The following is a 244,500-nucleotide window of genomic DNA, read 5'->3' on the forward strand; positions in this document are numbered from 1 at the left end:
GCAGTGCAGATGTGCAGCAGTGCAGATGTGCAGCAGTGCAGATGTGCAGTGGCAGACGTGCAGCAGTGCAGATGTGCAGCAGTGCAGATGTGCAGCAGCAGTGAGCACAGCCGGGTGCTGTGTGCGGAGCACACTCAGCACAGTCAGTGCCACACGATGGTGCTCCGAGCTCTCGCTGCTGCTCTCCCCTCCAGCCAGCGCTGCCGCGGCTCTCCCGCCTGCCCAGGGATTTGTCCCGAGCCCTCCTGGGCCAGCCCCGGGAGCAGCACGGGGAGAGCCCTGGCCATGGCTCCCAGCACGGCCCAGGGCACGGTGAAGCTGCCGTGTGACAGTGCCTGTGGCACAGGAGTGTCCTGGCAGGGTGACAGCCTCTGCTGTAACCCACCTCATGGTGACAGCCATCCAGCACATCCCAGCTGTGCATTTTGGACAAACTCACGTGTAATGATGCTGGTGGCTACAGGGGGTGGGGGATTTGGTTAATGCTGGAACAGAGCTGGGATGGCTTCAGCAGGGTTTTTCCTTTTTTTTGAAGGAAAAAGCAAGTGCCAGGTGTTCAGAGCCCCTCCTGTCAGATTTCAATATCTGACTTATTAAACTGCAAACTTCCTTTTATGTGATGAAAATTCATTATTTTTAAAGCTAAATCTCACCGTCTCTTATCTCATCACTCAGCTCTTTGCTGGGGTGGGAGGAGAAGCACGTGAAAAAATCCTGCTAAATGTGCCAGTGTCCATGCTGACATTTGATCCCAACACGTGAACTTGGGGTGGGTTTGGAGTAAAACTGGAGCCCTGTGCAATTTTCCCTGTGCTGGAAAAAGGGGAAACAGCCCAACCCAGCCCAAACCCCAATTTACCCAACACTGTGGAAGCTGGCAGTGGCCTCTGTGAAATAGTGACTCCAGGGATGTGTGCAAGGGACTTTGGATAAACTTGGTGAGGTCTTTGTAAGAATAATCACTGCCAATAACACTATAGGCAAGATTTCAGAACAAAGCCTTTTTCTCATGAGTTAGCAGAAGCAATGCTGGTTATCGGTGATTTCTGCCTCCCTCATAAATTACATTATAAGACTAGGATTCTGTGTCACCAGAAAAGATACATTTTATTTTTATATAGCATATTTAGCACACACTTAAGGAGAGTGATGGTGGTGTCAGGGGTCTAGGGTGATAGAGAGGGTATTTTTGCACTTTGTTGTTTTGTGGTTTTTTAGCCCAGAAAGGTTTCAGCCTGTGCAGGGGAGTTATGGCAGGGTCACCAGCTGACAGATTTAGGGGGAGAGGCAAAGATCAAAGCAGGGGGCACAGTGCACAAAAAGTGTGGGAAGAGGCTCCCATGGGAAAGCCATGGCAGATCTGGCCCTTGGAGATGTCAGGTCTCACAGACAAACCCGAAGAGCCCTTTGCCATGGTGCCTACACTCTCCCCTGCTCCTTGCCCTCACCCAGCTGTACTTGAAGGTGCTCCAGAGTTCATTTGGGTACCCATGGCTGTGTTATCTCCGTGGGATTGTCACACTGGCACTGACAGGTTCTGCCTTGATGTCTCAGTAAATTTCCCACTGTGAATTGCTCAAATCTGACCTGGCTTATCCAGGAATTTGGTCCATTTCTGTCGTGATTCTCAGGGTCCCTGGGTTGTATAAAAGCTGCAGTTTATGTGGATTATGTAGTTCTTCCTAAAACTTTTATCAATGACAGGGTGCATCCATCAGAAATTGGGAAGCCATAGGCTGGTTGGTCATGTTTAAAAAAGAGAGTCCTCTTACTCAATTCCAGCTGCACAGTGAGATCACTGGGAATCTGTGCTAGTGTATTCCAAACCCTTTTTCTTCCTCAAAGTTCCCAAGGCGACTTGAAAGAGTGAGGAATTCGTGGATTAAAGATCCAACAGCTATATTTTTCTGTCATTCCTCTCATGTTTTGTCCTTATGAGGTAGCACATGGCCTGTCCTAACCACAAGCAGAGCTGGTCACTAGTTATAAGCCACTCAGCAGATGCAGCCATGACTTTTGCATGATGTTTTCCCCCAAGGCTGGAGTAGCAATCCCTCCAGGATCATTCCCTTTCACTCCAGATCCTGCAGGGAAGCAGCTGGGCAGGCAGCAGCATCACACTGGGGTAAACATGGATGTGGGTCACGCCCTGACTTCCCTGGGTCACCTCAGGCATCAGACGGGTGTTCCCCCTCCTTTGATCTTTCCCTTCCTTCCAAGGGCTGAACTCCCTGCCGGGCACTGCTTCTCTCCCCTGGGGTGGAGCAGAGGGCGCCCTGCTGCAGCTCGAGATCCCCCTTCCAAAAAAGAATTATTTTCAAGCTGGATGTTAAAAGATTTGGTTTTAACGAACTTTCCCTGCCTGTGAAGCAGGTTCAAGAGCTCTGGAAGAGAAGGAGGATTGGGTCATCTCCATGGGAACATCGTGGGAAGATTGATATGTGCCCCGAGAGGCGGGTGCAGTTATTAGCATGTTCCAGATCCTTTCTTGCAGCCTTTTCTTTTCCTTTTTTTTTCCTTTTATTTTTCTTTTCTTTTTTTTTTTTTTTTTTCCTTCCCTGCTGAGTAGGACGAGCTGGAGTGTTTTCTAGGAGAAAAGAATGTGAACATCTGAAATAAAAGCACCAGTGCAGATCCCAGCCCCTTCCAGCAGCAGGTCTCTGTTGCTTGTCACAGCACAGCTGAGAGAGTTCCAGACACACCAAAGCTTGAGGAAGGCAGGTAGGTTTGCCCAGGAGAGGATAACCTTCTGGCAGGGTGACACAGATGGCACCAGCCATCAGCAGCTGGGTGCAGAGCGATGGCACTTGGCAAGGGGAGCAGCTCCTGGTCTGGTGGTCACAACCACGGGGAGCAACAGGTTCTTGTCCTCTTTCTGCCCCACCAACACAAGTCCTTCACATCACAGCATCACCTGAGACAGCAAGAGGGACTCCAGCTCAGTTTGGTTAGAGCTGAGCACCCAAATATTTCTGGTGAAAGCAGGAGGGTCAGAGGAGGCCAGCTCACCTCAGTTCCCACCCAAAGCCCTGTTCTCCCTGGCCAGCACCGGGGACTGCTGAGAGCCCTGACATATGCTAACCATTTCCAGGAGTGATGGTGGGCTGAGACAAGCCCTTCAGTCTTGCTGGAGCCAAGAATGAGAGACCAGATGGTGCTTGACCTGGTAAAGCCCCCTGTGATCTTCTGTTTGTTATTCTCCTACAATCACATTGCACTGGGAAAAAATCCAAGGGTTCGTTTCCAGGACCCAGACTCCTTTCATGTGCAACAACTGCACCTACTCTGGCCACACGCATTGCTCACATGAGACTCTCATTGCTGCAATAAGGGCTTTGGGTGCAGGGGTCTGGTGAGATCTCCTAGAAATAAAACAGGATTTATCTTCTCGTTCAGCTCCTCTGGGGTACAGCTGCAATACAGCTCCCGTGTTTGTACAGCACCTAAAGAGAAAGGGTCCCACAGCAGCCCTCCCATGGGTGTTATTCCTAAATTACTAGCAATAAAAGCATCTTTAAAATAGAAACTTCTGCTCTGGGCTATGTAGGAATTAATCACAAATAAATCACAACACTCAGGAGGAACTTTATTGTTGCCAAGCTGATTTTATCAGTTTTCCAAACTGGACATGAGTACAGAAGCAGATCTGTAACACGCTCCTCAGGTGAAGAGTGTATGCTTCTCTCCCACCCCATTAATTTCTGCTTGCCTCCTACTCCAAATAATTTCTGCCTGGCAGTGAAATTTAGATGGGTGGTCTCTGCAGGGCAGATCAGTCTCAGTATCCGTGTCTGCAGCATGGTCAGGACTGGAAAAATCAAGGCATGCATTTGCAGTAACAATAATAGTAAAGTCCCCAGAGTGACATTTCAAATGCAAATGAAAAGAATAAAAATACCAGTTCCTGTTATAACTTTGTTGCTGCTGTAACCAATCCAAATGAAGGCTCAAAGCCATCCCCTCTGCCTGACTGGCAGCAGAGCTGCAAGTCTGTTTATTTTCATTCCTCCAGCCCAAGTGGACAAGAACTCAGCCACGAGCTGAGGAACAGGGTGAGGAGCTGGGGCTGACCAGACAGTCTCATTGTGGCACTTGCCAGATGTTAATCCCATCTCAGGCATGAAAAGAGTGACAGCAGCTCTGTGTGGTGTGACTAATAACTCACCCAGCACCCTGAGAGCTCAGCAGAGCCCTGCTGTGAGCCTCTGAACCTGCCCTGGCTGGGCACCAGGGGCTTTGTCTTTCCAAAAACTGTAATGCACTCCAGCCCTAGGATGAGAAATGCTTGTGGAGTGGGCCCAGCAAGAAAGATTGCTTGCAGTTTGGATTTGGAGGTTCACCTGCAATATCCAATGGCATCCCTTCACTCTTTCTGCATTAACAGACACAGCTGCCTTGCCCTGCCCTGCCTTGCCTTCCCTCCCAGTGCTGAGCATTTGCTGCTGTGTTTTGTGGCCTTTGCACAAATGCACATGGATATATACATCCTAATCTGAAATCTGACAGTATCAGTCAGTTTCCATTTTTAGTTAGACACTTCATGCAGTTTGTGTGTGTGCTGGGAAGAGGAGGGGGACTGGGGTGCAGTGGTTTGGGTTTGTGTGAGCCCAGAGCCACAGGGCTGCCTTTGGCCTGTGCTCAAGGTAACCCCAAACATGCACAGCCCCACACCCTGGTCCTGTGGTGATTCCTCTGAAAATTCAGAAGCACAACATCTAATCCATTTCTGACTTGTAAAAATAAGCCCTTTGCCTCTGATCACTCAGGATGAGTTTGGGTTACCAGTGGAAGAATCTGGCAGCCAAGGAGCACAGGCAGGATTTATGGTCACAGAGCATGTGGAGGTGGGACTTATTCAGGCCATTCTACCAGTAGCTTTTCAGCCAAGACAAATCTCTTAATCTGAAGACACATTTATTTTATTATTTTTTGCAGCAAAGAGATTATTTGAGAATGAAACTGATGATTTAAAAAACAAAGAACAAAAAAAGGATCTGAAACTGCTCGGGCTATTTTCAGTCTCCAAGATGAATGAAACGTAAAAAAATTAAATGGGCTGCAACTTTTGAATTCTAAAAACAACCAGTCTGAAAACATGAAAATCCAAGCAGGTGCTGTCAGCTGCAAGCACTGATGAGGCAGGCTCCTCTGCTGGCAAGTAGTGGAAGATTTCAGAAGGCACACATGGGACAACTCAAACCTGCTCATCTGCAGGGCTCTTTAATCATCAGGGGAGACCTGAGACATGTTAATGCTCTGCTGTTGCTCCTTATTCCTGGTTCCCAAGGCTGGAGGCTGCTGATGGAGCTGCTAACAGGGCAGGTTGGATCTGCAAGCCAGCCACAGAAGGGTGCAGCAGAGAGCAGCAGAAAAGGAGAAATGAATCAAGGGAGAGAAGGCAATGCAGCTCAGCCTTGTGCCCTCTCCCACAGCCCCATCATGCAGGCTTCCAGCTGCTCCCTTGTTCTGGGACTTTTCCTGTCGTTTACCTCAGCATGAGGCAGGGAGAGATGATCAGGGTGATGGGGCTGTGAGGACAGCCAGACAGCCCCATCAGTGTAATAAAACCTTGAGATTTCTACTCTCCAGAATCACCATCCCCTCCCAAAGCCCCCACCCCAATTCAAGAGACAAAGCCGTGCAACAGTAATTCAGAAACAAATCTGAGCTGCCTATTTCAAGGTGTTGCCCTGAAAATTCCCTTTCTAGTGTGTAGTGCCACCATGGGATATGCATGGGTGGGTGGAGGATGGAGGGCAGGACCTGTGAGTGCACATCACTCGTGGCTGAGCCAGCTCATGGTGCCATCCATGGCAAGAAGGAGCTGGTCCAGCACTGATGGAAGGGCAGCACTCACCCCATGGCAGGGGGAGACAGCCAGGCTCGGGGGCTCTGCTGGGCAGCAGCACTAGGACCCTGCAAAGCGCCTTGCAGCACAAAGCCCATGCTAATCAGAGACTGGAGGCCCCAAAGGTCACGGAACTGAGGGCTGAGGAGATTTCCAATCCGCTGCACTTGTATTTGGGGCATCTCCTGCCTTTGTCGGTGACTGTGACCATCAGCTGCTCCCAGGGCCACGTCCCCATCCCTGCCTAAGGACAGGGGTGTGATGGAACACAGTCATGCTGACACTGGTACCTGAAACAGGAGTAGACTGAACAGAAAGGGCAAAATCACCTTCTCACCCACAGATGTGGATTTATGCTCAGGGAGCAGCAGTAATTCTTCTCTGACTGAAGCAGAAAACCCTTCCCAGAGTCCTTTCCCTCTGTTCTCTTGCTCACAGCAATTGGGGTTGGTGCTGATCAACTTCATTAAATTTAAGTTACCTATCAAGCAGTTGCAGAACACGGTCCTAAGCACTATGACCATGTCTGAATGCCCCAGGGGTGCCTGGATGGGCCTGGATGTGCTGACAGCTCTAATGCTTCCTGCCCTGGTGACCATACAGATGCACAAATAGAGCAATGGGGCTTCCAGAGGCTTTGCTGAAGTTTATTAGTTTTTATAAGGGTCATGAAAATAATTGGATCTCAGACACGAGCCAGCAATTTGGTATGAAGGGGGAAAAAAATGAGGCCAGATGAGGTGTAAATCAGGAGTAACTCCAGGGCTGCTGGAGCGATGTGAGCAGAGCAGGGTGAGGCAGAGAGGCAGGGTACAACAGTGGTGAGGTGAGGTTTGGAATGATCCTGGAGTCCATCCTTGATGAAATCACAGCTATCTAGCCCATCTCAGTGAGGAAGGGGATGATGCTGGAATGCCTGGGCCAGGCACTGCATCCAGGAGCTGTACAGGACCCCAGTGACTCCACTCACACCTTGCAGGTGTCCCAGCACCATGTGTGATGTGGATTAGATCCTTACAGGAGCACCCGCAAGCATGAGAGCAGCCAGAAGAGCCTGCAGTGTTTGGGGCATGTCCTGTGTGCTGGCATGAGGGGGGTTTCCCAACACCATTCCCTGGTGTGAGTCCTTCTGCCAGGCCTGCTCTGGGAGCAGCAGGGCAGGGGCTGGGTTGGGCTGACCCCAGGCAGGGCTCAGGGTGCTGCTGGGATGGGCTGAGCCATGCCACGAGCACTGCAGAGCAGCAGCTGACCATGAGCTTTCAACCACAAAGCCACCCATCCTCTTTCCCCGGCCCCATCCATGCACACATGCTCTCCATGCCAGCTCCATCCCAACAAAGCAGTCCCTGTTCCCTGCTCCATTCCCAGCTCCTCCCCTAAGCCCCAGCCCTGCCAGTGCTGGATTTATGAATGAGTGCCCTGCTGTGGTGCCAGCCTGGGGTGTCTCACTCCAGGAGGCACAGCAGGATTTTGCTGACATCAGGAGCAGCACAGGATGGGAATGGCAGAGCTTTGGGGTGCCCATCCTGCACCCCGCAGAGGGCAGAGTGCCATGCTCCCCTCCCAGCCCCAGCCTGGCCCCATGCCCACTTGCTGGGAACTGTTTTGGATTACAGCTCCTGAGCTGCCTGTGCCAGGTTGCCAGCTGGCACCACTGCATGGGAAACAGCTCCTGAGTCCTCACGTCCTGGCACAGCAGCACAGGCTGTGTTGGTGCTGCTTCCCTCTGCTACTCTGGGCTGGGAACTCCAGCCATCCAAGGGCTTTCCTGGGAGAGAGGCATCCCCACTGCTACGCTGGGACCTCGGGCAGGCAGGCAGGCAATCCAAGCAGCTGTCCTGCAGCCATTCTGCATCACCACGCTCAGCACTCTGTGTTTTTACCAGCAGCTAACACAATGCAGATGAAGGATGGCTGATTTCAACACGCTCCATGCAAAATGAAGACATGGAGCTGCCAAAGCTCTCGGCAGCATCACACGCTCGAGGCACATCGTGTAAACCTGACAGTGACAGCTTGTTCACTTGCCCAACACCTTGTGTGCCCAAGAGCTCTTCCCATACTCCTGGGAAAACCCTTCCAGCACCTCTCTGAGCCAGGTCAGGGCTCATCAGGATGCTGTCACTCAGACACTGAGCTCTCTTACATCTCATTTTCTGCTGGTGTTGATGCTCAGCACCCACAGCTTCCCAGGAGCCAGGATTTCACCCTGTGCTTCCAGACCACGCTGGAAGTGAGTAACTGCTCGGGTGTCGTGTGTCCCCTCCCCTCTGCATGTCTGGCTTCCTGGAGCTCTGCAAACCTCTCTTAACAAATCTTTCTTGCTGCTTTCAGAGTGGCTTTGGCTCAGCATTGTGCCAGCAGCTGGCCCACTGTATTTGCATTTATTTCTTCTGCATCCTGATTGCTCTAAGTATGATCATCAAAACACAGTTCCCAGCACTGCAGGGGCTGTGGTCTTCATGGGCAGAATGAATGGAAATTGCTGCTCTGTGGCATTTCATGGTGTACAGCCACTCTGACTCCCTTCTGCTGCATCTGGAAGGTCTTGGAAAAGGAAAGAGGGGCAGCAGCCACCAGAGCTGATGCCTGGCTTGGAGGTGAGAAAGGAGTTGGTCCCACCTGGGTGGGATCTCACTTGGTGCCTGGAAGCAGACAGCAGTTGTATCTCCATCCTTTCCAGAACCTTTCTTCCTCCTCCTATCACCCCCACAATGTCCCTGCTGGCTGCTCCCCTCGGAGCCAGAGTCTGGCAGCTGCAATGGGCTGGTGGAGCCTCTCCTGTGTGCCTGGGGGGAAATATGTGCCCCAGTCCACAGCAGCAGAAACTCAGGGAGACCAAGAGCTGGACAAAACCACTATTGCTGTCTTCCCATTCCAGCTCCAGGCTCTGAAGTGACACTTTCCCATGGGCTCCTTGGTACTTTTATTTATTTTTTAAGGCTTCTTCACATCCACGTGGCTGGGCTGTGATAGGAGCTATGCTTTGTTCTGCCACCAGACTGCTTTCCTGCAAACACACCGCTTATACCAACCCTACAGAAAGATATTTAAGCCTATATTTCAAACCACCTACTTAGAGCTGGCTAAGCCTCTCCTTATAATTGCATCTGCACACCCTTACTTATTACCTAGAGTTAATACTCACATATCTCCATGATGAATTCAGAGGTGCACTAGCCTGATAAAAGCCCTAGGAAGTCATCTGCTGTCTGTGTCACAGCCTGCTGCCAGGAGGTCTGGGGGCTGCATGCAAGAAACCCTCAGACACACTAAAAGCTCCCTGTCTTGAGGAGAGCTGATCCTGCTGCCAGCTGCCTGTGTGTGTGCCCAGAGCAGCTCTACCCCCTTTTCCAAGCAGACACCAGGGGCTTGCACAGAGCTCCTGTTGTTCTAGGAATAGTAGCAAAAGATAAGCATCCTCATCAGCATCAGACAGAGGCCTTAGATAAGGATAAATACCATTTTAGATAGCTGGCTGTCCACATCTCTGAGCTGTCTTCACAGAATCTGAGCTTTCTAAAGCAGTGATGATTTTTGCCTAGCTCTCTCTCTGGTGACACAAATGTTGAGTGACATAGATGGTGCAGACCAAGGACTGGATCTGCTGGACAATTATTTTTCTAGTTATGGTTTGTGTGCTTTGCCTTGCTCCATCTTGCCCATCCAGATGTGGACATGTTGAACAGGGTTTAGAGGTTATCACCCACCGTAAGAAGTTTATCCCAGAACCTTGGCATGGGAGGTGATTGCATCTACCCTCCTGACCACTTACCTGCCCCATTTTCTGGCTTCATCAAGAAAAAAAAATCTTTATTAAAGGAAAAATGTTGTTGTTGTTATTATTATTGTTGTTGTTATTGTTATTATTAAGCCAGCAGTTTGTTTCTCTGACCCAAAGATGTAATTCACCCACAGTGTAAGTTCCCCTTAGCATGGAGAAGTGCTCACATAAGGTCTAATCACTGATCTAATTAAACTGATTTGCTGCTGTGTTAAATCAGTGCAGCTATATTGAGCAGATCAGGTCTATGTTTCTATTCCACCTCATCTTAATAAATGATAATATAAAGCACCTCCAAGACATCAGTGTGAAGAATTTAAGCAGAAAGTTACATTTATTATTTTATACTTAGTCTCAATATTTCTAGGATAGGGATTTTTGAAAGGAGGTATGAAATCCTTGGCCTTGACAATATTCATCTCACATATTATCAAGAGCTCTACAGAACATGAAAATATTTCTTAATGTTCCAGAAGGGTTTAGAGAGTTTAAAAATCTAAATTCCAATGAAGATAACAACCCTCTTTTAAAAATAAAGGAAAAAAAACATGCCAAAAACCTCATTATTTTAAAAATCAAGTTCATCACTATTTTCATTCATTATTTGAGATTGATTATTGTTTCCTTATGAAGTATCTTCATTACTTCCTCCTTGACAAAATTACATTAAAGTAGTTATTTCCACTTGAGGTTTTGGTGGATTTCCTGATCAAGGGTTCATGCTTTGGTTTTTGTAGCTCTGTTACAATACTAACATTTCAAGTTATTTTAGGAAAGATTTATGTTCCAGCAAAAAACCATGACAAATATATTTAAAGCCAGTGATATGGACATTTTTAAGCAGGGCTATTTAATGTACAGATTTGATCATTGGATTTTCAGAGCCAGCAGCCTTAGCCTGACAGCAGGACAGCCCTAGGCTTAGACACAAACACCCCTCCAAAACATTTCCAGCCTGTTGTGATGCTGCCTGTGGACATTGCATCCAGCTGTGACACAGAATTCATGGTTATCACCCAGGCTGCAGCTGCTGCTGGCTCGTGGGTTTGCTCTGTGGGGTGAGCCATAGCAGTCCTGCCCTGGATGAACAGCCCTGACGTGTTCTGCACTTGCCTCTGCCAATGGTTCACCACATCCTGATATTAATCCAAGGATCTGCATCCAGGCTGGACTCAGGCACAGTGTGATGGCCTGGGAGGGGATGCTAAGAGCTAACGCACCTCCAGGGAGAGGAGGGACCTTGACAGACCCCACCTTGAGCTACAAGTGCTCAATAATGGCAGCATTAACCAGGCTGATTGGCTCAGACCTGAAAATGTCCCCACTGCTTTGGATCTCTCCTGATCAGCAGAGGACCCCAGACCTGCATTTCTCACCCTGTTACCTAAGTTGGCAAGGAGGAACCTTGAGCCTCATGTGCCAGATGATAAGTTGAAGCACAGAGAGCCCAAAAGGAGGGTAACCTACAACAGACTCTCCTTAGAGTAGGGAGTTTGCAGCCCCAAAGGCAGAGCTGGTTCTCTAACTCGCCTTTACCAAATGTCAACCCACAAGACCTTCTGGTTTATTTTATTCTTCTGCCAAGAGGGGACCAGGTCTATCCAGAGGCTGGGAAGAGACACAGAAGAGAGCTGAGGCACTCAGGGAGAGCTGTCAGTGCCTTTCTGTCTATCCAAGGACTGTGCTGGAAGGAGTGCAGGATGGGACCCCCAGACAGCTGGGTGCACCAAGAAGGACACAGCACTCCTGGGGCCATCCCTGCCATGAGAAAGCAGCAGTTCAATGAGCACAGAGACCAAGAGAAAGCTGTGCCAGAGCAGGAACCGAGCAGCCCTCGTAGCCCTGTGAGTGCAGCGCTCTCCTTCCCACTGGCCCCAAATGCATGGTGCCACCAAAGCTAATAAAGCTGTTAATGGGGCCACATGTCACCTCCTGACTAAGGCATACACAATTCACACCTCAGGAATGCACCCTCGTTTGGCCGGATTCCTCTCCAGCCTGGAGGGCAAGCCAGCTTAAGGTTAGTTCCCCACATTTTAGGGCTCTCTTCCACTGAATTTTCCAGGCTAGACTGAGCTTAGGCTGTCCCAAAGCCCTCCAGCTAAAAGCAGGTTTTTGGCATGGGACAGGAGGGCAATGGCACACTGACACGTCACAGGGAAGCTGTGCCAAGAGTCTCTGCTGAATTTCCATTGCTTGCCACTGACTTGAGCAAAGTCTTTAGAGGCTCCTTTTCTAAAGCGTTCCCGAGTTCAGCAGGGCCAGTCTCTGGGATCTGTCTGGACTGGCACTTGGAGTGACGAGTATCAGAGCTCCCGTGGATTTTGGATGGGTTTAGGCTGCTTGGATCTCCTGGAGTTGGGCCCAGCATTCTCCACATGGCGCAACTCCAGAAATGGAAACACTCTCAAGTGAGCAGTTTCTTTCCCAAAATGGGGATTCTTCTCTCCTTTGGATGGAAAACAGTAGAGACAAGGGAAATATTATCTCATTGTACTCTGAAGGAGAGCCATTTATTAACTGTGGGTACCGAATTTAACTCTGGGTATTTTTAAATAGCAGTTCTGATGTGAATAGAAATGCTTGGACACTTTCCTTGCAATGTCAGGAATCTGCATCACAGAATTATGTCATGTTGTGAGAAACAGCCACTGAAATCAACTACAGAAGATAAAAGTGAAACCAGCTAGCCTAAATTCATGAGAAATTCATTGCAGGGGCACAGATTATATGAAATGGCTCCTTATCTCAGCTGTATTTGCAACATGTGAATGCTCTAAAAGAGCCATCCTATTGCCTCCCACGCCTGCCACGTTATGCAAGGGTGGCTTTTCTCACGTGCTCTGGGGCTCCCAAGGCGCCCACGCTTCGCTGCCGGGAGCCCCGTGGTGGGGTAATCTCCAAATACTGGGCACTGAGTGTTCTGCACGGCAAAATGGAATGGCCAGGCTGAAGCAAGGTGTTGTTTATGGGATTCTCATTGTTTTCTCAAGCAGGAGAGTAATTTTATTTGCTAGGAGCAGGAAGGCAATGAGGCACAGAGGGATATGTGTGCCTGATTGCGTTTGGTGTTACACAGTGGCCATGCAGCAGCCACAAACCATCACGGCAGATGTGTGTGCATGTGCTGGGGAATGTTAGCTGAAAACCCAGGAACATGCTCTTTGGATTATTATCCAAATGTTCTCCTTTCCATTACACCCTCTCTACCACTGCTGTCTCCCTTAACCAAGGCAAATGAGGACATAATAAACTTCAAGTGATATCAGCTATTGTTTTCTAACTGGTAATTTCCCAGGACTTCTGCAAGCTTCTCCCATCCCAGGTGAAACTCAGTAATTAAGACTGACCTTTGAAAGCTCCCACTTACAATCCTATGTGCTGGTTCTGCTTAATTTGTTCCCTTGCCTTACATATAAAACTGTGAATAATTGCTGCAGTTTATTAAAGTGCATTTCTTTCAGAGCACTGAGATCATTTAGTTTCAATGCATCCGACAGTACATAATAAGTATGAGTGTTTTGAGCAGGTCATGCTAATGAAAAATGAGTGGGGAGTCGTGTATCTGACTGTTCCTATTTTGTACCAGTGTCACTCGGTTCTAGAGACAGCAGGTTTACAGGATGACGCCAGTTGGGAATCCTGCACATCAGGCAGGTCTCTGGCTGTGAAAAAAATGTACAGTAGCATTAGAAATATCCAAACCATAGCTCTTAAAATGGGCTGAGACTAAAAAAAAATCATTACAGGCCTTTAAAAATTGGACTTTTGGGTTTAATTGTGTTTTGTAAGTGGCTCTTTGTTACCTCTTCACAAGCAAAATGCACTTGTTTCATATTCATATGGAGAGAGTTTGTTGCTTTTTATTTCTCCTAAAACATAAATACTAGAAACTGGCTGCTGCCTCTGACAAAAGTAGGGATTTTTACAAAATCAAGGAAATCTAAACAAGTGAACTTGGATCTGTGGGACTGCTAATAAAATTGAACGAGCTGGCAGTTCAGGAGAATTAACTGAAGGAGCACAATGTAGATGGCTTCACCTGAGGCCAGCAAGGCTTGGGAAGAGGGCTATGGAGGGTTTAGGAGTTTGGATGTTGAGGTTTCTTGTCTTGTGTTGATCCGTGCAGAAGAGTGGGGACTCAGGCTGGAGCACGGTGTAGGATCCCATCCTGATACATCCTGCAAACCTGGCCAGGAAAGCAGCACCCACCTCCCTCACCCAAAACATGCACTCTGAGCACAGCATGAGGCCCCCAGTGCACAGGATAAATCAAATCTCACAATTCACCAGGATCAAGAACTGGAGGCTTTTCCATGGTTTTGTAGCCTGGATGATTTATGATTTAATTTAAACACATAGTTTCCAGCTGTTTCTTTTTGCAGGCAATCACCTAGGCTGCATTAACCCGATGGTGATGTACTGGTCCCAGGGAGCCCGGGACTGAGACCACAGCTCTCAGAGGTGTGAACTTCCCCCATTTATCTTGATGGGGCGTGCACAGCTTCGCCAGGGAAGCAGGTCCAAGCACGTTAACCCCTTCACTGCCAGCCTCCACCGTGGAAAGGGCTGGTTAGAATCAGAATCTCCCAAGCTGGAAGGGACGCACAAGGATCACCAACTCCCACGTAGGACAGCCCCAACAATCCCGTGTGCTTGAGAGCGTTGTCCAAATGCTTCTCTAACTCTGGCAGGCTTGGGCCCACAACCACTTCCCTGGGGTGTACAGTGGTGTGTCTTGTACGAGGCTTCCTCCATATCCCAAGGGATGCCAGCGTGGAAGGGGGTGAGAGATGTTCAGCCTCCTGGATGGTGATGCTGCAGGTTATAGGTTTGGAGATCAGAAGGTTTTTCATCGTACAGCTCATTGGAACAGATGGGGCCACACAGGTGTTCTGTTTTAATGTGTTTTGAACAAGCTGTATATTTCCCTGCCTCTTGGGTTCTAAAAACAGAGCAGGGGCTCCCTGAAGGCTCCAGGATAACCCTATGGAAAACTGGGGACAAAACAGATCACACAGAATGGCTGGGTTTGGGAGGCACCTCTGGAGAATACCTAGTCCAGCCTTCTGCTAAAGCAGGCTCACCTACAGCAGATTGCACAGGTTTGTGTCCAGGTGGGTTTCCATATAGCTCCAGAGAGGGAGGCGATATAGCAGCAGATGGGAAGCGATTCCTGGGAGACAGCTCGCTCTGGCTGGAGCATGGCTGGCTCAGCTGCAGGTTCCCTCCATGGTGCGTGAGGTGTTTGCCAGCAGAGCACAAGGTTTTGCTTGTCACTAATGGCTCTGGCACTGCTGCCGCGGGAGCGCTGCTTGTCAGGACCTGAGATACCAAACTGGGAAGCTCCCTGTTCCTCCGGAGCTCTCCCAGCCGGCTGTCAGCAGGCTCCTGCCGGCAGCGCAGCACTAAAGCTCTCGTGTGCCGGTGTCGGGGGCTCTGCTTTGCAAACGTGCTTGCAAACGCTGGTGAAGGTGGCAGCTGCTGGAAGGGGCCGTGCTGCCTTCCCCTGCACAGGGCTGGCTGCAGCTGCAGCGTGCCGGGGGTGGTGGTGGGTCCCTTTCCTGCGGCAGGCACAGCCACCTGAGCAGGGCTTCTTGGGGAGACAAAGGTGTGAGGTTTTAAGTGAAATTGCTGCTTCAAAGGAAGAGCTTTCAGGAATTTCTAATGTTGGCAGGAGGTGCCAGCCCGCTCCCAGGCTGTCCCAAAAGACACAGCCCTGCAGCCCTGGATGGCAGCGAGGAGAGGCTCAAACCCAGGGCAAAGCCTGCTTTCACCTCGTGAGCCAGGGGCACACACCTCTTCCCGGTGTCTGAAACAGCCCTTTCATTATGTTTATATTTAAAAATCTAACAGTGACTAAAGCAGTTTGCATAATAAACAGCTCCAGAGCCAGAAATATTTGCCTGCTCTCGGTAAAAAAAGGAAGTCCTCAGATCCTCTTCTGAAGACGGTAAGAAAGTGACAGAGTTTTCCCTTTGCAGGATATAAATATGCAGTGCAAATAGGTGGCTGCTGTCACTGCTTACATTTTGATGTATCTCTTCAGATAGCCTGGCAGCGCCAGGTTATTTTAGTGTCAAATCAAAGCTCTGGTTGTGTAAAGAAGCTGAGGAAAGGTACAGTCTGTGTTGCAGCAGAGGATGGAAGCTCCAAGAAGACTGGAGGCAGTCCTGTGAGACACGTACCAGCCATGCATACTAAACCTGCCATTTAGTACACCGACAAGAAAACCCGTTTATAAGAGCTGCTGCGGAACAGAAATAAATGTCTTCAGGTTTGGGTTGAAGAAGGAGGGGTGTTTTTCTAGGCAGGCACGTGCTTCATTATCACATTAGCTAAAAGAAAATAAAGCTGTGGCCCCCTTTTACCCTCCATTTCGTTGTAGGAGAAAGAAATTTTAAGAGCCTGCTTATGCCAGGAGAAAAACCTTGCGGGCTGATCCCTTTTTAATGTTCTTGTATGCAATGCACCAGTGCTGTCCTTGACTTAAACGAGTCAAGTGAGTCAAAACCTGCCTGGTCTGCATCCCCCCTCAGCATCTCCCGGTGCTTCCTGCGGCCTCGGCACCCCAGCCTGGTGCGGTGGCGTACAGAGACCGACAGCGAGGGGTCAGCCACAAGATAAGAGGCTGATACCGAGGGGTCTGCGGGACAGGTGCGCACACCCCGCTCACCTCCTCTCACTTGGAAATGCTCAAATTGCCCATGAGCTGGTGCCTGTCGGGGGGTCTGGCGCGCCGGGACTTCAGGGGAAGCCCCGAGGGCCTCACAGCCCGTGGGGTGCGGGGGTGTCACTGTGGGGTTATCGCGTGGAGGCAGCGGAAACGCCTCCCCTCAGAGCCGCCCTCCCGCCATGCGGCCCTGGGGGCGGGGCCTCAGCGCAGGGGCGGGGCTTTTATGCAAATACAACCGGCGGGGCGGGGAGGCGGCGCATGCGCGCTGGGATCACGGAGCAGCACGGTTCTTACACAATGCACCGGGCCCGGCAGCAGCGAGGAGAGGGCGTGGCCTCGCATGTAAATGAGGGCAGAGTTTTGGCGCGTCTATTGGAGGAGGGAGAGGAAGAGGCGGGACCGGATATGTAAAGCAGCGAGCCGGCGTAGCGCGCGGCGGGGGGGGCGGCGGGTCGGAGCGGTCATGCCGGCGGGGCGTGGCTCACATGCAAATCATGCCGGCTCCGGGGGGCGTGGCTCGGATGCAAATAGGCGCGCGGTCGCTTCCCACCCCCGGCCCGTCAGGCCTCTCCCCGCCGCTTTAAAAGGCGCCGCGCCTGCGCAGAACGTCGAAACCGGGACTTAGTCTGTTACACAACCGCGCTGCGCTCCCCGCGTCCCGCTCCGCCCGGCGCTCCTCTGCCCGCCGCTCCTCCCGCTCCGCCCGGCCGCCCGCGCCTCCGGCATGAGCGGGGACCAGCTGCACAACGATTCCCAGGTGAGTGCCCCGTGCCCGCCCTCGGGGCGCGCTCCCGGGGGACCCCCGCCGCGGTGCTCTCATCCGCCCGTGCCGGCCCTGAGCTGGCCGCCTCGCCACCCCCTGTAGCCCCAGCGGGGGGACCGTGCCCTGCGGCCGCCCCCGTTCGTCCGGGCAGAGCCCTGTCAGCCCAGCTGTCCCCCCGCGGTGGGATGGGGGGCTGTGGGAGCGGGGCCCCGCGTGTGACCCCCTGGCTGGCCGGAGAAGGGGAGGGGGCGGCTGCCGCGCTCCCCCGGCTCGCTCCCCTTGGGGGGGCTCGGGAGGGATCCCCCCATGAGCTGTGTCGGGGCCGGGGGGCGCTTCACCCGTTCCCCCATCACCTTCCGCATCGCGCTGGGCTTTTCTCATTTGGTATTTAATTCCCCTAAAAATGAGGGTGAGGGCGGGGGTGGGGGTCCCCCGGAGCGCCGCGGACCCGGGCGTGCTGACGGTGTGTCCCTGTGTGCTCTCCCCGCAGATCGAGGCGGATTTCCGAGCGAACGGTGAGTGCGGCCCCGGCGCGCCCCTCGCACAGACATGGCGTCCCAGAGACTAAGTCCCGGCTCCGCGCTCACCGGCCCCATTGTTCCCATCGAGCTGCCAAAAGCCCCCCTTTCCCGGCGGGATCGGGCCCTCCCGACCCCCGCCGCCCCGAGTGGGGGCACCGCAGGCCCCCGATCCGAGCGCAGCGGCTCTGCCGGGGTCGCCTTTGGGCCCCGATTCCTCCCTGGAAAGTCGCCTTGTCGACGGTCGGGACTTAGTCTCTGCGCCATTTTCTTTTTCTCTCTCTCTCTGTGGCTTTTCTCTCCTTCTCCTCCTCCCCGAGCTGCCGCCGAGCCGCCTCTGCAGAGGCACCGGGCCGCCATCCCCGGCACCAGCCCTTCATAACCGAGGGGAAAGCAAAGTTTTAACTTAAAAAAAAAAAAAAAATTAAAATCTCAAGTCGCTTTTTTTTTTTTTTTTTTTTTTTTAATCGCAGGTTCCCTCCCCCCACTGCTCCCCGTCTCTGTTCCTTTGAGGGAATCTCTCCCTTCCCCTAAAATGAAAGGTGATTGCAACATGTTGCTCTTTAAAAGAAGCTGCATCATCCATTTTAAGATCAGTCTTATTTTCTTCCTTGCTATTTAAATGATGTGACTTTACCTTGTTAGAGGAGGTTTTTTAAATTCAAATAAAAAACCTACTTTAAAAAACCCCAGCAGACCATAGTGTAGACAATTCCAGAAAGGTAGATAGCATCACTTCAGGGACTTTGCAAGCTAACTTAATTTGGTTCAGAAACATTTGCAGGCGTCCTGTAATTACATAAATATATATATACACTTATATATATATAAATTTTGTATATGTATATATTTATATATGAATATGCTTACCTGTCTGTATGTGTGTATATATATATTCCATTATATATACAGGCATACAATATCTTTTCTAAGTCATCAGCCTGATGACTGCTAACTTTTTCTGATAATTTATTCATTTTTATAGGAAGCAAGCTAATTGCAAGCCTGCCCATTTTGATAGGTGTCAAATTGAAGGGCTTAAGTAGGAGGAAGGGGAGTTGAGGACATACAACCAACCTTTGTGTGTGTTTGTGTTACTGTCACTTTTTGGGACGTGTGAGGATCTCTGAGCTGTCCCCTGACTGCTGAGGTGGTAGAGGACAAAAAAGATGGTTGAAAATATCTGCTTGACTTATAGTTACACTAATTTTTAGAATGCTTTTTTGGATGATGTCCACGTGCCTGGTTGCTTTGTAGACTCTAGTGCATGTAAATATTTACAGATCTACGCTTGCGAGTACCTTTCTTTCTGTCACTTCATTGGAATGTGATTGTGTGTGTGCAGCAGGAGCAGACAGTATCAAATATGCAGGTTTTGAATTCTTCATTTCCATTCTGAATTTATAGCGGGGCTCTATGAATAATTCTTATCAGGGAAAAAGGGTGCAGTGGATCTCCCAAGAAGTACGGGTGTAACTCTTGAAGCAATTTAAATACAAGCTTATGTAGGAATGTTTGTAGTCTTCTTATGCTGGAAAACACTTGCTTCGTCTAAGGATCATCTTAATTTAGGGAAAAATACTCACTGGTAAGCTTTAATTATTTAGTACTGTTATACATAGAGGAAGTGATGTATATTTGACCTTTCGACTCCATCTTCCAATGAACCTTTCGGACAGATTTTTCTCTTCTATTGTGACCATGTGCTGTTTTATTCTTCTAAGAGTTTTAGTCATACAGCTCTTAAAACTCCTGTGGTTTTTATTTCTACCATGTGTTTAAGGAATTCAATACAGAAATTCAGAGTAAGACACCTTGACAGAAAAACTGAATTCCTGGTAAATCAAGCACACCCAACAAATCCATACCAGTGTAGGCATTATCACCCTTTAAGTCCTATTGTAATTATTTGTGGCAGTCATGTAACATCATTGTCATTGATCAGAGACCCCTAAACCCCAAAACCCTTTTCAGCACTGGAAGGTACGTGTAACCCTGTTAGTCTTGCTAAGGGAATAATGCTGAATAGACACTGCACTCTCTGACCTTGGGACCACCCCAGATCTCCCTGAAAACCTCTGCTTGCTCTGAGCCTTGTTTCCTCTGCACAGGAGCTCTTTGCACTCTTGCGTCGGGAATTGTCGCACAGAGATGAGAGAGCAGCGGTTCTCCTCAGGCTGAGCACTGAGGTTCTTGCTCTTATTTTCTTGTTTTGATCCTATTTAGTGGCAAATATTAGGAGTGGGTGGTAGGAATCCCAAGAGACGGCTTTTTTTCCCCCCCAGATGTTTGGAATTGGTTTGGACTTTGCTTATTGTCAGACAGCACTAAACAGTAGAGCCAAACTCTCCTTTGAGGCCTCCTGTATTTCACTTTTGGGGGAAGGGAAGTTTTTCTGGGGGCTGATACTGACTCATTGTAAATGTTGAGTGTAGCAGCAGTAAACATTTTTGTTAATAGAGAATGTTTTGGGTGACTTTTAGCTAATGTATCAGTAATAGGGCAGCTGAAGCACTTTGAAGCTTCCTGTTGTTATTAATGTTCCTATCTGGGTCAGTGGACACACTACCTCGGGTTGTGGTCACACGAGTTGTTGCAGCTGCAATAGGTTGGGTGGATCTGCTCATTGCAGGTCACCATGGCACAGCGCGGTTGTAGCTGGGAGCCTGGATCTGGTTACACACCCGTTTCATTGATAGCAGGGTAGTGATGGCTGTGAGACGGGGTGCCAGCAGCAAATATGTGTTCCTGGCTATTTCTCGTCATTAAATAGCCAGATCACTCTAAGCAAGAGTGTCCTGGGCAAATTCCAACTTGAGTAATTGCATTCCATTTTGGTATCCAGGTTCTCCCTCCTGTTTGGCCATAGTGGGTATTTTTTTCACCTTAGTTGTATTTTTAGTATCTGTACGCATTGCAAAGAATTTTCTGTGTTCAGTCCTAGCAGTGTCTGTTTGCAGACCACGCTGAGAGCAGTATTGTGCTGAAACAGCCAGCCTTTTCTGCAAGTAACATCCTTGCAGTCTTCAGCATTCAGAAGGGAAATGGAGTCCAGAACTGTTGTTTCCAGCTACAGCTTGGATGCTGAAAATGTCCCCACCTCCACAGATTTCGATTCTATTGGGTTTTGCCATTAAGAGCTTGTAACAACCTCTTACTACTGAGGAAAACGTTGAGACTAAAAGCAATTTATCTTTACTTTCAGCTCCCCCATTGTGTTTGCAGAGTGCAGTAGATAAAAATCACTTTTGTTTGCAAAATAATCAAATTGCATTCCAAAACTACTAAATTCAACTAACTGCTATTAGTGCCTTGGCTGCTCAGCAGCCTCTGATCAGAACTTGTGTGAAATCCAGAACAGCTCAATGTGGAGACTGAAGACATCACCCCAAGCAGTGCTTTTTGCTTCCAGTTGATTTGGCCAGTAATGTTAAGATGCAGTTTGAGGTCAAGTATCACTGGAGTAACCATTACAGTGCATTAACAGGAGTCAAGTGTGAATTTGTCCAGCATCACAGAGGTGGCTTCTGGAATTCAAATGGTTGAAGGAGGGGCTTACTTTAACAGTGAGTATTTTTGAGGGGAAAAAAAAAACGAAGCCTTTACTGCTGCAGCACCTTATCAGGAGCTGGCAGATTTTTTTATGTTGGCCCAAGCACTCATGGGGCATCTGTGTATTTATCAGGCTGGCAACATGAAGGAATGAGCAGGAGGGAAATTCAAATTAAATAACAGGAGTGCTGAACCAAATGCCGTACAAGTTAAGGAATTTCAGCACGTTTTGTGTTTTGCATTAAATTCATGTTTCATGTATGACAGAGCTGTGCAATAAGAGGTGTGGGTGATTTAAATGCTAACAAACTGTAGAGCAACATAGCAGAGATCTTTAGGATTTCTCAGTGGTTGTGAAACAGTCTGTTGGAGAGCAGATTTGTGCTTCCTTGCTGCTGCCTTTGCAGGCGCCTTCTGGATGGGTGAGAGTTTTTTGAAGGAGAGCAGGGCCACTTCTGGCATAGGGCTGTGTGTACCTTAGCACTGCTGTTAGAGCCACTGTGCTAAACAAACTGCACGGGTTTAGGAAGCGTGAAGGTGCTGCCTGTACTGTGTGTGTGTGTGACATGTCAGGGAGAAACTGTCTTTTGAGTTCCCTGGGAACATGTCTTATGAATGCTTTAAATGTCAAACGTTTGGCAAGGGATCCAAAGTACAAAAGGTAGTTAATGGTATTTAGGTGCAGATTGATATCTCTCCTGAAAATTTCCTTTGCCTTTTCTGTGATACATAGAGATGAGAATCTAAAAGAATTTAGCTTGTTTCTTCCTTGCATGGCTCCCTGCCTTCTCTCCAGACTGCAGTGCTGGTGGTGAGCCTGCATTGTGGGAAGTGCTGCCCACAGCCTCAGAACAATACTTGGGTAGTTTTAAGTCTGCAACCACTTAGGGGTTTTTTTTTAATTATTTCAGAAATATTTTACATAAGATGCCAATCTCTGCAAAATTTCTTAATTTTGTTTTTGCATTGATTTTCAATATGTTCACAGCAATCTCTCGCAGGGCTTGTTAGGATATGACAGTGTAGCTTCACTATGGGAATCTTCAGATTGTGATAGGTGAGAGTACTCTGAAGTAAATTTGTCATTCATGACACTTCCCAGAAATGTAAATAAACATATTGTTGGTAAGCTGCTCTTCACTATCATGTGCTGCATAAGTTGATTGCGTTTATTTTCCCCAGCAGAAGCCTCAGAAGGGCTTTGCTAAAGACCTTGAGGTCTGTTGTGTTAATTGTTCTGACACATTCAGCATTTAGGTTAAAACTTAATGGGTGTCTGGTGGGAGTGGGGAGTTGAGTGCGTTTGAGGGAGCTGCAGCCAACTTGTGTTTTTGTTAAAACTCAGCAGAATTACTTAAATGTGCTGGAAGATGTGTTTCGGGGGTTAATGGCCCGTGTGTTTCTTCCTCTAGCAGGTTTTCTTAAGATGTTTTTCCTTTTACTCCAGTGTTAAGCACTCTCTGTTAATAATGTGTTATCAGGGCTTCTTTGTTTACTTTGTGAAACATGAAAAATTTTGAACCAGGGGACCTGTGTAAAAGTGTGCTTTTTTTACATGGCTTCATGTAAGTTAGACACACAGCTCATAAATGTGATCAAGCACAAATCAGATTTAATTTCATTTACAACTGTGACTTCAGATATTCGTTAGATAGTTCATTGAATTGCAGCCTTCTGAGTTGCACTGTCAGCAGAAACTGCAATAATATGTAATTATAGCAAGTACTTAACATCTCATTGACTCAAATTCCTCTGTTAATGATTTCACTGGATTCCTGTTAAAGTAATACCTGCTGAAATAGCACAAGCTACTGCCCTGTTAGAGGGAGGCTCCAGGTCAGATTCTTCCTGGTGATGTAAATTGCTGTAGTTCTGCTAAAATCAGTGTATCTGCTTTTTTGTTACTGGTCTACTTTAATGTCACAGTGACTATTTAAGAGAAATACAGTTTAACCTAGGAAATCAGTGCAGATTTTTCCTGTGGCTTTTCAAGATGGGATAGTTTCTCTTTCAAGTCCGCTTGAGCTGATTGTGCTGATACAGTTTCTCATATCCTTGTAGGACATGTAGTCATTCACAAATATTTATTGGCTCATTAAATTTAATTGGTTTTGTGGCTTCCAGCTTTATAGCTACCGCTCCCCATTTTTTTAGAAGACCTCACGCTCTGAAACATGGGGGCAAAATCTATTTAGTGTTATGTATTCTGCTTCTACCTGGGTTTTTGAAGGTCTGTGTCTTAGCTTTCCAAATCTGAGAGAAGATATTTGATGTAGAATCAGTGTTTATCAGCTTGCTGCTCTGGGACTGTCCCTTCTGACAGAGCATATGACACATCTGCCTGTACCTTCTCCCTGCAGGACTCTCTGTTCTGAGCTGTTCAGCACTGTCAGCGTTTAAATCTGGATCATCTTTAGATTTCAGAATGGTTCCTCCTGGTAAGGGAATGGGAGAAGGGTATGGGCTTGCTGTGGTTTCAGCAGTGAGTTTGCCGCTGTTCTGCTCTTCTGAAAAAAGCAGTAGAAAATGAATTTAAAACCCAGTTCATAGCTGCAGTAGGATTATTCCTTTTAAACAGTTTTCCCAGTTAGTGCTGTCCTTACTCTGCCAGCAGCTGCCTGCTCCAGGGAGTTCCTCTGTGTGCGCTCTGGTGCCTTCCACTGTCCATCACTGGTTGAACACTGGAATTACTACAGCATGGCAGTGCTGTTCCAGGCAGAGCAGAGAGAGCCTTTTCTGCTGCAGGCTCCTGCTATTTCCTAGCTCAGCTGAACACGTTGTAGTAGTGGTTTCCCGGTGTGTATGAGACTACAGTATTTTTAGCACAGCGTTTGTTCAAAATGTCCTGGCTGACATAAATGCTAAATAGTTCCAGTGGATTTAATGAGGTTTATAGTTGGAAATATTTTCACCTTGAATGCTTGATTTTTAAACTAATGATCTTGGTCAACTGCAGTAATATATTGCAATGTCACAGCAAGAGTTAGGACATTTGGATGGTGATGTGAAAAGAAAGGGTGAAGTTAATTTTGAATTCTTGTGACCTGCATGGTATAAGGAGGATTAAAAAATTGGTTTTGGCTTCAGAAATATGAGCATACCTGCATGTTTTCAAGTGGAAATTTGGTTTCTAAATATGACTTCTGTAGCTGCTCAGCTGATGAACAAGTGAGAGCTCCAGAGTTGAGAATGAAAGTGGAGAATATGGAGCGGTAGTCAGTCTTCCTGAAATTTGTTCTTTTGTAACATGTACTTAGCATCAAAGATTCTCAAACTTCTTTAAGATAATATTAGGATTTTTTTTTTTAAATCCCTCTCTGTGTCAGCAGGAATGGTGGCAGGAAATACAGTTTTGTGCCAGTCCTTGCAACAAACAGTGTGGGAGATCCTCCAACACAACTGGTGGAGATTAGACTTGATGTTTTTGGAGACGTGGGAGACCTTGGCAATTAGTTCTCTATTAATACTAATGATAGAGATGGAGTTCTGTAATGAGGGAAGGTGAGTAGGAGAGGGACAGTGGTTCAAGTAAGAATTGCTTTACTATCTTTCTAGTGTTGTCACAGAGTTCTGGTGATGTCTTCCATCATCTCGAGGCCTGTTTCTCTGCGAGAATAAAACATTCTACTGCTGCTTCACCCTGGGGAAGTTCCCGTTGTTTCCTGGCTGTTGCTTGAATCTCAACAGCTTCTCTTGAAGGTGGTTGCAGCAGTAGTTCAGTTTGGAAGAATGACTTGCACTGACAGCTGCTCTGGGTTTGGGATCTGCCCATTCCCAGTATGAAGGAGTCCCAAGGACAGGCAGCAGTGAGCATGCCTTACTCCTGTCTTGGGAGGCTTTGGAGGCGGGGGCTGGAAAATGTCTGAAATGCTTATCTTGATGGGATGGGGGCAGTGCAGGCTCACTGGAGGCACAGCAGGAAAGTTAGTGTAGGTGCTTATCACTCAGCCTCAGCAGACAGTGTCTCCTCAAGAAAAACACCCTGCATCTCCACCTGGAGTACTTAAATCCCTTTCTAAGTCTGAAGGTGTTGACTTCTGAAATTGAGATGCTGGCAGGGTAAAGAGGGACAGCATCAAACTGTTGGGAAATGGTTTTAACTGGAGGCTCCTGTCAGTCTCAAAGAGACAAAAGTTGCTTCCCACAGAGCTTCCGATCAGTAGATGTTTTTGGATTCCTTATCGATATTTTTGACGTGAGTGTATTTGTTCATGTTCACAAGCTTGCCATATGCTTTGTGCAGTTGTGAGCTGTGTGGGTGTCCCTGTATGTATTTTTATCTTATACCTTCGTCAGAGAAGGAGCTTTTTAGGGAGTGTTAGCAAGACAATGGCTTCCTACTCTATCAGTATTGCAGAATACTGAGCCTCATGGTGCCCACCAAAAGATGGAGATTTTCCTTCATAATTCTGCCTAGCGTAGACATGTTACAGAGAGATGGGCATTCATGGAATTCAGCTTTGCAGCAGAGTAATTCTGCAGCTGCCTGTATCTTTCCATCACTGGAGAGAGATTGATTTCTGCCTCAGGAAAGCTTGGAGTGTACTTGTGGCTTCACTGAAACATTTTGATCAGTCTGTGTAACTCATCTGTGGCTGTGTCCATTAAATACATGATAGGCATGTGCTTGCCTCTTGGTTTTGGGCAGGATAGAGTTAAGTTTCTTTGTAGTAGCTGGTACAGTGCTGTGGATTTAGTATGAGAGTAATGTTGATAACACACTGATGTTCTAGTTGTTTGGACAACTAGCTAAGTGCCTGCTCGGTTTCATCAGCTGCAGTGTACAGCTGACAGTCTCTTTCACACACACAGCATTCAGCATATAGTGCAGCTTTATTTGGGGGAGAAATACTCTTACATTCTCAATGAACGCATAGTTCTGGTTCTTCAAGATGTCCATTTTTCTTCCATAATGCTATTTTTCAATGATTTTCTAAAAATAAGACTCTGGTGGCTTTTATTCCTTATTGCTTATTTTGTAATCCCAGTCATTGATTTGCATAGTGTTACTAATTTTTGCAGCAAGCATCCAGGACCTCAGTAGTTGAGTATTTTGCTGTATTTAAGAATAAATTATAGGAAGAAAAGAAATGAGAGACCTGGTGTTGAACATGTGTAAACTGCATACAGCTTTTCTGTCTAAATCCCACTGTTTGGCTGCCCTGAAATAAGTTTTACCAAATGCTTTGGAGTTTCTGAAGTGTTGAGCTCACTCTACTACTCAGCGTATGCAGCAGGAAATTGGAAGTTGTCTTGTTTCCATCCAAATGTCTTGTCAGTTTGGTGCAGCTAGATATGTGGCAGCATCTAAAGGAAATAATTGTAAGTACAATTTTTTTTTAGGCATTGGCCAGAGACGTGGCTTCATAGTTAAAAAGTCAAGAAAATAATTCCTAGGGATGGAGCAATCCCCAAGTGCAGATAGCTTTTTAATTTTTTTTTTCCTGGCATTTGTCACATACTCTGCTCTGTTGCCTAACACAGCTTCTGACACACGAGATCATGAACTTGTAGAGTGTTATCCAGAACATTTTTTTCTTTCATTTGTCACTTCTGTACACATTTACAATTGAACAACATTGCAGCAGCTTTTCCTGTGTATGTAACATGGAATAGATGACCTGTACTTTAGGGCCAGGGCAATGTACTTAAGTTGAACTTTTTATTGATGGCAATATTTTACTACTCAAGGCTTGTCCTGGTATTTGAACAAGGGCCAGACTTGTCAAAACAGCTGCTCCTCTTCCTCTGAGGTTGCACTTTCTTGTTTTGCAGAGGTGCCTTATAAAGACCTTTGAGGAGAGAAGACACTTCAGTGTTTTTTCCCCCTTTGAACTATAGTGTCTGTTGCAGATTTTTCAGTAGCTGGAGGTAGAACTGAGAAACGTGATGATCTAACTAAAAGGCAGAGATTTCTGGAGTTTGGGTTTAAGCACAGCTTGGTGTTTTTGTGGTCAGTAAACAGAGTTTTAGGAGGAGCAAAGTACAGGTAGTGGCAGGAGACAGACACCCTGTTCCATACAGTCTCTTTGGAGACCTGATAGCCAGGTGGGAAGGCTGTCTTCCTTCATCTGCTCTGCAGCAGATGCAAGTGGATGGAGTCTGTGCTGTCCTTAGGGAGATTGGTAGCTGATAAATTGGAAATTCTTATTCCAGCTTCTGGTTTGGTGCAGTGCTGCCTTGCCAGCTGTCAGCTTGTCTGGAGTGCCTGGTGCTCTGCTCAGGACATGAGGGTGAAGGGTTGAATGTGAAGAGAGACTCTTGAAGCTGAAGGAAGCACTGTGGAGAGACATTTTTATTTTCTTACTCCTGAATGCTATGTCTGGGTTTAAGGTCCTTTGTGCTGTACCTTGTTATCTTGTCCTAAGGCCACATTGTTTAAATAGGCAACAGCGTGGGGAAAGAGGGAGTACTATGCTCTTCTCAGAGCTGGAGAAACCAGAACATAGTGGGAGTGATTTTTTCCAGCAGAGAAATAGATGTAAAGCTGTCTGGCTAGAATTGAGATTCAGTTCTGTCTTGGACATTTGCTTCTGACTTTTAATTCCTTCTCCATCTTAAGACCGAGGTGCTTATCAAAGGGCAGCACAAAGGAGAAGAAGAAAGGAGCTTCCACAGTTTTAGCGTATTTTTATATGCAAATCTCATCTAAGGAGCTAAGATGGGCATTTTTTTCTGTGGTACTGTTATTTTACAAATACTTATGATACAATACAAATTAGAATGTTGTGTGGAAGGTTCTGCAATTAATGAAATCATTGGATTTGCAGTAGGGAGACAGTGTCTCCCTGGTTTGTCTGCAGGGTTCTGGTATCAGGTACATCAGTCTCTTGCACCATACCGGCCACCTTGCTACAAGTGTCTCCTAACTGGGCTTGGAGCAACAGGAAGAGCAAATTATGTCTTCTCCCAGTTTGTGAATGCTGGTGAGTGTGTGAGTAAGATCACTTTTTGGAAAGATAAAATAGCTGGGATGGGCAGGTACTGGTTTAAACTTGCCTTAGGAAGGCACCTTACAAGTTAGACGAGCACTCTCCAGTTTAATCCAGCCTTTTGGGAAACGGGAAGCTGGAGCTCTTTGGAGATCCATGTGAAGGGGATGATTCATTGCAACACAAGCAGCATGTACAAAATGGAGGGATGAAGAAGAGATAGTGACGTACTCTGAGGTTTGTTCTCTAGAGTTAATGACCACCAGATGGGGAATAAAAGGCTGCCTGCTTTTCTTTTGAGGACCGGGAATGTCATTGAGGCTGTTAAAATGTGCTGTATCTGTGGTAATGCTGCTTGTGCACAGCAAACCCTTTGATGTGTGGATCAGAGTTAGCTTTCCTTGCTGGTGTTTCCCCTCAACACTTAGGTTTTAGCATGGGTTTTGGCTGAAGATGAGATTCTTGCAGTGTGGTTTACGGTGCCACAGTTTTTTACAGAGCAAAAGTCTTCAGCAGTAGAAAAATGAGGGTGCAAGCTTGTGTTCCCATACTCAGTGTAAATGGCCAGACACCCAGAGGCAGTAGGTTCATGTGGACAGAAATGCAGTGTAGGATGAGTGAGATGAACTCATAACAACAGTGACCTTGATTAACTTCTGCAGTGCACCCTCTGTAGGTGTCTTCTCCATCCATATTTGCAGTAAGTAAGCACTGGCACAAATCAGAGTCTGGATGTCAGTGCTGTTAACTCTGATACTCACAAGTTGTCATCCTAGAAGTGTGTAGGTGTTTGGGTTACTTTGTCTTGCTCCATCAGATGGGACAGCTCCCCAGCTGTCCAGGATACCTTTGGACGTGAACATTTGCATTTTTACTTTTACAATCTCCTATCCTGCTGCCTCCTTCCTACTCCAAAACCTGGAAGACTGTCAGAGGAGCCGTCATCTCGTCTGAGTCATGTTATCATAGCTGTGTATGTCACCTGCACTTCATTAGGGAGCAGGAGCAGGCTGTCCTTGAAATACCTGTTTTTATGAGTAGATAGAGTCTTCTAATTTAAAATATGCTGCTCTCTGGATTTTGGTAGCTGTCATAAACAATGTTTTTCTTTTATCATCAAGTGGGCTTATTCAGCATCACCTGTGTCTAAAGGAAGCTGCTTTCTGGGTTTTAGGCTGTTGTAATCGTATAGATATAAAAAGTACAGCTTGGCCCTTGATGCTCTGTGCTTGGCAGCTTTAATTGTCAGCATGAGGTTTGGGAGAGCCCAGCATGGTGTAGTTTTATTTGCCCCAGACTGTAGCTGGTCTTGCAGTAGATGGAGACTGCAGCTGGCAATAAAATGGCTATCCCAGTAATTTAATTCTTAAATTGAATCCTGGGCAAAAGGCAGAAGCAGTTGAATTGGCAAGTGCATCATTTTCTTGTTTCACAAGTGAAGGTGTAGAGCTGTTGTTCTGGAAGCACTGCTTTCTGTCTAACACATTTTGTCCTTCCTTCCTGTCCTGCCCTGTTGTTGTGACTTCTGTCCACTGATGCATAATCATTAGTTTATGGTTTTATTCCACATCACTGTCAAAACATGAGCTTGTCTGTGCACAGCAAAACATGAATTTCCATTTGAACCATAGCCTGAGTTAAAATTCTCCTTCCCTGTGTTCGTGAGTGGGCTTCTCCTGCAACACTCATCCTGGGCAATATTTGCCTCTTTCAGGAATCTGGTACATTTTTCTTCCAAGCTGCCAGCCTTGTCTAAGCTGGCTAAATGTGCTCTGTGTGCACTTCAGCAGGCTGGGTACACGGGTGCTGACAGCAGGGGCACTGCATCTCCCAGGAGCTAATCTGTGCTTGGGCTGTGCCCATCTCTGCTCAATGTGCTTGCTGAGAATGAGAAACGATGCTGACACCATGGCCACGCTTCTGAGGGATCAGGAGCTTTGCTAAGTCTTTGTGTACTGAAGTTAGGGTGTATTTTTAAATGGTTTCCTTTGTAGGGAATGAAGCTGTGCAGCATTGTTTTGTGAAATAAGTCCCCTGTAGCGGTATTTCACAATAACATGAAATAGTGTTCAAAACAGATGTGAGCCTCATTTATTAAGTGCAGAAATAGTTTGGTTTTAATTTAAGTTTTTGTGTTTTTTCTCCCTTTTTGTAAATACCCCATCCATTCACCCTAGCACAGGAGCCTCATGCTCAGATTCTAATCCAGAGTAAGAGAACTTGAATTCCAAAGGGAATTTGTTAGTGTGTGATTTTTTTTTTTTCCCCCTAAGATGAATTTTTGTATTGTCTTTTTGTGTGTATTAACATTTAATCTCAGCAGAGCTCTGGAATTAGTCTTTGGCAATTAGCTCCATAGGTAACCAGAGTTAAGCATGCCCTGACTTTAACTGTTTTTCCCTAGTACTAAAAAAAGCATTTAAAAATTATTGTAGTACATGGGCTACAAACAAGTATAATGGTAATTTTTATCATAGTAGCTCCAGAGGCCAGACAAGTAAGTTTTCCACTTAGTTTTCAGTTCAGGAAAATGTTCAGAAGGGCTTTCTTCTAAGCATTAATGAAGTGTTTGAAGACCCAAGTATTAATGCAGATTTATGTCATTTCTAGGTTTGTCACAGGTCTGTTTTTTCTGAAGGTGGTGTGATTTGACAAGCAAGTGTCAGGGATGCTTGTTCAGTTCCTCATCCTGTAAACTCAGTCTCTTGAATCTTTACTGTCTCTCCCCATCAGTGCCAGCTATTCTTTCATGCAGTGTGTATATTACTACTAGGTGGTGCGGTTAGCACTTTGCTAACTACAGGTTTGTGATTTCCCAGATCCTGTCATCTGAAGGGTTTAGTTACATTCAGATCAAATTACCTGGGGAGATTGGTACTTCAAAAAGGCTCAGACTTAGGTTGTCAGGCATCTTTGTACACCAAGAGTCAGAAGATGTTTCTTCCCTGTAGGTCACCGCAGTTTTCCCTTGCACTTAATCCTCCCAGAATTACCCTTGTACATCAGATGTGCACGTAAAACACTCTCTTAAGAAACAAATGCTGGGTTTGATCTTAACTGTAGACTTTTCATAGTAGCAAAGTTAGATTTATTTTTTTTTTAAGCATATTGTGCTTGGTATTAGTAAATTACCTCCTTGTTTTACTTGTTTGTGCTTATGGCTTTAACCTAAAAAAGTAAATTGGCGTTTCTTTATCAGGGTCACTGTCTTACTTTGAAGTGTGACAAAATCCCACTGCTTGTCACAGTGACTGCAGTGACAGAAAGTGTCTTGTTTTATATTTTAATCTCAAGTAACTCATACTCCAAAGTCTCTTGTTGTGAAACCCTAATGCTGAACTGTTTCTCTGGTCATAGATATTTTCTTGAGCAGAGACTACTGCGCTGCTTTACCTTGTAGAGACATGAACAGGGTGAACTTACATTGTATTCATCAAATTTGGGGTATTTAGTATAGCATCACCAGAAAAAAAAGTGTTCCTGTTACAAGCTGTTACTTAATTTTCAATTTTATTAAAACCCTTTCCTGAGGAGTGTCTTGATCTGTTGGAGCAGCTGCTTAGTGTTGAGAGTGGCAGGTGAAGTTAAGTATCTCACGTTGTTTGCTAGTTTTCAGAACAGGTTATTCACAATTATTATTTCTTCTGGTATTAGGGCTACCTGTCATGTAGCTTTCCCCACTTATGGGCCCTGTTTAGTATTACTCAGCCCATTAATGAAAGCAGAAGGCTCCAGGCTTTCTCTGTTGGAGCCTTTTTACTTCTGATAGGATCAAGTAAAAGGTGATCACAGGTCGCAGTTATGACCACAGGAAAAAGAGCAAATTTTCCCTGGTCTGCTGGAGACTGGAGTACAGGAAATAAGATAATTGCTAGTTCAAAAATAACATGGTACACTTTAAAACTTACAGAATAATGCCACTGAAGTGCATGGAAACTCAAACGGATTAAATGTATTTGGGTATTGCAGTTTCAGAAACTGCTGGGGCTGCTGTGCCCTCCTGGGTAAAGCTGAACTTGGTCAGAGGAGAGTGAGCCTTGCTCTCTGCTGGATACCTGGGTAGTGCTCTCACTCCCAGATGGGGTTTTGTCTAACACAGGCTTGAAACACTTGGGAGATCAGGATAGGAGGGAATGCTGCAGCTGCTGCTCTAGGCTCTTTGTGTGAGAGCAAACTGCTAAATCAGCTGGAGTGGTTGCAGCTTCCACACTGGTATTAGTCTTTCATGGAAAATTGATAATAAATTTTAATAGATGTATTGATTTAACTTCGACTCTAGTAAGAATTATAATAACTTTAAAAAAATTGCCTCAACATATATAAAACTGGCAGCCAAGAAACTTCAAAATATTTCATAGCATTACAGCTGATTCATTCAGGAATAAATTATGAGATTGTAAATAGTCTTAGATGTTCATCTTGTTAGCTTTGCCTATTTCTCCTGTCAAATATTTAAGTGGAAATAAGTATTTCCAAATACATTGGAATACCCCTGAAAAGAAGATGTATGACTTGGGTTTCTCACTTAAGGTTATATTAAAGAGAAATAACAGAGCCTTGAATCTTTATGGTCACTTCTGTAGTGCTCATAGTTTTTCAAGCATGTTTCTACCTCTCTCACCAGTCAACCTTTGAAAAATTTCAGGTTCCATGTTCAGAAAACTGAAAAGTAGAGACTGTGATTATGTTGCAGTAGCTGTAAAGCAGAAGCTCTGATATGATGGGGGCCTTTAGCTAAGCACTTGGAGTTTGAAGTGTAGTGATAAATGAACTTTTGATGACACTCTGCACCTGCAACCTATTTCCTTTGGTTTAAACAGCTCATTTAGTGACTCTGGAAATGGAGGGCATTTGAAAGCTAAAAAGAAAAAGCTGTTTCTATACCTTGTTATTTCTGCATAGGTAAAGAAAGAAATACTCATAAAATTGAGGCACAAGATAACCAGAATTGATTCAGTTCAGTTTTTGAGGACTATGCTTGCTTTCTTTTAGATAGGAAACAAATTGCATAAACATTTTTTCCCCTTCATGTCTTATTCAAGGCAGATTTGAGTTTTTCATGAGGTGGAATCTGAAAATGTCGGCTGTGTGTTGTTCCATGAAGAGATGCAAGCTATTGGTTTAAGAGAAAAAGAAAAAAAAAACAAACCACCAACCAGCAAACAAAACCCAACAAAAAAAATGTCACCAAACTGATAATACATTGGAGCATGGAGTTTTTTAATTGAAGAAGTTAGGAGTGTATCATGCATAATAATGTAGCCACAGCCTTTTATCCTGTGTCAATAGGTTATGTTTTATATTCAGGTATTTGTAGTGGTATGATGTAACAGTTGTCAACTAGTGAGATTTGGCCTGGATTTAACATAATAAACAGATTACAGCTGCATGAAGAGATTAAAAACAGTGACTTAAAGTAACATTTTGTAAATTGAAGACTTCCAGTGTAATTTGGTGTACCATATCTAGGAGCTGTACTTATTAAAATATTGCAATCATAGTTTTACTTTGAAACTACCGTGCCCTAAACTGCTCTGCTGGTCCTTCTTTCTACGTCCTTCAGAAGACTCAGGAGTACAGAGGTGCAGAAATCTCAACTGTCATTAAACATTTACCTTTTGTTTACTTTCTTGTGTGTTTTAGCTGGAATCAGATTTCTTCTTGTATGCTAATTGTGGTAAGATCCCCTTAAGGCAGGGGAATTGCATTCCCTCCCTTGACTTGAGAATGGGACTTGTGGCAAGGCAGACTGATAAAATGCTTTAGACACTTGCTGGAATTGGCCTCTTGTGGGTGAGTGATCAATTAATTCACCCACAATGGGGACAGAGGTGAAATCAGGCTGTATTCATCCAGTGCAGCCCTACACTTCAAAGGAATCATTGTAGATACAAGCAAAAGAAAAACCAAACAAACAAAAAAAAACCCACACCCAACCAAAACACCTGTCTAGGATCAGTGTGGGAGTTGCTCCTACAGTGAGGAACCAGCTCAAGTGTAATAAAAATAAGTTCTTAGTCTTCTGAAGCAAACTTCTTCTAGGACTTCAGCCATGCTACCCCACCGGGCAGCTTAGTAAGAGTGATATTAAGTAGAAGGAGAATAATCTGACTCCAGTGCATAAAGCAGTGGTATTGCTTGGTAGAGAGGTCATTTAAAGCTTCTAACAGCCACTGTTTTTTTGTCTTGTGCATTAAATTTAAACTCTCAAACTGAGCATTGCAGAGGCTTGTTCCCAAGGGTGCTGCTTCTCAAGTCTTTCCTCTTTACAGCAAGCAGGAGACCGGCACTGGCCAAAGCCACACAGAGTTGTCAGGGGATGGTTAATAAAAGGCTTTGAGCAAATGCCATTAGAGCCTCTCCCTAAGGACGCTGAGCATGTACCACTCCCATGTGTATAAACTGTGTGATCCTGGCTGCTGACACAGCCTGGGTATCCACTGCTGCAGGAAAGGCACTTCAACATGACTGCTTTTTTTTTTATTTTTTCCCCTGATTTGTTAATTTTTTCCTTGTGGGGAGCCCTTGTTCTGGATTAAACCCAGGACAGTCAGACACACCAGGCCTGTCCTTGTGTGGTGTAGGTGTGAATACAGGCTCTGTGTGAGCTGCTCTTGGGACATCACTCTTGTGCTAAGGAGGTGTCAGGATTTCAGGCAGTCTTGACAAAAAACTTATTTTCCATGAAACCAAGTACAGTAGTGATTTACACAGCCAGCAAGAGAAAATGTTTTTCTAATTGACATCATGGCAGGGTAATTGCTTCTGACAACACAGCAGTTTTCTTGTAATCTACTAGTTTTTAAACTTGCACCCCAAAATAATATTAGCCCTTTTTTTGAATAGGACTGAAGTCTGTTATCATCTGTAAGGACTAGGATTTGTTGTTTGCCTGTTTTCTCCTGGTTCACCTTGTAAGTTTGCATGCAGTAATCAGCTGTTGCCTTTGCATCACAAATTGTGCTGTTTGCACCTTTCCAGTCTAATGATGGTATCAAGAGCATTTGGAGGCGGAAAGAGCTTGTGCTGGGGGCACTGACTCAGTCTGCGGATGGTGTACAGAACATGAAGTTCTCTTGTCTGCAGTGCGAAGTTGTGACAGATTGCACCAAAAAATTCTCTTTGCTCTTGACCCAGTCCGTTGAAGTAACTCTCAGGGCTGTTCCCAGGGCAGTTCTTTGCAAAAATCTCCCAAAGGTGATTCAGCTCTTGCCTACCTGCATCTGCAGTGAAGCCACTGCTGTCACTGTGTGCCACACTGGAGGTCTGGGCTTGATTCTTGTGCTGCAGCTGAGCACTGGCTCAGGTTCTTTGAGGTTGGAAGCAACCAAAGAATTAAAGTTCCTCTGGTGTAGGTGCACTTGGTGTTTCAGTCCACCTGGCTTGCACATCCTTCTTGAGAAGGATTCATGATAAGGAATGTGTTGCCCCCCAGAATTTTGCAGCCCAAATGGTTTGCCAAGAGCTCCGAAAGGAAAAGATTCCTGCAAACCATAAAAATAGGGTTAATAAAGCAAGGAGTTTGCTTTAGATAATGTTGAAGTGAGGGATAGGTTATCTCCTGCAGTCCCTGATAGCTCCGAAGTCTAAACAGGGCTGTAAATGGGATTGCCCTGTTTGCTCGCCTTCTGCCCTGGTTCTCCAGGAGTGAGTGCCCCTGGTTCTTTCTCCTCAGCGACTCGTGGGTGACCCTGGGCAGTTCTTTTTGTCTCTGTCTCCTGGCACATACATCCCTCAGTGCGGTGGGTACATCCTCCCTTTGTCTCTTCCCGAGAAAAGATTTTGTGTGACAGCACCGCGTGACAGTTTGTGCGCTAAGCTGTGGATCTGTGCTAAAGGTTGGTTTCTTTCTCGCTGTGAAAATAGGATTAGTCCCCCTTGCATTATCTATTTGAATGCCCTGAAATTTTACCTTCTTTCATAATTTTAAGCTAGTTTTACACCCCTGGATGCCAGACTGGTTTGTGAACAGTTGTCCAGGCTTTCCTGGCGAGTCCGCCTGTCCTGCCGTGCCGGTTATGTTAACTGTGTTTTGCGCAATAGGGAAGAAGCGGGGGAGAATTTGGAAAAGCCTGAGATTAGATGCTGTAAAAGTTTTTAGTATTAGTATAGCTGAAATCCACTAGGAACCTGCTTTTAACAACTCCATTATTAGAACTTTTCCCCCCTCCTGTCAAGTTGTAACAGCTGTCTGTGCTCAGCCACAGTCACTTTATGTACCTGTCAGTCCTTCAGGATCCCAGCCCTGAACGGTTGTGTATAAAAGGGGATGCAGATAGAGCTACAAGGAGTGTAAGGCTTTTGAAACCTCAGAGGTAACTGATCAAACTTGTTTCCTCTAGATCTGCTTGTGCTCTTTAGATCCCACTCTGCCTCATCACAGCCTCCTGAAGTGCAGGAGTTAACAGCTATGTTTAACAGCTATGGCTGCTATGTTTTGAGGCAAAAGTATGTCCTAAGTTTTGCTTCTTTTTTAAAGATGGATGTGCAGTGCAGAACTTTGTTTATTCATGTGGTTGTAGACTCATTGGGAAAAAATTGTTGAAACTATTTCTACCCCAGTAAAGGAAGGCAAGGAACTCCAGTTCTGAATGGAGGAGGCAATGGAAAATAAGTACTTCCACTCATAAGAGTGTGGCCTTTTAAGAATAAATATCACTAGGGACAAGAAAGGGTTTGATCTTGGTTCCTTGTGAGACTACTGTGGACTCTTCTCTCTTCATGCCAACACAGCAGCATTTTAAGCTGTTCACTGACTCTGGTCATTTCCCTGAAGTATTAATTTGCTGTTCTGTTTTATTCTGCTTTGTTAGTGGAAATATACTAATGGGTTTCAGTCTCTGACTCTTATTTATACAATTACAGGAGAATGTTTTACATCTTGGGAATCCCTGGAAACACATGCTTCTGTTCACATGGAACTTTTTTGGTTTTGAATGCAAATAATGGATTGAAACTTCATTGTTGCCTCTCAGTTGGGAGCCCTTTGGCATGTGTAAGAAGCAGCTATTAATTTAGCCTTTCTGTACTGATCAAACATGTATTTTCATGCTTTATAAGGCTTCCTTGGACTTGTTCTTTGTGTAATATTGTCTGCTGCAATTCTACTTGCAGTGATTTTATGCATTTGTTACAACAGCTAAGATCTGCTGTAGAACGGGCATATGTGAACGTGCCACCTCTTTGAGAAGAGGCCATGTAAAAGGTGCTGACAAGTCATTAAACTTGCTGCTTCTGTCTACACCATTAGTTGTTTTGTTGCAAGATGACTGTAGTGTAGCAGTTTCTTAAGGTCAGCAGCCCTGTATGCCACACAGCTATCTCAATTACTTAAGCATTAATTACCCACAGAGTATTAGCGACTTCCCCAGCAGGTGAAAAAATGACGTGCGCAGAAAATAAGCAATTAATCCAGTGATGCTGGAAAAAAACTTGAAGACTGGCTCAAAACATGTGCATTAAGAGTGTCTGTCCTCTTTCTGAAGAGGATCTTAAGGCATGTCTTGCTTTGCCTCCTGAGCCTGTGCAGTCTGGGTGAGATTGATGAAATGCCAGCAGTGACATTTGCTTCAGGTTAACTTCATCTCCCAGAGGCTCCAGTCACACAAGATAGAAGTGATCAGTCAGGTTTTTTTTCTGGCATCCTTAATGTCTCCCTGATAAGCTTTTCATATTTGGGGTATGGACAAGTGTACACACCAGCCTGTCCTGTCCTGTGGCCACCATGTGCTGTCCCTGTTAGCAGTGCTGTCACATTCCTTTACCTCTCTTCCTTAGGCTGAAATTGTCCTGAGGTTTCAGTGGAGCAAAAGGTGCATTGATCTTGTTTTGCAAACTTTGTTTTAAACAAGCTATGTAATATCTTTGCTGGCATACTAAAACTGGAGCACAGGGGAACTTCTTGGGAAGTTGGTGGAGCTGTTCTAAAGGACTGAGAATGGCTGGAGACAATTCTCTATCCACCTGTCTCTATTCTCCTGTGAAGATTAATCACCAAGTCATTCCATTAATTCCTTCTTTTCCCTCTATTCAACAGCAAGAAATACTAGGCCTTCAAATGACAAGATTAATGAAGAATGCAGTATCTAAGGGGTCTGTCTTGTTCTGAAGCCAAGTTTCCCAGACCGGTCCTTTTAAGGAAAAAGACATAAATATCTGTCTGGCCCGGGAGTATCTTTTGCCTGGAGTAACTGCTGAAGTGTGGAGAGTTGTGAGGTCATTGCTTTTACTCTGTTTCTATCAGAAGTACTAAGTTTTCAAGCTTTGGCAGAACTGGTTACAATGTGGTGTGCTCAATTCTGGCTCAGCCCTAAATAGGCTTTGTCTCAGAGTCAATATAGTCTGGAAATGAATAGCCTCAAATCTATCCATTTGTGCTATATTCCTTCATTTGAGCCCTTAGAAACAGGAAGAATGCTCTCTGGAGCAGTTTTACTTTTAGTAATAAAGTTCCTGCCTAGAAAGGAGAAACTGTTGGGTTGTTCTGCTGTTCTTCTCCAGGCTCCCTTTTTGAGTTTTCACAACATTTTTTCTTCTGTTTCTCATAAGATTGGAAAATGAATGAATTCAGATCTAAACTTCACAGAAAAGTGCTGCATTGTGTATTCCACTTGTGCTTAGTCACAGTTAGTTTAGTTGCTTTGCAGTATACTATAAAACTCAGATTTTATCTGGTTTAAGGAGGGAAACTGTGAAGTGTTGAAGTGCCAGCATCCCTGAACTTCTGCACCTGACCCAGCGAGGTACCTGAAGTGAAATACGCTTGTGATAGCACAGTAACTTACTTCATTTAATTTTTACTTCAAGAAAGGTTTTAAGGATTTAGATTTCTGTAGCAATGTAGGTTATGGAGGTATCTTTATAAAAACTGGTAGAAGGTTTTGTACCAAGTTGCTTTTGGAATGGGTATCTTTGCCATTAAGTATGGCATTATGAAATGAGGAAGCAGAAGCCAGACAGTCTTGCTTCGTAATCATTGTTGTTTCTTTTCTTTTTTGACTGAAAACCCAGCTTCTACTTCTGCTATTGAATTTCAGGCTTAGGTTATAGGAGAATCAAGTGATGGTTTCACTGTTTCAGTCACTCTCATTTCAGTATTCCAAATGTTCTGCAGTGAGTTATTGCAGAAATAAACCAGCACAGCAAACAGACCTGCAATACTTTCTCAGGGTAAATGTTTTATGTGGATTCTGCTGTTGTGTAAATAGGGCCAGTAAGTGACATAGCCAGTTTCACTTGGGAAGTTTATTTTAGATGATGGTTTTCTACTCCAGTGTATCATCCACAATACCATCATCTCTCTGAACAATGCCTTCTGGGTATGGTTTTCTGCTCTTGACATGTGTAGCTGTGTAGAGAGGTTTTCCAATTTCTGTACCTTTCATATGTACTCTTTGGTTTTCTTTGTCTGCCTTGCTTTGTTGGGAAAGGTGTTGTCTCCCATACCTAAATGCAGTTCTGTTTTCTGCCCAGGAGCTTCTCTTCTCTCTTTCCTGGGCTCCTGCAATGTCAATCCATTTCAATAAATTCCAGAAATGCTGTTTAATCAACTCCTGGAACACCATGACCATAATGACTTCCTCTAACTGGAATACAATTATTCTAGAAAAGTTTAGACCTTTTCCAGATTACTCAGGTGGGGTTATTGTATATCAGTTTAAAATTGTTAAATTGAAACATGTAAAGTCAGATGACTTGTCCAGAGATAAAACCTGTTTAAGAGTGAGGGTCCCTGTGCCTCAGACCATGTTTGCTATATGGTGGTTTTTCTGAGCCACACAGGGCCTGCAAATAGGATTTTTTTAACTCTGCACCATGTTTGCTTTCTCAGGCAAGATTTATAAATTGACCAGCACCTCACAGAGTGACCTTTACACGTGGGATTACATTGCCTGTTTAGGTAATGTACTATAACCCCATCACTATCTGTGTTAAAGATCTTGGGTAATGACTGAATGTTACACTCTTTCTACTGGCTGGTATCTGTGTATTGTAAAAGTTAGTGCAACACTAGACCATTCTGGTCAGATGCCAAGGGCAAAAGTATGTGTTCTTTGCCAGGAACATGAATAATATTTTAGACACCTTGGACTACATTCACATGTTTGAACACTCATAACCCTTCCTGGCACCATTTCATCAACTAAACTGTGGTAACCTCACTAGTAGTCTTTATATCTAAAATGTAGGAAATTAAAACTTGAAAAGTAATATGATTTGTCAAAATAAATGGGGAAAAAAAAAACCTTGAAAGTAAGAAGTCTTTTTCTGATAATATGCATTTTAGGATGAATGCTTAAAAGGAGAGCCTGTGGGGGAGGGGAAAAATAAGTAAAATTCTTTCATTTAGGCAATAATGAAGAGACTAAGCTTTGCTTGCTATTGCATCACAACCAGTGAGAAGAATTCAGCCTAACTAGTGAAGAGGCTGCTGTGGAATACATGGCCTTACAGGAAGGTGATGTTCCAGCTGAGAAGGGACTGACCATTTCTGCAGTGACAGGAAGTTTTTGAACTTGACCAGCTTTTGAACTTAATCCAGTGTTAGAGTTACCTCACTTTCAGCTGCATAATTTAGCAGTGGAACTGGAGAAGTCTTTTTTAAGACTCTCTTCTCCTTTCCAGAGAGGATGAAAAGCCTCTGCTGGTTTCATCTCTGCCAATAGCAGAGGGTTTCTTGCTCATGCTTCGAGTACAAGAGAGAGCCCTGTGCTCATACACAGCAGTGATCCTGAAAGCCTTGAGAGCTTGTTTGCTTCACTTGTAACACACAACTAACACTGAGGCATTGGATTTAACTCAGGGAAGAAATTTCAGCCACTCATCTGAAGCAGAAGTGTTACTGGAATAACAAGAAGTTAAAAATGTTGGGAACAAGATGGGTTTTTCATGCTGTGTCCTCAGATTTTGAGCACAGATTGCAAAGAGTCCAGAAAGCTTAAATCACCTTTCTGGATATCAGTGTGAGAAGTATTGAGATGATGCTTCAAACAGATTAAACTCAAGCATGCTCAGCATTAGAAGTATTTCTAGCAAGAGGAAAAGAAATTGGGATGTTTCTGGAACCAGAAAGAAAATACAAGAAGTCCTTGTCCATAGAATCTAGTAAGACATTTTAAAGAACAAAGAAACCTCTCTGTAAGCAGGTTAATGAGCTATTCAAATTGTGCCCACAAAAGCTTATGAGAAGGTGAACAGAAAGACAGCAATTCTGAAAGGCTAATATTTATCTGGAAAAGATACTGTTGACCAGAAATTGAGGTTACCAGGTGTTAATTTGCTGGCTACCTCACTTAATTGGAGAAAAATTAGAAGGAACCAGATTGTGCTCACACTGTTTTTCTCAGTTCTTTAAAAAAAAAATAAAAAATTCTAGTGCAAAATGATGGAAGAGAAATAAAAGTGGGTGGTGGGAGTGGGATAAAATAGCATCTGTAGCATCCTGTGTCATGTGCCAGCACTACTCTCTTGACAGCTGTACTGATTGGGCATACAAGAGCTTATGCCCCTATCTGATTTCAGTATCTTATTAGAAAAGTTGCTGTCAAAACTAAAATATTAATGTAGGAAGTAGCCTGACTTGCCTTGATTTTGACATGTAAGTAGTATTTTGGGAGGTGTGCAGAGACAGGTGTTCAGAAGTGGTTTTGAAGCAAATTAATTTGGCTCATGAATTGAAACATCACAGTCCCACATAATTGTTTTGTCACCAGACTAATTAAGCCAAGGGTTGTCCTTGTTATGAAAGGGGACCGCTCACCTCTGCCATCTGTTGGGACTCTTCCTCTCCAGGTGACGACTGCCTGCTGGAAGAGAGGCTTGCTTTGCCTTCATCCTGTTCTTGCCATGCTGCAGAGCCTGACCTTTTACAGCTCTGTCCCTGGATAAAGAGTAAAACTTCGCTGTTCCAGGCAGATATATATACAAGTATTGCAAATAGGGTTATGACTCAGCCTTTCCCCAGGGACTCGGCGCTGGAGCGAAGGCAGAGCAGGGAACAGACCAAAAGTGCTTAGAATGTCCCATCCTTAAATCAGCGTCCTTGTAATCTAATAGAGTTAAAAGATGAATCAACCCTACAAAAATGTGGAGCTGCTCGTGATTTGTTGGAGGTTCAGGGGAATGGCAGGAATAGTACAGGGACTGTGGTAATCTTTTGGAGACATACCAGGCTCAGCATTAACAGACAGAGATCCAGTGCCAGAGACATCAAGCTTTCTAGAACAGAAGAGATGCCAAAAGCTCTGTTTGGGTTAGAGGATTCTGAAGGGAAAGCCTCAGGGGTAATGGATCCTTGCCCAGTGAGCATAACCCCTGTCCCTGCTGTAACCTTGTGCTGAAGAGAGACTTTGCATTTTCAGAAATATTTAAATGTCACATAAGCTTTTGTGGGTTTAAACTTGGCTCACAGTAGATGATGGATTTTGCTAGTGGTCTTGGAGAAGGAATAGTACCTATCTCCTTGCTTAGAGGGAGCAGACATACTTAGTGGAAGATATAAAAGGCAGGAAACAAATCTGAATGTGTGATAATGTCAGAGCTCTTTCTGTAGCTGATGTGAAGCTGTACTTAGTCAACTACTAATCAGCTGCAAGCTGGGAGAGAGTTACTGGAGGCTGGAAGATTCTTCTAGGAATCAATATGCTAAATATATCGAGGAAGGTACGTTACAGACAGGAACACTCCTGTTGATTGCCTGTGTGCTGATGAGGCTTGGCGTGAGGTGGCCCCATTCCCAACTCATCTGTTGCCTGTGTAATTCAGTCAGAGGTGGTTCTGCACTGGTTCCTGGCAGGTGGGTACACAAATGGGAGTGAAATGCCTTCAACTTGTTTCATGTCAGCCATCAAATAACCATTGGTGTGGACTCCTAGATAAAGCCAGTCTGGAACAAAGCATTTTTGTGTAGAATGCCAAAAAGAAAAAAATCCTGTGCTTTTTAATGAACCAGTCTCCTGAACTTCATCCAGCTCCACCCTTAACAAGAAAAGAAAGACCGAGAGCTTTAATGCTTTCTGAGGACATACATATGTCAGTTCAAGACTACTTAATAAACTCTTTTGAAGTCTACATTCTTAACCTACCTTATGGCATTGTGTCAGAAAGCAACACCATGGAGTTTGAATACTAGGCAAATATTGCAGAATAATTTAATCCTTGGGTGATATGCCTGGGAGGCAGACCTCCATGGAAGTACTACGTTTAAAGTGTTCATAGTGAGAGACACCAGGTGGCTTTGCCTTGATATCTTTTCACTTTTGATTTGAGACCAGGCATAGGACCCATTGTTACCCAACCAGTGTGGCCTTTGAGCCAGAATAACTCCATGAAGACCTTCCTGTTAGCAGTTCTTTGGTAGACAGCAAAGGAAAGCTGTCTGGCAACAAGTCCTAGCAAGCAGAGCTAGTTTAACTGGTCAATTTTTATTTTTTTTTTTCTTTTTCCCCCTGCAGTACCAGGCTTTAATTGTCTGAAAATAGCAAATCATTGTCAGTAAAGCCAAGGGTTGAGGAAACAGATTCCCAACACCATCAGTTTTAGGGTATATCCCTGGAATTGCTTTTGAAGAACAAATATTAATTTCAGCTGTAAAGCACAAGTCAGCTGCAAGGAAATCTGGTGATCAAGTTAAACTGTTCAGTTTTCTGCTTTTCTTGGTGACAAGTCATCGTGTGGCTCTTAGTTGTAGAGATAATAGCACTGAGCACAGTCACACACGTTTTCCATTGATTGGTTGATAGGAAGAATTGATTGTGTGTGTGCTATACAGTGACTGTACATAGCTCTGTGTACAGCATCACGCTGGTTTCTCTCGCAATTTACCTATTCATCAAGTGTAAATAGCTGCTGTTTGCTGCAGCCAGGGCTGTGGGAATCAGTGAGTAAACCCTCTGTGGAATAAACCCCAGGCAGTTTGCAAACAGCCAGAGCTTCCAGCTCCTGGCTGAACTGAAGAATCACAAGTGTGAAACGCACTGCGAAAACATTTTTGCCAGTGAAATGTGTGTTGTCCTGGTGGGAAGAAGGGCTCAGAGAAATTGCTTCTCTGCAGTTCAGAGTGTGTGGGTGTCTGGTCCCCACACAGTTTGCTAGAGATGCCTGCAGACTCTGCCTGCTGCGAAAGAGATTCTGCTCTTTAGGTACTCAAAAACTCTTGGGTGCTTTATGCTGTAACACCAAATGTTCCACATAACCTGCCACGTGCCGGTATATCAAAATATGGAAAACTTAAACCCTGTGATTTAATGTGCACTGTATGCAGCAGAGCACTAGGAAGCATTGCTGAGTTCAGGGGGATGGAGGAAAGGTGCAGAAGGCAGCTTGGAGGCTTGAATGTCAGTATTCCGCTGTTGGTTTATGTTGTCTTTCTGCAGGTGTCTAAAAGCAAACCCTGAAGTTACAGAAAGCAATAGGTTAAAATCATTTTCTGTGGGTATGTTTCTTCTAAATCCATTTGAATGTTTTGAGATTTTAAGAGTTGGTGTCAGTTAAGGAGAAAAATGAATTTGTGGCAAAAGACTTGGAGTCAGGAGGATGAGGCTTGTTGCTGGCTCTGCAGTGCATTTTCCATGTGACTGAAAGTCACAAAATCTTTCTGTTGCAGTTTCCTATTCTTATTACAGGGGTAGGAGTCTTTTTAGAGGCATGGTAGCATCTTTACAATTAATTAAGCATTAAAACCTTACATCCAAGATCTCTGATGGAAATTCTAGAACTGCCAAAGTCAGCACAGCTTTTAGGCTTCCTGAAGAGCCTGCTTAATTTTGGTTACTTTGAATAGGATGTTCAAAACAAAACCTGGGGGGAGTCTGGGTATTGCATATATTCCTCCTATCACACTGACCTTGACTGTAAATAGCCTTTTGAGGTGCTAGTTCATCCTCATCTCCTTTTTAACATACTTGTAAAAAAAAAGCTTGTAAATGCATTTATTTACAATTCAACTGTGTTGTTCTTTTTCTCTGCTGAATTCATTTCTTTGGTCCTTTGAAGGACTTCATTGTACAGCACAGTTGTCACTGAGGATGGGAAGTGTCACTCAGAGTAGGAGCCGATAGCAATAAAATTACTCTGTTCCCATAGATTCACTTGAGTGCCAACTCCCATTTCTGACCTGTCACATAATTGGGACCAGCCTTGACCTGTGTAGGTGGGTGACCACCAACACAGCTCATTACAGCTGTCAGGTTGAATTTTCTTGGTGGTGCTGTTATTGGAGGGAAGTAAATGTGTCCTGCAGTAGAGAAGCAGGAGGAGAGAATTCTTTCTCCTTTTCACCTTTTCTTTTCATTTTCTGCCATTACTCCCCATTTTCCTTGCTATCTGCTTGTCATGCTATGTACTGCTGGGGACAAGAATAAAATGTGTTTAATTCAGAGCAGGGAGAAGGAAGGATGCTTTGTAAAGATAAAATACTTGTGGAAGTAGAAGTATAAATTTTGGGGTTCAACAGGCCTGATGCCTCAGCTTTATACTTTGTTCCTATATCCCTTCTGTGTATTGAACATGAATATTTGGAGACACAGGAAGCCAGGCTGCCCATCTGCCAAATAAGGTTGAATTTGCTATATCAACAGGTACCCAGTTAATGGAAGGGTTGCATTTCTTCGGGGTCTATAAAGCATTTAAAGGTCATTGAACTAAAGACCATGTAAATGCAGCTGTTGCCAAGATGAATGAACTTGCACTGCAGGAACAATGAATCCATTTAGGACCTCTGAAACCAAGATTTTTGTTACAAATTTTGAATCACAGAAATACTTGAATGCGGTGGGGAAAAATGCAGAGGTTCACGAGGGAGGTGCAGAGTTTTCTCCCAATTTAATTTCTTCTGTTTTGCCTCTCTGCTTACAGATTCTCACAAACACAAAGATAAACACAAAGACCGAGAACACCGGCACAAAGAGCACAAGAAGGACAAGGATAAAGACCGGGAAAAGTCCAAGCACAGTAATAGGTGAGGAAAAAGTGGATGAAGTCTTTGTAGGCTGAAACACCATTGAATGTGCAGTCTTAGAAGAATTCCTATGATAATAAAGGAGTATGAAATTTTGAGTGTGGTTTTTCTAAGTGTAGGTGCTTTAAGCCTGATTTTTGTCATTGCCTGCATTTCCATGTGGGTGGCTGAAGCTCTGTATCTTGCAAATGTGAGCTGATACTAATGTATAAAAAGATTTTTGTCCCTGTTGTTGGAGACAGGACTGTGACATAAACACATGGAGATTGAGCAGCAACAGCTGGATTTTCTTCTTGGGTGCCCCCTTTTTATAGGGCTTTCAAATTTCCCACTCTTAAACACCCAATTGGATGGATCTCAGCACCACCCAGCTCACCAACCTGTGACACATGTGCTTCCCTGGTTCTGAGGGATTGCCTGGGGTCCCCTTGTTCCAGCTTGAATTCAGCCAATCACTTCCATACCTGGGGACTTGGTTACTCAGTTCTGTAAAGAGCTATACTGGTCAAGTTGGTGTCTGTCAAGCCAAATTATCTGGGCAGCTATAGACCAGCTACAGTTGTCACAGATTATTGTAGCTTAGTGTTGATAAAGGTGTAGAAAACTAGCTCAGCCTCACCTTCATGCAGATCAATGGGTTTTGTTCATAATCTTCTGTGTGTGGTTCAGTTGTTTGTCAGAAATGTGGAGTTGTCTTCATGCTGGTATAAACCCCCACTGCTTTAGCATAGTGAGACCCCCATGTGGCCTTCTCATAATTCAAAGTGCCTGGAAAGATGGTCCCCCAGAACAATGGTGGTGTCCTTGGCCTGCCACACAGTGGCTGAATATCTCAGCTGTGTGAGGCAGCCCTGGGAAACTGCTGGGTTAGATGGATCCCAAAGGATCGAGTGCTGTTTTGTCCAGTGTGATTTATACACTACACTGCCACTGGATGGGGAAGGTGTTTGATGCCAGTCACTTGCCAGGTCACCCACATTGATGTGATGTCCTGTAGCTCTTCAGTTGCTGAATTCCTTGTTCCAGTTGCTCCCTAGCCTGGGCTGTGAGCTGCAGGAACCAGGATGTGGAGGTCTGTGTGATGATTTGGTGTGGTGGAGCATGGGGCAAGTACATCACAGCTAGGATGTTACTTGGGAATTTTCCTTGTTGTAGCTCCTGACACACTAGTGTCATGGAGCCTAAATTGCCACCAAAACTTGCAAAAACTAGTCCCTGGAGGGAAAGTTTTCTGGTGTGACACTTGGAGAATGACAGTCTATGCTGTGGGCAAGAGTGTATTAATTGCTGTGCAACTGTGATAGCACTATCTGAAAAGGAACAAAAAAGTTTGTGTTAACAATGATTTCTATTAAGAAAAAGCATGAGAAGGAGGGAGTCTGTGCAGAGCAGTGGGTTTGTTTTATTGTGCTCACACTTGATTTGCATTTTCTGTGATCTTACAAGAAGTTACACAAGCCTACTGTTCTATAATGTGTCTTTGATGGGGAAAAAACCTAAGGCCAAATAACTTGCATTTGCTGGCTTTCACAACCAGGATGAAATGCTTTAGACGTGTTCTTTGCCTTTGTTCACGCATCTATATTGCCTTGATTTCTAGTTTTAATTTTCCTGATCATCATGCACCCCAAAACTGACTGCCTCACATTTCCAAATGTTCATTGCTTCGCTTGAAAAACCATTCTTCCAAAATCTTACCAGAGCACATTCTTTTGTAAGGAGTAATGTAAGCTCTGTCCTTAAATTCCCAAATTCATTAATGCTTTGACTTCATTTGTGTAGGAGCTGGAAATGGTCAGTGTGTTTTTAACTGTAAGAACTAATTATGGGTCATAACTTGAAGCTGACTTTGCAAGCAATAAATACCAAAGCAGTGGAAAGAAGACAGAATGGCTGTGATGTTTTGCAAGGTGTAGCTCGGGAGCTGATATGTAATCATGTCCTATCTTGAAGTACTTCCTTCCTCCCTACCATGATGTCTTGAAATCTCTCTGGGAAAGGCATCATGTTTCCTAGGCACTGTGCCTAACACTCCCAGTTGTTTTTGTGTCTCTGTTAAATGCTTGTGTGTCCTGTGAGCACAGTATCTGCTGCATCCTGGGGTCCCAAAACAAGGTTCCTCTCTGTGGATGGTGTGACTGAGTGCATGCATATTCTGGGAGTGTGTTCAAGGCATTTTTGGGGGGAGATTACACAATAATGCTTTGCCCTTTAGGTTCCTTCACAAAGGAGCACTCTCCCAGGCTGAGTGCACATTCTGCCTTTCAAAGTGGCCACCTTAAAAATAAATGTATTATAGTGCTGAATCTTGAGATTCTGTTTTGAGGATGGTTCTCTGGGAAGTTAACATATATGGACATGCCTGTGATCATCTTAGGATCACTCCTTTAGAAGTGCTCCAGAATCTTCACTATTCCATTCATGCTTAGCCATGCACAGAGTACCTGGCTGCTTGCTGTGTAAAAAAAACAGACTTGTAACAGAATTTAATAGAAATAATTGAAGTATAAATATTTCTTCCCTAAATGCTTTACTGCAGCTGTCATCCATGCAATTCCATAAATGTAAGTTGCTGTGACAATCAGATTTTAGGCGATCATTGAAGGAAAAAAGCCTGGCTGTTTGTACTGAAGTTTCTCCTTTGGCAATGAGAAACAAGTGAAAAATAGCCATGAATCTGGTAGAAATTAAAGAAAAAATTCTCCAGGAAACAAGAACAGGGTAGGGGGGTTTCAAGGGTTTTTACCCATATGAAAAAAAAATTTTAAGCATTTGATAAGAGGCTGTAAATTAATCCTTTGGGAGAGTTTATCTCAGATTTATTGAATTGCATGTAAATCTTCACAGAATCCATTCTGTATTTCAGAAAAGCTGCTGTGTTACTGCAAAAACTGTGCTGTATCTTTGGTAGCTATCAAAAGAGGTTGAATGGTGCTTTAGCAGAAATCGAAGCCATTGTTTTCTGGGAGGCTTGGATTGGTACCTCTGTGACATTTTATCTGTGGTGTGTGAAGAGCCCCTGATTGCATTCTGAGAAGCACAGTGCACACTGGGCACAGTTAAGAGCAGTGTGTGGTTGTGTTTGAAGCAGATCGTTTTTGTGTCTGTCTATAATAGTTTGACAGTTTCATTTCCTGTCCTGTACTTAAAAAAGGCTTTTAAAATAAAACCTGCATCAAGAAGATAGAACAGCTCCAATGCAGGAGAATAAATGTTTCCTGTATCCAGACTTTGAAGGATCTAAACTGCCAAGATAAGTCTCCAAAATAACTAAAATAGGCAATTTTGATTTCATATGACAGAAGTGTGTGGAGTGGTATGTAGAACTTCTTAATTTTGGTTCTTGCTTTCCTCCTCTCCCACTCACAAGATGACACTTTTGTGTCTTAACCACTCATTTACAGCTGTAGTAAACTGGGAGAGAACATTTGTGTTCCTCAGACCTCCCTGTCACCCCTCAAGGAAAGAAAATGCAAAGCCCACTTAAGAATAGTCTGTATCAAAGAATAAATCCACATCACTATCCAGCAAAGTGTGGTTTTTTGCTCATTTTCTCAGCCTTTTACTTCTTGGTCTCCAAACAAAAATCTAATACACATCCATTAAATATAAATGTCAGTGGTTATAAAAATAAAATGAAACAAATCCCATGTGGCAATAGGTTTCTGATCTGTGGGAGTTGAGTGTTTCAGACAAGTAGAATACAATAATGGAAATAACAGGTCCTTTGAAGCCAGGGCTTGTTAGGGAGCAGGTTGGAAGTGTTGGCAGTAACAGGTGTGTCTGTGCCAGGTGTCCTGGGCTCTCTGCAGGGAGAGTGGGATGGCAGGAGCCTGAGGAGGGCAGGGCTGGCTGTGACAGGGATGGGAGCAGAGAGGCTGCTCTGCAGCGCTGAGCCGTGCTGTCAGCCTGACAGGCACCGCAGCCGCAGCAAGAAAATCTTCTGTCAGATTGCATATTTCCTCCATTTACTAAATCTCTTGTGATCACAGCTTGGGATGAAGCAAGGCACGGAACACAAAAGGGATTCGCAGACCTGATCTTCACTGGCATCTTCTCATTTTATGGTTTTACTAGGAAAAACACAGATTCCAGGCATTTGCTAGCCATGGATGAAGACAAATTTCAGTTCAGATGTCTTGCACAGCTCCTCTGGTTTATTATGTGATCCTGATCTGCTTGGAATGGTGTGTTTTGGGGGCAAGAAGAGACAGGGATACCCGATGTAGGGGTAAAGGCAATCTTTAAAAAAGACTTCACACCTGCTGTTTGCTAGCACAGTGTGGTGTTCTACCCCATTTTAGTGCACAGCTCACCTTGAACAGTTTTCTAATATGACACTGCTTTCCAATAGTGAAAATTCTTGCTTTTTATTTAGTAGTCTACTTAATTCTCACATGTTTGTAGAAAGCATGTGCTAAGTATCATCCTCATTTCAATGTGTGAATATTGTTCTTATTCCTAAAATCTTTATCAGCTGTTGATTAGTCCAGCTTTTTTATCTTGTTCCTCTTGCTGAAGGCTTGATCTGTTATCTATGAAAAGACTTTTCAGCACTGGGAAGAGTAGTTTCAGGTTGTTTTATTGCATTGCCAGTAACCCAGCAAAACCTTTGGGGCTTACATATTTATTCCCTGTAATATTCCACATGATAACCCTCTAACAGCATAATATCCTTTGTGCCAGCTGAAAACCTGTCCTTCCCTGGGGTGCTGCTGCTTTGGAAGTGCTCCCTGCTCAGGCAGCTCCCCCTGGGTGTGCATTAGCCTGGATGTGATCACAGGTTTCCATTAATACTGTATTGCATCAAATGAGACACGGGCAGTGTCACCTGTGCCCTGTCCCCATCGTGTTTTTAGGCTGCACTGAAATCACAACTCCCTGTTATTTTACGCTTCAGTTGTGCTGCGGCAGCTCCCGAGTAGGCACAGCTCCGATGGCAACCAGCTCTGGCACTCGCTAGTAGCAGATTCCCTGCCACGAGCTAATTACAGCAGAGAGAGGAAATAAGAGACACTTTAGATAAAGCATCCTTCCCAGCTTGTGGTTTTGAAGCTGGAATGGAAAGGGCCTGGGAAGGGATTATTAACGTACATAAATGGCACCTGAAGAATGCAGTGTTAAATTACTGCGAAGCTGTTGCAGTTTGAAGGAGGAAGCTGTGATCTGCACATCTGCTGTTCTTTGGAAACACTTTCCACTTGTGACTTTCCCATGTGATCTCGGCCTGAGCAGCTGCTGCCAGGTGCCTGGGCTCCCTTCCTCTCCCTCTCTCTCTCCTGCAGGCATCTTCATTGGGAAATACATCCATGCTTACAAGGGAAATCGCTTCTTCTGATGCATTTTCTACTTCTTGTGCCTCAGCCTAAGATCTCCACAGCCTTTGGATGTCCTTGTTTACAGTAAAACTGTAAATGGAAGACAGTAAGCAAGCTGGCACAAAGAATGGAGTGCTTCAGATGTGTGTATTCACCTGGCCTTTGTCTGAACTAAGCCAGTAGTACCATGATACACCTGTAGATGATGTAATCCCTTCTTCTGCCTGTGTTAATGTGATCTCCCGCTGCACTTGGTTCCCTTAAAAACCACAAACGGTGCAGGTTTGTCAGCATTAAACCACCTTCAAGAGGCATAACTCTGATTTCTGTGGCAGTGATGCAACTGCAGTGGTCTGGCTGAGAAGGAAGACCTTACTTTGTCAGCAGGGCTGAGTACGAGCAATTGCTGTGATCCAGTTGTCCTGTTTTCAGGCTAGCTTCCCCTGGAGCTTCCCTCTATCTTAGGGGGGTTTTGCTGTCCTACTTCCATGACTCCAAGCTGGCTTGTTGGCAGAGAGGTATGTGCAGAAAAGGTAACAAAGGATTCACAGTGCTCTGAACAATGTATTCAAGATAAAATTAGCAGTGTGCATGTGATCTTGAGACCATTTCGCTTGGCTTCTTTAAAGGAAAGTGATTTTTTTTTCCCCAGTTTTGAATTGACCAGGAAGATAGACTTCTGATCTTTAAATTGTTCCCAGTCCCTCCTAATAATAGCTTTGGGATTGTCTGAAATAGCTTTCTGATAGAAGGCTGAAACTCCATCTTCAGGGAAGGATGGCATCCTGTTGCCTTCTCTTTTCTTTTGAGATTAGTGTGGTGGTTAAATTGTGTTCCCTGTAGGCTCACATGTGTATCTGAGCCAAATGAAAGACCAAAGCAGCTCAGCTTGACTGCAGTTAATATGCAAGCAACTTACTTTGCTTTGGGAGAAAAAAAGGAGTTCTTCTTCTAAGGATTGTTGCTTGAGGCTTTTGTTATCGGATCATTTCCAAGGGAGCTTTTCTGGGAGATGGAGATTTCCATCCCTCCAAGAGAAGAAGGGCACAAACCTTCCTTGATGCACATGTCAAAAGTTTTGTGCTGAGCTGTTGAAGAGCTGTGGTCCAGTGCCTGGAAGCACATAGGGCTGGCAAGCAGGCTACTTACAAACAAGGAAAAGAAATTTATGCTCTCTTTTAACACTGGAGTGAAAAGTACACAATATCAGATTTTTATCTAGGGAATTCCTTCCAGCAACCAGGAGCAGCAGCAAGCAGGACCTCGGGGCCAAGCCACCAGTGCTGATCTTTGGAAAATGAAGCTGCAGAGTGAAATTGGAGACAGAGTTTCCTGAGGTTATCTGAGCCCACATTGCTTGGGTGAGAAATTTACTGCTCATTGCAGAGCAAAGGGAAAGGATAGTCTTATGATAAAAATATTAAATTAAGACTGAGTCAGGAAGCCAGACTTCTTGATTCTGGCTCTGATGCTGAAAAATCTGGGAAAGTACACTGAAAAATTTAGATGAGATTGCATGACAGCTTTTCAATGCTGGCCACTTACTCTCTTTCAAGAGAGATGTCACTTGAGCTTCTACTTAAGCAAGCCTAAGTTTTTAGAGGTTTTAGCACTTTTTTTTTATTCCAGCTGGTAGTCTGTAAGCATTCAGCACACACAAATATTGTCTCTGCCTCTCTAGGCCAATAGGATGATGTTTCTGTTTCAGTCTTAGCTTTGCAGATCTAGATTGTTATCCATAAGTTTGCTTTTAATCATGCTTTTTGTACATCCCAGGGCTCTTCCAGTCACATACTGAAAGCTCTAGTGTTTTTGGCTGCTAGTAAGATTGAGGATGGTGCTTTGGAAAACCAAATGTTTCTCATTTTTTGTTTTTTGGGTTCTTTTTCACTATTCCAAACTCCAGAGTAACAGCCACTGCCATGAACTTTACCTCAGAGCACTAATTGCAGTGGTTGCAGTGTGTACCACGCTGTAACGATACAAATTAATGTCTGAGTAAAACAGGTTATTTCAGGTAGGATTTAAATATCAAATAAGAACAAGAAAGAGTCAGAAAATAAACACAAGTAGACTCAGAAAGAACAAGATGGGTCTGAGTCTTGTATGTGTTTGTTATGATTTATTTTTTTTGTATGTTAGAATTGTGGAACCACAGAATGGTTTGGGTTGAAAGGGACCTTAAGGCTCATTTTATTCCATGCCTTCCACCAGACCAGGTTATCCAAGCTGTGTCCAGCCTGGCCTTGAATACAGGGATGGAGCATCCACAACTTGGATTGATATAGAGAGGTTGAATATTGATTATTGATATTGAATGTTGTTATGAGTATTGGTTTAAATTATATGAAGGTTCAGATACCTCTTAAATTGTCAACCTTAAATCTTTGGCAAATTGGATACCTGGCATAGAGATACCAGTGCAAGATGTTAAGTCAGAGTTTCCAGACCCTCCTGAGTTTAAAAATTATTAGTAATGTGTGAGGTTTTTGCTTTCAGACAGTCAATCAATCTGATTGGACCAATGGAAAATGAAGTAGGTGTCTTGATCTTGGAATACTGATGAGTAAACAGGGTACAGAAGCTGGGATGAGAGATGTGAGCAGGAGCAGCAGGCATGTCGTGGATTTCCAGGATCCAGTGTCAGGATGTTCCGTGTCTGTACTCTCCTGTCCTGAGCACACTGTACAAACATGATCTGCTGGGTAAGAATAGTCTGCAGTTGTTGAGTCTGCTCACAGGCAACATGTGGTGCTGTGTGTCTAACTACAAGCATTCCTAGAGCGCCTGGTGCCTTTTGATGTTCAGATAGGCCTTCATTGCTTTGTATGAAGAGGTTGCTAGAGAGTTAAAATGAAACTGGTTTCTCTTGCTGCTGATCTCTTAGTGTCACACAGTATGTGAATATGCTGATTTCCTTCGGAGATGCATTTTCATGCTTTAGCTGCTTGAGCTTGGATGGCTGGTGTGTGTTTATTGAATTTATTCAATGTATATTTATTGGAGTGTTATTACTCAAGCTACTCTGGGCTTGAATTATTTAGATCTTCAGCAGGTTCACATGCATTTGTCTACACTGGTGTCTGCAGTTGTAAGCTGGGTGGTGTGGCTTGGTGTGTTTGTGACTCTGATTGCCTTGCTCCTAATCACACCCAGACTGTGGGAACTGGTTAATGTGCTGTTCACTCTCTGTAGCCATCAACCTTTTTGCAATCTGTTTCTGTGACAGAAAGAAGGCTCAAAGAATCTGTAATTTTTCAAAAATGATGCTCTTTCCCAGCATTCCTGGCTTGGTTTTCGGAGTTGTGTTCAGCCAGATTGGTTTGGGCTTGCACCTGAGTGTTGAAATAACTGAAATAAGGAAAGTGCCTTTTTCTAGTGAATCTTTGTGTAGTGCCTTTTGTAATCATAAGGAGCACAGCATGTCCCAGAGAACAGCAGTGATGAGAGTCAAGTGCTGAGAAGGGAGAGTGTGAACAGCCAGCATGAGGAAAGCAGCTTGGTTGGTGCCTATCATGCTGATTTACACCATGCCTTTGACTTGCTAAAGCCCTGGGTGACCTCACAGAGTCCACACAACCTTATAAGTGTGTATTGAAGGCCTGTAGAATTGCCAGGCTTGTTGCTTGGCTTCCACACCATTGCTGCTAATCCTTGTGGCCAGTTCTTGATGTTTCTATTCTGAGTCTCCTGAGAGTATTGCCTCACTTTTGGCTTCAAGGTTTGTCATTCCATGAGAAACCTAATTTTCATTTGAAAATAGGCATGTGTCCTCCTAGTGGATAAGAAAAACTTGAAAATATGATACAAATTTATCCTAATGTCTCAGAAATCAGAAGTGGGTAGAAAGAGAATAATAAAGGTTGATTTTCTTCTCCTCATATGCATTTTCTCATGTTCTGACTAAAGATTCTAGGTACCTAAACTCTAAGTGCTGCTATTCCTAACACCAGAGTAGTCACAGACCAGGCTCTCACTTGGAAACACCTTTGTTGTGTTCTTGCCCCACAGGATGGGGCTGTTTCAGCAGAGCTGGGCTGGCTCTGGTGGAATCAACAGCTCCAGCTGGGGACTGCAGCATTATTCCTGCCTTTTCTGTTTGACTTTGCATAAACACAAGGACATCACATATCCTGTTTGCTCTGGTTTTCCCATCTGTTTGGGAATAATAGAGATCAGCGGTTTTCTCTTTAAGTTCCAGAGATGAGAGCTGCTACAATGACAAACTGTTGTCTGAGCAAAAGCTGACACGGGCATTGACGGGGCTGGCGGCTCTGTTCCAGTGACCTTTTATGTGGACTAGGAAAAAGAGGAAAAGCAGAGACAGTGGGAATTCATCCTAAAGTGTTGAGCTTTAAGTGTAGCAGCTGTGGATTTCCTCAGCCATCCAGGCTGATGGGTTCCCTGAGTGGAGACTTGGCAAGTGGGATTTTGTGGTATCCCTCCTGTTCTTCTTCCTCCCCAGGAGAATGGGTCATGCCTGACAGGAGACTGTGGGGGATCTTCCTGTTAAGGTGATCCCTTATTTTTTAGGGTTTGTAATCATCAAAACCTGTGACTCTTTACCACTGGAAATTGTATTAGTCAAATCTCCTTGTGTTCTCCTCTGCAAACACACTCTCTTGTCTTGCAGTGAGCACAAAGATTCCTCGGAAAAGAAACACAAAGACAAGGAGAAAACCAAACACAAAGATGGCAGCTCAGAGAAACACAAAGACAAACACAAAGATAAAGACAAGGAGAAGAGAAAGGAAGAGAAGGTGGGTGTCTCCTGTGGGAGAGACAAGAGGATGGGTCTGTCTTACAGTACAAACTCAGTGGGTTAGATGTAGCTTGTACTTCCAAGCCTTTATAAGCTTGGAGAGAATTATCCCCATGCTAACCCAGACACTTTGTTTGTGGAGTGTTAGATATGAACTCATAAGGGCTTTATCTGCAGGTATGTGAATACAAACAGTTCCACTGTGGAGCTGTGTCCACTGGCTCCACATTTTCTCCCATTACATTTCACTTTGCCAAGCCTGGGTTCAGAGACAGGGGAGAAAAATCAGTCATATCACATTCAGTCCATGCAAGAACAAACTATATACTTAATTCCAATTTGCTGAGGAAATTGGAGGGCCAAAAAGTACTGAATTTTGACTTAAGACTTGGAGAAGATATTGCCTTTCTGTCATGTAGGTCACTAAAGACTACAGGGGATGGAGATAGTCACAGTTCCTTCTGCAAGTTAAATACTTCATGCTGTATGTTGGAAAATGCTAATCAGCTCCTACTTTTTATGTTTTTCAGATGAAGTCATCTTCTAGTGATATAAAAATAAAGAAGGAAAAGGAAAATGGTTTCTCCAGGTAAGAAAATCAGGTCTATGATTTGGAAAAAGCTGCAGTTTGATTTTCATGGGTGCTCAGTGTTTGAATCCTCTCACTTGGTCTTGAGAAAAAATTGGGGCACTCTTAAGCTCTTCAGAAGATACATTCTTCTCAATTATGAGAATGGGTAGATATGTGTACTCAGTAACTGGAGATGGGAACTGTTGAGTACCTGGTGTCTGCCTGCACATGCTGGGTTTGTCTAAGTATTCAGGGCAGATTGAACTATGGGAACATTGGTAGCTGGATTTGAAAGAACCTCTGTTGTAAAATTGGAGGTTGAACCCTGCAGACACTCTGCTGGAGACAGGACCCAGCAAAGCAAGTCCAGATTGCCTCAGTGTGTCTCTCCTGTATTGTGACTGCAGCCTGAAGCCTTTGCAGAGGACTGACAACAGCGACATGTAAAATCAGAAGTACCTTCAGGAAATGCATAGATATCCTACTCTAGTACTAAATTCCTGCTTATAACAGAACCTCCTGGACTTGAGTGTTGTATCAGTCATTGCTAAGTAGTCTTATTAAAAACCTGAAGTGAGCAATTGATAGAAGAGTACTTTTTGTTAATAGTCAACCAAGATCTCTTGTGACTTGTTTACAGTCCAGACATTGATTATTTTTAAGGTGCTAAATCCAGTCCACCAACTTACTGAAGGTGTGTGGTTTGGTGGATGCATGCATCCATTTCTGTTAGTCAAGAACAGCACTTGGTTCATGAATTCTTTCACTTTATGAGTCTACTTAAAAATCAAAACAAACAAAATCTTTCCAATCTCGCCATGTTATGTGGATACAGAGAGGTTGGGAAGAAGGCACCTGCCTGGCTCGTGCCTTTTAGGTATTGTTTGTTTTGAATGTGCCCTTCTGACATGAGTTTTTCCATCAGTTTCATTTCCCTGCTCTTAGTTAAAAATGCAGAGGAAGGAGTCAGGCTTGGCGCAGGGCAGAGGCGCCATCTCCAGGCCCTTTGGGGAATACTCTGGAAGTAGAAAGCAGTGCTGGTCAGGGGTTTGATGGTGTAGCACACAGTTAATAGCTGTCTCTAGCCTCTGCTGTTCAGCAGAATTGCATGAAGTGCTAATCTCACCAGAGATGTTGGATGTTCTCATATCAAGATAACCAAATCCTCCTTAGGTCCAAGAGCATTTTTTCATGTGTTTGAGAAAAGCCTGGAGGAGCCATCGCATTTGTGCCTTCTTCAGGGCCCAAGTGCTGGTTAAGAGTAAAGTAATTATTTTCTTTTTTCTTTTTTTTTTTTCCCTGCTGAAATATTCTTTTACAAGTTCTGCAGAAAAAAAAAAGTCCTCACTCAGATGGTTTTGATTTTCTTCCTTAGGACTTGGTACGATGAGCAGTGTTACAGTCTTGGAAACAATGCAAGTCAAGGTTCAGCTTGGCCATACAGCTCCTTTCTTTTCACAGTCTCACATGTTATTTCTTCCATTACAAAACATTGTGAAATATTTCAGTGTTAAAATAGATAAAATTCCTGGTGACTTTACACACTGTAGTTCTGAATTTCTGCCTGAAAGGAAGAATATATTAAGTGGGACAATTACCCTTTTTTTTCCGTAGGTGTTTTGCAACTGACTCTGTGCTGCAGACTTGTGTCTTAGTCAATTCCAGGCCATGCAACAGAAATGGCTTCATAGAGCAGCTTGTTTGTATCTCCCCTGAGCTGCATCTTCCAGCACTGCAGTGGTTTTAGAGCTGTGAAGGAGCAAACTGCTTGTTCTGCTTCATGGACACACTGCCAGCTAACATGAGACTCCCTGATGTCTCCTGCTGACTGTGGTCTACAAAGCTGAATGCTGCTTATTTTAACTCCTACTTCATCTGAATGTAAAATCTGCATGTTGGCTTGGAAACTGAGTCAATTTGATAAAGAAATTGTTGGTGGGACATGAATAAGGAAGCCCAAGATGGTACTAAGTGCTTCAAAATGTCATTTTGGACTCTTTGAGTCATCTTTTTCTTTATGAAGATCAGTGAAATGCTTCTCTGAAATCTAGAAATAATGAGTTCATTTAACAGAATAGTCTCACTCTTTTTTTCTTATTGCTAATGTCTTGGGATGTTATGGCTGAAAACATTGAGCCTAACTTTGTGGTCTGTTGAAAGAGACAGGATTGTTTGCTTCCTGCAGTTTGGACAGTGAAAAGAGACTGATCTGTTTAACTTTGCCAAATCTTTGTTTCCTTTTCTGGTTTTCATATGCCTCAGTATTTAGTTGGCAAAATATTCCAGGGAATAGCTTTCAAATCTTTGTTGATAATCTTTTTCTCTCTTAGAAGCCTCAATAAGAATATTGAGTTGAAACTAAATAACATCCTGCATTTGACTCCACACAGACATTTCAGTTTTTAAGTGTATTTGAAAGTCCTGGAAGCTACAGTTGTCTTTACTCAAAACCTCAGAGAAACAAAACAAACTTTAAGCTGTTGAAATTGAACTTGATGTTGCTTGAGAAATGGCAAATGCTTAGACTTTGAATTGCTCTCCTTATACTGTCTGTGAGTATTCAGAAGATGACACATCTCAAGGCTTTGGGCTCTTGTGATGGCAGCACATTCTATGGAAGACGTGCCCATTTTGCAGATGATTATTTCTTAAAACTCAGCTGTTGCTGGTTTCCAAGAAACTTCTTCTTTGAAAGTAGAACTGTGTTTCTTTGCTTCTTCTTGTAGTCCGCCACGTATTAAAGATGAACCAGATGATGATGGGTTTTATGCATCTCCTAAAGAGGACTCCAAGCCCCTGAAGAGACCTCGAGAGGATGATGAGTAAGTAGCTTGGGTGCTGGTGACTTGGATGTTTGCCTTTAATTTTAAAAGGAGAACATTGAGGTAGCAGGTGGAATTCCAAGTGATCAGCACAGACTTTTTGAGATGGGTACTGGAGGTCTGAGCCCAGACTCCTTATGCTGAGTGGGGCAGGGATAGTATTTGTGCTGTGCAAGGCAAAATGTCATTACCTGCCTCTACAGATGGTGCTGTGAAATGTTGCAGAACTAGTAAATAAAAAAGAAAAACCCCAGAAGGCAGGTAAAGACTGATGAAGACTATAAAACAGAAACGTGAGCACGTGAGGCATTAATGTAGCTAAGTGGCTGCAGTGGTTTCTGTTGGGCAAGGAAATGACTGCACAGGAGGCAGAAAATGCACTGTCAGCCTGTTTGGAGGCAGAGGGAGGTTTGCCTGGAGTCTCAATGTGTCATAAGCTATGCTGAGGGTTGTTGTCTCAAAGAGAAACACCCATGATGTTTGCCTGACACAGAACCCACTGAAATACAAGCTCAGCTCCATCTCGCTGTGATCTGCTGCTGTGCCCATCCAGCTCTTCAGGTAGCCTGGCCTTACCAGCAGTCAGGAGTCAAAGGGTTGGAAGGGTTTCATCATGGTGGCACTCCATTCCTACATGTCTCAGTTTCCAAGAGACATGGGTGGGACATCTTTTCTTTTGTATAATCACTTGCTGCCTTCTGCTAGGTTTGTATGACCCCCTCTCACATCTGCAGTGGAAAGATTAAAAATTGGGGTGTTTCCATACATTAGGGAGTGTTTTGTGTTTTATAGAGCTCAGGAGTAATGACAGTAAGGTTGAGTGCCTATGGATGAGCATTAGGGGAAGGCTGGTAAGGCAGATATCCTGCTGGAAGCCTTGTTCCAGACCACCCAACCACAATGAAGAGGTGGATGAACTACACTGTGAGTGGCTGGCTGATTCACCATTGCCAGCCCTGGTTCTTGTGGGAGACTTTAACCTGCCAGATACCTACTGGAAACTCAGCACAGCAGAGAGGAGGCAGGCTGGGAGGTTCCTGGAGTGTGTGGAAGAGAACTTTCTGTCTCAGCTGGTAAGGACAGCTGTGGCCTCCAGGGGTACTACCCTGCTGGACCTGCTGTTTACACACAGAAGGGCAGGTGGGAGATGTGGTGGTTGGGGGCTGTTGTGGGCATAACAATCAGGAAATTATGGATTTTTCAATACTTGGTGAAGGAGGGGTGTCAACAAACCCTCTACCCTGGACTTCCAAAATGATGCTGATTCAGAGTGTCCCTTGGGAAGCAGCTCTTAGAAACAAAGGGGCCCAGGAAGGCTGGACATGCTTTAAGAAAGAAATCTTGAGGGCACAGGAGCAGCCTGTGCTGCTGTGCTGGAAAGTGCCCAGCAGAAGAGGCCCTGGGCATGGTGGTCAAGAGCAGCTGAACATGAGCCCAGGTGGCCAAGAAGGCCAGTGGCACCTGGCCTATATCAGGAATAGTGTGGCCAGCAGGACCAGGGAGGTGATTCTGCCCTTTACTGGGCACTGGTGAGGGGAACCTCAACTTCTGGGCCTCTCAGTTCAGGAAGGACATTGAGGTGTGGGAGCAAGCCCAGAAGAAGGCAGTGGAGCTTGAGAAGGGTCTGGAGCACAAGTCTGATGAGGAGTGGCTGGGGGGCTCAGCCTGGAGAAGAGAAAGCTGAGGGATGACCTTATCACTCTCCAGAACTCCCTGACAGGAGGATGCAGCCAGGCAGGGGTTGGGTTTTGCTCCCAGGAAATAAGGTGTAGGACAAGAGGACATGGCCTTCAGCTGCACCAGGGGGAGGTTTAGGTTGAGCATTAGGAGGAATTTCTTCACAAAAAGGGTGATTAGACATTGGAATGGGCTGCTCAGAGAGGTGGTGGAATCACCTTCCCTGGAGGTGTTTAAGGAAAGACTGGAAGTGGCACTCAGTGTCCTGGACTGGTTGACAAGGTGCTGTTGCACTGGATGATGTCAGAGGTCTTTCCCAGCCTCACTGGAAATGAAGTTGTGTTTATGTAATTTGCCAGTGCTCAATTTCACTATTGTTTGAACTAGTGGGGGGTGGAAAAAGTGAGCCTGGTGAGCAAGATCCCAGACTGATGGCTGGAAAGAGAGTTGGGATAGAACATGCCAATAAGGTTTTACCCATTTTTCCCATCCCATGGAATCCCTGCATGGCTACTGATGCTTTTGAATCGTTTCTTCATCGAGGAAGGTGTTTGCTTCAGCAGTGAAACTTGTGGAGAGGTATTGATATAATATGCATCTTGTAGGTTTTGTAGGCTGTTGTGCTGGATTGGGATTATTGAGTCTTCTGAGAGAGCAGGGTATAAATTATATTCTTTAGAAATTAAAAATGCCCATCTCAAGTTTGAGCACACAAACTTTGTACGTCTATGATTTCCCTTTATTTGTACTGGAAAATGGATCACTTTCATCAGCAAGTCTTTTTGTTCTTAGTGCTGACTACAAACCCAAGAAAATCAAAACAGAAGACATCAAGAAAGCAAAGAAAAGGAAACAAGAGGAAGAAGAGGTAAGGTGCCAGACAAGTTTATTTTTATGATAAAGGAGAGCCAGGCTATTTGGTGTGGGATTATGCAGACAGGGGGAATCTGATTTTGTCTGGAACAGCTGTGTGTGATAGATCCACACTTAGGGTGCAGATACCAACTTATCTGAACTATAATGTATAAAAGGTCAGGGAAACTTCCTTTCCTCCCCTTAAAACAATGGGTGAAGATGCATCCAGGACTTCCAGGCTGTTCCAAGCAATTCACAGTCCTTCTGCTAAGGAGCTAGCAGGGGGCAGGGGAGCCTTGCTCATGACATGTGGTAATTGCACAGATGATGTGGCAGGGTTCAGAGGCAGGGGAGATGAAAAAGAGATCAGATGCTAGAAGGAAGCTTAATGCATTTAGATGGAGCCTAGGTGGAAATTTCTTTGGAGAGGGATTTGGAAAAGGTTAGCCGTAATTTGAGACTGACAAACTACACATTTAGCAAAGACAGCCTTGTGAGGCACATGGTGTAGCACCTCCAAGCAACAGGGTTGATTCTTCCCTAAGGGAATGTCTCTAGGCTCAGCAAACACCAGGATAATCCTGGAAGCCACCTGACTGTGGTGGTTGTGCTCTGTAGCATTTGCCACACCAGACACACCAGTGCAGGCCAGGGAGGGGGGTCTGTAAAACAGCAATTCCCTTCCCATAGCCCACTCCTGCCCCTTACCAGGTGATAACTGGCTGTGTGCATTTAGCATGTCCCCAGTGTAAAATAAAAGAATGTGGCTGAAAACTTGAGTGGGACCATCAGCAGCCTTTGACTTAATGGCATGATCTAGGAGCACATTTATGTGGTGAAGCCATAGGAGTTTCAGCTCTTGTATACCCCAAGAGAGAATCTTTTACTCTCAACATATCTTTTCAGGGGAGGGGGAAACTCCATAGCTTGTTCTAACAGATTCTTACTCATTTTGCAGGAGAGCAAAGCAAAGAAAGTCAAGAGCAAAGATAAGAAAGTCCCTGAAGCAGACAAAAGAAAGAAGCCGAAAAAAGAAGAGGAGCAAAAATGGAAATGGTAACTATATATAGTCAGTGCTGTAGGCTCCCATCTGCACCTGGACTTGCCTGTACCTCCCATGCTGGCTGAATAAGCACATCTGGCTTTCTCTTCTGTTGATTCATGAGGATTTGTTCTGAATAATTGGCTTACTTTCTGGTAAGCTCTAAATAAATACCTCATTCACTGTGTTCATCCTCTGAAGTAGGAGTAATATCCCTAAAACAGGAAATAAGTGTTTTGTGGGGTTGTCTGGTTTGGGGTTTTTTTTCCCCCCCATCTGTGTCACGTAGAGGCTGTCTGTATTGATCAGGTACCAATATACTTGTGCCCAGAAGCTGCTCTGTGCTGACACTCTTCAGAGCAGGACGAAAGCTTGTAGGCTTGGGGGTGTCAGCAGGAATATATAATAGGTGTAAATGGATTAAGGAATATATATTAATGAGTGCAGATGTGTTAAGCAGTATTCTAGTAGAATTTACCTGTGTTACATAGAGATACAAGCATGAGTGAGAGTCTGCCTTTTCATTCTAGCTGGGTGTCAGCTCAGAGCTGCTCCTGCCTCTGGCACAGAAATGTCACTTGATCAAGTGACCAGTTAGCTCAGCCTGTTTGACAAATGATTTCTGAAAATGAGTTTTAAATGAAAAACTTTCTGTCTTGCCCAGGATACTTAAGCAACATCACTGAAGTTGTACCCTCCAGTCTTACATTTTTTTAGAACCTTTTTTAAATAAGTCTGACCTTTGTGGTCCATTTGGAAGGCAGACCTGTGATGCATCAGTAGTGCTCTGTGTAAGAAACCTGCTGGATTTTTTTTAACCCTCCATAGTAATTTAAGCTGTTATTTCTAGATTTGAGGGAGCTACCATTTGTGTGTTTTGAAGTTTTGGCCTTAGTACTTCCCTCATTTAGTGCACATGTATTTCTCAAAAGCATGTGTGTTTTCTCCCCACCTGTAATGTATTTTTATGACCTTCCAGGGAGGTTTCCTTGATCTTTTCTCACATCTTTTGTCTGTTTTTACTAGATGTGTAGAGTTGGGGAAAGTCTTTCCAATCTTCTTCAATCCTTTCAGCTTCAGTCCTTTTACCCTTTATTGACACTATTATTGATTCATCTTTAAAAAGAAAAACGTCTTCTGTGTGTTTATAGTCTACATTTTTCTCTTTGACTGTCACAACTTCCTCAGAACATCAGCACTTGCAAATCTTTTTCATACTTGAATACTCCCTTAGAAACTTGAGTTTCCAGTCCCTCCCCAAAACTTCCCTTTTTCCTGAGCAATCCCCTTTTTTCTCAGCTCCTTTGACAGTGTATTTTAATGTGCTGTACCATTACCAAACTACAGGGACATGAAGCAGTAGGAAGCTATGGAAGGTCTTTTTAAGCCTTAGCAATCTGTTGTCTTTTTGGCTTTGTCTCAGCTCCTCTTACTGGTTCTGTCTAACTTAATATTCTGTCATCCCAGCTCTCTTTTATTGTGGGCTACATCCTTGAACAGCAGACATTTACTGGAGAGCTGAGCTGTTCTCCCCTCACCTGCCTGGGCAGCACAGGCCCTTGTAGCAGTGTTAGGCTCTGCAGTTTGTGTTTACTGCTGAGGAAAAGTGCCTTGGAAAGCATGTTTTGCAGAATTTGGCATGAGGTAGCTGCATCCTTCTGCTGATGTTCCTGTCATCCATCTGCAGCTTTGTGTATCGTGTCTTTGCTGGACGAGGTTTCATCTGCACTTCACTTGTTTCTCTTAAGGGCATTTTATGTTCCGTCTGAGTCAATTTTCTGAGCGTCTGATACCTTTTTTTGGCTGCTTCCTCAAGTGCTTGCTGCCTTGAGCATTTTCATCCTCCCTTGTGTGAGTGCTTGATGCAGACATCCCCAAGGCACTGGCCTCATTCATCACTGAGCAGAGCTCTTGCAGAGGTCATTTTCACACCCCATCAGCGTGTGAAGAATGTGATCCAGAGGTGCACCTTACCAGCACTTCTCCCACCTTGTGTTACAGCAAGTCCATTTCCTTGAAATAACATATCCCTGTGGTATATTCTGGGTTTTTTCCCAAGAATGTTCTCTCTTTTCATTCCACTTGAAAGATCTTCCCCAACTTTTCCTTCCTGAGCCACCGTGGCATATTTAGACAAGTTTGATGTGGGATTTAATTAAGAAGCCTGTATGACTGATGAGTTGTTGCTGGAATCAGTGAGGCAGCTTTGCTAATAGCAGCATTCTCCACAAAATCATGTGTAGAACATTGCTTTAGAACCAGAAGCTGCCAAGGGCAGTGGTGCTGTAATGCTTTTTCTGTTTGAAACTAAATGAGGCTGAAAAATCAGCTGTACTCATGAGAGTCACTTTTACCTTTTGTCTTAAAGCTTATGTGTGATATTTAGGAAGATGGAAGTGGGATTGGGGATGGTTTGTGGTCTTTTTGTGCTACACTTTTTGGTAGTTTCGAGCTTAGAAACTACCCCATGAATCCCACGTTTCCTTGTAGCCTTCCCAGAAGGCACAATGTCCTTCTGCTAGCTATTTAAACTGCTGCCTTTCTAGTACTGCTTTTATAGGTGTCCTTTGTTAAAGAGCAGGAAGGGATAGAGGTACTGAATTTCTCACCAAGTGAATACCAGAGGAATAAATTTTAAAAAACTAGAATGACAAACCTGTCCTGAAAAGCAGTAACTGCTGTGAATGATGCCCTTATTTTGTTCTTACTGGAATAAAATTGCTCATTGTCAGAGAGAAGAAGCTTATTCTGGCTGAGAGTGGTTTAGATTTATTTTGCTGAAAGGAGCTTCTGGGTGGAAGAACCTAGGCCTATGTTTGACAAAATATTTCTATTTCTAGCTTCTAATTAATTAAATAAACAAAAAAAAACCGATCATTAGGAATGTAAATATTTGGAATCTGTGTCAATATTGGTTTCTTATATCAACATAGTTTACTTGAGCCTTCTTCCCAGCCTGAAGTCTGACATGCAGTTCTGTACTGATAGGCTGGGTTTGGGTGCTTTGCTGTTCAAGCTGTTGCTTCTCATCAGAACTCAGGCCCAGTGGTGTGGTCAAAGACAGTGCCTTTCAAACTCCAGCCAGCTGCTGTGTTGCTGCTGTTCCTAAATTGTTGATGCACAGACACAAGTGAAGGATTTTGAGTGTCTTCTAGCAGAAACTCTTGTCTCTGTACAGTGTTTATCTTCCATGCTGTGACTTTTATCTCAGTAGAGATGAAGCAATCTGCCAGTGCATCACAGCTCCTGAGATGCAGGCAGTACATGCACATCTTTCCTCATCTGCTGTGGCACCTGGAATGGGAATGCTGCTGCTCCTTAGGGCTGACACCAGACTGAAGCTTAAACTCCTGTTTGTTTTTTTTTTATTGTCATGGCTGCTCAAAAAAGTTGTCTGGGCAATTCAGAGACTGAGTGCTGTGACAGGTTAATGGTCTTCCAGTTGATTGATCACTGAGGTGAAATAGCCTTTCCCAGCAGGGAATCCTGTGCCAGCAGCATGTAGCAGTAATGTTGTGGTAATCATGAAAGGAGCTCGGAGGGGAGGAGTGTGGAATCAGTGGCCTGGGCACTGGGAACTGGGGAGAGGGAGGATCCTGGCCTGGCAGGACCCTTTTCTCTGCAGATGAATTGCTGACCCTGTTCCCTTGGAATGTGGGATTGGTGGTGCCTGCCTTGCTGTGTTGTGGTACCAAATGCATCACTTGCAGAGCATTTTTATAGATCGTCTTTAAGGCAGACATGCAGTTTTCTGGGCTGCTCTGTTTTTCTTCAAGTATGCTTTTCTTACCCAGAGAATTGGAATGAATTTAAAATGACAGAGCAGGTTTTAGTCTTTCTTGTCCAAGCAGGTTTGTTCTCATTTAGGTCATAAATGAACATCTGTTTCTTTATCTCTTCCCTTAACAGCATATTGTCCACATCTGAAAGCAGCTGCATAATATACCACAATTGTTTGACTTTGCTGAGCAGGCATCCTGGACCTGATGTTAGATCACAGCTGAAACTAATTTGGCATGATCCTAGTTGGTTTACAGGGTCCAAGTCTTATTTTCTTAAGATCTAAGCAATTTCAGCTGTATGATTTTGTGAAAAGAGGAGCAAATGGGAGGTGAGGAATAGGATGGCATCAGATAATCTGCAGCCCAAGGTGTTCTGCTCATGGATATGACTGTGCTTTTGGAAAAAGGAGAAAAAAGGAATTAAATGGTGATAGTACACTGAGTATTTGTTGTTGGTCTGTACCTGACAAAGCAGTGATTTCTTGCTGGTTTAGCATACTCTCATACCCACACAGTAATAAAATGAAGATTGAGAGCTTAAAATTGTATTGGTTCATATTTCTCTCTTGAAGGTGGGAAGAAGAGCGCTATCCTGAAGGCATTAAATGGAAGTTCCTAGAGCACAAAGGTCCTGTATTTGCTCCACCATATGAACCTCTGCCTGAAAATGTCAAGTTTTATTATGATGGTGAGTTAATCTGTGTTCCTACTTGCTAGGAAGAGAAATAAACATCTCAGGGCATTGCGGTGTTCTTCAGGGGACTGAAGAGCTGAGGAGGTGGTTGTGTTTTAGTGGTTCACTTAAATCAGCTCCTCAGCAGCGAAGTGAGATCTGTGGAAGGAGAGGAATTTACCTGAGCCTGCTGAATTCTGCTCACTGAAGTGACACAGGCATGAACCTGCTCTCAATCTCTCAGGTTCCTTTGCAGAATGAGGGGTCTGGTGCCTCAGAGTAGCAGTGACCAGTGGAGTATGTAATTGTAGCTGCCTCATCACTGGTCACTTTTAGGCTTGCTCTTGTTTTCTTTAACCTCAAGAACTGCAAATTCCATCATCATGTGGTGAAATTCATCATCATTTGGTGATGTGAGCAGTATAAAAGATGATTGAATTTGGGTACAGATGATTAGGATCTTGTAGGAATGAATGGGATGACCCTGGTCTCAAGGACACAGCCCTCTCATGTAAGTCATGGTCCCATTCCCTGACCACTGCATGTGGTGGAACTAATTGGTGTGAGATTCAAGTCTCCTGGGCTGCCTGGCCTGGTGGAGGCTCATGTGGAAGGGATTATATGATGTGATGCCTGTTGGAGCCTAGACTTTATGACCTGTGTGTTTCCTTTTAGTCTGTGATCATGTTAAATGAAGGATCAAATTAACCCAGGATTGAATTAAGTGGGAAGTATTTGAATGGATGAAATTGTAATTTTTGGTGATGGGGACATCTGCACATGGAACTCTTCCAGGAACAACGTGCTGTTTTCATGTGACATGACACAGTGTTTTTAAATACTGAGGAATAGGTGGCATTACATTTTCAGCAGCAATGCAGTGAAATAAATATGCTATTAAAGACCATCTTCAAGCAAGTAGCACAAATGATCAAGGATGTCTGATGTCAATAGCCTTCTTTCTTAGGGTTTGATAAGAACTTGATACAAAGTTGGAAATTGTTTCCCTGTATTGAAAAATGCATGATCTCTCCTGTTGTCTAGAGAAGGGGAGGGGCAGATTGCACTGTGCTATCCCTTGGTGCAGACAGCAATAAACTCCTTGTCTCTCCAGCTATCTGTTTCATGGAGCCTCTGCAGGGATTTTTGCAACCTCTGCCTCTGTCATCACAGAAATTCATCAATAAGCTCAACAGCCGTGGACTGGGGAGGGAGGGGGTCTGGCAAATAAAGACATCCCATAAGTCTTCCTTGAGAAACTAGGCAAAAAATCAGATGTCTGATTTACACAGCAGCTGCTGAGAGCCTCTGTCTGTGCTCACAAGGCATTGTCTCATTTCAAGATTATCCCAGGGTGATTTGTAGAGCCCAGTAATGAGGCTGTGGCTGGCCAGCAGCCGGCTCACACTGGAGGGATCTGTCCCTGGCCTAGGGATTCACTGCCTGCTTTCATCTCACATAACAACTGCTGGGGCTCTTGGAAGTGCCTGCAATACCAACTCAGGGAAGGAGCTTGAAATGCCAGAGCCATCCTTTTTCAGTGCCTGTGGGTTAACCAGTCACTGCTCATAGTCCAGAGGTGACTCAAACTTGCACATTATTTTTCTGTAGATGGGGCAAGGTAAGAGTGTAGGTGGTGGCAGTTGCAGTTGTGGCCATGGGGTTTCTTCTGCTCATTACATCTCTTGGTTGCTCTCTGGTTTTCTGTTTTGAAATAACTAATATTCATGACTCTTCAATAAATCCTTTATTTCTACCAGCTCTGTCACTGACAGCCTTTTCAAACCTTTGGGAAAAAAAAAAGGAAATTGTGTCCAATGAAATATATTCTAAAGTGGTTAGATAAAGGTGACTGAGCCTTCAGCTAGCTGGGAAAAATATCAGAGATTTTAGCTCCATAACATGTTACTAACTCGATAGCCTCTGTCAAGCTAAAATTGCAGCCTGGAAAAACAGTTTCCCTTGCTGTCTCTCCCTTCCCCCATTTCCTGTTATAAGCAAACAAATGCTGTATTTTAGGTTACAGCTTAAAAATTGGCAGAGTTACTGTTGGCTTAATTTAATTGTGGAATATTCTCAGATCGTTGGGAGGGCCTTTTGCTAAGTCCTGGTTTACGAGGGTTTATAGATCTTAAGGCTTTATAGCTGGCTCCCATGCTTTAATTTTAGAGATGATGCAACTTTTGAAAATATGTAGTAAATCCAAAGCGTGGTGATTTTTTTTCCCTGAGAGCACAGATTGAACAGTTTCTTGTGTTCACTTTTGTGCAGTAGAATGGTTGTTAAAAATCCCCAGGTATTGACTGTTTGCCAACCACTGGAACTTTATTTCTTGCAGCTAAACTAGCTGGAGATGTGAGCTGCATGCAGAATCCTTCAGAGGGATCACTGGCACCCCATGTTTCATCAGGAATGCAGTCAGGACCAAAAAATACTTGATAGGAATGTTAGATGTGGAATCCACAGCCTCGATGCTGCAGCAGCCTCTGTTCCCTTGTGTTTCAGTCTTCCCTTGCAGCAATTCCACTTTGTGCTGCAGTCATGCAGAGAAGCTGGAATGTGACTCCTCCATTCACTGACAGCTCAGTCTTTCTTAAAAATGACTGGCTTTTGAGCCTGCTCTGGAGATGCAGGAGTGCATTCCCACAGCAGAGGGAACAATTAGCAGAACCCTGACACATTTCCCGGCAGTGAAGGAGAGTTCAATATTTGGCATCTCTTTCCAGCTTATTTGTAGTGTATCCAGAGGAAGGGCTCTTCCTGCCTAGAAATAGCTAAAGGCTGGAAGGGGTGTTCCAAGGTGGAGTCTGTCTGTGCATTGAAAAGGAATACAGGGACTGTATTTCCCATATGTCTGAGTGCTGGAATATGAAATTTAATAAAATCCCTGCCTCTTTGACATCAAACAGCAGTGTCTCCCCAGGAGCACACCCAGCACGGGGGTGGCTCAGCAGAAGGTTTCCTGCAGCAGGCCTTTTCCCTTTCCTGCCCTGCAGCCCAGACCTGCCTCACATCAGATTTCTTTGCTTTCTTTAATGTTTAGATTCCAGAGGAAGCTTTTCAAAATGTTTGTGGTGGAAGTCAAGCAATTGTGCTTCTCTGTTTCCTTTGTCCCTTCAAGTTGCTGTATTATGTAACATTTTAAGACAAACTTCTCTGTAGTAAAAATATAATCCTTTAGGGTAGTTACTATGTTCTCCTTATGGCTTTGATTCCTGTTTACAATTTTCTTTAAGAAGAAAACCTTTCTTTGTAGGTAAAGTCATGAAGCTGAGTACCAAAGCAGAAGAAGTTGCCACATTCTTTGCAAAAATGCTTGATCATGAGTACACTACAAAGGAGATCTTCAGGAAAAACTTCTTCAAGGATTGGAGAAAGGTATGCACATAGTCCTGGGCTGTGCTATGGACATGGCAAGTGTCTCCTCAGCACTGACCAGTGAAAAGGGGCTGCTGTTCTATCCACACAAAAGTTGCTTGAGGCAACTAAAAGCTGTCTCAGAGTAGCTGTAAAGTTTCCCATTTTTCCTGTAGTTCCACCAGGAAGGACCCTGTGATAAATGCCTTTCTAAACCAACAAAGTCAGGTTTCTCTGTTGCAGCACGATGGGGTGTAGCTGACTTGCCTGTTACATGCCTTGTGTAAAGCCAGGTTTACTAGAAGGAAACTCCTTCCAAAGAACTAAAATGGAGAGGATCACCTCAGTCATCAGCCATAGCAGCAAACCTTTAGATTAGTTTGATGCAGTTTTTCTGGATATGTTTCTGGGTTTTCCCTCCATCCCTCAGCAGGGGAGGGAGTGTGGTGTCACACCAGTCAGGGTGTGGGAGTTCTTTGCAAAGGGGTGCCAGCATTGCCCAGGGAGATTAGAACCCTGCAGAGCAAATGCTGCATAGGATCTGCTGCTTGTCCTTTCCTCTTTGACTTCAGCTGGAGTGAGCCTGTACAAGAATTTGGGGATTCTTGAGGGGACTATTGTGAGAACCTGCCTGTTGTTTCTGTTTAGGCTGCCTGGAGTAGGGTAAGCTCTGCTATGCATGAAAACTTTGTGTGTGTAAACTTAAAGCACTGCTTTCTTTCTGCAAGGAAATGACCTCTGAAGAGAAGAGCACTATCACCAACCTCAGCAAGTGTGACTTCACCCACATGAGCCAGTATTTCAAAGCTCAGTCGGAAGCTAGGAAACAGATGTCCAAGGAGGAGAAACAGGTACCAGTGGGAATTCTAGGAGACTTTGTGGTTGTAAACATCTTTGTGCAGTCATTCTCCTTGCTGTGCATACATCAGTGTTTTTCACCAGCTTTCACATGATAGCTTTCATGTGAACTGTAGGAGTCTGCACTGTGCAGCTCAGGTAGAGCAAAGCACTGTGTTTACAGCTGAATCTTCATCCTGACTTGAAATTATATTGATAGGGCTGATCCTGATTAAGGAAATAAAGTTAAGTAAGTAGCTGCTTAAGTAAAGTTAAGTAACTGCTTAAGTTAATAAAGAGAATCAAAGGTGCTGCTTCTGGGTTCTTTGGTACCTGGGAAATAATGAGGAGTGGATACTCAGTTAAAGATGGTATAGATCAGGATGGTGGAAAGAATGCAGCAATGGCATTAGTGAATAAAATGAGAAAGGAAATATTAAACATCAAGTAATGTTGTTTTTTTGAATAAAAAATTAATTTTATTATCCAGTAGCATGGCTACAGTGTCTCATAGGTTAAGAATTAAATTAACTGCAGTGGATGTTGGAAGTTGAAAACTCCCCATGTTCTCAGTTGATCTTCTGCAATACTCTAGTAGTTATCCTTTGAATGAAGGGCCTGGCAGCTTGGAATTACAGCCTTTGGGATCAGAGGGATCCCATCAAAATGGAGAACCCTTGTCTTCCTGCTGTTTCCATTTGATAAATGTGGGTGAGCCCTTCAGTTCCTGTCCATGGTAGCTCTTAAAATGGAGCAGAAGTGGCTTTTTCTGTTTCTTAGCCAGTGCAGCAGTGCTGTCTGTGGGTCAGATGTTTTATTTTGAGCTGCAATGTTTTTATTTTTCCTTCTGTATAATTAGAGTTCAGGCACAGAAGTATGCAATGAAATCTCAGCACATTCTTTCTTAGAAGACTGTGTTCTGCTTGTGAAACCATTTGCTGACACAGGCTTGACATGCAGCAGCCTGGAGACATTCCTTTGCCTGCTTTCTGATGCTGACTTCAAACACAGAAGTCTTTCATACAAAGAATTTTTATATATAAACAACAAGATAGGAAGTCCAGTGGACATCAAATGCTCAGTATAAAATAGAAAATAGCAGTACTGTGCTGGGGATACCCTTGAAGCTGATATATATGGATAGAGATACACACCTCTATTGTGGCAAAACTGTAGCTGCCTTCACCAGCACTGATCTGTTTTCCTCAAATAAAACTTTTCAGAGAGTTTTTACACATTCTTTCTTTTCTCCAGTTTATTTGTGCTGTGTGCGTTTTCTGAATTCTTTTTCTGGCCAGTCTGATACACTTGCCATGATGGGATCTGGTTTTTGGTTGGGTCTGAAGCATTAGTGTGTCACAAATATAAAGATTTTTCAAGCCTTGGCATACAAAGGTGTGTGTGGTGCTGTGTGTGCCATGTCATCTTTGCTTTTGGCTTTTCCCAGAAAATCAAAGAGGAGAACGAGCGGCTATTGAAGGAGTATGGTTACTGTGTGATGGACAACCACAAGGAGAGGATTGCCAACTTTAAGATTGAACCCCCAGGTCTCTTCCGAGGTCGTGGGAACCATCCCAAAATGGGAATGTTGAAGAGACGCATCATGCCTGAAGACATCATCATTAACTGCAGCAAGTGAGCACTGCATGCTTCACACCTTGCCTTTGCTTTCTAGAGCTCATTTTTTAAAACCCTGTATAAGCTGATACTCAAATATGTAGAACTAGTGATACAGCTTATCTTGTTCTCATATGGATAAGAAACTGAGTCATAAAAGCAAAGACTGAGCAAGGCAATCATGGGTTTCATGTAGAACTTTTACAACATATTTTCCTCCTCACGCCTACAGCCTACATCTGCTTAAACTGCCTTCCCTGCTAGTATTTCCAGAAAATCATTTTCTTCTGCATAGGTTGCCCTTGCTTGATGTTGAGGGCTAGGGTTGGTGGGTTTCTCACCACTCTCTCTAGTCCTCATAAATGTCCACACTATTACAGTGTTCACAGATAAAAACTGGTCCTAGCAATGTGTGCCACCTACAGTAGGTGTACACCTAGTAGTAGTGGTACACCTTCAGCAGGAACATGTTAGTAACAGTTACATCCCTGATCTTTATTCATTTTGATTTACTTGGTTTCCTGCTTGTGGAGATAATGCACTTCTGTTGCCTCAGGTCCTTTCCCTACACTTTCTTTGTGTAATGCACTTTATTACCTTCTCTTTTTTTGATGTTGGTGAGATTTTCTTTAAATAGATTTTATTGTCTGTTTCCTAATTCTCTGTAGGGATTCCAAAATCCCTGCCCCTCCACCAGGGCACAAGTGGAAGGAGGTCCGGCATGATAACAAGGTGACCTGGCTGGTGTCATGGACTGAGAACATCCAAGGCTCTATCAAATACATCATGTTGAACCCTAGCTCAAGAATTAAGGTAAAGATCCAGTTAAAAAAACAAAACTGAAGCAATCTTCCTGGTCATGTATCCAGGAAGAAAATGGAGCTCTTGGGTTAGGAAAGAGATAGGAGGTAAAGCTGTCTGATTGTTCCATCCTATAGTGGTTGAAAAACATAGGGAAGCTCCTGTGCTTCTGTTCCCCCTTGAAAAGAGAGGATACAGTTTCTGCCCAGCAGAGCAGGTGAAATCTGGAAAATGTCTCCTGAAAAGCATCATTGTGTCATTTCTAGAAGAAATCTTTTAACCTCTGCAAACCTAAAATGAAACTATTTATCCAAGAACAGTCTTGCTCTGGTGGATATTTCACATGCATTTGGTCTTAACTTCCCCTGCCTGGTATTGTAGTGAAGTTCTAACCATGGGTTGTTAATTAGTTGTTTGTAAAATTAAAAACCCAGCCAGGCTCCTGGCTGAGAAGGCTGGTAAAGAGCTCATGACTGAAGGAAAACAAACTCCTGCTGTGGGAGCAAATACCCAGTCTGTGGATCAAGTCCATAAAAGCAAGAATTTAAGCTCCTTTCATAAAGTCTTTTTCTGAGAGATTTTTTCCTGGATTGGAAACAAGGAGTTTGTCCTACAAATAGAGGAGGAAAAATATCTATATTCCTTGTGAATTCCTACCCTCTTTTTGCTGTGTCTTGGATGTATAATAATGATGATGAACTGTTGATGTTGCTTTTGCCTTTTATGGGTATTTAATTACACAGCTGAAAGAACATAAGTGCCATCTGAATAAAGCAAAGGAAACCATTTGTATTTTGAGAAGCAGGGAAGATGTATCTTTTGTGTCTCTCTCTAGTTGCTTCCATGGAAGTATTTAACATCATGGAAATCTGAATGACCTGCAGCTGTGTGGCAGCACAGTGTGAAGCTGAGCTGTGCAGCAGCAGCAGCATCTCAGCACTTTTGTACAGCGAGGCCATTTGCCACACACGGGCTTGCAAAGCCTTGAGATGCAGATTGGAGCCAGTCCTCTGCCTGCTCTGTAGTGCTGACTCTGTTCCAATTTCCCTGCAGGGCGAGAAGGACTGGCAGAAGTACGAGACAGCTCGGAGGTTGAAGAAGTGTGTAGATAAAATCCGGAATCAATACCGAGAAGACTGGAAATCCAAAGAGATGAAAGTACGGCAGAGGGCTGTGGCGCTGTACTTCATCGATAAGGTGAGCCTCCTTCCTTGGCCCTCCCGCCTTCCCTGTCCTGCTGGGAGTGCTTGGGAATGTGTTTTTGTCTTGAAGGCAGAATTGAGCCCATTTACTAAGGTATCCTGAGACTTCCTGGTGGGCAGGCAGGCTCCTTTTCCTTCCCATTACCTGGAACCCAGAGCAATGAACTATTGTACTAAACACGGCTATTTCAGGCAGCATTGTTTAGTTCAGGCAAGGCTCACAGCCTGGTTCCAGAATCACCCAGTTGGATTACTGGGAAATTTGTGTAGGCCTTTTGTCTCCAGCTGTTTCAGTTTTCCTGCTGGGAATTTCTGCTGGTTTGTCACCTCTTCAGTATGTGGTCACAGTTGTGAGGTTTTGCAATTATGTTAATTTTTTCACCACAGCATAAAGAAAACTGCAGATGTGTTGATGCATTTAAAGCAACATAAAACCAGTTCCCAGAGAGCTGTTCCCTAGTAGCATAGTAGGTGTCTTGACTAACTAAATTAACAGGTTTTGTTCCAAATGGTTTGATGTAAACAAGAGAACTTTGATGTGAAAAATCGTGGTTTCATATGACCACTGAAGATTTCAAAAGTTAGAAATCGTTTTAGCCAGCATTGTTAAAATATGTGTTTTTGTGCAGCCAAATGTAGCCTTTAGATAATTTATACCAGTCAATATTTATATAACCTGTATGCTATTTGAAATGTATTTAGTGTGCAGTGAATAGGTAGAATCATAGAAGATGAACAACTGAACCATATGAATTGTTTCAAGTAGAGTTCACATGAAAGTCAATTTGATTTTTGAAAACTGCTACACTTCTTGAAATAAATTTCCTTTAGTCAGAACTGTCTCACTCAGTAAATCAGTTTGAGTTACTCAATGAGCAGAAGTTGGTAGAGGATCCTGGCTTAAACTTATTAAAAAAAAAAAGGAGATACGCTCCTTTGGACACTGCTGGTTCTAGGCCAGTATCTGAAGGTTTGCAGCATCTCTCTTTTCTGGGGACAGTTTGAATTCCTTACCTCTCTTGTCTTGATATAAATGTAGCTTGCCCTGAGAGCTGGTAATGAAAAAGAAGAAGGAGAGACAGCTGACACCGTGGGCTGCTGCTCTCTGAGAGTAGAGCACATCAAGCTGCATCCTGAGCTGGATGGACAGGAATACGTGGTTGAGTTCGACTTCCTCGGGAAGGACTCCATCCGATACTACAACAAAGTCCCTGTGGAGAAAAGGGTAAGGCACCTCCACAAGCACATACACAGACTGAACAGCACAGAGATGTGGTCAGCACAGTCTGGGTGGCAGAACAGGTTGCTTTATCACTGCTCAGATACTGAGGCAGAAAATAAGTCAGTTAATGTGACATCCTTGTGGTGTAACACAGCACAGCAGATGAAATGTTCAGACATCTTGCAGCTCTTCCCTGTGGTCTCAGTGTGAAGAGTTGACATAACTGTAACAGCTGGGTTAGAGAAGCTTCCTGGGTCTCAGTCTCATTGTCAGAGTTGGTTTTGTCACCTATAGATGGTGGAGTTGCAGGCCCATGTGACAAGTAACAGCATAAATGGTTCTGAAATACTGCTGGCACTGGCAGAGCTGCAGTTTGATTGGGGCTTTGATAATAGGCACCTCTGTCACAGTGGTTTGGGTCATGTTGGAGCTGAGCCCTCACAGAGGTAGATCTTGACCTTGGCTGCTCCAGAGCATATGGAGAAGGTGTCTGATACCTCTGGCCCATGAACTTGGGTGCCTGCCAGCCAAGACTTCTTATGCCATGTCAATTCCTTTATTTCTGTCATCCACCAGTTTCAAATCTGCTGTGATTTTGGCCTCATTTCAGAATCAATCCCTGTCCAGCAGCATGAACCTGGAGGGCACTATCCAAAATGTTTTTGTGGGTGTAACAGCTTTGTATCTGGCCCACAGCTCTGTGGTCTGAGTTAGATACCCTGTGTATAATACTGTGGTAATTGTCATGACAGTCAGCAGTAGATGTTGGCCCCTTGAGGAACAAAACAACTAAAAAAAAAAAATCAAACTACTGTTGCTCTGGAAATTAATGTGTGCTGGAATTCTTGGCTCCCTGTGTAAAGAAGAAAACATTTTTCTATTTAAATTTATTGGTATCTCTTGGTATTTTTTCAGTGCTTAAAATGGGGAGTTGATTATTGTGGAACTAGAAATCTTTGTATATTGGGTATCTGTAGAAGAATGTGTGTTGTTGAGAAGCTGGAGAATTGGAGCAGGCAGAGCTGGGATTTGTGGTCTCTGTTATAATCAAAGATGCTTTGATTATTCTCCCTACCCCAGTGGAATATGTTTGGGATGAAATTGTATGAAACAATGCAGCAGTGAGGAGGGTTGGTTTCTTGGAGCTTCAGTCCATGGGAAATGCTCAAGTAATAATGGGAGAGTAAGGAAAAGACAGCAGCTTTGGGGTCTCTTTCTCCGTTAGGCAGCTACACCAGAGCAGTCAAGTCTCCTGACTAGTTTTGGCTGAAAGGATGAGAGGTCATGGAAAGCTTAGAACTCCTGTTGCTGGGGAGGAAGCTGCAGCACAAGCATTGCATTGAGGGATGGGTCTTTGCCTGATGGGAAGTACATCCAGTACTGTTCCCTGGAAGCAGTGATGACTTCCCTGGCAGACTGCTCTCATACAACCTGGTATTGCCCAGTGCTGTCTGCTCTGTGTGCCTGATGTTCCTGGTTTTCTTTTCCTGCAGGTGTTTAAGAATCTTCAGCTGTTCATGGAGAACAAGCAGCCTGAGGATGACCTCTTTGACCGCCTCAATGTAAGCACATAGTTCATGCTGAGGGAGGTGGAGGACCCTGAACAGGCTTGCTCTGCACCAGGCAGTAACAGCTGCTCTGTTCCAGAAATGCTTTCAGTGGAACTTTTCTTCCAGAGCAGCCTCAGAGCAGTGAGAGTCTGTCTCAGCCTGGTGTCTGAACTATCCACTGTGCCCACAGGTTCCCAAAGCGATGGGCCTTGGTGCTGGTGAGCCTGCCTGGCTCTGACCTGGAGAGGTTTTATCAGAGTTGAGAGATGATGAATGTGTGAGGTGACAGATTTTCACATGCCTTCCCTGTTTGCACACTTGGCTCTGTGGGAGCACTGTGGTGGTCCAGGCATGTTTATTGTTGCTGGAAACCAAAACCTCCCCACCAAAGAAATCCTTTTTGGCCACTTGTGGTAGTTGTTACCAGTCTAATACTTGTTGGTTCTTTGTTCACTTTTACTGTGGTTTCAGTAAAGCTGTGGCTATTTTGTTGTGGTCAGATCTGAGTACACCAGGCCTCAGCCATGAGCTGCACATCTGTGTCAGCCATGGATCCAGAGGTTTCACAAACACTGTGGTCATTCCTAGTGCTCACTGTCATCTCCTTTCTGCTTCTTTAGACCAGTATCTTAAATAAACACCTTCAAGACCTTATGGAGGGATTGACAGCCAAGGTATTCCGTACTTACAATGCCTCCATCACGCTACAGCAGCAGCTCAAGGAGCTCACTAATCGTAAGTCTTGCCCCTGAAGCTGTGAGGGGAACAGATCTTACCCTGTGATACCGACCTGGCTTCCTTGGCTGAGCCCCAACTTGTATATCTGTTCACCACTTCCTTGTTACAGTTCTCCCAGTGCAAATGTCAGGCAGCTGAGGTCTGACCAAAAATCTGTTGTCAGACAGTCTTTCAGGGTAGCTGAGCAGCTCAGCACTGGGGCAGAACAGAACTGACTTGTGAGCACAGCAGGGTGTGCTTTCCAGGTTATGCCTATCCTTTACCAAATCTGTTTGCTTTCTGTTGATGACAGGCAAGACAGATGCATGTGTAACTGCCCCATGTTTCTTGGCTGCTCATCCTTGTGCTGCCTTGCACTTTGCAGCTTTACCAAGTGGGCACGTTGGACCTGTGAAGCCCTACAGTGTCCTGGGCAGGGTGGTCCCACTGTCCCCTGCTCTGGCTCTGCTTCCCCTCTGTTGAGATGGTGTCAGCAGTGATGAAAACCATCCAGAAATGGTTAGGGGCTGGGGTGAAGTGGCCAGGCTTGGGACTGTAGTTGGAGTGGTGCTGAGACAGGGCATAGGAGGGGAAGGCTGGTTCTGCAGTGGCTGTGGGGCACTGGCTGGGGCACCACACCCTGGAGAACTCACTTGTTCACCACTCCCCTGTCCTTCACAGCGGATGACAACATCCCAGCAAAGATCCTCTCCTACAACCGTGCCAACAGAGCGGTGGCCATTCTGTGTAACCACCAGAGAGCTCCACCCAAAACCTTCGAGAAGTCCATGATGAATCTGCAGAGCAAGGTACCTCCCCCTGCCCAGCTCTGGGGCAGCAGGGCTCCAAGTGCTGCATCTCAGGAAGTCAGCATTCCTTTCCCTTGGGGTGAAAGCAGGGCCTGCTTTTCCCTGTCAGGAGTTGGTGGTGTGCATCAGAGATGGGCCTGCTCGGAGATGAGTGCTGAGCTGGAAGGGGCTTCTCTTGAGTTGTTTTTTACCTGTAAAGAACAACACCAGGCCCTTTTTCTGCCTTCACCCTATAGCTGTGTGTTCTGCTGCATTTGAAACTCGAGAGCAGCAGTCTCTGGCTCTGATCTGTGTCCCCTAAAGAGCCTGGAGTGGGCATCCACTGCTGTGGATTGTGTGAATCCCAGGCCACTCTCTGTGTGTACATAGTACATGATGCCCCTCTGACCTGACCTCTTTGCAGATTGTTTCTGGTGAAGGCCATGAGGTCCAAAGGGGTTAGGTCTGTTCCTGGTCTGGCTTTAGAGTGACCCTGACAATAAAGAGTTCTGTTTTGGCATTGCAGTGTCCCCTGCTTCCATAACCCCTAACATGGCTGCCTTCACCCTAGATCCTAGAGTTTGGGATGTTTAAGGGGAGCGGTTGAACAGGGGCCGCAGATACTGAATCTCCCTGAATCCCAAGCTTACTGAAGAAGAGCTGCCTGAAGCATTAACACCTTTCAGTGTGTAGGATTTGGGGCTGATTCCTGCTGAGGGATCAGGGATCATCATCCTTCCATGTAGCCATCAGAGAGCTGGTAGTGGTGGGTTGCAGTGAAGGCAAACAAGCTGCCAGGAGGGGTTTGTTGGCCAGGCCAGACCAAGCCAATTCCTTGGCCTGCATGGTTGTAGCTGTGTGAGAAAGCACCCAGCACAGCTTGTCTTTGGAAATGAGTGAGGTCCTGTTTTTGAGGGTGGTATCTCACCACACTTGGCTGTGCAGTGACCAGTGGCTGGATTGCTCTGCAGGAGTGGATCTGACTGCTGATAGATTCTGAACATGGTCACAAAGTGGCTTCCTGGGTCATGCTGCCCAGGGGTGATTGACACAGCTGTCAGCAGCTTGTTCTCAGCGCTGCCATCTGGTTTTGCCTCTCCTAGATTGATGCCAAGAAGGAGCAATTAGCTGATGCCAGGAGGGAACTGAAAAGCGCCAAAGCTGATGCCAAGGTCCGGAGGGATGAGAAGTCTAAAAAGTAAGGCTGGTGTTACTGGGCTGTGCAATACCCCCAGAAGGGGTCCTTCACCCCATATTCCACTTTCCTGGCCTGTGATTTGGAAGGCTTTCTTTTGCCCTTTTCATTCTGTGCATGGAGAAATGGCCCCCTGCAGGGTGGTCTGACCCTGCAGTTCCTGATGTGGTCACTCATGCCCAGCCCTCAGAGCTGAGCCTCTGCCAGTGCTCACCCACCCTGCTGCTGCCCAGGACCAGTGTGCAGCATTGCTGTCTTCCTGGGGAGCCAGGGCTGCACAAGTAATTACTGCACAGGCACCTCCTTGAGTTCTGCATGGGGGAGCTGAGTTACAGGAGCTCTGGGAGCAGGATCACAGCATGACTTACTGAGGGATAGATGGGCTGCTCTGGGAGTGGGTGTAGCATCAGAACAGTTCAGGCTGTTGCTTCCAACCCTTTAAAACAAAACTGCTGCTTAAGATTCCTGCTCTGCCTCTTGGAAAATGTCAGTTCTTCATTGCATGTGCTGACTGTGTTGCCACCATCTGTGCTGACACAGCTGCCCTGTGTGGCTGGTGGCATTGCTTACCTCGAGCAGAGTCCCTTTGGGTTCTCACAGTGCTGGCAGGGCATCAGGAGTTCAGTGCTTTGTTCTTTGCCACCCCAGGACAGTGGAGAGCAAGAAGAAAGCAGTGCAGAGGATCGAGGAGCAACTGATGAAGCTGGAGGTTCAGGCTACAGATAGGGAGGAGAACAAGCAGATTGCTTTGGGCACCTCCAAACTCAACTATCTGGATCCCAGGATCTCTGTTGCCTGGTAAGCACCTGCCTGGGCTGTGCTGGGGTGATCCACCCCACCCCTTCACCTCTGTCTTGTCCCCCCACATAGCAACAAGGGCAGAGTCTCTGGCCTTGCTTTTATCCCTAACTCTAACAGCATCTCCTCTCCTGCAGGTGTAAGAAGTGGGGAATTCCTATAGAGAAGATTTATAACAAAACCCAGCGAGAGAAATTTGCCTGGGCTATCGACATGGCAGAGGAAGACTATGAGTTTTAACCTGTTTTTATTGAGCTGAATTTTATGGGAAAAGGGAGTAGCCTGGTTTTTAGGGAGATTGATAAACTGTGAGCCTTACTTGTCCTTGGATGCTGGGGAAGGGGGAGGAAAGGGGCAAGTGAGCATCAGATAAAACAGCCAACATCTTGCAGAAAGCATAACCTGGAAATATCTTAAAGGAGCTGAGCCAGTTGTCCTATGGACAACTTATTTAAAAAATGTTTCAGAGATCCAAATTCTAGCTGTCTGGTTTGTGTGGTTTTTCTCTTGAGGCAGGGCAAGTGGATGGGGGATTTGTCAACCTTCCGCCAGGCAAATTCACCATCACACTGAGAGCGTGGGAATCTTTAGCTACTGTATACAAAATCCAATTATATTGGTGCGTTTTTACAGTTAGGGTTTTGCAATAACTTCTATATTTTAATAGAAAATGGACTCCTTAACCCCTGCCCTTCCCCTCCCCCTCCCGCCCCATTTCAGAATTTAACAAATAAACAAAACTTAAGGAACCCAACGCACCTGTTACAGCTGTCACTATAGTCATGGAAATACCCAAATTTTTTCAATTTGTCACTTGAAACAGTCGTGGCATTGGAACATGAATTACAAATATCCACCACAATTGTTCAGAGCAAATCATGATGGGAAATCGGCCTCCTGACTTGAGTGTTCCTATTTTAAATGTGAATTTTTATTTCTTTTTAATTATTTTAAAATATTTAAACAGTTTTCTTTCTTTATGATCTTAAAGATCGTGTAGGTTTGGGGAGCGGGTGGGGGGAGGGGGCCGTGTGATGGAAAGATGTGTGTGGAATTTGAGGACAAGTGAAATTTGAAACAAATGACATTCCCATCACCCTTTGTTCTGAACATGCTCTGTACACTTCCATCAATTATCTACTTTTTAGGTTTGTCAGACTGTTTTACCTTTCCCCCCCCACCTTTTTTTCTAAGCCCAACTCCCCTCTTTTACTTGAAAGATTTTATTGTGTAAAAAGAAGTTTCACAGGTCAATAAATTTCGAGGGAAATGAGCATTGGTCCAAAAAAGGAAAATAATCAAGATTTTAGGGCTTTTATTTTTTTCTTTTGTAATTGTGTAAAAAAATTTTAAAAAATTAAAAAGCAGAATTTTAATGTGAAACCTTTTTTTGCTATAATCATTAGTCTTAGAGGCATTGTTAGCGTAGTGTGTGTGCAAGACCATTTCCTGCAGCCTTTCCTCAACAAGTATCTTCTATTTTTATCATGAATTCCCTTTTAATCAACTGTAGGTTATTTAAAATAAATTCCTACAACTTAACTGAGTGTTGGTGTCTCTGTGTTCTTTCACCTCCGGCCCTGGACGTGGGGCCCCCGTGGTCGCTGGGCTGGGGGAGATGGTGGGGTGCAGTTCCTGTTCCCAGCCCCAGCAGGAATTCCCTGAAGGATGTGGCCCATCCCTGCCTTGCTGTGATTGTGCTGCACCCTCTGTGGTGGTCACTGTGGATTCCAGGCAGGCACAGGTCACGGTTTGTTTTGTCCTGGGAAAAGCTCTGCCCAGCCCAGCAGGGAGCAGGGGGATGCAGTGACACCAGAGCTCTCTTCTGGTTTCTCTGCTGCCTTTTATTCAGCCCCAGCCCTCGGCCCAGAGCAGGATGGAGGGACAGCAGCTCTTTCCCCTTCGTGGCTGGGCAAGGACATGGGTGATGGATGCATTCTCCTCCCAGGCATTGGGAGCAGCCCTGGTGTCCTCGGGGGTTGTGGAGCAGACACAGCCCTGGCTCCTCTGCAAGCACCTCCCCGTGACCCCAGAGCTGGGGTGGGCTCCCCGACCCCCGAGGGTGGCTGTGGGGTCAGGCTCAGCCAGCTGAGGAGCCTCTGGGCAGCCAGCCCTGAGCAGGGCTTCCTGCTGCTCCCTGCGATCTTCCAGGCACTTTGTTGTGGCTGCACAAACTTGGAATTTGGCAGGAGTTGCCGTTCACTCTCTGGGGCCTTTCCAAGGTGCAGTGGTGAAAATGCCAGCAGAGAGGGAAAGGGGCTCATTGTGCTCCCGACCTGCCCGTGCCTGAACAATGCAGCCTGTAAAAATATCATTTCTATTTATACAGCTCTCCTTCCCGCCTGCAGACCTGGCCCAATTATCCCACATCTTACAAATTCCAGTATCTTACACCACTGAACGGGGAATTGTGGAATGCAGTGGGAAGAGATGCTCTCCCACAGAGGGGATCCCCCAGCTGAGCATTGCTGGTGGCAGATCCACCTTCTCCTGGGCATGGTGGGCTGCTCTGGCCAGGCTGGGAGAGCTCTGCTCTCTGGAAGTGCAAGGCCAGGCTGGTGTCCAAGGCTGGAGTGTGTTGTGTGTCAGCAAGAAGGAGAAGGATGTTGGTGCAAAACCCACCCTTGGAAATGCACCCAGCTCCCTCCCAGTCCTGGGGAGCCCCGGCTCTGTCCCTCAGGGAGCTGAGGAGGGTTTAATCGGTGGTTTTCCCTGTGGCACAGCAGGGTGAGACCACACACCCCACGCTTTCCATGGAGAATTCCCAGACCCCACTGACTCACTGAGCAAACAGAAATGGCCACAAACGTGCCACAGCCTGTCTTGCATCCCTCCACTGCAGCGCCTGTGCTCGCCTGCCCCAGTGCCACCACCCCACTTCGGCTTTCCTGTCCCACAACAGGGCCTGTGTTTGGCAGCCAGGGAAACTGAGGCAGCAGTAATGTGACCGGTGGAGAAGGAAGGTAAAATGGGTTTGAACTGGATCTGGTGCCTCAAGCCCATGGACAGGGCCTGGCAGCCAAGGGGAGGTGCAAATCCCTGCAGGATGCAGCCCCATCCCCCTTGAAGTCTTAAGGATTCCAGGGTTGAAAATTGAAACCAGGTGAATTGGATATTAAAAAAGCGTGTGCTCCCCACGCAACGCTGGGGAGTGGGGACAGGGAACCCGGAGCTGCAGTGGGCTTCTCACCAGGAGCCATCCAGAGGGATCTCACAATGCCTGGAAGGGGCAGGGGCTGTGGGGGGAGGCAGCCTGCGGGCACGGCTTTGCCCAGCTCCCCCGAGAGCGTGCGGCACGGGGCCGGCACCGCGCCAGCATCCGCAGCAGCTCCCGAGCCCCGGGCGGCTCTGCTTTCCATCCCCGGCACAACACCGCATCTGCCAGCACCAGCCCGGGCAGCTCCCAGCACCTTCCCTCAGGGCCCTCCAGATCCTGCTCCTGCAGCGCCAGGGAAGCTCTTCCCCGTGGGGATTTTCTCGGCTGGTGTTGTCTTTTCCCACCCCAGGTAGCGCAGAGCAAGCAGGAATGAATAAATAACGAGAGGGGCAGCTCTCCCAGGGACTGCACCGCTCGTTTGGATGAGTATCGGCACCTCCCGTCAGTGTGTGATCCCAGGGCAGGACAGGGATGTATCCGTCCCCAGACAGTGGTGCCAGAGGCTGCTGGGCTGCAGGGATCCCCTGCACTTGCCTGTGGGGTGGTCTCAGATTTTCCCTGGATTTTGTTCTCCAGGCCTTGAGCATGTCCTTAAGCCAGAGGTCACCTGGCTGTTGGCCTGTTCCTGGTGGGAGGATGCAGCTGCTCCATGAATCCTGCAGGATATGGGAGACAGCATCCCGTGCTTAGGAAATGTGAAGGGGGAGGTGCTGGGGCCACTCCAAGGGGAAAATCCCCCTTTTCCTTGAGGTGTTTGCAAGGGGACATTGCAGAACCCCCAGGTTTCCACAGCTACATGATGAACACAATCCAGGGAATTTCTTCAAAAGCAAAACAGGAATATAAATGGAAGTTTTGCTGCCCTGAGGGATAGGGGTGATAGTTCACAGCCTGGCTGGTACAGGAGCTGGGACCACCAAATGGGGCTGTCAGGCAGCAGGCACACAAAGGCTGTCAAATTTCCTGTGCTGTCAAATTTAACAGTGGAATTCCTTGGCATGTAGCATCTTAGAGAGCTAATGCAAGGTTAAAAGGTGATCAGTCAAACTTGGAAAATAAAAAATATCCATCACAAACAGCTCATTGTGAACCACATCCTCCACATGCTGGCCCCAGCCGCCCCGAGCTCCAGAGCTGAGGACACACCTTGCCGGGTGCTCCCCATCAGCAGGAACAGGCAGTGCTTGGGACAGAGGGAGTTACCTTCTCTGCTCCTTCGATGGCCACACTCCCTTCTCAGGTTTTGCCCTCAAAAAACAAGGGTGTGCCCATAATGCTCAGCTATTTTAGGACCACTGGGAGCCGGCTGCTTCCTGCCGGTCCCAAGCGAGGCCGTTCCACAACCCAGGAGCAGCTTCCCCAGCGGCCACGGCGGCTCACCCCGGAGAGAGTGAGGCCCAGAGGGCTGTGCCCGCACCAAGCACAGGCTCCAGGAGCTCTGGCTCAGCTGAGCACATCCCCAGCATCCTTACAGTGCCGTTGTACACTGCTCCTTTCTACCACAGCAGGCTCTCACTCTGGTGTGTCTGTCCTTGCCCTTTTGATATCCAGATGCCAGGTAGGATCCTAAACAACCTTTTAGGGCTCCTACTGTGTGTGCTGGGGAATGTCCCTGTGGAGGCAGGTGAAGCAGTAGGACAGAGAGAGCTGCTCTCATGTGGGATCCACTCAGGGATGGGCCCCTCACTTAGAAAATGATGCCCCTCCCAGTCCCAGCCATGAGCTGGGGGGCGAGATAAGAACTGCTGAGCACAGGCTGCCTTGCCATGGGCCTGTGTGTATGTATGTGTGTGTATGCACAGAATCATGAAGTTTGGGAAAAAGAAAAAAAATCATAGGATCAATGAAGTTGGAAAAATCCTCTTAGATCATCAGGTCCAAGCATTAACCCATATTTTATACATGTGTGTGTATATATATATATATATATACACACATATATATGTATGTATGTATGTATACATTTATACATATAAATGGGATAGCCTGAGCACCCGGTGGGCCATGGGGTGCCCTGATGGAAAGGAGAGCACGGGGAAGAAGCTCAGTGGCACACAGAAAGGGAAATTGCAGGCTTTAACCACATGAATGGAGCAAACTGAACTGAAAGGCTTCTCAATTCAAGCACTTATCCCCTCGCTAACTCTCCTTTTGTGTGGTCTCTAACCCTGTTTTTTGTGAGGCCGGAGAGCAGCTGGAGAGTGTCCAGTGACCCCCGGCTCCCTACACATCCCCCAGGGGCAGGATGCCACAGGCCACCCTGCAAGCCCCATCCGTGCCAGCACGGATCCAGCTGGCATCCGTGTGGAGGCACCTACAGCAAACGCAGAGCTGGCTTCATCAAGCGACACCATGGTGCCAGCGGCAGCCGTAAGGAGGGGTCTGTCCCCAGGAAAAGCCACCCTGGGACGCAGCGTTGGGACCCCACTTGTATCACGCCAGAATCTCACGCAAACCCTGCTGTGGGTGCCGGGGCCCTGAAGTATCCTGTGGGGTGTGTGGCACACGGGGGACCTGTGGGGTGCAGGGTGGTCTCCCAGGAGCGCCATGGGGTGCAGAGTCCCCCTGTCCCCCCGGCGTGCCGTGGTGCGGAGGGGTGGCGCGGTTCCCAGCCGCGCTGGGTGGGCTGCGGTACCGCCATCCCGCACCACGCAAGGCTCCACCTGCCCCTGCCCCGCGGGGCACGGATGCTCCGAGACCCCGAACCGCAGCACCGGGAGTGGGATCCCCCCGCGGGACACTGGACAGGGATGCTCGGAACCCCCGAACCGCAGCACCGGGAGCGGGATCCCCCCGCGGGACACTGGGCAGGGATGCTCGGAACCCCCGAACCGCAGCACCGGGAGCAGGATCCCCCCGCGGGACACTGGGCAGGGATGCTCGGAACCCCCGAACCGCAGCACCGGGAGCAGGATCCCCCCGCGGGACACTGGGCAGGGATGCTCGGAACCCCCGAACCGCAGCACCGGGAGCGGGTTCCCCCCGCGGAGCCCCCGCGCTGCGCACCCCGCGCCCGCCCCCCGCCCCGGCCACGCTCCGCCCCTTCCCCTCCCTCCTCCCTCCTCCTTCCTCGCTCCTCCTCCTCCTCCCTCTCCTCCTCCTCCTCCTCTGCTCCCCTCCCGCGGCGGCGGCGCGGGGCGCGGCGGGGCTCGGGCGCTCCCGCTCCCCTTTGTTCGCCGCTCCGATGGCGGCCGGGCCGGGCGGCGGCCCCGGGGCGCCCAGCGAGGCGGAGGCGGCGCAGCTCTGCCGCAGCCTGGAGGTGGGCACCGTCATGACCCTCTTCTACTCCAAAAAGTCGCAGCGACCCGAGCGGAAAACTTTCCAGGTGAAGCTGGAGACGCGGCAGGTCACCTGGAGCCGCGGCTCCGAGAAGGTCGAGGGGGCCGGTGAGTGCGGGGAGCCCGCGGGAAGGGGCGGCCGAGGGGCTGCGCTCCCCCGGGCGGGGGTGCGGGGCCGGAGCCCTCCCGGGAGCGCCGGGGGCTCGGTGGCGAGGAGGAAGGAGAAAAAAAAAGAAAAATAATGAACCTCCGCGCTCTCTGTGGCCGGCATCTCCCCGCGGACAGCCTGCGGGGCGGAGAGGGGTGCGGGTCCCAGCGTGGGGCCGGCCCGGATCGCCCTGTGCACGGGGGATGCGCGGGGGATGCGCGGGCCGGTACCGCCACTGCGCCCGCACAGCGCCGCCTCCCAACTTTCCGCATCCCTGTTCGGCACCAAACTTCCCCTGGGATAAACGAGGTGTTTTCCCGGGTGGTGCCTTGGCAAGCAGCACCTAAGGGCTGTAGGGAGCCTCAGAAGGAGGCAGGATTAGCGTGAGCCCTTCTGCGGTTGCACCTCGGAGCAACAGATGAGACCAAACGGAGAAGGTTAAAAGTAGGAAAACCAGCCCAAAATATTGTACTGTAGCTCCGTCGTCTTCCCCGTTGCCCTCTGCTCATCGGCCCGAGGGTGATGGCACAGGGTCAGGTGAGCCCCGGGGTCCCGTGCTGGATGGGGACAAGGAGGACAGAGGAAAGGATACATAAGGAACCTGAGTGTAAAACCAGAAGGATGGGGTGGGAAGGGGGTGAGATCTGGCATGCTCTGCTCTCTTAACCTTGGTGTTGGTTTCCCAGGCTTTCTCAAATTATCTTTCCCTCCCCCATGTGCACCAGCACAAGGACGGGGTCTCTGTGCTCCACGCAAGGAAGAGGGGACGTGCACGAAGGCCAAGTGGTGGGAGAGCTGGTGCTGGCCATGCACTGGCCTTCCCCATCCTCAGGGATGCGACTGAGGCCCAGCAAGGCCAGGGAGGGCTTGTCATCTCTCCTGGCAAGTGCTGCTGGTCCAGGGTGGAAAGGTGGGATGCTGTTAGTACCAGGGGCTTAGATGAGGAAAGGGCATGGAGATAGTGGCCACATCTCTGTGGCAAGTCCACAAAATGCCAGTTTGGGGCTTTGGTTTTCCCTAAGACCCTTCAAGTACCTTCAAGACCTCCTGCCCTGGTGTCTCCAGGCAGATGTGGAGGCAGCCTTGGGCTCCTTTAGCATCATGAGGATGTGAAGCTCCCCCATCTCTTTCCTAGAATGGGCTCTGGAGCGACGAGGCAGTGTGAGAGGGAGGAGAGAGTGGCATTCTACTGATCCTGGGCTTAGGTTGTTCTTAAACTAAGGCACAGCAAATGTTGGTTTTTCTGGGGAGATTCTGGTCTCAGGCAGAGCCTCCAGACCATGTGTGCCCGTGGTGGACAGAGGTCCCCACTGGTGTCTGCATGGGTGATTGTTCCTGGGGACAGACCTAGGTGTGTCACTGTAACCTAGGAGCTGAACTTGGGGGACATCTAGAGAACTTCAGCTTCTGTAGCAGAACTGTGGGCCTAACAGTGATAGAGCCATGGCTGTAAGGAATTCTTGTACTGAGCAGACCAGTGAAAGCAAAGAGAGTGTCCCAGGGACCGAGATGATTGTGTTTCTTTTAATGTCAAAGGGGAAAATTCCTTGGGGCTTCTCTACTGTGCCACAGGCAGGTTGTCTGGCTGGTGGTTTTAGGCTCTGGGTTCCCCACATGTGCCTCCCAAAGCTCATGGTGTTCCCACATTATGTGTGACCCTCCCAAGGGGCAAGGACATCATTGCTGGACAGAGGACATCAGGCTGAGGAGCTGCTGTGTCCTCAGCCCCATCTCTGTGATGCCAGATGCTTTCCCCACGGCATCCTCTCTCACCAGAGCATCTCTCCTGTCCTCAGTCCCCTGCTCTGGTGTCACCCAGCACCCCGAGCTTGCAGGGCTGAGGAGCAGAGTTTTGCTGTAACACTTCCTGGACAGAGCTGTGAGGCTCCAGGTGGAAATACCAGCCTGTGTACACAAATAGTGACTGGGTTTCTAGGCAGGCAAGGCAAAGCCACAGGATCGATGGCCAGCAGTACTAGGTTCTTGGCTAGCGTCCCTATTTTTATCTGGATGTGCTTTCTGGGCAGAAAGAGGATGCCTGGGGAAAGCCAGGTGTGTGACAGCTCCACTTCATGTGGCAAATGCACCAGTCTATTCCCCTCCTGGATCATCCCTTTGAGGCCAAGCTTGCCATGGCCATGGTTTGAACCAGAGGGTGAAGTAATCTGGAGTTGAGCTCATCACTTTCAATCATGGGCAATGACTGATCCTGTTCTTCCCATGAAGACAAGCCACACCAGCACAGGGAGAGGTAGGCTGGGTCTGGTAGGAAGACTGGGTCTTGATTTTTGTGGTGTTACTGGTTTGGCCCCAGCTTGCACTATGAGGAGAGTAGCCAGCTGTCAGGAGGTGAGGTGTTCCTTCCCATGCAACAGCATCTCCACCAAAGCAATGTCTGGGGACTTACAGGTCAAACATTGCTGTGCTCATGGGTCAGTAATGGATGTTCTTGTGTTTCTTGAGAGCTGGAGACCACCAAGGAGTTTTAAACCACCCTGGATACATGCTAATTGTCTAAGTAGGAATGATTCTGGGTTGTTATCTGTTTCAGAACAGGTGAATATCCACAGTGTATCACATGTAGAGGTTTTGGTCTCAGGGCATGTCTGTGTGAATGGCCATGTCTTGGAGAGGTCTGTCTCCATGGACACCAAGTACAGAGGATCTGAGCTCCTTTCTCTGCTCCTGGTGGGTTGTGCAGAAGGGAGATGTGTATTTGTCCCAGGGAGGGGTGGGTGAGGATGGTACCTGGCTCTGTGGCTGACAGTGCTGGGAAGAGCACACAGCCCCCGTGGCTGCAGCCTGGGCAGCTGCTGTTGCATGGTGGGCAGCGCATGAAGGCACAGAGGCTCAGCTGGCTCATCTGCAGGTGGCCTCAAGCACGTGGGCTAAAGCTGCAGTGTGCCAGGAGGAGAGCACGGGGCTGGAGGAGAACACTGCACTGGGCACAGCCATTGCCATCGTCCCTTGGTGTGGTGGTGCTCATTTTGGAGCTTTGCCATCACTGTCAGAGGTGTCGTGGAGCAGCTGCAGCCCCAGGATCTGCAGGGGCTCCTCTGTCAGTACTTCTGATCTCTGCTTGAACTCTGGAGGGCTGCAACAGGCAACCAGTTCTTTGCCTTAAAAATAATGTTTGTGTGGTGCTTGGCTTTGTGTGCACACTGATGTGGAGCTTAGAGGGGAGCAGAGCCTGAGCAGGCTGAAGGTCACTCTACTGCTGGAGAGAGGTCCAGGGATCCCCTGTCCTCTGTGCCTTTGGTGCCTCAACAGCGTGGTGCTGGTCTGAATTCCCTCACTCTGCCATGCTGCTGTGCCCAGAGGCAATGTGCCACCCTTTATTTCAAGTTACTGAAGCCAGCAGGGCCTGACTGGCCTCTGCAAGGAGCTTTTGGCACTTAAGGACGAAGGCCTCTCTGTGCTCCAGCATCTCCTAACAGCAGGGAGGCTGGACCACGGGCATCTGGCTGAGGAGGAGGCTGTGTAGGTGTGGCACCAGGGACATGGTTCAGTGGTGGACCTGGCAGGGCTGGGTTAATGCTTGGACTGGATGGTCTTAGAGGACTTTTCCTACCCTTGTGATTCTGTGAAGGGTTGGGTGGCCTCACCACAGATGAACAGGGAACCAGCTGGCCACACAAAGCTGCCCAGCCTTGCCTGCCCATGAGCCAGGAGGTGCTGGGGGACTGAGAGCAGGAAGCCCTGGCTGGTGTGACAGCCCTCTCCTGGTGCCCTGCTTTGTGACCCTTGTGTAGCGCTTTGTGAGCGTTCATAAAGACACTGTGTGTGTCCCCCACATCTCTCCTCCGTGGGCAGCTCTGGCTGGGCAGCAGAGCAGGGCCTCCAGACAGCTGGGCTGCCCTGTGAAGAGCCTCTTCTCTTGGACACATGAAGAGCCTCTTCTCTTGGACAGGACCCTGCTCTTTGCTGAGCTCTTCAGCTCACTCCAGAGTGATGAGACTCTCCATGAGCCGAGGACTGGGGAGGAGGGGTAAGCTCCCCTGGGCAGGGAGCCTTTCCCTGTCCAAAGCAGTTGCCTCCTTCTCCTTTACTTCTTCAAAACCATGCAAAATGAAATCCTGGTTTGTGCCAAAGAAAAAAAAAAACAACAACATTTTTTTTCAATTAATACTTGTTTTTGTTCATAGGGTTCCAACCAGGTTTAATTACCAACTCATTGCTTTCTTGCTAATCAACTCTGCAGAGGGCCTGCCTGCTACAATAGGAAGAGTGCTAATAATTTTCTATTCTTTTTGTTAAGCACCCAGAGCAAAGTAGAGCTAATCCCTCAAGTCAATTGTCTTCTATGCATTTATTTTCTTTTAAACTTCCTGTGTTAACTGATTCTTTATTTTTAATAAAAAAGGGTCTCACATTCTTACCTTCTCATGCTGGGGGGGTTATAGGCCAGCTTCAAATTGAACTGTTTGCCTTGAAACACGTCAGAAAATTCAGAGAGTTTGCTCAGAGAGTGAGCTGAAAATTTGGAGCAGATGTTTGTTTTATAGAGGAGAGAGAGGAGGGAAAAAAAAACTACCTCGAAAAAACCCTGGTTGCATTCTTGCTTTCAGTGAAATGAGCTCAGTCCCTTGGAGGTGGAGAAAAGCCATTGCCTGTGTAAAAGAAAAGAAATGGGCTGTAAAATATTAATGCAAAGTGGCTCTGAAGTGTGGCTCATATTCGCCTCAGCCATTTCAAGCACCAACCTCTTTCATTAGTCCACTGGGGCACAGCTTTTTTAATTATGTTTTTTGGGGCCATTTGCTTAAGCTGAGGAGCTTGGAGCTCTTAAGAAGTGAGTGAGCCAGAAATGGTTTTTAAGGATGAAATAACTTCAGAGTGAGCTCCTCTTGGGGTGCAGGACAGCACCTGCACTGGAGGGTTCCCTCCTGCTCCACCTCCCACGGATGCAGGATGCAGCCCCAGCCGTGGGCAGGAACGGGAGGAAGGAGCTTTCCTGAGGTGTCTGGAGCAGGGGGCTGCAGAAGGGCTGGGGTGGGAAGGGGAGAGTGTGGCTTGTGACTGTTGGGATCGTTGGAGCTTCCCCTGCTGATGCTCTGCTGTGGGAGTTTCTCGAGGGCAGGTTTTTTTGTGTCCTCCTTTCTGCTTATGAGGGTGTTTGTGCTACACACAAAGCAAGTGTAGCTCTGCTCTGCCTTCGCCTCCAAACTGAGACAGCCTCTCACTTCACATCCCTTTGTCATCCCATTTTTACTCTTGGTAACATCTTCCAGGAGGAGCAGGTTAGAAAACCCCTCCCCATGCAGTTAGACATGTTACCTCCTCCTGTGGCATCTCAGAAGCTTCTCTGCAACCTGGAGAGCAGCTGGAAGTTGGCTGGCTGGGAGGCCAGAGATTTCCTCTAGTACCTGCACCCACGTCATCCATCCATCTGGTTCTTTCCTCTGCCAGTCAGCCACGTGGAAAGAATCAGCTCATGGGGCTCAGGCCCACTAATTAGAATGTGCTGGAGAGGTTTTGCAAAGTGTTGGACTGATTATTTCTCACCAACATCAAGGGGCTGAGTTTTTCAGGGCTTGGCTTCCTCCTTGCCTGTTGGCTGGACACCATGTGTGGTGGTAGGAGCACCTGAGTGAGCTGGGTGTGAACATCTGGCCTTGCAGAGTGCGTGCCAAGAGGTGCCACACTCAGCTCCGTCACCTCCCGTCACCGGGGGCTGTCCTGTTGTGGGATTTTATACAGGACTTTAATGTGCCCCATCTCCAAGCTGAGCCAGCACTTGCCCAGCCCAGTCTGGGATCTCTCTGCTGCTCTGTTTGAGTTGCCTTGCCTGCACAGGGGGATGGTTTTCCTTATCTGAGAGCGTTTGCTTGGCTCTGTTATCTGATGGCAGTGGCTGCACTGTGAACATCCCCAGGACGTGCTGACTGTCACTGATGCCTGTCCTGTCCCCATGTGAGCAGCCCTGTGACCTGCATATCTTACAGATTCCAGACACAGGAGGAGAGGCTCTGCAGCCTTGGTGGGAGTCAGGGCTAAAGTCCCTAGCCCTGAGCAGTCCTGAGGTCCTAGTCCCCAAGTGCTGTATATGGCAGAGCAGGCTTGGCCACTCAAGTGCCCAGGAGTGCAGACTTGATGTAAATTCTGTGTTCCTGGGAACCTGGGCACTGCTCTTCAGCTGGGACCTTCTCCTCCAGAGAGCACTGGGGCTGATGTGTCCTTTTGGAGCTGACCCACATCAAAGTGGGCTGTGATGGGCAGCCTGGCCAGGATGTAAAACTTGGGAACACTTGGAACGGAGCAGGAGCTCTCAGAACAGACCCTCACTTGTGACTGCCTTACAGTTTTGGCTACATCACACAAACTTCTGCTTGAGTTGCAGGCTCATCGATGAGCTGCAGCAGCTCAGCTGTGGATGGCAGCTTCAGAAGCTGCTGGAAGTGGAACATGTTTGTGTGTCCAACTCTTCTGTCTCTGCCAAAGTGGGATCCTGTCGGGGTTGGCCTGATAGACAGTTTGTGCTGAGCATCTCCTCCAGGCTGTGGGACTGGCTGGAAGGAGCTGTGAGATCTCTGAGATCAGCCAGTGGTTGCTGTAGGAGTACCCCAGCATTACTCTGGTGGTGGGCTGTGCTCTGGGAGGTGAAGAGACCAACAGTGACAGTCTGTGCTTAATACTGGCTCAGCCAAGAGCTGGGCTGCTGGGTTTGGGCTCAGAGGTGTGTGACAGTGGCTCCAGGAGCTGCAGCCAGCCCCCAGGCTGTGTCCCTGCTCCTGAGCTGCTGCAGGTTTTGTGAGACCCAGTGAGAAGCTCACAGTGAAGGAGGGTGTGGGGAGTCCAGGAAGAACTAGCAGGCTGTGGTGAGGAGGTGTGGGCCTTTGAGCACAGAAAACCCAAGCAGCTCTGGGTTTAAAAACCATTGGCTGCACCCTACCATGCAGTAGAAGGAAATGGGGGAAGTCAGGGGAGAAGAATTTTTACTTACTAGTGTTCTCTGAGGTTTAAGGGCAGTAGAAATCAGAAAATTCTGAAGCTCTTACAATGCTTTTGAAAAGTTCCCCCCCACAACCTCCCTTCTTCTCCTTGGCCAAACAGGCTTGGTGGGTGGATGGTGGAAGATGATGCTGGAATAGAGCAACTAAAGGGATCCCTGTCTAGAGAAGGATAAAAGGAGACAGCAGCTCTGGGTGTTCAACAGATGCACAGCAGCTGTGTGGCAAGAGCTGTGTGGTGCCTGGCATCTGGGGATGCTCACAGAAACCTGTGACCACCCCAGCAAACCTGTGAGGCTCCTCAGGGCACTTGGCCGTGGTGATTGCTGCTGCTGCTGTCCCATGTGAGAGCAGTGGGGCACATCCTCTGCCAGTGACCATGTCCTGCCTGCTCGGGGTGGGTGGGTGAGCTCATGGCTTTTCCCTGCTCATCTGTTCCACCCAGCGTGGTTTTGCTGCTGGAGGTGTTACATCAGACAGTGGTGGGAGGGTATCTTCCAGACCAGGGAGAGCCCTTAGGAAGGGACTTGGTGACAGCAGCCATTCCTAAAAGGGACTCTGTAGTTCTGGAAAAAGCTTTTTGACATTGATTCCCATGAGGAACTTACTAATTTCTGAGAATTTTCAGCCTTTCTGAAGATCCCCCAGCACTTGGAACTCTAAGCCAGGGCTGTCTGCTTCTGATCTTCCAGGCTCACCCCTGCTATCCCAGGTGTCCTTATCTCTGAGCACCTTGCTGCCGCTTGATCTGTCCTTGTCAAGGTGTCTATTGAACACCTTGAAACAGTGGATGGCAGGTGGATTCAGGATTGTGCACCCAAACAGCCATGGGCTGATGCCTCTAGCAGAAGCTGGCCACTCTAAACCTGAACAAGTCAGCAGAGCTTTAGGATGCTGCCAGCCCATACTCTGAAAGTCTCTGTGATTTTCAAACTGCTTTTTAGTTCCATCTCTGCTGTCCCTGTGGTCTGGTGGCTCTTTAGCCTGATTTGGGGTCCTGAATTTGACTGGCTGAGGAGCCATGGGAAGCCTTCCAGAATCTGGATGGATGTCTCCCTTGTTTTCCTCTGTAAGTCCTCCCTTCTGCTCTGAGGTTTTGGTCAGTCCCTTCTCCCCAGAGCATTTCTGGCTGCCCAAGCCAGGCAATCCCATGGTACTGGTTTAAAATCATCCCAGGGAAGGTCATGGTCCAGCACATTACGTCCTGTGATGTGGGATGTTGTGCTGAGCTGTTTGCTCACTGGCCTTAAGGATGCAGCGGCCAAAAGCCACAGCAGAAGGGGCAGGACTGTGATTTACAGGTTGTGTTTTCTCCCCAACCCATTACAAAAGCATTTATTTTATTTTTCTTAGAATATGACTCTTTTTTTCCTGCCTTGACATATGGAGTCCCAGAGCTGTGCTGCCCTGTGTCTGCAGTTCACCCCCAGCCTTTGTTCCATACAGTGGGGTGTGCAGAGCTTCTGCCTTCCCAGTCGTGCTCCTTTGGGAAGTGACCTACTGCGAATCACCTTAGGGACAAGAGTTGCCTTTTCTGCCAGCTCCAAGCTCCATCCCCAGGAGCTGGATGTGTGGTGTGTCCCCTGCACAGCCAGGATCCCAGTGCTGGAGGGATGGCTGCAGAGGGTAGCTGTGCTCTGGGTGACACAGCAATGCTGTGGATGCTCTGCTGCCTCCTGGCTCTGTGAGCTGCTCCAGCTGTCCTGCTCTCCATCCTTGCTGGAGCTCCTCTGATTCCCTCTGTGGTATCCTGTGCTCCTCTCCTCCTGGGATTGCCCCGTGCAGAGCCCCATCCCTTTGAGGATCAGCCCGTGGTAGGGCCGCAGCAGCCAGAGCTGGAAATCGCCACATCAAGGACGGCTGTCACTGCGGGCTGTGCTCCGCGGGACGCTGGGCACAGCAGCTGCTTGAGAGTCTTTTTCCTGTTTACTTGCTCCCAGAAGTGCTGATGGTGTGGTGATTAAAGGACATCCCCCCTGCATGTGCCGGTGCATCCTTCATCCCTCCTCCTCCTCCTCCTCCTCCTCACCGCTGCCGGTGTAATCCTCAGCCCAGGTCAGAAAAGGGGGCTGGCTGCAGGTGGGGGCTTGGCCATGTTGGGAGCAGGGAATGTCCAAGAGGACTTTCACCCCCTTGGCTCCCTGCCCTGGAAATGTGTGCCCCATAAATCTGCTTCCCAGCTGGCGGGAGGTGGGGCGGGGACTGGCTGGGTTTGTTTGCTGAGCATTTGGACACTGCCTGTCAAAATCCTTCTTGGTGTGAGGCTCTCGTGCCCCTGGGCTCATCAGAGCAGAACACAGAGCCTGCTGCCTCATCTCTCCAAGCTCCTGTGCTTGCACACTTGTCCCCTGGACATCACTCATCCACCTCTGGCTTCTCTTGCCAGGATTCCAGGGCACTTTGGATACCCTCCATCTCTCCTGAGCTTGCAGTCCTTTTAATCCCTGCCAGCTCACTGCCCTCTTCAGCTTCAGAAGACCAAAAAGCTGTGTCCCTGGTTCCAGAGCAGGCTCCAGCCAGTGCCAGGGCAGTGGGGAGTTGGCTCTGCTTGTCTCTGTGTCCCAGCAAAGCAGCAGAAATTGATTTTTGTTGCTTTGGGGTTTTTTTCTCCTGTTCCATGTCTCACATGTCCTGTAGTGCTTTGTGTCTGTCTGTTCTCAAGGTCTTGCCTCAAGTTGGAGTATTGTCCCTGTAATCTCCAGCAGCTCAGGCTCTGGGCTGTGTTGTGAAGAGGTCTAGAGGTGAGGGAATGAAATTTTTGGAGCATTGATACATCAGGTTTGATATCAACCATGCAGCAGGCTGGAGTACAAACAGGAAGAGGTCTCCAGTTCTGGGGACCAAATAAATCTCAGGTGAGGTCATTTAAAAAAAACAAACAAACAATCCCAAGTGGTTTCACACCATCACCAAGAGCTTCTGCTTCTCCCCCATAAACTGAAAATGCTGTCACCTGCCAGGGCAGTGTGTAGCTTGGATAGTGTCTGCTCAGTGCCTGGACATCTTCAGTTGGATGGTGCTGTAAGGAAGTGCTGTAAGGAAGTGCTGGTTATCCCCCAAAATCTTGCCTTGGCATTGGAAGGTGAAACCAACCCTGGGGGGGTCCCATCATGGTTAGTACAGAAAAAGCATATCTGGTGGGAAGGGGAGAGTCACTGTTTCCATCTCTAACCACCTTGGGACAGTTTGATTTCACCAGCAGCTGCTCTGGTAACTGAGTCTGGCTTGTGTTGGGGTGGGTACAAGTGACGCAGGTGGAGAACCCAGGGAGGAGGAGGTGACAGGAGGAGGTGCCTCCCTGCATTTATTGGTTGAGGTGGTTCAGCCCCTGGGGCTCTCTGCAGAGTGGCACAGAGGGAGATGGAGGGGAAGGCACACATCTGCAAGTCACATCTGTGCTCTGGCAGATACACAACCCTGCCAGTCTCAGAACAGCTTTTGAGTCGAGCATGGGATAGGAAGAGGTCAGGCTGTTGTGGTGACCATGATCAGCTCAGCAGCAGATGGAATCTTTATCCCATCCTTCTCTCCCCAGTGTTGCCCTCACACTGCAGAGTTCAAGCCCTGACAGGGACAGGGACAAGCCACTTCCCTGCTGCCCACTGAGGGTCCTGGCCAGCAGGCACCTCTGCTGTAAATTGCTGTCACGGAAACTCGATTGTATCGTCTGGTGGGGTGGATAAAAACTGAGTCACAGCATTTGAACATCACTGACAGTGACAAATCTTTTCTGTCCTTTGGTTTTCACTCCTCACCTTTGTGCCCTGTCCTGGGGACAATGTGTGGTCACTCTTGTCTCCAGTTGCTTTGTGACAGGGCATGACCCCTGGGCATGAAAGTTGGGAAGGCACCTTTGTTGAGTGCAGAAATCCCCAAAATGCTCCAAGGAGAGCTTGCTGCTGTTGGACACTCGGGTCCCCAGATCTTCCTCTGCCAGGGCTTCCTCACTGGCCCTGCCAGGCTCCCAGCTGTCAGGCTGTGAGCTGTGCATTCACCACTGCTGGATTGCCACCTCTGTCCTTCTGTCCTGCTTGGTTTCTGCCAGTCTGCTTGGTCCCATCCCTTCTCCTCACTGGCAGTGAGCACTCCGGCTGGCTGAGAGCCTGGGGGCTTCAGTGATGCTGTAAGGCCCAAGAGAGGGATGCAGAGATGCTGCACAGAAGGGTTCCCTGTTCAGCCCTTCCATGAAGGACACCTGAAGCTTCCTTGAGCCTCTCACCCTCTTCCATGCTGAGACACAGCATCAATCTGTCCCTGCCCACCTGTGGATCTCCTTCCCTGGAGGGAGGAAGAGTGGCAGAGGCAGGAGCTGTGTTCACAGCTTCATCCCATCCTCCCTCCAGTTTATTCTGCTCCTTTAAGGTCATTACATTTCTCACCCAGGCAGGGCTGCGGGGGATGGAGCCCGCAATGCCATGCAGAAGAAAGGTCACCTTGGGGGTGGATTGTGGAGCCTTCCCAAGACAGGCTGTCCCGAGCACCAGTGCTGAGCTTCCCCTTTCCAGATGAGTCAGTGGAACTTTGTGCCTCTCAGACAGGGCGATGACTGAAGGGTCTCTCTGCTCACTGCCACTGGCCTGTTTTCATCTGGGACAGGGACACCAACATCCTCAGAGCAGCATCTGTGCAAGAAAAAACTGGGGCTTTGCCTCAGCTGGAACAGCTCTTCCTCTCTCTGGGGTGGAAATGTGCTCCCGTGTCCTGTATGGTGACAGCACAGCAAGTCCAGGGCTCTCAGAGGTGCCAGCCTTGCATGTGGGAGTGGGTACAACCAGCAGCTTGGGGTTTGGGACAAAAGCCCACAGCTCCACAAAGACAAAATTTCCATGGAGGACAAGAGAGAGCCCCAGTACATTCTAGGAGGAGGGTTGCTGGAGCCCTTGCCTGGCATTTGCCATCTGCTGCCTGTCTCCTTGAGCTCCCCACCACTGGCTGTAGGCAGAGACTGTGAGGTAACAGCATCCTGCTTTGCTCACTTGGAGGATCAGCTCTGTTTTTTTACTCATGTTTTCTTGCAGCTGGGGGTGAGTGGGAGAGATGTGCTGACGATAAGAGGTCAGGCAGCTGCCAGCCCACAGCTGCCTCTGGTTCTCACATCAAGAGGATGTTCAAGAGCTCTTGAAGGCCACCTGTGTGAGGCTGATGCTGGCAAGGCAGCCTGGGAAGAGGCCACCATGCCTTGTAGAAGCAAAGTCTAGGCCTGACCTCTGCCTCCCTGCTCTGGCCCCTAACGTGGGATATGTGTGGGGTGGAAGAGGGAAGGTCTCTTCCTCACATCCTCTCCCCCAGCCCACAGAGCGATGCAGCAGCGCAGCATCCCCTAATCTCCCTGCACATCTCCTGCAGCTTCCTCTGCAGGTGATAAGGATTTTGGAGGTGGGAACAGGGGAGGGAGGAGCAGGGGCCTAGCAGCCACAGGATATGTGACCGGGGGGCACAGCAGAGGCTGTGGCAGGCAGAGGCTCGGGCAGGAAGCCCCAGTGCCCACAGAGCAGGCAGCACGTTCCCATGTGCCCCACATGGGCTGCCCAGGTACCACTGCCCAGGTGGTGTTCAAGCTCTCTGCCAGATCCTCTCACTCCACACGGAGTGACAGGGATTGCTGAGAGGTGAGCCAGGATCTGAGTCGGGGTCCAGGCTAGCCCCAGTCACGCTGGCTAATCTGGAACTCCCCATTGTCCTATCTCCAGCCCATCAAGGTCTTTTCCTCCCCAGCATCTCCTTTCCCAAGGTGCTTTCTGCATGGATGTGCTGGCTCTGGGGTAGTGACACTGAGACAGTTGCTTCATAGCGAAATCCAGTGGCTTGGAGCAAAAAAATCCAGTTTGCTGATGCAGATGAGATGAAGCACCTTGTTAGAGCAACCAGAGACAGCCTGAGCTGAGTCTGGAGGGGAAAAGAGCTTTACCTGCATCTTTTCCTGAGGCAGAAGTACCACCTGCATGTTGTAGCAACAAGAGCAGTGGCACCCGCTGGACCCCTGGGCACTAGGATGGCTCCTCCCTGGAACAACAAGGGGAGTGAGAGAACGTTTTAGGGGAATTTGAGTGCTTTACTGAAAGGGCTGAGTCACCTTTTTAGTTCATAGAGGGTGAGGATGCTCTGGGGCACAGGGTGCTGCTGGTTTGGTGATTGTTTGCCTCCATGGATGCCTCAGCCATGCTCCCTGCCCTCTGAAAAACAAGTTAAGGTCAAATGAGAGGCCTCAGCTGGTTTCTTGTTGTCCTGTCTGGATAAGCCATCTGTTAATGGCCCCAGCTCTTCCTCTGGAAACCCGATAGCCGATGCTGAGCAGCGTGAGGGGGATGCGGTAACCGAGCAGGGATGCACAATTCACCATTTCCCTGTCTGCCTTAAGCTTGTCGCTGAAGGGAAGCCTGTGGCCTTGAGAGGTTGAGCTGTTGTCACTCTGAACACCAGCACTAATGTGAGATGTACCCCTAATTGGTGGGGCTGACTGCTTGGCTTCTGGCGAAGGGCAGGGCCGCGCTTGGTGTCCTCATTGCGGGTGTGACACGCGTGGCCTAAGAGCCGCCTCCATTTCCACCCCACAGCAGATCCCGGCCCGGGTGGGCCTGCCCACCTCCCCCTCAGCCCGACACGGGATGGGGCCGTGCAGGGTGGGGCAAACCAGAGCTCCAGAGCAGCGAGGGGCAGGCGACAGGCTCCAGACTGCGAGGTGCTGAGGGCTCTGGCCCCAGGCCAGCCAAGCACTTAGAGCTCTCCCGAGCTCACCGGGGAGTTGTGGTGGGGTTTTTGTTCTCCTGGCAGGCGGTGCTGGGTTGCAGGTGCTGAGCAGGGCTGGGGCTGCTCGGGGGGATCACCCGGCTGGTGGCTGCCAGCAGGAGCAGGTGAGCTGGGATCCTCCTACAGGCCCCAATATCCACCCCAGGGGTCTTCCACTGAAATATTACAAGGGAGGTGGCACTGCTTTACTGTCCACGCTGTTGCATAATAGATTTTTCTTGTATTTTACTCACATGCACGTACCTGTCTTCTTCCTCTTTCTCCCTGGGGGCTGCCTGACCCTCCGGTGCCCCTTCCAGTGATGGGAAGCCTGGGGATGACCACATGGCTGTGCTAAAAAGCAGGAAGACTCTGGTTTTTTTAACCTCTTTTTCTTTGCCAGAGTGAGCAGGCTGGAGGCTTTTCCACTGCCCCTGGGCAGGATCAGCCCATGTCAGCCAGCTGAGGTCAGGCTGGGCTGGCAGTGACCCTGTGGCTCTTGCTGCACCATTTCTCCCCAGGGAAACATAGACCCAGCAATGCCAGTTGAGGGGTGGGTGTTTGCTTGGAGGCTGTCCTTGATAAACCCATCCTGGAAAGTAATCTGGCTATATGTTCTTTTGGTCAGCTTTTTCTAATTTTTTTTTTCTAAAAAAATCAGTTTTCCATCATTCCAAAAATCCTCTGGAGGTGGTGATTTTGCAACCCTCAGAGCCTGTTCCAGACTGTCCTTATCCTTACACATTACAACACCCTATCCATCAGCGGGTAAATGAGGCTTGGATGAAGTTTCAGTTTTAAATGACTTCAAGGGTGGATCTGGTTTTCTCATAACCAGAGGGTAATTTGGTGGGTTTTTTTCTTACATGGTGAGGGAGGTGGATCTGGGGTCAGCTTTTTCTTTCTGATGCAACCCACTCCTGCTGAAAGGAGGGCTCTTTGCCCAGAAATGTTACCCGTCTTTTTTTTCTTTTTCTTTTTTTTTTTTTTTTTTTTCCCCCAGTGCTGGAGGCAAAGGGAGGACCAGGCTGTTTCTTCTGGCAGTGGGCTGCAGGGATGTTTGGGAGGTTGTGAAGGGCACAAGTGTTTGTACAGCCATGGGAAGGCTCAGTGTGGAGCATAGAACCATGTGGGGAGCTCAGAGCATCTGTGGCTGGATGGGCTTTGCTGTCTCCTTCCCGGAGCCTCTCCTGGCTCCTGTCTGCACACCCGCCTGGGAGGGCTGGAGAGGAGCCAGCCTGCTCCTGGCCTCCCATCTCATCTGCTGCTCATCCATCCCTGCTTGCTGCTGGTTCCCTGGGGCATCCAGCTCTGCCAGGCTGCAGCAGGGTTCATATGCCATCAGAGCTTCCCTCTGCCATCGCTGTGGGACCAAGTTCTTCCTCTCTTGCCAATCCCAGGTGGGATAGGGATTGGTTTGTACACTGCCTCCCCCAGCACGCCCTGGGAGAGGGCAGCTCAGGCAGGAGGAGATGTGGCTCACCTTGGTGACAGAGGACTTGTCTTCGGAGGGCTTACCCCAGGTCACCTGCCCTCGTTCCCCTGCCCAGGTGTGCATGTGGCCTGTGGAGCTGGGACCCCACCAGGAGCTTAACCCCGTGTCTTTGCCCACATCCCTGGTGGGACTTTCCCAGGACCCAAGGTGCAGCCTTGAGGTGGAACACGTGGGTCATGTCACGGAGCCTGTGCCACCACTGACTGGGAAACTCGCTGGTGCTGAGTGTGGCAGAGCCCCCAGAGTGTCTCTGTGAGAGCTGGGCTAGAGCAGAACCCCTCCACACCCCTCCTCTCCCTGCTGGCTCCCGGTCCCACGCTGCCAGAGGGAGAGGACTGGTGCAGACAAGCCTCCTTGCAGTCCTTGCTGCTTGGGGATGGTGGCATTTGTGCTCGCTGTGCTTCCTGCTCAGAGTCACTTCCTTCCAGCTGCCAGGGGGCCGGGAAGGTGCTGGAGGCAGTGGCTGGGAGAGGCTGCTCTGTGGTGAGAAGAGGGCTGCACTAACCCAACCCCGGCACACTCGGGCAGGTCGGGGAGGACAAGAGAGAGGAGCAAGCAGCTGCAAGCATGCGTGGGCTGGAGGTTCCTGCCTGATCCTCACGGAGGCTGCCCTTTGCCCTAGGAATTCCCTGCGTGCTTTTGTCCTTGATAAGCACCTCACCTGCTCCGGGGCTCTCTCCGCTGCGCGGATTTTAGGTGTGCACTTTGTGACAACAGCTCTGCCTCACTAGGTAGTGACCTGCTGGTGCTCCGTGCAGGGAGGGGTGAGCACAGGGCAGCTCTGCTTGCAGTGTGGTGCACAGGCAGGCCAGGAATATTCCAGCACCTTCCTTTGGTGGTTATTGCCTGATAAATTACCATGAAAACCCATCTGACAGGTTTCCCCCCCCCGCTGTGTTGGTCAAACCCTGCATCCTCCAAGGACAGGATTAGCCTTCAACCCCACTGTGCGTGTCCTGGATGCAAAGAGCTGAACTGTGATAGGGGTTTTTACAGGCTAAAATAACCTGCTGTGTCACTAAGGATATGAGCACATGGGTAAGGTTATGCTAACATTTGAACTGCCAGACAGCTCCTTTCCAAAGGGTGGATGATGCCTCAAAAAGTCACACTCCTGCTTATTTTAGGAAGCTTGTCTGTCCTTCCTTTGCAGCCCCAAGGAACTGGGTCTTTCTGTGCTCTTGTCACAACTTGATAAGCTTTGGAGGGTTATTAGATTCATAGAATATCCTGAGTTAGGAGGGACCCACAAGGATCATAAAGTCCAGCTCCTGGCTCTGCACAGGACACCCCCAAAATTCATAAAGTGGTCAGTCTGGATATGTCCTGTGCCAGGCAATGAGCAGGCTGCCACTGTCTCCAGATGCACCCACAGTGCTGCATGGGAGCAGGATCCAAGAGAGGATCCCATGTTCTTTGTGTTTTACAAGTCCTCCCAAAGTCAATCTCTGTGTTTGCCTTGCTGTGGGGTTTGGAGAGAGCATCATCTCTCATGATGTGGTTTAGTGCTGTTGGTGGGTGATGAGCAGGTCACATTTCTGTCTAGTTTTGAACTGCAGTAAGTAGGAATGAAAGGCAAGATGATCCACAGTGAGTGCTGTAAGTGGAGTTTAATTGGGATGAATTACATGCCAGGTTTGCAGTAATCTCCATCCTGCATTGCTCAGAAGCATCATCTGCTTTGGAAACGTGACTCAGAAATGTTGTTATTTGATTCCCACGAGCATTTAAGAAACTATTTTTCCAGGAAGCAAAAATTCTTGGGTTTGGATTGGGTTTCTTTTTTTTTTTTTTTTCCTTACTGCTGCTGTTGTTTTTTCTTTGTTCTACAGCAATAGAAGTCCTTTCCCAGAATTTCCTCTAGGGAGGGAGGCTGTGAGATGCTCCCTTACCAGTGTCTCTTCAGCTCCTTCTCCTTGCCTGGTACTAGTGCTGCAGCATGCTCACAGCTGTCCCTTCCAGGGGATCCCTGTGGGAGAGACATGCAGCCTTTTTTGGGGAATTTATTACCTATTTACAACAGTAAATAGGGGTGTGCTGGCTGGTGAAACCTCCTAGGGAATTAGTAAGAGGGGGCTGTGTTTACAGGCTGCAGGCCTGGGGCTGCCAGCATGTAATAGGTGCAAACCCAGCTCTTCAGATGACTAAATCCATTTCATCTGTGCCCTTTCTTCTCCAATGCCGTGGGAATTTCAAGCTATTCACTGAACATCCCCTTTGTTTTTCTTTTTTCTTAGTGGATATTCGTGAAATCAAAGAGATTCGTCCAGGAAAGAACTCCCGTGATTTCGACCGGTACCAGGAGGATCCGTGTTTCCGACCAGACCACTCTCACTGCTTCGTTGTCCTCTATGGCACAGAGTTCCGGCTGAAGACCCTCAGCTTGCAAGGTAAAGTTCTCATGGCCCTGGGGTTGTGCCAGACAGGGTTGAGCCAGAACTTCATCCTCACAGGAGCCAAACAGATTCGCTGCTTGGGGACAAAGATAACTCCCAGCTCTCGGGAGCTGAAGGAGGAGGGAGTGGGACATTCAGGGCAAGAGGTCCAGCCAGACACATCCATCCCATGGAAGAGGAGCTAGCCAGAGCACTTGCACGGGGCTGAAATGTTACCAGAAAGGGGATGAAGCAAGGAATAGGGCATATAAGGTGCTGGAGATAGTCCCAAGAGGTTTGGTTTGGTGATCAAACCTGTGAGTCCCTTCTTCCCACCTCTCCTATGAATTTTCCACAGCCACTTCCGAGGATGAGGTCAATATGTGGATCAAGGGGCTGAACTGGCTGGTGGCAGACACTCTGAGGGCACCCACCCCTCTGCAGATTGAAAGGTGAGGAAAAACCATCCTTTTCCTGCACTTGCTTTCTGTTTTCCCCTTTCTGTCTCTTTTGAGAGAAAAAGGTGAGCACAGTGACATCTCATTCCCTCTCTGAGCCCTGCTGACCCAGCACTTCTGCCTCTGCACTCAGAGGCTTCATCCTGCTGACCCAGAGTTTGATCTCATGCATCAGGGAGAAGGAGTTTTACCACAAATTGATGTTTCTGTGTGTGCTCAGCCTGTATTGTCTGTAGCACTTTGCTGCAGAGGCATTTTTAAAGCAGAACTTGTCACATGCACAAAAACAGGGTGAGCTGCCTCTGAAAGGGGGCAGAGCTGGGTTCTCTGGTGGGAAGGGGGGATGTGGGAGTGGAGGGTGTGGCACTGAGCATCTTCCAGAGAGAGACTGGGACAGGGCTGGTTGTTGAGGAGCTGGGGCTGAGGGTGTGTGCCTGTTTGTGCCTTCCCACCTAGGTGGCTCCGGAAGCAGTTCTACTCCCTGGATCGCAACCGGGAAGACAGGTAAGGAGGGAGAAACCTGCAGTCATCCTCAGGGAAGGGTTTGAGCTGGAAGGGTTCACCTTTGATTTGAAACCCCAGCCTTTGGATTTTTTGTTGGGTTCTTTAGGCTTTTAATGTCCAAGGAGCCTTAATCCAAGTCCAAAACTTCCCTGGCTGATTTTCACTGAATTACCAAAAAAAACAAACCATAAAAAAAACCTGTCTTCTTTTCCTGACCTATTTCTCAGCTGTTTAGACCCAGTAACACCTTGAGAGCCCACAGCTGAGAAACACCTTCCCCCCACCTGGCACCACCCAAGGAAGCAGCCATCAAAGAGCCAAGAGGCAGTTCAGGGCATCCCATCAGGGTTGTGTTTATTACTCTCCACCCTGTTTGTTCTGTTCTCCTTTTCTGAGGCCCATGAGGCCGTGGATCATCCCACTGTCTGGTTTGTGGGGCTCTTGGGTGAATACTCAGTGTTGTCCTTAGCAAGTAAAATGCCACATTTGTCATGAGGAGGTAAGGGAAGGGAATTGGGTCATGATTCACCATGAGATAAGGGAGGGTTTTCCTGCTGGGGAGGTGAGTTCCACCGTGCTCTGCTCTCTGTCCCACTGCCATCACCAGTTTGCAGTCCCAGTGCTGGCTGCCAGCATGTTCCCACTGAGCTGCTGTTGGACATGCTTCTCCCCTGTGATGTTAACTGAGCCCATTAACCTCTCAGCATTGATTCCCATGTTCATGTGCTCCCCTGGGGGCATCAGCCCGTGCCCCCCAGCTGCTGTGGAGCACGTGGGGCCCACCTGCCCCCTTTCCATGCTCTGATGTCCAGAGAGACTGGCTGCAGAACACTGGGGTCCAGAGCATCCTCTGCTTTGTCCTTGTTGTGTCCTTCCCAGCACAGCCAGCCAGGGGATAAATTCAGCCTGTCCAGGAGCAGGGCAGGATTGTGTTGCATGGGGGAGATCCTGCAGCACTGGCCATTTTTGCCTTTGCAGTGATTTATCCTGTGGCATGACAAAAGCACCGCTGGGTGCACGGGGATTTTGTGGAGGAGGGATAAATCCTCACAAAGGCAGAAAGGGAAGAAGAGGAGCTTTAATCTGGTGCAGCTGCTCTGTATAAGCCACACACCTTTTGAATCTAGGCTTGGGTTGTAGACACAGTGATGACTGGGCACAGTATTTCCTAATTCTGCAATGGAGAGCACTGAGGCAGGTGCAGGGGTAGCTGTGTGGAGGTTTTGGAGGAGGATTGCAGGAAAAGTGGAAATAGTTGGTCCTTTTTCCCCTCTGGTGATGCAGTATAACTGATGAAATGACATCCCAACAGTACAGAAAGAGATTGCATGTATAGATCTGTCTGCCCAAGGCAGGCCAGTGGAGCCTGTTGCATCCCTGTTGTTTCTATTGATACCATCTTTCTATTAGCATTTAGAATTAAGGCAGCAAAATCCAATATATTACCTGTCAACCACAGGGAAAGGTTTCAGTGCAAAACCCTTAATTAGGAGAGCTGCTGTTCCAGCCCAGGCAGAGAAAGGAGAGAAACAGCAACAGAGGTGGAAAGATTTGGGTTCTACCCATTTTACAAACGTGTTACAAGCATCCATGCGTCTTCTGCAAGGTATAGGCTACAGTTATGGGACATACACATCTCCTGGATTAAGTCTTGGCCCTTGTGAGGCATTTCAGCATTAAATTTAATGTGACTGAGCTCTTTGCTTTTGCTTCTCAGCCTGGAAGTGGATTTTCAAGAGGAACAGCGAGTTGTGATTTTTTATTTATTTTTTTTAAAAAAAACAAACCACTTGCACACCGTCCTTGATCCTTTCCAGAACAGATGGGGTTTTGGCAGCTACAGAAATCATTCCCAGCATTTGTGTACCCCATGCCCAGCCTGTTGTGCCCTTTCTTCTCTCTCCTTTCTGCCATCCCTGGCTGGGTGCACATCCCTCCCAGCACACCGGCAGACTGTGGCTGTTTCCACTGGCTGCTGGGCCTTTGGGTATTTGTTTTTCCACAGGAGGTTAGGTGGAAAGAGGAGGATAACAGGATGCTGGGTTGTTTTTTTTTTCTAACTGCTGTGGAGGAGACTGTTTCACCTCTGGCCAGGAGAGCTGCCCATGGCTGGGGGAAGCGTTTTACAGCACTGAGGGCTGGCAGGGGAATGTTTCCATCCCCTGTGAGAGGGCTGGGCCTCTGGCCTGTTTGTCACGAAACCTTCAAAAAGTTCCACAGAAAAAATTAGTTTATTTTGTTTTTACTTTCTAGTCTGAAAATACTACCAATCTGTTTATCCAAGGTCTCCAGCACTTTAACATGATGAATAACACATAATAAATAAATCCTTCCATACCCTGTCCTTCTGTAGCCGAGAGGGAAATGCTGGTTGCAGCTTTAACAGGGCTTGCTCTTGTCACATCAGCGAGCAGGGCTGTGGTCCAGCAGCTCCTGTGAAACAGCTCAGCATCACCAGAGCTGAGTGTCGGCTCCAGGGAGTCTCCAGGGATGGCTGCTGCTGGTTCTGCTCTTCCAGCCCCTCCTCTCTTTTTGCTTGAGCTGTTTTGCAGTCTCATGCTCTCACCAAGGAGGGATTGCTGCTGGGCAGCCCTGGGGACTCTGTGTGTCCTGTTGGGGGTCCCATGACTACTGTTAGATGCTGTGGTTCCTGACATGTGAGGGATCTCTCGTTGCACTCCTGGCTTGCTCCACACATTTCCCTCTCAGCCAGGACCCAGGGGGGTCACACAGGACCCTGCACATGATGAGGGGTGCTGGGTGTGCTGGAGCAGGGAAAGGGCAGGATCTCCTCCCAGAACACTCACTCTGAGCCCCCAGGGTAACCTCACCTGCCCAGGGAGATAGAGGTGCAGGGGGAGGTACTAGTGCTGAGTGTGTGTTGCTGACTGTACAGCCGTGAGAGAAGAGGAGCCTGGGGCCATTTCCCAGCTTTTTTTTTTTTTACTTCTTTTTTCTGTTCTGCCAGTGAGCAGCAGGACACTGCAGAGTCCTTGGATGGCCGGGTGCTGGCCTTGGGCAGGGCACAGGAGCTGGGGCAGGTCCTGCTCTGGCCGTGTGTGTCCATCCCCAGGGCTCTGAGCCCAGGAACAAGGGCTCTCTGTGTCCCGAGGCTGCCCAGCCCTCGTCTCTGCAGCGCCTGACACCAGCCGGTTTCTCCCTCTCCATGGAGCTCTCTCCATCCCTCCTCCTTCCTGTGGTGTTTGAGATCACCCTGCTTTCAGGGAAAAGCATAAAAAAGATGTGTGTCACATGTGAATGCCAGCATGCACCCAGGTTAAATCCCCTGTGCAGGACATCCTCCCTTTTTTTTTATATTTCGCCCCAAAGCCATAAGGATTTCCAGATTTGCCCTATACTTTGTGGGATGGGGGAGCATCCTGTAGAATCCTGTGTTCCCACGTGCTCAGTGGGGGACAGAAGCACCATCTGTGATTGCAGGGGTGGACTCCCAGGACTTGCTTTTAAGGCAGGAGCTGCCAGAAAATGATTGGACACAGACCCCTCAGCTTCTAAATCCTGCAGATGGGAGGCATCCTCATTTTTCCTTGCTGTAGGGCTGCTGCCCCATGGGGGGACAGCTCTGGAACAGGCAAGGGCAGCCCAGAGCTTCTTCCTGCCTGTCTCTGCCTGCTGGGGTGTAGGATCCTGCTGAGGGTTGCCAGTGGAGCTTTCCCTGGTCCAGGAACCAGCACCTTTGGTGTGGAGGGCTTTGGGAAGCACAGCCACGCTGGCTGCTTCCTGCCTGCAGTTTGTGTGGCTGGAGAGCACAGCTGGGCACCAAGTGGCAGTGCTGTGGCTGGGGACCAAAATTGCTTTTTTCCTCTGCTTAAGATAAAATTAGCTGAGTCCTAACCACTTAAAAGAGCCTGTCCTCCTCCAGCAGGCTGGGGAGGGGGTTTTGGGAGGGAGTTGGTCACTCAGCATCCATGTTGGGGCACAAATACTTGAAAAATGCTTCTTCCCAGTCATTCATTTAAAGCAGGGGGTGCTGCCTGTCAGCTGTGGCATCAGCTCGAGGGGGCAGAGGGTGCTGGGCTCACCCTGCTCTGTCAGGAGTTGTAGGAGCAGTATTTGCAGTCCCCACTGATGTGCAGATATCTCTCTCTGCTCCCCACATCTTCCCCACTGTTCCCTCAGCATCCTTCTGGGGTCAGGTGATCATCCTTGTGTCACAGCTGATGTCCCTCTGGGCACAGCCTCTCTGTGCATCATCCTGCCCCAGGGGGAGGCCCCTCCATCCCAGACCTTCTGACCACATCTCCTCTCTTTCCCCTGCTGAACCAGGATCTCTGCCAAGGATCTGAAGAACATGCTGTCTCAGGTCAACTACCGGGTCCCCAACATGAGGTTCCTGCGGGAGAGACTCACGGTGAGTGTGTGACCCCTCTGCTCTCCCTCTCAGCACGAGGGACCCTCAGCAGTCCATTGCCTGCCTTTGAGCAAAACCTAGTGGTGGTTAAACTCCCAGGGAGTGTTTGCATATTGCAGAGCCTCCCAGCCTTTCCTGGGAGGGCCCCCACCCACGGTGGTGACTGAAGAGGTGCCAGCTCCCACTGGGTGCCGCACCCTGGCCAATTTGTGGCCAGCACCCTCTCCTTACCCCACCCTGCCTCCCACATTCCCCTCATTGCTCCTGGCTCCAGTCATGGGCTGGTGCTGCTGGGGTAGAGTGCAGACCAGCTATCAGGTCCTGCATCCTTGCTCTTGCAACACCCTGCACCAAGTGATGCTCTGCCAGCATCACCACTGACCAGGGATGAAGGGTCATCTCCTGGTGACTGTGAGGCCAAAGAGTGATGTATCCCAAGGAGAGCACACACTTTGGGTCTCACAGTTTCCAGACACCTCAGGTACTCTGGGCAAATGAAAAATCAAATTATCCTTTTGTAAGTATTCAAGTAAGTGGTGACACTTTATCAGCATGGTGATGCCTTCGTGTGGGTGAGCTTGGGGAATCGTGGAACTCATTTTAGGATGTGCCTGTGCCCTGGGCACTGCAGGGTCTGTGCCTGGTCACAGCAGAGACTGTGGCAGATCTGTTAAGGTTGGAAAAGCCCTCTAAAATCGAGTCCAACCATTACCCAGCGCTGCTATGCCCACTAAACCATGTCCCCAAGTGCCACAGCCACATGTTTTTAGAACACATGCAGGGATGGTGACTCCACCACTGCCTGGGCAGCCTGTTCCAATGCCTGACCACTGTTTTCATGAATTTTTCTAAATATCCAATCTAATACTCCCCTGGCACAACTTGAGTCCATTGTGCAGGAGGCAAAATCTGGATGGGTTTTGGCCTTTCTCTCCTTTTTACTCTGGGGATATTGGTGGGAAGAGACATTCCTTAAGCCATGCAGAATTACCTGTGGTCTCTGTAAGACCTCTGGGTTTGGTTTCTTTTTCAGGATGTGGAGCAGAGGAACGGAGATATCACGTACGGGCAGTTTGCGCAGCTCTACCGCAGCCTGATGTTCAGTGCTCAGAAAACAGTAAGAGCTGAATTCTCCAGGGGAGGAAAGGGAAGGGAAAAACCTTATTTGTTACTGGGCATTCCCACTTAACTGACTTCTTAACCCTGCTGCCCTCAGGGTGAGCTTGTCTCTTGGGAATAAAGAAGTTACTGAGTGCAAACCTAATGTTTGTGCTTCTTTTGCAGATGGATGTGCCGTTCCTGGAAAGGTGGATAATTATCTGTTTTCTGGGGAAGGGGCTGGGGTTTTTTGCTCCATAATATGCTTTGGGAGCTGCAGCAGCATGTTGGGATGAGGCATTATGCACTCCTCCTGCTCCTGTGCTGCCTGTGGTTCTGTGCTCTGAGCAAGCATCATTGCTGTAGACGCTTTAGCTCAGGGCAGGGAGGGCTCTCTCCCTCCCAGACATCCCAGTGGGATCCAGCTCCTGTCAGCTGGTTGATGTGAAGTGATCAGACCTCGAGCCATCTCCCAGGGATTATGTTTGTGGTGGCTGCAGAGCCCTCTCCACCCAGGCAGTGCCCCTGGTGCCATTGCCAGCTGTGCCCTTCCCTGCCCTCTGCTCAGCTTGGCTGTGATAGAAAGAGCTTGAATTTAAACACAGGAGCTAAAGAGTGAAATACTTACTGACTTGTCCAGGTAATTCCCAATGGTTTCCTTCCATTTTTTCCTATAACCATAGAAAAAAGATATCAGGACCCTCAGCAGACCATCTGGCTCATCCCTCTGCCCAGGCAGCCAGCACTGCCCAGTCCACTTTGGATTTTGTTGTGTTTATGCCTAGCATGGCCCTTGGCTGTCCATTGTGACTTACAGCAGTCATGGACCAGTCTTTAGAGACTATCAGCTACAAACAGTTCCCTTCTTCATTCCCTGTGTCTTGCCCCCATGAGTCCATGTTCTCTGCATACCTGTAGGTCTGTCCTGTCTGCAGTCACCCCTCAACTGCCCTGCACCTGTTTAGCTCTTTACACTCAGATACAAGCCGGACCCTCTTTCTCTCTTTTTTTTTTCTTTTTTTCTTTATTAATCCATTCCCTCTAATGGTTTTTGCTGCCCTTCACCAGAGTTTCATGTTACCATGCCCTTGACAATGTGAACCCTGTACTGCTCCTGGAGTAGTACCTGTTTCTGAGCTGGGGACACGTGTTTGCTCTCCTCAGCTCTCTGCTCACCCCACTTTGCTCCTGTGGTGCTGCATGCTTGGGGCACGTCTGGCTGCAGGGCCAGGGAGGTGGCAGATGGCATCTCACATGATGTGCTGCACTACTGACTGGAACTTCTCTCTCTCTGCTTGTCAGGGGTGGAGAAAGGTCTGAGCACTTCAAGGTGTCGCTGCTGGAGCTGCAGAAGTTTCTGCTGGAGTACCAGAGGGTGAGCTCAGCACAGACAGTGGGGAGGGACAATGGGGTGGGCACTGGTGGTGTTAGGGGTCCAGTGCTCAGAGGATAGCCTTGCTGTGGAGCTGGGAGGATTTTGGCTGTGGGCTGCTCTGCCTGGCACAGCACATCCTTCTGGAGCAGGAGGTGTTGTAGGGGAAGGTACTGGGGAGGGCAAACCTGAATTCAGCCAGGCACCCTCTCCAGAAAAGGAACCAGGAGATGTGGGAGGAATGGGGTCCCAGGAAGCAGGAATTGATCAGTGGAGGTTGGCCCAGTCCCCGTGACCTCAGCTGGTTACCAAAGGTTTGCTGCAGCCAAGAGGTCATGTCCATCCTGTGGCTCAGGAGGTGTCAGCATTCCTGAGCTGGTGGATTCAGCTGCTGATTCTTCAATTTAAAAGCAATCTTGGGTCACTCAGAAGCACAACATGCATGTGCAGACACACACACAGGCACCAGCAGTGCATTTGTGGGCAGCACAGACTCCTTGGCTCTTGCCAGGTTCCTGTCTCATTGCTGGTTTCCTCCAGGAGGGCAGAGCTGGCTGGCAGAAGCACTGCCATGGCTCGTGGCTCCTGCTCTGCCCTGACCCCCACTGCCACCTGCCTGCCTGTGGTCTGCAGCCAGCAGGGAGTTAACCAGTGGGGAGATGCAGGGTTTTGGTGGCTAATGAAATAAACCCAGGGACAGAGAGCCAAAGGAAGCTGGGTTGGTTTTGCTGCTGATGGAAGAGGGATGGCAGATGTGTTCGAAGGAGCCATCAGAGAGGAAAATGCACGGCATTGAGAAAATGAAGCCCACTCAGAAGCAGGGCAGATTTCCTCCTTGTGTGCTCTCCAGCATTTGTGCTGACAGTTGAGTTCCTGGCAGAGATGATCTTGCATCAAAAACCACCTCCTTAATGGTTAAAGCTTCGAACTGCATGTGGTTTGCAGTAATACATTCTGAAATGGCTTCTTTATGTCTCCCCTGGGCTTTGCAGGAGCTCTGGGCTGCAGATACCCTTCAGGTACAGGAATTCATGTTCAACTTCCTGAGAGACCCTTTGAGGGAGATTGACGAGCCTTATTTCTCCCTGGACGAAGTAAGGCACCGTGAAGGTGGCGTGTGTGGAGTGGGGTGAGGCGAGGGATGACATCCCTGGTGCGATGTGTGCTGTGGTGTGACAGCTCTGCTGTCTGTGCCTTTGCTGCAGGGTGGGGGTGCTGGAAGGGTCACAGCTCCTGTGAGCTGCGTGGCCCTGGGAGATGGACGTGGTTGGCAAAAGGAATGGCTTTGTGTCCTTTTGTGCTGAGTGTGTGCAGCTGGGAGTACTCACCAGGCAGTTCATCTGGAGGAGGAGAGGGGCTGCCTTTGGCTTAAGGCTGCCTTGGGGTATGTAAGGATCTCTTCAAAGCAAAGAAGAGCTGAATAAAGAATAAAAACAACTAGAGATGACCATGTCACTGGCACTCTGGACTAAGCCAAGGTCCCTTGACCCACACGGCCTTAGTAAACTATTGCCTGCCATGTGAGCTGCAAAATAAAATGCAGAGCCATTAATTGTCTCCAGCTGGGTCAAAGGGTCTGGCACACAGATATTTGGCAGAGCTCAGTGGGTAGGTGGCAGTGCTCAAGCTGGGGTTACTCAGGCACCCTGGCTCAGGTAGCTGTGGGGTAGCCCTGGTCAGTCTGTGCTGGATGTCTGCTGGCACAGAAGGGGAGATGTGTGTGAAGCTAAACCACAGCAGCTGGCTCCTCTGCATCATTAACACGTTTCTCTTTCTTCCTGAGCAGTTTCTCACCTTCCTGTTTTCCAAAGAGAACAGCATCTGGAACTCACAACTGGACATGGTGTGTCTGGAGAACATGAACAACCCTCTCTCCCATTACTGGATCTCCTCCTCACACAACACGTAAGGATGAGGGGAGGGCTCTCTCCACCCAGCTTTTCTCATGCCAAGGTGGGAGTATCCTGATTTTGCCTGATTACAGTGATGGGTCAAGCAGGCTTTTCCAAACCAAGGCCAGTACATCAGAGACTTTCCTCTTGGTGCCCCACTCCCTTCTGTCATTTAGCCATAGATGTTTTGCTCAGACATTGTCAGCAGCACACATCTGCACAGGCCTTCAGGTGCCTTCCCGTCCTGAGCTGTCACTCTGGTAATTTCTCACCATTAGCAATGTCATTCTCCAGAGCCTCTCAGGACAGATGTCATAAACCCTGTCAGGATGAAATTGCCCATTTTCCGCTCTCTGCTGCTAGAATCATTTTGCAGGAACTGCTTCCCGTGCACAGGCTGTCTGTGCTCTGTGCTCATGCTAACCCAAATTTAAAGGACTGAGAGCCAAAGCCAGCTGAGCAGCCCTGAGGGCAGGCAGTGAAATCCTGTCTGCCTGTGAGAGCTCATCTAGCTCTGCTCTCAGGCTGCAGGGGGCTCTTTGTGGCACCAGTGCTGATATTGCTATCTGAGGTTTATCTCAGGAGCTGGGGCAGGACCTCAGAGGAGTGCTGACATCTCCCTGCAGCAGGGCCAGGGCTGAACCCCTCACCTGGGGAAAGTGGCAGGTGTGGAGAGACGCCTCTCCTGCCATTCCCACGTGGCAGAGGCAGGTCTGCAGTGTCCCAGCAGACAGCTGTGGCCCCAGTGGGCCTGTCACTGTGCTGATGTGTTGTCTCACCTGGAAGGTACCTGACGGGGGATCAGTTCTCGAGCGAGTCCTCGCTGGAGGCCTACGCCCGCTGCCTGCGCATGGGCTGCCGCTGCATCGAACGTGAGTACCCAGCACTGTCTCTGTCATCACCACAGCTTGTGGTGCTCAGGGGAGGCTTTGCAAGGAAGGCAGAGCTGAAGGTTGGCATGGCCAGTGGCAATGTTAACACCATGATGGGCAGAAAGAGCTGAGGTTGTTTTCTTTGTGGGACTGGGTGATCTGTGCCCAAGGTCCCACAGAAAGATCAGGGCTTTCACTGATCACCTCGATCCTTTATTGCCTTCCAGTACATTTCCCAGCAGCACCAGGCTCAGTCCATCTCAGGTCCATGTCTTGCCTCTATTCCAGCCTTTGGGCTAAGTTTCCCCTGTGGGTTTCTTTCAGTGGATTGCTGGGATGGTCCCGATGGCATGCCGGTCATCTACCACGGGCACACCTTAACCACCAAGATCAAGTTCTCTGATGTCTTGGTCACTATCAAGGAGCACGCCTTTGTCACCTCTGAGTGAGTACAGCAGGACTTCAGCTAGCAGAGCAGAGAGAGGGTGGAGCCAGGCCTGTAGCAAAGTGAAGCTCACTTTATCCAGAGCTGCAGCACAAGGCCTGGATGTGGTGGGAAGAAAGCATGTGATGTCTCCCAGCCAAAGGGAGATTTTTCCCAGAAAATTGTTGTGGCAGGGAGGGCTTTGGGTAAACCCCAGTGGTTTGCCAGTCCTTCTCCACCCTGTGCATTCCTGGAGAGTGGCTACACTGAGTGCTCATGGCAGCACAGATGGCTGTTGATGTGAGTTGCTCCTGGAGGCACAGAGGCCAGGCTTTGAGACAGAGCTCAGAAATCCTTGGTTCCATCCAGATCCCATGGCTGGCTTTGATGGCTCTGCTCCTTCTCCTAGTTTCCCCGTCATTCTGTCCATTGAGGACCACTGCAGCATTGCTCAGCAGAGGAACATGGCTCAGAATTTCAAGAAGGTCTTTGGGGACATGCTCTTGACCAAACCAGTTGATATTTCTGCTGATGGCCTTCCATCTCCAAACCAGCTCAAGAGGAAGATTCTCATCAAGGTGAATTCCCTTTCCCAGGAAGGCTCCTAAGTGAGGGAATAGGGTGAGAGTGTGGAACTGAAGGCAGCTGCCTTTGGAAGGGGATGGTTGGCAGTGCAGGGGTGGAAGTGGAGAGCTGATGCTAAGAACAATTGGACACAGAAAAGCTCTGAAAAGCTCTCTTGCTTCAGAGAATCTAGTGGGAAATGAGCAGCTGGGTGCTGCCTTCCTTTGAGGGCATGGGGGAGGCTGGTATTTCTGTTTCAGGAATCACCTTTGGGAAGCAGGGGTGGGACTTCAGTGCTGTTTGGTGATCCCTGTGGCATGGGTCTTGTTTATTCTAATCCGGAGGATCCCACTGCAGCAGACCTGGACTTTCAGGGCTGTCCACTGGGAAACCTATGCTGCTTTTTGGGTGCCTGCTCCCCTCAAGGTGCTCGTCCCCCTCTCTCATCCCACAGCACAAGAAGCTGGCGGAGGGCAGCGCTTATGAGGAGCTGCCCACGTCTGTGATGTACTCAGAGAATGACATCAGCAACTCCATCAAGAATGGGATCCTCTACCTGGAAGACCCCATCAATCACGTATGTCTGTGCCATGGTGACCCAGTCCCTGCTCTGAGGGCTCCCTCAGTGACGTGGTGGCTCTGTCACATGCTCTGTGTGTGCTGGAAGGAAGGGCTGTGGTGCAGGTGATTGAAGAGGCTCTTGGTCTGTCTGGTTTCCCAGGTGTCCCTGAAGGCTGGGGACATGTTATGGTCTTCCCTAGGAATCTCCTGTGGGCCTTTGCTAGAGGCAGAAGCCTGAGCTAGAGGGAGCTCTGGGCCAAGGCACTGCAGCCTGTGATTTGTGCTGCAGGAATTTCTGGGGATGGCTGTGCTTCCAGCCCTGTCTCCTGCCAAGTGCACATTTGATACACCTAAGCAAGGGTTTAGCTTTACAAATCACCAGGTGTTCACTGCTGTGTGCATTTACTCACAGCCCACCTTCAGCAGCTTTACTCTGCTGAGGATCTATCTGACAAAGCCACATGCAAATGGAACATGTTTTTGTTAAAAAGCAGTGAAGTGCAATGGTAAATCCACATAACTATCTCTGGTATCTTCACTTCAGATTGCCCCTGGGCTGAGTCCATGCACACTGTTTTCTTTTTGCATTGATTTGCTCTTCATTTGGTCATCTCCTTTTATTAAGTATTGGAGTGTTTGCAGTGTGATTTGTCACATGCTGGGTTTTTTGTTACTGATAAATCCATGCCTCAGATCTGGGGGCTGTCTTGGAAGCTCCTGTGACTCACTGGAATCAGTGCTGGTGGCTGTCCTTCACAAACCTGATCATCCCTCCCTGCCTGTGCTGGTCAGGAAGAGATGATCCCATGGGTGGGTGGTGGGCAGCTTGGTGCTTCCCCAGGGGTCTCTTTGCCAGAGTTTGTCTCCTTGCAGGAGTGGAACCCACATTACTTTGTGCTGACCAGCAGCAAGATCTATTATTCTGGGGAGACAACCAGTGACCAAGGAAACGAGGATGAGGAAGAGCAAAAGGAGGTGAGGGCTCTCCTGTGTGACTGAGTTGTTCCCTAAGGAAAGGACTTGACTGCCCAAGGGGCTGAGCATTGCCATTGCCAGCTGACTTCAGGGGGAGATCCTGTGGTGGGAAGGATGGGAGCTGGTTCAGGAGCTCCCTGCTCCCAGCTGGAATACACCTGAGCAAAGCAGAATCCAGCACCATGAGCCTGCCCTCGGTAACCCAAGATGATGGCTTTTTCCCCCTGCCAGGTGAGCAACAGCACTGAGCTTCACTCCACGGAGAAGTGGTTCCACGGGAAGCTGGGAGCGGGACGTGACGGGCGGCACATCGCGGAGCGGCTGCTGACGGAATATTGCATCGAGACAGGGGCCCCCGACGGCTCCTTCCTTGTCAGGGAGAGCGAGACCTTCGTGGGAGACTACACCCTCTCCTTCTGGTGAGGGCCCCAGCACCAGTCCACTGCTCTGTTGCTCTGGGGCTTGTTTGCTCTTGACTTTTTCTTCAGTGGTGGGGTATCATTCCTGGGTGGCCTGTGAGCAGTTTCTCCCCTGTTTCTGTGCCCCAGCATCACATCAGCTCCCTGTCCCAGTGCAGAAGGGTCAAGTTTCTTGGGATCCTTATGCATCACTCTCCTGTGGGGCAGGAATGCCATGATCAGGCTGGAGCTGTGCCTGAGGCAGGTGCTAAACAGCCATGGCTTAGCCCTCCCCTCCCTGCCTGTTCCGCAGGCGCAATGGGAAGGTGCAGCACTGCCGGATCCACTCGAGGCAGGACGCCGGCAGCCCCAAGTTCTTCCTGACGGACAACCTGGTGTTCGACAGCCTCTACGACCTCATCACACACTACCAGGAGGTGCCACTGAGGTGCAATGAGTTTGAGATGAGGCTGACAGAGCCAGTGCCGCAGACCAATGCCCACGAGAGCAAAGAGTGAGTGCACGTGTCCATTGGACAGCCGGGACACTGGTGGAAGCTCTCCCAGATCTCTCCTCAACCATTCCTCCCTTGCTGGTCCGCACTTGCTCCCTACAGAGCTCTGTCACAGCAGCCATGCTGGCCAGCTTTGTTGTTCATGGAGCTGAGTGCCATGGAGGCTCAGTGCAGAGCACAGAGCTGCTGGGTTTGGTTGGGGTGCCCTTGCCCATGCCACACCTCACCAAAGAGCTTTGATCCTGCCTGTCCCATTGCAGTCGCTGTCTTCCTCTGAAGGATTCAAGATGATCCAAGGGGCTGGAGGGCTGGCCAAGCTGTGGGGTGGGCTGGGTGTGTGTGACCTGTGCACAGCCGTGTTTCCCCTGCCAGGTGGTACCACGCCAACCTCACGCGGGCCCAAGCCGAGCACATGCTGATGCGGGTGCCCCGTGACGGAGCCTTCCTGGTGCGCAAGAGGAGCGAGCCCAGCTCCTACGCCATCTCCTTCAGGTGTGTCCCTGATACAGGGGTGGTGTTGCTGGAGATGTGTGCAGTGTGGGATGCTGGGATGCTGCAGTGTGTGAGAGAGCAGGAGAGGTGCCATCAGCCAGACTTGAGCCCCCCCGGACTCCTCTTCCTCTGGAATGGCCCTTGGAATAAGTCCTTGAGATCCTGCCCTTCCTCCCATCTTCCAGTGGGAGATGGCTGTGCTCAGCCACGCACTAGGGGCACCTTCTCCTTGGTGTCTTTATTTTGACCTTCTCTTGTCAGGTGCTAAGTGGCTTCTCCCTGTGTTTCCTCCCTCCAGGGCAGAAGGGAAGATCAAGCACTGCCGGGTGCAGCAGGAGGGCCAGACTGTGCTGCTGGGCAACTCTGAGTTCGAGAGCCTGGTGGATTTGATCAGCTACTACGAGAAGCACCCGCTGTACCGCAAGATGAAGCTGCGCTACCCCATCAACGAGGAGACCCTGGAGAAGATCGGGACAGCGGTGAGTTCAGGAGCCAAAGGATGATGAACAGGTCATTTCTGAGCTGATACCTCGAGGTGGTGGTGTGTGAACCATCTCGGTGTTCTGCAGCCCACACATCTTGGGGCTTCCTGACACTTGAGCAGAGTTTGGTACTGCCCCTCTGAGCCAGGTTTGGGCTGCTGTTTGCTGTCTGCAGCATCATCTTTGGTCTTGTGTCTTCCTGGGGCATTCTCCCACCTACCCCAAGGGAGGGAACCTTTTCTCCTGCAGTCACTGCTGTAACCACTGTCCCTTTGCTTCCACAGGAGCCTGACTATGGAGCCCTGTACGAGGGACGCCATCCTGGGTTCTATGTGGAAGCCAACCCCATGCCCACCTTCAAGGTACACTCTCACTGTTTGGCACAAAACAAATTGTGGGGATGGAGGGTTTAGCAAGGGACTTTTTATTTTCCAAGAGCTGTATTAATTTGCACACTTGTTTCTAGACCATGAGGAGAGATACAGTGGGGGTTGAATCTACAGGTTCCCAGTCTGGGCTGCATCTTGTTCTCAGCTCTCCAAACTAAGCCCATCAGAGGCTCTTGGGACAGAAGAGAGTGCCTGTGTGGGGCCATACCAGACTTTGTGAGCTCTGCTTTGGCATAAATGGGAGCCTTGATTTGCTCAGCAAGGTGTCACTAGGGTCTGGCAGCCTCTGGCAGCAGGGCTGGATGCTGTCTGCCTGCACATGAAGTGCCTCACAGCCCCTCAGCAAACACATCTGTGGTGGGAGCTGATCTCTCATCCTGTGGGCTCATTGTCCACATGTTCATTCCCTGCCCAGCCTCATGGGACCCCTCCTCATTGCAGTGTGCAGTCAAAGCCCTGTTTGACTACAAGGCACAGAGGGAGGATGAGCTCACCTTCACCAAAAATGCCATCATCCAGAATGTGGAGAAGCAGGAAGGAGGCTGGTGAGTTGGTCCTGAGCCTCCCTTTTTCCTGGGGGATACAGTCAAACCTTGCTGTCACCACCCACACAAAGGTGTGTCCACTCTAGGAGTGGGTCTGTCTGGGGATTACCCATGAGCTGCACAGTTCCAGAGCCTCACAAACCCTAAAAGCAGATGATGGAAGAGCTGCCTATTCCCCTCACCCCCCAGTCAGAATACTCTGGGCTCCCATGGCACATGCTGACATTGCCCCTTCCCTCCCTTCCAGGTGGAGAGGAGATTATGGTGGCAAAAAGCAGCTGTGGTTCCCTTCCAACTATGTAGAGGAAATTACAAGTCCCACTAGCCTGGAGCCAGAGCGGGAGGTGAGTATGGCCATGAGAGCAGCAGAGAGGGTGTGTGCCCCCCGAGCTTGGCTGCTCTGCCCACTGTGCCCAGCGCCATCCTGCTGTGCTTCCTTCCCAGCAGCAGCTGGATGAGAACAGCCCCCTGGGAGACCTGCTGGGAGGAGTCCTGGATGTGCCTTCCTGCCAGATCGGTGAGTGCCAGGGAGGGGGCATTGCAAAGGCCCCTGGAGGCTTCTCAGCCCCTCACTGATTGCTTGCTGGGCTCCATTGGTTGTCTCCAGTGGCCAGAAATGGGAGTTTGCTGTAGCTGCAGAGTGCCAGGGTAGCCAGGAGTCTGTCTTCTCCCTTCCTCCCTGTGAAGGGCTTGGCTCAGCACCTGCTGTGACCTTGTCCTCTGCTGCCTGTCCCACACAGCCATCCGCCCCGAGGGCAAGAACAACCGCCTCTTCGTCTTCTCCATCAGCATGTCCTCGGTGTCACGCCTGTCCCTGGACGTGGCAGCCGACACGCACGAGGACCTGCTGGACTGGGTGAAGAAGATCCGGGAGGCAGCTCAGACAGCTGATGCCAGGGTGAGCCTGGGGAATCTGGGGCAGGGGAGGAGGCATCTCCTGGCTGAGTGCTGCATTTTCCAGGAGCCAAGGAGCAGCTGGAGGCTGGAGGGGGGCGGTGAGATGACAGCCTGTGACCTTGGACAATGTGGCATGGGGTGGTGACCACACGGCTTGGGAGGTTCAGGCTGGATATTTGGGAAGATTGGACATCTGGTTGGGTGCTCAGCCTCAGGAAGTGGGGAGTCTCCATCTGTGGAGGGTGGCAAGGCCACAGATGCCCTGTGCTGGTACCAATGCTAGTCCTGCTCTGGGGAGGATGTAGGACCCATCCAGGCCCTACCTGTGAGATGTTCCCCATGCAGACATGGCAGATCTGCTGGTGGTCCCCACAGTGTGGGCAGGAGCCACACCCAGCAGTGAGGGTCAGTTTATGAGTTGGATCATCTATCACCACTGCTCCTACCTGGCCTGACACCTCTCTCACCCTCTCTTGGCAGCTTTCTGAAGGGAAGATGATGGAGAGGAGAAAGAAGATTGCCCTGGAGCTTTCAGAACTGGTGGTCTATTGCCGGCCTGTGCCCTTTGATGAAGAGAGTGAGCATCTGCTGAGCTGGTGGCCATCAAAGGCAGTCACTGTGGCATTACAGACCCTGTGGTGTGCCACAAGGGGTTGCTTTGGCTAGATCTCAGCAGAGGCTAGATGCCCAAGGTGTCTAAATCACCAGTTTACCTTGGAGCTCTGGGTAGCTCCAGAGAGTCCGAGTTCCCTTCCCTGTCCCTCTGTTGCTGGGGTCTGTCAGCACCCAGAGCAGCTGCTGAGAGAGTGGGGCTGGGGAGCATCGTGCCTGGTCAGTGGGAGCTGTGTTGGTGCTCTCAGTCACTGGTGTTGGGCACCTGGCAAACACCCACTGGGGCAGAGCAGGGTCTGCACAGCGCTGGTGGCTGTGCCAGGGGTGACAGGATGGTGTGAGGAAGGAGCTGGGGATTAGGTGTCAGCAAAGGGAGTGTGCTGCTGGCTTACACAGTGCTGTCCCCTCCCAGAGATCGGCACAGAGAGGGCCTGTTACCGAGACATGTCCTCCTTTCCCGAGACCAAGGCGGAGAAGTACGTCAACAAGATCAAGGGCAAGAAGTTCCTGCAGTACAACCGCCTGCAGCTCTCCCGCATCTACCCCAAGGGCCAGCGCCTCGACTCCTCCAACTATGACCCCCTGCCCATGTGGATCTGTGGCAGCCAGCTGGTGGCACTCAACTTCCAGACCCCAGGTGAGGGCAGCAGGCAGGGAGGGGAGGCTGGCTCCTGGGAGTGCCCTGTGCCCCCTCCAAGCCACCTGCTCCTGGCAGCTGGGGGGCTGGGAGGGGCTCTGGGTCTTGGAAGGGCTCTGCAGGCAGTGAGACCTGGGTTAATATGCTCCAGAGGGCTGGGCTGAGCCAAGGAACTGGGCTGAGGCTGGGAATTGTGCCATGAGGACGAGAGGAAATGGAGAGGAGGCAGGGAGTTCTCCCAGGTCCCTGGTGACAAGCACGGCAGGCAGGGAAGGTGCCAAAGGGGATGGTGCAGCCTCAGGCTTGGGGCACCAGCTGCTTGCATGGTCTGAGTCCAGCTGGCTGCTCTTGCCTTTCCCCAGCTTCCATTCCTGCTCCTGCTGTGCAGTCCAGCCTTCCTTTCCCTGGCCTTTGCCAAGCCCTGCTGTGAGCCTGTTCAGCTCACCGGCACACCAGCAATCGACCTGCCTCTTCTCCTGCCGGCTTTTTCATTCCTTCTGTGAATTCAAGCATCTCACAGGGGGTTTGGCAAAAGCTACAGTCAGCACAAGGAAAGCTGCAAAAAGCAGGCGGAAAAGAGGAGGATGACCCATGGAGTACTGAGTAGATTGTGCATGAGAAGTCACCTCATGGCCCTGACACGTGCACAGGCTGCAGTGGGGACACATTGCTCAGCATTGCCAAGGGCTTCCTGTGAAGCATCAATGGGTGATGATCCAGCTTGTGAAAAGTGCCTCTTTCATGTTCTGTATCTCCTGCCTGTGCTTTCCAGACAAGCCCATGCAGATGAACCAGGCCTTGTTCATGTCCAGTGGCCAGTGTGGGTATGTCCTGCAGCCAACCAACATGAGGGACGACGTCTTTGACCCCTTTGACAAGAGCACGTTGCGGGGCACAGAACCGCTCTCCATCTCCATTGAGGTCAGTACCTCCTCCTGGTATGGGGGAATGCAGGATCAGATCCCAGTGTTTATTCCAGATTTGGGGTGAGAGAATGTTTTTTCTGGGCTCCTCAGCAAACCCCCTCAACCCCTGTCCCACAGCACAGACTGGGAGAGCCCTTGCTGAAGAAGGGCACCCACAGGTGCTGCTCAGGGTGCCTGGAGAGGAGCAGCAGGGGCATCCCTGGATGCTCTCCCCAGGACTCCTCCTGTCCAGGTCCCAGTGCCAGCAGATGGCATCCATGAGCCACAGAGGTGGCAACCCCATCCCCAGAGCCTGGCTGGGACTGCATCCACAGGCTAGCAACACAAGAGCCGTGTCTCGTCCCTTCCTTGTCACTCAGTTGCTCCAGGCTCGATGTTTCCATTTCCCCTTGCTCATGGCCCCTCTTGGAGGGATGCTGGAGGTCAGGGCAAACTTTTCAGGCCATTTCTGTGTTGTGCTGAGGGTGGGGGGGTGCCAAAGGATGGGCTTTGGATGCTTGGTGAGTTTTTATTACTTCCCTAATGGTGGAACTGAGGCTGTATTGTTCCTGTCAGCTCTCAGAGCTGCACAGCAGAGGCTCTGCAGGGACATGGGACTGCTCACCAGGCAAAGCTCTTGGAGGCTGTGCCAAACCAGCTGGATTTCATGTTTAGATCAGAGGGGTCCAGTAGCCTGTACAGGTATTCCCTGTAGTCTTGGAACCAAGCTATGGGTCAAGTCTCCCTTGGCAGTCCCTTCAGCTGGTGTAGACCTTGGAGAGGATGAAGTGGAGATCCTGCCTTTAGGTGCTCACAGGTTTCCTGTGCAGCTACCTCTGTTTCAGAGTGACCCCACCTAAAAAAGCCACAGCCCTTCTCCATGAGGACACCCCATCATGTGCCCTGTGCACCACGGACCTCATGCCCACTGTCTCCCTAAAAATTCCCTGTCCCCTCTGTTTTCCAAGCTCTTCCTGCACCTCAGGATGTGGCTGCCACCACAAAGTGTCAAGAGTCATTGTGCCATATGCAGTCACTGTCGCCTTTAAGAGACAGGCTCATCCTCTTGTTCTCTGGCAAAACTGCCAGCTGTCCCCACCAAAGCCAGCTCTCATGGATGGAGAAGCCATCTCGAGCTCAGCATGACTCAAAGCACATGATGCAGTGTTGGCAGCAGGTCCTTCCCCTGCAGCAGCAGCGTGCCGACAGCACACTGGAGCGACATATGGCCACGGGCAAGAGGGAGCTGCGATTGCTTTCTCCTGCGAGGAAGCAGGTTGTCATTTGAGTGGAGCACAGACTGTGCTGCAGACACGAGGCAGAGCAGTGGTGGAGAGCAGCTCCTTTTCCTCCTTGCAGCAAGGCAGGAGGGCTGAGAAGCTTCAGCAAGGATGTGGGGGTCCAGCGCAGCACTCCTGGCAGGGAACAGCGCTCGGCTGGGAGCCCAGCTCCAGCTTGGCAAGCTGGGGGAGGGATGCTGTGGCCCAGGCCTGGCTGTGCTGGCAGCAGGCAGGAACCTGGAGCAGTTCAACTGCTTTTTTTTATGGCTTACAAGTCAAACTGGGGCTCAAGAACACTATAGCAGCTTCAAGGGGTGGGAGCTGTTTCTCTCCAAGATGCTGGGCTGGGCTGGCTGGCTCTGCTGCTTCTTTCTCCAATTAGCAGAGCTGGGGTGATTTATTTGGGAAGAAAATGTCTTGGTATGCAAACACATTTTTTCCCCCTTTGTTCCTGTCTGTTACCAAGTCTCTCCTGCTCTCTGCTCAGGTCCTGGGGGCCCGGCACCTTCCCAAAAATGGAAGGGGAATCGTTTGTCCTTTTGTGGAGGTGGAGGTGTCTGGTGCTGAGTACGACAATGCCAAGCAGAAAACAGAGATTGTGGGTGAGTGGGGTGGTGAAGGGAAGGGAGAGGGATGCACCAGCACTCCTGATCCTGGTGTGAGCCCTGGGCTCTGCAGCAAAGCCTGGCACTGAGCTGGGAGCTGCCCTCGTGCTGCCCCCGAGCCCAGCATCAGCCGTGGGAGGACTCAGTGGGGCTGCCCACTGACAGCTCTGTTTTGTGAACAGCTGACAATGGCCTGAACCCTCTCTGGACCCCGAAGCAGTTCCACTTCCAGGTCAGCAACCCTGACTTTGCCTTCCTCCGCTTTGTGGTCTACGAGGAGGACATGTTCAGCGATGAGAACTTCCTGGCTCAGGCCACCTTCCTGGTGAAAGGCTTGAAGACAGGTGAAGCACTTGGGACAGCAGGGCGGGGTCATGGTGGTTCTCACCCATTCACACTGTTAGCCAGGGGGATGCTGAGTTTCATGGGAGGGTATTGTTGGGCTCCAGGCTGGCTCAGTCCCTCCTGTCCCCATGACAGGTCACATCCCCAGCCAGTAAAAGGAAGGCAGAGCCCTTTGCTAACATCCCTTGGGGCCACCTGGCACTTTGAAGGAAATCTGGGGGTTTGGAGGATCACAGAATCAGACTGCTCTGGATTAGAAGGGACCCTAAAGGCCATCTTGTTTCAGCCCCACGACCATGGGCAGGGACACCTTCCACTACCCCAGGTGGCTCTGAGCCCCATCCAACCTGACCTTAGACACTTTCAGGGATGGGGCAGCCACAGCTTCTCTTGGCAGAAGAGAAAAAGGGTCTTGTGGGAGAAGGACCCCTTCAGCTCTGTGCCAGGGCACTGACAGCTGACCGGTGCAGCGAGTGACACCAGGGCTGTCTCTGCCGTAGGTTTCCGAGCTGTTCCCCTGAAGAACAACTACAGTGAGAACCTGGAGCTGGCTTCTCTGCTTGTCAAGATAGACATTTTCCCTTGCAAGGTGAGACTGGCTGCACACACGAGAAGGTGACTGCACTGCAGAGCTGAGAGCCAGTGAGCCCAGCCTGGCCCTGCCCCCTGTCCTGCTCTAGTTGGGGCAGTGAGGCTCAGTGGTGCCTGCTCTGAGTGCCTGTGGATGGCTGAATTCCCAGTGCTGCTCCATAGTGATGCCCAGCAGGAAAGCAAGCACTGGGTCTGCCTCCTGCAGCAGTCAGGGTGTTTGAGGCACGGTCCTGCCTGCACTGTGTTTGACTTGCCTGGAAATCCCTTCAGCAAAAGCTGGAGGAGGTGGGTTTGCCACAGTTGCTGTCTGCTCCAGGGACATTGAGCTGAGGATCACAGAGCTGGCTGGCCTGGGGCTGTCCCTGCTGGCATAAAGGGAGGGCAGGGCTCCTTCTGAGACAGATGGTTCTTTATTTCTTCATTTAAAACAGTGCTAGTGGGAGCCAGCAATGGCTGTTAGAGCAGCTGCACATTGCAAAACCCAAGCCCTCATGAGCCCTGAACACCCTGCAGGGCAGCCTGGGCCCTGCACCACAACTGCCCTTACTTCAGGATGTACACTTTGATATCACAAGCCCTTGACTACAGGATTTTCTTCCTCATCCAAGCAGGAAAATGGCGAAATAAACCTCTTCAATGCTTCATCCCTACGGGAACGAGCAGGGGATGGCTCCAGCCAGCTGCTGGCAAGCAGAGGCAGAGAGGGGTCCTTTGAGTTGCGGTACCAGCAGCCTTTTGAGGATTTCCGTGTGTCCCCAGAGCAGCTCGCTGACCACTTCGAGAGCCGGGAGCGAAGGTGAGGCCAGTGCTCCTTCAGCTCTTCCCCTGCAGCACAATTCTCCCTGCAGATGAATGCAGCCTCCCCCTAACCCAAAGTGGAGCTGCAGCCTCGTTTGCTGCCTGGAAACCCTAAATTCGAGCTGCAAGTCGCGCCTGTGCTTGTGGGAGTGTCACTGCTGTGGGAGTAGGGTGGGACACCACAGCTGGTGGCATTATCCCCAGTCATGGCGGATGTGGCTGAGCCTCCACTTCCCTCCAGTGGGCATCTGGAGACCAGCAGAGCATTGTCCTTGGCCATCCCACGGTGAGCTGAGCTGTGTCCCCTGTCTGTGCCCCTTTCCAGGGTACTGCGGAGGACCCGGGTCAACGGGGACAACCGGCTGTAGCCCATCCCGGCGGGCGAAAGCACCTCCAGTGCTTGTGAATCTCACAGCACGCTGTGAACTGGTTTCTATGGAAACGGCACTGCTATGGCCTACTTTCAGGCAGCTTTTCCAGTTTCTCTGCTGAAGTGTGTTCAAGTGGAGAACTAAAAAAAAATTAAAAATATTGGAAATAGACCCCACCCCTAACCAACCCCAAGCACCCACCAACCTTCACCACGAAGCCCTTAAAGAAGCGCGTCGGTGCGGACAGGCTGCCAGAGGCGAGAGACCAAACTGTCTATAATCACAAGAAGAGACCTAAAAAATCCCCATCCAGCCTCTGCTCTGCCTGTAATCCGATCGTGTGCAGCTGCTGGAGCCTGTTTGCAGCCAGCTTGTGCTGTGTCCAGTCCCAGGGCTCTGGGCCAGGTGTGACTGCAGTGACCACAGCAGCCCCTCTGTCTGTCCTGGTGACACCAGATCTGACCTGTATAGCCACTGCCGAAGGGTCCAGTAGTGAAACTCTACATTTACAGGGCCGCTCTAGCTTTAAACGACAATAAAAGTGTCAGTATTACATGTGTGCTGGCTCAGGTGTCTGGTGGTCTGTGCCCTGCAGATCAGGGCAGAGCTGAGGTGCAGCTGTTCCTCAGGGCTCTGCTCCCTCCTTCCTCCTGGCTTTAGTGGAGGAAAAATAACCAGGAACAGCCCCAGGTTTTATGCTGTTCACTCAAAAGTGTAAAACAAAGTTATGTGCTCCAGCTGCCCGTGCTTTTCTGGGGCAGCCTGGGGACAGAACTCTGGGATGAAGAAGGACCCCTAGGGCAGAGGTGTCTGGACTCAGGATCCTGCTGGAACACTCACTGATGGCCTTACCCCATGGAAAAGTTGTCATTCTTTTAAAATAAACAAGGAGGTTGTGCTGGAGCACTCCCAACCCAGCAGCTGGAAGGCAGGCACAGCCATTCCTGGGCTTAAGGGCACCACCCTGGGCTCTCCCAAACCCCAGTGCAAGCACCAGTGGACTCATGTTTGTCTTTTACACTCTTTATTTAGGAACAACCAAAAATGTCTGGTTTCATTTCAACAAACTGTACAAGCAAGCTCTTCCCCTCGCCCACCCTCACATCCACATATACAAAAGGAAGGGAATCTTGCCATTCACTTCTCAGAAGTGGCATTGTTGCTACAGGGAGTTCTTGCCCTCAGAATAAGAGCAGGTAAAGTCCATAGCACATACAAGCTACCCTAGCCCTAATAATAGCTACAGCCCACAATCACAGGCAGCTTCTTTTTTTGTTTCCTCTTTAAAACCTTTACCAAAAGTAAAAACTATTTCCTGTTTCACACGATTGCCAAGGTGACCATTTAAAATTGTGGTCTTGAAAAAAAACAAAAACAAAAACCAAAGTAACAACCCCCTGGAACCCCCCACACCTCCCCGGTACAAAGACAGCTTTACACAGCAGAGCTCTCACCCTGCTCCCTCACTGCACCGGCCACCCTTATGAAAGGTCCCGTTGCAGCTACAATTACATTTTCCTTTGGATAAATCCAAGCAAAAATTCCAGGTCATTCAGCACCAGCATGATTTCTAAATAACAATAATTAAAAAAAAAAAAAAAAAAAAAAAGAGACCCCATTAGGCTGACTTTGTGGTCTGCTTAGAAACAAAGTGATCAACACGCTGTTCCCAAAGTCTCTCTTTTAGTGCAATGTTAGTATGTGCAAGGGGAATCACAGCCACGTACCCATAACACCACCAGGAGCCAGATGGGGCAGAGAGAAAGTGCAATTTTAGCTAGAAATTTTCTATGCCATGGATTCCTAGCCCAACCTTCACTAGCACCAGTAAGCAAGAATCCTCCTAACACCACCTCCCATCAGTACAGGGAAAAAGGGGCTTTAATTGTGCCACCAGAATGTGCCAAACGTCAGCCAACAGAACACTTGGGCCATAACAAGAAAACCCAAAATTTAAAGAAAAAATTTCCAAAAAATTCACTGCTTACATAACAGAGCTCCCTTGCTCTGCTTTAAAGTTTTGTGATGCCAATCCAACATTCCTGGCACACACCACTGCCAGTAAAGCACACAGCATAAACTAAATTTCCCAATAAAAAGAAGAACAGGGATAGCCTGCAAGTGCCTTGTTCCCCTCCATGTGTTGTATTGCCTAATCTTACCCTGCTGGTTTTGGGATCAGCTGAAAAGTGACACCAGAGGTTTACAGGTCAGCTGAATCACATCAAGACATTGATTTGAAGAGAACAAAACCAAAATTGTCTGGGCAACAGGGGAAAGAAGTTTACAAGCATGTTAAATTCTGTCACCCTGATGTGAATGTGCAGCATCACATTCACTTTGTGCCCAAGTGCTGAAAATAATCTTTTTCTTCTGATTCCCAATGAGCCAGCTTCTGATCAGATTGCCTCTGTTACATCTGTAAGAGAGGGGCTACAGGTAAAATAATACAACACTTCTGCAGGTAACCAAAATGTGTTGCTTTCCAATTAAAATAAAATACCCAAAACCCTAAATGAAAAACCAGCCTATTTCTACGAGTTTCCTTCTCTTGAACTGTCAGGGTACATGTAACAAAAAATAACCCAGCAGGTATCTTCCAGCTCCCCTGTGAGCATCCTCCATCCAAGTGAAGGACTACAGTGTTTCTCTGCCAGCAGCTACTGCTTTTGCTGGTGGCTTCTGGTGACCAACTCAGGGAGGGGACATGAAGTCACACTAAGTACCTGCAAGCACCTGTGCCCATCTTCCCACCACGCTGCAGGCCTGATGTGCAGCATCACTCAGCCTGTAGACCACGGTTTGTTTAGTGTTCTGCTAAAAACAAAATAACCCACAAAACTGCAAGGATGCTAACTACAGAGCTGAAAAACAAAGTACCCAAATGAACCGTGGAACAATGTCTAGAAATCTCATGGCAGGGGCTGCTGACATCAGTGAATAAAGAAACTCAGTTCCCTGCACCAGGAGAACCAGCAGCCCTTGCCATGAGCAAGCCAGGCCAGCACAAATCAGGGTTTCGGGTTATTAAGCAATTGGATTGTGCCCTTAATCTAAGCAGCCTCGGAGACATAAGTAACAAGATTCACATGGATTAAAATTTATGGTTTCTGCTGTGCCTGCCAAGCCCAAGCTGAGGCATAGCGGATGGAGGTGGAGAATTTAATTTCCCTTCCTTACTGATGCTGGCTACATCACCTTGATCTTACACCCCTTTCAAGTCAAAAGAGTCATCTTTGATTAGATGATGATAAATATTCACACACTGTGAAGAACTGTGGTGACACTTAAGCCTCTCAACACCACAAGAGCTGCTGGGACTGTAAAGCCACCTCTTGATTTTTCTTTTCAGTTTTTGATGCAAACACTTTTCCAATGTCCTGCACCAAAACCAGAGTCTCTTCAGAGATGGCACCTGTTTCTCCTCCTCAGCAGAGGAACAGAGGACCACAGAGCTAAACCCTCAAAAATCTTCAGCTTATACTTTTATGGAGATTTCAAGTCAACTAAAAAATGCAGATAACAAGGAATGTAGGAGTTAGAAAGGGAACTCGATCATTTTTTGATTTCTTTTTTGTCTCTAAATCTTACCCTCCCCACGCAAAGGCGTTTGCCAGCCCCGTTGCCATGTCCGAGGGGAGTCTGCATGGAACCACTTTTTAAAATTCCTCCGACCCAAAAGAAAGAAAACTCCTGCTGTGCTTGTATGAATGCATGGAAACAAAGCTCAAAAACCTCAGCAGCTTCCAACCCTCAAGGCTGGTTTTTCTGTGTACACCGGGAAATTCTCCCTCTAGCTCACAAGACTTCTTTTCAATTTTTCTGGAAAACTGGCTGAACACAATCCAAGTGCAAAATATTTCAGCTAGTGCATCAAAACATGGTTTGAAGGGACCAGTTCATACCATAGTCCTTAAGCATTCCTGTAGATGGAGCGGGGATCACTCTTCCAATCAGCCATAGGCCCTTAAGTGTACACCAAAAATCCCACAGAAAATCACCTTGAATGGGCAAACTACACTTCCAACGTATTTATATAGCAAGTAGTTAGTAAAAGTGTACATTTTTAATGTACATCTTAATGCAATAAAGAATCAATGGCATATTTGAACTGTATATATGTGTAGTTAAATAAACCTGCATGTACATAGACACTACAGAGTAAATTGACCTACCTTGAGAGTATTTGTTCTCTGAAGGTGACACTGTACATACATCCATATTCTCAGGCTGCACAACTCCCAGATCTGCTTTCAGCTCTAGAACCACCCAGATTCTTCCACCCTCTCTGATATTTTGGGGTGCACAGGATTGCCCTGGGGCTGTCACCACAGGGCAGCTGTCCCTGGTCCCCAAAGAGAGCCATGGGGATGCCACTGGCTGAGCCTTCACCAGCCAAGGTGGGATGGCTGCTGGTCATGCCTCCAACTGTGTCATGACCATCAGCAGTGCTTCCACAGGGCAAATTTAGGGAGCCTGGTGCCACACAGGCCACTCCAGGTCAGTGCCACCCCTGCTCACAGTGTGGTGGGATGGTTGGTCTGGCTATGGGATGCACAGTGGCCCCATCCAAGGCATCACCTCACTCTCTGTGGCGTGTGGTCACCTCCATCTGGAGCACATGGTCACACCTGGCCACGGTCTCACAGCGTGTGCCAGGGAACCCTGTGACCTCAGGCACATCCCACCAGGCGAGGGGAAGCCTCTGCCAAAGCACTGAGCAGCCACAGCCCCTTCCAGCAGCTGAGCAAGGCGGCCTCTTGAAGAGAAGGCAAAGAAAGAATTGCAAAAGCAAGAGCAATTAAAGGTAGAAATCAGACACCATCTTTGGAAGAGGTTCTGAAAGAGCTTTTTTGGTTTTAAACCAGATTTTTTGTAAATCTCTGGATCCGATCCTTTGGGGTTTGCTACCCACTCTCCTAATAAATATCATTTACCACTAACAATAAAGTCTCCCACATTAAAAAGCTCTCACTAAATAAAAACCTTCTACTGAAAAAGTTTGGCTGACTTGGCTTGGCAAAAAATAAGGAGCTGTGACTACTCTCCATAAATACATCAGCAGATAAACACCAAAAACTATTTAAGTTAAAGGACAATGTTGGCTCCAAAACAAACCAGGAATGAACCAGCCATGAATTAATTCAAACTAGAAATTTAAATGCAGTTTCTAACCACTCAAAGGCAGTCAATTTCTGGAATAGCCTTGGAAGAGCAAAAGTGAAGGCAAAACATGGAACCAATTTGGAGCTGGGATTTGATTAGTTTGTGACAGAATCATCTGACACAGCATTTAGCTGGACTATTCAGCTCAAGAGTTTCCCTTCTAGACTTTGTTTCCTATTAGAAAAGAATATTTAAAGCAAAAATGTTCAAGCAGTTGCATCGCACAGCAACCACCCAAGACAACACGCATTAAAAATGGACAGGTACCAGGCAGGATAACTGGGAAATTTATTTTGCTCTTTTGCCAGAACTATTGCACATGGCCTGGGGAAAAAAAGGGAAAAAAAAGGGGGAAAAAATAAGAAAAGAATAACAAAAAGAACTGGATCAAACACTTGAAATCACCAGCAGTGCTGTAGGAGCATCTGCCATGTAGGGCTGCAAGAAGGAAACTTCCCAATGGCAGCAGAGCCGCTGCCTTGGAGACAACAATGACTTGAACCACTCACAGCCACACTGTGACTCTGCATTTGTTCTCTGAAGAACAGACTGTTCTCTCCAAACAATGAAAAGGATTCCAGGTCAGGATGCAAAAATTATTATGTGCTAGTTCTGAGATTAAAGAGAGACTTGGAGATTTAACAGGCTGTTACAGTCAGTCTCCAGGAGCACAGGGTAAAGTGTTCTAGTCAGCAAGGGACAAATGATACCAAACTCCATCTCCCGGGCTCCCCAGGTCTGGGAAGCTGCTGCTTATCAGAGGGTATGCAATGCTCACACTAACCTCATCTGGAGGGATGAGAATCTCACTCAAATTCAAGACTGGCAGTTTTCTTCTCAAATCCCTTCCCTTTCATAATACACTCACACCTGTGTGCCCACAAAGCCCTTCACTACCAGGGTTTAAGGACCAGAAAAGGCAGAGAGGATGTATGCAGCCATGCCAACCTTTAGAGAACAAACACCTTAACAGACAGATGAAAAAAAAAAAAAGGAAAAAGAAACAACTACTATGCCATGATAGTCCATATCTAAACAATGACTTTGTTTACACAATGTCTGAGATTTGTTATGCTTGTATAGGCAGCTGTAGGCATCGGTATATGAATATGAAATCTGAAAGTCTGTCACTGGAAAGCAAACAGGAGCATCCTATTTCCTGGGTGTGAGCTCCCAGCTGTCTCCTCAGCTGGGCCACCGAGAGCTCAGCACCGAGCACCCAGTTTGTGCCTGTGCTGTCTCGTGTGCTGTGCTCAAAGGTCTCATGTATGGCAGTGCTTCATCACTACGTCCTGCGCCTCAGGCTTGCATCAGGCCGGCCCATGGGTTTCTTAAAGATCACAAATTTCTTCTCAAGGGTAAGAGCGGATCCTCCGGGGCTGGTGGTTTGAGTTCAGTCTGTTTCTGAAAAAGAACAGAGTTGTCAGAGATGCTCCTGGCCTTGATCCAGGTGGGGTGCTGGGTAGGGAGGGAGGGAGTGCCTCAGGATAGGCAAGGTCAGGAGCCTTGATAGTCAGCTGCAAAGAAGAGCTAGCAACATTCAGAGGGGCCAGAAAGCCCAAAATCCTTGAGGGAATGGAGCTGGCTTTGCATCCCTAAGGATGCACCTTTGCTAAGCACCTCCTGCCTCTGTGCCACGAGGGTTGACAGGACTCCCTCGCTCTGGCTGGCAGAAAGCCATGCTCAGAGGGCACTAGCAGGGGCACAGCCACCTCCTCCTCAGCACAAAAGCTGTCCCCCCACCAGTCCCCAAACCCACCATTCCCCTGCAAAGCACACAGGATGTGCAGCAAAGGCAGGACCCATCCAAACCCATGCTCCACCTTCTCCAAATTAGATGGGAATGGAAGCAATGAATTTTACTAGATTTTTATTATTATTTTTTAAGGCCTGCAGCCACGGCAGATATATGGGAAGGTCCAAAGCAAGGCAGTGGGGCTGGAGAAGATCCCAGCTGGCCATTAAGGAGCTGTGTGTGTGGACCACCATAGGACAGGGCCAGCACTCGGCCATCTCTATCTGGTGGGAACCCTACCAGGCAGGAAACAGCCCCCAGCTGCACTGCAGAAAAACCCACAAAGGGCTTGGAAAGCACCTCTCCTCTCCACCACGCACACACAGACACACACCTTCCAAGAGTGAGCTTTGGAAGAGGAGTTCCTTCCATGTCCCCTCCTGCCTTTGCAGCCTCCACCTTCACCACCTGAGCCTTTCTCCACACCAAAGAAGGATGTGCACATCTGGAAAGCAGGAGAGAGGCAGGCAGGGCTGTGTCTGCTGCTGGAGGTCAGGCAAGGACATGGAAGGAACCAGCGGCACAGGACAAGAAGCCAGGCCCCTTTCTTCCCAAATAAATAAATAAATCAATCCATGGGCCATCTTCCCACAGGGGAGGCAGAATGACCGGACACTCCTAAAGTTTTACTCCAGCTTGAAATAAAGCCCGGATTTGGCTTCTGAGAGGTGCCAGCACGCAGTGACCAAGGCAGGAAAGGGCAGGCAGGCAGTAGCGCTCGTGTCGTCCTGCCAGACCATCCTCACTCTCCTTCCTTCGTGCCTTTCTTTCACAGACCGTGCTCCTCACCACTTCCTCAGTTAAAGCTCAAACACCGACCCCTTCGCTGCTTCCGAAACCGGAGAGGCCCAGCGCCCCGTGCCACCCCGAGCCCTCCCACGCCGAGGCAGGGGCCTTACCCAGCCCTGTGGCGGGCGGTGGGCCGGGGGCGTCGGGGGTCCCGGCGCTGCCCTCCCGGCCGCCCGGCTCCCACGCCTCGCTGCTCTCCGACGCCTCCGCGCCGGCTTCGCACGGCCCTTTCCGGCTGCCGGCCGCCTCGGGGCCGCAGCCCCTGCCCTCCTCCTCAGCCTTCACCGCAAACCACACCTTGAGCTGCTGGGCGCCGAGGCGGGCGCGCTCGCAGAGGCCGGGCACGTCCTCCTCCCGCAGCCCCTTGTGCTTCTCGTAGTAGTCCTCGAGCACCTCCCGGCCGGCGGGGCTGACCTCCACCAGCCCCGGGGGGAAAACCCCCCGCCGGTAGTTCTCATACCACTTCAGCTGCCCGTTCTTGTAGCCATAGCGGCTGTCCCCGAACCAGCGAATGACCTCGGCCCGCGGCAGGCCCGTCTGGGACACGATGGCGTCATACTCCTGGTTCGTGGGGCGCTGGGTCTGCACGAACATTTGCTTCAGCAGATGCCGCTGCTGGGCCGTTTTTTTGAAGTTCAGTTTGGTTTTGGGAGGGGTGGGCGGCCGGCTGGAGCTGCCGTCCCCCTTTTCATTTGCGCCGGTCCCCGGTACCTCGATTTTGCCGTTGGACTCGGTCACTCGCAGGTTTTTCAGGTTGATTTTGATGGGACTCACCTTCCGCTCCGCCGAGTTGGGGTTGCTGCCGGAGGCATCCACTGAGCCGTTCTCACTCGTGGCCCTCTGCTCATCCGAGGAGTCTTCCCCTTCCCCGCCGCCATTCTCTGCCTCTTCCTCCTCCTGCTGAGCCACCTCCTCCAGTTTCTTATTCTCCTCCGTCACCTTCTTCTTCCTCCTCTCCGAGAACCAGCTGTCGATCTCCCTCCGTGTCATCTTCGTTTCCCCCCTCAGGCGGTTCACCTCTTCCTCCGCAGGAAGGGGATTTTGGGCAAAACTGCTCTCCAGGGCCTTCAGCTGCTCGGGCGCTCGCTCCTTGTACTTGGTTGGGGTGAAGTCGGGTGCCTGGTGCCACGACTGCCGTCGTGGTGGGTGGTGAGGAGCCGGCGTGGCCGCCGCCGCCGCCGCGGGACCCAGCTCAGCTCCTCTGGGTGGGACATCAAAGGTGATTTCGGGCAGGGAATCAAGAGCACTGTCTCCAGGGAAGATGGCCCGGCCGCCTCTCACGTTCCTGTAGTGGTACCTCCTGTCGCTGAACCATTTTCGGATCTCCTTGGTGGACAAGCCCGTGATCTTTGTCAGCCGCTCGACTTCAGCCTGGCCAGGGAACTGGTTTCTGCAGAAGCTGCCTTTGAGGGCTGAGAGCTGTTCATGAGACTTCTTGTTTTTGTAGACGTTGGGATCCAGGAAGGTCTGCGAGGAGATGGCAGGGCAGGCGGTGAGCAGGGACTGGGCGCTGTTGACCACCTTGACCCCCGATGTGTTGCTGGAGCTCACGGTGCTGTGCTGCGCCGCCGGCTGCGGCTTGGGGACAGAAGTCACTGCCAAGGTGAAGGAGGAGCTGGTGCCCTTCAGCCCGTTTGCCATGATGGGCTGCGTGACCAGCAGCCCCCCTGTCCCCTCTGGCTGCCCCACCACGTGGCCTGGTAAAGTCGCCTGGATAAGATGGGGAACAGTCCCAGGATTTGCAACCAGGGGCGTGTTCAACACTGTAATGGTGGGTTGTGGCACAGACTGAATAACAGTGTTGAACATCTTCTTCCTGGCATCTTCAATCTCCTCTGGTGACCAGCTGATGCCCTGCTTCAGCCTCTGGGCAGTGAACCAGATCTTCAGCTGCTCTTCTGGGTACTTGGTCACCACGGTCAAGTAGCAGAGCTCAGCTTTGGTGGGGTAGGGGAACTTGTTGAAAGAGTTTTTCAGGAAGCTGTTGGAGTCCATGGCAGCATTGTATGTGGGAATGCTGCTCAGTGGGATCATCACCTTGGGAAGGGACTTGGATGTAGGGAGCTGCTGATGCAATGGGGGCTGCTGCTGCAGTGACACAAGTTGTGCAACACCCGCCTGCAGAACAGGCACGTTTCCTATGATGGAGCCATTCACTATGTGGGATGACTTTGTTGAACTTGCAGTGGGCTGGCTGACTGGCACGGACCCATTTGGGAATGAATGTTCTCCATCCTTCACCTCTGACTCACCGCCCAACTGACTCGACACATTTTCCTTCAGTGTGTGAATTTTTTTGGCCTCGGGTTTACCCTTCATTATCTTCATGATAGGGGTTTTGGTAATGATAATTTCAGACTGGCCGTCTGCCCCTTCCTCAGGGACCTCTCCTGGCAGCTCATGGCTGCTGGTGGCCTCACAGAGACTTTGCTCCACGGTTGTACGACTGTCCTGCTTCACCAGCCTCCAGACAAAGCTGGTCTCGCCGGCGTGCGACTCGGCGTTGTGGTGCGAGAGCCCTTCGTGGCTGTTGGCCAGGAAGCTGCACCCGACACACGCGAACGCGGGGTCTTTGCTAAAGTCTGAGTGCTCAGAGTCCAAGTGCCCGAAGAACTGGTGAAGGTCTTGAGATCCAAAGTCACAAGGCTTGCAGATGTAAGTGTCACCGTCGGCAATGCCGCGGTGCCCGTTGGACAAAGCTCCATTGTTACTGGTGCTGGCCCCAGCATCACTCGCTGCTGGTCCTTCTGCGGGAGCCTCTGCTTGTGTTCCTTCACGATCATCTTCTCCAGCATCCTGTTCGGTCTCCTGAAGCACCAGTGTTTTTACTGGTATCATGCAGGGAGTTGTGGATTTCCTTTTGCTAGCCATTGCTACAATTGATCCAGAGGACTATTTTTCTTTCATTTAAATGAAATTGAAATTTAGAAAGCGCTATTGCAAGTGCTCTGTGGTCCAGATTCCAGCAAGCTCATGATGTCCCGAGGAGCTGTTGACAAATGCTCATATTTGCCACTGAACCTGAGGATAAGGAGAGGGAAGAGGGGTTAATTCCCTTGGTATTAGACAAAGCACGACTGCTCTGGTATTTAACTGCTTCACTCAAAAAATAAATTTTCTTTTTTCATTGAAAAAAAATCTAACTTGACCTTAGATTTACTGTATTTTCACACCTAGACCTGTGAACTGTCTGTTTCAAACCCAACACACAAACATGCCACTTTTACAGCCCACATCAAATTCTCATTTAAAGAGGAAAACCACTGAATTTGCCCCTCATTCTGCCCTGTCAAGACCAATCCTTGGTGTTTCAGCAGGGAGAGCAGTGCCTAGGCTCCCTGTGTGCCCAGGTCCCAGCTCAGCCTCATGCAGGAGGTGACACCAGGCAGGCTCACCTGGGAAAGCTGCCTGCTTTCCATCACAAAAAAAGCATGAAAAATCCACATATTCCCCACAGATTATTTCAATTTCTTCAAAATCAGCATTTTCCATCCATACCATTGGGAAGTTTCTCGCCAGCTCAGAGCACTGTGCCCGTGCCAAGAGTCTCTGCAGACACCCAGAGCTGCTGCAGGGGGTGAGGAAGCTGAGGTATTTTAGCCCTTTGTGCTCAGCAAGCCTGCAAAGCATTTGGGAGATGCCCTTCCCATCCTGTGGACACTTCATCACTGTTCCAACAACATCTGTGAGTCCTTGTCTGGAGCCGCAAGACAAGGTAAGGGCCCCAAGGCTCAGGAGCAGCATCACAATGTTCCTGGCTCCCAGCCTTTCCCTCCCACCACTCGGCAGCTTTTGGCAGCCACACCACCCAGTGCACTGGGGTATTCCCTAACAAAGTGTAATTTCTCCTCAGTGTGAGCCCATCTCGCTGGGATTGCTCTAGCCAGAGATTTGTTACATTTAAAACCAAAACCGAAAAAAATAAGCAAAACCCAACCAAGCTATCGACAATGACTTTTTTGCTTTATTTTTTTCTTTTCCTCCTCTGAAGCTAAAGCAGAGCTTGAAGTGCTCCAGCCCCTGGAAGGCCAGGGCTGGCTGAGACATTAGCCACAACCTTATTCCTGGCCTGATGGAGCTTTCCCACTTGCACAGCAAATGCTCTGTGCCTGAGATCATGACCCCAGGGCAGTAAAGCTGCTGTAGCTGGCACCAGCAGTCATTTGCCTGGTGACACTCTGTCAACCTTTTCTACAGCAACTCTGCTTTTTTTTTTTTTCCCTCTTCAGCAGAGGGATAAAATGGTATTTTTCCAGACTGCAAGGTCACTTGGAAGCATATGGATGCACTGATTCATATTACAAAGACTCTGTGCCAGATTTTCCTGAGATTTACAGTAACAGCAACTGAGCTTTATAAAAACACTCATAAAAACTTGAACTTTAAAAAAAAAAAAAGACTTACCATCCTATGAGATGACTCACAGAGGTAATTCCTATCAGTTACAGCAGTTGTGCACCAGCAGCTTTCTCAGATCAGATATTTGGAGCTGATCTCATGCACTGAGAAATGCAGATCAGGCAAATGGTTTGGTGGTGCTTATGCAATACCTCCTGTGCTTAGTTTTCTTGGTAGTTTTTAGAACAGAGGAATGAAAGATCCTCATGCAAAAAAAAAAAAAGAAAAAAAATTCAAATGAAGGAAGTTCAATTTCAAATGACCTCCCTAACTTTATTAGATTTTTTTTTTTAAAAAAAAAGCTTGTTCTGAAAGCTGACATCATTTTTTCCAAACAGGAGAGCCTGGATGGCTGGCTCTGGCCTCAGCAACTCTCGGGCACCGTTTGAAAGACTGACGGGAAAACGTAACTTCCCGTTAATGTGGGCTGATCTGAGATTACAAAACAGTCCTGTAAATAGTGTTAGTCATCACTGAACTTGGCATCAGAAAAGACTGCTTGCTATGCTCAGGCATCATGAAGAGCTAGAAGTTATAACTTTTTTAAAAAAAGAAGTGTAAATAAAACGGGTTTGAAAGTGAGCTGGATTTAGACAGTGTGGACTGCACATCTCAATACCTGCTTTATGTCACTCTCATCCCACCTTCCCATGGTTAGCCCTGCCCTCTGCAGAGGACCAGAAAGTTACTCATTAACATTAGCAAGTGGAATATTTGGATGATTATGAATGGGCTGTGCTATTCAGAGGGGAACAGCATCCATTTGACACCAATCCCGAGATCCTCATTTTTGATGCTAAGTTAAACATTACACAGTCTAGCAGGCTGTGATGACCTTTCCAAATGGAGTCAATTAGGGAAAAAGCATAAGATCAGCCTGAAGGCTACAAAATACAGCTTTAAAGGCTGAGAGGAGTTTCATGTCAGGAAAGCAATGCTAAAAGGGAATACTTTTTTTCATTTTATCTTGCAGTTTTAACACAGGGAGAAGCTGCTGGGCCCTCTGTGAGCTTTTTTCTTTCCAGCAAACCCCAGAGTGTCCATTACTGAGACAGCTCCAGTCCCTAACAGATCTGACCCAGTGTTTATGGAGTCTCCAGATATCAAAAAGACGATTTTTATCTCTCAACAGAGTAAATTTGATACAAAGCAACGGCGACACACAAAGACCCCCATTGTGCCACGTTAACAAAGTGCCTCTCCCGAGCACTCCATCGCTATTATTTTGGGTAAATGTGAATGGCCTGACCCACCTACAGAGAACCTAAAAGCTCTGCATTTCATTTACCAGCACATTTGCATCAAACTCTGTGCTCTCTCCAACAACTTTCCTTAAAAATGCAATCAAAGCAGCCCCAGCCACCACAGCTCTCCTGCGGGGCTCCAATATTAATGCCACCTGAGAACACAGATTGCAAATTTTAGCTGGAAGTGAATCACAGTGGCAATTTACTGGGGGGAAAAAAAAATTAATCAAGTGTACTGTTTGTCCATTTCATTTCCATGGAACAGTTGCATAACCACATGTTGGGAGCATGTTTTATTCACTGCTCACCTTCTGGAATGCACTTAATACTTTAATTCACCACTAATATATAACAAAATGGATAATTCACTGATGTCTCCCTCATTAAAGTGAGACTGTTCTAATGGATAGGGTAAATTAATGGCAGCAAAAATAATAAATTGAAAAAGACCCTTACAACTGATCTCAGTGTATATATCACCACTGCAGATGCCTCACACCCATCTGTACAGCCATGAGTGAAGAACTCTATTTCCTATGTATTATTTTATGATTACCTGGAACAAAGAGACAAAGCTAAATGGAAGAGCTACCTGGAGCCAGGAAGACAAAGTTATTGTACTTAAATTAATGGTTTCTATTTCATTTGTACCTGTTAATTTCATTGTGAGGTAGCAGAGTAAGCAGGTCAAATGTCCAGTACACCTAAACCATCCCTGTTGCTGGAAATTTAAGGGTAAACTGACTTAAAGCAGAGTAAAACAATTTTTTTCCCAGTGATGCTCACAGAAACTAAGGCTGGAGGGAAAGGTGGCAGTTCCAGGTACAAAACCAACCCTCTGCAGAGCAGCTTTGCCTCTGCTGAGGGAAACAATGCCCACAACCAGTCACAGTGAGCTCTGCAATAGCAGAAAATTTACTTCTGCAGCGATTAACAAAGGGAGGTTTCGAAATCTGCACTGCTGAGTATGAACTTTCAGCTTTTTCCAGCTTGGCTGGATATAACTGGTTTGGTTTTAAATGTTTCACTGAATTAACGAGTTGGGTTGTTAATACAAAACATTCACTGCGTGCAGTGCCAAGGTCCCCAGTTAGAAGATTAATTTTTTGTGACCTTTTGCAAACCTCGCCTAGAAACAGCAACCAGAAAACCCAGCAGGCAGCAGCACCAGCCAGGACACGGCAGCTCCAGCCCCACTGCCCAGGCACAGGAACACAGGGACAGCTGCCCTCCCCTGCCCACAGCCCTGCCAGCTCCTGGGTGCCAACACTGACACCAGGGACAAAACTCCATGGGGACACAAAGGATGGCTGCATGTTCTCTGGGCTCTGCTGAAGAGGGAATGCTCTGTTAAAATAAAATTAAATTAATAAAAAATTAGATTTTGAAAAATCAGCACCAAAATAGAAGTAAAATAACAGTTTTCTCAACACTTTCAGTGCCTGCTATGCAGGCAGACAGGCTCCCCAGGTCAAAGTTAATGTTTCTGTCTCATATGGAGCCAAGCACAATATTGGCACTTTAAATAAAAGCGGTTTGTTGTTAAGTTGAAGCTCCACAGGCCCCAGCTGATAGCATCATCCGAAGGGAAAGAGAAGAAGAAATCAAAGGAGGAAAAAAAGTTGATGTTTTTGAGTTTTTGCCTCTCCCCTTCAGGCTCTACCTCCAGCCAGGGTCAGAAGCTGCAGTGCTGTCTTTGGGAGTTCCAGATGACTTCCCAGTCACACTGTAATTAACCAGACCATTAAATAAATGATCCCTGTGGCCAGCACCATCAACCCAAACCTGAGGGCTGAGCCCCCACAAACATCCCACTGTGTTTGACAGCAGATCCCCCCAGCATGACAGGCACCCAGTTTGCCCTTGGAGCCAGCTCAGCAGCCTGGGACTGGGTGCATTTACCGTGGTGCTGGGGAAGGGAGGATAAGCAGGTCCATGTATTTGGGGTAAAGACCCGTGGCCACCGTGTTGCCAGCCTGGGAATCCCAGTCCTGGGATTCTTCCTCTTTGGCTGGGCATTAACATTCCTGCTGCTGTTGCAGTCCATTCATGAGAGGTCATGTAGGAGTTTCACCAGTTTGAATTATTTATGGCTGAAACATGCCCAGTGGGGGCTGCTGCTAATCCATCCCTGGGACATCCCAGCAAAGACCTCTCCAGGTCATATCCCTGTAATTTGATACAGACAGGCACAGCCAGCAGGGACACATCACCTCTCCAGAGGAACTTCCAAGGTGTGGGTGGGATCTCTCTGCCAGCTGTACCAGCATGGCTCTGAAGGAGGAGAAAGGGCTGAGCTCCTCTGTTCCCACTCTGCAGTTGTGCATCCCATCCCAGCTACATGAGTCCAGCATCCTCCCCGACTAACTCTGCAAAGGCTGCAGCTGTGAGGAAGTCACAGGATGGGAACATCTCCAGCAGCCTAAAAATGCCAGCAGCAGAGCATCACCCTGGCTGCTGGCACACATCCCCATGCCATGCCCTTGCACCTGGAAGTAGCATCTGCCACCCAAAGCCTGGTTCATAACCCAGACCAAAGTCGTGACACACTTAATTCTTTTGGGGTTTAACCCCATTCAGGACTGCAAGCTCATCAATGAGCAGTTAGTGAGATTTTCCCCTCCAGAGCAGACTGATACTACACTAACTCTGCAAGCACTCAATCCTCAGGTGATCCTAACACGAACAAGCAGAGCCACCAGCAATACAATAACCACAGCCCCAGAGAGGCCACGCTGGCAAGAAAAGCTCTTCACATCTTATTATTTCACGCTGCACAAATGTACAAACGCACGCACAAACTTCAGCAGTTTTGAGCTTCAAGCAGCATCACAGTCAACGTTTGTACTAAGGAACAATTTCTCTTTATGCCAACTGGTCAGGGTGCTTTGTAGCTTAAGCCTGGCTTTGAAACCGCGGGTACAGTCTAAATGCAGTGGGAGCCGGTTGACCGAACAATCGTATTCATTCTCCATTCCTTGGCAGGCCTAGAGCAGAAAAGCGTCTTTTCCATTTAGACCAGTTAAACAGAGCTATTCATTAAAATTTCACCCTTCTCCGAACTGCTGGACTTCTCCATTAAAAACCTGCCTTTAAGAGAAGCCCTCTCCTCCACTCTGCCCCACAGGGCTCCTCATCCCCCTGTCTCAAGTAGCCATCCATTTCTGAGCTGTGTGTTTGGATTTCTCTTGTGCTGTAACAGCAGCACCTCTCCTGTGTGTTGGTATCTGGGCAGAGGCTGCCTCAGCACTTGGGGACTAAGGGCAATTATCTCTGCTTTCCTTTTATTTTTTATTTTTTTTCCCCAGACAAGCACAAAACTGAGCAAGATGGAAGGTTAGAAAGAGCCAGCTGAAACAGAACACGATTAGAGTATAAAAATAGGTCACTGGGATAATATAACCTTTAGACTATTGGCAATGTGCCCCCCTTAGAGACAAGCCTGTGTGCTATATTTCAGGAGAATGTGAGGAATAAAAAACAACCACCACGACACACATCAAAACAAAACCACTGATCATCCCTCGGAGCTTTGCGTGCTTCTGTTTGAACATCACTAACATTAATTCACTCCTTTTCCTCTGCCCTCATCCATTTGATTGAGCACAAAATAAATGTTATGTAATCATACCATTAACATCTTCCAAAAAAGTAATAATCTCTTTTGGCACAGAGGCTTCATTACAGATTTGCTCCGCATTGCACTACCTTAGCAGGGTTCACAGTTGCAGCATCCCAGGGACCCACCTCCATAGCTTCAATCCTCACATTTTGTCCAGGCTGCAAATCATTCTCAGCATTCCCCTAAAGCAAAAGGCCCAACAGACAGATAAGCACATCTCGACAGAGCCAGCTCTGAGGTTAGCACTACCAGCAGAGGACACCAGACAGCATTAATGGAGCTTCAAGTAGTCCCTCAGCTCATCAGTATCTGGGTGTCCCACCACCTCACACTCAGCTGGTGACTGCCAGCAGCTTGGTTTGTGCCTGGACAGGACAGTATGACCATGCTTGTAAACACACTGGAAGTTCCCATTTCAGCCCCTCATGCTTTCTCTAGGATGTTTAGTCTTTGCTTGCATTGTCAGGGCTTTGTTTGTGATTTGATCTGAAACACAGGCACCTCAAACAGCCCCTCACACGTCTGTTATATCCTGCCACACCACCTTCAGATGTGCCACACGCCACATGATCCCACCCTCAGAGCTCCTTGTCAAGCATCACCATTTCTGTAGGACAAGCCCAGCTCTGGCAGACGCAGCCCTTCAGAATGTATGTGAAGATGAATAGGTTACACCTAAAATACACTTTGTGTTTTTATTATCTGAAATTGCTGAACTGGCTCAAAGACAAAAATCTACTGGGGAGCTCAGAACAATGAATACCAGAGGTAGAACTTTGTCCATGTCAAATTTCTGACAAGGATATTTGAGACTTTTAAATCAGCAGGGAACGCTGAGCTGGTGAGGAGCCCACAGGCTGTGAGCACCCACAGAGCCACAGCCCCACTGTGCTCTCAGTGCTGCTACAGCCTGCCCCTTCCCAAGGAATCATCCTGGGGATCCCACCTTTCTGATGTACCCCTGCTCCCAACCCCACTGCCAGGCTTGCATATCACCTCCATAGGGGTGACCTTAATCGAGGGGCCATCACCCCAGATTTGGGAACCACAGCCCTAATGCCAGCACATTTACTGTTAAAAGAAAACCAGTGTCAGCTTTTATACCAGCACCAAAATGATCCCACTGCAGACACAAACCCAAAAGCCTGTCACACAGGTTTCTCACCGAGCATCCAAGTCCCCTGTGGAATGGAGAACCGCTTGCTGAAGCCAGGCTGATCACCAGTTACCGAGCAGCCGCATAAGGGACAGACCCGCAGCAATTCCAGGGAAGTAAAGAGTGCCCAGAGCTTTAAAACAAGATGTGGGTGGGAAGGACTAAACCAAGCTACTAAACAGTACCAGAGGCGCTGGAGCTGATCATCTGCAGCACAGCCTGATGACTACAAGTGCTGCAGCCCCTTCCCAGCTGAGCATTTTTGGATTACTTCATCCCCGTGCCCTTTTGCAATATGCAGCTTCGAGAGCTGCGTTACGTCCTGGCTCGCCCTCATCTCCCATTCCTTCACTTACAGTTGCTATAACCAAAAAGAAAACTGCAAAATACTTTGTCTGAAAGCAAAGAAACGGGGTTTGACAGGTTGGGATCGTGGATTATTTTTTTCCATCCGCATGGATTCTGCCTCAGAGTCGTCCTTTCAAACCTTGCGCGCAGCCGATGGCTTTTGCAGCTTATTGAGCCCGCTGGTTTATGGCAATGTTTTTCTGCTCACTGAACTGGCTCATTCTTTCAGCAGAACAAACTGTTCCACGTTGAGGCAGGAGTTGGCTGTGTTTTAACAAAGGATTTTTCCCTTCTGACAGTGTTTTGCAAAAGACCCAAAAAAAGGAGTTTGGAGCCAAGTTACAAAAGGTCAGGAGAGGCGAGTCAAGCACTGGGTGTAGTTCCTGTATGTCACAGCCAGACAAGGAAATGGGTGGGGAGAAAAGGAATGGCACTTTGAGCTGCAATTATATGTATAAAGTGATATTAATGAGGAATGGGCTTTTAAATGAGGATGACAAGTATTCAGGCACTGTAATTTTTGCTGTACAACAGCAGGCTTGTTAGGAAGGCTGAGGCCTCCACAATCATTTATCCATGTGAAGCATGCATTTGAGAGAGTTCAAGTAGCACTAGGAGTGAGAAAAAGGCAGTCTTATTTGCTTCCCCTCCCCAAGCTGATTTCAAGGAGCTACTGCACTCTCATCTCCCGTCAGCCAAATGAATATTCAAAAGGCTTTTGCCAAGCCAGCGCCAGTCAATCAGGGAAACAATGCTGCAGGGGAAAAAACGCCTGGGCTGAGAGACCTGTGTGAGACAGGCACCTTGTTCCTCACCACAGCTCTGCTTTGGCATTCAAACCTTGAATGTGGTGCACGGTGCTCCTGCCAGGTCTGCTGCTCTGCCTGCTCCATCCCTGCCACCCCACAGGACAGCATGTCTACAGCAGAGCTGCTGGATGGAGGATGAGCATCCCGAGCCAGGGTGCTGCAAGCGGGGAAAGATCCCAGGATTGTGGTCCAGCAACACAGCTCTCCTGAGCGAGCTGGTGGTGGATGTTCCCTCTCTTCTGCTACAAATGTTTTCTGCATGGGATGGGTGGGTTCCTGGTGAGGCCTCAGCCCCTGCTCAGCAGCAGCAGCTGGTAGGAATTGGGTCTTTCTGCTCTGTGCACTGTACATGGACAAGCCAAGATGGACAACTCCGGCCTTGCAGATGTTGGGAGGAGGGAGCCAAGGGGATCTGCAGAGGTTGACAGTATGTCATGCCTAATACTCAAGCTTTTCCAGGCCTCAGAGGATCCCTGAATAGAAAGAAACCACCCACCACTGGAACACAGCCACTTTTGTGGCTGGAAGGGGCAGATGTTCAACCCCATACAACAATGCAACACAACAGTTGAGGCTGTAAGTGAAGAATGCTGCATCCACTTAAAACTGAAGAGGGAAATTAGGGACACCATCTAATTCTAGAACTACCATTTGGTCCTGGTACTTAAAGTTCACATACCTACTCTGCAAGAGTGGCACAGGGTTTTCTTGCATTGCCTTAAATAGGCAATATCCTGGATTAAAGCACTGAACCACAAGAACTTCAGAAGCATATGGTTAGACTGGCAAGTGCTCAGCTCCTTCAGCTGGAACACCAGTTCCCAAATAAGTTCAGTTCCTTTTTAGCACCTACATAAGTGACAGACTTCAGAAGTCCCAACTGGACAGCACAGGACAGGCCCTGCTGGCATAGAGAAGGGCAGACCATTGAGAGCTCACTATCTCTGACAGCCAAACCCTTTGCTGAGAGGAACCTGGGGAGAAGCTACATTTCACAAATCCTGCTCACCACAGCCAGCATTAAACCCTACACCACTCAATTGCCAAGAAGAGCTTGGCATGGAGAACAACACCGTCCCTAGCACCACACCCTCATTCACTGACCCCCAAGAGTTCCCATGCAACAACCTTCTCCCTTTCTCTGAAACACTCACCATGTCTTTTAGGATTAATAGCAAGAGAAAAATGGATTTCAGACTTGATTTATCTCTGGGCAAAATCTGGATATCTGGATCACAGTCATTTGCTCCCTGGTTAGAAACTGTATTTGTTCAAAACCATTTGTCAAGACAGTCTGGACAGAACTCAGAGACACAGAACAAAGTTCAAGGGTTATTTGTGATATGAACCGTGCCAGTCAGGACTCTCCTCTTCCTCCAGCTGTTTAGTGACACTTGGAATAGATTTGCCTTACTGGAGAGTCAATTATTTTTCAGTTGAAAACTCACCATCCTCTAGATCAGCTGTGAGCTGAAAGCATCCCAGTTATTTACTGCTGGAAGCTAAAGGAATTTCCTTACTCTCAGAAGACAGACATTTAAAATTAGTTTCAAGTTCAGTCATGATAAACAAATCACATTCTCCTCCCTTCCCTCTCCTGTTTTATTTTGTTTTTTAATTGGATTTTTTTTGGGGGGTGGGGTGAGTGGGAATTGGTTGGTTGAGGTTTTTTTGGTTGTTGTTTGTTTTTTCAATCAGCCTTTTCCTCAGCTGCTCTTTGCAAATCCTTATTTAAAAACTCATTCACAAGGATGCAGGGGAACTACAGACATCTTCTGAGAGAAAACAGCAAAGCCAGATCCCTGATTTCAGAGCTTTCCCTTTGACATTTGATTCCCTGAGAACCTCATTAAAAAGAAACAAACCACCATGTATTTAGTTTTTTTTTTCCACTTCCAATGAAAAGCAAAAGGTTGGGAACTGGGATGGGGGCTCAGGACTTGAGCTCTCTGCTGAAAACCAAGATGAGCCCACTCCACCTACCCTGCCCAAAAGCTGGGGTTGCAAACAGCTCCCAGCAGACTGATGAAGAACACAAAAGGTGTTTTAAATCGATATGACAGTGCAACTAAAGGGTTTGGGGTTTTGGACTGAGTCCTGCAAGCCTGAATTCATGTTGATGTACTTTGTACCTTGCAGAGCACAAGGCCTTGATACAAGGAGATTCTTTTAAAAAATTCAGGCGTGCTGGGAGAATTGCCTCCTTGCCATGTTTTAGTGAGTCTGTACATGAATTGCCAGCAATTACTAAGCTTCCACTCTGTATTCAAAGCTCTATACAATGGAGTTTATTATTTTTAATCCTTTCAGACATCAATGTAGCAAACTTGACAGAGCTATTTGGAAGATTAAGATACAAACACCACCATATTATTCAATTTAGCTCCAACACTGAACACTTATTTCTGTAAAGAATCACAGCTAATACATTGCCAACTGCCAACAGAGACAAACACTTAAAGCTTTAAGTCCCACTGCAGCATGGTCTTATAAATCAAATTTAAGATACAAGAAGAAGGAAATTACTATCATTATACAAGTACAGCCCAATTACCACCAACCGATAGCAAACCTATCCTCAGGTTTTGGCCACAGACTTCAAAAATCCACCCCTGGAAATGACAGCCCACGGAAATCCTCACTTTCTGTGTATGCAGCCCGGTGTGAACCTACTAGTACATCTCCAATAGCTGTATTAGATACTTTTCTAAGTATTTTGTGTGTTCATAAGTGTGCAAAGAGACTTTGTTACCACCTCACCACCCCAGTTCACAGTGGGGAGCTCACTAATAGCTGCTCTATTTGCCAAATCAGAGCTGCAGACAGGTGACAAAGGGGAGTGATGAGAGAAAACAAAAAGGATTTGTGCCTGTTTTCTATCATTACAGTGCTCACAGAAGAGCTGACTGCTGCATTTTGCCCTCCTGAAACCATCCCACCCTTCACAAACAATTGCATGAACTTAGGTTAGATGGGGTGCAGAAGCAGCAAAGGGGAACAACATCCTTCATGGAAATGAGGAAATGAAATGAGAGACAATATTAAAAATAAAAAAAAATCAGTTTGCCAATGAAGACTGTCATTTCCTCAGAGGTGACTTAACCTGAAGCCTTTGGAGAAAATCCATCTGTTGCAAATTTAAAATTTCCCAGTCCTTCAAATGAACATGGAAATGTTCTCATTGCAAAGTGTCCCATGAATAAGAGAAATATTTCTGGTTTATACCAAAGGCATCACAGACTATGTCATAACTTCAGCAAGACAAATCAAGAATCCTTCCTGGCTTTTCAGAAAAAATGAAGGGTGATCTCATTATACCAGTCTAAAACATTCATTATCCTCATTAGGGTAAAGGGCACAGAAACATCATTAACTCTGTTTCATAGCACTAAGAAAACAGCAGGATAAAGTAAACTGCAGGGGTCAGCAAAGGGGACAGTAAGGTGAAAACATCCATGCTGTGTCAGCAGGCAGCATGCAGACACAGGAATGGGGATGACTGACTGGTAATGCCATGATGGAGCATCTCATTTCTAGGCCAGCAGCCCAAATCACAGTCAGCTTAGGAGAACATGGTCCTCCAGGCACCTGCCCTCTTCTTTGGGCTAGGAGTGAACAGAGTTGGGAGCATTTTAATGATACTGCACCAAAATGACAGCGTGTCACACTGGGTAAGGCTCAGGACAGAGGGAACTCCCTCCGTGCACAAGCCCGTAACACTTGCCAGCAGAGGATTAAGGGAATAGATGCCTCCCATGTCAGGGCAGCCAGGGGACAGTGCTCACACTCTGCAGGACTCATCCCTGATCCTTCAGGAGCAGACATGTTTTGCAAAAGACCCAATTTCTCAGCTCCTCAGAGAAACCCCAGAGAGCAGCACCCTCGTGATGAATTCCACAAGCTGTCACACTGAGCTGCTTCCCAAAGGGACAGCAGCGAGCAGCAGGGCTCCTTCACTGAGCTGGCCATGGATTACTGCTGTAACACTGCACATACATTCCAGGGATAGCTGGGAAAGTGGTTGGCAGCACTGTCCAAAGCACTGGAGAGCTGCATTGCCACTGTGTCTGGGGTTCTTCTGGACCGTCTGTTTTCACATCAAAAGCAATCAGCAACCGTAAGAGCAACATGCAAAATTCACAGCCAGCTGCTCCTATCCATACCCTTCATCCTCTCCACCCTTCTCAAATCTGGCCCAAGTCTCATCACCTGCAAGTGCTGGTGAGTGCTGAGAAGCTGCTAGTGCAGGAGACACCCTCACTGTTTAAATGACTCAAGTTGCAATCTTGGGCAAGTCCCATGGGATGGCAGCTCCCTGTCTGTGCCATCTTCAGGTTACAGCCACTTGCCATCCCCCAGAGTACATCAGTGCTCTGAAACCATTCACCAGGGTTCAGCTCTATTAAAAAATTGCTGCCAGCCTCCTCCTTGATGCCTGGCATCTTCCCCACATCCCTCCCTTCCTTGGTCAGTAGTTACTTCCATGGCCTTTTAGAAGTTCCCAAGACACATGTACAAAGCCTCTCCTCAGAGCTCCAAGATCCTCCAACAGACAACCCTGAAGACTTTTAGAAGTCACACATCCATGTGATCTTCCACACATACCAGTCTGGAGCTCACCCTCCCCCACACATAAAGTGGCTTGAACCAACTGAAAGTCTCACAAGTTGGGGGAAAATCCACAGCCTTAAATGTTTCTTGGCCCAGCAGGAAGATCATACAAACCACAAAAGGGAAAAACAAGTGGGTTAGACAGCAGAAGTGCTTAATGATACCACATCCTGTGCATTGAGAATTCAATTTCTTCCCTTTCACTAGTGTCAGGAGTGCTGTTCGAGATGTTTTTACTCCTAGTTACAGCCAGACCTACCTGTAGCCCCAGATTTACAAACCCTGGTCTAGAAGCAGCCCCAGCCTGTTGCTGTGCCCTGGAGGCCACATGCTGCTGTGCAGCCTTGCAGCATCCCAGCCAGCAGAACTGTCAGTATATCAGAATACCTTGAAGGAGAAGAAGGCTGGGGTTTTGGCTCTTGGGAAGAGAAGGATGGAGATGAAATCAAAGCTTCTGTCCAAAATGGATGGATTTTTCCAGCTGCTGGGCCATGCCTCTTGCACAGGTGATAGAAATTTCATACAATATACTCACACCAAGGATGGAAGAGTGGCCACAATTCACACTGCTGGTTCTCAACAGCCTGCACAAGCCACTGGACCAGCTGTGTCACCAGAGGGAGATAACAGTATTTTTAACATTTCTGGATAGTCAGATACTCCCCAAGAGCATTTTCCCACCCACAACCACCACAAGGCCTGATTTTCTGCCACATCCCAAAGATGATCATTTCCATCCAAGCACAGCATCCCACACCAGCTGGAGCTCACTCACTGCCACAGGGTGGGGGTCTCAGGCCAGTGGCTCTCCCAGATCCACCCCTGGATATGGCAAAGGGAAGAGAAGCTGCATGCCCCCAGGACAAAGGAGGCTCAGCATCACTCCTCAGCTCTGTTGTACCTGAAACAGAGGCAGCTCCCCCCTGGACAGCTGTTGTGGGAGGGCTTCCCATAGCTTATCCCTTGGGAATGGCAGGGAGCCTTCACAGCACCACACAGCAGCCAGCCAGCCTCCTGCTGCCCCCAGATGTCTGCTATTCCAACCACGATGTTTTTGCACATTTCAGGGATGCTGGAAAGTTTCTCCTGACATTTAGGGAGTGTTCAGTGCTGGGAAGGAGCAGACAGGGAAGAAGCAGGGAGAGGTGACAGGATCTGCCTGAGGTCTGTCTACACACCACCATGCAGAGCAGGACCATGTGCCATCATCTCTGTCCCCAAAGCCATCTCCTCTCCTTAACATTCACCTGGGTTCAAAGCAGAAAGGCAGCACAGGAGCACCAGAAACCTACTCTGCCCAAACTGGCCATCAATTTAAAGCTCAAGAGCTGAGAGCAGTGCTAAGGAAGACTTTACAGCTCAAGGAGCAACCACTTTGCAGTGCAGTAATGCCAGGAGCCCCAGGACCCCATGGAACACATTCTCTAGGTACCTGTAAAACCCTTTAAATGGATCATCCTGTTGTGTTTTCCCCAGGAAAACAGAAGAGAGGCCCGTGAGATGGTCATGCTTCCTTGCACATCCAGGTCCTTCACACAGCAGCTATGGAAAAGGGTATGGACACCTTCCCACTGACACAGCTCCTGGCTGGAAGGGAAATGCTGTCACCAGTGTGTTACAGAAAGGGAAATGAGGCACAAAGCAATTCTAAATAACTCGCCCAAGGTCACAGGAAGCTTATAGAAAAGTCAGTAATTAAACTCAGGACTTGTGAGTCCCCAGTCTAGTTATTTATCAGAAATCACCATTTAATGGGTCACCTTTAGCCAGACACCCTCTTATTTTGCACTGCCACTGAATTATACTGGCAGAGGGAATTATTACAAGTTTCCCTTACAGCCCAACATGCTTAAAGGGCTGTTTTGTAAATAAAATTTGCAGCATGCTCAGCGTGCTGGAACAGACAGCTCCTCAGTGTTGCACAGAGCTGAACCACCAAAGTGATTATAAGGCTCCAGATCAAGCTGGGAAATAAGCTGTTTTTCCTCTGCAGTGAATCACTTTGTTTTAAGGGTAGCCTGCAGTCCACAGTTTGAAGGGTGGTAAGAACTCACCATTTCACCTTGGATCTGCATCTTCTTTCACAAATACCTCTGAGAACACAGAATATTGCAGCCTTAGCTCTGAGCCAGACACCCCAAACCCTCTCCCTTTGCAGCAGGCCTCTCCTTGAACCTGATGTGCCCCCAGTTTGTGTTGGTACAAAACAATAGAATGGACTTTATCCAGACTTCCACAGACCACAGGCACAGTTCTTTCCCTTCATAAAGAAAACCTGTTCAAGCATACCCCAGTCCATTCAGAGAGACTGGCCACAGCCTCCACTGGAGCCTTCCACAGCCTCAGGGCACCCCTGCCAGACAGAGCTGGCTGAAAGCATCTCTGGGGCCTCCAACCTGGCTGCTCCTGGGAGTCTCCTGCTGCTGGAGAGGAGGAGGTGTTCCTCACCTCAGCAGAGGAACAGCAGAGCCACTGCAGCACCACTGCACATCCCAAACCCCAGCACCGGGAGAAGCCCTGCAAAGGGGAACAGCAAACCCAAACCCTCCTGATACACAGATGTGGTTTATAACACAACAGACAGAACCACATCTGTGGATATCTGCAGTGCCCAGATCCTTTTCAGATGATGACAAATAGTGGAAGTGTTGGGCAATAGGTCTGGAAGGGGACACGCAGGACGGAATTTGCCTTTCACAAAATATAATGAGGGGCAAGAGTCAAAACTGTTAGTGTGGGGCTAGCCAAGAAGTTTATGCAGCATTTAGGCATCCAGTGGCCTCATCTTTCTAAGTACAAGCAATTTAATTTGTCACACTGATATTGTATACATGTCCTGAGCAAATAGGTCAGTAAGAAGTAAGAGTAGGAAGAGAAGAATGAGGGAAAAAGATGCAAGGGCATCTGGAAAACTCTGTCTGATCTTCAAGTTGGGAATCTTTACAGTTCCACATGATTACTGATTGGGGAGATAGGAAAAGGGCAGGTAAGAGAGGCTTCACAGCTCATGCTCAGGGCTACAGCCCCTGCCTAGGGACTGAGGGGCACTGGTCAGTGCCAGCCCCCAGCCATCACCTTCCTAGGGAGCACCAACACTGCCAGCTTAACAGAAAGAGAGAATAGGAAAAAAGAGAGCTTCACCTCTTCTAAGGCTCTGCTACAGAAAGAAACCCCATGTGCTACCAAATTACATAGACAAAGGACAATCCTGTTTTGTAAAGCCTTTGTGTAGGGAATTTTTTGCTTTGAGCTCTGCTGCAGACTTGCAGGTGAACGAAACTCTTGTGAAACATTTACCTCTCAGGGTGAGGAAATGAAATCTCTTTTCCCCTTCTGTTCTTCACTGGCAGAGCAGAGGCTCTGGGTGGAAGGGCTGTACGAGTGGGATAACCCTGTCCCAGCCCTTTCTGCTTTTAGGCTACTCACCACAAGTCCTTGCTGTCACTCCACACCATAAACCCCAGCGAGGAGCACGTCCAGTGCTGCAGCTTCATGCAGGACACCCACTTTTGTGAAAGCACCTCCTGTTTTTCCTACCACAGGTCCTGTCTGCCCTAACACCGTCAGATCAGGGTGAACCCCTCAGCAAGAACCAGCTCAGCAGAAACACCTCCAGAGGGTTATTAGCAACAAGACCAAACTAGCAGCTGTGGGCCTGCAGATCCTTGGGCCCTAAACACAGGGCTGAAGAGGCGTGACATCAACTATGTCAAAAATTTGCTTGCTTTGAAATCCTACTCCTGCTTATTTATGTTACAGGAGTACCCAGAAGCCTCAGCCAAGCCCTACAGAGCTGGGGCTGGAGAAGTGCATTTGCACATGTAATGGCCATAGAATCACAGAATGGTTTGCACTGGAAGGGACCTTAAAGATCACCAGTCCAGCCCTGCTGCTATGGGCAGGGAGACCATCCAGTACACCAGGCTGCACAAAGCCCTACATCTCCCCAGAAAGACACAAGCAGCTCAGAGCTTTCACTAGAAATAACTCAGAGCCAGGTTGGAGGTGAGGAGCTGCTGTGGCAGGGCAGGGTACAGAAGACAGCCAGCACAAGGGCTGGGAAGCAAGCCAGCAGCCAGGCATCATGGACAGGGGTGTCCCTGGGGCTTCTCTAGTGCTCCCAGGGCAGAGCTGAGCCCTGCCTCCAGCAGCCAAAACACCCCATGGAAACGCTGCACACAGAGATCTGCAACCCCCACAAGGATGCAGAGAAGACTCTTAACCTAAACAGACAGGTCTGAGATTGATTCGCAGGAAGGATGAAATCAAGAGGCAAAAATAACATTTCCAACACACCAGTGACATAGCAAGCCCTTAATCCAAGGCACTATTTACAGGCCAAGAGCATTCCTTGCTGCTCTTACCTTCAGCTGCAGGGTCTGGGTCAGCAGCTGCCTTGGAGGAGCCTGTTTGAAGGTAACAGACAGCCCAGGGAACAGCCAAGCCTAGAAACTGGGATTTGCAGGAGCAGATGAATAATTAAAGGGACAACTGAGCACAGCTCACTAGACTTTGCTTCATAATGCAAGCACTGAATGTGAAAAACTCAAAACATTTCCTCCCCAAATGCATTAAACACCCATTTTACTATTTCAAAGTCTTTGGCTTTCTCCAGCATCCAGATATTCACTTCCCAGCACTGCCAGGAATAGGGTCTTGTAAATAAAGTTTTACAAAAAAGGAAGGTTAACACACAGCATATTTTTCCCATTACTTCAATACATCCTGCGAGCTCTGCAAGCTTGGTAAAGAAAGAGTCTATTTAAAAATCTAGGGTGGGGAAGAATTAGCTCACCAAAACCATAAACAGATTTGCTTTGCACTTCCAGGCCAAGAGAAAAACAAGACAGGCCATGCACATTATTGATGCACACAATGGCACAATCGTTTTAAAAACAAATTAATTGGGAGGGAGAGGACACCACAGGAGGGTGGGGGACAAGGAGGAGAGAAGAGAAAGGGACCAACTTCTGCAGCAAAGATCCTCAGTTTGGTTCTTAAAGCTCCCTCAGAAGATACTGAAAAGCCTTTGTGGGCTGGCACAGAACCGTGGGGTTGCAGGGAGGATGGCACACTTTGCTACAAGGCCACAATCCATCTCTGGGTGCTGGCCCTTCAGTAATGAACAAAGTCTTTTTCTGCAGATGGAACACAAAGGAATTATTCTTATTTACCCAGACACCTTCCACACAAACCATCCACATCTGTTATGCTGTTTTTCCGTGGCAGGTACTAAGGGATATAAAACTTAATGCCCTTCTCCCTGCTTTCCCTCCTAGGAGACCGACTCTGTTAACAAACGCAAAGAAAAGCTACAAAAGCTTCACCCTCTACCTCCTGCAAATTTTTCTGTTTATAATAGGCAGACAAGTAGAGACACACAATGTTCACTGCATTTGCACAGTTACTGCCATAAGGAATTGAGGACCCACCTAGATGCAATTAATGGAGGGAACTTCAAGGAGGACAGCTCTCAGGGGACTGAGGGTGCACGTGGATCCAGCACATCACATGCTTCAGCAGGGTGCCTTAGTTTATTCCTACCAGTTTAACAGGCTGCAGAACTGGAAGTGTGTCAGGAAAGCTGCAGCAAACAGCATCAGTCCAGTCACTGTACTCCCAACACTGATTATTTAATAAAGTCTAGAAACAAGCAGTCTCCAGATGCGGCACAAGCTGGGTAGAAACCACCCTAGGGTTTGAAAAATCCCCATTTCCACAGGGACACTCATTTATCACACAGCCATGAATTGGGTGAACAAATTCCCTGCCAGTCTACTCACTTATGTTCAACCATGGAGCTTACTTTTTGTACAAATAAAATGGCTTGGCTCTGCTATGAGACCCAATTTCTTCTTCAAAAGCCTGGAAGGGTGCAATGGAAAACTGGAGTGTTATTTCCAAGCACACTTCTTCCATCCACAGAAGCCAAAAGGAAAAAGCATCGCTCTCCTGACCCCTCATCCACACCATGGGACAGATGGATATTTATTAAGTTACATGGAAATAAAGTAAATCAGCGACTAGCACACAGATAGAGGAGCCAGCCAGGAGAAAAGTACAAACACACAGGCTATCTGAACTCTGTTTTGTTCAAGGAGTGATATCCAAAAGCAAGGAATATAAAAATTTCCCCCTTCTCAGGGACACCTGGAAGCATAAGCCAAGCTTGATCTGACCATGGAGCAACCCCTGTTCTCTAGGCAATGGAGCCAGTCACTGCAGGATCACTTCCTTCAGCCACCAGGCTGCACAGAGATCTGTGAGATACACTGAACACACCACATTTCCCTGTCCAGGCTGCACAGAAAGCTCCACATCACACACAGTGCCCGAGGTGACAGCAGTGTCCTACCTGCATGAGGGACCATGTCCTGAGCCTGTCGTTCTCCTGCCCCTCCTCTGTGCTCACCCACATCTTTAAAGTGCCTGCAGTTGCCCCAGCAGCACCAGGATTCAGAGCTGGAAGAGAAAATATTACACCAAAAATTACTGCTGAAGGAGATTACCCCTGAAGGAGAAGGCAGCTCTTGGGTAGCAAAGGCTAAAAGCAAAAATAAAACACTGCTCAGTTTGAGGTGCCCACCCTGCCATGCTCCCACAGCACATCCCCACTGAAGCACCCTAAACACCCATCTTTGAGGTTTTTTTCCCCTCTCAATAAGTAAAGACATTATTTATCAGTTAACCAAGTTTGCTGAATTAATCACCAAGGCCTCAACCCAGTGAAAGCAATCCCCCAGCTGCAGTGTGCTGGAAACCAGTGACACTGCTGCCCAGCTCCCTGTGCTCCATTACAGGGCTGGAAACCTCAACTGGCCAGAACATATTTAGAGCAGCAACCACAGCACCCTGACTGCCACTGCCACAGCAGCAGCTAAATATAACATGCAGCTCTGCTTGCAGCTGTGGCCTTCTTTTCTCCCCTACATTTCCCCCCACTGCCATCCAATCCCTGCTCCCTCACCACTGGAGAAGCAACAGAGCCAGCTCCATGTATTTCCTAATTTCTAAACCTTACTGTCTAAAGAGATAACCAGCCAAGTGGATTTCTGGGATTAAGTTCAGACCAGGGCAGAAAACAGCAGATCGAAAAACAAAGAGTCACCCTTGAAAAGGGTGAGCCAGAGCATGTAACAAGGATGAAAACCAGGAAAATTAGGTTGTGATTGCCCAAGTAAAGTAAAATTTAAACTTGTTTGTTGCTCCTGCCCAAGCAGTGACAGGTCCTCCTCTCCCAGCACCATGTCCCAAGTGTCTCATGCTCAATGGCAGGAGGGCTGGAACTAGGTGATCTTTAAGGTCCCTTCCAACCCAAATCATCCTGTGATTCCATGAAATGTCCCTGTGCTTCAGCCAGCTCTGGTCCCTAACTTTCCCTGCCTGAGCCCCACCGATCTGCTTCCCAAGTTGGATCCTTTGCACACAGCTGCTGAGTTTCTTGGATTAAATAAGTGGCACAGTAAGATTTCACCAAGCAACTGGCACAGATGCATTTCAACTCAGGAAAGGGCTCCCCAAAAACCTGCAGACAAGAAGTTTCCACTCTGGTTGTAATTTCACAGACCAAACTCAGCAGCATTTAAAAAGAAAAGAGAATAATCAAAAAAAGGCAAAACAATTGGCCATGCATAGAAGGACACAAAGGTTTTCCCTCACTAAGCACTCAGGTGTCTTGACACTGCCTGCTGCAGAGCCAGGCCTGGAGAAAGCTTTCCCCAGACCTGCAGTGCTGGCTGCTCTATGGTATTTGTTATACATTACTTGCTGTATGTTATTCTCCCAATTTAATTCACAGGAAAAGCAAAGCAAGCCCAGAACTGGGATGGGGGGGCAGGGGAGGGGAGGAAATCAGGAGGCCTAAGTTTGGCAAATCACAAGACTTGAGAGAACAAGAAAAATGCTTTAAATGCCTGCTAGATGCCACAGCTTTTTCTTTTTTAACTCGCTTTTCTTTTTTTCCTCCCTTAAAATGAAGGGAAGGCTTACCCCTAACCAATAAGGTTTCAGCACACTTGGAAAGATCCCAGCATTGAATGCCGAGACCTTGACATAACAGGTGACAAACTTTGCTGTGCCAGAAAAAATTTAACATATAATAAGAAACAAATACTAGAGTGCTGATGGAGTGGTTTTTATTCCAGCAACTTGTGTAAATGTCCTATATTGACTTGCACAACCCCAGCACCTCCCAAAGAGAGTGATAACAGCCTGGCCCCACTGCTTATCTGCCATTCCTCCTCCTGTAACAGTGCTGCTCCTCTCCATTTTGCCATGGTACATTTAATATCCTTCACACACTCCTTTAGGGATTCAGCATATGCCAAAGACTTCAACAAACAAGATTTTGCATTCCTTGGAGTACCTAAATTAAAGAGTGACCTCGATCACAGCAGTCAGAACAGCTTCGCGCTTCTAGAAATTAAAGGTGGCTTAAATAGAAACTTAAGCTGGAGGCAGAGATAAATCTGAGTCTCCCAAAACCTTGTTCTGAAATATGGAGTAAAGCCCCTGCAAATTTGGCACCATGAGCTATGATTACCCTGGCAGCTCCTCCTTGAATTCCCTGGAATTGCTGCTTCAAGAAGAATAACAGAGAGAGCTGGGGCGAGGGCGCAGGGACTGGGGTTTCCTCCAAGCAGAACATGCGAACAGCTCAGCTGCTTATCACTGAAACTGGAACAGCAACAAGGACAACCAAGGCATGTTTTTTCCCCCTAACTTCTTTCAGATATTAAAATCCCAGCATCCAACAGCCAAGATACACTGAGGTCCTTATGTCTCAGTTATTTGCACTGTCTGCCAGAACCACAGCCATCATTCCCATCCCACTGCCGTCCTTACGGCTTCCCAAGGCTTGACTGAGCAGCTCAAAACCTGCAAACAAGTTCCAGAATGGAGAGTATCTTCCTCAAACAGCAAATTCAACATACAGACTAAGCCATCTTACTATACCCCTGTGTGAGATCCACCGAGGGACTGAACATTTCAAAATCAAATCCACTGCAAAGGCTCAAAAATAGAGATTATTCTATTTTCCTTTTACCTCACAACCCCACTCCAGATTTATTTTCTTTAACAGACATTAGCTCTCTTTTGGGACACCTTAACAGATCTTCTTGCTTTCTTCTGGGATTTTTTTTTTCTTTTAATGTGGCTGAAAAGGGAACTAGGCTGTCCCAGAATAAATCCTCCTTGCAGAGCAAAGCCTGGTTTGACCTGAGACTCACACAAGCAGAGACAGCAGCTCCAAATCCACCTCTCTGTCCAGAGGTTGGGCTGAGGAAGAACAAAATTATACAGAAAAAGACAAAAACAATTCCTCTGCCCCCCCAGTCTCCAAAAGGGACGCTTTACCTTTTCTGGCTGTTTCTCAGAACTAGGAAATAGCTGAGCTGTGAAGGCACTTTGCAGGCTTTGGCAGAGATGAGCACCTTCCTGAGGTGTCCACATGGACCTGAAGGAAACTTCTCAGACTTATTCTGAGAAGACCAGACACTGCCCAGGAGAGACTGTCTGGTCCTGCAGACTCTGCTGCTTGTGGAACACTGATTTAAAAAGTTACCATGCCCAAGGTACAATTAAAGGACTGACATGTTACCATTCAGAATCTCTAAAGAGGCTTTTTTTTATTTCTGCAGTATTTACAGAGCTGGGAACTCGACTTTACTGATATTTCTTTAAAGAGAAACAGCTATACTAAAGGCAACATCATTCACTCCCCTCTCTGTCTCTTCCAACTCAAGTGAACCAGCATCCTATGGAAAAGCTTCATCACTGAGAGGGGCAAGTTGTACAATTTAATGGCCATAACATTCAATTTCAGAACCAAAGAGCATAAAATATTTCTAAGCAACATCTGCTTTTGTAGGGAGACATGCAAACTTACGTTATGTTTAGTAACTTCCATCTTTTTAAGTGCCTGAAAATTTAAGCCACAGAACAGCATTTCTCATCCCTTGCTTATTTTAGACCAAAACCAGCCCTCTCCAGCCTCACCACTTCAGGCCAGGAGGGAAGGGAGCAAAGAACAACAGCAACAACTCAACAATGACCATCAAGAAATACCAGAAAGATATTTCCAAGCTGTTTTATCCTCCAACAACTGGTGCTCCACAAGCTCTTCAGACCATCAAATTCTACTGTTACTTTCAGGGAAAGTACTTCCCTAATTTTGCCCAATATTTAATCTGAACATTTTTCTCTGCAATTTTAGGACTGTGACCTCTTACTCTTCCTGCTGTGTACAGAGAGCAACCATCCCCTTCCCTTTTAGGCACCTGAAGATGTATTTCCTGCCTTGCTCTTCTCCCATCTAGAACCAGACAGCTCAGGTTTGATCAGACCAAGGATTTCTAGACCTCCAGTCAATCTCTTTACAACTTTCTGGATCTCCTCCAGCCAAACTCTTCCCCTCTCTCCTGCCAGAGCCAGGCAAGGACACTTTCCCCCATCCTTCTGCATTATACTCCTGATGCTAATGTTTATTTTCAGCTGAGTTTTATGTCCAATCTCCAAGAATTTACAAGCAGATCGTGGTCCAACCCATGTCTACTGGAATGAATTTTTCCATTGCAAGAAGGAAATATTCCACTATTCCTTATGGAATATTCCCATGATGCTAAAAATTCCTATTGCACAGTTTTAAAAATTTCAAATCCTATTCAGGTTGGGTTTAAAAGCAACCAAACAGGTATATACACAACATGGAGCATTAAAAGTCAGTGAATGATAGTCAGCTTCCTATCCAAGAAAAGCAAACAACAGACTCCCACTCCTCCCATTTTCATCTCACTGCCCGAAGGATGCTCTAAGGACCACAGGGGACACAAAGAGCTAAATTTAACTATCTATTATTTGAGAGCAGTAATCATCACTTTGTTCCATGTTTTATTCAAGGCCTGATGGGGCCCTGATCATCCATGTGATTATCCAGTTCAAGGAAACAGAAGAGCACTGGTTTCCCTTTCATCCAAAAACCCCAGGACTACAGCAGGACGTGGGAAGCTGCGGCTCCGTTCCTGCACTGCCTGGAGGTTTTGGCATCTTTAGCTTCAGCTGCTGCTGTGAGCTGGGATATTCTGGGATGGGGAACTCTGTCAGTCCCCTGGGATCTGCTTTCCATGCAGAATACCATATTTAAACTGTCAATATATTCAATGACATGGCTGAACAGTTCCTCTGCCCTCATCTCCAGCCTCTCCCAGCTGCAGTTACTGGTGCCATTCACACAGTTTTGTGGGAGCAAAGAGACAACAAAAGCAAAAATAAGTTTTTTCCAACAAAAATTCCCTTTGACAGGCAGCCCTGCCATTAACTCAGGGACAAAAAAAAAGCCTGGGAGCCAGCAGTGACAATGCTATTATAATACAAATTATTAATACAAGGGACCTCATTGCTCTCAGCTTCCACACGAAGCTTGCCAAAAGCCAAAGGCTCCTATTTTTGGTGGGGTGCACAGACCTTGAAAACTCCACAGTTAGCAAAGGAAAAAACACACTGACAGTCTTTACACTGTCCATAATATCTTTTTAAGGTGACTTGTCATTTAAACTGTCAGCTTGAAATCTAATCATTTTTAAAAATGAATATAATATTATGTATTACACTCACAGGCTGCAACCACTGCCAAATTCCTCTGACAGTTTTTACAGGATTATAATCACATTCCTCTTTTAATGTTTTATTCTCTTGCTCCTGTGCCAGAGACATGGGAAGGAGAATAAATGGCTACTTAAGAACAATGTATGATGATCCAAACCAAAACTGGAAATGGAGCACAGTGCTGTATCCACCTCCTTGGAGGCGGGATGCTCAGCAGCCAGAACACTTTCAGACACTAGTGTGATTTTAAAGCAAGGTTTTCCCATGAAAAATCTTTTTATTAAAGGAAAAGCACTGATAATTGTGAGGCAAACGTGGGAGGACAAGCTTTATGTTTCTGCCATGGAGAAACACCAGGCTCTTGCAGAGACCTCACACAGCTCAACTCAACAGTGGCCACAAAGGCACCACCAGTGGGACCCCGAGCAGAGACAAGAGCTGAGCACACCAGAACCCTGTCCCAGAGGCTGCAAACCCTCCATCACTATTCCATTTACTGCTCAGAAACCCTCCTGCTTCTTCTCCTCCTTAAATTCTCCTATTAAGATGGACCAGATGAACAGACCCATGTCTGGGTCTGCTCTCCACACCACGAACGAGGCCAGCCTGAGCAAAGTGCCAGCTGGGTGCCAATCCCAGCTCCTGCAGGGACCTGGCTGGGGCTCAGACTGGGGAGAGTTACACAAAACAAGGATTCTGGCATTTCTTAGCTCAACCTAAATGTCTTTTTCCCCCCTCAAAAAAATGCCTGGAGCGTAACAGTGCTTGTTTGTACAAAGAGGACAGACAAAATAGTCTAGAAATGGAAGCAAAACCTGATTCACCCAAATTAATGGGCAAATTTTACAACATGAAGACATGAAAAATGTTGGGTTTTTTCTTTTTTGCCTGCAAGGTTTTTTGTTGGATTTTTTTTTTTTTTAGGACAGTGTTCCCTTACAAAAGCATTCTTCTGAAAGCACTTCTCCCGTGAAGCTCCCCTCCAACAGCTACTGTTACAAATCTGTGATAAAAGATGTATTCAGCAGGGCTTGGCACACAAATAGCACCCACACGGGCACTGCCAAAGCCTTGCAATTTTATCACGAGCTCCAAAATACTTGAAGAGAGAAAAGATGCCCTTGCAGGGAGCATCAGTGTAAGAGAAGCTTCATCTCCTGTGGTCACCTCCGACTGATCAGGATGGGTTAAAAAAAACCCCACAAGCATCTAGACACAATTCTGGAGAAAATCTCTCAAGTAGGAAGACAAAGCCATATAGATTTTCAAGGACTTGTGGCCAAGCAGAAGAAAGCTTTGATGAATTGTCACTTGATTTGATCCAAGCTCGGGATTTTGCAGTGTCCCACTGGTGTCTACTTTTTGAGGGGAACTTCCCAGACCTCTCCAAGAGTTTCTGGACCAACAGAAAGCTGTCCAAAGTTATCCCTTAGCATCAGAACAGCCATTTCACAGACCTCCAACTTAGGCTTGCAAGAGAAATATAAATTGAAATCAAACCCCACTCTGACTCAGCAAAGTCCATCAAAAGCTGGGGGACACACAGAGCTCCTGATGGGGGACAAGCCTTGGTGGCACAGAGCAGGGACTCTGCTGATGCTGTGGAAGCCTGGCTGAGCACAAAGACAAGTGTGTAACACCTCCAAGACACCTCTGCAGGATGTACAAACACACACCCAGCACCAGCACTGCTCTTCTGTCCTGCTGCTCCTTCCTTTGTGCCAGAAACCATCCAGCCAAACTGGACGCAGCATCCATGACACAGGGGAAAAGAAACATCTCAGCAATTAATAGACTTCAGCTGGAATCTCCCAGGAGACAGTATTAAAATGAAGGAGGGAAGAAACAAATAAACAGAGGAGAAAAGAACCAACCTAGCAGTCTGCCATGCCAACTTCTAAAGCCAAAAGTCAAGCCCAGGACCCCATGGCACTGTTCCCAGTCTGGGATACTGGGAAACAACCAGGCTACTGCATCTCCCTACCACTCTCCGCCCAAGAATTCCCATTTTCCAGCTTTTCTCCACAACCACAAAGCTCTGGGGGTTTTGTTTCCCTTTAAGAAGCAGAGATTTCCACTGAAGTCCCTGGTTCTGAGTGCTGGGCTGCAGTCCAAGAGCCCCAAGAGCCAGACATCAGGAGGTAGTGATGGGCTGCAGGCGCTGGACCCTTTTCAACCAGCTCAGCTGGGGTCTGGATTTGGGAATCCACACTGCTGCATTCAGGAAGTAGTTCCCAAAATGCAGAGCTTAACCCCAAAATTACATCATGAAGCAGCAAGCACAACTCTCTAACACACCATAAATACATCACTCTGTACCACACTCACCAAGTCCAGCTCTAAATCTGGTTCACACATAAGACACAGAAAATATAAATATTCTCCCTGATTTCACTGTGATATTCCCAAGCTCATCCAGAGAACCTACAAAGTCACTAAGCTATAATTAGAGGTTTATTATAAAAGGTGTTTGGGATGCCTGTCAGCACTGAAGGACACTCTGTGTTTAAGGTACTCTTAACATACACAGTGGCAGTGGGCCATTTTTTGGGCTTTCATTAAACAAAAAAGCCAGCTTGTTTACTCACCTCAAATGACTTTTCTCAGTTTCTGCTTTGTTGGGGGTTTTTTTCAGTCTCTAACATGATTAATGGCATTTTAAAGAGTCAAAAAGCAAAAGCCATCAGTGAGGTGGTTTAAAACATACATTTTTATCCATAGCTCATAACATGATTGCCAGCTAAATCTTGCTTTTCACAAAAACCAAAAAACAACAACAAAAAAAACAAAACCAAACCAAACCCCAAAAAACTGGGTGCAGAATGTGCACATTCACTCACTGGTTATTGTAGGGTTGTTGGCATTAGGTTTTTTTATTAAAAAATACATCAAGTGTGGAGGGGAAATGAAACAATGTGATACTTCTTTGAGACAGTCTCTAACATTAGGAAAACATGCAAAGAAAATCCCATAGTGATCCACTTGTAGACCTTCCCACAGCACACCAAGCTCAAATTGATAAAATAACAAATTCTGTTTCAAAGCACTTGGGCTGGGCTGGCCTTTTCAAATAGTTTTAAAAATAATATATGACAATAATATCATATCCTGAGGCTTTGGGAGGGACAGGAGCCCAGTGCCACACACCAGAGATGCTCTGTGGGACCTGCTTTCCCTCTTGGCTGTCACACCCCAGGGGGCTCTGGGCAGGTTTCATTCCCCACACTGAAAACAGAGACCACATGGGATCACCAGCTTCATGCCAGAGTGAGCATTTTGCATTAATTAAAAGGTGGCTCCATCACACACTCCAGGATTTCTCACCACTGCAGCACAGCATGGACCCACCTCTTGCATGCCTAGGGTTTCAGCAGACCATCCCTGCCCTTCTAAGTGAAAAAATTAAGCCTACAAGCACCAAGTTCTATCACAACTTCACAAATGTTCCTAAAATTGAGTTCAAACTGGAATGAAAAAGCATCTCTAAAGTGATGCTCTGGTCCAACAGCTGGTAGCAGCATCACCTGGGCTTTGCTGTTGCAAAATAAACCCTGAGGGTGAGGTGGCCATGGCCACGAGGGGAAAACATCATTAGGAGATAAAATCATCTCTGCTAATCCTGACTGTGAATTCAGGTGTAATTAGACCAGCTGCCAGGTACAGCTCTGCAGAGGTGACCTTTCCTGGTGCTGTCTGGATGTGGCACCATGGAGGCAGCAAGGCTGAGAGAAGATTTCTCCCTCCTCAAAACACCACCCACCTCTGGGGCAGAACCAGCCAGAAACAAAAGCAGAAGAGGAAGGCAGAGCAGAGCAGGGCTGCAGATTCCTGTGCCAAGAGGGTGTGCAGCTCCTGGATGCTCTGAAATCGCCCCTTCCCAAACACCAATTTCCATCTCTCCCTTCAAAGTCCAATAACAAAATATTTGGGAGCTGGATGGATGCACAGTAAACATATTTCACTACAAATGGTCTCCAGTGGACTTGTTTTTGGATCTTGCAGCAAAGCATGACTGCAAGGGAATGTTTTCCTCTTCTAGTAGACTATTTACTGTTAGACACCTACATAAAATTATGGATATTTGACTTACAATTCCACTTCTCTTCCCGAAAAAGCAGATGAAATTGAGCTACTTGGTTGCAAAATTAGCAATACTTTGTTGCTAATTCAGTTCCAAGAACCTCCCTCAGCTCTTTTTTCTAATCACATGCAGAACAGCTACACTGCACATACCATTTTTTGCTACATTGAGCTTGACGAAAATTTAAGACTTCCTCCCCACCCCATCTTCTTTTTAATGGGAGATGTGATTATTGAAATTAATTCGGAAAACAGTCAGCATTCACCAATCAGCTCAGCAGTTTGGGTTTTCTTCATCTGCTGGTTACATGCTAATTATTGTGCTGGTGAGATTATTTCCCATTCACATTTGGAATTTACAACACAGTAGGGAATTGATTAAATTAGAAGAAAAATACCAAAAAATAGAGAAAGAAATCAATGACATTTTACATTCAACATGTTTTTTTTGTTTCCCATTTTGTTCCCAGCCTCATGCCTACAATGCCCTGACAAACTCAGGCCCAGCAGAGCAGATGCACAAGGCAGCGTTTCCCAGCTTTAAGGACTGGAAATGAAATCCACAGAGCAGATATTTTGGGAAGGCAATACAACCCTCCCGTGTTCATCAACACCTCTGTTGTTCCTCCCATCCTCCACTGCCTCACACCAACCATATCCTTTTCCACTTGGCTGACATTTGCAATTAAGAAGGGAAATCCCCCCACATGTGGGAAATGAGCCCCCATTTCCAAGCCAAGGCTCCAGCAATGCTGAAATGCCCACACAGAGGCAGGAATGATGTCCCCTGCCCATGACAAGCTCTGTGGGCTGGGATGGCTTCTTCCTCACACCAGAAGAGCACAAGGGACAGAGCAACACCAGCCCACAACATCCAGCAGCAAGGACCACCTTATCCTGCTATCAGGTCTTCTGATGGAAACCCTTTTTTCAGAGATGCTCAGCAGAGAGGTCTCTAATTTCACTACTGCATCTCAAATCCCATTTACCATCTCATTTCACCTGGACAGGCACAACAATACTGTCATCAGCAGGGCTTTGAGCACACAAGGGATGTAGTGTTTGCCATGCAATGCTGTTTATTTGTGGTTACCTCTCAAAGCAAGGGTTACTTCTCACCCCTACCCTCTCCATTCCAACCATCCCCTTGAAAACTACAATAAAAAAACAAACAAACAAACAAAAAACAATCAAAACCTATTCTAGGTGCCAGAAAAGATCAAAGTAGGAACATGAAGGCTTCAAAATTCCTTTAAACACCCCAGTCCCCTGCATGCCACAAACTGCTGGGCACCCACAAGCTGCTCTGGGACCTACCCTGAAGGTAACATGAAAAGCAGTGTCCTGCAACAGCAAAGGGAAACACACTGGTGACCCCACAGCAGAAAATAAGATTGAAAAAACACATCTAAAGAACTGACAAAGAAAGATGCCAGAAAAATCAGGAGAGCATAGAGTAGCAAAAGGAGCTTGGAAAAGGGTTAGGAGCAGGTGGACACACAGTGACTGTTCACAGGAGAGGGGTTTTTTAAGATTAACCCCCAGTACACCAACTCCAAATATATCTCCCCTACAGCACCTTCATTTCTAACACACTGACAAGCACTACTGTGTTCCCAGGGCCAAATTTCCACCTCCAGGAATGATGCTGGCACATGGCAGAACCACCACAGCTCAGCACAGGCTGGGAGAGCAGGACAACACCACACCACCAAGGCAGACAGAACAACAGAGGGAAAACAACTAAAAACAAAAGACCTGCAAACCTGCAGCAGTTGCCACATCATCCTCAGTCTCCATCTTTCCTGCCTGTAAAGCAGGAGGGAAGGGAGATGCCAGACACTGGAGCAGGGAGTGCTGGCTGCCATTTAAAACATCTGCTGCACTTCCCAGAGCATGCAGGGCTGGGGGAGCAAAGCCCAACAGGTGGATTATGAAATATTCACATCATTTGCTTGTTCCCAGCCCAGACCACAGCCTGCCTCCCCTGTGCCTGCACAGCTGAGGGGGGGGTCTGTGCTTAGATTTTTGGGTTTAAGTCAGCTCTGTCTCTATAAAACAGAGACACTCCTCCTCTCTTAAATGCTTTCTGACATGGAAATGATTCCTAGCAAAGAAAGAAAGAGCAGGATACATTTCAGAAGGGGAGATTGCTTTTACATCCTGTTTAACAAATCAAAGCACAACACACAGCAGGCTTGCACAACACAGGTGTCAGGGTGATCTGTCTCTAAGGGCCACCCCACACCCAGGAAACAATGTAAGAGCCAATTAACCTTTAATGCAAAGTGTAAACACCTGTCTTAGCAGGGCTGTGAAAAATGGCATCACATTCAACCCTTCAAGGTCTCCAAAGCCACCTGCTCAAGGTGCTGGTTGAGAGGTGACCACCTCTGCAAGGCTGACTAGAGCTGAAGAGTGCAGGTTGTAAAGCCCAGTGCTTTCTATCATTGGAAGCTGGAATGATAGTTGTGCTTTGTACACCCCCAGGTAGGACCTGGAGCCACCAGGAAGGTCTCCAGCCACTGCAGCCTGCCCTGAGTACAAGCATGAGGAGCCAGGAGTACATTTGGATCCTTCACACAGACACCCAAGACTTCAGTTCATTAAGTATGTTACACATCAAAAAGCATCCAAGACAACCCCATCTGAAGCATCCTCTTCCACAAAGTATACTCCAAGTACTCCAGTGCTCTCCAGCACATACCTTTGTTACCCCTACAGTCCAGGACATCTGGAGATGAAGAGCTGTAAGATCAGTTACCCAAGATTTCAAGCCTAATTTTGATCCTCTTTACTAAACTCTTCATTTTTACCATTTTAAGAGCAGACAAGAAGTTTCAATCCCTCTTTAAAGACAAATGCCAGGAGCTCCACCAGACAGCAGGGCAGATACAGCTTCTGGCAGTAACTACACTCTCCATCTGTGGGATAACCCAAGCATTGGACTTACTTTCCAAAAAGACACCAGCAATAGCACAGCTGAGGCTTTGGGACAGGAAAGCAAGACACCAGTATGGCCATTTTGTTGAGCTTTGCTGTATTCTGGGAGTTTTGTTTTTAAATTCATTGCAGCAGCTGGTCCACCACTGACCTGAAACGCTTTTGGACCACAAATATATCCCCACAGCTGAGAAGCACCTGGATGTAAAGAAAAAAGTGTCACAGCTTCTGATTTACAGCACTGCAATTGCAGAGCACAAGCCCAGAGAAGATACACAGACTTCCAGATGGAGAGAGGGACAGGACTGATTACATACAATTATTAATGCATGTCCCTACAGCACTGGAAAAAAAGACCTGAATGTGCTTAGGAAGAAACAAAGCAGTGAAAAATAAAATGACTACCCATTCAAGTATTTGTGCAACACTGGCATGACACCTTAGGGAAATAAATATTTGCTTGACCTATTTCCAAAAGACAAGTTTTTATAAGTCCCATGAAAACCTCTTTATTTACTGAGGCAAGAGAGCAGAGCATTTGCAAGCATCCCGCACACCAAGCCATGTTCCAGGAGCAGCTAACTCCCTTCTTATCCTTCCCAGAGGAGCAAACTAATGTCTTTACACCAGTGGGACAAGATCAGCCTGAAAACAACATCAAGGCACTTCATCAGGAGAAGAAGAGCTAAACAACAGTGACCCAAACAGCAAAGAGCCACCTTGCCCCCCTGGAAGGCCCTTTCTACTGATCCATCTCCCTGTTGCTCAGTGAATTTTTGAGTGCTCACACTTCAAACCTGTGCCACCCAGGCTCTTTACTGAGGAGCCAGGCACCAGAGCTCATTCCCCACCCTATTCCTGACACGGCTCTCAAGCATCTCTGTATTAAAAGGGAAAAAAAACAAAACCCAAAACAAAACCAAAATCTGTTCCACTTCCCTCCAAGCAAGCAGGAAAGCCCCATTACCCAGACTGAATTTTCTGAGCATTATTGGGCAGGAGTGTTTGGATGGAACTATAATGGAAACTTTTGCAACCTCAACACCATGTTATTTTATTTCATTTTTTTCCTCAAGCAAGTGCTAAAACACATGAGGCACCTGGCTGGAACAGCAAGGGCAGCACTCACCCACAGTAGGAAGAACCTTAAGATGCCATGACTGCAACTGGACACAGCTTAGAAAGCTCATCCTCCAATTTTTCTAATTTTAAAAAAAAGCAGAAATAAGGAGTGAAGAGCACACAGATAAAAGGGAGTCCAGCTAAATGCCCCTCTATTGTGCCTGTAGAACAAGGAGAGGGCACCCTCACAGTGTCCCTCTGAATGGGGAGAGCAAAGAGAAACCACAAAGCCTTTGAAGCACATGAGAGTGTCCTCCACGTGGAGATGAGCCACGGCTGCCATGGCTGTGACTGCTCTGGTGACAACCCAGCTCTGCTCCTGTGCCATGTGTCATCATCACCAGCTCCTGAGCTCCACCACAGCCACCCCAACCAGGCCTTCACAGACACCTCATGGAAGCTTGCTCCGTTTGCATTTTAAGCATTGTTATTTACAACATTTGTTAAGAGAAGAACACAAAAAAAAACCCCAACCAAACAAAAAAAAAAAAACCCCAAAACAAAAAAACAAACTAACAAAGGAGGGGAAAAGTACAAGACTTTTTCCTCTATAATTAGAAGCATCACCCCACTCCTACTTAACAAAGCAGAAGAGCCACCACAGCTGCCAGAGGGAGGGAGGCTGCTGACCTTCACCACAAAGACCATCAGGCACCAGCAAGCAGGATCTTCTCCAAAATAGCCTCCATAGCAGGACTAGACTCATTCTACCTGGAGCAGGTGTTTAAGTTACTAAGATCATTCTCCTAACCTCCTATGTAATGCAAAGAGATAGGCAACTCAGCATGATTCTGTGTCTGCATGGGGCAAATCACCCTTAGCATGAGCAAGGAGGGGGGAATGTGGACCTGGCTCTGGGCTCCTCCTCTCCCAACAAAATCCCTCTATTCCAGGATGACCCCAGTCCCCTGCAAGAATGAGGGTGATAATAATTTACATTGGCTGTGAGCAAACCAAGGACCTTCCCATGGGGTGAACCTCCCTCATGCTTTTTTACATGCAAATCAGGTGGAAAAAGCAGAAAGGAATAATAATATCAGGCGATGGGAAGCAAGGGACCCATTGCAGCAGAGCGGGCAGCAACAAGCCAGCCCATGGGGGTTAACTTGCACAAAGCTGGGGGTGCTGAGCAGGATGGGGGGAGATATCTGCTCCCACCTTCTGCCTTTTGTTTGCACAGATTTCTACAGGCTCTCAGTTGTTTGTCTCCATTCCAAACAGTTTTTAGAGGGAGCTGATGCCCTGCCTGCAGTTAGCCCAGTCTCTGGAGGGGATGAATGTGAGCGAGTCTTGCAGGTCTCATCACAGCCCAGATGCTGTCCCACATTCAGGAACAGCAAGAGATGATCTGTGTGACAGCCTCGCACAATGCAGTGGGATCCTGGTGCCCAGAAACCTGGAGGAGGACCCGTGGGATCAAGACACAGCCATGCCCTGCAGACAACAGTGCCTCCAGACCCATCCCATCACAGAGACACGGAAAGGCTGGACAAGGGATGGACACAGGCCCGTGTCCCAGGGCTGGACTGCAAATCCAAGGTACAGATACATCCAGGAGCTACAAGATGAGCTGTTTTTATATAGTAACACCATAGTAACCAAAGCAGAGGGAAAAGCTCGTATACACAGAGGGACAGCATTTTTGGAGAGGAGGAGCAGGTCTAAATTGAAGGAAAACCCTGCAGAGCAAGGAGACACACTTATATAAACGAGAACTGGAGCTACACTGCTGTTTAAATCTCCCCACACTGACAACCCAGATGGCTCTCAGTACCAGCCTGGCTCACCTGCTCCAGCCTACCCCACTCCAGGCTGTCAGCACTGCCTGCATCCATCCCTGCACCTCTTTGTGGAAAGCCAGTGGCCCCATGGGGCTGGTTTCACTTGGCTTTACAACAAGGAATTTATTGATAGGGATGTGCTCCCACGAGTGACTTCAGGGCTTCAAGTTACTACAGCTTTTCTACAGTAGCAAGAATTGCGGAGGCTGAGCCCTGTCAGAAAAACCTATGCTAAACCCCAACCCATCTATAATATAATTAACACCAGCTACAGATTAGGCTGTATCTGAAGCAAATCAGATCCAACAGCCTCCTCTTTCCCACCCCCAAAGGTGGGTCAGGACTCCAGAACTGTGTGGGCATCCGTGTGCTGCAAGTTACTGGGATGCACTAAGAGGAAACAATAAACAGACTGGAACAGTCTGCTCCCTCTTCTCAGCTATGTTGTAAAATACATCAAGGCCATAGACCCAACCTAGTTAATAGAAATTATCGTTAAATTGCTGTTTTCTTTTATGGTAAATAAAATGCATCTGAGCATCTGGGTGGTTTTCCCTTCCTCCTCATCTCTTAAAGAGAGATTAGTTTAGAATAAGCTGTTCCAGATAATGAAGTAAACTTCTGGCTTCCTATCCATGGAGAAGTGTTCCTCAGGACACTATGATCCTTGTTTGGGGCTGCAGCCAGAGTAGGTGGTCGGGGGGAAGAGCAGGGAAACCCTCCCTGTTCAACTGGAGCCACTCTACAGCATTGGGCAAAGAGAAAGCCCACGGCTGGGGAGAGTTCATGCCTTTAGTGGGCAGAAATGGGAAAAATCAGATCAAGAAAGGTTTGTATATGAGCTTTTCAATGTACGCCACATGGCCTGAAGAAACACATCACCTGCCTCTCCCCCAAAAGTTTCCCATCATGTAATCAGAGTAGCACAGAACTCAATTGGAGAACCGTATTGTCTGAGATTTGAGGGTGCAGACAAAGTGTGCCCTGAGCAGCAGGATGGGGCCACTTCTCATGCAGGCCAGCTTGCCAAGCCAATGTGACACCCAAGTGGCACACACCCGGTGTCCATCCTGGACCCACATCCCATCCAAAGCGACATCTCAGCTCTCCAAATCTACCTCTCGAAGCAGAGGGGCCTCAGTCTGCTGGCACCTGGCCACATGCCCGGCTGCCACCACACCCCGTCCAAAGGGACATCTCTGCTCTCCAAATCCACCTCTCGCAGCGGAGAGGCCTCAGTCTGCCGGCGCCTGGCCACACGCCCGGCTGCCACCACAGGAGCCCTGGCTAGGAGCTGGCATAACCCCGGCAGGACTTTACCCCAGCAGCCCGAGAGCGTGAGCTTAAACCACTGTCCCCAGCCAGGCAAGAAGAGCACCGAACGGGAAATCTGGGGTTTAGTCCCGCTCCACCACAGATTTCCTGTGCGGCCTCGGGCTCGTCACTTAGCGGCCGCTCAGTTTTCCTACCTGCGAGAACGGGGAGATGCCGCCTGCTCACAGCCCGGTTCGTCCCAAGCTCCGGCACTTTAAACCCGGCACTGCCGCAACACCAAGAGCTCCAAAAATCCCCACTGTGACCAAGCCCCCACCCGCGACACGAGTGGGGTCTGCTGCCCCGCTGTCCATACAGCCAGCAGCCAACGAGGGCTAGAAGAAAGCACTTTTCTTCCTCTAAAAACCCAGACTAAAAGAAAAACAACCCAGAGCACCCCGGGGGAGAGGGGTCCCGATCCGCCCCACGCAGCCGGGTGGGTCCCGGGCCGCCCCGCGCAGCCGGGCGCTCGCGCAAAGCTCCCACAGCGGCGGGACCCGATTTTTAACCGGATTTATTTCAATTTTAATTGCCGGCGAGCCCACGGCAGCGCAGCCCCGCCGCTCCCGGCCAGCGTCAGGGCAGGGCTGGGCGCTCCGGGGCGGGGGAGTCCAGCGTGTCCCGATCCTCGCCCCGCACGGGGACGGGGGTGGGTGCGACCGCCTCGGCCCCGCTGCCCCGCACCTGCCAGGGCTCTGCGGTACCGGCGGCAGCGGCTGCGGGCGGGAGCGAAGCGCGGGGCGCGGGACCCTCCCCGCCGCGCCGGGCGCTGGGCACTCACCCGCGGCAGGTCCGTGGCGGCTCGGCGGGGCTCGGTGCGGGGCGGTCCGGTCCGGTGCGGTCCGGCGGAGGCCCCGGCCCCGAGCGCGGGGCGGGCGGCGCAGCGGGGCGGGCGGGCGCCGCCGAGCCCAGGCATCGGCGGGGGGAGCGCGGGGCGGGCGGGCGCGACAAACACCGGCATCAGCCGGGCTCCATCGCCGGGCGGGGGGGCCCTGACGTCACCGCGGCCGGCCGGAGCGCGCGTGCGCGCGGGGACACCCGGGCGGGTCGGGACGGTGCCGGGACCGGCACCGGGATCTCGCATCGGCCACCGGGACAGGGAACCGAGACTGGGATCTGGACCGGGCACCGGGGAGTGCGGCAAGCGCCCGCAGCGGGGGTTTGCCCGTAGCAGCCCCCCGAGCGCCCGTGGGGTGCGCGTACCGGGGAGCAGCAGCGGGCACGGGGAGGGTGATGAGGAGCGTGCGGCCACCGCCGGGGGCCGGGCACGGAGCGCTGCACACCGGACCCCGCTGTCCGCGCAGGGAGCTGAACCGGCCCGTGGCGCCGGGCTCCGGTGGAAGCGGAGCAGGGCGACGAGTCCGTTCGGTCCGCGATCTCCATCAGCCTTGTCAAGAGCCGCGGGCGGCTCGGGGCGGGCGGCCCTGCACGGCGTCCAGCGCGCTGGAGCCGGCACGGATGGCTGGGTGGCTGGAAGCCCCCAGACCCTTCCCTTTGGCAGCCGCTGTCCCCCGGCGGGTGGGACTGTCCCACGCCGTGAGGGACGGAGGCTGCTGCGGGCGGGGGGCTCCGGGGTCCGGCCACAGGCTGGAGCCCAGGGCTGCTGTCTCGCACTGACTGGAGAGGGGCTTGGGGTGCCCACACTGCTGCACCCCAAGGCTTTGGCAGCGTCATTCCCAGCCTGCTGAGAGCAGGTCAGGAATCGAACCAAACACCAAAGATTTACTTTAAATAAAGTGTGTCTTGGAAAGATCTTGTCTTGAAATCAGACACCAGCTTTGGACAAAAGAGAAAAGATTTTCCAGCTGCCTAAATGTCCACATTATCCCACTTTCTCTGGATTTGGAGCTGGTGGTCAGACTCTGCTCGCAGTTACATTGATGTAAATATATCGTTTATCTAAAGCTATGGGCTTTAGAGTGCGTCTCGGTTTAGAAGACAGGTGTCTGCTAGGGAGGGCAGGAGCCCTCCCCCTGGAACGAAAATATAGACCTCCTTCTTCCGAATTACTATAATTTTGAAAATCAAGAGGCTCTCAGGCAGAGATTTGGGGATAGGAAGAACAGTTATTTGCTAGTATGCATAACAAGGCAAACAAACAATAACTACAGAGTTAGCAACAAAACAGAACCAGGGACCCCGTGACAGCTTTCTCGGCTGAGACGGGAAGGGATGGAGGAGAGGCTTTGTTTCACAAACCCCTTCGGGCAGTCCCGGTGCTCCTGCAGGGCTCTGAGGAACACAGCTGGAACAGAAGGGATGAGCAGAGATCCCGGGCCGGTGGCTGAGGTGGATCAGCAGCTCCGCGGCGATACCTGGCACTGGCACGTCCAGGCAGGACAGGGGGTGCGAGGGCACCAACGAAGAAGGAGAAGAAGCAGCTCTGTCTGGGTGATGGTGAATTCCCTTCTCTCAGCCGCAGCAACTCCCAGCGAGTGTCCTGCTCTGAAGCTGAAGAAACCAGCCAGTCCCCAGCTGCCCCTGCCCTCCCTTTTTCCTGTCCTCCTTTCCCCCTGGGCCCAGCCAAACTCTTTGTGTTTCTCAAGCACCCACTAAGTACCAGCAGTCAGATGTCCCCGCCACTAATGGGTAAAAATTCCATAGGTAAGATGGAAAAAAAGGAAGGACACTTAACCCCCAACACAGTGCATGTCCTAGCTGGATTGTCAGGAGCTGGGACACAAAAGCTGAGAGTTCTCAGTTCAGAGACTTTATTTTTCAGAACCGTGTTTTTGCTCAGGGCTCCCAGCTCTCCCGGTGTGAAGGTATTGCTGGGTTTCTCTGCAAGTCCTGGCTCTTGGAGCCACACAACTGTGGGAATTGCAGCTTTCTGGGGTTTTTTTGTTGGTTTTGGTTTTTTGTTCTGTTTTTTTTTTTTTTTTTTTTTTTTTAAGTAAGCTTGAACCCTTTGTGTTTACAGAAGAAATGTGAACTTCCATCAGGTCAGAAACTAGGAGCCAAATCAGCAGAGCATGTTTTTAAACCAGAACGGATGGTTTCAACCAGTCCTGCGGCTGTAATTCAGCTTCTTCAATGCCTGTGATTGGGGACTGAGGATGGCATTTCCTCCTCTTCAGGCAAAATGGCTTTCCCACCCACTCCTTCACATGCCTGGCCAGTCTGACTTGATCTTTCTGAGAATGGGAGAGAAACAAAACCAACAACACTGTTTTCCTGTTGTATTCCTGACTCCAGGGCTGGTATGCAGAACAGCTGGACTTTCAGGAGTTGTCCCTATGCCTCAGGGAGTAGGACACCTGAGCCTTGCTCCCCATGGCTTTCACGGGATGGGAATTTGACCCCATCCAGCTGTGCTGACTTGGTGTTTCTGTCTCTCCTCTCATCCTGTTTTGCTGAATCACTCCTTTCACAAGCCTCTGGAGCTCTTTGTTGATCCAGGAAAGGAAATGGAAGCCCCAGCCCAGTCAGCTGAGGGTCAAGAAGCTCTGCCAACCTTCCCCTCCTCTTAAAACGCTGATTCTCCCTGCTGGAAGAAGGGGCCATGATAATGAGAAAGCCCTTTCACATCCCATCGTCTGGCAGGATTCCCTGGAGGGTCACAGCAGAGGAATGTCAGTCAGGAATGACAGCCCTGCCAGCAGCAGGCAGCTGCTCCAGGGAGCTGCCTGGCACAAGGACCTCGGATTTGATGGGTGGATTGACTGCTGTCACCCAGCTCGACGGCTCTGGCTGTCCCTCTCCAGACATGTGGTGCCTGCAGCATCCTGCTCAGTGCACAGCATTCAGGAAAAGGCACAAAAAGTGCCTCAGCCTGCCTGGCTGCTGCCTGGATTTTGGCAGCATCTCAGGAAACCCCCATGTAAAGGGGATGCTGGTGAAGGTAAAGACAGAGCAGACCCAGGGAGAAAGAAGCCAGGCTGGTGGTCATCAGAGGATTGTGCCACAAGGGAACAGGAGAATGCAGCTTCCTGACTCTGGGGTGAAAAGAGGATTCAGATGCTGCAGGGGTTTTCAGTGTGGGCTTCCAGCCATCAAATATTACTGGTGTCCCCAGCTACTGGCTGAGCCCCACAGCTGGAGGGATTTCTCCTGTTCCATCCCCAGCTTTTCTTGCCTGAAAAACAAAGTAAGACCCTTTTAAATCAGCTTGGTTCCCCTCCTGTTCTCTGCAGCATCTCTGGGAAGCTGAGCTGTGTCAGGTCTCAGCCAACATGAAGGCAGGTGGGTTGGCCAGCTCCTTGAGTCTGCCTCACTGCTGGATCTTCTGACCTCCCTGCAGGCATTTCAGGCCTGTGAAGAGGCATGGAGCAAGGCAGGATCCCATCCTGTGACTGAAGACATAATTTGCTTTTGGGAAGAGAGGAAAATTTAGGAGGCTCCTGGGAAGTTTGTGGGTGCTCCCATCTGCCAAGTGGATGGATGGATGGATGGATGGATGGATGGATGGATGGATGGATGGATGGATGGATGGATGGATGGATTGATGGAGGTTTTCTAGAAAAGCCCAGGATCTCAGGACGTAGGGCTTTCAGCACAACAATCAGTGAGGTATGGGGAGCCCACAAGGCAGAAGTGCCCTGTTAGAGGTGAAGGCTGCCATCCAGGAAAGATGGGGAGTGCTGGGATGCAAGAAAAAAGCTGCCAAGTTGGATGTGCCTGTGAGCTTTTTGGAATGCAAGGAGCTTAAAATATTGCACCTCAGTTGACTAATAAAAAAAATCTGTCTTGTTATGCAAAGGATCGTTGCAAACATCTGTGGGTTGTGGAGTTCCCAAAAGGGAGAAGAAATCTCTCCCTGTTGGAGAAGCTCCTGGGGGAGGATGCACAAGATTCACAGAGAAATTGGAGGGTGAAGGGTTACAAGCACAGGGAGGGATGGATCTGCAAAGCTCACCTTCCAAAAAAGAGGAAAGAGGAGTAAAAGGGAATATAAAAAGCAGGTGGCAGGAACCAAGGATGATTTTATGGCTTTGCAAAAAATTACCACGGCAATTAAAAGTGCTCTAAGCTTTCTGAAAAAGAAAGAAGGAAAGAAGAGGGAAATAAAAGCCTGGATTGCAGGGGAGGATGCAGAGGGGAACAGCCATCACTCACAAGAGCCATGGCACAGCTGGGGATCTTCTGCAGGGGCATGGGGGTACAAGCAAAGGTTGGTTTGTCAGGAACCAGGGGTATGGATTGGTGGGGAAAGGCAGCTGGGCAAGGAACCTTGGAGGTAAGTGATGGGGTCTGTACTTCTGCAGGGTGCCCAAGAGCCAGGAGCTCATCTCTGTGTCCAGAGGGTGGGGGCTTGGAGCCACAGAAGGCTGAGATGCCTGTTTGCTCCTGCTGGCATTTTGCTCCTTCTCTGTGTTCATCTGCAGATGCACACAGCTGGCTGAGGAAGAAATGGCATCCTGGGCTCAAATGTCCTTTGTTGAATGTCCTCTGCAGCATTTTTTACAAGTTAGGAGGCATCTGCAGCCCAGATCTGTCCTTGCCTTTGTGTTCCAGCCCTGGGGTTTGTGTTACACCCTCAGGGCTTGCAGAATGTAACCCCTTGCCCTGGGTGACACCCACTCCAGTGGCATCAGTGAGCACCAGTCTAAGGGCATCACCTGAAGGTGGTGTCACACCCAAGGTGTCTTCATGGAGGTTCCAGCAGATTCCTTCCCCGCTGGGCAGAAGTGCCCAATGACCTGGCCATGGGCTGTGGGGTTTGGTGGCAGCTGCCTGCCCACCCTCCCCAGGGACCGCAGCCATGCTGGCCACCCACAGCAGCTGCTTTCAGTCCAATTTCACCAAGGGCCAGAACTCCCAGAAGAGTAAGCTGCTGGAAAATAACCTTCATTCCTCAGCAGATTTGTCACAGCCTTCGGGAAAGTTCCCGTGTTGGGACTGGGATCTTGTGCCCAGGCCATGCTTGGCACTGGACAGGCACAGGGGGATCTCTGTGCCTCTAGCTGCCATCAGGAAACTGAGGCATTGGGTGCTAACAGAGCCTGTCTGGGAATGAGCTGTGGCATTTCTGCAGCTCAACCTATCAGCTGGGGCCAACAAGCTTTGGATACTTCTCCTTAGGGACTAAAGATATTCTGAGCAGCCACCCTCCAGCTTTGGTGCTTCCCTGCCCTCACAGCACAATGTCAGCTCCATGAGTGAGAGCCTCCATCCCTAAAGGGCCACCACTCAATCCCCATCACTCCAAAACCCAGCAGAGAGGCTGCGGGGGAATCATCAGCACAGAGGTCGGGTAAATACAGGACAGAGCCCACAGCAGGCACATCCCTGCCCTGGAGTTATAGTATGGTGGGATTCAATGCCACAAAAAAGCCCCACCACCTGTTTCTCACCCAGTCCACACAGCTATTCCCACGTCACTTCCCCACTGCTCTCAGGCTCCCTGAGACCTGGAGAGCATCCATTTTCTTGAAGTGTCTGCTTTTATGTGCTTTCCTTCCACTGTGTCCTCTTTTCCCATCCCCATGGAGATGATGCAGGGCAGAGGAGCCCCTGTGCTTTGGTCGCCCTTTATGTCCCATTGAGACTTCAGCAGGACGGTGGGTTGGAGAAGGAAGGGTCTCCATGGGCACAAGGCAGCTGTGGCCGGGCTGCTGGAGCAAAGGGGCTGCTGGATGAGCCCCAGGTGCCAGCCCAGGGCCACCGCCGGCCTGCCGGGGCCCTCAGAGGCTCGGCGGGAGGCCGGGAGTCAGCCCGGGGCTCTTTGGGAGAGCGGGCCCTCCCCTGGCTCAGGTGAGGGGAAGGAAGCAGCAGGGAGAGGAGGAGCTGAGGGTGAGTGCTGCTGTCGGCACACAGCCACGCCCGGGGTTTAGTTTTGCCCCGACGTCCAGGAGGTGCTGAGGCTCAGCAGCTGCCCAGGTAATGGGGAAGGTCCTGTTGGTTTGCGGTGTGTGATGGATGGAGCCCGGGTGTGGGTGTGGGTGTGGGCAGGGTGTGCTGCTGGCAGGGCGGCCCAGGAGCAAAGCAGACGAGTGTCAGCAAAGCACCTGGTTTATTTTGGGCAGCTCTTTGGGTCTGCAAGTTGATGTGAGCTGTCGGCAGAGGAGGACTGTCCCCTTCGTCCTCCACAAGAGCTGCGTGGTGGAGGGCTGTGATCCTGGCTGGTTTGGGGGCTGAGGGCTGGAGATGCCCCTTTCCTCTAGAGGGTTTATTTATTGAATATGACTTGAAGACCATTTCTTTTGCCCTATCTGCCTATTAATCTCTCTCCAGACTATAACCTACCCTTCACCTCCCTAACGGGCCTGCTCCATCCACGGTGGGGCTGAGGCCTGCAGGGAAAAGCCTCTTTCTCTCCATTCCCTGCCTTCCTCCAGCCATCCCAGGTGAGGCCCACAGGGAATTGAATTTCAGTGAGCTGACAACTGTACCATAGCCATGCAGTCTCCAGCAATGAGATGCTTGGGGAGGGGGCAGCTGCCCATCGAGGCAGGGGGGACAGTGGCTCTGCACGGGGGACATGGCCCTGGCACTTGTTTTGCTGTGTGGCTGCAGTGTTATGCTCTTGTTATGCTCTTGCACTCTGCATTCACCATGAAGATGGTGCTCAGTTCATCACATCTGGGGATAATTTCCAAGCCCCCACCCCAAATCCTATGGGATTTCTCTGCCCAGGACTTTCCCTATGCACTTTGCAGGTCTGTTTCAGTGTATAGCTCAACTGCAAGCTCATCAGTGCTGCCTGAGGAGCACCAGGGTCAGTGTGATCATTCCTCCTCTCCAAAGCTGCCCCCATGTGCAGAGAGGAGCTGTCTCCCATTGGTGCCAGGCCCTGCAGCACAGCAGGGAAGGCAGCTGGAGGGCTGCCCACCCCAGCAGCAATGCCTGGGAAAGCTGGGCTCAGCAGCTTGGTGAGTGGCCCCGTGATCCAGGCCCCGCTCACAGCAGAGCTGATGGAGCCACCGAAGCTTCGGGAGCTGGCTAGCACTTCCCTGCTGTCATCTTCCAGAGAGGATCTGGGATTTGGGCTTACTCCTGGCTGCCAGGGAGAGGTGGGGGACGGGGCATGGAGCGGGAACCATATCTGTCCGCTCAGACTGCCTTCTAGGAGGGATGTCTGGGAACGGGACAGGGCTGAGCTTATGCAAAATGGATCGGAGAGGCTGGGTACCTGCCGGGGCAGAGGGCTTGTCATGTGGCACACACTTGTCATCGTCACTTTGGGTAAGGAACCAACTCCCCCCAGCTGCCCTTTGGGTTGAGTGTGCACTGGGGGCTGTGCTGAGAGTCGCTGGGGACACCACACCACCACCTGGCTGTGCTGCCCACCACAAGACTTCTGGCTTGTACAGGAGCCATGCCTGGGCAATTCTGCAATGCCTAAGTGGGACGCCTTTCCCTCTGGGTGGGAAATGTTAGGTTTGGACTTTATTTAAAGTGAGTGTGTGGTGTATGGAACAGCTCGGGTTGCCTACCTCTCTGTCGTGAGTTGTTTGGGAATTTCTACCCAAACAACAGACAGTGCAGGACAGGAGGTCTCCTGCCAGCCCAGTTCTTGTTTGAATGGGATGTTGACAGCTTGACTGTGCAGTGTTGCTGTGAGGTTGTATTTGCCCTCTCAAGGAGAAAATGTGATGGTGTATGTAATGGCAAGGGCATCTCTCCTCCAAGCTGGATGCAATAACTCATGCTCTGGCTTCTGTCCTGTTTTCTGGTGCTCACAGAGGCCTTAGCTTTTCATCAAGGTCCTCAGGTGTTTGTCTCAGTTTCTCTAGAGGCTTACCTGTCCCCGTGATGGGGCTGTGTTGTAGTCATGACATGACTCTCCTGCAGTAAACTCACTTTGCCTTTAGTTGCTGGAGTTCTCTTCCCTTACCTGGGTCTCTTCCTGTCTCTCACTTGCAGTCTAAAACCATGAACTATGTGGGGCAGCTGGCTGAGAATGTCTTTGTCACCGTCAAGGAGCTGTACCAGGATCTAAACCCTGCCACCCTGTCGGGCTGCATCGATGTGGTTGTGGTGAGGCAGCCTGACAACTCCTTCAAGTGCTCCCCGTTTCATGTGCGCTTTGGGAAGCTGGGAGTGCTGCGCTCCAAGGAGAAGGTGGTAAGTGGTGCCTGCCCTGGGGCTGTGCTTCCTTTCCAGTGTCTCCAGACCCAGTATCTTCTAAATCCCACATGTTATGTAAAGGAGGGAATGGGAGCCCACTGAAAGGGGTGCATGCCCTGTTTTTGAGGGGATGTCCCCCAAGTGGAGCCCATCCATTTCCAAGTAGTAATGTGCTCTCCAGGAAAATTTGGAGAGGTCCCTTGCATCTGTGGGGCTGACAGCCCTATGAGCAACTTCAACCCACCCCCACCATCTGGAAGTGCTCCAGTGGATGAAGGGGTTCAGATGGACAAGCTGCTTCTGTCCTTTGCTAGGTTGACATTGAAATCAACGGAGAGCCTGTGGATCTGCACATGAAGCTGGGAGACAATGGAGAGGCCTTCTTTGTTGAGGAGTCACAGGAGCATGAGGTTGGTTATGAGGAGGTGCTGCATGTTTGTGTCCCAGTGTGACTACCTGGAAGTGCAGGGTTGAGGTGGAATGACCAGGTGTGGAATGCTGCTCTTCCCCAGAGAGACTCCATTGTCCTGTCTGATGTTTTCTGTGTCTGGAAAGGTTCCTGCTTAAAGGACCTTGCAACTCACGTGGTGGAGCACTCTGAGAGAGTATTAGACCAAATATCTGCATTCCAGACTGGTCCCCATCAGTGGGCATGGCTGCTGGCCAGACAGGTGGATATCTTGGAGCTTGGACTCTCAGGGGATCTTGTGACAGGGATGAGAATGAGACAGATGCTGCTCCAGTAGGAAGTGAGATGAGACTAGTTGTGACTTCCAGAAATCCTGTCAGCTCTTCTCTCAGGCACACTTATGGTCACTGCTGGCTCGGGCTGGGTTTGGAAATCGGAAAGGTCTTTGGACCTTTGGAGTCAAATCCCATTTGTAGCCTTGGTAATTCTGGTCTTTGGTGCCATCTCCTGCCTGTCTCTCCTTGCCTGTGTTAAAGATGTCTTTAGCTTGTGGCTGGATCATCCTAATGGTCTTTTATTCACATGATGTGGGTATAAACCCTTTTCTTTTAGTCCAGGCCACAAAACCGCCCCTGAGCTGAGGGCTCAGTGGTGTTGGTTATGCTGTTCCATAGTATGCTCCATAGAGAGCAAGGAGCTGCTAGGCTGAAAAAGAGTGTGCTGGAGGGAGCTGATGGGCTCGCCTCCACCCCTGTTCCAGGGCAGCCTCCCCTTCTTGCTCTGCACATCCCCCATCTGCAAGAAGCAGAGCCCAAAGGATGCTGTTCAACCCTTCTGTGTGGGCAGGAGGCCACCAGCGCTGGAGTGATTGTGTGCAAGAGGAGGCAACACAAGAGAAGGCTCAAGATGGAGTTGGACTCTGATTCTGACAGCTGTGATGAGACCAAAAGCGAGCTGCCAGCCCCAAGGTGAGCTGCTTGGTTTGGGCAGGGTGATTCAGTAGGTCAAGCCTGTGGGTTCATTTGGTGATGCCCAGCAGTACTGAAACAGGGGGAAAGCGTTTGCAAGTTGGAGCCCAGTCTCCTGAGGAGTAGAAAGCCAGGGGGAATGGTGAAGCTGGATATTTCCAGCTTTCTGGAGAGGAGGCTGGTGCTTGAGAATAGCACAAATTTTCTCTTTCCTCCTTTGCAGTGATGCAGCATGTTCATCCTTTGCTGATCTCCCTGAAGAAACTGCGTTGTTGCAGCCCCGAGAGATATACCCATACTCTGATGGGGAGCTGCTTGAAGAGGACAGGTAATGAATGGGCAGAGCCAAGATGTTCTGCTCAGCTCTTGTGAGAGCAAGGTACATGCCTCATGGCAGGGAAGGAGGTATGGAAAAGTGACTTGAAGGTGTCAGGAGAGGAGAGTTTTCCTAGCCTGATATGGTGTGGCTGGAGGAAAGCTCAGAGACCATAAGAGACACTTGTGGCCGTGGTCACTGGTGTGAGAAACCTGTGTGCATAGGGCTGTCTGCTGATGAACTGCTCTGGGCAACTGCTGGTATAGCACTTTGCTTTCTGGGGCCTCAGCTTCCATAGGTCTTGGTTCTTTGGGAGTGACATTCTTATAGGGTAGAAGTGACTATGGGAAACCAGCATTACAGGGTTCTTGGCCTTAAATGTCCTTGCACTGATAGGAGAACATGGGGCTGTAGTGTAGGTGAGGCCCCACATCACCTTCTCTTCCTGCAGCTTCGTGCTAAGCCATCAATCTTCTCCCAAAAGTGATTCTGAACTGGACATCAAACCACAGGAAAGTTTTGCTCTAAGGGCTGAGTCCCTCATGAGGTGGACCTGGGGAAAGCTCCCTCAAGTGAGTCCCTGCTCTTGCTCTTTTGCTGGGAATGGGTGTCCAAAAGACCTGCAGAAAGCAGAGGAGGCTGTAGCCAGGCAGCCTTAGGGAAAATGTCCTCTTCTGTGTGATGATTTGGGCAACTTCCTATCCTCAAACCTGTTCTTCTGCTTTCCTTGAGGTGAATAAATTGGTGCGAGTTAAACCAGCCAAGTCCACAAAGACTGCTGCTGCAGCAACCACCATCTCTGCGACACTGGTCCCAGTGGATGAAGCAACCCCTCTTGTTGCCACCTCTGAACATCTGGGAGGGGTTTCAAGCCCAGCAGGACCTCAGGACACACCCTGTTCCTTGGATGTGTCTGTAACTGAGCCAACACTTGAACCTCAGGCTGGGAACAGCATCTCCAGGCTGAAGGACATCCTCCATACTGTCACGGCAAAGAGATTTTTGGGGGCCTACTCAGTCCCACAAGAGAAACAGGAGGGAGATGAGAATGTTGTGGCAGAGGTTCAGCCAGATGTGGAGCCCCTTGAGGGAGCCACTGCTCCAAGGCAGGCAGGCTCAGAAGGCCCTGAGTCCCAGCTGGAGAGGCAGGGGAGGCAAGGTGAGAGTGTGACCAGTGCTGCTTGAAGTGGTGTTTGAGCTTGCAGATGTGTCTGACTCAGATGAGCACCTGGGTTGTCCCTTCAGTGTAACTCCATGAATTCCAGGTGTGGTATGTTTGTTTTGCCTTCTCTGTGTGCTACCAGCTCCTTTGCTTTGAAGAGACATCCTTTAGGTGTCCACCTTTCAGTGACCACCCACCTCCCAGGAAGGCTTTCTTGCCTTATGTTCTCTGAAGTCCATCATTCGATGTCTATGCTTTTGCATACTTAGAAGATTTCTCAGCAATACAGGCCATACCTTAATTTCAAGTGTCTGACAGCACCTGGCCTGACTTGTGTCTTCATCCTGAGCTTGCCAAGTCAGGGAAAATCACAGAGCAGCATTTATGTTCCCCCTTCAGAGTGTATTTAGGGATCATGCTAGTGCAGGTGTCTTGAAGCACTTCTGTTGCTGTTGACTTACGGCAGTTTTTCCAGTAGGAAAATGGCTACCCTGTTTGTATGGTACATAGATATGATTGAGGAAAATGCTTTTGGCTTTCTTGATAGATGCTGGGGTGATTGGAAAGGTGATTCAGCTAAGCTCTCTCTCTTCTGTCTATGCATTGAGGATCCATCAGAAGTCCTCACTTGGGTCCCAGTGCCATTTACCTTGAAGACCTCTCTGAGACGGACCATAAGCCAGTGGCTCTGTATATCTCCAGGAGGTATGAGTTGCCCAGCTGGCCAAGCTCAGACATTTTTGAGCAATTCCCCTGGCACAAAGGATGGATGTATGTTTAAAGCTATTCTCTGATGTCACCACCATTTCTTCCCTTGCTGGCAGTGACACAAAGCCGAGTTTGAGGCCTGTGACAGACCCCAGCAACCCTCTGTGTATCCAGTTGCCATCCACCTCGCCTGATGACAGCCCCATGGACTCTGACTTGATGCCCACAGTTGCCCTGTCACTGTGTGGGGGCCTCAGGAGCAACAGGCAGATCTCTCATGGTAGGTAGGAGGGGAGGGAGAATCTGCAGCCCTGAAATCCTTTCCATCCTCCAGTGGCATGACACAGCCTCTGTCCCATCAGAGAAGTTCATGGAACACATGGTTTCCTACCAGCAATTTGCTGAGAATCCAAAGCTCGTCGATGACCCAAACCTGGTGATAATGATCAACAAGAAGTGAGTGGCCTGCTCTTCCTTCTGCTTCATCCCACAATGGACAGCATGTCCCCTTTGTCCTTGTGGAGACCTTCCTGTAGGAATGTGACTCCATCCCAGAGCATGATTGTACTGAAGCAGCTGTGGGACCTGGCCATGCTGCAGGATGGTGATGTGTCCATCCTCTCACTTTTTCCAGGTATTACAACTGGGCAGTGGCTGGTCCCATAATCCTGGCCCTGCAGGCTTTCCAGAGGAACATTCCTGAGGTCAGTAGTACAACACATTTACTGTCTATGATTCTCAGAAGGGCCTGGGCTGAGGACTGACCTCATTCCATCTTCTGCCATGTTCACAGAGCATCATTGACGAATTGGTGAAGGAGAAGATGATCAAGAAAGACAGAAGGTGGTGGTTCTCCTGGAGGAGAAGAGAATTCCCAGAAGAGGGGGTATGTTGGCAGCAGTGGATGTGAAAACCATGTCCTCAGGGACAGACATCATTCTGCTGACTGGAGGGGGTGGGAGCAGGGTCCTGGGGATGGCCTGAGGTTGACTGTGAGGACATCCAGGACCTGACGAGGTGACTTCTTAAGGTTGCTACCTGTCCCCTTTGGTCTGTTAATGCCTGAGCAGCAGAGCAACACTTGGTAATGCAGTAATGTGGACCTTGTAGTGGTGAGACCTCCTGCTCTGTGCCCATCTTGCCAAGACCCTGGGCAACAGGTGTGCTTGCTGGTCTCCCTGCTCCACCACAGCACCAGGCTATGCTTCCTCTTCCACCAGCAGTGTCCCTGTGAAGGCAGGGACTGCAGTGGTACTTCTTTTGGCATTGCTGTTCCAAGTGGAAGAGAAGCAAATCATTCCCTGCTCTTGCTCTTAGCTCTGTGCAAGTACTGCTTAACAATAACAGAAACATCTCTGTTATCAACACTGTGTTGAGCCCAAATCCAGAACACAGCCCCATACCAGTCACCGTGAAGAAAATTCACCAAAACCAGCACACCCCTCTCTGCCTGCAGCGGCAGCCAAGGCCAGGGAAAGCCAGCGTGGGAGCACTGCAGCATGACCCTGCTCAGCAGAGGTGAGTGCCTCCCTCCCAGGTCATCTTCAGGAGTCTGAATACTCCTGGTCTTTTCTCCTGTGTGACTAATTATTCCTATGTTTGCCTAATAAAAGAGGGTAGAAAGCTTTCATTAAGACTCTGGCTGATCCCTTCCCTTCTTTGTGTAGTCAAGAGGAAGAGGAGTCATCCAGTGACAGTGAGCCCCAGGACCCTGGGGACATGTTGACAGTGGAAGCCCCTGCTCAGAAGCATTTACCAACCTACAAGAAATCCCTGCGGCTCTCCTCTGAACAAATTGTATGTATTTATTCCTCCATCTTCACTGTCTGTGTGAGTAGGGGTGAGAGAACCCTTAAACAGGGATTTCTCTACTCCTGACCTCGTGTTTTCATGGGACATCCAAATATTTTGCCCTTGTTGGCCACCCTGTAGAGTCTTGGGATCTCTGGCCTGGCTGGGTGGCAGTCTGGCCTCTGGCAAGCCTTGGAGTGGTGTGAATTGGTGCTGGTGTAACACTTCTGCTGCTCCTCTGCCTCAGGGAAGGTTGAATCTACAGGATGGCCCCAATGAGGTGGCATTCAGCGTGACAACTCAGTACCAGGGCACGTGCCGCTGTGAGGCCACCATCTACCTGTGGAACTGGAATGAAAAAGTGGTGATCTCAGACATTGATGGCACCATCACCAAGTAAAAGGCCTTTCTCCCTCCCCAAAATCCTTGTTTTCCCCTGTTAGGGAAAAGTCTCCTTTAATGGCTTGCATAAGCAGGCACAAGGGAGCACAAACCTCATTGGGGTGTGGGATGGATACTCACCACCTTGGATGACACTAACCCAGCCTCCTTTCCTTTTAGATCGGATGCTCTTGGACACATTTTGCCACAACTGGGTAAAGATTGGACTCACCGTGGGATTGTTACACTCTTCCACAAAATCCATCTGTAGGTATTGGATCAGCTGAGGCTAAGGGGAAGTGGGAAGCTGATGGAGTCAGAGTCAGGGCTTCTTACTTGATGAAGAAGGCCCAGAGAGCTGCACTATCTGCTGTCAGTGGTGGCCAATGCTGGCTGTGCTGCCTACATGATGTTGAGCGGTGAAAGCAGAAGGTCCCCTGGGAGCAGATGCTGGCATTACCTTCCCTGGAAGGAGTGTGTGTCAGTGGAGGCTTTGCTGGGGAGATACAGCTGAGCAGCAGAGACAAGACCACCTAAGGTCACACCTGAGAGTGGTGGCACAGGTGTCCCCAGCACTGTGGTGCTGGTGCCTCTCTGGGTACCCAGCCATCACTTCCCACAGCCCAGGGGACTCACCTGCGAGGGGTGACACCAGCAGTGAGTCCCTGTGGTGTGTCTAGATTGGTCCCTGGCCCCTGTGGCCACTGAGAGGCACTGTGGGCCCGTGGATGGCTCGTTCTGGCCCTGGGAGGAGCATGGGAGGGATGCACTCCCGGGGATTGCAAGAACTCGAAGATGGCACCTCGGCTGCCTCTGGCCACCCGGTACCACCTCTGCCGAGCTCTGTCCCTGCCCGGGCGTCTGTGAAGGCTGGGTACAGCCCTCCACAACTGACAGGCAGTGCTGTGGGGTGAAAGTGCTGTGTGAGGATGCTGGGCAGCAATGGGTGCTGTGCAGCTGGCCTGGGTGCGTGTGTGGCTGCTGGGATAAGCATGGAGGGTGGTGCAGGGACTCCCAGTGTGAGGTAGGTGGGGATTTGGCTTAGTCTGGGTTTCCAGATAAGGGATTCATGTTTGTGGAACCATCTTGCTTACTGGAATAAGATTTTAGGCCAGGTACTTGGCTACCTCTTCCTCCTCAGAGCAGGAGAATGCCTTGCCCCAGGTCACAGCTCAGAGGGGCTCCCTGTGTTCTCTCTAGGAATGGCTACAAGTTCCTCTACTGCTCGGCCAGGGCTATTGGCATGGCCCACATCACCAAAGGCTACCTCAAATGGGTCAATGAGCAAGGCTGTGGCCTCCCCATGGGCCCCATGCTGCTTTCCCCCAGTAGCCTCTTGTCTGCCTTCCACAGGTACTGTCTTTTCCTGCACCTCCTATATCCGTGGGGACAGCACCCTGTTCCACAGCTTGACACTGAGGGATGTCCCAGCCTCAAACTGTTCTGCCCTCCTTGGTGCACAATGCCTTTCGTGAGAGGCAGCAGGGGAGCTGCCTGATCTTGGAGCTTCACAGTGAAGCTTCTGATGCACAAAACCTCTTGCCCTTCAAATCACTTCCCTGAGCCCCAGACAGGTTTGCTGTCCACCGTCCTGGCCAGCTGATGCCACTGTGACTGTGTCTCTTGTGCTGCAGGGAGGTGATTGAGAAGAAGCCAGAGGTGTTCAAGGTCACCTGCTTGACAGACATCCGAAAACTGTTCGCTACAAAGTGTCCCTTCTACGCCGGTTTTGGGAACAGGCCCAATGTGAGTGGATCTCCAGGTGTGCAGGGAGGGCTCAGGCTGGGTGGTGGTGCCTTCCTGCAGCTCTCATGCCATGCTGGCCTTCCTTGGGCAGGATGTGTATGCTTACAAGCAAGTGGGGCTGCCAGAGAGCCACATATTCACAGTAAACCACAAGGGAGAGCTGATCCAGGAGCTCGCAAAGAACCAAAAGTCAACGTAAGCAAAGTGTTTATACCTCAGCATCTTTGGGCTGACCCGGCTTTGATGCACAGAGGCATCAAATCCAATGACCCCAGTGTAATTTCTTTCTTACCCCCACAGATACGAGCAGCTGTCGGAGCTGGTGGAAGTCTTCTTCCCTCCTGTGTGACAGAGGAGAGGCACTGGTCTGGTGTCCCCAGAGTACAGCCACTTTACCTACTCCACTGCTTGCCCTAACCCCATCCCTGTGGAGACCTGACCCAGAGCTCTCCTGCATGCTCTTTGCTGGGACTAAGTGTTCCAGGTGCACCTCATCTTCTCTGTTTGCTGCTTGGGCATTTTGCACTTGTAATAGAGGTCATGACACCCCTTAGCAGGAAGCCAGAGTGGGTAAGAGAGAGCTCTGACTTTACAAAAACTCCATTTGCTAAACACAAATTCCTGAAAGCTGGGTCTCTTCTGCTGTTTGTAGCTCCTCTAAAGTCTGGCTCCTTTTTAAAGGTGGTGGTTGTTTACTGTTGTATTTATTGATGAATCTCTGACGTAGCTATTACTACTTCTGGTATGACCAGTGTTTCAGACAGTCCAGCTACCTGCAGTTTGGTAGTTGAAACTGTCCACTAACTTGTAAAGGTCAATGGAAGATGCTGGGGTTTTGAGTGTTCTGAACTAAAAGCAATAATAAATAGTGCCTTAATCTAGGCTGTCTCTTGTCTGCTCTAGCCCTGTGCATAGAGGTGGGAGCCAGGCTCCAAGTCCTTTCTAAAATGTAATTTGGATTATTCTGCTCAAGCATCCTACCAAGTGGGTCCTGGGGGTGATGGGACACAGCTTCTAGAAAATGGCTTTTTTTTTTTTTTTTAAGTTCCTACATTTAGCTAAGGTAGCAAAATTAATTAAAACCAGAAAACAAATCCAGACTTCTTCTGTATGTACATGGGTCTGAATGGACAGGAGACCTTGCAAAAGCCAGAGGTCCCTGTGCCGAGGCTCAGTCCGGGCTGGCTCCAGCCCCTCGGGGTCCCTGGGAGCAGGGGGTGCCTGCAGCCCAGCCCAGCCTCCCTGGCACTGGGGACACCCAGGGAAGAGCCCTGGATGAGGCTCTGCAGGACCATGCAGGCTCAGCCTTGCTCCCTCACATGATCCCATGGGCCCAGGCTCTCTGGGATTTGCCTCTGCATTTACCATGCAACTCCAAAGCAACTGCAAGGAGAGTGGGACCTGTGAGTGAGACCCCTCAGTGCACAAGTAGCCCCAGGGTGGCCATGCCAACAGCACCAGGGACATCCAGACCCAGGCACCCATAGCCTTGCAAAAGCTCCCTGCACCCAAAGGAAATGCAAATAGAGCTGGGGTGTGAAGAATAAAGATTCACACAAAAGATTGTTTATTTACAGAAGAGCAGCAACAAAAATGAATTACATAACGTATTTTAAATGTAAGAATCTTTATAACAACAACAATCTATAAAATTACAAAAACCTATACAGAAATGTATGAAACATAGATACACAAGAGAATAACAAACTCTAAAACATACTTACAGATGAAAAGTTAACAAAAAACTCTAAAATATATATACAGAAGTATTGCATCCCTGCCCAGCATCTCCATCTCCATCAGTCCTGGAAGAAAAGGAAGTGACACGGTCACTCCAGTCAGGCACAGAGGACTGTTCCCTGTGCCCCCAGGCTGGGACACACTGGCAGAGCTGACTCTGCTGCCAGCACTGAGCCTGGCTGGGGCTGAGGGCTGGGCCCCAGGCAGAGGCACCCAAAGCGTGGCCCAAAGCAAGCACAGGGCAGGCTGGGGGTGGTGCTTGTGCTGCCAGGCCCCCCCTGCACCGTGTCCCTGAGCAGAGCCACCCAGCCCAGCCCCAGCTGGCAGCAGGGGACCCACTCTGCCTGTCCTGCTGCTGGGATCCCTCTTCATCCCAAGAACATCTCCTCCTCCTCACCTTTCTCATCCACTTCCATGTCTTCAACATCATCTTCCATTTCCTCTTCCATCTCTTCCTCTGTCTCCTCCACAGCCACCTCCATCTCTTCCTCTCCATTCTCCTCTCCATCTATAGCCATACTCTCTTCTCTATCAATCTTCACATGGATTTCCATCTCCTCCGCTCTGTCTGGGACAGCCTGCGTCGGGAGCAAAGCCTCAGAGCTGGGGCCCTGTCCCACACATCCCCACAGAGCTCCAGCCCACCCAGGAAGCCCAGGGGTCTCCACCTCCATGGAATGGCACTGTACCTTCACTGGGACAGAAGTGAGCACGCTGCAGGGGTGGATGGCAAGGTCCAGGCCACAGGGAGAAGGCAGGACTGACGACAGTGTCGATTTTTCCCGCGCAGTGGCAGGTGCAGGTGCACTGTGGGCAGGGCGTGGTGACTACAGGGCCAATAATATTAAGACATGTCATGCGGAGCGAAGAATTTTTCCCGCGCACTGGCGGGTGCAGGTGCACTTTGAGCAGGGCGTGGTGACTACAGAGCCAATAATATTAAGACAATGCTACATCATGCGGAGCCAAGAATTTTTCCCGCGCACTGGCGGGTGCAGGTGCACTGTGGGCAGGGCGTGGTGGCTGCAGGGCCAATAAGACATAATGCCACCTCATGGTGTCATGACACACATCATGACTCACAGACACTCCACGTGGGGAAATGGCGACCGTTAAATGATAGAATCCTTTCATGATTTTGCTTGGAATGGACCCTAAAGTTCATCTTGTTCCAACCTGAGCAACCTCCCCCCAGACCAGGTTGCTCAGGGCCTCATCCTGGCTCTGGATGAAATGGATCACAGAGGCTGTGGATGCCCCATCCCTTGGATGTTCCACAGCCTCTGTGCCCAGTCTGGGACTGTGCCTGACCACCCTTAGTTTAAAATACCAGTTTCCTTAGATACAACCTAAGTTGACCTCCTACAGTTGAAAGCCATCCCCCTTTCTCCCACCACAGACCCATCTTTCCTATGAGACCCTTCAAGTCCTGCATGGCTGCAGTGAGGCTTCCCCATGGCCCTCTCTTCTCCAGGCTGAGCATCCCCAACTCTCTCTTCATGGGAGGTTATAAAGTAGAACAAAGGCAGAAGCACTGCTGGGCTCCTTCCTCCAGTCTGGCATCTACCTTCTCCTTCCCTGACCCCTGTGTGTAAGCCATCTCCTTGTCTGCCACTTCTGGAAGCCACACAAAAATCATTTTGATCTTGGAAACCTCAGCAAGAAATACTTTATTTTTTTCCTTTCCAGTACAAACAGTTTTTTAGCTTTTAAAATCTGAACAAATAGACATGGTTTTAAAAACAATAGAACACAGTCTTTTAACAGGATCAGTTATCAACTGCCTCAGAAAGCTGCCCATGCAAGGATAACCCCATGGGCAGCATTTCCTTAGTCTGCAAGCAATTTTTTAAAAATGCCCAGTTTTGTACAAAGTTCCTTTCACTTTTTAAACATGAATAGCTGAGAACTGAAATAACAAACTGTCCATAGCTTCAAGTGACTAGTCAGGAATAGTCCAAACATAGCACCATTTCCCAGAAGGTCAGACTTCTTCCTTGTCCTAGTTTTGTTATGGCCAGTCCTCGCTCCCTCTTTTCTGGGGAAGCTGTTCCTGTTCAGCCACTCTAACCCAGCCCTGGCAGGGGAACAGGGAGCCTGGCCCTTGGCTTGGTTTTCTCTTTGGTTTTCTCCCTGGTGTGAGGGGATGGAGAAGGGGCTTAGGCAGAAAGCTCCCCATGCAGGATGAGGGCTCCCCTGGCCCATCACAAAGTACTGAAGGTTGGCTTGAGACTCCTTCCTTAGGCTGGAGAAAAAAATAGGTTTTATTCTCTAAGAGCAGGTTTTGCAGGATGCCCAATGGCAGCAGAAGGTCATTCCTCACCTGGAGAAGTGTCTCAGCAGCTGGAGGGTAGCTCCAAATCAGCAGAGCCCAGAGTAGTGAGAGTGGATTCTGGTGCTGTGAGCACCTGGCAGGGCTGAGAAAGTGGTGGGGGGAGCCACGTGTCCTCTCTATGCTCTCACAGCTGATGGCTCGTGCTCCTCTGGAAGGGGAACAAGGTTTTGCACAAGGGCAACATGTGGCTACTGGTCTCAGTGATCCCTGTGGTCCTCCCTAGCCTGGAAGCATGTTTAAGGGAGCTCCGACAGATTTTCTGGGTGATAAAAGGTGCCCAGATGCATCTCTGCTGGGAGCTGCTGCTGGTTTGTGCTGGTCAGAGCACAGAGCTGCTCCTTTATGCCATCAGGGGGGATCAGGGAGGGAATCATGGTGCAGAGGAGCAGGGACAGCCTGGTGAGCGTGACAGGCACTGTGTGTGAGCCAAAGGCTGGCTTGTGTGGAAGGGCTCATGAGCTACAGTGCTGAGAGAAAAATATGTTCCTCTGCTGTAAAGTGCCAGAGTTGCTTGGATGGAGGCTCTGTAATTTCCTCCTCATCCTAGTAATGAAGTCCCCATTGGCTGATCAGCAGAGGGTGCCCATGGTGGGCTCCAAGGGAGAGGTGGATTCTGTGAGGAACAGCTCTGGACTGCTCAGGAAAGTGGACAACGTTCTCCAGCCTACCTGTTCATGGGAAACTAGAGTCAAGCTGGGTAAATGACGTGGGTTTTCCATTCTGAGCTGAGGACAGGTCTCCAGACGTGTTCTCACAGATGCCCTGCCTTGTTCCACATCAGTGTTGGTCCCAGGGCCACTGGCATCCCAGTGGGATCAGAAGAGGATGTGAAATGAGGATGCAGGCTCCTGCTGCACTCACACCCTGGAGCAGCTGGAACTCTCCTGCCTGGGACCAGATGATGGAGTTCACAGTTTAAGAATGAAAACAGAAAGAACCAGAGCTGGAGGACAGGACTGCTCTGTGCCCAGCTTGGTCTCAGCAGAGACCTATGGACACACCTCTCCTTGGGAAAGACACATGTTTTCCATCATGTCAGTCCCAGGTGTAACCAGAGAGCCCAGCAAAGTGGGATTGCAAAGCACAGCAGCCCCAGGGACCACGGGACTCTCTCCAAACACTGCTGCCACAGATTTTAGCTCCTCAGTGTGGAGCTAAAATAATCTTTGGATTATGGCAAAGGACACAGGGGCAGCATTAGGAAACTGGAATCAGATGAGCACCATAACACGATTGTTCAAAAATATACATACACATACAATATATATATTATACATATATATACACATATGCATATGTATTTTCCTAATGTACACCCTCAATATGCTCCATAAGGCATGTGCATTTGCACGGAAGGGGAACATTATAAATGGATTTACCATACATAAGGAGGGCTGCCATCTCGGAGAAGGGAAGCCAGTTCCTGGAGGAACATGTGAATACGTGTGTTCTTTGAAATCTACAATTCCTGTGGTGAGTTTTATTCCCTGCAAGGAGCCTGGGCTCTGCTCAGTCTCTGGATTAAGATGCAGGTGGTCTTTAGGTCAGAGGAACTATTCCTCAGCTGATAATTATAGGGTTTTATTCTTCAAGAAACGATAAATCCACAAAAATAAAATTAAAAAAAAGAGAAGTTTCTGCCTCCAGCTTACTCTTGAATTTTTCTTCTGGGGTTATCAGCCCAGGAACCAAAGCAACACCCCCAGGCAGGAGGCAGTGACTGCTGCACCAGGGTCAAGACAGTTGCTGAGCATCAGGAGGGGAGTACCAGCATGGTGGAGTTAAAGAGAAGTGGGGCCAACAAGAGTAGGGGGAAAAAAAAAATGTAGCAGCTTTTCATAAAAAAAATTATCCCAAGAACTGTTGTCACATTGGAGCAAGTCTGTGTAATATAATTTAATCCTGTCCTTCACAGCAGGAGAAGGAAGACACATAGCTTGGCAGTGTGGCTAATGCTGCCTCCTCTCTGCCTTCTCTTCTAAGTGCCCAGCCTGTTCGGCCAGCTCAGAGACCTTGGCTTGGCAGTCAAGCAAGTTGTCCTTCAGTCCCGTTATTTCCTGAGAGTGGGCAGCCAGTGTCCCATTCATGTGGTCCATGTAGTCCCACAGACTGCCCGTGTGTTTCTCCAGTTCCTCCCTGATGTTGTCCAGGCTGCCAGTGATGGCCCCCAGCCTGCCGCAGGCGCTCTCCACCCGCGCCACCCGCTCATCGAAGTGAGAGACCTCCTGCTGCAGGCCATGGGCCACATTCTTGCAGGAGCTCAGGTCGCTGACAATCCTGGCTTTGAGTCGCTCCAGGTCTCCCTTGAGGTTCAGGACACGGCGGTTGCTGAAGAAAAGCTGGGAGCCTTGGTCGTTGACTTTCTCCTGGATGGAGTGGACCTCATCCTCAATCTTCCGCTCGTGCTCATCTAGTGAGGAGTTGACATGTGTGACGGTGTCTGAGTACTGGGAGACGGAGTTCTTGAGCCCTGTCAGAGACTTGCTCACAGTGTTCAGGTTGATCTTTAGCAAGGTGATCTCCCCTTGCAAAGCCCCCGATGCTTCCTCCTCGATTCGCCGCTGGATCTCCAGGATGGTGGCGTTCAGCTTGCGCAGGAGGTCATAATTGCTGTCCATCCGGAGGAGCAGGTCCTGGTTCTTACTCTGGCAATCCTCGATCTCTGTCCGAAAGGTCTCCACATCTTTGGAGGCAGAGGTGCAGCCCAGGGAGCAGGTGCTCTCCAGTGTGATGAGGCGATTCTGCAACACCTCCAGTGTCTCATCTGTTCGTTTCCTCATGCTGGCAAGCTCCCCTTCCAGCACAGGCACCACTGCCCCATCCATGGCCATAGGAGAGCTGACATTGTTCAGTTCCCCAACAATGGTCATGAACCTGTCCTCCAGGGTCTGCATTTTGTCTTCAAAGGCAGTCCTCATGCCATCCACCTCTGCCACCACTGTGCCTTTCATGCTGTCCTCTATACCAGAGCAGCAGCTCCCTGTTTCCCTCTCTGTAGCATTGAGCCTGGCTTCCAGGTCCTCAAAGCGCCCTTCAAAGAGGTTCCCTAGGGTGACAGTGGAGATTTCTCCATCCAGGCGTGAGTGCAGGTTCTTCTGGGACTCAGAGATGCTGTGAAGGCCTTTCTCAAGGATGTTCATGCGATCGGTGAGGTAGTCCAGGTTGCTGCAGCAGCTTTCCACCACTGTCAGCCCTTGGATCTGGGTCTCCAGCTGAGAGATCTCTTTCTTGATCTCCAGCTCCTTCCCATCCAGCGTCTGCTGCAGCCGCAGGTTGGCAGCTTTCTCCTCCTCACACTGCTGCCGCACCTCTTGGATGCGGAAATCACACGTGGTCTGGATCTTACCCAGCTTCTTCTCAAAGCCGTCGAGCAGCTCTCCACGCAGGTTGCTCAGCCTCGTGTCCACGTACTCCTCCAGCAGGTCAATGGAGGTGAGGGGCGAGGGCCTGGCGGATTCCAGCAGGTGCTTGATCTGCCCGTCGTGGTCCAGGACCATGCCCTGAACCTCGTGCAGCAGATCCGCCTTGGTTTTCAGCACATCGCTCACCTCCGTCACTTTGGTCAGGATCTCCCCTACGGGAGGGTACGTGGCGATGTCGGCTTTGTCTGCCACGTCCACCAGGCCGTCGGGAATGATGCCGAAGCCCACGGATGAGTCTGGCGTGCCTGGGCTGTTCATCAGGGAGCCGATCATCTTGGTGGTGTCCTCCTGGATGGCCAACCGCAGGCGGTCACCCAGCCCACTCACCATGGTGTGCAGGCTGTCGTAGGACTGGGAAAGGCGCCTCACCTCCTCCTCCAGCCGATCCAGGCGGTCCCCGAAGAGGCCAGGCAGCTTCCTGCCTGCACAGGGAAGGAAATTGAGAGGGCACAATGAGGGCTGGTGCTCCTTTAACTTCCCTCCTTTAAATCCTTTCCCATAATAACCTTGTGTCCTGCCCTCTGTTATTTCAGCAAAATCTCAGCCCACACTTCTCCTTAAGCTATCAGGAAACCTTCTTTCCTCTTGGGATCCAGCCCTCCATTCCCAAGCTCAACAGCAGGTGATGATAACAGCCCAGGAGAGCTTCATCTTGAGACACACCCTATCAACCCCATAATTAATGGAAAAATGCTCTAAATCAATGAGGAAAGGCAATTTTGAAGCTGCATGTTTTGAAAGAAACAAGATTTAAAAAACAAGTGGTCCTCAAAGCAAACAAATGTCAGGTCTCTGACAGAAAACATGTCACCCCCTGAATTTTTGCCAGATTCATGCTCTGCACTGGAACAGAGAGAACCTGGAGGTTTGGGTGCATGACAATGGTGTGGTGACCTGGGGACATGAAGCAGGAGCAAGATCTCACCATATTGATTCTTCTTTGGTCCTGGAAACAGGTCAGGGTGGCTTTTGGGATAGGGAGGAAGTCTGGGCATTGGAAACATCTTTTGCCCAGGAGGCATTTTAGGGCTGGGATGCTGGGGCAGAAGGCCAGGCTGGTCTGTCGGGCTGTCATGGCACCCTTCTCCCATGAAGCCTGGGCAGCACCTCCAGGACAGCTCGGTCACTGTCTTGTATCCAATCTTGTATTTGGGCCTGAAGAAGGTGCGGTACCTTTCCAGGAGAGAGGAGGGAGAGAGAAGAGAGTTTAGAGAAGCAACCTCAACATCAAGCAATGGAGCAGGGTCATGGTCCTGTTGGAGGTGGGAGATCTAGGCACATGGAAAAGCCTGGCTGAAACCCTCGTGCTGCACCTGCAGACCATGGCCCATCTTCTCCAAGACCTCTTGCTGCACCATAGGTCAGTGTAGCATTACAGTGGGGCTTAGGGAGAGTATTTTTTAACCTAGGACACTGTGTTGATTTACAACTGCAGCTCCAAGTGTATTGCTGCAGTCCCTGGCCTGATAGGTGACCACTGTGACAATGCCACACTGTTTGGCAACTTCAGCACAGCACAAGATGAAATGATGGAACTGATTTCAAAAGCCCTGCAAGCTCACATCACCTCTAAGAGGAAGTGGACTGCATGTAAAAGTGGTTTGCACTTTGAATTGACCTATATAATTTCCTAGTGGGATCAAAAAAAGTCATCTTCTCAACTGTGATCCTGTCTGGAAGGCCCCATGAGGGTTGAAATACCTTTGGAAAGGTGTTTTCTCTCTGTGTGGAGGGCATCAGTTTGCTGGGCAGCCTAATGGGATGGCCTGGTGAGGGTCTCCAGAGTGATGCTGTGATGTGCACAGAGGGATGGCTCCTTATACCGCCTCCTGCCCCAGCTGGGATGCCCTGGGAAGTGTCTCCATCATGAATTTGGGTACTGCAGCATTGATCCTCCCACACCCAGAGCACAAGGTGCAAGCCCACCTCACACCTTCCCCCTCTGCTCTCACTCTGGATGGGGTCCCACCAGCCATGGGGGAGGATTCATCTGCTCCCTGCTCTTCTGTGCCACTTCCCTGTGAGGCAGCAGTGATGGGACAGGACCCTGCTGGCACCTGTGTCCCCCCACCAGCTGAGCTGAGCCGCACAGAGCTGAACACAGCACTTTTCTCAACACCTCTAAGTACCAATGCTTTAAGCCTTCCTTTTGGAAATTTCCAGTCTGAATTTACCAGGGCCTGAAAATCCTGAAGTCTGCTGTTTTGCAACAACACACACGATCAGCCTCTTGTTCTTCTCCAGCATGTTCAGCAGAAGGTTTTGGAGGAGCAGCACAGCCATCCATGCTGCAGAAGGCACTTATCCATCAGTCAGGGCAGCACATGGGGCTGATTCCCTGCCATCCATGTCCTTTTCCAAATCCAGGGTCCCCAGCCCAGGCTGCAGCCCCTGGCAGTGCTTCCACACGATTCCCAGTGAGATACAGCCACCTCCATACACACCACAGGGCAGGGGGATAATCCAAACCCAAATCCTCTGCTCTTTGAATCTCTTCAAAACTTCTCATCAATTTCCCAAAGGGACAGCTTCAAAACAAGCTCTTCTTGTTACTCCTCTTCACAGGCACTGCTGAGTTTCAATGAGCTTTCCTTCTGTTGTAGTGTGTAGAAACCTGCCTGGATGTACCAGGGGAGATTGCTGCTCCAGACACTGTCAGGGGGTGAAGAAAGGAGGAGGATGGCATCCAAAAGGCAGAGTACTTTCTCTGTGTCATCCCAGCACCTCCTCTGTGTCATCTCAGCCTCCACAGAGGAGCTCCAAGCCTTGGGCACCTCCAAATCTTTCACCCCTGCACCAAACAGCAGCAAGGAGAAGTATTTGCAGCAAGCTGCACAAATATTAGCTGATGGTCAAGCACGTGGAAAATCCATGTTTCCCTTTCGTCCATGGATGAAGCATCTGAAGCTCTGCAGAAAATTCAGCTGTGGGTCCATCTGCCCTCAGAAAGCACCCTGGTTTCACCCTGGTTTTGTTTGAAGGAAACAGAGGACATTGTGGAGAATGGAGAAGCCTTGGAGATTTCCTCCATGGGTACCAGCAGCTGCAGGATGTCCTGAAGTCCCCAGATGCTGCTCAGACGCTTGTGATGGAAAGAACAAGTGAGTGAGGGGGTCTGGCTGCCCATCTCTGCCAGAAGAGGATGAGAGCAGAGCCCATGGCACCACCAGGACAAGGAGAGTCCCAGCCAGCTGCCACAGGATGGGTACTAGGCTGTGACAAGAACTTCTCTTATCCCAGTTTTCCTCTGTGCTCAGCTCTGCTCCCCAAGCCTGGGGAGGATGCAGGACAGCTTTTCCACATGGAGTGGCATCCCCGGAGGGTGGTGAGGCACAAAACCCCAGTGTCTGCAGCTCCAGCTGTGGAGCAGTGAAATGTTTCCTTACAGCACTGATGAGGTGGCAAAGAGTTTTGCAAGTATTTTCCTGGAGCAGGAAGCACAGAGCCATCCCCAGCCACAGGCTCCATTTCCTCATCCTCTCGGTCAGGTTCTCACTGAGCTGCCATTGTTCTGCCTCATTGCAGGTCCGTGACAAACTGCTTTCCTACACACATGCACAGACACCTCCCCACTTCCCATGATTTCCAGATTTATTTCTGAATCATGGAATTTCCTGAATTTGAAGGGACCCATAAGAATCACTGTGCCCAGCAACTGCACAGAACACCCCCAAAAATCCCACCACGGGCCTGAGAGCATTGTCCAAATGCTTCTTCAACTCTGTCAGGCCATGACCAACTTCCCTGGGAAGCCTTTTCCAGGGCTCAACCACCATCTGGGTGAAAACCTTTTCATGATATCCAATCAAAGCCTCCCCTGACAGTTTCTGAGGAGGGATGGAGCTCCCTCACCCTCCTGACAGATCTCACCTTGCCTCCTCCCAACACCAGGGCCCTGCCACTGACTGCCATGTCCAGGAAAAGTCCCTCAGCCCCTTTCACAGCTCTCTGGAAAGTGGGGGCTCATGGTCAGGAAGGTGGCACAGGGTCTCAGGAGAAAGAGGTCTTTGGGAGGGGAAGGGACCCATGCCTGGTGTCCCCCATACTCACAGCACTTTCCCTGGGCATTTGGGTCCCCAGCTGCACTTGTGGTACTCGGCCTTGACGTAGCTCTCGGCCCCGTCCTGCAGCGTGCACGTCACATTGCGCTGCACCACGTAGGCACAGTAGCTCCTGGGGGAAACACAGCGAGTCTCTGTCACCCCCTGCCCAGCAGACAGCAGTGTCTGCAGCACTGCACACTGCCAGTGAGGTCTGGGGGGCAGGAGCTGGAAGGAGCCCCCCAGCTTGGGCAGCTGCTGGGGAGGTGCATCACAACCATGCTGCAGGAACGTGGCTCCTGTCACAGTCACAGCCACGTTGCCACCAGTGCTGGTGGTGTCCCCAGAGCTGGGCTGTGCTTGGCACAGCACGGACTGTGTGGTGAGACAGGCTGTGAGGACAATCAGAATCCCAGAAACAGCTCCAGCAGTGCCTGGCAGGGGTGGTCTGTCCTGCTGCAGCTCCTGGAGCACTGCCAGTGCAGGGGCCAACCCCGAGCCTCCAGCCCTTGCTGTGGGTGTTGCCACAGACAAGGCACAGGGAGGAGATGCTGCTCTGCAGGGCTGCAGCATCGTGGGTCCCTCCATCACAGAGTAGATCTGGGAGGGAGGCTGGAAACCCTTTCAGATCTCTAGGGCAGTGAGTACAGAGAGCCTCTCCCCTCCTGCCAGCCGCCTGCAGCTGTGTGCCACAGGTACCAGCCAGCTTTCCTGAGCCAAGCAGCAAAGGCGCTGAGGATAAGCTGGCTGGGAGGAAGGCAGTGTGTGGGAAGGATGTAGAACTGCTGGTAGGACAGATGGAGGCCAAGGCTGCTCCAGCTGAAGGCAGGGCTGCCGGCAGGAGCAGATGGACTTGGTCCACAGGGGCAGAGACAGCAGGGATGTGTGGTGAGGCAGGGATTAAGGACAGGGGGATGTGGCAGACGGCAGAGCGGGAGGAGAGGAGGGCACAGGCCCACAGTGCAGAGCAGAGCTGAGGCAGGAGGTCAGCGGGATGGAGCAGATGGGCCAGCGCAAGCTGCAGGTGCAGAGAGGTGTTCAGTGAGGCGGGAGGACAAGGCTTCCCCCGTGCCAGCTGGGGAGCTTGGTATGGATGGGTAGGGAAAGTGCTTTGTCTTCACCTGTTTGCCATCAGTGCTTGTCCCTCCTTTATCAATCTTTCCCCACTCAGGGCGAGCCAAAACCCTGCTGCTCTGGCCCCTGAGTGTGACATGGTGGGGCTGGGGGAGGGCTGTGCATGCACACACACACACTCCAACAGGAGACACCACAGCCCTTCTTACCAAACCCTTATGCTCCATCCTGACAGTAACTTTCCTCTGCCTCCACCTGCCAAAGGTATCTCAACACCACCCAGACCATCATGGCAAGCCCATGGGAGCTGGACTGAGGCCCTGCTGCTCGTTCCTGTGCTCAGCCCCGAGGCTGTGCTCCACAGGCTGTGTGATGGCCATGCCAGGGAACTCCAACTGCATCCCAGCCTGTGACCAGGCAGCTGAGCTGCAGCAACCCCAGCTGCCTCCCAGTGCCCCCATTCAGAGGCCATGAGCAGGCTACATGATCTCCAACAGCCCACATGGGGCAGGAGCTCCCTCTGTGAAGCACCAAGGTGTGAGCAGGGTCATCCTCCCTCCAAGCCCCTCTCTGCTCTCTTCCAGCCAGGATCCCCTGATCCCACACCCCCAGCTCATCCCACTTGCTCCCCCCAGGAGCTGCACCAGCACATCCACCCCAGCCCCTCAGCCAGGGCTCCTGGGATGGGCACAGAGCTCCCATTTGTGAGTGTCACTTCCAGCCTGGTCAGACCTGAGTGGCTCTGCCCTGGCGAGGGGCTGCCAGGCTCAGAGCATGAGCAGGGCCCTGTGCTGCTCCCTGCTCCTCCACAAGTGACTCATTCGTCCGTGCACAGGACCACAGGATGAGGAAGGCCAGCCACTTCTCCTAGCTGGAGGCAAAGGAGTTCATGTGTGTATGTGGAAACTTAGGATCACCGTCTATCCATAAATCCAGCTTACAAACACACCATCTACTGCCTCTAAGGCAGCTAGTAGCCAATACAGGCACATCTACTAGCCACTGCTAATAAACAGTCTGCCTGTGACTGCTCGGGTTAGTGTGGTTCTGGCACACTCTCCCTCCCAGAACCCCGTCCCTTCTCACACACCTGTGGCAGCAGTTTTATAACTCCAGCCTGATGTTTTTAGAGGGAGCAGCTGGAAAATGTTATAGGTTTTTGAAAGCTCTCACTGGCACTGCCAGTATTGTTCGTCCCGAGTGTTACTTTATTCATTTCAGCTTGTTCATAACCCCACATCCTCCCTCTTTCAAAGGAGCCCGGCAGAAACTGCTCTAGCAAACAAGCTGAGAGTGAGGCGACAGCCCCCTCTCCGTCCCCAGTGTAACAATTCTTATGCAACTGAACGGAAAAAGGCTACAGTATGTGCAAAACCCACATTCCTCGCTGCCTGAGCTTCCCAGGTTTCTTGAAAACCTATTTAAACTCCAGTATGTACGTATTTTACAAGCAAATTCCCTCCAAACCAACCTGTTTTCACGCGTAGGTCTGTGCACTGCCATCCTCCCTCCCGCACATCCCCACCCCCGGGCCCATGGCACGCAGAGCAGGTACACGCACCCACCCCAAACACACGGGCACCCCCATCGTCACCTCCCCAGCCCCGTCCCGCACCGTAGCACACGTGTCCCCACCGCACGCAGCCCGTTCCCTCCTGGAAATACAGCTCCCGGACCCTCCTCTAGATGGAGGGGGGCACTGGGATGAACGGACACCGCTGCGCTGCCGCCAGCCCTTGCTCAGTACCTGGCAGACGATACGGAGCAAGGGATGCCCGCGGCCGATACCCAGGGACTCCTGCCCGGCCAGGGATGCCCGCAGGCGAGTCCTGGGGAAGGTACCCATGGTCTGCACCGGGCTTTGGGAGCCCGCGGCAGCCCGGCCCCGGGGATGCTGCCCGTAGAGCCCAGACGCGTGGCCGGCGCCCGGTGGCCGCGGTCTGTTCCCGGTAAGGGATGCCCGAGGGAGACCCGGCTCGGTCCCGGGGCTGCGGCTCCCGGTGCCCTCCGGATGGGCTGCGCGGCCGCGGCCGGTGGTCGCTTACTTGTGCTTGCCCACGGGCTTGCCGAGCTGCGGGCTGGAGCCGGCCGTGTAGAGGCTGTACCTGCCGCCGAAGGGCAGGGGGGCGGCGGGGGGGTAGAAGGCACCCTTGGCGTCGGCGAGGGCCAGCAGAGTCCCCAGGGAGAGGCAGGCGAGCAGCGCTCCGCGGCGGCGCAGCGCCCGCGCCCGCCGCATGGTCCCGGCCCGGCGGAGCGGGATGGGGCGGGATGGGACGGGGCGGCCGCGGGGCCCCGCCGGGACAGCGCTGCGGAGGGGACCGGAGCGCCCTGCCCTGCCCTGGCCGGCCCTTGCCTTTGCCTGTGCCTGTCCCTGTCCCTACCCCTGCCCGGCGGCACACGCCGCTCCGCCGCCCGCCCGTCCGCTTTTGTACGACGGGGAGGGGGCGGGCCGCGCTCCTCCTCCCGCCCTCCCACGGCCACAGACCCCGGCCCCGCGGGCGGGGAGACAAAGCGAAGCCCCCCGACCCCCACTCTCCCCCCGTGCAGCCCTCGCCAGCGATGCCGCAGTCCGGGCAGAGAGCGCTGCCGACCCCGGCGGGGGCTGGAAGGGGCTCGCACCCTCTCCCGGCCCCGGCCGCCTCTTCTCCCCTTCTCCCGATGCCCCCTCCCTGCGCACGGGGCGTTTGCCCCCACGGGGTAGCAGGTGCAGCGGGCTCTGGAGCCCTCCGGCTCCTGGTTCCCCCCTCCCCAGCTCTGCCCTGCTTCATCCCGGGGCACAAGCGAGAGAAAGGCTGAAGCGACCCTCACTCTGCCCCCGAGGGCATCGGTGCTGCTGGAGATTGGCAGCTGTCAATCATGTGGCTGGCACCAGCCTGGCGCATCGAGCATCCCCCAGAGAACCCAGCACCTGCAGGAAGGGGGAGAGGGAAGCGGTGCTATTTTGGAGCCCTCCCCAGATTTTGACTTTGGATCCAGGCCCCAGGAGAGAGGGGGGAATCCCTTGCCTTTCCCTGCAGACCCCTGGATCGCCCATAGCCAAGCACATTTCGTCTTTCACACCTCTGGAAGGCATGTTTGTGTCTCCTTGTCACCCTGCCCTGCTAACCTGCACCCCAACACCCCCACCCACGGGTGACCCACTACAGGATGCACCTTGGGCACCCTGCCCTGCCCTGCCAGCCCTCCCCAGCCTCCACACCATTAACCACAGCTCTTCAAGACCCTTTGTGTGAGCCACAGCTGTTAGGTAGGGGGGAAAGAACCCCCACCTGGGGCACTGGGCACTTTGGGAGAGGAGATCATCCCCAGTGCTACCCAGTGGAGGTCATGCTGAAGCCCTGCAGAGGTGAAGCCATGACAGGGAGCAGGAAATTTTGTGATATATGCAGACAGTTGCACCCTTGGGCATCCCACCAAAACCTCACCAGAGTTTTTGATGAGACTCCTGTCTTGGCTGGCAGAAGCCAACTTTAGGTCAGGGAAGCACCATGACAAGGTGTGTCATGCTTTTCCAAAACTCTTGGAGGAAAACAAGAGGTGGCTGAGAAAAGGTGGCTGGGTGAAATTCCAAATTAAAGTGTGAAACCTGCTGCTGAGGGAAGGAGGCATCGAGGCTTGGGCTGACACTGAAACATCAAGGCTTGGGCTGAGACAGAGATGATAAGATACTGAGACAAAAACAGCCTTTTTCTGTTAAAATGAGCCTTTGGCTCGGTCTGAGGTGAGTACAGAAACATTATCAGGAGGACAAAAATCCATCAGAAGACCAAGGGGGGAGAGGCAGGCTGGACAGAGCAGGCAGAAAAGCAGGAGGAGGGAGCCTGAGCACTGAAGCAGTGCATCCTTTTGGTTCAAGCTGCTGCAGGGTGTTGCTGAGCCACCATGCGCCTGTCAGGCTGCACCCCAGAGGTGCTGCAGCGTGGTTTGTACGTGGAATATTTGGCAGCACATGAAGCAATCCTCATCCAGCTGGTGCACTGAATTGTTCCGCTCCGCTGGGATGCTGCAGGAGGGACGGTCCATATGCAACTCTATAAAAACAAACAAAAGCCGACCGAGCCTGCCTGGTTTGACGCTGGATGCCAAAGTGGAGAACGAAGCCTGAGCACAACTTTAATTCTTTTTCCCTGTGTGCAGGGAGTGTGAGCCAGTTCTAATAACAGCATGCTGCACGTGTGTGTCTGAGGCCTCCGGAAAAAAACATCTGGTGTTGCACGGTTTCAGAGAGAGCCCTTGGCCCCGGCCTTTGAGCCTGTGCTGTGCTGATGGGTGCAACGGGGCTGGGTTAAAAGTGCTCCTTCATTCTCACCAGCTTGGCTGGGAAAGGGAGGGAAGTGGGGGTCATTGCTCTTGGGTGGGTGTGTCTGTCTGTCTGTCAGTCACTGCTGTCCAAACACGCCTTTGAAGCACCAGATCCCTTTCTGCCAGATTTCAGAGTGAGGAAGGATCCTCAGAGAGACTGAATCCCATTTTCTTGTTCTATCATGTAATTGTTTATGAAAAAAGACATCTGAGTAGACAAGAGAACGCCAAAGTTAGGTCCCAGCTGAGGAAATGGATTCATCATCAACTCTTTTGTAAGACATCAAGGAATCCATACAGGAGAGAGCCATTATGGGTGCCCCAAACCACGGGGAAAACTCTCATTAGCTGTGAGCTAATCCAGCCATGAGACACAGAGCAGCAGGAAACTGAGATTTGTGAAGTTCTCTTCTCAGGGAGCAGCTCAGGTTGAACTCTTTGGTGCTCAGCTGTGCTGCTGCCAGTTCCCACCACACTGCAAGCCCTGGCCAGGCACAGGAGGGTGCCCGTGAGGAGCCTGGCTTGGCAACCTGGCTTTGGACATGTGGAGAACAAACAGGAGACTCCTCACTCCCAGGGCATCCTCCCAACAATCACACAGCCATGTCCCACGGGTGATAGAGAAGGTGCCAATCCCCATCTCCCAGAGCTGTGAAGCACATGCTGAGTAGAATGGAAGGGCTTTGCTAAACTGAACTGCTGCTCTCTGGTCAGGGAGCACCAGCCCTTGGTGCTTCCCAGAGGAAAGATCTGCTTTCTCCCCTGGCTTCACCTGGAGAGTAAAGGGGATTGGATTGGAGCTGCTGCTGCTTAAATCTGGATGCTGGGAAAAGGAGGTGCCTAACCAGGAGGGTGGTGTCCATCAGTGATTCCATATGAGCACATCCTGCAAAGGCTCACCATGTGCCTAGGGAGCTTCTTTCTCCATTTGGATTGCCAGGAGCTGATTATTTTGGTTCCTCCTGCACAGCTATGCTCCAAACCAGTCCAGAAATGAGCAGGTAGAAGTTTTTCCTTGCCAAGGATCCAGCAGATCCATTATGCAGGACACAGGAGGCACCCAGAAACAGGAGCTGAGCAGGAAGAGATGAGAGCAAGAGCAGAGGCATTACAGACAGCTACTGCCCTGCTCCAGCCCCTGGGGAGGGCTGGGGGAACCACCACGAGGCTAATTTCACGAGCGGATGACACCAAACAGTGACCTGTTCTGCTTCCCATGCTTTTTAATTAACACTTGCATGGCCTCATCAGCTGAGTAATTGCCTCCCTTCATGGGTCAACAAGCCAGCAGCCCCTGACCTCCTGTTCCCATCTGGGCAGGAGGTTTGGTGCCTGCACAGGGCGCAGTGGGTGTGTGCTCTCGTACCTCCAGACCCACAGTGACAGCAAAAGTGGTAGCACAGCCCAGGAACTCTGCAACTCAGCTTCATCTTGGCCAGGACCAGCCTTGCCCACCCTAATGCTGAGCTTTAAATAGGTTCCACTGGTGGAAAACCCTCCACCACGCTGGGCAGTAAGAGGGCAGTTGCTCTCTCTGTTGCCAAGGGATAGAAGCAGATTGCAGCAAGGGGAATTTAAGTTGAATATTAATAATAAAACAGTATCTGCTAGTAAAAATAATATAGCCCTGGAGGAGACTGTATTGAGCCATCTGGAGATTTTAAAGGAAAGGTTAGATTAAAAAAAAAAACCTGTCAGGACCAATTTGGGGTAGGGAAATGGATTGGATGGCTTCCCAAGAGCTCTCCCAGCCTGAGTTTTTCCAAGTACAAATTCATTTCCCAAAGTGGCAAGGCAAGAGAGCAGCTCTATTTAGAGGCAGAGTTTCTCCCTAGTGATTCCCACTGGATCAAAGGCATTCCTTGAATTGGCACTCACAGAGGCCTTTTCTCTTGGCAGCAGTTCTGTGTCTGTGTGAGAGAGAGAACCTTCTGGACAGCCTGGATTTCCCAGGTGCACATCCATCAGGACCCACTCAGGGCTCATTCTCCCATGTCATAATCCCTGGGAAGATCCCACAGCTATCCCACACTGCTTCCCCAGCCCCGGGGAGGGATGGGGACACTGTGTTGCCCAATCTGTCAAGCAGGATGTGTGTCCCAAATGCCACAGCAGTGCAGTGGGACACCAGTGTGAGGAGAACAGTGGTAGTTCTGCAGGTGCTCCAATTCCCAGCTAAAACAGAGCTCAGGGAAATCCACCATGCTCATGATTCAGCCACAGGACAGGAAGCTCTTTTTGTCTCCCAGAACACGCTTTTGCCCTGCTCCTTGCTGGGCATGGACCACTCCTCCCATTGGTCTCAGCGGGAAGGGGATGCAGGAGGGCAGGCAGGAGACATCAGAAACCCAGGCAAGGTCACAGCATTGGCCTTGTTTGGAGGTTGCCACGGTTTTGCTCTGGTCCCTGTCCCAGGGGTGTGATTGGAGTGTGTGTGTCCCCCAAACGGGGGTTGGGGGCACCTGGGCTTGCCCAGGCTCTGGAGGAAGCTGCGACCAGGGGCTGAGAACAAAATCCCTTTCTTCGTGGGAAAGCAGAGTGACTTGAAGTGGTCAGACAGCCTTATCTCTGGTTTCGAAAGCCACACGCTGATCATTTGTCAAGATTAGCGCGTGCGGTAGAAGGGATGGAGCTGTTCCAAATCCTCGCTCACATCTCTTCCCTGGGCTCACGGCCATTCATAAAAATGCCAGAGCAGCAGCGGCGGCGGCAGCACATACTGGGGTTGTGGTTTGGGGAGGACTAGGAGGGGTCAACCACAGGTTACACAAGCTCTGAGCAGGGAAAAGAATACACAGGTTGCTTTATTTATATATCCATTAGTGTCTTTCCTTCAGGAAAATGTGCAGGGGGACTGGCAGTGGGAGACTGAGCAAGGATGAGGGGCAGGAAGGAGGTGATGTGCTTAAAAAAACTTTTCCCAGCTATTCCAGGACTGCAGGGATGAGAGCATTAACAGGCAGCAGCCATGGAGATGGAGCAGGAGCAGTCACAGGATTCAGCAGCACATAGGTCAGGATGAAGAGGAGGAAAGGAGGAGATGACGCCCCCCCAGTAAACCCCAGCATGCTGATGGTGGGGTGCTGGGGACCTGTGAGACCCAAGGAGGAGCAACCCTGATCTCAGCTGAGCAGGAGTCTGGGGATGCTATAAAAGCCCAGGGCTAGGGAGGAGAAGGGGTTTTGTTTCCCAGAGCATCCAGGGTATGAGAGAAGAGGTTGCTCTGTGGGCAGATAAAGATCTGGGAGGGATCCCTAGGGCAAGGAAAAATGTTAATCTGCTCCTGCCTACCTGAAAGGATATCCCTGAAGCCAAAGGAAAGTGGTAGGAGAGGAAAACGTCTTCAGAGTGCAGGCTGAGGCTGAGTAAGGCACAGAGCTGTGCTGGCAGGAGCAGGACTGAAGCCACTGCTATGAGGGAAGGTTCAGCTGGGGAGCTTTGGCTGGAGGGGTCCTTGCAAGGCAATTCCTGTCCATCCTGCCTTTGCTGGAGAGGGCTCTGGCAGCAGGACATGGGCTTGCTCATGCTCATGAGGCCATGGGGGTCCCTGCTGCAATGCCCTGACACAGAAGGGATGTCTGAGATGCCAGCCCCATGGATCTGGGAGAGGGGCTTGGTGCCAGCTCATCCCCCAGCAGAAACACATTATCCTACAGGCTGTCTGCAGGGCCTGAGGCTTCAGGGCTCCTGTGTCAATGTCCTTCTCTAGGGACTGTCCCTGGTGCAAGAAACAATTTCATTGCTTTTTGGGTTAAAGAAGTGCCCCAGAACTGTGTAGATGATCTTTAAGGTGCTTTCCAGCCCAAGCCAGCTGACATGTTTGATTGCTTCTCCTTGGCTCAGCCTGGTCCTTTGCAGAGCTGTGCCTTTGGATTTTAGGAAGATCCATACTATTCCTTAGCTGTGTGTCCAGCTGAGTCACTTTCTGCCTTTCCTGGGAACAGGATGATGGCAGCCACCCAGCAACTGAGTCACAAAACCTCTGCTCAGTGACCTCACTGCTGCACACAGCAGGAGCAGAAAGAAAATACTTTTCTTTTAGGATGTGGGGAATATTGAAGGACAATAATACAAACAAACTTCCTAGGTGATTTTTTTTTTTATTAATTCACCTACGGGCACCTGGTTCATGCAAGCAAGGGAAGGACAGGAAGCCAGGTCTGCTGGGGTGACTTCAGCAGGAGACAGGGACATGAGGGACAGTTGTGGATACAGGTTTTCCTGTACATGGTGGTGTATCACAGGAGTGATGGCCAAGTGCAAAGGCTGCTGCAGGGCTCTGTGAAGAAGCAGCCTGAAGTTTGTTCTCCCTCCTCCATCTCCTGCATTTTAGAGACACAAACCACATAGAACTTCCCAGGATGCAGCAACAGCTTGCTTGGATGAGGATTGTCCCAGTGGCAAACGAGTGTTTCCGTGGTGAATGATGGAGAGCAGCCCACTTGGGATAAGTTTTCCTGCACATCTGATTCTCTGTTTTGTGCCTATTTTTGCCTAGCCATGAACATTTTGCCTGGAGATGGGGTCCTGGGACAGCAGGAAGTTTTCCCATACCTCAGGTCTGTTTTTCTCTGCTGTGGTCATGACCTGCTTGTTCCAAGCCATGGGCAGCACGGCTCCCTCATGTCCCCAAGCTCTGGGTGACTCTGGATATACCAAATGTGAGAACAGCTGGGCTGAAACCCTGCCATCATCCACATCACTCGAGGCAAGGGGATGAGTGGCAGCTATTTTTGGGTTCAGAGGGAGGCCCTTCATGTCCTGTTGCTGCAGCCAGCTCTGCCCCATCCTCTGAGGTGACACCACAGGCACGCGGGTGCGATGAGAATGGCCATAAATAACAGGTGGTTATTTATGCACGGGGAAGAAAGCGTAACTGATACCAGCTTGGGCTCCCTCCAGACCTGCTTGGAGCTCATGGCTGATACTTGGCTTCACCCTCTTCCCTTTGCAAGCAGCTGTTCCTGCAGGCCCTGCATCTGCGCTTGGCCTGCGGCAGTGTTTGCTAATCCTCTGTCTCACTGTACAGCAACGTGCGCTCGCCAAGGTCCCACCGACCCATCATCAACAAAAAAATAAAAGAGGAGGAGAACTTGATATCTTCTGCAAGTGAAATAGCTTGGGTTCAGTCTTGGAGAACTTCCCGAACTCTCAAGGAATTTCCTGGTCTCAGGAATCTGCCAAAATTTGGGATCTGCCTCGCTTGGGCTGTGCATATTTCCAGAGCGCACGCTGTGGTGTTGTGTTTTAGGTTTCCACCCCTGACTTTGCAAGGGCACACTCTCCCTGAATGGGTCAACTACAACAGAAAGGAAAGTGTCCCCCTGAAAAGCTGCAGGAATACAGAGGGATTTATTTAACATCCCTTAATTATGGGATCAATGGGATTTTTGGTCCTAAATTCCTGTCTTGCTTCACCATGCCATAACCCAGGCTTTTATTGCAGCCCTCGTGAACATGGAAACTTGGGTGCAGTTGTAATACTTTGGGTTAGTGGCTCCGTGGCAGACTTGGAATTAAAGGCATAACTTCAGCTTAACTAGTAACCCATATTTTTATCAAAATATAAAAATAATGCCTTTGCAGCAGAAGGCAGCCCTTCTGCTTGTAGCTGGGGCTCGATGTTCTTGTGTTTATTGCACGTATTCCAAAAGGAAACAAGGTTCTGGGTGGAAAGAGCGCAGCCCCTACCCTCAGAACAAACTCAAATGAAATTCCTCAAGGTCTTTTTCCAAAAAATTAATGCTGTCTGGATTGCAACCAGGTTGTTTTTGACCAGCTTTAATCTGTGAAATCAACACCGACTCAGGAAATGCTTAGATTGACTCTGAAGGAGGATTTGGCCAGAACTTTTCTCCTATTTATAAAGGATAGTTGGAAAACAGCAAAACCTCCCAGAGGGGACCTGTCCTGACCTCCCTGTTTAACCAGTACAGTCCCGAGGGGTTTTAGCACTCCTTAACTCCTGGGTTTGTCCCCAGGAGCTCAGCAACCCACGTGGGTCATGCCTGGTGCTGGAGCCTGGGACAATCCAATCCCATTGGATTCAGTGGATTTTGGACCACTATTCCTGTGAGCCAACAGTGCTATTTTGGGGAAAAACCCCAGACCCTGCAGGCAATGGGTCAGAGCTGAACCCTTAGAAACACCATCCTCCTCCCAGCTCCAACAGGTACCAGCCCAAGGAGCTGCTCTTTGCCTCCATTTCCTCTCGGTACCTTGGCATTGCAAGGTCTCCAAATCCTGGGTTTGGGTTGAGCAGAGCCTGGTCCAGAAGAGCCCCTGGCATCCCCCAGGTCCTCCCATGTCTCGTTGTCCCTCCTTCCCCATCCAAGGCCCTGCAAGGGAATTGCAACCATGTCACCCTTGAGAGAAGGAGGAAAAGAAAACCCAGCATGAGCACATGTGGCGGGCAGGGGGAAGTGGCTGCTGCAAAGTAAGCAGTGCCTTTAAAGAAGTGTTTGTCTGGGGTTTGTTTAGTTATCCTCTAGGTAATTTTACAGCTGAGGAGGCTGGGCCATTCAGGCAATGGCCAAAACAATATCTCCACTGTCTGAGCAGCTCTCGTGGCTCGGCACGGCTCAGTGGTGCTGGGGGGGCAGAGGGAGGACGGCAAAGAGAAGTTTCTTGTACCAGCCGTAGCCAGAAAACGCCATGGAGGATGTCCTGTAATTAAGACATCGCTTCGAACGATCAAGCCACTCGGCTGTCAGGTTGAATAAACCTCTGGGCTCAGGCTGCCTGTGAGAGGGGGAGGAAGTGAAAAAGCCCAGTCCCATCATTTTGACCTGAACTGTGGCTCCAGGTTTGGGACAGGGATGCTCCCTGCGGAGGGGGTTGATGGGATGAAGGCTAAGGTCCCTTGTTCCCCTGGGCAGTGTGGAGTTGGAGGCAATTCTGCCCTGCCTGTGCCCATCTCTGCTCCCAGGCTCTGGGAACCCACAGCTCCAGCCTGTCAGACACAGGGAAAAGTGACTCCAGAATGCTGACTCACCCTCATGGAGATGTGTGTGCCAGGGCAATCCTGCCCCCATCCCACCAAAGCACCGTTTGTCCTGTCGGATCCCAGGCTGAAATCCCCAATGCAATCCCCAGGAAAAACTCCCCTGCCTCTTCCCAAGGCCTTGTGCAGCCCAAGTTGGAAATGTGGGGGCTCGAGTCTGTGAGCACTACGTGCAAATAGCTCAGATCAGCTCACAGAGCTGTTCCCAAGAGCCCGAGCACTCGCTGCTGGCAGCCAGCTTGCAGGAGGATACCGATATTTCATGCAGACATGGCGAGAAACCAGCCCTGTTTCCCATTCACAAGGGGTGGCTCCAAAACAACATAGAGATCTGTCACAGCATATATGTGGCATCTGTGCAAATTGGCCTGACTGCCTAAATAATTCCGTATATATTTATAAACTGTGAGATGTAACGTTTTTTCCTGTTTACTTTTCGGTTGAATTCCTTGCTCATGGAAATGAGAGCTGCAGCGCGGCGGCTAGACATAACCATTGTATGGGGAAGACACTGTACAAACTGTCCTAGAAAATTCTGCCAAAATGCCAGGCCACATCAGCCCTGATCTGCAGCCCCTCGCCCCTTCCCACACGTTCCCCCCTGTCCTCCCGCTGCGCCCGTGCATGGAGCTGAACCCAGCCCAGAGCTCCCTACCAAGGGGGGTGCTTGCCCAAATATTAATTGGGAGAGAGATTGGTTTGGACCCACAGCAATGAAGGTGGAAAAGAGGGAGAAAAGAGTGGTGAAGTTTTCCAGCCTGCCAGGATTGCTGTGAATCTGAGCTGGGCAAATCATCCATGGATGAAATCAGGAGAGGTCTCTGCTCCACCAGTCATAGGTGGGATGTCCTCCCACGTGCTGCTGAGCATTGTGGAGCTGGCAGCATCCCGGAGGTTGGCAGTGTGAGCCCCTTTGTCCCAGGGCTTGGACAGCAGCACGTCACTGTCCCCACCAGGATCTCCCATGGCTGAACTCAGTGCTCAGCATTTGCTGGGCATCTCTGGGGTATTGCTGAATTGCTGTGCCCAGGAAAGTAAGGTCAGCCAAGGGGGGGCAGGTCCCTGGCTCTGCTCCTTGGTCTGTTTTTGTGGCCAAGCACGTGGGATGGTGCCCTGCTTGTGTGGGAACTGCAGTGCTTATACCAGAAGCAGCCCTTGCACTCTTATGGGTTTGGAATTGAGGCAGCCAGAGCATTTCTGCCTCTGGAATTTGAGGGATAGGTGCAAAATGAGTAGTTCAAGGAGCTCACAAGGTTTCTGTGCCAGCCACCAAGGGAGTCAATGCAGGCACAGCTGTTGTTGCCCAGTGCCACAGCCCCATGAAGGGCCAGGACCTGCTGGAGTGAGGGATAACACGTCTGCTGGGGGAAGAAGGAAAAGGAAAGGGAGAAAAGATTTTAAACATTGAAAGTGAAACGTAAACTCCATTTAAAGGCTGCATGGAGGCCACATGTCAGCTCCCCAAGGGGGCTCTGGGAGGGTGGTAAGAGGGGCCCGAGCTTCTCCATCCCTCAAAGGGGCTCAAGCTTCTTCAGGTACCTCGAGGGCTGGGCTGGCACATCCCACCCTGCCTGGATCATCCAGGTCCTACATGGCCAAGGGCAGGTAAGGAAGGAGTCTCTGGGTCCCACCAGCTTTTCCCCATGCCATTGTACCCCTCTCCCCTCTCAGGGGCACTCTGACCCTCAGGAGGACTCACTGCCACGTACTGGCTCTGGCTCAACATGCCCTACAAAGCAGGAGAGGGCAAAACAACCTCTTCCATGGCTGACAGACAGCAAGGATGGAGCAGGGCAATGGGAACGTGTGGGAGCTCTGTGTGTTTGCACTTGCATCACCCTGGTCGCTCCCCACCTCAAATTCATGTCACCTGCTGGTGCCATCTTTGCTTTCCACTCTATTTATACCATCAATTCAATTTAAAACTAATTTAGCAGTGACCACAGCTATTGTGTCATATTTATTTATAGCCTTTCACACTTGCTTCTGTTCACTCTGTTGGTTATTTCAGTCACATTTCTTGTCCCTTACATAAAGGTCTGGGAACAGCTGTGCTGGAGCAGATCAAAGGCCTGGGCAGCCCCACGTCGCCTCTCAAATACAAGCCAGCGACAGGAACGGGGAAAGGAGGAATGAAATAATGTGCAGGGATGCTCCTGGCAGTGAAAGGGTGAGGCACACCTCCAGGTCAGCCCCTGCAGCCCCCCAGGACCTCCCTGAACCGCTCTAATCTCCTCTGCAATGCAGTTTTACTCCTGACCTCCCCACTGCCCCACCACAAATGTCACATTTCATGGTGCCCCTGGTGAAGGGGGACTGTGACCGTGGTGTGCATTCCCTTGGGGCCGTGGGGGACCAGCTGGTGGTGGAAGGGATCCCCTGTGAGCAAGGGGATAATAATAACTATAGAGAGTAACTGCTGAATTCCTAGAAATGCCTTAAAATCAGGGATTCCTGTGCTTGCACATGGCTCAGGGAGCAGATGGGAGCATGGCTGCCTCCCAGCTTCTGCCCTCTGTGTGGGGATGATGTGGGATAACCAAAAGCACTGGGAGATGCTCTGCCCCAGAGGCCTGAAGTGAGGATGTGGGTGAGCTCCCACATGAGTGATGGGGTGCAGAGGTGGTCCTGGCTCCTGCCCAGCAGTGGGTGCTTTGCTCAGAGCCCTAAGGCAAGCGGTTTGTGGGGTGGGGAGAGCAGCCGTGCCTGCAGGAGGGTAAATGTGTCCATCCTGGGGTGGAGCTGGGCGTGTGAAGAGCCACCATTAAAGGAAGTGTCCATGGAAAGCCTGACTTCTGGACACAGTTGTTTCATACAATGACAAAGACCATCAAAAGGAGGGGAGACAGGCAGAAAGGAAAGCATAATTGGATGTTTCGGTAATCCTTTTCTGAAGGAGACTCGCCTGACCGGAACGGGGTAAAGGCTCATCCTCCCGGAGCAGCTCTGTGGGAGGGCTGGGAAAGCCCCATCGAGGGGGACAGGCAGCAGTGTCCCCTCTGGCACTGCCAGCAGCACCAGTCCGAGGCATCCCACCTCCTGTCCCACCTCCTGTCCCACCTCCTGTCCCCTCCCTGGCAAAGGGCAGCTGGTGCAGCTGGGTGAGGAATGGGCACAGCAGCTCCTGGGCAGGAACGGGGGTGGTGGGGTTGTCCCATGGCTGCTGCTGCCCGTGGCACACCCTCACCAGGGTTGTCCCCTTTAGACAAATCTCAAGCTTTGTTCTCGACTCCCTGGGTCATGGCCAGGCTGAGCTGTCCCTACACCTCGCTTGGGTGTCCCCACCTGGGCTCAGAACCTTGTCCCTGTTCAGGGTGATGTGCCCGATGGGGTTCTAAACCCCCTGCTGCAGGACTGAAACCTCATTTTCCTGTGCTTTACCGTCCCGGCCAGGTGTTATCCTGAGGGAGAAGGGTCTGAGGAGAGCAAGTGGGGACAGCACAGGGGGCAAGGCACTGCTGGCTGCGGGCTGGGCGTGGAGGGAAGGCAGGACAGCGGCAGAGGGAGGTTCTGGTGCTCTCCCGAGCTGCCTGGGGTGCTCCCCCCACCTCTCCATCGGGGTTTCAATCAATGCCGAGAAACCCGTGGCAAAGCCAGTCCCGCTCCCCCCACTCTCCCGTGAAACTGGATCTATTTCCTGGGATTACATGCAGCACCTTAAAGAAAATATTTACAGAATTTATATTCACATCCCGTTCTCCCTCTTCTCAGGGGGCTCTGCCGTGCCCTCCCTCCCTGCAGCTCGCACTTCATCTCCCCCGCGCCTCCTCCCGCTCGCCTTCCCCCGTCCTGCCACAATACCCGCCTTTGTGAGAGAACAATGTTTACTCTCCACCGAGGATGGGGGGATTGGCAATGAAAAGGGCTGCCTGCCCCCGCCCCGGCCCCGGGCTGCTCTCGGTGGCGGGAGAAGGAGGAATTCCTGCAGGAATGCCGATGGCGACGGCCGGAGAGAAGACAGCCCAGACGAGGGGATAAATATTCATGTTGGAGGAGACGGGGAGGAAAGAAAGAGAAAGAAGGGCCTGGGGACCGGTATAATCCAGGGTGCATCATTTTTCTCTGTGGCTTAAGGGTGCTTTGGAAATTGCCCGCTGCCCCCGCTGGGTTTACAGGAGCATGATGCAGAACGGGTGCAGCTCTCTCTTGGCCTAAAGCGGGAGATGAAAGGCATGTCTGGGTCGGGGAGGGCTGTACAGCAGCCCCAGGAGCGGAGAAGGGGATCTGGGGCTCGGAGCGAGGGCTGTGGGAGCCAGCATGTGGCTGCAATTACGGGGATGCTTGTGAGGATGGTGCGCTCGAGCATTGGAAATGCATCTCTTTCCCTCCCCGCCCTTCCCTGCCGCTGGCTGCCTTTCCCCACCAGAAGCCAAGAGTTCTCCTGCTGCTCCTTGCTGGGAAGGCATCCAGCTGGAGAAGGGAGCGCTGGAGGAAGGGAGGGAGGGCTGCCCTGAGGCTGCGGGCTGCTGACGGGGATGGGGACCCCAGCCCGGGCACCCCAAGGAGGGGTGGCAAGCCTTTAACTTAGTCCAAAATGCAACCTTTTTCTTTTTCCCTCAAGGTTAGAACATGAAAAGCTGGAGATGGGATGGTTTTGCCACCTGGAGTGCCCTCTGCAGTGCAGGGCTGGGGGAACTGGAGTCAGGCTCTTTCCCATTGCAGCGCTGGCCCTCCACCAGCTCTCCTAAACCTTCCCCCATGTGAAAAGGGGCCTGGTCAGAGCCCACAGAGCTTGCCCTGGGCCAAGGGCATTTCAGGCACCCCCAGTGTCTGTGGGAGGCCTGGTGGGGCAGGAAGGACATGTGGGGTCGGCACCGATGCAACGATGGGTTTTGGAGCCAGCCCTAGTCAGGAGGCCAGGAGCCATCTCCAGAGGTGAATGTGGAGCTTCACACAAGCTTCTTTGTGTTTCCTGAAAAACCCCGGTGTCTAAATATAGCAAGTACTTGGGCATTTTACTCTGGGAAGGGAAAACAGCTCCAGTGCCAAGAGAGATCCTCTTCTGTTTGCACAGTGTGAGGGCTGTGTGTCCTCTGTCTGCACCCATCCAGGGGGGCCTGTGCTGACAGGGGCTGGCTCACCCCGAGCTCTGCCTGTCCCTCGGGAAGCTCGTCCAGCAAGCCTGGGTGATGCCAGAAATCCTGCACCGTGCTTTGGGCATCGAGTCCAACTGATGCATGAGCACACTGAAAGGCTCTGCTCTCTCCTGGAAGCAGCACAACTCCTTTCCCAGTTTGTTCCAAGAAAAGGAAAAAAAATATTTGCTGTTTAATTCTGGGCTGAGGCAGGAAATCAGCATTCCCAGGGCCCCGTCTCCTCACTGATAGGGACAGTCTGGTTGGGTACCATATCCTCTTACCCCAGCAAGAGAGGAGCCTTAGGAAGAGACGTTCATTGGGACATTCCAACCACTTAAATACTCTCACTGGTCTCCAAAGAGGAGATTTGGCCATGAGGACCTGTACCCTGGTCCATCTGTGTCACAGGCAAGAGCCCCAGCAGCTCTCTGAGTGCTGTTTATTTTCTGCCTGACAGGTGGGAGGATACAGTTATCCATCTTCTCCCTGATTCCCAACCTGATAGGTGCAATGGGAACACTCAATCCACCCAACAAAGTTTTCTTCACCTCATTTCCAGATGTTATGCTAGAGGAAAAGCAGACTGTGCTGTTTATGGGTTATTTGATTTAACCCTGCTGTCCAGGCAGTCCAGGCCCTCACCCTTGCTCAGGCTGTTGGGAGCAGCCAGGCACCACCAGAGGAATCCATCCCCTCTGCTTGCCCTGCCTGGCTGTGGCTCTGCTGTGGAGGGGATGGCAGGTCCCTCTTGGCTCATCCCTCCCTGTCACCACCAAGGGCTGTGGGTGGTCTGGGCATCCCACCTTTGCCCTGGCCTTTGCTCCCCACATCAAGGAAAACAAATGTGTGGCACCGCAGGGGCTCTGTCCTCGAAGGGTTCCCTGCCTCACTGCCTTCCCAGCTGCTCCTTGCCTGTGCTCTCCATCCCAGCAGGATGCTGGGGATCCAGGATGTCCATGCCATCACACCTGGCACCTGGGCACATGGGGGACTGCAGGGAACAGAGAGAGCAGGGCTCTGCTCTGAGCCAAAACACATTCTGAGCTCTTGGAGTGCCTGTAGCATCCACAAGCTCGGGACTCAGAGGAGCAGGGGCTGGGAGGCTTTTCCTCCCTCTGAAAAAGCTGTTTTCCTGTCACTCCCCAGCGGTGCAGAGCTGCAGCTACCGGCAGCTCAGCAGCAGATAACAGCGAGTTGGGACTGAGACACCCCAGGGAAATGCCGTGTCTGACTGGGGATCAGCACCCTCCTGGATGGGAGGGAGGCCACGAGCTCCGTGCAGCTCCAGGAGCAGCGCTTGGCTCACACAGATCCCCCAGCACCAGCTCCTGCTTCCCTGGGCTGCCAGGCTGGAGGTGCGTGAGGCTCTGCAAATGTCACCTGCCACTGAAGGGCCACCATGGTCACCCCAAAAAGCTGCAGGGATCAGGTTTTGCATCTGATTGTTTGCACAGGGAAAAGGTGTCCCAGAACACTCCTCTCCCTGGGTCTGGAGGAGTTTTAATGGAGAGCAGGAGTGAGTTAAAGGGTGGAAAGAGGCCCTGGCTTTCTCTGGGAACGCAGAGAGGATTAAAAGCTCTGGTCCCTATATTGCTTTTTCTATTTCCTTTCTCTTTTTTTTTTATTTTTTTATTTTTTCCTTATGGTATTATTTGATGGTTAGAGGAAAAAAAAATCTGGAAACATAACTGCATAAATTGCTGTTATTTCCGGCTATCCCTGCAGAGCCTGGCTCTCTCTTCTCCAGATGGACTGGCTTAGAGAGCCTCCAGCTCCAGAAAGGCTCCCAGGGGCCCAAAGCTGCCCTGTTTTCATTTGCCATCTTGAATTTTGCTCCCACCACCCGTGCTGGCTGTGGGAAGCAATCCTGCTCCCTGAGCCAGGTAACAGGGCAGCTGGGCTCCACGAACCCCTGAGCCTGGCTGGGAGCACTGGGAAACACTGCTGACAGTATTTTGCTGTGTGTCCCTGCTCCCCTTTGAGAAAACCAAACCTCCTCAAGGTCTGCTTTCCCCTCACCATGGGTGTGCAGGGATGTCTGGGCCAGTTTATCCTTCCTCAGGGGCACATTCCTCCTTGTGGATGTGAGGTAGGGGCCGGTCTTCCCTATGCAAGAAGCAACAGGACAAGAGAAAATGACCTCATCTTGTGTCAGGGAAGGTTTACTTTGGAGATTAGGAAAAATTTTTTCATGTAAAGGGTTGTCCAGCCTTGGCATAGGCTGCCCCAGGGCAGTGGTGGAGTCACCATGTCTGAAGGGATTTAAAAGATGTGCAGATGTGGCACTTGGGGACATGGCTTAGGGGTGGCCTTGGTAGCTCTGGGTTAATGGTGTCTGTGTCTCATGTCTATGTCACACTTGGTGATCCTGCAGGTTTTTCCAAACAGGATTCTATGTCTCCACGATGCTCTGGGGACCAGCAGGCAGGGCAGGAACTGGCTGGAGCAGGGCACGACGGGAGAGGAAGGATCCTGGAGCAGTGACCTGGCGATCAGTGCCCAGCAGGAAGGAAGAGACCTGCCAGTGTCAAGTGATTCCCAGTAATCCCACAGCTCCTTGCCTGACTGAAGAGCAGCCCCAGCCCCAGGGTGACCTATCCCTCACCACAGAGAGCTGCTCCACAGCTCTGCTCTGCTGGCTCCTGCCCCACAGCCAGCGGAGCATGCAAAAATTCCTCAGGTGCAGGAGCCACTATGTATTCAGCCTCATATGTGTGGAAAAATATGTATATGTTCCATATGCACAAGAAAGAGGCCTTGAAAACTGGGAGGATGCAATGATCAATAAATTATAGTTTGGATAATATTTTCCACCATCACCAAATAAATCAGATCTTATTTTTCCCCTATGTCCACTGATTTAATGGCAGCAACAGTGCCCTTGGTGGTCGTAAAACTCCATCCTCCTCCTGAAGGGCCTCCCAAACAATTTGTCATTTGGCCTTTGCTTGTTTGCTTTAAAATTAGCTGGTCCAGACATTTAATAGCCCAGGAGCTAAGAAATCCATCAACATATCCCAGCTTCCAACTATCTCTGTGTGCACTCCGAGGCTGCATCGCATTGTGGTGGGGGAAGGAGGGATGGGGAGGGAGCAAGCTGTGGAGTCAAGGATCATGGGGGATATTTTTCATCTGAGCTTTAAGATCACCTTTCCTGCTTCCACTTCTTTCTTTCTTCCCATCTTTTCTTTCCCCCCTACGGTCACATCACCTCTCCAGCTGCCATGAGCAATACTCTCCTTCCAGCCGAAGTGAGCAAGTCAGGAGCTGACCCTTTCTCATAGGTGTAAACACTGCCTTGTTAAAAGGGGATAATTACCGGGGTCTAGTTAACCCTGGTGTAAAATCAAAGTGAATAGAGCCCTGCTGAGACTTCCAGCCATGTGGACCATGACGCCTGGGCTCTGGGGTAAACAGCCAAGGCTTCACTGCTTGTCAGCTCAGTGCATTCAGTGGAAAGTTAACTTCTCCCTGTCTTTTGGGCTGATTTATACCCCCCAGACACATGACCAGCTGAGGGGTGAGCCCTTCACCCATTGGAGAACCTTGAGTTTCCGGGATGCCCTATTGGGAACAAGCAGGGGGATAAGCTGTGTGTCACTGGGCAGACAGTAACCACAGCTGGGACTTGATGAGTATTTTCAGCCACGGTGCCCCTGCACCTTGTGACAGTCCCTGGGATCCCAGGAGAGGCAGACCCAGGAGAGTGTGCCATTCTCCCTGTTTCTTGGAGGAGCTCTTGCATCACCATCCCAGAGAGGTTCCTGTGCAGCTGGAGGCCTCCTGTGGAAGCTGAAGGGCTGATGTAACATTTCTGGCATTTGCTGTCTCAGTGTTGCCCTGACCTGCACCCTACAGTGCCCTGCTTCCCTGATCATGAGTGATGATATTGCCATGAGGATGGCAATAAAGAAGCTCCAAAAGTTTTCTCAGGTGGCAGGAAGGTGTGTACAAGAGGTAGGAGTGGAGGCCAGCCCTTTCCCACATATCCTTCCCAGCAGAGCCCACTCTTGCACCCACAAATGGAGGAGCTGCTGCCCAGGCATGCTCAGCTGGGTGGAGAACAGGGGCAGTGTCCCCAGATGGGATGTCCAGGACAAACCTCGGAGCAGCCAGTCCTGCCCCCCCCCATCCCAGAACACCTGAGGCCATTCCCAGGCCAGCAGGCAGGAGCAGACACCCGTCAGGCTCCTCCAGCCCTATTGAAAGCGAAGCCAACTCCCTCATGTTATTTTTTCCTATTTGACCAGTGGGGCCAGTCATAGACTGCTCCAGTAATTCAACCTGAAACGCCAAGAATCCTATTTCTGCCTCTCTGCTCTCTCTCCAAGCTCTGCCCATGGCCTCAGAGCGAGATAAACCATCTGTGGGTGAGTCTGGGCTCAGGGCTGGTTGCAGAGAGAAGGGCTCTGCAGGCACCAAGCTGAAGGCATTTTGATTGCTTCCAGGATTACTACCCAGCATGTTTACTCCTCCAGTGAGGAGGATTTCATAACTCAGGGACTCCTGACAATGTATATGTATTGAAATCTTATAAGAGCAATGACCATATCCAATGATATTTTGTTCTCATCTTGCCAATATAAACAACTCGCTGGACTTACCGAATTGCATTGGGTCATCCTGAATAATTAGGCTCACATGTTCCATTTATTACCTTGAAAATCCTTTCTCATTGTATTATACATCTATAGATCTATCTAAATGTAATATGGTCAAATGAAAACCAGACACAGCTGCGAAGGAATTTGAAATATGAGGCTGAGAGTACAAGAAGCGGCAAAAAGGTCCTGTGTTAATAGGAAACGCCAAATCATCTGGGGCTGCAGAAATCAGGGAAGGTCAGGTGTGAGCTGTGCACAGGGCTGGGCTCTGCCTGCATCTCTGCAGAGAGTCTCATGTTAAAGAATTCCAACTGGTGAGGCTGCTCATACTGGCAGGGTGTGGGGAGGGATCCTGGAGTCTGGATCTGCTTTGATGTCACCGTCAGTGCCAAAGTCTCTTTGCATGGCTGCAGAGCGTCAGTGGGGTCAGACACAGTGACTCCAGAGAGCATCTCCAGACCTTCTCAAAAACCTTTGTTCGGGATCCAGAAAAGTCTCCCACAGCATCAGCAGGCAAGAAACTGTCAGCACCTTGAAAAAATGAGTCCACAGCAGGGTGAGGCAGGAGTCCTGGCTGCCCCTGGTATGGGGATGAGGGGTGAGGCTGGAATGAACCCAGACAGCCTTGCCAGCAGAAAATACAAAAACCTTCCTTGGAGCCACGATGGATCCATGGTGGGGTTTTGGAGAAAAACAGTGGCCCCTGTATTTCACTGATAATGCCCCTGTACAGCATGAACAAGGCAGAGAATTAACCCTCAGGATCGGTAGCTGTACACAACCTTTGCCAAAACTCTCTCTGCCCCTCTATGATATGTGGCAGGGAGGTGAGCATCTCCTCAGTGATCCCCAGCCCCAGCCTGCTGGGATGCAGTTCATCACTGCTTGTCTGCTCAGGAGGGACAAAATGATATGGTCCTGCAGTGCAAAACACACCTTTCACAGCTTTGCTTTCGCTATTCTTCCTTTTTAAAGAACATTCCTTGGCAAAATTAAGAGGAAATGGATCTCACAGATGCAAGTAACTTTCATGGCTGGGGTGGTGCATAGCAAGACAAACTTGGGGCTGGAAAACCCTCTCTGGACTCCACACCTTGCCTTGGCTTGCTGATGCCTGCAGGGCTGGTGGCTGCTGGCCTTCAATGGCAGATTCATGGCTGGTTTGGTTTGTTTATTCAGCAAGGACAAGGAGGAGAAATCTGAGGGTGGAGCAGACAAGCCCCATCCCTGGGAAGTGTTCAAGTTCAGGTCCAGTGGGGTTTGAGCAACTTGTTCTAGTGGAAGGTGTCCCCACCCATGGCAGGGGGGTTGGAATAGATGGTCTTTAAGGCCTCTCCCAACGCAAACCCCTCTGTGATGCTGTGATTCTGTGAAACACAACTTGTGTCAGCCCTTGTGCCTTTGCCGTCTTCCTCTGTGAATATTGCCATAGAAATCCCCAAAATGGGGGCGAGGCAGGAAAATCTGACCCATGTTCTGCTTGATTAAAACTCTGCTTCCAGATCAAGAGCAAGGTGAGAGCCCCAGCTCCTGTGCCATGGGAGATGTGTCCTGCAGCCAGATGTCACCCAAGCCAGGGAGAGCCAGCACTCAGCCACAGCAAAGGTCCTGGTGGGACAGAGCTGGCAGCAGGACAGCAGGAGCACCCAGCAAGGATATTTCAGGTCAGCAGGGAGGTGCAGGAGGATCAGCGTGTGGGAAGCTGGAGCAGCCCTGCCGGCTCTCCCCATGGTTCTGGCCAGCGCTGCCAAGTGCTTCACTTGCATGAGCACCGAGAGTAAAAACAAAATGACATTCATTAGATGTTTTAAGGAGTGTTCAGGCATGTAATCCTCCTGGAATGAGGCAGCCATAACAAGTTACTGTAGTTATTGATGGCCATGTCAGTTAGCCTTTTCCAAGGATTAATCACCATCCTGCTCCTGCCCTACAGGATGTTTTTATCTCCGTTTTCTCCCAGTGTTGCAGCATGCAAAGCTGACTGGGCTGACCAGTGTGGCTTCCAAATCTGGGGGTGGGAGGTAAACTCACAATTAGATCCTAAATATTTCACAGTTTGGAGGAGCACAGCATTTAGAGGCATTGCTGGGGCAGAGCTGCAGCATGTCCAGATTTCACCATGGCGAGTCTGAATTTAAAAGTCCCCATCAATGGAGTCTGGTGTAGAAAATCATAACCCCAGGGTGGTTTTCAGCCTTCAGGAAGGACACTGCCCCAAGAGGGGTCTTGTTTTGACTATCACTGCTGCTAGAGGTTCATCTAAGGCATCATCCAGAGACAATGGTGCACAGCCCAGGCAGATTTCCTCGTATCCAAGAGGATTGCAAACAAGGTTGTACCATTAACAAGAATACCTGAAAATAATTATTTGTTTGCTTTGCTCTGAATAAAAGGGGGATCTGCCTGTATGAGTGGACCATTGCTGATCTCAGCATGGGAAGAGCACAGCATGAGAGTGATCCAAGCAGCAGGAATTTTCCCAAAACTGAGGCTGCCTTGAAGAATCACTGAGTTTGGGCAGTCTCAGAGACTGAGGCACAGATGTACAGGGAGTAATATCCCAGCCATGAGTCCAGCAGTGGCATTCAACAGCTGAGGACTTGAGGACAGACAGTGCCATCCCAAAATCCACCCAGGCCAGAGAATAGAAGAAGAGCAGAGGGAAATGTCGATCTGCTCACATGCAAGGGGAAGATCCTGGTGTGCTTGGCTTGAAGGGTGCAAACAAGTCCAGGATTTTCAGCTGCTCTCTGGAGCACCCCTGGGGAGCTTGGTCCTGGCTCAGAAAGAGCTCTGTGGCTGTGGCCAGAGGCAGGGTCCCATGGTGGAGGTGTACAGTGCTCACAGAGCCGGCCTGTGTCTATCCCTGGATGCTTTCTTGCAAAACCTGGCAGATCTTGGTGTGCAGCTGACTTGTTAATTGGGAACGAGTGACTCCAGGAGGTCCTGACCTCCAGCATTTGGTCAGACCCCGTTGCCTGCGAATGCTGTGGAGCGGTGACTGCTCAGGGAGGAGGGGCTGCCTCTAATCTACCCACTGGCCAGCACATCCAGGGCCAGGATTTGTGTTCCTTGGCAGTGCCAGCATAGCCAAACCTTCAGCTGGAGCTGGATTTGGCCCCTTGCCCCAGGCATTTACAGTGGCACTCCTTAGCTCACCCTTCCAACATGGGTTGGTCCTAGAGCTCATTTTCACTGTAACCCCAGTGCTGGCAGTCTGCAGTCTGGAAAAGGCTTTCAGGAGAGCCAAAATGCCCCAGATATCTCAACTGCCCAGCTGTCCTTCTGTTGGGAGCAGAGCTTTGCCCTTGACCTCTTTTGCATCTATGCACATCACTTTCCTGGTGCCTGCAGGGACCCAGAGGTGTTTCTTGCCCTCCTGATGCTCAGTCCCTGACCCTGCTTGGAGCAGAAGCAGATGGATACAGGGTCTCACTGTCCCTCTCTGGTGCCTGTTTACGTCCCATCAGCTGCCCTGTGACTTTGAGAGCCAAGTATTCCCTGAAATAACAGTCCCAACAGCAAGGAACAGTGGGAGACAATCATCAGCTCCACCAGGAAAACTGCCCACTCATTACAGCGGCTCCCACGGCATGTGTCAGAACCAAGAACGCCGGCAAGGCTGGAAAAATGCGGCGGAGCAGAGGAATTAGCATTAATCAAGCCTAATCCCCCAAGGGAATCGGCCCTATGTGTGGCACAGGGCGTGCTGCATCCCAGACAGGCTGGCGGGTCCCGGGCAGCCCCTGGCCGAGGGGACCCTGGTGACTCCCCGGGAGCAGTGACCTCTGACGAGCGCTCTTCTTCCTCCCTCCTCCTCGGCGCCTTTGACAGATCTGCCCCCTGCCTGCTTTCCAGAGCTTTCCCAGGAGCTGATTAACCTCCCTGCCGAACGCCAGGGCGAGCCAAACCGGGTTTGATTGGGCGTGTGTGGGGCTGCTTGGTTAGGCAGCCCACCGAGGAGCCCCTGCTCCGGGGGAGCCCTTCACGGGCGCATCCCGGGAACAGAAACCTTTTCTCTTCTCTTCTCTCCACCTTTGGACAGAGGTGGCCGGGGCCCGTGGGAGGTGCTGAGCTCTGCTCAGCTCATTCGTGCCCAGCTCGGCCGGGAGGGTCTGCTCTGTGCCTGGAGGCACCGGGTGTCTCACAGCTCCCCAGGCCATGGCAGCTGCCAGAAGCAGAAGAGCTGCGGGCACAGTTTTGCTTTCATCCCCCTGGACCTTCCCAGCTGTGCCTTGCGTGCTGCTTAGGAAGCAGTGGGAGAGCCAAGCCCCTCTTCTCCCAAGCCAAGGTTCACCTCATCCAGTCCAGCTTTTCTGTCCATCTCCAAAAACTGGTTCTTGTTACTGCTGCAAAGGGGTAAATTAAACTTCTTGTCAGCATCATTTCCTCTGGTTCAGCTAGGTGGGAAACTCTACATTTTACAGCCCCTTGGCTTCCCATTCAAATGTGGGGGAGAAGAGATAGAAAGGAAAAATATCCTTTAAATAGAACTTTCCAAGCTGGAAGTACCTCTGGAAACACAGTGGAGGGGGAGCACCAGCAGGAATGATGGGTGCAGGCACGGCGGGGTGCAAGGGATGGGGAACAGCACACAGCTTGTGGATTCACGTCTCATCCTCCATTTTCCTTGTGGCATGACCACAATCTCTTTCTCCACCTGTCAGCTCGAGCCTCCCTGCCATGCTCTGCCCTCAACTGGCAATACTGAATCCAGAGCTCTTGCCCAGGATTCAGGAGCCTGGGAGCCCTGCTCAGCTGGTTCCTTGCCACACCGAGGGCATTTGCCACCCCAGTGCCCTCTGGACACAAGTTACTCTTTTATCATCACTAAAGCAATGGGACACACTTGCCGTGCCCCAGCAGAGCTCCTTTCCCCAGGGGGCTCCAAATGCCTCCTCCCCTGCTTCTAACTCTGCCCAGCTTCTGGCTGCCCCCCAGACCAGGTTAACCTCTCCATCTACTTCACTCTTTCCCCAGGTTTATTCAACAGGAGAGCTCCCAGGATTATTTTAGTGGCTGGAGCAGCTGGTGGGGATGCAGGCTGCTTACAGCAGAAAAAGAGAAACAGGATGCTTGGCTCCTTTTTCCAGCTCCCTGGCCCCTGATAAAAGCTATGATCACCAGAGGAGACCACCAACCCAGCCTTTAAAGTCCAGGCACAACTGGGAATCCACATTTGGCTGACAATGCTGTGGAGTGCCCTGCACCTGCTCGAGCTGGGAGATGTGCAGAGCAGGAAGAGCCACATGTGCTTGGCACACCCTGGCAAAAGCCAGACCTCATCACCAGTGTCCCAGCAGCTGGACAGCTGTGCTCCAGGGAGCCCTGATCAGCAGCTTTTGGCTATGTGAAAGAAAATCCTGGCTAACCATGGTGGGAGATTGGTTTTTAGGGCTTTTTTACAGTGCCAAGCTGCAGGTGTGGGCATGTCCTCAACCAAATTCCATTTGGGAGGAAGATATCTGATGACCCATCAGGGACAGGAATGGGGAAGGATCTCTCTGGGACAGGGAGGATGCCAAAGGACATGGATGTGTGGGCACTGCAAAGCTCAGACCTGGGCAGGCTTTGCCTTGCTCCAAACAGCAGTACAGGCCAAGCATCAGCAAATACAGCTCCACTGACCTTGCTGCTGCATTGTCAAGCAATTTACTATTATTTGATACTCTTTTTTCACATTTTTACCCCTTCTGTCTTTTAAGGAAACTTTCCTGCAGCTTGTACATGAGGCTACCTGCACTCAATGTATTCCTCAACATGTTATCCCCAGGGATCATTATTTTATATTCTAAAGATTTATCTGTCTTGCTTAGCTGAGCCTTGTGAAGTGCCATGGGCGCTGTTTCTCTGGGATGGGATGAGTCTGATCCAGGCAGGAAGGAAGACTGGCACAAGCCACTGGGATATCCCAGTGCCTTGGGAAGTGGGAGAAGACCTGAGGGGCTGAGGACCTAGAGAAAAATTTACACCATTTGCCCTGATTTATTCCTAAAAGATCTAAATGATCTTGAGACCTGCTGGCTGCAGCCCTCCTGCTGGCCTTGACCCTGTGCAGACTGAGACATTAAATGTGTCTCCAGGTGCAAAGGTGGACACCAGTCAGCCTTGTCTGTGCCAGAGGGTTTGGTGACTCCCTGCTCTCCTGGAGCCCCTTGGCCAAGCCTGAACATTTGTTTTCCATCGTGCTCTGCACAGGTGAGGGTCAAAGGCTCAGACACCGGTGGAGAATGAGGGCAGCAGTGGTAGGAGCTCAGCTGCACAGAGCTCAAGGCCTCGGTCTGAGCTCATCTCCATGGAAAACATTTGGGGAGGACATGTCCAGTTCAGATTTGTCATGTGGAGCAGCTTGGCAGGTCCAACCCCCCCTGGGGCCCTTTGCAAGCATTAACCAGTGGATTAATCCAGCCCAGCCACTGCTCTCGCTGTCAGGATGTGGATTTCTCAGCCGAACACCACCGAGATGAGCAGAAAAAGTGCAGCCTGTCCCTTTAAGTCCAAAATGACGAGCGTATTTCTGGAGGCTCTGGAAAAGAAGTCAAGACTATTGGCTTCTGCGTCACCAGCACCGGCCATTGATTCCCTGGAAATGTTTCATTTTTGGCCAAACTGGCTGTTGACGGAATAGTTTCTGATTTAACACTCTCGGCTGCAGTTGGGAGCCAGCTGGGTCTTGTTAGCTCCGGAGAGACCGTCCTTCCCCTCGCCTGCTGCAGAAATACTTCCAGCATAGCCCCCTCCTCCTTATTCCCAAATTGACACTTAAACCACTCTTAATGAGATCTGCACTGGAATCCTGATTATTTCAGCCTTCAGACAACTTCTATCATTATTATTATTTTGCCTTTTGCTTTAATGCAGAAAAACACGTGTGATGAGCAGCCCCAAGCTGGTCTCTCTCGCACCTCCAGCCTAGCTCTCTGTGTGGAGCAGATGTGGGTGTCCCTGGGAGCTCCCAGCCTTGCACTAACACCTTCCCTGCCTACTCCTGTCAGACCCCATGGTGTGCATGGGCTCCTCCTCACTTCTCCTGCCTGCTCATCCTCCCACCTCGTCTCTCCCAGCTCCTCTCTGCTCTCCTCGCTCCCTCTCTATTTAGTCTGTGTGTTCAAAACAGCACAAAAGCTCTTACAGCTCCCCGGGCTGTGACCCAAACAGTAAAGAATGTTTATGTGCTGGTTGTCTTCCATTTCTGTGTATTAATATTGCACACACAGGCTCATGCACTCACACACGGCGTTCCTGGTGCCTCTGCGGGCTTCTGGCCAAGGGAGCCCAGCCAAAGTAAAGGCATCTGGGCCCTTCTGGAGAAAGCAGGAAAAGAAGAAAGAAAAATACAAAAGCAAAAAGGGGATTTGGAGACAAGCAGCTCCTCCAGCCTCTGTGCCTGCACCCGCTGTGGATGGGCCGGGGAGTCCTGCATGGACGGGGGTTTGCCAGGCTGTGCCTGTCCCAGCAATCCTGCCATGGTCCTTGTCACCACCCAGCGTTCCCTATGGGCCTGGGACAGGTGATGGAAGCTTGGTGTGAGCCACAGGCTCATACAGAGAGGGGGTGAGTATGCAGAAACTGGGGGTCTGGCTTTGGACACAACTGCTTGCCAGCAAGCTGCTGGAGCCCCCCTCGCCACAAAACACCCCACCACGAGGACAGCAGTCAGTCACTACTGAGATGCTGAATCCCCAAAACAATGCTGGGATGTCAGGCTTGGAAGCCCATTTAAAAGCTCTGAAGTTGGGCCTGGGGAATGGATGAGGTTCTGTCCCTCCAATGACTGAGACAAGAGCCTGAACACCACTGGGCTCTCCCACAGGGCTGAGGGAAGAGCAGCTGTGAGGGGCTGTGAATCCTGGATGGTCTGTGCATGCAGAGATGGCTGCATGTGGTCAGAGGCAGGGTGGCCCTTACTGCCTTGAAATCACCCAGGGATGTTGTTAAGAAAGGGGGAAATGAGGCATAGTGGGTGGGCCAAGAGGGCCAGGAGTTTCTGCTGGCTCTTGCAGAAGTCCCCTGGGTGCTGCTTGGACAAATCTACAGAGCCAGTGGCCAGCTGATCAGGTCTGGCTGAGCTCATCCTGCTCCTCTCCAGGGTCCTAAAAGCAAGGAAACACGCACATGGCATCACCAGAACCTGCAGGCTGTGATTTAGGGGCAAAAGAAGCCTTGCTCATCCACATGGTGAAGATGCTGCCTTGTCCAAGACACACTGCCCAGGCTGATCTCTGCAGTGCTGCTCTGGGCCCAAAGGCAGCTGGGCTTTCCTGGGCTAGTCCTTCACATCTCTGCAGGACACAGAGACTGTCCATGACCACTGTGAAGGGCAAATGTGCCAGTGGAGCCACTGAGGCTGCTCCAGATGCTGTGAAGGCTTCATGCATTGCACAGTGTTTAACCCCAGCAATCTGATGGGCACTGAATTTCCTTCTCATCTTCCAGAGAAATGACCTCCCAGAGGTCTCGGCAGGGGTTAACTCTGCACAAAGTAGTCACGCAATGGGGAGGGCTTGTTCCAAGCACCAAATAACTTGCAGAAGTAATGCATTTGTTCCTCATTAGGATAATTGCCCCATCGCTTTTCTCTGTGGCATTGGCCAACCTAACTCACAAGCGTCTGAAAACACCAGCTGAAGTATGACCAAATTTAGGAGCTGAGTCGAGTAATATATCGCCTTGATTTGCCCTAAAACATGAATTGGCTGGGAGTCCTCCCACATATTGCATTTCCAGGGAACATAAGGAACCCATTGTGTAATTAGTGGTCGTATTTTCAACACGCTGCCTTGGCCATGCTCTGCCCTCCTCTCCTGAGCTACTGCACCTCTTGGGACCCCCAGGTCGTGGTGTGAGTGGGTAGCTGGGGGGATAGGATGTGGCTGCCACAGAAGTGTTGAGGATGGTTATGGCAAAGCAGGAGATAAGGGCTTGCCTTCTCCTTCATCCCTCTAACACCCAGTTTGGAGCTGGCTAGAGTGGGGGGTGTGTGGCCATAGCCTGTCTGATGTCCAGGAGAAGACCTGGGGATAGGGTGAGATTCTGAGCTGGAGGATCCAGCTCAGAACCATTGGTGCCTGCCTGCAGTTGTCAGCCATCATCAGGATCTCCCCAGCCATGGGACAGCCTTGCTGGGAGCTCAGCACAGCAGCAGAAATCCTGCCCTAGGGCTGCAGGGACAGAGTGAAGCTGAGCAAGAGCTGGGCTGCAAGTCCTACCCTGTGTCCTCCTGCCTGCCAGCCCTAATCAAAGCTGGCTGGAAGGGCTCCCCATGGTCCCTCATGGGAGATCTGATAGATTCATTTACACCTGAATGGGTCTGGCTGTCCCACCCTCCCCACTTCACCTGCAAGATATGATGCTGAGCCTCGCCTGCCTCAGCAGGGCACTGAGTGCCCCTTGCATTGACTCTCCAGTCTCCCATCGTGTGGATGTTTCCTTCTCCCTTCTCAAGCTGTTCTGAGCCATCCAGGCCCTAAGTAATGGTGACCCCAGAGGAGCTGGCACTTGCATGAGCTGGGTGCTTGGTGTGACTAAGAAGAACATCCTCCAGGATATCAGCTTTCCCCTTCTTGTTTTAAGTCCATGTCTGACAACCCTTCCTTCTCTTTTCCTTGTGAATCACCTCTTTACCATGCAAGGGACCATGTGTGAAGGCCACACCTTGGAGAGCACTACCCTCTTCCTGCCACCAGTGTGCCCAGCACAGCCAGCTTGCAGAGGTGATCTCCCAGTGGCAAAGTGCCCAGATACCTCTTCCTCATTTACTCACCAGCTCTAAATGCCACATGAGGCTTCATTCCCCCCAGGGAATTGATGGGTGAGAGGGGAATGTGTTGACATTTGAAGGTATTGGAGAAATCCTTTTGCACTGTAAAAATAACGAATGGTTAAACCTGGAAGTTAATTCAGTCTCCTCCGTGTCCCATCCCTGCCAGTCCAGGAGCTGGCCAGAAAACAAGCAAGAATGCTTCCCTCCTTCCTTGGCTGTTTGTTGTCAGACCTGTGTGTTCACCTCTCACGCCTCATCTCGAAATGTTTTCCCCCCTTGTGACTTTTGGAAGCTCTTGGAGGGGTCAGGTGTTGCAGTTCCCTCTTTCCCACCCACTGTCCTCCCATGGAAGAAGGGTTAACAGAAGAAACACTGGTCAAAGCAGGAAAACAAACTAAGAGAAGACTGTCTGTGAGCCAGGACATCCATTCAGAACAATTAGCTGGCCTGTGGGGAGCCCTGCTCTGCTAAAGGCATACATTTCCCTTCTGTATGGATTTTCCACCTAATCTCCACATTTTACATGGACGTGCTGGGGGGAAGGGCCCGGGATGAAGTGTTCATTCATTTCCCCTGCTCAGCTTTGTTTCCACACCTTCCATAGGCTGTCTCCTTGGCTGGGGATGCCTTTGTATCCACTCTCCCCTCCCCTCTCACCCCTCCATCAGGCTATGGGGGAATACACCTCTGATAAACACATTTCTGGCAAGGCTTTCTGTACACTTGTATAGCTTCCTCATAGGAAGAAAAGAAAAAGAGAGAAGAAGAGTCCCTTTCTCTCATAAAACCATGGAAACATCCTCATTCTTGGGAGCAGATGGCTTTCCAATTGACTCTGTGGCCGAGGCCTCCTCCGCAGCAGCACAGTGCTGTTCACTTCACAGCAGAGCCCCAGAGCCTGCCCTGTGCTGCCTTGAAAAGAGGAGAGAGAAAACCAAATTGCTGAGACAAACACGTGACTGCAATGCAAAGCAAAACCAGCTCTGAAAAAACCCTGCTGCAGATAAAATCAAGCACAAGAGTTGGATGTGAACTCGAGAACCCAGACCAGATCTTTCCCCCTTGGACTTCCCAGTCTCCAACTGAGCACTGATTTTGTCCCACTGGTCTTTGTTTATTTTTTTGTCACTAGGGAGGTGCAAAGTGAGACATGGCAAACCCAAAGGAAGCTTCTCTCACCACACTTTTTCCTGAGCTACCCCAGAGGTCCCAGCCTGGCTGGTCCAGTGCCCCTCCACAGGTGCAGATCTGTCACTGTCCCCTGATTCCCCCTTCTCCTTGGAGCTGTGGCTCACTCATGTCCCATGGGGTGTTACAGGGCTGGTATTTACTCTCCAGCTCTTCTGTCATCAGGTGGCAGTTCCATTTTCTCCTCAGGGCGTTCCCCTCTCTGTGCTCTCCAGGGAGTACCCAAGCCTCTTGCTTTCAGTCCAAGTACATCCCTTTAAACCTCCCTCCCGGATCTGGACACTTAATAAGTCTTAGCATTTCATTAGCAGATGTTAATAGCAATGGCACAGAGCCACATACTTTGAATTCAAATCCTCCTTGGCTTATGCAGCACTCAGGCCCCTGTCCACCTAGCAGTAGGATCCAGACGTCTGCTGCATCCCTCCTTGGAGCTCTTCCTATCAAATGTTTCCAGCTATTTGCAGTGCTGGAGAAGGGGGATGCTGATCCTGTGGCACCAAGACCTGCACTGAGGGAAGGTGAAACCATCAGGCCTCGAAATGCCTTCAAAAACCTTCCCTTCAGCTTCCAGCAGGGAAGTGAACATCACCAAGCAAGAGCTCAGCTGGAAAACATCAATGACAGCATAGAAACTGGTCCAGAAGGATGTGTGGGCTGGTCCCATTGGTGTTTACTGAGCTGTTCCCACAGGCTCAATGGGAAGGTGACAGTCTCTTTCCTCTGATGCCTTTCCTCTTCACTTCCAAGTCCAAAATGTTTCTGCCTGAGGAAACTCCTGTCTGGTTCATTCCTCCTAGCTGTTATCCTGCCCAAGTTTTTCTCACAGCATGGAAAGCACAAAATGGTCCTTGAGAAATCAAGACATGGTCAGTCCATTAATTCCCTTTAGCTTCCAGTCCTCAGTCACTGCTTAATCAGAATGCCCAAACAATACTTCTCATGTATGTGACAGTGATACCTACAGATAGTCCCAATGCATCCCATGGGAGGACCACAGTGCTGCCAGTGACTGCTCCTCATCCCAGCCTTGCCAGTGAGTTCCTTCCTTTCCCATACAGAGCTGAGTAAACCAGTACTCAGCCACCTTGCTTTTATCCCAGAATGAGATGTGGAACCTGAGGTGAGTGCCCAGGATGACTAAAGCTGTACCAGAAGGCACAAGGAAGAGCAGTGCTGATGAACCAGGAGCAATCCCACCTGCCATGGAGGCAGCTGCCCCCTCTGGCACAGCAGGGAGAGCTGGCTGCTCCCCCTGGTCCACAGAGGACCAAGCAGACGCCCTGAGCCCACGCTGCACATCTGGAAGTCGGATCCATTAAAACAAACCCTATTACATAACAACAGACATCTGGAGACTGTTACCACTACAATTTTAGTAAAAATAGTTTTTTTGATATGATCTCTCCTAAGAATGTGGCAGAGGGGCTCGGAGCCAAAGTCTTCCAAGAATGGCTGTAACTGCTTTTCATAAAGCATCCTCCACCTCCTGCTTGGGGCAGGGTTGTTCCCTCTCCATGCACACACCGTGACTCCACACTGAGGCTTGGAGGTGCAGAGGAAGGTTTGAGGGTGAAGTCAGGTGCAGTGCTAGAGCTTCCTGGATGAATCTATAGAAAATAAACACAACTTCCTTTGGAGGTGGTTAGATACTCCAGTGATGGGTGAGAGGGGAAGGAGGGAAGGAGGGAAGGAGGGAAGGAGGGAAGGAGGGAAGGAGGGAAGGAGGGAAGGAGGGAAGGAGGGAAGGAGGGCCATGGTTTGCAGACAGCAGTGTCAGACCTGCTTTTAGTAACAACCAGAATAAACAGCCACTTACTGAAGTGAAAAGTGCTGAGCTCCTGCAACCTCCATGTCTCTGTTTTGCTGACTTTCTCTATAGTCTCTCCCCTTGCAAGCACACACACTGCCCATTATCCTGGCTGCACAGCCTCCAGGCCATGTCTTTGTCTCCCTCATTATCTCCTTACTGCCAGTCAGACTCGCTGCCCTCCACTGTCCATGGACTACCCCCAGACCCCCTCTCTGCTTCTGCTGCCCATCAGCTCAGTTAGTCAGGTTGTGACCATCTCCCCTGTCCTTCCCCAAAGTCAGGACAATGATGGGATCAGGGCTTTCCTGCCAGCTGTATTTTCCACCTCTTTGTAGATTGCATCTCCAGGCACATCTCCTTCATCTCGTGGCTACAACAGGATCATCTCTATCTATGGACCCTCTGGACACTGGTTTTCTTTAACTCCCCTGGTCAGACATGGTTTCTCCTGAAGGCTCCACCCTGCCCATGAGCTCACCAGTGCTGAGCACCAGATCATGGCAAACCCAGTGAGGGCTCATCTGGGAGAAGCAGAGGAAATCTTGAGCTGGCGGTGGCTCAGTTGGCAGCTGCTGTTCTCCTGGAGCCAGCTCAGCAGCAGCACTATGGAAAGGACCTGGAAGGTCATTTGGGCACATGCATTTGGTGTTAAATATTGAAGTGTTGTTGCTAAGGAGACCTCAGAGCTACCAGCCAGGGCGAGGGGCTCATTCAGGTGCCACGGCCAAGATCCGGTCTGAGCACTCACCAGTTGTTCCTTCTGTCAGTTTTTATTGATGCAGTTCCTGGCTCCCCCAAAGCTCCTCAGCTGGTCCAGGCCATAACAACTGCCCAGAGCTGGCCCTGCAGCCAGGAAGGTTTTTCCTGGTGCTGTCAGATCCCAGGCAGAAGCAAGGAGGGTTTTGGCTGCCCAGACAGCATCAGGCTGCTTCACAGTGCCGAGTTGGACCAGCACACAAGGGATGGAAACTCTGTTCCTTGCTGTTGATCTATCTGCAAGGAAGTATTGGAGAAATCCTTTCTCCAGTTTTTTCAGGGAAAGGTGGAGCTGGCTTGAGATGGATCCTGGTTGCTGGAGTCAGGACACAAGACAGGGTATTTTGTTCCCGTATTTATATGCCAGCCCTGAGGACCCCCAGTGAATGTGTAGAGGGTGTTGTGTGCTCCTCTCTCCAGAGCATGGCTGGAAAAGTTGTGGGACAGTGAGAAATGAGACGTCTGACCCACCACCTGAATGCTCCCCAGCCTCCTGAATTCCTCCCTGGGTCCTTTCCCAAGGCAGGAGGGCAAAGAGAAAGAAAGTGGATCTCCACTTTGGACTGGAAGGGTAAATTTCAGTCTGGATTTTAGGAACTGTGTTGGCACAGTGCAGTGGAAGCTCTGCTTTCTGTACAGGGCTGGAGCTCAACATTACACCATTCATGCCTCAGAGCAAGGCTGCCCCATTTCCTTCCACATCAGCCTATAAAAGACACAATTTCAAACTCAAATTCTCAGGTTTTTTTGCCCTTTGTACCAGGCAGACCTCAATTTTCCAGAGGTCATTAACTCCAGCTAATGCACCCTTGGGTGAGGTGCACCTCCTTGCCAGAGCAGAGGGTTGCTGGCACCCTCTTGTAAAAAATGCTTTTGTTTTGCCTGAACTCTGTCCTTGCAAATGGAGGTGCTGTTTTGGTTGATGTGCAGCCAGCCTGGAGAAGTTCAGGCCAAGTGTTTTGAGTCTGACAAAGTTAAAGGCAAATGAAATCAGAGCCTTGTAGCTAGAAGTGTCAGGCTACATCCATTACCAGTTCCACCTACAATAAAAACCGCTGGAAATTTGTAAGAATGCTTTTTTTTTTTTTTTTTTTTTTTTTGCTTAGGGTTTTTTTTCTTTTTCTTTTGGAGACTCTCACCTACTCTGCAGTCTCTGGCTAAAATCAAAGCAATCCTACTTTCAAAATAATTTCCCGTATGTACCCTGTAAGCACCCCAAATGGGCAGTGCACAGCCAGCTTCTGACAAACTGAGGGCAGGAGGAAGCAGAAAGAGTGGGGGACAAGGCAAGGACAAGGTTCCAGAGCACTGCTCCAGACTGATGTGGAATTGGTGCCTGATTTTGGTTTCATCTTTGCAGCCATCATCTTGAGAGATGCTGTGCAGCTGCTTCAAGCCTGGAAAACAAAAGTTCTTTTCTTTCATTATTATTATTACTATGCTTATTATTATTATTCCTAAATTTGCAGACTCACACACTATTAATGGGACATTCCTGCATGGAAGCAGCAGCAAATGAGGGCTGCTGAAGGACTGAGTGGAGTTACTCTGTTTGTGCCTCCCAGATGGCCCCTCTGCATTTCTCTGTGCTGGAGCTGCCTTCTCTTCCTGGCTCTTTTTCCATCCCTCCCTTTATATTTGGAAGGCAGCGTATGTTGCCTCTGATTTTCTACAATTTTTATCAAAGAAAGATTGTGAATAAACAGAGCAATGTGGAGAAAAAACAGACTCAGATTAGCTTCAGTGTGCCTTTGCCTGGCCAATTCCCACCAGTGCTCTCCTCACCCACAGCCTGTGGATCTCGTTTCTCCCACTGGAGAAGCAGAAAGGTTCCTGGTCTGGTGCCTGTCTGTGCTTTTGGCAGATGGTTCACTCGTGTCTCTGGCAGCCTGAACCCTGCCCCTGAGACAGGGTGAGAGAAAAGGAGATTTCTGCAAGTGCCAAGCTTGAGGTCATGAGCAGAGGCTGATCCCAGATGTTCTCCAAGGGCAATCAGGGTTCATTAATTGCTCATCCCACCCAGGTGAGTCTCCAGCTTCCCCAGGTACCTTCACCCTCCCATCTTGGTCCATCCCCCAAGAGGCACCAAAGGATGGGAGGGGCAGGAGGAGCCCCCAGAACCCCCAGCCCCAGGGACAGCACTGTGTTCTCAAAGGTGCAACTGCCACATTTCCCCTGCTCTGCTTGGCACCCCCTCAGGGAACAGCCCTGCAGTGGGAGCCTCTCACACCCAGCTCCCTCTGGGATGCTCCCACATCCTCTGCTGCAGATCAGGCTGGGCTCTCCATGTGGGACTGCTGCAGGAGGTGCCATGGACAGAGGTCCCTGATCCATGGTGCATGGCCAGGCTCCCCAGGAGGTCACATACCCCACATTTCTCCCCAAACAGCTCTGCCATGTCATGGGACACAGCACTTGGCCCCAGTGCTGGCAGACTGCCACAGCCCTGTCCAAAAACACAGACGTTTGGCCTCAGAGTGCTGGAGCGTGAGCAATCTCCCAAGCAGAGCAAAAAGTCAAGACACTGATTTGCAGATACTGTTATGAACCGAAGCCCAGAGCTCTGCTCATTGTAATAACTGACATAATCGAGGTCATTATTTATACAGTATCTGCATGAACATTTGACACTGGGAAAATACTTGCAGTTCCTGAAAGACTGGCAATTCTAGTATGAGTGCTTATTCATGCCAGTCTAATCCAGAGAGTCACTTTTCTTTCTCAGAGGATGTTTTATCTGATGAGAGCCTGGGCAGTGATGGGCAGGCAGAGCTCAGCCTTCACCCAGCTGAGCCATGCTGGGAGTGCCTGCCCATGGAGATGCCTGCAGGGATGGTGGGGAAGAAAGAGGATGCCTCTCAATTATCCCAATTGTTTCAAAGCTCCCTGATCCAGGGAAATAGCCTCTAGAAAGCCCCGTTATTTTCTCTGTTTGTAGGATGAATCCATCCCCTGTAAGGAGAAGGAGAGGTGCTCCTACATGTCACAGCCAAAATGCCAGTGGGCAGCTGAATCCTATCACCCCCACAGCGATGTTGCCAGCAGTGATTTACTGCAGGGAAGATCTGCAAGGAAATAAATAAAAAGAAGGAGATGGCCCAAAGGTGAGGAAGGATGAGCTGCAGAGCCCAGTGCAGGGGGACCCGACGTCCCTGCCAGAGCCCTGCACTTTGGATAAATATTTGAAGTCCCTGTAAACAAAGATCTCACTGGGGACTGAGGAGAAGCACTTTCACTTCTCCCCCAGCGGTCTGGGAAAGGCGAGCACGCTGGCCAGCAGCCAGGCAGGGAAGTGCCCATGGGACATGCACAGGCAGGGAGGGAGCTGACAGCAGGCAGGGCTCACCAGCAAACCCAGCTCTGACCCTCCTGTGGGTAATCCTTGCGCCCTGGGATGGCCTTGGAGTGATGGGACCCTCCTGGGTCCCCTCTTCCAGCATGGGGACACACCCCAGCTCCCCATTCATCATCACCTTCAGCCTCAGACAGGAGGCAGCGTATGAAAAATGTGCCCAGTGTGGAGCAGAGCTCAGGGTTTTAGCTCTGTGCCCCTGTGAGCCTTCACACCCCGGTGAGAACAGACCCGTTTTCCTTCCCCTCCTGCACCCCCTGTGCCTTTGGCCCCTTCCCACCACAGGGAGTTTCCATTGCTCCTCTCAAACCGCAGCCCATGCTGGGGAACCTGAAACCTGTATTTGCTGGAAAGGAGAAAATCAGATTGTAGGAAATGCAACGCATGAAAAGAGACAGGGGGAGAAGAGGGGGAAAAAGCAAAGCCATTTTTTATTGCTCGCAGAATCTGTCCATTTTCCATGGCTGTCACATCCCCCTTCCACAGCCAAGACACAACGGAAAATATGTTTGATTTTTTTTTTTCCTGGCAGGTACCTGATTTCTGTTGTTTCTTGGTTTTTTGGTGTTTTTTTTAAGGCAGCATCCCTTCTCCCCAGCATCACATGACTTCTCCAAGAGCCTAAGGCTGGGTGAGAGCTGAGCTCTCTAGACAGGAAGGGGAGCTGCTTGTTTCTTGAGGGAGATGGCAGGACCTGGTGGGTAGAGAAGGGGCTCCCAGCCCAAATCATTGCTTCTGCCTTGTTTTCCTCTACTTTTCCCTCTTTAAAGAGATAATGACATTTATAATTAATAATTATTATTGAATAAGCTATATTGCTTAATTAATTTTCTACATTAATACATTAATAATTAATTTTATCTCATTCTGCCTATCCAATGGGAGCAGCTGAGGTGTCAGCATTATGACACCCAGTCCCAGCATGGCTCGGGAGTGGAGCAGAGCTCCCAGAAGGATAAAACTCCTGCATACCTTCAGCCACATAAAAAAAAAGAGAGTAAAAGGTGCGCTTTCCACAGGGTTTGATGCTCTCCCTGGCAAGGACCAAGAGCATCCCCAGCCAGGGCCAGGCTGCCTGTCCACAAGCCATGGCCACGAGCACAGACTGGACCTGCACCCAGAGCGGAGAGAGACTTGTCCTGCCAAAGACCTGAATTAGAGCAGACAAGCATTGGAAAATGGCCTTTGAGGAGCCAGAGCAGTGCTGGATGTCAGCCAAGCAGGAGGGGCCAGGAAGGGGGAGGCACCAGAACCCCAAGTTCAAGGCTGGACCAGCCCCACCAGCATCTGCCTGTGGTGAGGAGCCTGATAAAAGCACAGAGGATGTGGATGCATCCTGCAATGGCTGGGATCAACACCCAGGAAAGAATAATCTGGAAAAGGGTGAAACATGGGAATTGTTGAGACATAAAACATAAGGTTAGAGAAGGCTGAAGGTGGGAGCCATGTCCTAGGCAGAACAGTAAGAGGAGTGAGGACCCCTGTCACTGTCACTGTGCACAGAGTACCTGCAGTGTCACAGCCTCGATGACCCCACTTCTCCAGGGTCCCCCTTTCCAAGTGAGCCAGGAAGAGGTGGAAGAGCAGAACCCATCCCATGAGACCTCACTGGGAAGAAAGAGGTGGTGGTACCCTGGCCTGCAGAGCCACCAGAATAGATTTGTGAATTGTTCCAATCTCAAAAGCTTCAGCTGCTATTTTTTAAGAAAAACTTAATATTCTTCATTGAAAGCAGCTGGATTTCTATTGATTTAAACCAAACCTCACATGTGGGATAGCTGGCACACCCAGTCTCAATAACAATGCTCAGAAACAAGCATAAGGAGGAAGAACAAGGTGAAAGCAAAATAACATATTTTAAGTGTGGGGTCACCTTGTTTTGCTCTATTCCCTTTACTTTCCATTTCACAATCTTCTGGGAGGTGATGAAGCCAGGACCTGCCCCTGTCCTGATACAAGCATGGAGGTGATGATGTTTCAACCTCTGAGAGGGAAGGGAAGGGAAGGGAAGGGAAGGGAAGGGAAGGGAAGGGAAGGGGGGGGAAGGGGAGGGAAGGG

The 244,500-nt window shown here is 49.4% G+C and overlaps 5 protein-coding genes across 14 annotated transcripts; 3 read left to right on the top strand and 2 right to left on the bottom strand.

Annotated features, from left to right (window-relative positions):
• Nucleotides 1–16,921: 16,921 nt before the first annotated feature.
• Nucleotides 16,922–83,162, top strand: TOP1 (DNA topoisomerase I). Of its 3 annotated transcripts, XM_015647597.3 has the most exons (22): nt 16,922–17,065; nt 17,562–17,586; nt 23,502–23,579; nt 45,927–46,029; nt 55,981–56,113; nt 56,646–56,698; nt 59,407–59,502; nt 61,972–62,047; nt 62,993–63,090; nt 67,431–67,546; nt 70,788–70,909; nt 71,617–71,739; nt 73,173–73,360; nt 74,011–74,155; nt 75,197–75,340; nt 76,385–76,570; nt 78,061–78,129; nt 78,738–78,852; nt 79,516–79,643; nt 80,726–80,820; nt 81,466–81,615; nt 81,753–83,162. In XM_015647597.3, the coding sequence occupies exons 1-22, from the start codon at nt 17,033–17,035 to the stop codon at nt 81,853–81,855; spliced, it is 2,379 nt and encodes a 792-aa protein (XP_015503083.1). In that variant the 5' UTR covers nt 16,922–17,032; the 3' UTR covers nt 81,856–83,162. The 3 variants fall into 3 exon arrangements, with proteins under 3 accessions (XP_015503083.1, XP_033374944.1, XP_033374943.1); XM_033519053.1 differs by lacking the exons at nt 16,922–17,065; nt 17,562–17,586; nt 23,502–23,579; ... (1 more) ...; nt 55,981–56,113; nt 67,431–67,546 and having other exon boundaries at nt 56,680–56,698; nt 81,753–82,091; XM_033519052.1 differs by lacking the exons at nt 16,922–17,065; nt 17,562–17,586; nt 23,502–23,579; ... (2 more) ...; nt 56,646–56,698; nt 59,407–59,502 and adding an exon at nt 60,295–60,575.
• A 4,756-nt stretch (nt 83,163–87,918) lies between these two features.
• Nucleotides 87,919–129,256, top strand: PLCG1 (phospholipase C gamma 1). 4 transcript variants are annotated; one of them, XM_015647575.3, is made up of 32 exons: nt 87,919–88,158; nt 105,607–105,759; nt 106,103–106,196; nt 106,659–106,706; nt 110,994–111,078; nt 112,112–112,195; nt 112,363–112,385; nt 113,479–113,551; nt 114,541–114,642; nt 115,335–115,453; nt 116,227–116,312; nt 116,637–116,757; nt 117,146–117,314; nt 117,755–117,877; nt 118,735–118,836; nt 119,068–119,255; nt 119,548–119,748; nt 120,121–120,240; nt 120,539–120,719; nt 121,007–121,084; nt 121,553–121,656; nt 121,904–122,000; nt 122,101–122,173; nt 122,397–122,554; nt 123,034–123,130; nt 123,578–123,802; nt 124,575–124,723; nt 126,475–126,589; nt 126,775–126,936; nt 127,438–127,526; nt 128,137–128,324; nt 128,652–129,256. In XM_015647575.3, the coding sequence occupies exons 1-32, from the start codon at nt 87,957–87,959 to the stop codon at nt 128,692–128,694; spliced, it is 3,852 nt and encodes a 1,283-aa protein (XP_015503061.1). In that variant the 5' UTR covers nt 87,919–87,956; the 3' UTR covers nt 128,695–129,256. The 4 variants fall into 4 exon arrangements, with proteins under 4 accessions (XP_015503061.1, XP_015503063.1, XP_015503062.1 ...); XM_015647577.3 differs by having other exon boundaries at nt 87,920–88,158; nt 128,140–128,324; XM_015647576.3 differs by having other exon boundaries at nt 87,920–88,158; nt 122,104–122,173.
• A 448-nt stretch (nt 129,257–129,704) lies between these two features.
• On the bottom strand, nt 129,705–176,318 carry ZHX3 (zinc fingers and homeoboxes 3). 5 transcript variants are annotated; one of them, XM_033519050.1, is made up of 5 exons: nt 176,264–176,318; nt 158,994–159,100; nt 140,852–141,048; nt 136,558–139,468; nt 129,705–135,267 (listed from the first exon to the last, which is right to left on the bottom strand). In XM_033519050.1, the coding sequence occupies exons 4-5, from the start codon at nt 139,316–139,318 to the stop codon at nt 135,257–135,259; spliced, it is 2,772 nt and encodes a 923-aa protein (XP_033374941.1). In that variant the 5' UTR covers nt 139,319–139,468; nt 140,852–141,048; nt 158,994–159,100; nt 176,264–176,318; the 3' UTR covers nt 129,705–135,256. The 5 variants fall into 5 exon arrangements, with proteins under 5 accessions (XP_033374941.1, XP_018864240.1, XP_033374939.1 ...); XM_019008695.1 differs by lacking the exon at nt 140,852–141,048 and having other exon boundaries at nt 136,745–139,468; XM_033519048.1 differs by lacking the exon at nt 140,852–141,048.
• A 5,821-nt stretch (nt 176,319–182,139) lies between these two features.
• Nucleotides 182,140–192,983, top strand: LOC107213065 (phosphatidate phosphatase LPIN3-like). The gene is given in 21 exon segments (XM_019008668.2): nt 182,140–182,301; nt 184,288–184,488; nt 184,806–184,901; nt 185,661–185,732; nt 185,735–185,868; nt 186,092–186,196; nt 186,636–186,756; nt 186,917–187,343; nt 187,955–188,051; nt 188,171–188,334; nt 188,417–188,510; nt 188,689–188,758; nt 188,848–188,940; nt 189,511–189,572; nt 189,722–189,851; nt 190,093–190,241; nt 190,407–190,493; nt 191,427–191,579; nt 191,861–191,972; nt 192,064–192,167; nt 192,273–192,983. Coding segments are annotated over 20 exon segments (2,511 nt in total). The 5' UTR covers nt 182,140–182,301; nt 184,288–184,296; the 3' UTR covers nt 192,322–192,983.
• A 3,063-nt stretch (nt 192,984–196,046) lies between these two features.
• Nucleotides 196,047–206,844, bottom strand: EMILIN3 (elastin microfibril interfacer 3). The gene is made up of 4 exons (XM_015647298.3): nt 206,629–206,844; nt 203,520–203,642; nt 200,395–200,642; nt 196,047–199,891 (listed from the first exon to the last, which is right to left on the bottom strand). The coding sequence occupies exons 1-4, from the start codon at nt 206,817–206,819 to the stop codon at nt 197,997–197,999; spliced, it is 2,457 nt and encodes an 818-aa protein (XP_015502784.1). The 5' UTR covers nt 206,820–206,844; the 3' UTR covers nt 196,047–197,996.
• Nucleotides 206,845–244,500: the final 37,656 nt, after the last annotated feature.

The sequence above is a fragment of the Parus major genome, chromosome 20 (assembly GCF_001522545.3).
Source record: "Parus major isolate Abel chromosome 20, Parus_major1.1, whole genome shotgun sequence".
Lineage (NCBI taxonomy): Eukaryota > Metazoa > Chordata > Aves > Passeriformes > Paridae > Parus > Parus major.

Bases quoted from the DNA above. Each gene is read 5' to 3' on its own strand.
- TOP1 (XM_015647597.3), top strand. From the start codon at position 17,033: ATGAGCGGGGACCAGCTGCACAACGATTCCCAG. The intron at 17,066-17,561 runs GTGAGTGCCCCG...CTCTCCCCGCAG, and splicing joins AGCTGCACAACGATTCCCAG to ATCGAGGCGGATTTCCGAGC. The intron at 73,361-74,010 runs GTGAGCACTGCA...AATTCTCTGTAG, and splicing joins ATCATCATTAACTGCAGCAA to GGATTCCAAAATCCCTGCCC.
- PLCG1 (XM_015647575.3), top strand. From the start codon at position 87,957: ATGGCGGCCGGGCCGGGCGGCGGCCCCGGGGCGCCCAGCGAGGCGGAG. The intron at 118,837-119,067 runs GTGAGGGCTCTC...TCCCCCTGCCAG, and splicing joins ATGAGGAAGAGCAAAAGGAG to GTGAGCAACAGCACTGAGCT. The intron at 126,937-127,437 runs GTGAAGCACTTG...TCTCTGCCGTAG, and splicing joins GGTGAAAGGCTTGAAGACAG to GTTTCCGAGCTGTTCCCCTG.
- ZHX3 (XM_033519048.1), bottom strand. From the start codon at position 139,318: ATGGCTAGCAAAAGGAAATCCACAACTCCCTGCATGATACCAGTAAAA.
- EMILIN3 (XM_015647298.3), bottom strand. From the start codon at position 206,819: ATGCGGCGGGCGCGGGCGCTGCGCCGCCGCGGAGCGCTGCTCGCCTGC. The intron at 200,643-203,519 runs GTGAGTATGGGG...TCTCCTGGAAAG, and splicing joins AAATGCCCAGGGAAAGTGCT to GTACCGCACCTTCTTCAGGC. The intron at 199,892-200,394 runs GTGAGATCTTGC...TTCCCTGTGCAG, and splicing joins ACCAAAGAAGAATCAATATG to GCAGGAAGCTGCCTGGCCTC.